Source organism: Falco biarmicus, chromosome 8 (genome assembly GCF_023638135.1).
Source record: "Falco biarmicus isolate bFalBia1 chromosome 8, bFalBia1.pri, whole genome shotgun sequence".
NCBI classification, from domain to species: Eukaryota; Metazoa; Chordata; class Aves; order Falconiformes; family Falconidae; genus Falco; species Falco biarmicus.
The window spans coordinates 33426440-33662037 of record NC_079295.1 but is presented as its reverse complement, the minus strand read 5'-3'; the positions used below and the strand labels follow the sequence as shown (position 1 = coordinate 33662037).

The following is a 235598-nucleotide window of genomic DNA, read 5'->3' as shown; positions in this document are numbered from 1 at the left end:
GTTAAAATGGGAATAGACTAATTCTGGCTTCAAACTTCCAGCGTAATATCTAAAAGTAGCCTTGGGATTTCTGTGAGAACAAGACTCGTGTATTAGATGGTTCTTACACCCGTTTAACATGATACTAGAACATACTAGGCTTATACACTACAAAGGCTAACCTTTTGCAGCAATGTAGACACAGCTGATCTTAAACATAATTTTAAAAACCAAACTGTGACCATATTTATTTAAAAGTTTGTTTTGCAATGGTTCAAAAACATTTCCACTTGCAACCTCACTTAGAATTCAGAATTGGACTTCTATAGCAATTTCTCTGGACTTGTGAGTGGTTCCTAGCACTATGACTACTATCTTGGGAGTTGCAGGTGCAGCCCAAATGTGCTGGGAATTCATTAAGAAGTTATTTTATAAGTTTTATTAAACGCTAATTTCATCTGTGTTTTAGGGTTTGGACCGCACTCCATTAGCATAGCACTTTTACATGTGGATTAAATGCTTTTCATATGACACTTTGTTTTTTAGTGGTTTTATGCAAGCCCTTCTCCCCAGACGATTACAGTTTTAACCATAGGTAACTTTTCAATCTAGAAGCAGAGCTGATACCAAGTGATAAGCCTTTATTTCTGTATTACAGCACTCTTTATAAGCCATGTAGGTGTTTAGTTAGGGCCGTAACTGGTGGCTTTAAATGCTTCTGATTGGACAAATCTGGTAGTAACTTTTAGTTTGGGGCAATAGATTTGTTTTAAACCCTGCTAACATCATAATTTCAAACTTTAGTACAGAAAGTTTCAAAGTACCTGGGAACTGGACTGAATCCCCTTTTATATTGAAGTGAGTATAATGGCTCTTGGGCTCTTCTGTTTACTGGCTTCAGGTCACTGCAGAAGCAGTGTGGGGATACCTAGCTGCAAGGCTGACACTGTAATCTTTAAACCAGATTAATTGAAGAGCAGTTTCGAGCTGTAGCTTGAACCAGTTCTCTGCTGTTCTGCAGCTTTTCAAAGAGACTGACCACTGAGAAATCTGAATCTCAAATACAATCCAAGTCACATTCTTAAGACTGTATGGAAAAATAACAGGTTAGCTAATAGCATCATTCATACTTTTTATTTTGAATACATGTACCTACAATGCACGGAATATCTTAACTAATAAAAACTGTAACACCAAATACTCTTAGAAATGATGAAGCATTGCCTTAACATCTGTCACAACTATGTATATTTGATGGCATGCCCCTAAGTGGGAAACAGCTTTCACCTGATACATTCATCTATTTTAAGTCAAAAGAAAGTGTAAGAATCGAAGGCACAACCAAAATTTCTTGCATTTTGCTAACATATGCAGTATCTGAGATTAAGAAAAATGTAACGGAAGAATGACGACGTACACAAATATCAACTGTATAGTCACATGCTCAGAATATTTTAAGGCATAAAGTAAATGACCAGATAAATGTTAAACTGTATTTTGTGATGCTTTCCCTTCCATTTCCACTCACAGATAATTTTGTTCTAATCTCCTTAAGGTACTCGTGTACTTTTTTTGTTCACGGATATTTCAGAGCACTTTGCACAAGGCACTTTGATCACAGCATGTTACTAGGTAGAGCATCCTCTTAAAATCTAGTACTAGACTTTGTTCTGGGGGGGCCTTCACAATAGCTACCCTTTTGATTAATTCATACTCAGCATGCTGCTGTATTCCTCAGGGGGCCATATAGCTCTCCTTCACCTGGGAACAAATCAACAAATACTGTGGCAGGGCTGCAACACCGTTGAAGATGACAAAGGTGCTGGGATTGTTGACATCATCTACTAAGCTATCGTACACCTTACCATCATCTCCCTCGACTGCTGGTGGCATAATACAAGACTGCTTGCCTTTAGTATATAAGCCTGTTAATACATCAGCCTCAAACACATACATTTTAGAGTCTGTCTCCCACATGTCTTTATCCTCGATTAGGTTTTTCAGGTTCCTTTTAAAGTAGATGCCAGCTCCGTATTTTTGATCTGGAAAAAGAAAGAAAAATTTTCAGAAGAAAAAAATAAAAGCCTTCAACATTTGGTTATTTTGGGGTGGTAGTACTAAGGGACTGCTGCTTCATTCAGTATTATGTTTTATCTTACAGGTCAATGCATGCCATCCTTTTAGAAGTAAATTTGCATTAAGTGGCTCTGATGCTAGCACTGACCTCCCATTGAAATAATAGGCAATGACAGCTGATAGCCGTTCTGATTTAACTGATACTCCAGTGGTGACCTTTTAAGGTTTAACTGTTAATCCAGTGATAAAAACATCAAGGTATAATGTATTTATATAGACACCTTAGTCATCACGTACTAGGGACTCTGAAAAGGACCAGGGAAAGTAAGATTTTAATAATGTAAACTGTGGGAAAAAAAGCTTTGCCATTTATAAGGGGAACGCGCCATAAAAATGCTATTATAGTATCATGTGGAAAAGCAGAAATAAATTAGACCACCATCCTATTTATTACTTTGAAAATGTGAGAATGTGCCATATACATTGCATAGGCAAAGAAAGGCAAATCTCCGCTTTTTTTAACAGTTTATAGCCTGAAATCCCAATTTGCATTTGACAAGAAAAATATCACACCCTTCACCTATTGCAGGATGGAGCGCTAAATGTTTATTCTCCATTTCTGAAAGCATCTGTCTGCATAGACATCACAACTGTCTTCCGAAGTGTACTCTAGTTTGCATGGCAGTTGGCTCACTCAGATTATCTGCTGCCCCTGATCGCACCCGATTCGAGCTGGGGGTTAGGCTAGCTGGCTTTCAGAAGTACCTTTCAGCCTCAATTATTCTGTGATTCTTTTGAACACAGTTTAAAGCATCGAGCTGCTGAATGCATGTTTGCAGTGAGTAGATAAGGATGCTGACTTCCTTTTACGAGTGACACAACAAAATAAAATTTGGACATGGCATTATGTGTATATTAACAATTCTGTCAACAGTGTTTGGGGTAGGCTAGAATCCAGGCTTACCCTCCCAGAGCTCTACTGGCTACAGTATCAGGAAAGAAAAAAAGGAAGATCTTATTGTAGACAAAGAAGTAAGCTTCTATGATTCTAAATGGAGGTAAGAAACAGTTCTTGTTCAGGAATGCCATTTTTTCCGATTTTAATCCAACTGTAGTAGTCAGTCACTGTTCATTTCAGTTAAAGATGCCAAAGCAACTTTTTACCTGTTGGTGGAGAATACAGCCTGTGAAATCCAGTTTGGCATACTGAGCTACAGAACTGAGCAGGAACACACTGGTACAACTTGTGGGTTATTTTGGAGGTACGTTGGTATTCTTCTATGTTTTTTTTCATTTGGTGGAATGCAGCAGATAAAAGAGGATTATGTATCTTTTCAATCTGTAACATAAATATAGTGTAGTAAGCAAACGGAGACCAGTATCAATGAAGTCCATGAGTGCTCTTGTTCAGGCTATGCTCTTCAATCTAAGAACCTTTGTTTTAGCTTAGATGCGTTGACCATGAAGCAGATAAGGTATCTGAAGTGTGCAACTGATCTGCAGAAAAAGAATCATGCTACTATCTCACACCTCTCATTGAAATCAGCAGGAATATATCCTAGTGTTCTGATTTCCAGTACTTGCGCTGTTCTGAACAGATTCAGTATCAACCACGTTGAGAATAAGCTGTGTGGGTGCTTACTGCCTGCTCTTGTAAAGAACTGCAAGTGTCCTGTACGGCATGGAGAACCTCAGCTCTCACTGATCAAAATTTTACAGCTTTCGGGGGGGAAAAAAGGGTCCACAAGATGAGAGGGCCTTTACATTAGCTCGTCTTTCAAAAGCACAACTGCATGCAGTGTAATACCACACAGAATGTCGGGTGAATCAGCTACACGGCAGCTCTCGCTGGCACACCTGACTCCACCAGTGGGCCACTCATGGTCCTACAGCAAACGTCAGTGCCAGGGGCCTGCAAGGCCTCTTCTCCAGCAACCCGCTCATGCCAGACCTCTGACCGCTCAGCTAAAAAATGCAGGTGCTGAAGCACAATCAAACTTCTGCTCTTTTAAGTCATTTCACTGAGCTATGACTGAGCGCTGATCCTCGGTGCAGCATCGATTTAAATTCTGATGTAGCTTTTGCATTCAGACTCAAAAATCTTTAGCTCTACAGATCAAGAAGCACTTGCTTTTATCTGGCTGGTATTTGCTATTATTTTGAGAGGCAGTCTGACCCACTGGCAGTCTGGTTTCCAGTTACCTGCTGTTATTCCTAGGCACACAAATCCCTGTTTACAAACTTCTGTACTTCTGTGTGTTGCACAGCCTCATCCTCCCGTTCAGTAAAGCACTGAGAGGCAAGCAAGATCCCAGCTTCAACACACTACTAATCAGATCGTAACTTGACAAATTCAGTTGCTAATTTTTGGTGTCAAACTCACAAGAAGAAAACAGAGACACTGCATTAGTGTCCTGGAACATCGTACTCATTCTAGCATACCAGCCTCGTATTTCTCTAGAGTCCTATAAAGGACCATTTGAAGCATGAAGTAAGACACAGGGTACACCGTTCAGTTAAAAGAACTTCTCAGAACTTAACCACACTCTGTGAGTGATTATTTGCATTATGTTTAAAATTTATTAGGAGTAATGACTATCTCCTTTTTAAGGATTAGGCTGATTTGATCTTAATTTTTAAAAGCAATATATTGAAATAGTTAATCTGTGTTTTTTAAGTGTACGTTAAACATGTTAGTTCAAATATATCACCTGAGATTTAGTTTTTCCACAAATACCCTCTTTACCTTGAGAACACAAAGCCCAGCCTTTTCAAATTGCTTCTGTCTGTCCTTAAACTCCTGAAGGTGTGATTCCACCAGTGAAATACGGACGCAGTTGGTACTATCTGTCTTGTGACTGCCTCCTTCTGAAAGCTGACCTGCTTCTGGTTGGCCTGAATACAAATAAGGGAGTAAAATTTGCAAGTTATCATAACTTCTGAAGCGAAGGCAAGCGGGAGAGATCCAATACTTTAGTTTGGTAGTTTAGTTAAGAACAAAGAATGTTAAATATTCTCCCAAGTAATGCTAGAGCCTAATATTGAGCGGGACTGATACACACTCATTTGTTCCTTTTTTCTACATTTATTAAAGAAACCAGAGAGAAGGGACCAAAGAAAAGAACAAAACCCAATTATCTTCTCCATTACATCTCTCTACCATTATATGCAAGTTGGGCTGTATCTATATTGCATGACTATACAAACACGAGATAAAAATGATCACTCAGTAGCTTTTTGTTCTAGTTCTATCAACTGTTAATGAAAGTCAAGAATTCTGTAGAATAGGTCCATTGGTGGGTCCTGCAACAGTGGTCCAGCTGTAGCTAGCAAGAGTTCAGCAAAGGTATGTGTTAATTAAACAGAAATTTTGCCAGTCTCCAGTGGCCAGGCTTTAAAGTGAAACTGTCCTGGAGGAAGTCGGCATTACAGCTGGGTGTACAACAGCCAGCCCTGTATGAACGGTGCCTTACTGGGAATACTGCCGAGCTAACAAATAGTCTTTCAGAGGCTCCTATGCCAAACTACAGTAATAACGGTAATTAAAGCAATGCTCACTATCCCTGTGAACTAAATGCGTGTCTGTCCACTCTCAGCAATACACAGATGTATGTTGCTTCATGCTTGACCTCATTTAGGTACTTATTGATTAGTCACTTGTTTACATACCCACTAAGTACAGCAGTTCCTCTTGTCTGGCTGCAGTATTCTGTTGCATACGGAGCAGCAATTTTTCAGTTGTGAGCACTGCATCAATCACAGCATCAGGAGGGCCTTGGAATTCCAGCCTTGCTTTTCCACCTCTCACTTCTTCAAGTACACATACGCTAGAGTGCCACTCTTGAGACAGTTCTGCAAACTCTTTTTTACCAAGGCTAAAGATGTAGTTGTTTTCGATAACAGCACGGTGAGTTTCCTGAATTTGTAATATGCCTTGGATCCATGATTCTGCTGTTTTCAATATTGTATGTGTATTCCCGTTAAGTTCAATAGCTGGTTCATTATCTGCAGTCTCTTTTATGCTTTGACTGCCTGACTCTTTACCTGGAAGAAAGATTTTTTTAATTTTTTTTTTAAATGCAAGTGAACTGGAAGAGTGAAGAGCTTTCAAGTGCTATCATAAATTTCTATATCCAGCCCAAGATGAACACTGCAAGAAACACACTATTCTTTTGGTAAGCTCAGAAAAAAATCAGATACAAGGAGGTAACGTTTCCAGGGAAAAAGAAATATTCTGCATTTGTGTGCGGTTGTTTATTTGCCTTCCACTAAATGACTTCCAACAAGTTAGGCACTGACAATGATTTTTATGTTTGAAGATTTTATAAAGGACTGCCCAGTTCCTTTCCTATTAATGTAAAAATGCAAAATGCTCACACATTTTTGCCTCCCCTTTTCCCCAAGACACATATGCAAATACTAAGCTCTTTTTAAAGGAATGAGGTTTCAGATTCTCAAGTCTGGAGTGCTCATCTACTTGAAATGTCCCTTCCGTTCGTTACTTACTCAAATAATCACTGCTGTTGTAACACTGCTTTTCTCCCAGTTTGTGTGTTGCTGAATGAAGTTTCCTCTGGAAAGCCTTGAAAAAGAAAAGTTTAGGGGCAGTTTGCCATTTATGTTGTCAAATACACAATTTGTCTCTTCAAAACCCTGTTAAGCAGCAGTTTACAGCTGTAGTTACACCACCCACCCACCCCAAATTCTGAAAATGTTAACAGCTGACATGTCAGCTTTTCCCAAAATTTTATTCCTGACAGTATCAAATGCATTCTTGTTCTTCTATGTCTCCTAAGGTAAAACACCTTACACACTGAATGGTACCTTTACCAGCTCCTTGTGGTTGTGGCATATCTGGAGCTCATGGAAGCACAGCAGATAAAGGTGTTTATTACTTGCAGTTTCATACTGATGAATCCTTACTCAGTTTTAAAACCTAGACTATTGCCCTGCCTTTACTCCAAAGCTCCTCTTCATGATCACACCTGGAAAGCCTCTGGGAAGCGCTGCTCTGCTAGGCAGTGGATTTGGCATTGGGCAAATTGCCCTTCCTTCTTTTTTCAGCAAAAAGTTTCTGCTGTGCCCTGATTATCAAGGGATTAAGTGACGAGTACGTAGCTGTCATACAACTTCCTTTACAGTTTATGGGACTGTTACAGAACATGGATCTGATCTTAGAATTATAGAACAGTTTGGAAGGGACCTTAAAGATCATCTAGTTCCAAGCCCCCTCCACCTAGTTCTTGCACCCATTGAAAGAATGGATGGTTGGAATTAAATGGGAACAAAAGCAAACTCTGTACTTTTATAATAGATGGCAATCTAAAATAGTTGTGTATTAATCACATCAGCCAAATATTCAAAAGGCGGAAAATGGCACACTGCAGTTGTAATTATCCACTGTTTCTAACCCTTCACATTAGGTCATATGTGTTCATAGGGTTCTGCCCTAGGAACTTCATACAAAAAAAAGAAAACAAAAGTGTGAAAGAAATTTCCTGAGAAGGAATGAGTTTATTTCCTAATGAATTAAGGGTAGACTCTCTCTTACAAATTTGCTGACAGTCATGAGAATTTCACAGCTCCCTCCCTTTGTTATCACACCACAGGGTGACAACTTCAGGTTTAGTGAAGAGAAAATAAAGATTTGTAAATATTGATAATACCTGTTAATGAGACAAATAGTTTCATAAAGGGACCTGCCACTCAAATATTAAAAGTAGTGCAGAATTCAGTTTATCTTAATTTATAGGAATCTTTGGGTATATTTTTACAGTTTGGGGTTTTCCTTATTGGTAGTTAACAATCTGTTACCTGATAGGCATTGTTGTCATCGGGGCAAAAGACAAACTGCACATCTATCTTATTCTCAGGGTGTATCCTGGCAAATTTTAAAACCTCTTCAGTCATGATCTCTGCCACTGTATCAACAGGCAGCATTAATGACCAAATCCCGTCTGCTGGAAAAGAAACTGAAGGAGACTGATAGTCCTGAAGACAATACAGGCATCTTGTCACTGCATTTTTTAATACCTGTAGAAAAAGACCCAAGTATTTTAGTCCTCATACCATTCAACACGAAAATAAATTAAAATCCAGTCTAACTGAACATTACCTCACACAGCAACACGGTGTGGTGGTATTGCGGCCATACAATGTGCAGTACAAACTCACAGGGCAGATTATACCCTTTTGTTACTACGAGTTCTTTATAAGACGAAGAATATCTAATCTGAGACATAAGTTCATCCTGAAGAGCTGGACCTGCTTTTTGCAGCAGTCTGCCTGAAACTGGAACGTAAGGCTCGCCATTCACAGACACAGTATTAACAACAGCTGTAGTCTGGAAGAAAAGAGTGCTAAGTTTCAGTATAGTTTAAGTTTACTATTTGCAAGCTTTGCTACTATAGAGAGCATTCTTTCAAGGAACAATCCCTTTTAAGAAAACCTCACTGCAGCAGATCAGCTGTTAGAAAGCTTCTCTTACTACTAAGGGCAGTGCTGGAATACATCAAAGTATGCACCTTCTAGTGGCAGTAAACGCAGACATTTTTTCCGAAGCCAATAGTGTGAGTCAATTGAAGAGGTCAAGTCATCAATGTGTATTCAACAGAATTATTACCCCAGCTACAGAAGTGACCCATATGTGCCTCATCAAATGCAATTCTGCAGCTGATTATCAACGAGCAGGTGAAAACTACAGTGCGCTCCATTATCCCAGCCCACACGGATGCTCCCCATGTGAGGGCAGCAAGCATTCACCAAACTAGCAGGACCAGTGCACACAGGGGAGCTGCAAAGCCATGGTTGCTTCCAGTTCCCAGTGGAAACAGCAGATCCCTGTAGTAGGTCTTCTGTATTTCGAATTAAATATGTAAACTGCAAAAAACTTGTTTACAGTAACTGTTCTAACTTCAATTGTTGAAGATTACCTAAAGATACAGGACTTTGGAGCATATTTTCCTCATAGCCTTGAAGGCACAAGGTATCTTTCACTGCTGTAGAACTGGTTAATAAAATTCCCTACAATGTCAACTTTGTGATCCTTTGCTCTCATATAAAAAAAAATGAACTTCCTACTCAATTAAGACACTTCTTTAAAACAAGTTACGATTTTTGTTAAAGTACAGTATTTGCTAAAAGCAAATGCCATTTCTGTGATGTAGCTTCTAGTCTAAGAGCTCTGTTGGATTACTATGACTAAGCTCATGTATTTTGCAACAGATTTTCTAGTTAAGTGAAATGAATCCATTTAAATGATGCACTGTTTAAAGGTAAGGTGCACATCATCTGTGTTATTTTCTGTGTTATCATCTGTGAGTTATTTTCAGCTGTTACAGTCTCTGTTGAATAACTCCAGTAGTCACATCTATGAGAACATAAATGATAGGGAAAAAAAGCAAGGCAAAAAATAGGAGTAGACTTCTAGGGAATGCATGATAAAATGTGAACTCCCATGATGTTATAATAAGAATATAATAATATATCCCTATGTTAATGTTTATTAATCATGCAATCTTTAGCTGCTTCCTATTATACCATGACAACATGTACACACAAAAAAATACATTCCTTGCTGCTATCATTTATTTACCACTTGTAAGTTCTCACCAGGCTGAGAAGATAACTACTCAGCGGACCAATACAATATGTGTTCTGAACTCTTGGGCTCCAAATCCTGTCAAGACTTGGTGGCAACTCCATGTTCAACACATTATGGGACAGACTTACCTTCTGCTCGTCAAGGAATCCTCTTATGATGCGCAAGCGAGTGCCTCCAAGTTTGATGAAAGTTGAAGACTGGCTGGGTGAAACTGGAAGAGTTTCTGGAAGTGAACTAGGATCACCCAGAAACTTTTCACAGGCCTTCTTCATTTCTGCAACTGCAGGCTCATAGATGTTCACCAGGCGGATTTCCCTGAGACAGCTTGGTGGACCTGCCTCAACAAATTCCTTTATAGCCATCACAATTACCTGAGCACACAAACTGAGCGGGAAGCCAAAAATACCTGAACTCACTGCTGGGATAGCCACAGACTTTATAGCATTTTCTGGAGCACTAACGTATTTCAGAACGTTCACAATAGCTTCGTGAAGTAGGTCACAACATCTTTCGTTTTCATAAATGGTCCACCTTGGACCAACTGCATGAATAATTTTCTTACAAGGAAGCTTCCCTCCACCTGTCACTGCTATTTTGCCAGCTGTGAGTTTTCCATACTTTTTAATATGAAGATTGCTTTGTTCTTGTATTTCTGACCCTCCAGCATTCACAAGGGCTAAAGCAAGGCCTCCTGCATGATCTAGATATTCATTGGCTGCATTCACCAAAGCATCGACCTTGTGTCTTGTGAGATCATCCTTACAAACACAAATGTAAATTCCCTGCTTCAGTTTTTTCCTGTACACTTCAACAGCACCTTTTGTACTTTTGAAGGTTGATATACAAACAAACTTTTTATAAATGAGATTACTTAGGCAGTTCTCTCTTTTCTTAAGAACTTCATAGACATCTTTTTTGATGGGGATCACCAAGCTGTCCTCATCCATTACCATGCTTGGCCCTAGGATACAGAATAATACAAAGTGAAACCAAAGATACTACTGTCAAAACACTGGGTTTTATACAGAAGCATGGTTTATAGCTTTCAATTTTATCCTACTGCCATTACTTATCAGTATTTTCTGGCATAGTCTGATCTTCTTTCTCCCCCTTTCATAGCCTTAGAAAGTCCAACTAAGCAACGAAAGGCAGACAACAGTATCACTGAGCCTGTGGTGACTTGAGAGTTTAGGTTTGCCTTACCCTTTACTGGAGGAGAAAGCTTGGTTAAGATGTGTCTCCTCATGTTACTTGTTCTCATCCCCCGCTCCCTTGCCTCCCCTTTCCTACGGTTTATTCTCCCCACCATTATTAGGCTGACAACCATTGTCAGGGCCATATTCATAAATGAATCAGTGACATGATCTGAATTAAAAAAAAACAACCAACCAAACAAAAAAACACAACACACCAGAAAATTTGAGTTTGAGCACCAACCTCAAAACCTGATGCAGCAGCATAACTGAATGGTGAGGAGGAAAAAGGAACAGACAAGTGGGAGAAGAACATCTTTGAAAAAGATGCTGTTACAGGGCTTTAACTGGCTGCAATGCTACTGTTAGCTGTGCTTGCCACTAAAATTCCAGCTGAGAAAGCAAATATGAAAAGCTACGCCATATCCGGGGATTCAGAATGCTTGTAAAAGCAGAAAACCAACTTGTTCCCCTCCGAGCTTGTTTTCTGGAAAGGCTGAAGCCTGCCTCTGCCCTCTCCAGGGCGTTTTTAGTATTTTTTGTTACTGATTTCCCGTAAGGTCCAAGGCCTTTGCAGAGTCAGTGACTCACAGCACACAGGCAGAGACACACAAGAGAGAACTTGCCAACACGTTCTTTTAACCGTACCACAGAGATCTTACACTGAGCTTTGTCTTTAATTCTGTGGCTTTTCTTTGGTCTGCACATAAAGCCCACAAGCAAGTTCTTTCTTTGTATGGAACTTGTGAATTCAGAAGGGCTTTTTAAACCACTTTTATCAGTGAACAAAAATAATGGTAAAGAGTGGGGCAGCTTTGACGACATCACTGTAGCTATACAGCCCTCTCTTGGCAGATGTCAGCAGTACTATAGGCAGTAGTTCACGTTAATTAGTGTAAATCAATTTGTAACAGTTTCATCAGACTTTTCTCTGGAATATGCTAACCTGCTTTTAAAAATTCTAACGTTTCTCACAAAGTATTACACACCGACTCATCAAAACACTTCGGAACTCTTACTCTTAAAAGAGAAATGCAAGCAAATTCTGTTGAAGTAATGAATAATAACGTTGATTCATAACTGCGTCTAATTCATACATTTCAGATTGCTTTTGGCTATTCCATGTTGATGTTTTCCAGTTTGCTGGCCGCAGTTGGCAATGTTCAACTTACATGGGGGAAGATGGCTTACCTGAACTGCCCGCTGCCCAGCTCAACGGACTGTAACTCTATTGCAAAAAAAAAAAAAAAAAAAAAAAAAAAAAGAAAAGGAAAGAGAAAATACGCGTTACGGCCCGATGGGCTGCGTTCCTGCAGGCGCGGTTCTGTCGCAAGCAAAAGCAGCAGCACCGCCTTTTGCAAAACTTTATTTGCAAAAACTTTGCAAAAACAGGTTTTCCAACACTTCAAATGCCATTCCCAGCTGAACCCGCGGGCGGTGCCCCACAGCCTCCCCCAGCCTCCCCCGGCCCCCGTTGGGCCGCCGGGGCAGGTCGCCGCCGGCAGCGGGCGCGGGGACCGACGCGGGGACCGACGCCGGGACCGACGCCCTGCCCGCGGCCCCGGCCCCGAGCCCCGCCGGCAGCGCGGTGCGCGCAGCCCCGGCCCGGCCCCGGCCCCGGGGCGCCTCCCGCCGCAGCTGCCCCGGCCCCTGCGGGCGCTGCCGCCCCGCGTCGGGCCGCCGCCGCCAGCCCCGGGCCCCCCGCCCCGCTCCGTTACCTGCAGGATCCCCATCAAGCGGCGCTGCGCGGCGCAGCCGCCGGCCCCTCAGCGCTGGGAGCCCGAGCAGGGCGCGGGGCGGGGAAGCGCGGCCCCGGGCGGGAAACGAAAGCGAAAGCGGGCAGCGGCAGGCGTCATGGCGGCGGCGCTGCTGGTGCGGCTCTGCCCCGCGCCCGACGCCAGCGAGAAGCCCCTGCTCAAGCTCCAGAGCTACTTCCAGTCAGGGAAGCGGTCGGGGGGCGGCGAGTGCGAGGTGCAGACGGGCCCCGAGCCCGGCACCTACTGGGTGCGCTTCCAGCAGGAGCGAGGTAGGGGCCGGAGGAGAGGGGCTGGGGGCGGCGGGGCCCGCGGCTCGGCCAGCTCCCGCCGCCGCGCTGAGGGGGCGGCCCTGGGGGGCTGGCGGCGCGCTGAGCCCGCCGCCGCCTGAGCGGGCGGGAAATGGCGGCCGGGGGCACCATCTTGTGCCCGGGGCGGCGGGCCCCGGTGGGCGCCCGTAGCCGTCAGGGCCGCAGGGGACGCGGTCCGCCTCACCGGCGTGTTCCCGCCTCGCTGCAGATAAGAGGAGCGTGGTGTCGCGCACAGATCACACCTTGGAGATCGGAGCCAGGCACCTGAAGATAATCATCGAGCAGGGAGAAGGGGACCCGAGCGAGGGCCGGGTGACAGAGCAGCCTTCCCCCAGCGGCCCCGTCCGTTCCAGCTGTCCCCCACCTCAGCAGGAGCAGCAGGCGGCCAGAGGCCATGGGGGCACAGCAAGAGAAGTCATCACCAAAAAGGTACATCAGGAGAGCAGTTAACAAGCAGTGTCACTGTCACCGAGATCGGGATTGAACCTTTTCACACCCACGTAGCGTCAAGGAGCAGGCGTACCCCAGGGGGATCGCTCTGCCCGGCGTGCACACCCGCTCACCGGCGGGCACACGGTGGGAACAGCAGAGTACTTGCACATGCACCGTGCGTTACATATTCATGTTCACTCACGCACGGGCTTGCTCACAAGTTTCTCACTTCTAACACAAACTAGTATGCGTCCTCAGGTAGCACTGCTGATGGTTTTTTACTAACTACACATGCTCCCGAAACAGGGGTTTGCCCTCTTTCGGGGGACTATTTGAGTCAGAGGTCACAATCTCCCACTACCACAATTACTTTTGTCCTACTTTCAACTACTTTTCTGTGGATTGCAAAACTTTGTCAGCTTGTCTCCTCTTGTGGCAGAACTTTCCTCATTTGGAGGCTTCTTTCTTTATAACTTAAATAAGTGTGCTTTTCACCATCCATTCTTTGTTTCCCGTCCTTCCCAAGGCTGAAGTCCCTTCATTTGTCACTTTTAGCAGCTTTAGAGAGTCAGCTTGGCCTAAACTTTGTGCACAGATTTGTTTAACATGTAGTTAAACACTAAATCAAAGTTTGGTAATTTGTGTTTAGACAACATCAGGACCTGCCATTATCTTAGTCAATAAAACAGGAGCAGGGAGCAACTTTTGAGTGCTGGATGACAGGTCATCCACTCCTGTTAACAGGCAGCACGTTTTTTACCATGGCTTTGGTGTGTACCAACCACTGCTCCTCAAAGTGGTACCCTGGCAGGTTTCAGGGGATAGTAAGCACCAAGGACCGCTCCGAAAAGGTGGAAGAATTGTATGAGATTTGGTTCCCTTCCTGCTACACAGACCTCTTAACACTATTTTAGCATGCACCTTCAGACAGCTCTGATTACTCTGATCCCTTACCTCAGCATTCGGTGTAGCACAGCAAACACTATTTCAGACTCTGTGAACTAAAAGTTATGCAGAAAAGATCGGCTGTGTGTCAAGAGACACGGGGTAGGGCCAGGCACCAATATCTGGCCCAGAGGGTGTACCTTCTTTTGCACAGTAGCTTAGATGTAGTTTTTGAGATACAGCGTATGCTAACATAGTGGTACCTGACATCTGTAGCAGTATACTGCAATTTCCCTATCCTTCTGTCTGTGGGAAGTAGAGATGTGAACATGTTTGTTATTATTTTTCAGAATCCTGTTTTCTGCCTTAACCCTGAGGTACTAAAGCATGACTTTTGGGAATTTTTTAAAGAAAGATGCTAAGAGAAAACTGAAAAGTCTAATATAATTAAAGAACAATGTAGGATAACTTGTATGTGCTGTTAAAACATGTTCTGTCTCTGTCATCTGACACTAAGGGAACAGACCGGTTCTTTTGGGGATCCTTGGTAGAATGGTCATGGCACTAAACTGTAGTTACAATTAAAGCTTTATTTTTTTTCACAGGATTTTATGATTAGCATAGCATAGAATTGATTATCAGAATTTCTGCACAGGATTTCTGCAAGCAGAATCAGTGTGGTACAATTTTGCAGCGTAGCACTGAGTTTTGTAACACAGTTTCATTTATGGTTTCTGTAACCACCTGGACCCTCTGTAGATCATGCCAAATCTCTAATACTTGGCATGCTGTATCGATACAACAGTCATAATCTAGACTCAAAAAACACATAAAAGAATATGAATCACTCGGTCCTTGGAGGAAGTGGAGGATGCTGGGGGTGTCCCTGGCCACTGGGGGATCACAGGTCTCACTGTTCAGCAGCAGTTGTGATCCAAGTTCCCACTTAGCACTTGTAACTGCTTGATTTTTTAGACAGTGCTCTGCATGTGGTTACGCTTCCCATGATGATGGGGTCATCACCATCTGGTTGGCAGGGTGCCTGGGACTTTCAAGGCCAATAAGGAGGGGAGTAGTAGGCCTCTGGTGCCCAGGAACCTTGAGAATGATAGAGGGGGGAAGAAGAAATCTGTTTGCTTCGTCTGCTTGGATGAAGGTCTGCGCAGGACCTTCCAGGGCCGGATAATGAGGGGAAGAGGGACTAATGCATAACTAGCTTGGTCACAGAGAGTGGCTGTTTGCCTCATAAAATGGCATCAGTAATGCTAGCCATATTACCAGAGGTCAGGAGTAGAGGGTACAAGTCACGGTCTCAAAGTAAGTAGCAAAGTTACTGTCTTTGTTCCTGCAATGCAGGTGACATTAGCAAATTTCATTTTTGCTGCTGACTTAGAAACAGATCGCTTTACTTCAATGTATAATATCAGTGTACTGTAATGTCAGTGTACGTGACTGAAAAGAAACACTATGTGCAAATGTGTCAGTAGTAATCTGGCCCTACTGAGATGTACAGAGCTTTTCCTTGTTCAAAATACAGAAGCAGCAAGCAGAGAACCATAGAAAAAAAAAACCCGCTATCTTCTTGTCTTCTCTTTAGATATTTCTTACAGTATCTGCAACTTTGAATACCAGTATGTTCACTGAACAGCAGAGGGAGAAAATTACCATTGTATGTCCAAATTTAAAAAGAGAAGGAAATCCTAATATTGATGGCTCTGAGAAATTGACGGGAGATTTTACAGATATTGAAAAAGCTTATCGCTACTTCAAGGATATCCTTGCAGGCAATGACCCAAAACATGATTTTTCACATTCTGAAAGTGAAAATTATTTGAAAGATGAAAATGTTCTGAATACTGAAGAAATGAATGAGCTTACAGTTCTGTCAGCTCTCTATGAATATTTCATTCACACCTGCAAACAACAAATCAAAGTACTACGTGAACGTTTTGGAGTGTGTATAAGAAGTAAAGATAATGACAATGGAACCACATCAGTATGTCTCACTTCTGATAAAAGCCCTTCATCAATACAAGAAGCTAATGATTTTTTTATCAGAACTTTTCAGAAAAGTGTAGAAGATCTGAAACAGGAAAAAATTCCTATAACAAACAGTGACACATTAAATGAGACAATAATGAAATTAAATGCTAGGTTTAGTAATCTTCTTGCCAAAGGGGAAGGGAATCAGCTGCTACTCCGTGGTCCAGCGAGTGTGATTTTACTTGCCAAAACGTTTCTAGCAGAAGAAGCTAAGAACAGCCAAGCTGAAAAGAATATGAAAATATCATCTGAACTATACAAGTACAGGAATGGAATTGAAGTTGATGCTTCTCTGTTTAAACTGTTGGAAACAAAGATAAGCAAAGAAATTGAAGGCATTAAAGACAAATTTGATACAGTAACAGAAATGAGAGTCAGTTCATATAGCCAGAAGATGCTCATAGTATTTAGGCCTAGGAACAAAACTACTGATATGTCTTCACATGCTACTGAAAGTTTCATCAATGCATTTCAGAATGCCTTTGCAATGTTAAGAGAAAAACACATCAGCTTGAAACTTTCAGAAGGTCAGAATAGAAAATTAGATACGCTGTTTAATGGAAAACGATTGGAAGATCTGCATGTAAAACTTACAAAGAAGGAAGACAAAATCATCTTAAGTGGTTTACCAGACAATCTTTATGTTGCTGAAAATCTTATTGTAAACCTTCTTAACACTGAAGACTCACCACAAACTAAAAATAGACCACCAGTGTCCTCTGATCTCAGCTATCAAGCTACAGGAGCATCTGGGAAGAAACACAATGGCAGGCAAAAGAATAATGTTTCTTCTGAAGGACAGGCTAAGGCAAAGACAGAAAACGACAAAGATATGTGTCCAATTTGCATGGAGAGAATTATTGATAAAGAAATACTGAAAAAGTGCAATCACGTATTTTGCAAAGATTGCATCACCCAGGCCATGTCTTACAAGCAAACTTGTCCTATTTGTAACACCTTCTATGGACCCATGAAAGGAGACCAACCAGAGGGAATAATGTCAACTAGAACACTGCTGTCATCTCTCCCTGGTTATCCCAGATGTGGTACTATAGAGATTAAATATTACATGCACGGTGGTATTCAAACTGTAAGTATATTTAAAGTTTCATAAGATATATTTTTCCCACAACAAAACCAATAGTGAATATAAAATTAGCTATTTTCCCCTCATTTTAATGCATATCCAGGAGAGATCTTTCTTTGTTCTGTATAAATCTGCAGGTACTTAATTCAGTGGTTTTGGTTGAAATTAAGTAATATAGTAGGAATTAAACAGTCAAATGGTAGCATTCCATTTTCTATGGACCAGGACAGAGCTACCTGTCTTTAATTTGTACATGGTGAATAACTAAACTGAAATCTATGGAGTGATTTGTAAACAAAATTTTGTGCGTATAATGAGGATTCCCTGAGGCATTCTTGTAGCTGCCAACACCAACAGACAAAAGTGAATAGTGAGCTGGCTTGCAAGCTTTGCAGGTGAGATATGTGCTCAGAGCCATGTGCATAGGACTGAAAACGGTATAAATGAAAAAGCCAGGGTTGGGGTGACATGCATTTGGGAGAACAAAGAAGAAAAAACAAATTTAAAAATAGCAATGGATGTGTGCTAGTTTTGGCTGGGATGCAGTTGATTTTCTTCATAGTAACTGGTACAGCGCTTGTGTTTTGGGTTTGTGCCGAAAACAGTGTAGATAATACAGAGATGTTTTTGTTGTTGCTGAGCAGTACCTTTTCTGCTTCTCACACATGAGTGATGACAAGAAAATGTAAATGAAACTTAAATGACAGAAATTATCTGATGAGAAAAAACTCCTCAAAATCAGTCATTAGTCATGCTATGTCCTTCTGAATCAAAGAAAGGATAAAAAGTATTGCGAAAGCTGGGATGTATCATTTTCATGCTTTCAAAGCATTTTTGATTTATAATGTGGTTTTGTTTTGTTTTTCTGCAAAATAGAGGAATCATCCAAACCCAGGGAAACCTTACAGTGCAACTTCTCGAACAGCATATTTACCTGACAATAAGGAAGGGCAAGAAATTCTGCAGCTCCTCAAAAGAGCCTTTAACCAAAAATTGATTTTCACAGTGGGTCAGTCTCATACTACTGGCGCAAAAGATGTTATCACATGGAATGATATTCACCACAAAACTTCCATGACTGGAGGACCTACCAAGTAAGTAGTCTTCTCTTTATGTAATTTTATTGCTACTGTTGTCAGGAAGGCTACCCTGAATGTTTTGCACGCAGAGCTTTCATATTTTGTCACTAACAGAATGATTGTGGAATGCTTTATGGAACCAGACTTGAATCACCTTCAAACCAGTTTGGACAGTTGGAACAAGGATGAGCTCGTTATACACATCATACTCACAAGGTAGTCTCTGGTTGCCTCTCAGGCTGCTCGTTCACCAGTGAGCTGTGTAAAGCACCTACTCAGCTGATAACTGTTCTGATTAGAAACCGCTTGTAGTAGAGGACAGGACAGCAAGCTAAGGCAGCTTGATAGCAGCTAAGGTTGGACTCCTGATCTCAGCCTCTTCTGTCACCTGCTGGTTTGCACCAGGAGGTGCTGGTCCATTATGATCCTGGTAAAGATGGCAGTCTGTGAAATACGACTTGAAATTCTACTTATCGGAGCTAACAGCGAGAAGAAAGAGATTGTAGTATAGATGTGGTTATGTCCTTTTAGATGCTAGGCACCCTGAGTTGCGCAGCATTCAGTGGGCCTCTGGTCAGAGCACAGGACACCATGCTGACCCTGTCCGTAGAAAGGGTTACCCTGTTTTGGTATTTCTAGCTATTACAGGATTTTCTTAGTGGAAGATAACTATTCAGCATTTCTTGAGGACTTCCTGCACTTGTAAATAAAGGCAAGGACATGCAGGTGGCGTAGTCACTGGTACCGAGTGGGAGCCGCCCCCACCTTTCTTAGAGCGAGCTCGCTGAGTCTGTCATGCGGCCATAGGGTGTGCACAGCACAACACAGGCCTGAAGGCCACACCGCACCTGCAGCGTGGCGCGGTACAGCACGGCACAGGCCTGGGCCTGCTCCCATTCACGGTTGTGTGTAGCACTAATTCCTCAATGGTCTTCCAATTAGGATCGCTACATTCCAGCCCTTAATGCACGTACAACTGACCATTCTTAAAGATATGATTAACTATGGATTATGTCAGGAAAATGTTTGGCTCCTGGAAAAAATCTTGGAGAGTCAAGAGGGAGGCTTGGAACAATCCTTCCAAGCTTGCTGCAGCCTCTCAGGGCCAGGTGTCTTCATGCAAGTTCTGAAGATTTGTGTCCAGATCCTCCTTTCTGGGCTAGAATCATAAAAGAGCAAAAAGTATCAGTTTTACTGTATAGCCTGCTCTGCCTAAATGCTCTCCTGAGTTACCACTTGCTTCATACACTCTTCTGGTGGTGCACTACCTAAAATCCAGAGGTGCCGTTATATTTGTGTTTTGAATGCTCAGTTGGATATGCTTCAGGTCTGATGTTCAGAAAGATGCGTACCCAAGCACCGTATCATTTTCAAGTGAGACAGCAGGCATCTTTGAAAATCAAGTTCTTAGCATCAGTTTGGACAACCAAATTCAGCAGTTCCTTTTCTTAAGTTTTTAGCTTTACCCTGTCTGTACCACCTCTCTTGACTTGCAAAGTAGGGTCTGTTTTCTCTGTAGAGTAAGAAGTAAGTGCATAAAATTTGTGAAGTGTTTTAAGAGATTTTATGGAGAAGACTCTGTAGAACTGTCAAGTACTTCATTGCAGAAGTAGCCCAAACAATTCTTTTCTTCTTCTCCTAGTTTTGGTTACCCTGATCCTGATTACCTGCAGCGAGTTCGATCAGAACTGAAAGCAAGAGGAATTGAATAAAGAAATTTATCAGCTGTCAACTCTTAAGTGTGATAACTGGACATGTAGCAGTTACTTTACTATTCAAGCACTAAGGAGACAGGAGTTACTTTGTTCAGCTGCTGTACTTAAATCACTTGCTGTTCATGGTCAGTTAAGAAAAGTAATCTTTTTTCATCAAATGGTATGTGTTTGGTTTACACATCATTTACTTACAATACTTATAATTTAATACTTATAATACTTACCATTTACTTATATAATCATGCTTCTCTATATGTGTAATTTTTACAGAATTTGGGTCTTGTGAGTGCAGCGTCAGTACTTGTTTACTTGACGAGTATCAAGTTGTGTCTCTTATTTTAACAGTGAATCTGATCAGCGCCTTTTTCCCACAAGTCTTCAGTCTGACCACGAAAACTGTTAGATCCACTACTAGCTTTTATTCGATCAAAAAAACTTCCTTTAGCTTCGTGAGTTTACAGCTGTCATCATGGATAGCATCATGTAACCCATCTGCTGGAAAATTTTTATGCAGCTATAGTATCAGCTGTGATCTTTCGCTTCTTTTCATGACGGAACTGTCACTAGTGGTTTGGGTTTTAGACATGAAATTAGTGGGGTAATGTATGAGGGGGTATGTGGATGGTGCTGTATCTTTAATCCTGCAGAAGTGCTGAATGCTCAGAGCCACGCTGGAGGAAATGGAAAGCAACGATGCCTGTGGCCATCTCTGATCATGGGGTCCTGGCTCCGCCTTCCATCATGTTTAAGCTTAAATACAGCTTTTCACTCAGTTTTGCAACTGTAAAGTTATGTTCTTCCCGTTGCTTCCAATATATGGCTTAAACTGTATCATAAAGATACTTTGTTGCTACTCTGCACTAAATAGCCTGCTAATTACCTTTGTGGTGGTGGAAACTAATATCTTTCACTTAGTGCAGCCGTAATATTTAGTGAGTTAAACCATTTCCTTTAGGCTGTTGAATATAATAAATAAAATATAAAATACCATCTGTACAGGTTTTTCCTTCTATTTTAGGTATGTGTAGTTGCGTTTTTGTTTTTTTTTTTTAATTTAGGAGCTTCCCAGCAACACCATAATTTGGGATGGTTTGGATCCTATGCCACCTGCTTTTTTTTTTTTGAGGTTCCCATATAGTGAACAGGCAGTACTACTTCACCACCCTGACTTTCAGATTCTGTAGTATTGGGCACTTTCTGGTTTCCATGTGGGTTGGGATGTCTTTCTTTCTTTTGTTCTTACCTTATTTGTTTTCAGATTTTACACTATTTCACCCCTCCTTTTTCTATGCAGTAAGATACCAACCAACATTCCAGCTGTTTCTAAATGACTGTGCTTTTGTGCACACTGAAACCAGCCATGAAGATAAAATCTCGCCAACTTCTTTTGGTCTCTGGTTTCACTTTCTCTCCCAGTTCACCGAGTCAGACCCCTCCCTGGTAACGCACAGGCTCCCATTTTATTTGTGGCAAAGCTTGCAGGCAGAGTTTTGAAGCGGAGTCCTATTGACTGTCACTGAAAGCTCCCAAGCCTTTATCAACAACCTTTACTGTCTAATCATAGCTGTGCAGTCTAGGAATAAATTTACCTGATTTGCAATCAAAGTCAGGTATTTTGCCTGGCTGACAGCAAGGGAGGGCAGCATGCACCGGAGCAGACTGCTGAGAGAACAGTGCATTAGGAAACAGAAGATTATAATCGCCCACCGAGAAACAAAAAGGCATCCCGTGGGTCTGCTCAGGCGCCTGGCTGACACCAGCAGCATTTAGCTGACATCCACCTGTGCTTACCGTGTTTAATGACATGTGGTTATTATCCATTTCCTCAGTGAACTTCCAGTGAAGTTAGGGGGGGAAAATTTTCATTTAGTTCCTATTCTAGTGTCTCATATTTGGGCACTTTAGTGAAACGCGCAGAAAGAAACAGCTGAAAACCAGCCTTGGCAGGGGGATGCCGGGTGCACTCGGTTGGAAGTGTCTCAGCTAGCAGCCGCGTTGGTCTGGGGAAAGTGCCCTTTCGTGGCGATCTTGCCCAGTTGTAGGAGTACTTCTGGTGGAGAATGATGGAAATGGGTGACTTGATTTTGCATCACGACTCGATCTGAGAGGGTAACAGTGCCCGAGCGAGCGTTACCCGCTGCCCAGCCGTGGTACGCTCGCCCGCTGCGCCCACCCGCGCCTCTAACACCGGCGCCGTGGGGGCCGCGCTGCCTGTGCCCCGGCCCGCCGTGCCCCACGCCCTGCCCGGGGAGGCGGCACCGGGGGCGGGCCCGGCCAGCGCCGCCGCTCTCGCGGAAGAAATGAAACCGAAAGCGCCGGGGTAGCGGCAGACGGGGAGGCGGCCATGGCGGGGCAGCGGCCGGGCGCCTTCCCGCTGCTGGTGCGCGGCGACTGGGGCGCCGCCGGGCCGCCGCCCGCCCTGAGGAAGAAGCTGCTCTGCTACTTCCAGAGCCAGAAGCGCTCGGGCGGCGGCGAGTGCGAGCTGCGGGCCGGCCCCGAGCACCTCCTCGTCTGCTTCGCCCACCCCGAGGGTGAGCGGCCGGGGCGCGGTGAGGGGGGCGCGGGGGGTGGCCGGCGCCCTCCCCTCACCGGTGCCTGTCGTGTTGACAGTGCGGCGGCGGGTGCTCGACCGGCGGGTCCATGAGCTCGACTGGGGGCCCAGAGGGCGGCTGTCGCTGCTCGTCACCGAGCTGCCCGCGGGCGGCGGCCCGGCGCAGGTGAGGCGGCGCTGGGCGGGGAGGGCCGGGCGAGCGGGGCCGTGGCTGCCCGCGGCCGTGGGTCACCGCTCTCCTCTCTGTTCCGCTTCCAGGAGGTGGGACACGCCGGCGGGGCGGCGGAGCCAGGTAGGGGCGGCGGGGGGCCGGGGTCGGGGCTGGGGGCGGCCCGCCCGCAGCTGCCGCTAGCCCGGGAAGGGGCCGCGGGGAGGCGGCGGGGGCCGGGGGCGCGGCAGGCTGCTCCTCGAGTGCTTGCCCAGGCTGCCATTGAGCTGTGAACTCTCTTTTCCCCTTTTTTCCCCGCTCTCCAGCATTCCACTTCCTGTTTGAAACCACAAAGTTTAACCTCGTTGACAAAGCACAGCCCTCAAGTAAACTCCAAGGCATGCTTAAAACTGAACGAGCTAACGTTCGGGGCAGGTTGTGTTCCAGCTGCCATGGCATGCGTTCTGCTTTGGGGGTGGTGGGCAGGCGAAGATCGAGGGCACAGAAAAGCGGTTTGGCAGACGGTACTGTTATCTTTTGTTTTCCGATGCAGCTGTGCTCCACCACGTTTTAAACTGGCAGGTGGAGATGATGCGCGGAGTCAGGATACAGCACGAGGGACGCTTTCACAGCGGTGCCTGGTGACTAGAGGCGCGACCGGTCTCTTGTTCGATGGCGCATTTTTACCTTTTACCTGAGGATAGTGCGGGAATGTGTGGAGGACCTGCTCGCAGCGCTTCACACAGCATGGCTATGTGATGGTTTGTTTTTTAATGTGATGCCTGAGGCTTCTTGAGCTTAAAGAGAGTTTCTGTAACCACTTTCAACACATGGTTTAACAAAAGGAATGTATGGAAGTCTGTGATTCAGTCGGTGTCAAATAAAACTAAATTCAAGCTGTGTTAGCTCTTGGGTCTGCAAGAGCGTGACCTTTTTCTTCCTGAAGTACCCAGTAACTGTGAAATCCTTGTCATTTATCTCTAGTTAGTGAACCCCAGGTGTCTCTTCCCACCAGCCAGGATAAAGAGGCTTCTGTGTGGGCTCAGCAGGAGAATACAGGTAGGTGTGCCACTTATCAAGCAGAAACCACTGTGTTCTTGCTTCCCTGGTTTTTGTTGACCTTTATGCTGCGATAGTGCCTCGGTCACCTGGGTGGCTTGTGGTGTTTGTCTAATGTAGTGTTGAAATCATGCTCTCAGGCTAAAATAAGTAATTCTTTTCTTTGTATGAGTCCCTTTAGGAAACTCTGCACTTCACTGGCTGCCTCAAGGCATATTCCTTAGGGAGGGTATGCAGTGAATGCTGACCTTTGTTCTGGGTAGGGCTGTCCCAGCTGCCACCAACCCCACCGGGGTGACCTGTGGTAGAACATCAGTAGCTGTGTACCCCAGGTACACCTGAGCTCTGTGGCAGCCAGTGTGTGTAGACCTGTGGTGGCCCACAGCAATGACTGGATGTGAATGGAGGGGTTGTACAGGCAGAAGAGTGATGGTTCTCCTCATCATGGCTGTGTGAAGAAGCTTTCATAGCCATTATTTCTGCTGCCCTTGCCTGGTGGTGAATGGAAGACTTTTCTCTTCGTCTATTGATGCAACAACTCACGTTAGTGATATGCTCAGCTTGTTTCTGATTTAAAGGCTGTTGTGGAAAAAAACAACACCTGAGTTACTGTTTATTTGCATGTTCTTTTCCCTGATCTTATCTGTGATTTGAACAAAAGTAATGTGAAAGCTTGGAAGATAATAAGCTTGGGTTTTTTCTTAACTTTTGCCAAACGCATTATGGTGTGATCTTTCATTTCAGAATCATGTGAGAAATCGGAAGCGAAAAAAGCAACCCCTAGGAAATCTGTCATAGTAGTAACCACTGCTTCTGGGGAGGAAATAGAAGATGAGATTGTGGAAATGTACTTTGAAAATAAAAAGAAGTCTGGTGGGGGGGCCATCGAGTCCTATGTCAAAAAGGATCAGCAAATGATCATCAGCTTTCAGGATGAGGAAGGTATGATTGTATCTTATGGGTGTTACATTACTGAGGCTCCCTTTTAAAAATAGGCCTTTGCTGGTGCTGGGTCTCTCTGTGAGCATTGCTTGAGCAGAAGTGGCATGTTAGTCACAAAGAGTGACAGGACGTAAAAGGAGCCTGTCTGTCTGATGCAGATGTGGGTTTCTGACAATGTTCATAATAACCCCTGGGGAAAGAAGTGGTTCTCTAGACCTTTCCCAAATGCTTGATCAAGGCTCACAGAGAATAATGCAGGAGAAGTGATGTCAGGAGCGCTGCAGAATAAGTAGTCTTTAATTCTAGTTCAGGAGATTGGATAAACAGTAGTAAAATATTAACTGCAGTTCATGGCTAAATATTATGTTGTTGTATTTTCTTTCATATTAATTTCAATTGCCAGGATTTTGGAGACTGGGAGGAGGAGAGATGGTAAATATTACGTATTTGTAAGACAGAGAGGTGAATGCTTACCTCTGTGGAGAAAGTTATTTTAAAGTAGCCTCAATTTATCTGCAGTTCTCTAATGTTTTCCTTTACCCTAAGTGCCGTTCACTGCTTGTTAGAGTGCGAAGGAGATATGCAAAAAGAGGAAACTGTTTATTCAGGAAAAACAGTTAAATATTTAACATAGTCAAATATAGTTACGTAGTTTAAATAATTGTTAAATACTCAGGGTAAACAGGATGGAAAACCCTTTCTTTGTTTGCTATTTATTAGATGTTACTAATCTGGAGAACAGTTCCTTGCACTTGAAGGAGGTAGTGCTTACCTCAACAAGTAATTTTTTTTTTTTTTGTTTTCCTTTGAGGAGGCTGAGGACATCTAGATCATAGGGTCAGGATAAAAGCTACTCTAACTTCTGATGTAGTTTTGCCTTATTTCTGTTTATTCTGTGATACAAGAAAATACATCTGGCAAGATTTTTTAAAGTAGAGTGTAATTTAACATGTTGCTCTGCTATGATGGGAAGGGAAGTTCACATTTGTTCTCCTGTGGAACTAGATGCCCAAGAAGTTTTGCAGAGGAAGCATCACTCAGTGAAGAAAATTGATCTGTTTGTGGAGCCATGGCAAGTGGAGACTCCCCAGGAGCCGTGCCAAGTGGAGGACTCCCAAGGATCCCTGCCTTCCACCGTATTTGTGCTTGAAAATGTGCAGGAGACAGTAAAAGATTGCATGTTAATTATGCTGGTAGAGAACATCAGTGGCTTGTCAGAGGATGATGGTGACTTCAGTGTAGAAATGATACCTGAAATACATGCTGCTGTGGTTTCTTTTACTGGGAATACTGGTAAGAAGGAGTCAGAGTTGTGGATCTTTCTTATTAGTTGCTTGGTTGTGTGTGAGAAAGACTAAGCAGGAATGCTTTCTGTCATAGGTTTAAGGTTTAATCTAATACTACATTTTAAATGAGGATTTACTCTACTAAAGTTAATGACAAACACTGGCCTCTAAACCTTACAGATAAAAGGTAGGTCAGAAGAGGGCTAGCTCTGATTTCAGTAGTGAACAAAAGAGGTAGGACTAAAAAAACCTGTGACTATACAAGCAACAAAAGGATATATCCTGCCTTAGAACAGATCAATGGCAAGGAGAGCCTTTATCAAAAGATCTTACATGTGTAGTACGTTTCTATGGATTTGAGGGAAAATTGAACAAGTATGTGGAAGAGAGCTTTTTGAGGTTTTTAAATGGACTGCATCAGAGTTGGGATATCTGCTGTAATAGAGTGGAGGCTGGTAGAGGAGTAGGGAAGCAGCAGCATCTTACAGCTGTTCTCTGATACCTGCTGTGGCCATTGCTGGAAACAGGATTCTAGGCTGAATGGACCCTGGGATGCCGAGGCAAGTCCACTTGTCCTTATGCAGAGTGACAGCTCTGTGAAGTGTGGAATTAACACCATATGCTTTGCCTGATGTTGCAGCTGTTAAGCTACTGTGTGCCCACTGTGATTTTTTTAGTGTGTTCGATACCATACACTTCCTCTTCTGCCTTAGTAGCGATTGATGACAAAAGCATCTTGCAGGTGATGGAGAGGTGTCTGCTCCTACTTCTCACCAGTGAGAGGTTGGGGTGACTTCCTGGTTGACTTACGGTTGATATTATTAATGAATTCCATCCCATGACATGGGCAACAGTAAGTGGTGTGATAAGACCAGATTCAGAAACAGTGTAAGCCAGTGCCATAGCTGGTGGTGTAGAAATAACAGCACTGCGTTACCAGGAGAACTCAATTAAACTGACAGCGGTGAACTGGCTCCAGGATTCTTTGAGTTCTTTTAAGGACAAGGTGATTTTATGTGTACTTGATTCTAGGTGAGGAGGTGGGATAGGAAAGAAAAGAGAATTCTGCCTTCTGTGTGGAAAAATTGTATATTTCATTAGAAGGTAGAACACGGTGAAAACAAGTTATGTGCTGCTTTGAATCAGCTTTGTGGGAATAACTGTATTACTAGTAACATGTAAGAATTAAGTTGCTCAGAAATCTTAAAGTTGTGAAGGGTTTAGTCTGTGGTATAACTAAACTAAAAACATTTTTAGTTCTCTGCTATAGAAATTGTTTGTGCCTCATATCGTGGTCCAGTCCCAAATTTTTGTTGTAGCCTTTAGGAAGTAAGTAGATTCTTTAAAAACTTAATGGTGTGTTTGCCTGACAAACATAAAAATAACTTGATTATCTTTCCCTGTGATGATAACAAGGGGGGAAATAGCTGAAAATAGACTGTGTTTATCATAAAACTGAAAGGATCAAAATTTGAACTGTTGAATCATGTCTAGTTGTGTATAAAGCCATAGCACGAAAATTAACCTGATCTTGTTTTCCTTTGGGGTTAAAGAGACCCAGTGCTACTCGGTAGGAAAACTAGTGAAAAATTCTGGCTATGGTGGGTGTAGTCAACAATTGCGATCAGCCACGTGGTGAATACTAGGTGACAGATGCTGAATATGTGGAAGGAAGTATCTTTGTGGGCACCTCTGAGTTGACAGATGGTTTGTAATTCAGTGCTTTAGTCAACATGCACAGCAATACTCTGCTAACATCACAGTAGAAAAGTGAGCTACTAGTTTGATCTTGTGGGTTTTTGTTTTCTTCTCCCTTCTCTTTCTAGCTGTAGGGGAATTTGCAAAAATGCTTAATGAAAACCACAGAGCAAAGCAACAAAATATTACTGCACGGTGCCTTGAGCTAACAAAAAGCATTAGGGCTGAAAATATACCACCTAACACACCCAGTGACTATATAACCATCTACTTTGAAAATAAGAAGAATGGAGGTGCACAAGTGGTGGATGTTCAGCAGCTGCCTGATGAAGATGCAGCTATCATTACATTCAGTGACCATAAAGGTAATGCAGAAATTCAAAGCCTTTAATTCTTTGAGATCCTTTCACTTAAAGATCAAAATGTGGATTTTCTAGAGAAATGCCTACTTTGCCCTAATATAGCAGCAGATCTGGTGCTTTGTCATCGGGTCTCTGCTAACTGGAGTGCAAGCTTAAGTGTTGGACTGGCTGGACATGAAGCGTAGAATTTTTTCCTTTTCATGCACAGTTTACTTCACCCAGGCCTTGCTCCTTACAAAGTTCAATTTACAGTTTGAGTTCAATAGAGAAAGCACAGCCCCACATAGCACGGGAGACTTTTTTTTTTTCCCCACACCCACCCCCACCCCCCCACTTCAGCACCAGCTGCCCCATGGCAGTGTGTGCTGTCTGGCTCATCTGAGGACAATTCCTTGGACAGCTTTTTGGCCAGAGAGCAGGTGCTGTGCCTTGTCCAGCCAGTGACAGAAACTTGAGCATCTGTGCAAGGTGGAGGACGGCGAGATGCTGGAGGCATTACAGTGAAGGGAAGGGCTGAAAGGAAGTTGAAGAAAATAGATGGTATTTTTGGGGGAAGCAGAGGAGCTGTGATTTGATATTGCTGAGTAATAGCCCAAATAACTGCTGAGCTGGGCACTTCAAGTACAGCATACAACAGAAGTGGGGGCAGAGACAATGCTGTGCATACCTGTTCCTGGATGTGGACAGTGCTGACTCTTAACTGTCTCTCTCTAACTTAGTTTTTGGCATTTAAAACCAGTAACTCTTCAATAATTTGGAATTATTTCTACCTAGGAAGGGGGGAAAATGCATGTAAACCTCTCCTTAGACATAATAGATGTTACTATGTAGAAACTAAAGATTTAAAAAAGCAAATCTTTGGTTTTAAGTGCTAGCATTAATTGTTTGGGGTTTTGTTTGTTTGTTTTAGATGTAACCAATATCTTGGCAAAGCAGCATTTACTCAACAAAACACCAATCTCTGTCTATCCTTACTACATCTCACTGGGAACAGCTTTATATGGAAAGGAAGGGCCACAAATAAAGAATCCAGATCCAATTATGGTGTCTCTGGATCCGTATATCTGGTGTTACTTGCAGAGAAATAATAAGATAATTGAGGCAATAAGTTGTGAAATGGCAAAGTGTAATTGTGTGCTAACGTGGCCTGAACCCCACTGTGCAGACCCAAAAGTTACTTTGCATCCTTCAGCTACTTTGTCTGAGCAGAAGAGATTAGCATCTCGATTGATCAAGACATGGAATGAAAATGTTTGCACCGCATTTTCACATAGCATATCGAAGTACAAAGCAATAGAATGTCAAGTAAGTTCAGAGGTGTGGGAAGCCATTAGAAACAGCTTTACCCACGATGAAGTTCTGATAATGCCATATATTTCGAAGGATTTACTTGTTTTAGTAGGTGAAAAAGAAGTTGTGAATAATGTTGAACAAGAACTGAAGTTTCTAATAGAAAAGGCCACCAAAGAAATTGAAAGAGAAAAGCAAAGAACTGAAGAAATAGTGGTAATGAGTGCAGGGGAGTTTGCAATTTTACAGAGTACTGGTCTTGAAGAAAAAATTCATAAGGAGTTCCCAGCCCTGCGGATGACTCCTGATCATTTGCAGAAGGTAATTAACCTACGTGGAGTGCCTGAGGAAGTCTATAAAGTAAAAGGGGAAATATTAGATAATATACGCAAAATGGCAAAGAAAACAGTCAATATCCACCCCCATATTTTCCAGTTTTTAGAGCAAATTGATAATGAAACCCTGTCACAGAGCCTGTTTATGTCAAAACAAATCAGTGCCTTTTATGAGCTTGACACAGAAGGTGTCATCTTGAAAGGGAGTGCTCCTGAAGATCTCCTAAAAGCAGAAGAAGAAATAAAGAAGGAACTGGACTACAAAAGCATTACTTTAGAGGATGAATCAGTCCTCCAGAAGAAGGAATGGAGGATGCTTACCAAGAGAAATTGCTCTAATGAAGCTATAATAGTCACTCAGGTAGAGAGTCAGGTCATTATTGCTGGTTGTTCTCAAGCTGTAGCAAAAGCCTTTGAAGAACTTCATAACTTTGTAGATGAAAACACGCAAGTACAAAAGGTCATTGGTGGAAAGCCCACGGTGGTCATAATGTTTTTTGAGACAGAGAAGACCAGTGTTTGGGGTGACTTACAGAATAAAGGTGTGAAAGTTGACTTTAGCACACAGAAAAAACATAGAGTTATATCCTTGAGTGGGCCGAGAAGAGAAGTGCTGAAGGGAGTCACCTTAGTTGAGGAAATTCTGTCTGGCCTGCATTTTAATCGTGTGGTAATTAGAGAGCCAGGAGCCGAGTCATATTTCAAAGAGCGAGAACCCTTTTTTGCTGCCAGTGTGAAACAAGAATTTAAGTGTCTAATCAGGCTGGAAGAGCAGTCAGAACAACTGGAAGAACAGCAAGAAAATAGTAATACAGGCAAGTCCTATACTCAAGTGACCATAGGTGGAATTGTAATAGCTGTTTATAAAGCTGACTTGTGCACTTATCCTGTTGATGTTGTGGTAAATGCATCTAATGAGGACTTAAAACACATCGGTGGCCTTGCTGAGGCACTGTTAAAAGCGGCTGGTCCAGAACTGCAACAGGAGTGTGACGAGCTGGTGAAGAAGAACGGGAGTTTGCAGCCTGGGTGTGCGGTTATCACGGGCCCTGGGAAACTCCCCTGCAAGAACATCATTCATGCTGTTGGTCCCAGGTGGAGGAAGGATGAAGCAGAGAAGTGCGTGTTCTTGTTAAGAAAGACAGTGAAGAAAAGTCTGCAACTGGCTGAAACATACAATCATCGCTCCATAGCTCTCCCTGCTATAAGTGGAGGGATTTTTGGCTTCCCACGGGAGCTGTGTACGTATTCGATTGTATCCTCCGTCAAGGAGACCTTGGAAGAATCCATGGGGGACAGCAGCTTGAAGGAGATTCATCTTGTGGATGTTGCACAGGATAACATTCGGGCATTCAGCAAGGCACTGAGAGAAGTGTTTTCAAATTACTCTTCCTACAAGTCACTGCATCAGGACAGTATAGTTCATCAGCCTAGGAAAAGGAAAATTTCTCAAAATAGCAAGAACTTCCCATTGGTAACAACTGAGGAGGGCCTCAACATCATGCTGAGAAAAGGAAGCATTGAAGATGCTACAGTAAGTGTTTTAAATTACTTGTTTTTAAAATGTCACGTGGGGGTTTTTGGTTGGTTTTTGGTTTTGCATTTGTTTCTTTAAAAAACAAAACCAAATGTGAGGTGTTTGATAAGTTACTGAAATTGGCTATCACTGCGGATAATATTTGCTATTAGGTGACTATCTTACATGGTAGGTACAGATGGCTGTGCAGCATTGCATTTTGTTATGTACTGACAGGCACACAGATCCCCCGTGGTACACGGTTCATTACAGTTTAAGCAGAAACAACTAGGGTCAGCAGGAATTTTCTGGGCTCCAAATCCCCCAACCCTACCTTGCTGGGCAGGAACTGGCTGCATGCAGCATTGACCTTCCTAGAAATCCTGAGTACAAGAGTGTGGTACTAGCGCAAAAGCAAAAGAGGGTGCTCGGTGTTGGTTAATGTGAGTACGCTGCTGTGTGAGAGTGGCTGGGCTGCTTCCAGGTCCACTGTGTCCCAAGGCAACACAGACATGCACATCTGAGCCCTGGGCCCACAGGCAGCCTGGTTCTCCCTCCATCTGTAGGCTGTTGATCTGGGGAGCTGTTATTCATTATGTTGTGGTGAACACTGGTACGGAACGTTCGGTTCCTATTGCATTTCCTGTGGAGAACGAACTTCACTCGCTGATTTCCATTTGCCTTTGGTATTGAGTTGTCATTAGCTGGCTGATAGCTACCTTACTGGGATCACTGATAGTGGAAGCAACTCCTTTCAGAACCTTTTCTGTAGTGGCCAGCAAATCCTTTCAGGAGTGGATGCCTCCCACAGCTTGTGCGTGTGGCTTCTCTAGTTGGCCAGGGCAGAGTATACGTTAAAGTGTATATTCTTTCCTGAGGAGCTCAATATAGTGCTTGACACAATGTTAATAGCCCTTTGTACTTCTCTCCCTTGTAAGTTACTGCTTTTCTCACTTTTTTTCACCTTAGCTTTCCTCCAGTCTTGTTTGTCTTCAGCTTTTCCCTTTTCTCAAGACCAATCGTGCATGGGAGGTCCTGCTTACCTCAGTGAACAGAGATTTTTGCTCTGCAGGCTTCTCTTGAAGAGTGGACTTGCATAAATGTTTTTCAAATGGAGGTAGAACAAATAGACCAGGAACGCAGAATTTAACTTTCTCCTGTTGGGTTGAATTGAGCTTTGCTGTTAACTCGGCTTTTGTGTTGCTTTGGGCAGGCTCTGGATAATAGAATTGAGAATAACTTCTGGTTTGCTTTCAGGTGACTGTCCCAAAATATTTACTTTGTAAATCAGCAGGCAGGCTGTATCTGATTAACCAGTGCAAAATTTAAATTTGATACTTAAAAGCTAGAGTTCTTGCTTGCGTGTGTTTCAGACAGACATTGTTGTCATCAGTGTTGCCAGAGATCTCCAGCTTGATAAAGGGCCGCTTGCTAAAGCTTTGCTAAGCAAGGCAGGACCGATGCTTCAGATGGGCTTGGAAGAGGAAGGCCTAGCAAAAACACCTGAGGAAGGCTCTGTGTTGAAAACAGAAGGTTATGATCTGAGTTGCAGTGTTGTGCTTCATGCTGTCGTACCTGCATGGTCCCAGAGACGCACATCTTCAAAGGTACAAGGGTTTTTATTTTCCTAATTTGATTGAGCTTTATAGTGGGTTTAATGCCACTTTCCCCTTGCAATGGGGGACAGTGTCATAAGAGATGAGAGTTTGGCCTGTTCCTTTTTAACTGTGTGGCTGAACCTTTCTTGACTAATACATTCCTTGTGATGTATGCGATTATTGTATCTTAATACCAAGAGATAGCTAAAAAGGAAAGTGCTATGTTGCACATGCTGGAAATAAAATTACTTTCAGTAACTGAAAAAAATAATTGTGCTTTACAGGTCTTGGGCGACATCATCGTAAAATGCCTGGAGATTGCTGAGGAACTATCTTTGAAGTCAATTACTTTCCCAGCAATTGGGACAGGGAATTTAGGATTCCCAAGGTCTGTTGTTGCTAAATTACTGTTTGACAAAGTGTTTGAATTCAGTAGTAAAAATGGAGTAAATTCTCTCGAGGAAGTTCACTTTCTATTGCATCCAAAAGACACAGCTAATATTCAGGTGAGTTACCGTGGTTTTTTCTGTCTCTATTATATGCTGGTTTATTTGGGTCTATGTCATGGTACTTGGCTATCTGGTGATCTCCAAGGAATCCATGGAGTGCTTGTTCCTATACTAAAGAAGTAGTTTGCTGGTAGTCTCCCTTGTCTGTACTGAAAGTTCTCTTTTTGGTTCTACCCCTTGTGGTCTCCAGCCTGTCCTGGACAGCCCTGCTCCCTTCCTGTCCTTTTCTGTTCCCTGGCAATAATACAGATGAAATTGCAATTACTCTTTCTCTTATGAGCTCACCTAATTCTTCAGTTATATAGGTCTTGCCTACAGATAAATTCACTGCAGCTCCTGCATAGATGCCTTCACTCTTGGAAAAAGGAGTGCTTTCAATAGAGTGCTAGTGTCTGTTTAGGAAGAATAATTATGCTAGGATTGCTGTGCTGGTAGACTTCTCCAGTAGAAGCATATCAGTATTCTGCATCCTCCTTTCTTCAGTGTCACGATAGCACAGATTTTTCTGTATCCATGCTCAAGTTACTTCACACATGAATCTTTCAAAAGAGAGCAGTCACACTGTGAATTAACGTCCAAATAAGTGTTTCTGCATCTGTTGACTTCTGTTTTGTGCAACAGCTAATACGGTTTGAAAAGCCAAACTTGGAAGTTACGATGCCAAGGTCTGAGCTATTGTGCATAGATAAAGGTGGCATCAGCTGGAAGACTTGGGTTCGAGAGTAAACTAGCCCCTCAATGTAAAGATGCCTCTGTTACTGTATCCCTCTGCAATTATAACTAGGGCTTTGACTTAATTCTGGCTGTTGCTCATTCTGAATAACCTTGCTCTCTGAGAACAAGTATGCCCAGACTTGCCATCAGCACTATGCAGAGGATATGAAGTAACTTGCATTGAGCTCTTTCTGATTTTTTTTTTCTTTTTTAAATTGTCAGACCTTTATTTCTACTGTGTAATCCAGGGGTCCTCAAACTTTTTAACCAGGGGGCCGGCGCGCAGATGAAGTGGCAGGCAGTCATCTGCGGCTGCTTGGTTTCCCCCCCAACCCCCGGCGGGGGCTGAGGGGGCAGCAGGGGGGGTCTGGGGTTCAGATTGAGGACCCTGGGGGGCCGTATCCAGCCCATGGGCCATAGTTTGAGGACCCCTGGTGTAATCTAAAGACTTCTACAGGGGTTGACTGTAACTTTCTTCTCTAGGAATTTGCAGCTGAACTTGAGAACAGGTGTGGAAATGCTGTAGATGATGAAGTGCAGAAGACTTCTCCAAATAAAGCTAGCCAAGGCACAGGTGAACTTTTTTTCATAGCAGTTGTGTGCCTAGTGGATTTTTGTATTCTTTTAAATATTCCATGGATTGCATTCATGATACAAGTTTAGATATTTGTTTGGTGAGCATGTCATTCCCAAGGTCCGTGTAGCAGTCAGTGGCTGCTGTAGAGGCAGTATATAGTATTTTCTGGCTGAGTGTCTGTCATGTCTGAAGCAGTGTTGGAAATGCTAAGCAAAAAATATATCTGTGATTCGTTATCGGGATGGTGCCCCTACAAATCAGAACAGCAGAAGCTACCATGTGCCAAGAGCACAAGTAAGGCTTTTTCTTTTATTGCTGCAGTACTTGATTAGGTCACGAACAGGTCAATGTCTCCCCGTTTCCTGGGAAGGCAGGTGGGTTCCTGGTTATATGTCTTAAAGTGACCTCTTTGGAATACTCTTAAGTCTTGTACATGTTGGGATGAGTAACAAAAACCAAAGTGAAACATCTTTGCTGTTATCGTAAGTGATGTGTGGAATACTTAATCAAGTTTTTACAAATAATGCATAGGTAAAAAGTTCCTGTCACGCAGTAGAGAACCTGCCTAAAAATGCTGGGAGACAGAGGAGCAAGGCAATGAGACTTGGAAAGTTTACTGCTCTCTTACCTTGGAGTTTCAAAAAGGCTTATACAGTAAAAGGTCACATAGTAGTGTCTGTATACCAGGTGTGCAGCAAATAAAGATTTTTCTGCCATCTCAGCATGAATAGCAACGATGGGAACAGGTGAAGTTTGATAAGAGACTCCTGTGAGAAGGAATGATTTTCAGTTAACGTGGCAGGCAGCCCTCTTCACAGGCTGAGTCTGAAGTCAAACTGTGGTCTCTGTAAGCTTTGTACCCATGAGCAAGGTCCTTATCTCTTACCTCATTGTCTCCTGCTCAGGGTCTGTATTTCTTTCCTGCAGCTTTCTTTGGTACCTCTTCAACCCCAGCACAGAATGTATATGAAATGACGATTGGCTCCATCGTGTTCCGGGTGGCAGAAGGCGATATTACCAAGGAAGAGGGAGATGTCATTGTAAACATAACAAACCAAACCTTCAGCCTCAAAACAGGTATTTTAGTCAGTATTACGTGTGAAAACAGTATGTGTGGTTGGAAGGGCTGGATAAAGAGAGCAGGAAGTATTTTTTTCAATGTTTCAAACCCTTTTGTTTCATGGTCTAGTCTCAGTTTTGCTTCTTAGGGTACAAAGGTTCAATTAGGAAGTGTCTGAAACTTTCCTTTTCTTGTTAATCTATGTTCCAGGGTGGCCTGTTTTAAGACTCTTACAGAAAGGGAAAAATAATCTTTTTCACAGAATCTTTTAATAGAACACTTCTTGGACTAAAGGAGAAGACAAACCTCAATGAGGTTTTGACTTTGGTGAAGCTTCTTAGGTACATTAGACATCACTGTGAATTGAAAAGCATAAGCCTAAAATTCAGGCAACAGAGCTTTGCAATGATAACCTTTACTGTTATCAGGACTGAGATATTTTAGATATTATGTGGTACACAATTCTGCCTCAGATGGGACTTTAATGGCACTAATAGTAGTAACAGTAGTAATAGGTCTGCCTCTTCTCATTTAAGGTGTCTCTAAAGCCATTCTGAATGGTGCTGGAAAAGCAGTTGAAGATGAATGTGCTCAACTAGGTATGGTACAACATTTCTGACCTCCTTTCTGAAGGTGTTCGTGCATGGCAGAGAATCTGTTGGAATACTCTCAGTACCTACTGTACATCCATCTGTATTATGCACTGTTATGTCAGCTAGTTTTTAATCAGTTAATGTGGAAAGGAGAAGAAAAATCTTCAAGAACAGAGCTTCTAAGCATATATAAAGAACTAAATCTATTTGATATTGGATCCTCTTATTCCAATAAAGCTTTGCATGCTAAAACCTAATTGAGTCTACATCAAACACAGCCGTGAGCAAGGGTTAATGTTGGCAGAAATCTCGATAGAGAAGCCGTACCTCACTGGAAGCAACTGTCTACTACCTGCAACTCATTTTGTCATTCCAGAGTGAGAAAATGTTTGCTGTTGGCTTAACTAAGAACCCACTACCGCATCCTCTGTGTGACCGAGAGGGAAAACTAGTGAAGTTGGGTTCCTGCCTTAGAAGAGGCATTTAATTGTAGACCAAATTCAGCTAGTGAACAGAAAATATAATAGACAGGGAGTAGGGATGGACACACGTGTAGTTTAAAACCCCACAAAATAAGGGAAGTAGGAAAGATGTTGGTGTAGAGCTCAGCTTGTAAGACCACCCAAAGGAAAAGAATTATGTGGAGGAGATAAGTTAAACTTCTGTTGCACAGACCAAGAGAGTAATTCAGGCTAGGTGGCATGCTTGTGTGTTTATGAAGACAGAGTGTAGTACTAGTCTGCATTAAGTTCTCCAAGTCCGCAGAGCAAACTTGACAAATAAAAGCACACACAAAATTTGACAAATGAAGCAACTATTTGACAGATATAAAACAAATCTTTGTGCCTTGAAAGTGAAAACAGAGAGGGGGGCTGGTACAATTTGTAGGACACTTGAAGCGTATCCTGGGGCATATCTGTCATCATTTATTATCTCTTAATGAGGATTAGTACATATCTGTATTGTGGATAATTTTTGATTGATTACATTCTCCTACTTATGTTTCAGCCTCACAATCTAACAAGAGCTGTATCACCACCCAAGCAGGAAGTCTGCCATGCAAAAAAATAATCCATGTTGTTGCCCAAGATGATATCAAGGCGCTAGTCTCCAAAGTGCTTCAGGAGTGTGAATTACAGCAGTATACCTCTGTCACCTTCCCAGCAATTGGAACAGGTCTGTGTCTCCCTTTCAGAAGGGGCTCAGGTCACGTGATTCTGCTGATCTCAGGGCACAAGTGATGAGTTTAATTTATCTGGAGGGGTTATTTGATGAAAATATATTCAGAAACCGCAGACTTGAAAACTGCTATTAGAAGCTTATGAAGACCTAGAAAGCTTTGCTCCTTGCAGTCAGCTCGTATGTAGAGTACGAGTGTTCTAGAGCTGACGCTTCCTTGATAACAGGGAATGAAAGGTATGTCTGTACTTGCTGAAGGACTGTAAATATTTGTCACAGCAGCCTAGTATGTGCAGGCAGCTCATTGGAGAATGTCCAAGGAGCTACCTGTCCATTGCTGAAATCAGTAGATGATGCCGCTCCGGCTAGCAGCCACACAAGTAGGGTTGATACGGATGGAATGTGAACTTGCCAAAAATGCCAGATTGTCCCATTTTCTTCTATTGTTATTTTCAGTTAGTTCAGTAGAAATCTCTAGTCAGAGAATCCAGAACTGATCTCCATGCATGCAGGGACCTCTTGCATGAATAAAACTAGACTCGCTTTTTGAGTGAAGAGTTGGCCACTGGCATATTAAGTAACCAAGTCATATCACCTACACCATAACCTGATCAGTTGCCATGTCAAAAAAAAAATATTCCATTTTTCCCTTGCTGGAAAGGTGGTCTCAAACATCCTTTTCCTGATAAATAGAAACCTTTCCTAATTGCTAGCCTGAAGTTGTTTCTGACCTATTTATGATCCAGCTGATTGTGGGTATGTTCATAACTGTTCTATTAAAGACACTTTAACCATTTCTAACAGTCATTAATGCTTTTTAAAGACAAAATGGTTATATACCTTGTTTCAGGTGAGGCAGGCCGTGATCCAGCTGTAGTAGCTGACAACATGATAGACGCAGTAACTGATTTTGCAAGAAATAACTCTGCTCCTTCTGTGAAAACCATTAAAGTTGTCATCTTTCAGCCACATCTGCTGAATGTGTTCCATAGAAGCATGCAGAAAAGACTAAGTCCTGCTAAAACAGGAGCCAAATCATTGCTAACCAAGTTAAAGTGTAAGTAGATGTTACTTAAATATGGGTTCTAGATCAACGTGTTTAGCACCAGCTGATGATTGTTAATATTAATTACAACATTTGTGTGTTTCAATGTAGCATTCTGGAGCTCTGACAAATGTTCTCCAAAGGAAGAAACCAAAGCAGTTTTGGAAAAGAGGGTTGACCTGGCTGTTGTGCAGATCTGCGGTGAAAACAAAAAGAAAGTGGAAGAAGCTGAAAAGTGGTTGAGGAGTGCGATTTTAAAGGAGCAATTTCAAACAGAAATCGTAAATGAGTCTATCGTTCATTTTGGTGAAGCAGAGAGTGAGAAACTGCGTACCCTACAAAAGAAACTAAAAATTGCTCTTCATTTGGATGGTACCTCTATTAAAATTTCAGGTCTTGAGAAAGATGTATGGATTGCTTATTCAGCTATCCAAGAAATGATCCATGGCGTAAAAGCTGCTAAACAGGAAGAGCTCAGGGCAGAACTTTTACAAAACTTAATTGAGTGGAAATATTTTGAAAAGGATTCCTATGTGCCCTTCAATAGTCTCACAAATATGCACTTGGAAAATGCTTTCATAAGAAAGCGGAAAGATGTTCCAGTTGTTATTGATGAGAAAAAATACACAGTGAATGTAGAAGCTAGATATGCTGTGGATGACCAAGGGAAGCGTATACCCGTTATACGTGTTGATAAATCTGAAGGTAAGTAAAAGCATCCTGACAGACTGGCATTCCCCATGTTAAAACCAGGTTGCATCCAGCCTCGTAAGAGTAAGAAATCGTAAGAATATGCAAAACATTGTTAGGAGCTTTGTGTAGGTCCATTTCTGGAGAATGTAGAAAGGAACTGAATTGGGAAATGAAAATAAAAGAATCCTGCAGTTCAAATATTTTTGAGATGTAGGTAATGCATTCTGAGGTTCTTAACAGGCTTACCAGCAACAATTAGATGTTAGTAGCAGTTGTTGTTCTAGATCTCAGCTCATTTCTGTTCTTGAGATGTACCCTCTTCCAATTACTTCTGGCCCTTTGGAATGTGAGTAGCTGCTTTTTTCTTACTCATCTGTACAGGACTTTTCCCAGTGTATTATTTTAATTTGTTCTGCTATGACTCAGTTTTACAGGGCCACATTTCATATCTTAATGGGAACAACTTTTTTGTCCACTTAATGCTTGAAAGAGGGTGGGTTTAAGTAACTGTGCAGCTACCGGTGCCTTAGTAATGACTCCTGCACATATTTTTAGGTTTTTATTTTTTGTTCTTTTACCAGAAAACGTCACTTCTAATGGAGGGGGGCTATAGTGCTGGATGTCTATAGCATACACATCAGCCAGTGTTACTATTCAACAATACAGCTAGATACTAGGGCTCACGTGAAAAGAGAGAAAGGAAGAAAGGGAAGACTTCTGCTTTTCAGATAGATAGTATATTCCTGAACTTTTTTATTTAAAACCTTCCTTGTTCAGATGCTTTGCTCCTAGTCTCCTAGATTATGAGAATTAACTACTCAGTAAATGTGCATTTGCTCCTTGTCCTTGAAAACTTGATTTGCAGGGGAGGCTACTGGTAAAAGATGTTGCAAAGGATCCCTGTTCAGCTGTGAAGAGCAGATTTGTCTAGGATCTACCAACTCAGGCACACTAATAGCCAGTGCAGAGGCAAACGAGAAACTGCAATGCCCTAATCCTCTAGTAAAAGACCTGTGGAACACACAAAAACCTGTAGGCACTAGTGATAAGCTGGATGTATGGGCTTTTGGAAGGGTTTGTGGCAGGGCATGCCTTCATTTTAAGCAGAGGATTTGGGTAAATACGATTGTTTCTTGTGCAGATCAAGAGTCAACAGTGCTCCCGGCAACGTGGGATGATATGCAAAACCAGCGACTCAAAATAGTGGAATTAAAACCAGAGACAAGAGAATACAGAGATGTGCAGGAAAAGTTTCTGAGTACCTGTCAGTCATTAAAAATTGAAAAGGTAAAAGGATATCATCACTTCTAAGCATAAATTATTTGACCGCAAGTGAGTGAAGAGTACCAGTAACAATGGAAAAATAAATTCCACTGGGATTTCTGAACCTGGACAAGTCTGTTGCTGTCACTAACTTGAATCGTCATCAGTGTAATGTTGAAGTTAAGGTATTTGGAACAACTCTTAAGCGTCTGCTTCTTCAGCACCAAGGGAGAGTGTTCTTTCTTAAAATCTTTTTGCTATAGTAGAGCACAGCATTTGGTCACTTAAGCCACATGCTTGCAGGTAGGTGTGTCATCTATGCCCCAGCAACCTGTAAAATTCTCCTATATTGTTTCTTATGGAGTGTTTCTGTCAGGCAGGTTCTTCTGTTGGTCTGTTATGCCAGTCTGGAGTGATTTGGCTAACATTTCATAATCTAGTATACATGTATTGGAGCTAGGAGGAGAATCTCGGAAGCAGATTGAATTGTTGATAGAAAGTAGGCTGCTGTCATGAAAAATATTTGCCTTTCTGTCTTATTTTCAAACTTGGCAGATTGAAAGGGTGCAGAATCCATTTTTTTGGAAGACCTACCAAATAAAGAAGCGTGAAATGGATAACAAAAATGGCAACAAAAATAATGAGAGGCTTCTATTTCATGGGACAAGTAAGGAGTCATTGACCTTAATTAACAACTATGGATTTAACCGGAGCTATGCTGGAATGCACGGTAATGTGAATTTCAAAACAATTTGAATGACTAGCCATGTCATCTATATAGTCCTGCCTCGTATGCAGAATTATTTGGCTGTATCTCCCTGTTGCAAATAAAAAGCTAAATTGTCAAGTGATTTACAGGCTCTGAAGGTGGCAGATAAGTGATTGCTGCTAATGAAATGCTCACAAATGTTTGGTTTTCTGATTACAGCTGCAAACTTTGGGAATGGAACATACTTTGCTGTTAACGCCAACTATTCTGCCAGCGACACCTATTCTAAACCAGATGCGAATGGGAAGAAGTACATGTACTTAGCTCGAGTCCTTGTTGGAGAATATTCTCAGGGGACAAGAGGATCAATTACTCCAGCAGCAAAAAGCAGTAGTAGCTCTATAGATCTGTTTGATAGTTCAACTGATAATATGAAGCATCCCTCCATGTTTATCATATTTAATGACATTCAAGCTTACCCAGAATACCTTATCACTTTCACTAGATAAACATTTTGATTGCAGCCAAGATTGATATGTCTTTCAATCTTTGTGTGGGACAGAAAAACTTAAAACAAAATGCACAGTGAAAACAACAAATAGTTGTAATATTTCTTGGAGCTTGTTTACATTTAAGCAACTTCTGGCAAATTTTGATAGCACTGAAATAGGCTGCTTGTTTACACTCAGAATAGCTGAGCATTTTTAACACTTGAGCTCAATATTGTACTGAAAACTGCTCTTACATTAAGTCTATCAAGCCTTTATACTGCGTTAGCCTTTCTGTGCAGCCTTACGGCCATCCTTGTTGTGGGAGACAGTAGGGAGTGCTGGTGGGTGATTGAAAGGGATCTTCTTTCAGCCACTGATCGCTCGATGTTGCATTTCTGATGGCTTCTTACACGCTGTAAATGACAGTCTGCATCGTGAATTACAATACAGTGGTTTTCAATAAATGAAGCGATCATAGTTAATGGTTTGTGTTGTCTAAACCTCTCCAAACATTTAGCATTGGTTTTCAACCGGTGAACTTCAAGGAACTTGACATCTCAAATATAGATTTGCTTGGGTTTAATTACAGTAATCCTCCCTAGGAGGTTAATCAAAGGTTCTACAGAAGGTTATAGAAGTTGCCTTATCTATAGCCTCAGACAGGAAAGTAAATTTTGGGAAGGTGTTGTCATACGCCAGCTCCAGCAACCTTCCTGTGATCTGAAGGGGAAATGAACAGAGCAGAGAAAAGCGCGGAGTGGTTGTTACAGCTTACATGAATAGGTTATCTCAAAGGGGTGATCATTAACAAGCTGAAGTTCAGAGTTCCCGGCTGGGAGTGGGGAAGCAAAGCAACATCATCTGTGTTGACAGAATTAAAAAAAACCAAAATGCCCCTCTCAGCCTTAGATACTGTAAGATCTTCCAGTGAAAAAGCAGTCATGCAGCACCTCTAAATTCTAAAAACCCTTGGCTCCTCTGAAGGCAACGGCTTTGACTGGCCTGGTTGGATGATTAAGAGAAAAGTATCCAGTATTTGCTTTACTTTGTTAGGTTGCTTTTACTTTAATGTTTCACCATGAGTTGATGTGTCCATGTTATCAGTAATCATCACAGGGCAAACATTGCCGAGGGGCGTGTTTTCTAGGAAATGTGGTATGAAACAAAGTGAACGTGCACACCCCATCCCATGGCTCCCGCTGCCGTAGTCCTGGAATGCTCACTTTGGGCGTTACTGCTTTCGATTACGTCAGTTTTCTAACTGCTGCAAAGTGCCGACTGTTGAGTTTCTAGTGCTTGAACTCAAGATACAGGCATGGGAGCCCAAAGTATTGTTTTCCTTTTGAAATGAATAAACATAATCCCTGTACCAAATGTGCATGGTGAGCAGCCCATCAGTGTGGCGGGAGGCATGGGGTGCTGCACTGCAGCAGGCAGGCTGCCTGTACCTGCCCTGGCCGCCTGTACCCACCTGGGCCGCCTGTAGCTGCCTGGGCTGCCTGTACCTGCCTGGGCTGCTTGTACCTGCCTGAGCCACCTGTACCTGCCCAGGCTGCCTGTGCCCACCTGTACCTGACCAGGCTGCCTGTGCCCACCTGCACCTGCCCAGCCTGCTGTGCCCGCCTGTACCTGCCCAGGCTGCCTGTGCCTGCCTGCACCTGCCCAGGCTGCCTGTGCCTGCCTGTACCTGCCTGTACCTGCCCAGGCTGCCTGTACCCACCTGTAGCTGCCCAGGCTACCTGTATCTGCCTGCACCTGCCCAGGCTGCCTGTACCTGCCCAGGCTGCCTGTACCTGCCTGTACCTGCCCAGGCTGCCTTTACCCGCCTGCACCTGCCCAGGCTGCCTGTACCTGCCCAGGCTGCCTGTACCTGCCTGTACCTGCCCAGGCTGCCTTTACCCGCCTGCACCTGCCCAGGCTGCCTGTACCCATCCATAGCGCCTGTGCCCGCCCGTACGGGCCGGTGCCCCCTGCCCCTCGCACGGTGCCGCCGCGGGGCTCAGCCTGGCCGGCGGGGAGGCGGGCACCGAGGTGTTCTTCACCGGCGCTGGCGTTACAGGCGCCTGGGCCGTCAAGCGGCGAGCGGGAACCCGCAGCGCCGGGCCCTGGGCAGGCGAGGAGCAAAGGGCGCTGCCGCTCCAGACCAGCTTGTGGCGACCGAAAGGTGCTGGGGCAGGAGGAAGCGTCCGAGGGGCCGCGTTCCCGGGCGCCGGGGGCGTTTTGTAACGTGACGGGGGCGCCGGGGCAGCTTTGGGCGCCTGAGGAGACGCTGGCGGGAGGGCGCGGGGGCCGGGCGGGCCCGGGGAGCCGCCCCGGGGCAGGGGCGCTGCCACAGGCGGCGGCGGGGACGGGAGAGGCGGGGGCCCGATCCCGGCGCAGCGCCCGCCCCTAGCTATGCTCCGCTGCTTGCCAGGAAGGGCCGTCCCGTCCCGTCCCGTCCCGCCCCGCCGCGCCGCGCCGGGAAACGAAAGCGAAAGGCGGCGGGGACGGGAGCCGGGCGGCCATGGCGGGGCAGCGGCCGGGCGCCTTCCCGCTGCTGGTGCGCGGCGACTGGGGCGCCGCCGGGCCGCCGCCCGCCCTGAGGAAGAAGCTGCTCTGCTACTTCCAGAGCCAGAAGCGCTCGGGCGGCGGCGAGTGCGAGCTGCGGGCCGGCCCCGGCCCCGGGCACCTCCTCGTCTGCTTCGCCCACCCCGAGGGTGAGCGGCCGGGGCGCGGTGAGGGGGGCGCGGGGCTGCCCCGGGCGGCGGGGCCGGGGCCGGTTCGCGGCTGGGCTCCCCGCCGATGGGGGCGTCTGGGGGACTGTAACTCGCACCTCCTAACTTTCCGCAAGTAAAAAATGTATACTGACTTAATTATTGCCTAGGATGTAGTGTGTGTACTGGCTAGGGTGTAATACACAAATCCGTAGTATATAACACGTCATATACGTAATGTGCAGTATACAATGAATAATATTTATTTGCTTAGCTATATATGCTTAAATTCGGTGCTTAGTGCTAACCTGTAGGTTGCATTTTGAGTAACTCTAGGCTATAAGTTAATAAGTCTGTCCTGCCAGGTATCATATATTAGTTTCGATGCACAGTAGTAGTCTCTGCACTTGCAATAATGAAGCTTATGTTAATATGACTTAATATATATCGTGACTACAGATGCATATTGAGAATATGATATGTGATATGCATGTATTTATATAAACTTGCAGCAAGGTGGAAAGCATTTTGTTGCAGCTATGTTGAATGTGTACATATACATGCTTGTACACGTATGTGCATTAACACACACATGTATACACCTTTTTTTTTTTTTTTTCCTGCCTTCATGCTTCCCGGTTGCTGACTCTCCCAGCTAGCGAGTTCTGGGCATATGGCCCCAAGCTGTTTTGACACAGGCTGGAAGACGGTGTGCAGGGTGTGGGACTGGTACTGGGACCCTTGTGCTGCAGCCCCTGCCGGGCACCAGCCAGGAAACATGTGGTAGAGCTTCGCGTCACATCTCTGCTGTTTTTTTGCAGAAATAATATCCTCTGCTGTCCTTCCTTTTCTTTGCAGGAAGAAAGTCTTGTGTGCGCTGTGTCAGCATTATGAGTTTAAAACTCTTTCATTTTGTGGGACAGAATATGCGTCCTAATGTAATGGTGGAGAAGTGCTACATAATTATAGTTGTATTTCTGTTCAGACTCTCACTGTGTTTTTTTTTAAATTATTTTATGTAGTGAAGCAAAGAGTTCTTGAAAGACAGTCTCATGAGCTGTGTGTGGGAGAAAAAAGGAAATTGAAGTTGATTGTCACGGAGCCTGAAACGGCACTAGCTCCTGAAGGGGAGGGAGTAGAAGACAACGTAGTTCCCACAAAGGTGAATAAAAATTGTAATCCTAACCAGAGCTTTGAAGTAGCAGTGAAAGTGTCAAACCAGTCACTGATATTTTGCTTTCATTTTGTTTTAGGCTCTGAATGCTACGAGCAACTCTCAAACAAAAGGTAAAATGTTACCCATCACTCTCAGTGCTGATTATTCATAAACCAAAAATGTTAGTGCTTTTCTCCACACAATAACTCCAGGTCTGTGGGGAGTTGCGTGGAAAGTTTCTGAGTTTGGCAGCCTGATTTGGTTTGGTCACCAAGGGTGGAGTTCACCTTGCCAGACTTAGACCATGCACCTGGATTTAGCTTCTAAAATAGCCTTTTTAATCAGAGAATCATCTCCAGAGAGGGATTTAGTTCCCTTATCCTGCATAACTGCTCTGAAATCTGCATAGAAACACCTAGATTGAAGGTCTGAAGCCCAGGCCTGGCGTCTTTGTGCTCCCTACAGTTAGGAGAGACTGTAAAGGCAAGTGGTACATCTCCCCGGTACCTCAGTGACTTCGGTTGGCAGAATATTGCTGAAAGAGAATCTAAGCTTTATGATTCAGAAAGCAATCTCGAAAAAAACTGCACACCCAAATATACCTGCATCTGGGAAGAGTAAATACTCAGCCCCAAGACAGACCAGTTAATCAGGAGGTCCTTCAGTAATTACCCCCCTAATTTTACTTTTCTGTATGAAGCCTTGTTTGAAGCCATTTTGGATGGGTTTCCTCCTTTCAAAATCAGGTACTTAAAGTTGTCATCTGCTGTTTTCTTAGTTATACTAGACAGGACCCTGAAAATCTCCAGATGCTGCTTGTAATTGGTTTGTTGGGTCAGCCTAGCTTTTGGTTTTGGTTTTTTTTTTATGCTTTCTTCATTGGACATAGTGGAGCAGATGATTTCTGTTGGCAATCTAGAAATTAATAACTAGCATCTGTAGAGCTATTGCTTCTGTGATTATTATTATTTTTTTCCTCTTGGGATAATGCTGGTAGGCCTTCGAAGGCAGCTATCTTCTGTAAATGTTATGGCTTTGGTATTGGTTATGGTACCTTGGGAGAGCTTGTAAACCTGGCGAGTGGGCAGAGGCAGCCTGTTTGTGCTGCCACCCGCTCAAGCCTTCCCACCCCGTGTCTCTGTCCTTGGGGCTGCGCCCCACAGCTGGCGGGTTGGGCACTACCCTGGGATTTAGGGATTTTTGGGTGTTCTTGAGCAAAAGCAAGCAGAGACCTTGCCCCTGCTACGCCCATCCCCAGTCAGGTGTACAGCGGCTCCACAGAGCTCCGCTCCCCTCAGTCGCATGTGTCCTGTGCCACAGCCAGAGGTGGTAGCCTTGGAGGTTTGCACTGAAGGCGGTGAGCACCAGGGTTTCATTCAATGCTCATTTCCCCACCATGGTGCAGGGATGTGCTGGTTTACCAAGTGGAGATGGACTCCTGCTCCTGCTTGTGTTTGTGGGGGCAAGGAGTGGAGAGCTGCCTTTGTTTGTGAGTATGGCCATCTTGAGCACCCTGGGGTGCCCTTCAGCCTGTGCTGGTCCCCCACCATCCTGCAGTGCTCTGTAACTTGTTGGACAGTTGTGTCACCACATACCTGGGTGACACTTTTAGTTTACTCTGGCACGCAGAGGAGCACGTCATTCCCGTTCAGAGGTTCTCTCCTGCCTCCACCCTCATCTGCCCGCAAAACTGGGGACATGCCTTCCACTGGCAGCTGCCAGACTTCTGGAGTACTCGGTGGGCACCCCTGTTATATCTTCTATCTGCAAAATTTTGTTGCATCCCTGCCAGACTTTTATGGACATGTGTCCTTCAGTGCTGTCATGCTGCACTGATGGTGGGGCATGGTGGTCATCGGGAGGCTTTGCATCAAGTTGTGCAGAGCTACTGGTGGTCTATGGTGCCTGTGGATGTCCCGAGCTCTGTTCAGGCTTGGTATGCCTGCACCCATGTTAAGAAACAGATGCAGAGGCTGCAGGGTCTCTCACAACCCTTACCAACACCTGAGCAGCCATGGCCAATTATCTCAATGGATTTTATTTTGTTTTATTTATGTCTCTGACCCAGACATACACCAGTGATCTTGCACTTGTTTACTCATGGCTGGTTTTGTGCCACCAAAGAAGCTGCCTGCAGCCCCGCAGAATATTGCATTTGGGCTGTTTTGGATCACCCTATGTCCCAGGGTACCCTGCAGGTAACCTTTGATTGGTTAGGTGATCTCTTTTCTTGGGAAAGGAAATGAGAGAAAGGGTAAGAAAAATGTGTATTCCAGGAAATGTGTACCAGTGTGTCATATTGTTTTATTTCTCTTTTTATTGAAGATGATGCAGAAGTCTTGCAGAAAGCAGAGAGTTTTGTTCAAAACAGTGAACTCCAGGAGGAAGCTGGCTCTGCAGAGAACATCACAGAAAAGTCTACGGAGACCTCACCTTCAGTGGTGCTTGAAAACATCGAAAGATGCAGTCCAAAATGCTTATGTATGCTGTTGGAGAACATCAGCGGCCTGGCAGTAGATGATGACTTCACTGTGGAAGTGATACCTGAAATAAATGTTGCCGTAGTTACCTTTATAAAAAGTATTGGTAAGACAGGAGGAACATAATCGTTTATTTCCATGTATGTGTATGTGTATGGGTAACAGCTTTCGGAGCTTGATTCCTCTTCCATTAGAGATTCAGACAGTTTTAAAGAAGTGCCTGGGCTGTAGTCTCTCAAGAAAAATCTAAGTCCTATAGATATATACAGCTCTGTGAAAATGCCTGTGATCTAAATATTGCACTGAAAAAAAGAAAGTTGTGGCATCTTCATTGATTGAAATTGGATGAGAATGTTTCATTGTCTTTGTCTTATTTTGGGTTGGAATGATTAATTAGAAGTGCACTGAGTGTGGAGATGAATTCTGTGAATTATTGAAGTGTATGAAGTCTCCATTTGGGAAGACAGCGAAACAGTGAGAAGTGCTTAGTTTTGTTATACAAGAGGTGGATGGAAAGGGAACACAGACATTGTGGTAGTGAATAGCAGAGTAACACGGCTGTGTGCATTTTCCCTCATTTTATTACAATGGAGTTATTTGGAACCAAAGACAGTTTTGCTTCAAATGCAGGGAGAGGTAGACTTGGCTTTTTTCTCTGCCGGAAGTGATAGCCAAGGCTGATAATGACCCAGGAAAACACAGTAAGCTTATACTGCTCTTCTGTTTACAGATACTGAAGAATTTGTCATAAAATGTTCACAAAACAAGAGAGTTAAAGAATTCAAAATCACTGCCAGGCTTCTTGAATTGACCCAGAGCATCAAGGCTGAAAACATACCGGCCAGTGTTTCCACAGACTACCTCACCATTTACTTTGAGAGTGTGCGGAACGGAGGGGGGCCCGTGTCAGACATCCAGCTCTTCCCTGAGGAGAACTTGGCCATCATTACTTTCTGTGATCGCAAAGGTAACGCTGTCCTTCGCCTGACCAAAGTGCTCCCAAGTGGAGGACCTGAAAGAAAATTGCCACAGAATTGGGCACTGGGAGAAGCCTGGCTTGCTGTCACAAAAGCCAGTGTACGCTGTCCCATCCCTGGGAGGTGCTCTGGATTTAGACATACTGCTGTGTGTCTGGGGTTTCAGAAGCTCTCTGGGTTTTTATGTTACTGAAGGTTCATTTTAATACCAGCTTTGTGCATCAGTTGTTTCCAGTGATGTTTTTTCCCCATTTACAGAGCTTCTTAGCTGCAATACAACATTAATTGTACTTACAGGTATAGGAAGTAGGATCTATCAGTGACTTCAGCTTTCACAGTTAGCTTTCAGAAACTGATTAAGGTCAAATATCTTCATTATTAGGTAAGAATAGAGCTAAATAACAATCTTGTTACTGTTCCTTGTGTTGAATCACTGTCCCGTTTTTGTGCCAGTGCAACCTCTGGTAAATATCTCTGTGTTAGGAGGCTTTTGGCTTAGTTAATTCTTTTACTTTTAATTAAAGGTATCTGTCAGATGATTGGTTTTCTTTTGACTCTCAGAATTTACTTAAGAATGTTTTTTACATTGATTTAATATGTAAATTGGATCATTGTAATGTGGTTTTAAGACCCTGCCAACATCATAATTCCTTTTCTTTGTCTATTCCCACTGAAATGGAAAAAAAAAAGTAGTAAAAAGCACTGGCACAAAGAATTTTATTTTAATTTGAGAGTAAGGAGCATTTCATATTAATACATTGATATGGCCCTGCTCTGTGGTGGAGTTTCCTTCGGAAATGAGAGCAAGGTGTAGCTGTACAGGTAAATACAGGCACAAGCATATTTACTGAACTGATTGGACCCACGCCTCTTGCCTTGTCCCCTGCAGAGTGGTTTGGAAATCAGAAAGACACAAAAATAACTCTTTCAAATTAAAAAAATAATTGTTATCGTATTCAATGTAATAGTTATAAGAACAGAGTCATTTGCTTGATTTGAAGTTAATGATGTCTATGTGTTTGTATGTATGTGTGCTAATTTTAGATCTAAACACAGTCTTGGAAAAGCAGCATTTACTGCAAGAGACACCGATTTCTGTGCATCCGTATTATCACTCCCTGGGAACAGCGCTCTATGGAAAAGAAAGACCAACTATCAAGATGCCAGACCCCATTGGGGTGCCAGTAGATCCATATGTATGGCAGTTTCTAGAAAGGCAGGCTCAACTGATCCAAGACATAAACCAGGAAATGGCACTTTGCCATTGTGAGCTAAAATGGCCCCAAGCAGACTGTGCGCACCCAGAAATTATGTTGTGCCCGTCGTCGTCTCTTTCCACGCAGAAAAGGCCAATGATGAAGCTGATCAAGACATGGAAGCAAGATGCTTCTGCTGAGTTCTCACGTATCATGGCACGCTATGTAGCTATAAAATGTAACGTCAATTCAGTGGATTGGGAAGACCTGAAAAACAGATTGGCGAAAGATGTTGCTTTGATCATAACTGATATTTCTGAGGAGATGGTGGTGATTGCAGGCAACAGAGCAGCCGTGGACAGTGCAGAGAAAGAAGTGAGGGAATGCATGGAAAAAGCCATGAAGCAAAGTGAAAGGGAAAAACAAAGCATAGAAATTTCTGTGTCGGTGATCCCAGGGAAGTATGCTGTTCTGTGCAGTGCTGGGCTAGAAGAGAATATTCACAGGGAATATCCATGCTTAAAGATCTTTTATGATGACACAAAAAAAACTGTTCAGTTGTGTGGATTACCTGCAGAAGTATATAAAATCAAAGCTGACTTACTTGAAAATGTATTGAATATGCCATGTACCACAGTTAACATTGATCCCCATGTTTTCTGCTATCTACAGCGTGTAGATAATAAAACAATGTCAGAGACGTTATTCACTAGGGAAAAAATTAATAGTTTTTATGAACTTGAGGATGATACTGTGTTGCTGTTTGGAGATACTTCCAAAGATCTTTCAGAAGCAGAAAAGCAAATAAAGACAGGCTTATGTTCTAAGTGCATCAGTGTGGAGGATGGTAAGGTCATTAAAACGGAGCAGTGGAGGAGTTGTCTTGCCTCCTTGCATGAGAAGTACAGTTCTTCCCAGGTAACTGTAGTCATTGATGAATCTGTCGAAACCAAAAATATAGTGATTATTGCTGGCTTTTCTAATGCCGTAACAGAATTTTATCAGGAACTTAATGATTTTATAGATAGAAACACACACGTGGAAAAAGTAATCCCGGCTAAGTTGGTGGTACTAGTGGAGTTTGTAGAAAAGAAAAAATCCAGTGTTTGTCTTGAATTGAAGAAGAAGGGTGTGACAGTATGTTTTGACACCAAGACACCATGTATTTCCCTGAGCGGACCAAGAGCAGAAGTGCCAAAAGCAGTCACCATGTTTGAAGCAATTCTCTCAGCCCTTTACTCAAAAATTGTGCCAATTGATAAACCAGGAGCCAGAGAGTTCTTCACTGAGAGGAAAGAGTCCTGTGTTTTTGAAGCAAAGCAGAGATTTGGCTGTTTGATTAGGCTAGAAGAACGACAACAACAACAGAAAGGTGAAAAAGTTGGTTATAAAGAGAAAAGAAAGCTCTACTACAAGAAAGTGCTGCCAGGTGGAATTGTAATAGCTGTTTATAAAGCTGACTTGTGCACTTATCCTGTTGATGTTGTGGTAAATGCATCTAATGAGGACTTAAAACACATCGGTGGCCTTGCTGCGGCACTGTTAAAAGCGGCTGGTCCAGAACTGCAACAGGAGTGTGACGAGCTGGTGAAGAAGAACGGGAGTTTGCAGCCTGGGTGTGCGGTTATCACGGGCCCTGGGAAACTCCCCTGCAAGAACATCATTCATGCTGTTGGTCCCAGGTGGAGGAAGGATGAAGCAGAGAAGTGTGTGTTCTTGTTAAGAAAGACAGTGAAGAAAAGTCTGCAACTGGCTGAAACATACAATCATCGCTCCATAGCTCTCCCTGCTATAAGTGGAGGGATTTTTGGCTTCCCACGGGAGCTGTGTACGTATTCGATTGTATCCTCCGTCAAGGAGACCTTGGAAGAATCCATGGGGGACAGCAGCTTGAAGGAGATTCATCTTGTGGATGGTGTGGAAGAAACAGTTAGGGTTCTGAGCGAGACAGTAAAAAAAGTGTTTTCAGCTGAATCAACCTCCCCGATACTGCTGACGCAGCACTTGGAAACCGATGAGCTTAGAGAAAGCCAGAAGGAGGAGAGAAAAGAGGATCTGCAGGTGGATAGAGGTGATCTGCAGATGGTTACAACAAAAGAAGGACTTTGCATCCGAGTAGAGCAGAAAAGCATTCAGGAAGCCATGGTAGGTCTTTGTGTTAAAAAGTTTGCTTTGTCCCTAAATGAGAAATATTAAAATACTTTCTAGAAGTAACTATGTGATATGTAGCTAAGTTGGATATTACAGGAAATCGGCACCTGTCTGGGCCACTGCTGTGAGTCATGCTAACAGGAGAATGTAGCTTTTTTTTTGTTTTTAAGTTCCCTTGGATGGGTTAAAGACACAGTCTGTGAAGAAGTTACTGGGCTCTAGAAAAGTGACCCCATAGAAGGGTACATGCTCAAAGTCTAGACCTGATTTTACTTACTTTTTTCCCTATCTTCTTTTTTCATTCTTTTTGCTAACAGAGTTTAACTTACCTAGACCATCATGGCTCAATTTACACCTCTGACATAGCTTCTTTCCCTTATAGGTTTTTTCTTCTTTTCAGTGATGCAAAGTGCATCTTGATAACCAGCACCTGATTTTTATACTTTGTCATGTTTCAATATTATTTGCTTCAGTTGTCATTTTGATGCCTGTAAAAGCCTGTTCCAATAAAAGAGCAATACTAGATGTAAAAAACCCCTCAATATGAGCCACATTTAAAAAACTTTGTAATTAAAACGTCTCCAGTGGAACAAAGAAAAGACTTCAGGGCTTTGGCTGTTTTACTTCATGAGAGCACAACCACCTCCTTTCATCTCATTTTGGTGCATGAGGTGCTGCTTTTCTGATAAGGCATAGACAATCCCACTTCAGTGAAAAGGAGGAAAGACACATTAAACTTCCTACATTACGTGTACCTTCTACAGTACATACATTTTGCACCCTGTGGTGATGCTAGAGAAGAAGGAGCAATGCTGCAGCAGTTCTTTACAAGGAGATGTAGGAAGGGCAGGGTCTGGGGAGCGGGGGATAAGGCAGGCTGCAGAGGCTGAGTTTATTTCACCTGCCCAGACATTGGTGTCTGCTCAGGGTGAGGTGAGTCACAGCCTTATTTCCACCACGGGCTTGACAGCTCTGCCTGGGTGGATGGATGACCTGCTTACACACAGATACCTGTGGTCTTGGTACTTAAGTGGGTCTGGTGCTGCCAATTGTAGGTTTCCTACAAGCTCAGGAGTATTCAGCATGCAGAAAGTGTGCTGGAAACCAGGTTATTTCTCCATTGGCATCTTGTTTCTTGTGCTGTGTGTTGCTTTGGTAGTGCTATTAGTCTCTATTCATATTTTTACTTGAAGTCTGGCTACAGATATTTTCATTTCAATTTGTTGCAGACAGACGTTATTGTCAACAGTGTTGGCACAGATCTGAAGTTTGGTGTGGGGCCTCTTTGCAAAGCTATGTTGCAAAAGGCTGGATCAGCACTCCAAGCAGAGTTTGACAAAGCAAAACAAATACAGGTTACTGGTCAAGGGAGCGTGATCTGCACCAGTGGATATGCTCTGGACTGCAGGTTGGTGCTTCATGCCATAGTTCCCCTGTGGGATGCAGGAAAAGGACAGGCCCTGAAGGTACATTTTAATTATTTTTTTTTAAAAATATATTTTGAACACAGATTTATTTGGGATCTTATCCTGAAGTTTCAGGATTTAAAATAGTTTAGATGACTTGACTGCATTTACTTCTGTTGTAGTGACCTTAATGATGCCTTGATGCACTGAGAACTTTTTCTTGTACCAGTGTAGTCTCTATGGAACTAATAATAAATGATGCCTTATCCTTTTTTTTTTTTTAAAAAAAGGATCTTTGCTGTGTTTTACAGACCCTAGAATGTATAATCAATTCCTGCTTGAAGAAAACTGAAGAACTTGGACTGAAATCGATCACTTTCCCAGCTATTGGAACTGGAGGATTTGGATTTCCTAAAACTGTTGTTTCTAAATTAATGTTTGATGTGGTATTCAAGTTCAGTAGTAGTCATGCTCGGAAGACTCTTCAGGAAGTTCATTTTCTCTTGCATCCAAGAGATACAGATAACGTTCAGGTAGTTCTTCTTAGGACAAAGCCCTGGATGTTACGTACTGTTCTAGTTATGCCTTAGCAATCCATTGTAGTTATATTGCTTAAGGGAGCACTTTCTTACTGCTGTGGGCTGGTGACAGCGGGATGTCTCTCCAGTGTCTCACTCAGCATCTCTGAAATACAAACTCTCAGCAAGCACAAGCTGTAGACAAAATTGGCCTTGCTGCTGGCACTGTGTAACACCTGTAGGTGCTCACACATCTTCTGACAGAGGAGTTCTGGAAATGCAAAGGCAGTATCTATTATCACACTCTCCACACTAAGTCTTCCACTGTTATTAATGATAGCTGAACATGACTGTAAAATGTGTCAGATAGCTCAGCTACATAGCTGTTAATGTTAATTACAGAAATATTCAGTATATAAACTCTGAAATACTATCTATGATACCTTTTTTCTCTTCTTAGGCTTTCACCATTGAACTAGAACATAGGATAGCTGGAGGTTGCAGTGCTGCAGCACCACGGTCAAGTAAGTTGTGTAGGGGCAGGAGGTGGGACACTGAGGAGAATGTAAATACTGTAAAATGGTTTTATACCCAGCAGGAAACAGATGCAGTGTTATCAAGACACAGAACATTCTTTTTCCTCCCAATGGACTGGCATTCTTAAACTCCATTTGTAAAAATCTTAGAGGAGTCTCTTTTGTTGAGGGCATGCTCATCTCTTGGTGAGGCCACTCTTACCACATGGAAGAGGAGGGTATCCTAGTAGGAGAACCATTAGTTTGTCCTACTCAAAGGGTCGAAGAACTTTGTATCACTTTGCCAGACAAGCCATAAATAACATGTATTTCTGTACTTTTACTCTCCTGTATGGATATACAGAATGGGTAATTTCCTTTCCATTTATTAATTGACAGTTTTGTGACACAATAGCAAAAACATATGTGAACTGCATCAACAGCAGAGCCTTATTCATAAGAATATATAGCACTTTCTTCTCAGTTGCTGTGAGTGTCGGTAAAATTAAGTTAAAAGTGTGCAGATAGAATATGAATTAGATAAGTTTAGACTAGAAGTAAGGAATAGTTTTATATATGTGAGGGTAAAGATGAAATAACTTACAGAAGTGTTGTGGTGGGATCTCCGTTACTGGCAATGCTTAACCTGGATAGGATACTCCATTTCTTGTAAGAGTTAATTCAGGAAACTGTTACAGAGCTGGTCAGAACAGATAACCCCAAGAGTCCTTTCTGAATTTATATTGTGTGAATTTACAGGAATAGAAATGGTTTCACTTTCATAGTACTTAAACAGGAAGAACACTATGCCTTCCTGCTTTCAGAAATGGAAGGTAGAGAAAGGCAGAAACGCTCCAGGTCCATCGAACTGATGTAGAGCATATTCCTTGAAAGGATATTTTGAAGTTGCCATCATTGGAAGACAGCAATACCCTGAAGTAAAGAAGTGGTGTTTTAAGGTATCTTGCTTTCCCTTGCAGGTTTCATTAGGCCTGTTTCAACTGAAGGATTGGGAGTTCATGAAATGCAGATTGGTTCCATTACGCTCCAAGTAATTAGTGGAGATATTACCAAGGAGGATACAGAGGTTATTGTAAATATATCCAATCCAACATTTAATGCCACATCAGGTATTGTATTGAATATGTAGTTCTTTAGTGATAAATTTAGGCTAATTTTTAGAAAGGTGTAAGGGAAAGAACTGTCCATATATAAAACTTTCATGAAGTATTTTTCAGATGAAAGAGTCAAGAAGCAGATCTTAAACAGGTTTTTACGTGTCCTGATAATCCCATTTAGTTTCCAAACTACTCAAACAGAAGGCATCTGACCAGATTTTTCTTGTTTTAAAAAAGAAATGCTTAAACAAAGGGGAATTTTTAAGTCAAATACAATTCTGAAAAATTGCTCTTGTCCTGGTATGTTTCACTGTAAGCCAAAGCCCTAGTTAAGTAAATTGACCCGTAAGAAGCAGAGGATTCTTTGGTGACGTTGTGAACTGCAAATATGAAAGACACCAAATGATATAATTCAAAGCAACTGGAGAGTTTGGTGAGGGCCATACTACTGGCTGGTGAAATGATAAAATAGGAGTTTTTCTTAATGATTTCTAATCATAACGAAGGCAGTGTTCTCTCTGTACCCAATGCAGTCTGTCATGGTGGGTACTTAGGGGAACTGGCAAGGTATTGCACTTTGTGGGATCTTGCCATATGAGAATTTGGAGTATTTGTAGAGTACAGAAGCTGGGTAGAGTTTGAGGAGAAATAGCTAAGTTGACTTAATGAATGTGAATGCTTTTCTTTTCTAATTTAAGGGGTCTTCAAAGCAATTATGGATGCTGCTGGGTCCCAGGTAGAAGGAGAATGTACTAAATATGGTATGTTAAAGTGTACTATTGTGTTTCTTTTTTTTTTTCTCTCTGAAAACTTAAAAGTTGTTTTACAATTCTCTATTCTGATGGTATAATACATATTTTATCTGAAAAAGTTGTTTTAAGATTCTCTTCTCTGATGGTATAATATATATTTTATCTGAAAAAACAGCTTGCTTTCTTGGGAATTTTGAAAAGTCCTGTTGTTGTTTTGACACCTACTTCAAGAATTTTTATTTTCATAACTGAACAGAAGATGGATACAGTTTTATGATGCTAGTAAGTGCTGGGAAATTATTGTAATTTAAGTTCTTTATCCCTGAAATTACTTAAGCATGTTCCTGATGTAAGAACAGAAACAGTCCCATAGACTTGAGCATAATTTTTAAGCTCATCTATTGTCAGCTACAGGAGAGCTGAGTTTTGAAACTGTACAAAGTGGTGGAAGACTGTCTTTTGGTGTAAGTGCACGCAGAACTGGCTTTTAAAAGCTAATAGCAAATCTGGGCTTATATTCACAAATACGTCATTATTTTTTATTGGAATAATGTAACTCTGCTTATCACCTTGATCATGAGTTCTTTTGTAGTCTGCATTCTGCCAGACCAGTAGAGCAGTAAAACACCAACTCACTGTCGTTGGCCTCTATGAGCACCGAAGGGAACATGTCCTGCTTGCATAAACAAAATGTTCCTGCTCTGAGTCTACAAGTTAACTTTCAGCATGGAGTTTCTTGGATATTCTTCCCAGCCTTTGGCTCTGCAGGCTCTCCCCATTTATCAGCCTGATCCGAGTGCATCTAACAGAGCATCTTACTATCAATTGTTACCTTTATGACCAGTGAAGTGGTATGTAACTCTGTGCTCATCAGTCCATTCATCCTCACAACGTGACTCCATTTTAAGGTGTTTGTAATCAAACACAAGTGCTCTGAAAAACACGAATGTCTCTTTAAAGTTTCCATACCACAGTTCTTAAACTGGTTGGTTATTATCTTAATGCTATTATTTTAACCATTCAGCTCTTCTGCAGAATAAGAGTTTGAGCTTTCAAGGAGTAAGTGGCATAAGAAAGGATTTCTCATATAAATGAATTGTGCACATTCTGCTGGCATGCTTGTAAATAGAAGTGAACTGTGTTTTAAATTCAATGTAAGTTTTTAAGTTGTACTTACTAGGAAACTACTTTGTAGCAAAGATCTCAGGGAAATCAGAAAACACACCATTACTTGAATTACTCTCTCAAAGAAATTCTACAATCAGAATATTTACAGAGAGAACCAGAATCAACTAAAACCAGGATAATATAGCTCATGGTGGATTTCTTTCCACTTTTTCCACTTCTTTTCTAGCATCAATACAACCAGCTGTCTTATTTGAAAAGATAGCTGCTTTGAAAATGTTATGTCTCCATCTTCTCTCTTCCAGCTGGTCAGTCTCAAAATGGCTTTATTACTACACAAGGTGGGAATCTGTTGTGCAGTAAAATCATCCACTTGATTCACAATAACAACGTGAAGAGTCAGGTCTCCAAAGTGCTTAACGAGTGTGAGCTAAGGATGTACAAATCTGTCGCCTTCCCAGCAATTGGAACAGGTTTGGATTTTCTTGGGAAAGTGAAGAGGGCTGTGATGGGGGATAGTTCAGAAACTGGGACTGAGTTAATAACTTTGATATGGATAACAGTAGGCTTGTACAAGAAACCCTGTAAACTGTGATTTGTGAAAGTTCATTTTAGTCAGTTCAAACACCACTTGCGCACTTCAAAAATGCTGTTTTTTTGAAGTATAAATATTACAGTCAATATTGATCGAGCATGAACACCTAAAGAAAAACTACTGCTCCATAAAAGACTTTCTGCCCCAAACCAGACTGTGTATCTCAGCTGGCCACCCTGCACCTTTCTTAAAACTTCCCATAGACTTTGCTTTGGGATTTTCACCATGCAGAAGGTCTGGAGTTGGGGTTTGTAGGCAAAGAAAGATGGAGTTGTCCCGAGACCAAAACCTTGCCTGGCTGACTACAGAAATTGTGGGCTGGGTACCAAATACCTGCAGTTTACACTGTGTTTAGGTCTTGTTTCAGCCTGTCTGCTCCAGCAAAGGGCTTGAGACAGGCTGGCTTGCTTATTTGGCTTAAACTTCTGGTTAGCTTGGGGAGTGGGGCTTGAAGCAAGCATGGTATCTTCATCAGACCAAGGCTCCCCTTGACTGGAAAAAGAAATTGTGAGCTGGTCCTTGCTCAGCGTGCCAGGTCAGTGTTTGGACACTACAGTGATAGTTATGTCAGGTCACCTGGACAGCCAACATCTGCGTGCTGGTGTCACGATGGCTGTCCAAGGGATGTCATAGCTGAAACTGGCAGGAGTCCCATCAGCGTTTCAGGATAAGCTTTAGGTTGCCCTTCAGGCTTGTTGTAGGGGAACAAAAGCAGTTGTTTTGATTGAGTTTGGTGTTCCTGTTTGTTGTGGTTTAACCCCAGCTGGCAACTAAGTACCACGCAGCTGCTCATTCACTCCATCCCCCACCCCACTTGGATGGGGAGGAGAAACAGAAAACGGTAAAACCCATGGGCTGAGATAAGGACAGTTTAATAATTGAAATTAAGTAAAAAATTACAATAATAATTGTAAAGAAAAGGGAGATAAAAAAGGAGAGAGAGAAATAAAATGCAAGAAAAACAGGTGATGCACAATACAGTTCTCACCACCTGCTGACCAATGCCCAGCCAGTCTCGGAGCAGTGACCAGCAGCCCCTGGCCAGTTCCCCCCAGTGTACATACTGGGCATGATGTTCTGTGGTATGGAATATCCCTCTGGCTAGTTTGGGTCACCTGTCCTGGCTCTGCTCCCTTCTGGCTTCTTGTGCACCTCCTTGCTGGCAAAGCATGGGAAGCTGAAAAGTCTTTGGCTTGTTGCTAAGTAGTGCTTACCCCAGCTAAAACATCAGTGTGTTATCAACATTATTTTCGTACTAAATCCAAAACACTGCACTGTACTAGATACTGTGAAGAAAACTATCCCAGCCAAAACCAGGACACTGTGTTGAAATACACTGCAGGCTTGTGCCAAAATCCTCTGCTGATTTAGGTTTGGTTTTACCTTGGTACCCAGTTTAAAGATGGAGATAAGAGTTAGCGATGTGTGGGTTTGAAAATATCGGGAGGGATGCTATGGCTGAAGTGCTTGTTAAGCCCTCAGTGTAAACGGGGGGTGAATCTCAGAAGGGCTTCCTGGGTCTGCGTAGGGTGTCAGTTCCTGAAGCTCACGAGCTTAGGTGTAAAGCTGAGGTTAAGCCTGGGGCTTTGGCTAGAAAGCATCACGGGGGAGGAGAGGGGGGCACCAGCGTGTATGGACTGGGGATGTGGTCTCTGTTTTCTGGATGCTGCCTTGATTTAAGTACTGTTCACTGATCTTTTTATTTTTGTCTAGGTCAAGCAGGACAGAGTCCAGCAAAGGTAGCTGATGACATGTTGGATGCTATAGTGGAATTTGCAAGCAAAAGATCAGTACGGCATTTGAAAAAGATTAAAATCGTAATCTTCCAGACAAATATGCTTGGAGACTTTTACAAAAGCATGAAGAAAAGAGAAGATTCAGGTTCATGCACAACAGATTCATGGATGTCTCTGTTTAAATGTAAGTAGGTGGATTTTCCATGTGTGTGGGCACATAAAATTAAAGATCTTAAATAAAAAGGCTAATCATTAACATATATTTCTTCACAGCATTTTTTGGGGGCAAAAAACAACTCACTGAGAAGAAAAAGCCTGTAGTTTTGGAGAAGAAAGTTGATGTAGCCACATTTCAAATTTGTGGAGAAAGCCAAAAAAATGTGGATGCAACTGAGTCCTGGATAGAGAATTTAATTTTAAAGGAACAGTTAGAAAACACTATTTCAGATGAGCTAATCGAAAATTTGGATGAGAAGCAAATTGCCACTTTGGCAGATCTCCAGAGAAGAAAGCATGTTACCATTCAGCTTGAAAATAAACTTTCCCCACCCCGCATTAAAATTTCTGGTATTAGCAGGGATGTCTGTTTTGTTTTTGTGGAAGTTCAAAAAATGATCCAAAAAATTAAGGATACTGAAGAAGAACGATCCAAGGCAGAACTTGTTTGTAACCTGGTAGAATGGAGGTATTCAGGAAGCTCTGACAGCTTTGTTGCTTTTGATAAACTGACAAATATGCAGCTGGAGGATGCCAAAATAGCTAAAAAACGACATCTTACTGTCAAAATTAACAAGAGGAACTACAAAGTGGATCTGAATACTCTAAAGGCTACAGATGAGCAAGGAAGAACTATAAACATACAACGTGTGCCCAAGAATGAAGGTAAATTACAGCTTTGTTAATTAAAAAAACCTTTACTAGTGGTTATTGAATGATAATTCTGATAAATGCAAACTCAGGGATTCCAAAGAAGTAAGCTATTCCATAGCTTTTTTTTCCATTTTCTTTTTTTTTTTTTCTTCTCCTTCTCCCCCTCCTCCCACAGGCATGCCATAGCCAGCAGTTCTAGTTTCATAATTAGTGGTAGGTATGACTGAAATCAGATCGTCTGTTTCATATACAAGTATTCTCCATACATATGTGACTAGTGAGCATAGATTTCATGCTTAAGTCTGACAAAGGAAGAGGTGTATGAAGACTGCATAAAATTCTTCTGTGGTTTTCAAACTTGTTTTCATTAGATATTGTTATGGGGATAATTAAAGAAGATGTAAAGTCTTAACAGTGCATTACAGAGGCAGTGATGTATTGGGGGGAGAGAGAGAGTATTCTTGGAATAAAGTATTGCATAAGGTACTGTCCTCTCAGCCTTCTATATGCAGTTGGTTTGTAAGACATGCCTACAAACCAGAGCCAGATATCTGTGATAATAATGCAATCTTTGTTTTGCAGATAAGCAGTCAATAGAGCTCCCTGCGCAGTGGGAAGACATGCAAAGGGAACGGGTCAAACTGGTGAATCTCAGTCCATCACATCAGGAATATCTGAAAGTTCAGAACAAATTTAAGAAAACCTGTCCCAGCTTTGTCATAGAGAAGGTGAAATCCTGGGGGCGGTGCAGAGGGGAAGTGAATTCTTGGGCTGAGAACATCAATATACTTTCTAAATATTTGTAAGGTGTCTGCAGCGCAATACACCTTTCATATCTTAGTCTCCCCAGCACTGTACAGAGTGGATATAAATCAAATCAGATTTCTTAGGAGTTGCCCTGCCATTTCTGCCTTCTAATAATGCAAAACCAGTGACCATCAGTCTTCAGGCTGACTGTGTTCAGCTAATGTGGTACTCGCTAGTTAATATGTTATTTCCAATTAGGGAATTCTTTATTGCAATGGAAGCAAGAGCAGATGCATTCAACATACAAAGGAAAATGCAAAGTCCTTGCAGACTGGTCATAAAGCTCTTTACTATTTTATTACTTCTTCCTTGTCAGTCCCAGAGCCTTTCAGGCTAGACTGTTGGTTTTGACCAAAGTGTCAAGATTTGTGATCTAGTGCTCTTGTTTACTGAAAAGTCTACAACACAGTGCACAGTTTTAATTGCAAGGGAGAAGATAGAATTATTTAGAATCAGAAGGAGCAATAAATAGGAGAAAATACAATGAAATTAAGAATAAGTGTTTTAAAAATCTTCCATCATGAGATTCAATCAGCATGGTCTGACACAAATAGAAAAAAATATTAGTGTACAATAGAAAAAATCAGGTAATGACATGAAGTCTTTTCCATTGAAAATGGAAAGCTGCTACACCAATGCCTTTAAGATGATACTTTGATGCAGACACACTGTTTCCCCCCGAGCTATATTCACGTTGTTGGCATAGGGAGCTAGCAACATCTATCCTCCCACCAATTTATTTTTATATAGGAGTTTCTTATGGGTTGCTAAGCTACACAGTAAAGGAAGTAATTTTGACTTCCAAGCTGAGCTCTAGAAGAGAAACTTAAATTCAACGTAATGCTACTGCTACATTACATTGCAGTAATGTTTCCCACTCTTTAGTGGGAAAATCACCAGTAAAAATGATTAGGATATACAGAAGGCGTCTTACCTCTTTGCCTCTAACAGTGGTACAACAGACTATTCCTAAAAATGATAATGCATAGCTATTGTGATTGCCTGTGTACCTGGTGTATACTAGGCAAGACAAATGTATGCCAAAAAAATCCCAAGCTTGAAAACCTCTTGTAAACTACCTTGGTTTCTGATTTTTCAGGAGGCTCACATATTCAGTTCCCCAACCCAACCCACACACTAACAGGGTATAGTGAAAATTACCATCATTCTTTCAGTTTGGTTTGGTTTTAATGCTTTCCTGCCATGATAAATGTGGTCCCTACCAGTGTAAATGTAGCTCTGTTTTGTAACTTTGCAGATTGAAAGAATACAAAATCCCTTCCTCTGGCAGACATACCAAATAAAAAAAATATCTCTCTGCACAAAGAACAACAATGAAGATAATGAGAAGTTGCTATTTCATGGGACAGCTGCATCCTCACTGAGCACAATCAACTACAGTGGGTTTGATCGAGGATTTGCTGGAAGGAATGGTGAGTCATTATCCAGATCAGTTTATTTCCTAGATGTGTATGAGGTGCTAAGGAATGTCAGCGTTACAGTGTTGTCAGCACAACATGAAGACTGAATAAAGCTGGAGAACAAAATAATAACTTCAGAGCGTAATCTATATGGACAGAGGAATTAACCTGTTCGGTTAATCCCTTGTTGATGAATGCCTCCATCTAGAGGGTATCAGAAAAAGCTCACCTGCCCTGAAATCAAGCCTGGGCAGCTTTTGAGAAATGGTTTGTATGATCTGCCTACAGAAAGGAACAAGGACCACTGTTCAACATCCTCAGCTGAGATACCAACCACTAGCTGCTGGTATCTCCTCTCTTCTTGGACAAAGGCAGGTAGCAAAGTAGAGATGCAGATACTTCTGTTGCTTGTGCTATCCTTATCTTTGGAGGCAATCAGAAGAACCCACTCCCCTACTGTTTTTATGCAAATGAAATCAATTTGAATTCATTAATTTAATTCTTCCCCTTTAATAGTTGTTGGGGACAACTATTAAATATTTAGCAGAAATACTTTCCGCATTAGTTCAAAGATTGTTTTGTTGTGTGCCTCTAGTACAGTCATGTTATGTTTATTATTTGGTAGCATTCAGAGATGAAGGACAGGATGCAAGAAGTGGAACTTGGGCTGAATTGAGGTGCCAGTCCTCTTAGAGGTCCTGCAACCTTACTTCAAAATCCTTACTTTCTGTTCTTAATGCTTTCTTCCTTAAGATGCAATTGTACCTGCCTAGGGCTGACTTGATCTTGAGAGAGCTGGACAGCTTAAATCAGATCAAGTTGACACTTCAGGGTGGTCTGGATCCACACGCAGACATTTCTCTGCATCCTCTAGATGTACTTATGCTGATATTTCCTTGAGAAAATGAAGCCCAGCATACACAAAACACATGTGAGGCTGTGCACAGCTAGAAATGGCAGCCACTGTTTCTTTTTAAGACATGACCAGAGGAGATGTAGTTTCACTTACCTGCTCTTTGGTAGTGCTAGGAGGTTGAATTTACTTGGGAAACAAGAGCCCTCGATCCCCATGTCCTCTCCCTATGAGTATTGACATCCATCTCTCCATCTCAGCCACGATTTACAATAGGAAAGGTATGCTTCCCTTCTGTCAGGCTGGGTAGCCATGCAAAAATATCCAAAGATCAGAGCAGCCAGATAGGAAGGACCTGCCTGCCTTGAACAGCTTTCTACCAATGTCAGGAAGAAAGAAATCTGTCTCAAAGAAATGTGATTTCATCTAACATGCTGTGAAGTATAACTAGAATACTGTAATTATATGGTCATTTTAAGTGGAAAGGGCTCTGAAGATTTGCAGTTTGATGGATTGCAGGGTAAACAACAAGACTAAACAGAGACAAACCCTTTTCCCCATAGGAAAAGGCAGTCAAAATCTGGGTGTTGATACTTACCCAACATCTATGCAGATTCATATTTGATTCTGATACAACAGATTAGTACTAAAATTTGCTGTTTAAACTTTAACCAAATTTATAATGTCTGCAGAGTTTTAAAAAAAAGGGGGGGGGGAGCTTTAGAGATTTTTATTGAACTAAGAACACTAACTATATTTGAAAATGTTATCTTTCCAAACAGCTGCCATCATTGGAAATGGAACCTACTTTGCTGTTGATGCAAGCTATTCTGCTCAGGATACCTATTCCCGACCAGATATGAATGGCAGAAAATACATGTACTTGGCTCGGGTCCTCACAGGGCAGTACTGTGTTGGGAGCAGCGGACTAATCACGCCACCACCAAAACACTCAGCAGATCCTACTGACCTGTATGACAGCGTGGTTGACAATGTGAATAATCCAACAATGTTTGTCATATTTAGTGACATTCAGGCATATCCTGAATACCTTATTACTTTCAGAAAATAGACTGGAAAAATTTAGCGCCTTTTACATGTGGGAATTAACAGGGTAATTCTCAATGCTTGTTTACATCTAGGTTTCTTAAACTAAGTGCTTATCTGTGCGTTTAAATATGTCTTCAAACTATCAACGCAATGGGGCCAAGATAAATAAGTATTTTAGAACATGCTATTTCAAAACTCGATTTCAAATTCAGTTATGCAGAGGTGTAGGCAAGAACTGTGAGAACAGCCCTGACCTCCTCCTGTGCAAGCCAGAAGGGACTGGTAGGAGAGGGAGCTGCTCTGCCTTACTTTTAGCCTGAAGTAAGAGGTTCAGATAGGTCAGCACACCTCTGCAGGTTCCTACTGCCGGTACTCACCATGAAGCACCAAATCCTACCCGTGAGGATTTATTTTAAATGCTCCATGTTGGGAGAATAACCTTGCTCACCAGCAGAGTTTTCAATCCTCCTCAGGCATCCGCTCACCTTTGTTGGTGCTAAGAGTCCTGAAGAAAAAAAATCCAATATTGAACAAATTTCATTATTCCCTAGGTATAATTTCCTATATTCATACCTGTTTCTTAGGGTCATTCTCCACGGTCCCCCACATTATGTACGTCCAACTTCCACACACAGTGTCATTGCTTCTGGAATTTTCAAGACAGTAAAGAGGGACTTTTAGTTTCTTTTGGTCAGTACCGAAACATGAACCCTACTGTAGAATTACTAATTTGCAGAGAGTCATTGACAGGGGCATAACTCAGTTACCGCACTTAAACCATTTGAAAATTTTACAAGTTCTGTAAAGCAAGTAAATAATGACATTTGTACATCTTACTTAAACTGTACACTTTAAGTGATAATCTTACAACTGCCAATCAAAAGCCATGTATACCTGTTTAATAAAAGTAGCTTTAAACAGTTACATTGTATTATCGAGTTGGTTATACAAAGGAACACACTGCAAGTGGAAGTGTTGCTTTACGGTTTAATATCTTTGTTACAATGATGCTATAAATAGTGAGAAGTTGAAAAGTCATATAGGTCAAAATTGTTTTCTTATATTGTCTGGATGACAGATTTGTGCACACAGACTCCAGGAGAAGTTACTCTGCCTTAGTCCAAAGGAGACCTGTGCTGCAAATAGCTGCCAGGATGGTTTAAATACCTGCCACAATGATCTCATTGCCTACAAAGGGGAAAAGTGCTTGTAGTGTCTGTAGGTGGCAGGTGGCAATATAAAACGTTTCTGCTCTTCACAGCAGATGCCTGTGCAACACTTCAGATGAATGTCCTGCGTGAATTCTCACTTACAGCAAGACAGAGTTTAACCCACTCCTGCTTTAATAGATTTTGTTCCCTGTGAAAAGGTGAGGATGCTTTTCTCCCTTCTCTGCTTTTTGGGGTGCTTTTCTGTATTGTGGAAAGACTGCAGCAGCTAGAGTGCCTCGGTTTAACTGACAGCACCAGGCACCTGCCAGCTTCTCCCCTTGCTGTCAGCCAGCTGCCAGGTGAGCTGGGACACACCGGGACACACCGCTTCCTATTTGCGTGGCCCTCATTTTAACCGAGCGCCTTGGCAAGCAGCAGGAGCTGCAGGACGAAGCACTACAACCCTGACAATCTTCACCCCCAGCGGTGGGGTAGAAGTTTCTTTACTAGTTCCTGTGCTAGAAACTCGGGGACACCGTTACAGCATTGGTGGACTGAGAAGCTAGAAAAAGGCCGTGTTGCCTGTCGAAACCGCAATCCCAAACTGGAGGGCTGCGATGGGCTGGCTGCTGGAGGACCTTGGCTTCCAGGCAGTAGGTTTTCACAGTCTGGAGCAAACTCCTCAAAGCACAGGACTCGCAGGGACAAGGAGAGCCGTCTCGGGGAGGCAATGAGGGGCCTTGCTGTGCCAGGGACCTGGTGCGCCAACCCTAAACTGGCTTTAAGAGCGGCTGGGCAACCACAGCCCGTGGGGTGCGCAGAATCTCATGCAGCAACGCGATACGTAGCTCCCCCTGCGCTGCATGGGCCTAACCGGACTGCCCCACAGCACGCAGCACTTACTCGGATTGCACGGCTCCGCACAGCAGCGCATCACGCCACGCCGCACCCACCCGGACTGCGCGGCGCTTCCCCGCAGTGCTGCAGCGCCCCCCACCACGCTGCATCCCATCGCCCAGCACCGCCCCGCCCGCTGCTGCGTGCGCCACGTGCACCGCCCCACCACCCTGGACGCCCGTGCGGGAGGCTGCACCGCACCGCACCGCACCGCACCGCACCGCTGCCCTGCAGAGCGCCGCGCCGCGCCGCATCCCCCCCGCCCTGCCCGCGCCGGCCGCGCCCGCCGTCACCTTCACTTCACCTCACCTCCTCGGCCCCCCCCCGCCTCACACCCTCGGTGCGCCGCACCCAATCAGAGGCGGCCGCCGCCTCCGCCCCGCCCACTGCCGCTCTTCCCGCTCGCCCATTGGCGGAGGCCGCCCCCGCTGGCGCTGCCTCCATGGCGACGCGGCCGCAGAGCAGTGGAAGATGGCCGTCGCGCCGGGCGGTGGGCGCCTCTGGCCTCGCCGGCCCCACCGGCCGCTGCTCGCCGCCCTGACCGCCGCGCTGCTGCTGGGCTGCGGTCGCACCGCCGCGTCTCTCTCCTCTTCCTCGCCCTGTCGCCACCGTGTGCCCAGCGGCGAGGAGGTGGGGCCGCCGCGGAGGGGCGGTGGCGGGGGTCGGGGGAGCGGGAGCTCCCGCTGCCGGGGCCGTCCCCTCACGGCTGTCCCCGGCGAGCGGCCCCCGCGGACGGGGCAGGCGGGCGGCGGCTGACCCGCGCGGCAGCGTGAGGGGAAGGGCGGGAAGGGGCTCGGCGCGACGGCGGGCGGGCGGGAAGGGGCGAGGGGTGCGGGGCGGGGGGCGCCGCTGGCCCGGCCGCCCGCCTCATCCAACCGCCCGCGCCTCTCCCCGCCAGGTTGTCTACCAGGTTCCTCTGAAGGAAAATCACGTCCTGAAACGAAACGTGGATCAGCAGCTAAGGATTAAGATTATATACGATAGAAGTGTGGAGGAGTGAGTATGATGTCGTGGCAACCTTTTTTTTTCCCCCTCCCTCCGTACCTGAGAATAGAAATCCTATTAACTGAGCCTTGTTTGTTTTGATTCTTAAATATAGTTTGCTACCTGAGAAAAGACACCTCATAAAGGTATGTCGCATTCACATCCCCTTTTTGTTTGTATGTATCCTGTCACGTGGATGGAGTTAAGTTTAAGGCTCAGTGTAATTCTAAGTTGCAAATACCAGCAATTTCGTGTCTTTTAGCCTGGGAAGCCGAGGCTTCGCGTGCGGGTTGTGCCTCCGTTCCGTACTTCCAATGCTCCTTTGAATGTTTGGCAGGTGTTTGCTGTATCCCAGAGTGCAAAGATTTCAGTAAGCAACGTGTATAGTTTTTAAAGCCTCTTTGAAGCTGTACCTTCAGATTAATACTGGCTCCCTCTCATTTTGTCATTCCAACAAAACACAGGAATGCTGAAACAAAGTATTTCCTGAACATGTTGATACCAATTGAACTTATTAGGAAGTTTTCTGCTATTCTGCTGTGCCACAGCATTTGGCGAGTTTCATGTAGCTCGGTAGTTAATGCTTTTAGGGTGAGTTACGTCTGCATTGCTACTGGGTGACTTTTGTTTTTGTTGTATTTAGAGCAAACTTTTTCCCCAAGCTGTATCTTATTTGGAGAAGACATTCCAAGTGCGCAAATCCACGGGTACTATATTGCTAAGCAGGTATGTGGAAGTTTTTTGAAAATTGCTTGTTATATTCAGTGTTTAACATTGTGTTGTACAGCCTTCAAAATAAGAATGGAATAAGAGTGTAAGAACTACCCTCCTGAATCAGGCCAGGGACCCGTCTGACATGGTGGTGGTAGTAGGTGCTATTTAGGGAGCATACCGAAATCGGCCAGCCTTCTGTGATCAACATTCACGTTTGTTTGTATCAGAGATGTTAAAGGGTATATGTGCTGCCTATTTCCTTTTATATGTACTCCCATTTATGAATTGGTTCCTAGTCTCTCTCTCTCAACCTGTGAATACTCCATTAACAGCTCAAAGCATTATGTCTCCTAGAGCAGGGTACCTTACAGTCCTGACCATGGAAATTGCATTAAATACCTGTATTCCAGTGTTGTTGGATGCTGTAAGACTATTCCACATTTCTTTTTACTTATCAAACAGTGCTGACTGTCTTTTGTGTTTTATTGAAGGCAGTGTGCAACAAACCAGTATTTAAGGAGGAAGGCTGACCCTCACAGATACTGCCGAGGAGCCTGCGCAAGCCATACGAGGTGTGGGCCAGTTATAGTTCCCGAGAAACACCTCCAGGTAAACTAAGCCATCCAAGTGCTTCCTAACTATTGAAATACTGTTGTTTGTGGAAATTAATAAAAAAGTTAATATCGCTAACCGTGCATAAGTGACCTGTTTGCGGGAGATCACGGAGTTTGAGTGACAGAATAGAACAACTTGAGTTAGTGGAATTTTCTTCAGTTTATGCTGTTGAACCGAAAGTTGAACTCTACAGAGGGGATGAGAGTCAAAGCTTGTTACATTGCTACTAGTCACTGTATTGTTCACCTTGGTCAATGAGTTCATTATCACAAAATTGATAGTAAGTTGATTATTGTTTGGTTTTTTTTAAGACCTCACTTGAAGAGGTTATCTGCTGAACCAGGAGCATGGTGCACGAAATGCTTCTAACTTGTGTTCTTGCGTGAATTTTTGATTCAACTACAGTATGTGATCAGCAGATTTCTTTCTTTCTCTTAGCTTGAAGTTTTAACTATGGTATTAAAAAGATACCAGTTAACACGTGAAATGTAATTGCTACTTATGTATACTATTTCTGTAAGCCAAATGTTTCATTTGTAGGAAATAAAGGGTGCTAATTTGGGGATATCTAGCTTGGCAAACCCTTTTTTCTTTAAAAGCTGCCACTTTCCTGGTGTCCAATAAATCAGAAGAGCTCTTGATTTGAAAGTTATTCCTTGGCTCTGGTTTTGTTTACTGTCCTCGTGGGGAGTTTTCTCATATTCCACTGTCTTACAATGGGATTTATTCTTGGCCTCAACTAATTGAGTTTTGTCATGCAAAATTTTGGTCATAGCTGAAGTATTTTAATTATTCCATTTGAACATTGTCAAAGCAATGCAGGGTGCACAATGAAAGTGAATGGCACCATGGACCCACTGGCTTACCGGATCAAGAAGGTGTTCGAGATGCTGACTTTGTACTTTATGTTAGTGCTCTCACTACTGAAAGGTGTGGCCATGAAAACATCATTGCATATGCAGCCTATTGCCAGCTGGAAGCTGAACTGGACAGGCAAGCATTCCCTGTTAAAAAAAGAGTTTGTAATTAAACTTTCTAGCATTTTAAATGTTTAGATATGTGTGTTTGTCTGTGTTGTATAATATAACAAAGTGGAAGTCATTATTGAAATAGACAAGCACTCTTATGTGAAACCACAAAGCCATCAAGTAGTGCTTAACTTGTAAAGCTGAGGCATTTTAAGTCAAAGCTAATCCTCCGCTGTTTTTGCCTAAATTTTATCTCAAGATCCTGTTTCTGTTGAAACCAGTGTCAGAATTGCACAAATTTAAAGGAGAATGCAAATGTTCCTTACATGGTGCTTGTTTCTAGTTCCAGGTAGTCATTGTAACAGACACTTTGTACCTCTGTAGTGTCTTGCCTAAAATTCAGATCTCTTATACTGTTGTCACTAATAGCCTGTGCAGAATATTGAATATAGAGATTGATCCCATTCCATCCTTTCCTGTTTCAACAGTAAACTAGTCACTGTATCGTTTGTTTACAGGATGTTTATAAATGATTGGGGAGGATGTTTGGAAGGACTTACTTTTACATTAGTCTCCATTTTCTTTTAAATCTTCTGCCTCTGCAAGTGAATATGACTTGAATTTGCTAATACTTTACTGAAAACAATTTAATTTTAAAACTATCTTCCAGGCCAGTAGCAGGATATGCTAACTTGTGTCCAAATATGATTTCAACGCAAGCTCAGGAATTTGTTGGCATGCTGTCTACAGTGAAACATGAGATCATCCATGCACTGGTAAGGACTGATGTTATAAAATGCGTTTCCCTGAAATTTGTGCCTGCTTGGTCACATACCTCCAGCTCGTTGCAAGAGAAGGATGTTAGGTGGAGGAAGGCTCTTGCTTTGCCTACTTCAATTTGTCTGGTAACTGCCTTACAGTGGAAGTACTGGCACTTGATCTGCACTGGGTGTGATTAACTCTTTCATGGGATTTGACTTTGTATGTGAACATCTTACCAGAAGTTTCTCTGTGCTTGGTTTTTAACTTGAAGGGTTTCTCTGCTGGACTGTTTGCATTTTATCGCGATGATGATGGAAAACCTTTGACAGCAAGATATGCAGATGGACTCCCTCCTTTTAATGAAAGGTGGTTTTTTTTTTTTTTTTTTTCCTCTCCATACTCCCATTGAAGGATGTTTTCACGTTTACTACTTAAGATGTATTCTTGCCTGCTGAAAATCCAGCTTGATTCTGTTATTAGAATGCTTTGCCTTTATGTTTAAATATTGACATGTAGTGTGTTTTTTTAGTTTTTCCTTACTTGCATTAAGTGCTTGTATTATCCACGTATATTACAAACTAAGGCAGGATTTCATTTATCAGGAGGCTCGAAGTTAGGCATTAAAATTACCCATGCTTAAATTTTGACGCTTGCTGAATGCCTTACTAAATTGAGACTTGTATTTTCTGTAGTCTGTCTAATGTCAGTGCGGTATATTTTTAAGACACATATCATTCAAACGCAGAAGTGACAGTGTGGATAGCCTGCTGCATGGTTTTCTGACCTGTTATTGAATGAATAGTTTGCTTCCCCCCCCCCCTTCATTTAATTTATTGTAGAAATGCTATTTTAGGATTTTTTTGGAGGTGGAAGTGTAGAGAGGTTTTGGTTTTCTTCATCTTTTTATAATAGCAATTCTGAGGATTTTTATTTTGTTTCTTACACTTCTGGTAACTAAAAGCTATGTCTTGAGTCTACAGACATCTTTTTAATAATCTTACTCTGGCTTACTGAATCAGAGTTGTGTATATAATGAACACATACCTTACAGAGGAGAAACATTGCATAGTAAATTTAAACTTCAGAAAGCATGAGGAAGTATAGAGATTATTTATGGTTCTGTTTCTTATGAAGATAAATCTTTACACAGTAGCGTGTAGTTGTGCGAAAGATTTGTAACCAAACCATTCTTCTTGCAGTCTAGGTTTGTATCAGTGGAGCAATAAAGTCGTTCATAAAGCAGTGAGGTTGTGGGATGTACGTGGTGGCAAAATGCTGCGCCATACTGTTTATCTTCTGGTAACTCCTCGTGTAGTTGTAAGTGTGGATTAACTTTTTTAAACTTTGTATACCAAGGTTACAGTCACATTCTGGAGTCATAAATAATTCTTTAAGAAGTAATAACCTAATATTGAATACCCTTTTTCTGAAAGTATGGCCCAAAAGCTATGCGATTAAGACCGTATAATTAGTTGAGAGGGTGTGTCCAAAGCAAAGTGGAAAATGGCTGACAGATAATCCTACTCATTGGATGTTTTCCTGCAGTCCTAGACTTCTAGTACTCCTGTTGCCTTAACAGATAGTGCTTTCATCGCTTTTCTCATTTAAAAGTTCATCCTATTTTCTACTTTTCTCCTTAAAAGCATCGCTTTAATCTTTTTCTAATTTTATTGATTACAAAATAATAGTTAACTTTTTGTCATGCTCAAAAAGAAATTCCTCAGGTATTCTTGGAAATCTTTCTTGCTTTCCATGCCTCTGACTCTCCCTCTGGCCTCCAGCATAACATGCTTAAGTGTAATAGATTGGCACTGAAAATAAGTTACAGTGTTAATCATGTTTGGCAACAAATAATGTTTCTTTTTTACTTTAAGTCTAACACAGTATGTAGAGCAAACTTGGCTTAATTACCCCTGTTCTGAAAATTTGCCATGCTGGTCAAACTGTTCAGAGCATTAAAGGTGCTCCTGGGTAACACCACGCTGACAAAGGCTCTTCTGACTGTGAAACCATGGCATTGTTGTGATGCCTCTTAAGATTTTTCAAATATTTTGTAGAAAACACTTCTCCATGCAAAACTAGCTGATAAAACTGAAAAAAACCCCACTGTTTTTTCTTGGAAACATTTGACAGAAGTAGGGTTGTAGTGTTTCTACATTGCTTGGGACTTTGTTGGTGGTGTTTGTGTTGTTTTTTCTTTTTAATATGGTCTTTAGTGTGTGCTTGCTATTCTCAGCTAATTATGTTGCTGTTTTATTCTTGTAAACTTCCATCGTTTATTTCTAGGAGATAACTAAACAGATTGTTAGGCTTGGTGTTGGGGTGCTTGCTGGCTTAGTCAGCCTCATGAGTAGGTGGTTTTCATTCAGAGGAAAACAAGATGGCAGAAAAAGAAATGCTGAAATACTTTAAAAAGATAATTCTATAACATGAGGACTGCATATGGGTATCTGTCTCAATGTTTTGAGAATTGTGTTGAAATGTTTTCTTTCTAGGAAGAAGCGCGAAAACATTTTAATTGTCCAATTCTAGAGGGAATGGAGCTTGAAAATCAAGGTGGCATGGGTACTGAGCTCAATCACTGGGAGAAGAGATTGTTAGAGGTTAGTGCTACTATTGGGAATGGAGCCGGATGAGGGAATATCTGCTCCCCCTGACTTCATTGTTAGGTTTGTAGTGGTACCTACCTTGAAAATGCAGGTGTATCAAACCTCACTGAAATGTATCACAATCAGTACTAAACTACAAATACTTAAATGTCTAATTTCTAGATAAATCTTTTTACCTTATTGCTAAGTCTCATAGTATGAGTTTGAAATAAGCTTGATTACTAAAAAACTAGACATCTACTACCTTTGTCTGCTAGTTACCCTTTTAAGAAGATATGCTCCCTGTTTATGGGAAAGGGGGTATTACTTTTAGTCAATTCAACTTTGTCACCCTCTGCCTCTTATCCATTGAATATTTGATCTCTCTGGCTATTCATTATCTTGACTTCATCTTTATTTGTGTGCCCTGGGGTTAGGTTTTCCCATCTCTACTCCCTCATCTGATCAAGGGAACACTTATTTCTGTCCTGACACTTAAGCTTATTTTTATTTATAACTTTGCCTTGTGTGATATTTTTGCAGAAATATGCTTCCTTGTTACTGTTGTGTGCAGCAAGGTAAACAAGAAGGGAAATACTTTAGGATAGACCTCTTTGTGAAAGTGATCCTGAAAATTATGTATTTCTTGAAACTGAAATTATTGGGTTTTTCCTGCTTTTCAGTAACCTTTAGTGTGGAACAATAGTTTAAAGCCAACTAGGACGAGTGCCATTAGAATGAGGATAATTTTAAGGATTGAATAGGACTTTAAAAAAGGGAGATTATTACTAGTCTCCTTTCTACCTTTCCAGAAAAAGATTGTACCTGGAAAGTAACATGTGTAGGTTGGTTTTGGTCTTGATCCAACTAAGTATTGCAGAGATGCAAATTTGGTGCTAGTAAGTCTGCTGTGGTAACTCCTCCTAACCACACTAGTTGGAGAGGGAAGGCTGGAAAACTACATGTTTTGAAGAAATAATAGAAATGAGATGAAGTTCAGTAACAGAAATCCCAGAGCTGTGTAATTAAAGGTGAGTGACTTGTGCTGTAAACCTGAAATTTATAAGATGGAAACAACTAAGCAGGAAAAAGACACACAGATACTAACAGTTGCCAGTTACAAAGTCATTAGGGAACTCGAAGGTGACAGGAGTTAGGTTTTGAGGATGGTGTGAACTTGCTTATTTTTAAAGGAGATGGAAAATTCCACAGCTACGCTAATAAAGCTTCCTTTGGAATGCTGTGTTCCTTTAGTCATGTGTCCTGTGCACCTCACTCCTGAAAAGGACTGCTAGAAAGTCTAGAAAAACTAAAAATCAGTCTTGCACAAGAATATTAGATGAGCTTGGCCTTTATCTTACCAAAAGGAAACAGAAGATGTGGTGTGATTGCTACTGATAAATATGCTAGGAGAAGGAAGAGTTTTATTTTACCTAAAGAAAAACAAGTACACACTGGTCATGAATAAGGTTTATCTGGAATTTGGAATAAGGTTTCTGACTTCTAGAATTCTGAAGCTTTGTAGGGTGGAGTAGGGAAGGGAGTTGCACTTTTGATCCCTTTTATGAAAGAGGTTGGGATTTGCTTTTCAATGGTAAGAAAAGACAGGAAATAAAATACTTTCACAGTAAGTTTTCAGTGACTTGCTAATAGTAACTGGTAACTTTCAGAATGAAGCAATGACTGGATCCCATACACAGAATCGAGTCTTTTCCAGGATCACTTTAGCATTAATGGAGGACACTGGGTAAGAATTAATAAGAATGGGATTGTTTTTTTGGTTAATTTGTGGGTTTCATTGTATTGATTTTACTTGAAATTGATGCACTTGTGCTTATCCATCTGCAACAGTAGATAATTGGTGTAATTAGCATTGTTAGGCAAGGAAATATGCCTAATAAGTTAACTCTTCTTCATGCATTTCAAAATCCATCCATTCTTAATTTAGCCTTAATAAACCCCACGCATTACATGCACTACAGTGTTGTAGTGTCTGTTTTCTTTTTTTAAAATGTCTTCTCTGCGTGCAGTACATATTATTTTTTTCAGCTCTTCTTGTAGATAGAAACATAAATTGCCTAAAACTTCATCTTTCTGTATATGTTGTTCCTTTGCAGATCATAATGCATTGCTGTTGAGAAAATAAGCAATAAAATTTTCTTTTAGTTCATTGCGCCTTGAAAAATAGCGGAATTGTAATATATTGTGTTGTAGGCAGAAAGGGATGCAGTTTCCCTTTTTCTTCATTTGAAGCCCTTAAGGCATAATATGAAGTTCTTTGAACTGTTTTATTAATTAGAATGCTAGTTTCTGAAGTAACTCTATTCTCATTTCAAAATACCATTACAGCTGGTACAAAGCAAATTACAGCATGGCAGAGAAATTAGACTGGGGACGCAATAAAGGCTGTGACTTTGTAATGAAGAGCTGTAAATTCTGGATCGACCAAAAGAAACAAAAGTAAGAATACAGTCTTTTTAAAAAAAAACAACAGAGAGGAAACCCTAATGCTTGTTTACATTTGTCCTTCCAGTGCAACTCAGTAAAATGAAGTAGAGGTACATACAGGTTAACAAGGAATGCTGTCCTAAGAACCTTCAGAATGCATGGAAAAAGGGGCACACCAAATCTATTAACAGCAGAAGCATCCCCCCCAATAAATACAAAGCCAAACGTTTTAAGGTGTAGGATGCATTTAAACTAGAAGAGGGCTGTGCTTTATCTGAAAGTGTTTGCTTTCTTATCTTGTCTCTTTTAATTGGAAATGTAGCCTGTGTCGCTTTGCATTACTGGATTGTACTTAAAGCAACAGAAGAAAGTGATAGGCATCTTCAAAACAAAGCCAGCCTTGTTTGTTCTTACAATACTCATAAATTTCTAGGACACAGCTGCATAGGGAGCTTGTTTTGCTTGTGTGGTTTTTTTCTTTTAAAGCTTACAAAGCAATGACATTAAATGGGTGAGTGCATTGTAACTTTGTTTGCTGGCTTGATATTCTTTAAATTAGAAAGGTCATAACTAGACAGATAACATTAGCCTCCAGAGAAGTTCATGCTTTGTGTGATTGACAGAGTGTGGGGGAGAGTGGGAACAGTTTTGACTGACTGCTTAGTTAAATTATGAAAAGCAGGTTAAATGATCTAATGTGATTTTTATTCTTTTTTTTTTTTTTTTTCTTTGAGGAGGCAATTAATCAGTCCATACTGCGACACTTTGAGGAGCAATCCTTTGCAGTTAACCTGCAGACAGGACCAAAGAGCAGTAGCAGTGTGCAACTTGCAGAAGTTTCCAAAGCAGTTACCTCAGGAATATCAGGTATAACGGCTCTTATTTTACCAAATAACTGTTTTTATCCTTGTGCTTTGCAGCCAGGTGATTACATTTGTTTCATGTTTTCTTCTGAATTAGTAGATGAGAGTAGATATTGCGAAAAATGTTTCCTTAGTTTGTTATAAGGAGTCTGGAGGCTGAAAAAAAGCCTTGTGATCATAATAAACAATAAGCATGTCACTTGGCCATTTAACCAAATATCAGATGGCAACGTTGCTATATAACAGAAGTCCCCCAGAATATTTTATTTGAGGTATTTCTTCACCCAGTCTGCTGCCTTGTGTCACTGTATGCTAAGAAATTTGTTCTGTTTCATCCCAGAAAATGCTGTGATTGCTGGGGCAGGGGCAGGAGTGGGGAGTGATACATGCAAATGTGAATCTCTGCATTATTTAAGTATTCTTTAATACTTCTGGCTCATCTGGTTCATGGGTATTGTAAGTTGCTGTTAATAGCATTCCTGAGTAGTAATAGTTGATGTTCTTACAGCTGTAGTGATTAGTTCTATTTAAAAAATAGTTGTACGCTTCTCTTATGCAAACTGCTTCACTACCTATTTTGTTTTGCAGTATTTTGACAATCTTAACGGAGTACCAGCAGAAGAATTGCCTTATTATGGTGGCTCAGTAGAAATTGCTGACTATTGTCCCTTTAGTCAAGAATTTAGTTGGCATTTAAGTGGTGAATTTCAGCGCAGCTCGGACTGTAGAATAATTGAGAACCAACCAGGTCAGTCTTCAAGACTTCGGTATGGCATTTGAGAGACTACATTTGTTAATCTGGAATGGACTTCCTATGTAATCTAATATACAAAAACTAATTGGATGCAAAATTAGCTTTACACTGCTGGCTGTGTAAAAGCTGTGTTGAGGTGAGAAGCACAGCACAACTACCTTGTACACCTAGGAAGCAAACACTCACATCTAATACAAGAATTGCGTGAGAGCTGGACAGAAAATAATGCCAAATGATCTAAATATAAGACAGAGGGTGGGGGTGGGTTAGTTGGTTGTTTTTTGAGTCTGAAAAATAGTTCTGCTTTCAGGTTTTGTAGGTTTTTTGCTCAAGGCAAGGAGCTTTGCAAATTACCAGAACATGGGCTCATCTCCTAGGGTAGTGCACAAATACTTAATATTGGAGAGCTCCGTAATACTGTATCATATTACCTGTCTGTGCAGTTGTCTCAAAAACAAATAAATGCCCTCTGCCCTCAAGCCAGCAGTGACAGCCAGCACTCCCTGGAGGCAAACATATCTACATAGTTCTGATGGAAAGTGTTTGCTTTTTCTTTTTTAATTTGGTTTTGTTTGTGTTTGTTTTGGGTTTTTTTAATATTGGGTTTATTTTCACTTTATATTCAAGACTGTATAATTATATTCAAGACTGTATAATTCCCAAAATTATATTATGATTCAGATTAATGGTCTGAAGATTCCAAAAGTAAATCTTGAATTGCGTGGGGTGACATTGACTAATTATAGCATATTAAGTTGATGTGGACTTCGTTCTCCTAGTAAGTTGTAATTCAGTATATTCTTTCTACCTTAGATCCTACCAAAAACTATGGTGCAGAGAAATACGGACCAAACTCTGTATGTCTTATTCAGAAATCTGCTTTTGTCATGGGGCAGTGCAGGAGAAAACTCAGTTACCCTGACTGGGGTAGTGGATGTTATCAAGTAAGTATGTGTTGGGGTTTTATATATATATATTTTTTTTTTTAAGTTACACTAAAGGAGCAAGTCGGGCATAAGATATGGGCCATCACTGTTTGAACTTTGCACCTGGACATGGTACATCATCTTCTCTGCCTTAAATAACTAGATTATATGACATGCTTTGAAAATATCTTCCAGCAGTAAACTTGTAGTTCAGATCACACATCAAATTAAGTGTGTGACCACCGTGATGGCTCATGTGTTGCTTCCAGTCTTGCTAGGGACTTCATCTGTCTTACCCCTGCAACACTTTCTCCACAGCTAAGTGGGAATACTTACATTGGAGTCTTCTGTTGTTGAAGCTTAATGTTAATTAGTCACTTTGATTTTTTTTTTTTTCAAAGGTGGAAAGCACTGTGCACGCATCACTCTTCATTATCCTCCTTCTCATCAGGACTGTCTTGCTAAAGGTGTCACTTTCAGCAGCCATACAACTCTAAAGTAGTAGTCATTAGCAGAAGCCAAATTTTACTCATTCTCAGTTGATGATCTGCATAGTTGCACGAGAAGAGTACAGGCAGTGCTTGAAAGCAGTCTTGAATGAAATAGTTTCTCTGAGTGTGTTACAGTACTTAAAATTAATCTGTGCTCTAATACCAGGTATTTACTGAATGGGGTATTTACTTACTGGAAGAGCCTTCAAACACCAAAACATATTTCTGATAAATCATAATACAGACTTGACTTTTATTCTTTTATTTTAAGGTTTCTTGTTCTCCACAAGGGCTGCATGTTTGGGTAAAGGACACCATGTACCTATGCAGCCGCTCAGGTCAGGTGTTAATGGTGAGCATTGAGATGAATGGCTGGATACATGTTGGGAATCTGATCTGCCCAGCCTGTTTGGACTTCTGTGACTCCTGTCCCCCAGAGCGGGATCCTCCACCTTCTAACTTCACAAAACCTGCACCCATCGGTATGTTGCCTGGTTTGCTGAAATTAAACTTTAATATTAAATGTCTGAAAACTCTATAAAAGTTTGTCTACCCTGGCTGTTGGGGAACAGAAAAGGAGGGCTGTGGTCTGGCTATTCTAAGATCCTAAGCGTAGGAGTTAAAGGAACAAGCAAAGGGGCCCAGCTTTTTGCTGTGCAGTCATGCAGCATAGCAGCCAATGTAGGAGAAATGTATCTAAAACATAACTACTTCATGTTGTATCTCCTTCTGGTAACCCTCCCAGAAATGTAGCTTTAGCCTAGCAACTTACGAGAAAATCTGATATACGGCCTTCAAAGTGTGTCATTGTTACAACCTTCAAAATTATCACCTTGGTGGAAAGAGAGTTCTCGCTTGTTTGTATAACTTCCCATTGACAATGTTAATGCTGTAGCGCAGAACATGGAAGATAAGTGTCAGTTTGCTTTTTAAGGGAGGAAAAAAGCTTAATTCACTGAGTACCACTGAGTACCAGTTAATGTTTTGTCAAGAGCAGATGGCTTTCTAAAAAGCCAGTTGATGAAAGAACACTTTTTTTTTTTTTTTTTTTCCACTACTGGCTTATTTTTAAGCCTTTAAAACCAGTTCTTTAATTTTTGGACGTTCTGTCTTGGACTGCAGTTTTCAAGGAAAAAATAAACCTGTTTAGTTTACCTGTACACTCAATTCTTTTTTCAAAGTGGTCACTTGGGTTTCTGTGTACCATTTCAAACAGTTTTGTTTTGTCTCAGAGATGGCAACATTTCAGTGGTTGATGGAGTGAGTCCTGTAAGTTATGTTTTAGAATGAGAAAGCTGTAACCTAGGAGGCTCACACCTTCTAGCATTTATTTAAATTCACGTTGTTTGTGTGTGTGTATATATATATTAAAAAAAAGGCTTTTAGCTGTGCAAGTTTACATTTGTGTCCATGGTTTTCTTAAGCCTTGCAGCCATATGATTACCTGACACATGGACAAACTGCCTGATTTCTATATTGGGTTCCTTCCTTCCCCCTTCTCTCCTCTTCAGCTTGGTGTTTTGGTGGCTTGGGGTTTTATTTGACTTACAGCCAATACAGATCAAAAGTATTAATAGAACAGTCTTTTGAGAGGTTTTGAAATGCTGTTTCTCCGCAGTCATGGCACAGGGAACTTCCTGCTTATTTCTTGCAATATCAATAAAATTTTCTCATTTGTTCTCCTAATTGCTATTAGTGAAGGAATGCAGAAATATATTTAATTATAAAGGGAATAATCGTGTTATTTGGTTGGTTTGAATTCCTAGCCTTGAAAGCTAGAATAAATCTGTGCAGATTGCTGCAAATACGATTTGCTCTTCTCGTGTTTTAGTGTTCTCTTTCTTATTTTATATTCTCTTCCCTAACTATAATATTTATGTTTTATGGTGTTTTGTTTTCTTTATTTTAGACTTATGCTCCTGCTCATCTAGCCTGGTCGTAACCCTTTGGCTGTTGATGGCTAACTTGATTCCCCTGCTAACAGGATTATTTCTCTGCGCATAGAGTTAAACACGGGGCAAGATGATATTCAGAGATGATACGCCATCATGTTGCACTCCTTACTGTGGAGCATGGAGGGCTTTTTGTCTCCACAGACAGCTGTCTTCTGCTGAATCTCGTCTCTCCTGGCAAGTATCAGTGCAGACAGCAGTCCAGGAGGTACTGACAAAAGCAGCCAGAGTTTAAGAGGAGGAAAATTTACTTTGTCATTTCAATAAGTGCCAGTATTTTCCTGAATTGCAACCTTTGATATTATTTTTTTTTGTTACATGGTAGCTATGCCAACTGTGTTAGACTACCTGGCAACTTGGTCAAGATTTGAAACAAGAACTATTCTGTAATAGAACTGAGGGTTGTTATTTTATGTTCTCTGTGTGACTGGTAGCAAGGCATCCTCAAACTGGAAATATACCTCAGTGGTTTAGTCAAAAGCCATGTAAAAATCAGTTGTCATCACTGCTAATAACCCAGGCCTAAACAGGTGTGGGGACTTTTTGTTTGTTTTGTCAATTCTTACAGTTGGGGGGGGGGGGGGAGAAAAATAATTTAAGGGGATAGACTAACGGTTGGCAGTTGTCTCCACAACTGGATTCTGCAGCTTTGAGGCTTCTTGGAATTCATACTAGTTTGCAGTAAAGTGGCTAATTCCTGGGACTCACTTAAACCTTCTTACATGCACAAACTGGAATTTCAGACTGGTAACTAAGATAACTGTCTAGAAATCCCGTTCTCATTTAGTATGTGCCAGTTCTACTGTGAAATTTAATACATCAAATGACTGAATATTCCAGATTAATTTGCTAGGCAAATGCATTTCAGTACAGACACCCAGTCTGTAAAATTGGGATAGGATTTCTGATTAATTTTGTTGGTTTGTTTCTTAAATGGCATTATTATTTTTAAAATAGTGTGAGCATAAATGCAGCTGCTCTCACTTTTTGTTGAAAGGCAAACCAGTAGTGGTGGCAGCTAGAATCTTACAGGACCTTATTGACTTCTCTAGACCAAAAAATACATTGAATGTCTAAAGAAAAGTCTTAATTTTATTTTTTCCTACCACTTTTTCTTAAAATGTAAATACTATGCATTATTTGAGTATTTGTAATAAGTTGAGAATCAAACATTTTGAACGCCTGAGGGCACACCTTGGTACAAAAATAATCGCCTGATGGACAAGATACATGAGAGGAACAAAATGAGCAAAATCTGTCTAGCTGAGGACAGCTGCTCTATAGGACGCTTGTAAGGATGTTTATATTTGTTTCTGACTCTATAATGTGTTACAAATAATTCTGTTTGGAGTGAAAGAAGCTTATGTGGTCCAATCTGTTGTGTCCAGTTAGGATAGTTTTCATTCTTGGAAGAGTGTTAAACTTGAGGGAGTAGATGTGCCTGGTGCACTAAAAAATGCAAATATAGGCAGAAAGATGATGTTAATCTGCTTCTTTAAACGTGCTGTGATGTGACAATTGTGAGGGACTAGGTACCTTTCTAAAATGAAAGGTAGGGGGATGGAAGGGGTATGGAGTAAAACTTCCTTAGCTCCAATGAAACTTGTTTAATAATAGGACTTCCATTGTAATGGTAAGAAAATGTTTGTACCTACTGGACTTGTGAGGTTTTTTGGTTTTTTAAATTATTATTTAAAGAAACTCTTGCAACACTGCTGAGGTGCTTTAGGTGCTAAGCTGCAACCTAAAACTGAAGGCATCACAGTTGAGAGAGTACCTTGCACTGGGCTAGTTCCCCTTAACTGCAGGTTAAGTTTGCTTTGAATTATACGAGGCCTAGGCTAGCCTTAAATAGGTGTTTCTGAGAAGCAATACAATTTAAGAATCAAATGCTTTAAATGTGTATATGTCAGAATTAAACACTCAGATTAGTACATGAACACTGATTACATCAAGATATGCACAATCAACAGTTGGTGTAAATTGATTCCTTGCAAATGTAAAGGTTTGAGAATACATCTTAGGTCCCAGAGGCTGATACTGTATTTTTTGTCTGTTGTGCAATAATACGGTTTAAATGGTATGGCTCAACAACAGTGCTTTTGATACTTGAAAAGAAATTATTGGTTATTTTTTCTTACTGTGAAATATTTGCACTGTCTGAACTTTCTGGTTAACTTTATAACTTAAAATTTTTTACTGGTGTTAATTTATTGTGCTCAGTATTTGATATGCTCATCTCCTCTCTTGTGTAACTGTGAAATTTGTCATATTTAATTGAATATTTTATCTTCTACACAGTTGTTTATCTTGAGGGCTTTTATTCTCTCTTCTTGAGAATTAACTGAAAGATCACTTAAAGTTGATGCTTACCTACTTCTGAATTGTATGTGCTAATTAAAGGATGAGGCTGTAGCGCATTGTACCTACAGGGAAGAATCAATCTGCCTGTCAGAGCTCTTGTGGTCAGATTCACCAGTACCTGCTGAGTAGCTGCATCAGTGAATCCAATGAAGTAAAACTATTACTGCCTTAATAATCTGAGGCTTCAGTTGTAATTTCTTCGACGTGCAGCCCTTCAGCTGGCTGTGTACTGCAGAACTGGACGTGACTTTGTGGGGTCAGGGGGGAAGGTACTTTAGCTGGCAAAATCCAACATGTTGCATCCCGTCAGTGCGTTAGCAGCTGTAGCTGTGTTGGAACTGCCAACAAATGTGTCAAGCTTAATTTGAAGTGAGAATGAATTGGTGATGGTCAAAAAGAGTATTTGAGTAAAAACGACTACCTCAGTTCTGTTTGAGTTAAGCTTCTAGCCTGCTGTGAACTTCCAATTGTTAAGATGAATTAAGTAAAAACATGTCTCAGGTTATTAAGAGCAAAATAAATACAGTAGGAACTATAAGCCATCTCTGAGTGTAGAACACAGCTTAAATTGTAGCTTAAACCAATCAGTTCCATAGCCTTAAGTGTAGTTTTCCCTATAGAAGTCAGTATTGGTATTTAAATACAGAGTTTGCAGGCAGCTACTTCAGGTGTCCTGACTATATTGTGGCAAGTCCACCCTGCTGGATCTCTTATATGTGAAACCTTTGAAATTTGAAAGCCCAAATAAGCCTTTCTGTTTTCACCAGGGTAGATGGAGCATACCTCAGGAACACGTTTTTCTAGTGTTTCAGACAACTATGAGGAGGAAGGATAGCTTGTGGCTGGAGCATGCAGCAAGTAAAATTACATTGAAAAGCAGGCAAGTCATTCCTCTTGAAGTGAGTTGAAGTCTTGGGAGACTGTCACGGCCGTGGATATAGGTTAATTACCAAAAGATAATTTTGACCCCCCATTAGTTGACTGTCAGTCCAGTGCAGGTCATTTTGCTACTTCTCAGCAGAAAGAATTAGGATGACTGATGTCGCTTAAGAGCAGATGTATCCACAGTCCCTTACAAGGGTCAGTTGTTGTTAATCCTGTCTTGCAAATCTTTCTGCTTGAATGTATTTGGGTAGAGAGGGAGGCGTTTGTCCGTCCTTCCCCGCATTTCCTCCGAGTGACTTTCAGCCAGCTGAGCAGGTCAGGGTCTTTCCCCTGCAAGATTTAACAACCAGCTTTTGCTTGGCTGGCTGAACGCATGGGTGGCTGCTTGCATGTATAGCTCTTCAGGACTTGGGTCTATTTGTATACTAAATTACGAGATCATACACCACCAGACTTCCAAAGTGCAAATGTTGCCTTTTTAATGTGAAGCTTAGACCTTGGAGATAAAACACCTCTTTAAAGAGAACTGGCTGACCTTGAACTTGTGTTTCCTATTTTGGTACAGAATGTAAATATAGAACAAACTATTTTACGTAGACTTTGAGATATAAGGGCTACTTCTTGTTATTTTATGGAGTAAAAATTTCCTTATCTGCTTAAAAAAAGCTATGTCATAAAGAAGAAAAAATTGTTCATCAATAAACTGTCTGTAGAAAATTGACCCTTCTTGTCCTTTTCTTTGAGAGCTGATAATTAGTAATTGCAAGAATGACAGCAATAAAGGACCACCATTACAACAGTCTTTTATTTGGTGACAATTCTGATAAATGAAACTACATCAAGTCTGCATATTGATCACTTTGCTAAACTGTTACTTGATACACTTCGAAAGTAAAATGTTCTATGTTGTAATTAGCTGAATTAAATGACTTGCCAGAAGTTCTGCCTGCTGGTGAAATGAGGAGGTTCCTGAATTCTTTATCCCTTCCTCATGTATTTGATACTTAAAACCAATGCACTATTTTAAGTCTTTTTCCCCTTGAAGCGGAAGATCACAATTCCCTGTTTTGTGGAAAGGATTTGGCCACCTGATTCCCATTTCAGTGGAAGGAATGTTGGTGTTGCCCTGCGGAGCCCTGAGCCATTGGCTGTGACCGGACTGCAGGCTGGCGGAGGTGAGCTACCCTCGCTGCTGTCCTGCAGGCCTCGGTGATGCTGCAGCCGCTGCTGCTCGTACCCGAGCTAGCATTGCTAGCTGAGATGGAGAGTTTTACAATATAATAATACATTCATATGTATCTGTTACTGTAATAAATGTGAAAGACATAACAATATTCCTTTAAAATGCAGAGTGGAGATGATTTTATAATCTAGCTTCTGTGCCGCCCCCCCCCCCCCCCCCCCCCCCCCCCCCCCCAAGCAATATGTCAGCGAATACATAGAGATTGAAAAAAACAACTTGCCTTCCTCTCTGCTATTTTGGAAAATCGGATAAAGCAAAGGAAAAGTAGGTTACTCTTCCTTTTTGTTTGCCTTGTCTCAAAATAGGACTCTTTCAAAAGGGTATTAAAGCTTATAAAATGTGCCACTGTTCATTTCATAGATGGCTTTAACTCTGAAAAACATCAGGTATCTGAAGTCACCCAACTACAGCCATAACGTTTAAAAATTTATGTTTCTAAAATTAATGCTATTGGTAGCAAAATAAAAAAACCTGGTATATGAACCAGTTTGTGTCTAAAATCCAGAAGTAGATGGATCTCTCATCTGGAGTATAAGATGCGTTGCTTAAGGTACAGCAAGATCAGGGCATTAGTCTGCAGTCTGGAAGGATGTGAGGAGCTGCACTGGTGTCAGCCCAGGGGAGTTTCCCAGCGGAATTGAAATGCAGCCCAGTTTCAAATGCAATTTTACAGGATTTCTGTGCGTCTATAGCGGTCATTTTGATGCATGTATAAAAAGTCAAGTATCACAGAGGAGTTTTCACTGTTACCTCTTATATCCTTAAAACAGTAGCATCGCACAAGCATCTTCCTTGTTGGCTTCCAGTTTTCCCCTCTCAGCTAGTACCAATTAATGAGGATGTCTTGCTGAGAAATCTAACATAAATGTATTTGGTTATTCCAAACTTTTTTTCTGTATTTCAAGGAAATTTCATGAATTTCAAGTAAGTTTCATGAAGGTCAGACTACTACTGAGGATTCCTAGTGTCCTGAATTTGAAACAAACCAACCACCCCAAAACCCCCTTCTTTCTCCTTCCCCCCTACACCTTAAACTGTTTTATTTATACATCTGAACATTCGTGTGTGTCTGAGTATGGGAACAATACCTATTTTTTCAGCGAGGCTTACACTGGGAAACAAAATCAAGGAAGGACCCCATGTTGCAAAACACAAAAGGTTATTTGTGTGTGAAGGGAGTTATGGAAAGCCAGCATTTGCCTATGTGATTACATCTTATTGCTGTCACATTTTTTCTACTATAATTTTTCTGTTTGGATGAGGTCTTCAATTTTTCTGTGTCTTGTGCTGTTTTGTAAGTAATATCATTAGGCAAAATGTTAAGGGTGATATGAGCTAGGTTGAGCATTTGTTATGGAAACTACGAGGGAAACTGTTTTCAATCAACAAGAAAGTAATTCTAGGGAAATGTCTGCGTTACTAACTCAAATCAAATACTGTTACATTTTACATTTGTTTCCTGTTCCTTAGGTACAACATTGAAATTAAAGGCAGATTTATAGGGTTTTTTTTCCCCTCAGAATGAGGATACTGAAATACATTCTTTGTTGCTTTTACAGCAAGTCTTGTTGCGCAACGTGTTTCTCTACTTTTGCAGTGGAGTGGACAGAAGTCCTGGGAAGATGAGAATGCAACCAGGTGAGGAGAGGGGATCTCTAAATGTGCTCTGGGTGGTTCTGTAAGCACGCGATGAAATCCTGGATCGACTGACCCTCATAGCAGATCTTGTAGATGGTCGTAAATAACGGAAACCTAAAAGAAGCGTATAGCAAGGAAAATAATCTGTAAAGTTTATACAAACGTTTATATTCCCTTTATAATCTGGGGGGTGGGGGGGGATCTTTCTCTCTGTTTCTGTTACATTAAAAAAAGTGAAAATGTTTTCTCTTTACAATGTAATTTTAACTTCGAGGTGCCTTTATTGGAAGGCTACGTAGGACAGTCAGGAGGAACTAAGGGCAGTTCTTGGGGGTGATGGCTGAGAAAAGCTGTTTTGGAAACAAAATTCCTATTTAGTATTTTTTATTTACAAAAGATCTTGAATTGCATATCCTCTTCTTCCTCCTGCGTGCAAAATGCATGTATTATTTGCATCCATTACTGATATCTAAAGGACTAAAAAGGATGAAAATGTCTAATTATTTTCTTTTCCTGGCTTAAAAGATTCTCTCTCTTTTACAAGCTTAGTCATTATGTGGTAAAAAATGAGTCCACTCAATGACTTGGAGCTGAGCGTGTAACTAAGTGCAATTATAGGACACTTATTACATCAAGTTTTGGTTTAAAGTTCATGCCTGTTGAGAATAGCTTTTCTTTTCTCTCTCATTTTTGAAAAATAATGCTACTCAACTCTTCTGTATCTGTTATAATACTAACAGTCGGGGGTTTTTTAGTACTCATTTAGCGGTGTTTGACCTCTCACTACTGCTGATATATGAGAGGGAATGGGATGGAGGGAAGTTTAGCTCTTCTGTTGTGTAAGCTGAGACAAAAGGTTTCAAATTATAAATAATCTTACATCGTCCCAAACAATTAGAAGTACTTTTTACCTCTGCATTATTGTGGCACGAAAGCATTGGTATCAGTGCATATTACCTAATTAATGCATATAAAATTTTTTTGATGAGGAGTATGCTCCCATATTTTATACTGACATAACCTAGTTAATGTTTGCACTGAGCAGGATTGCTGCAAGCTGTAACGGTGATACACTGAGAACAAGAAACCCCTTGACTCACAGACTGTGTTTGCAAGCTGACTCTGTATGGCCTTTAGTCTTGTTTAGGGGGACGGGGATGCCTGGGTAGCTCCTTCAGAGCATTATTTCTTTTGTTTCCTATATGTCTGTGGCTTGTTTCTTCTAATACCATTTAGCCTTCATTCCATTCTACTGACCATGGCAGTGAGGAGTCAAGCTAGGCTGAGCTCTAACGGTGGCCCAAGATGTAGAAAGCAGTTATTGCAGAAAAGAACAACATAATTAAACACAAGTTAAGGAGGTTAAGAACTCATCATACTTTGTTCTTGTTTTTTTAAATCAAAGCACTTACTTATCAAGCATATTTTTCTGTTTCAGAATCTTGTAGACTTCAGCTGAGGTCTGAGGACCTTGCAGCTTTTGTCCATTCAGCATCTCATTTTCCAGCTCCTCAATGGACTAGAAGAGAGGAGACTTGATTATTTGGATCAGAGGGGATACAGCTGTGATGCCAGCAGTTATCAAGAAGGTAAACAGCTAATAACTTTGTAAAATACAGTAGGACTTCTTCATATGTTAGTGTAAAATATTTCAAAATCCTTACCTTTCCTGTGCGAGCAAAGGCTTCTGCTACTTTTCTGTTGCGTCCCCCATAGCAGGTAGTGATTAGATCAGCGACACCACAGCTTTCCAGAAAAGTGGCTATTGATACCGGTCCCCTGCAGAACATCTTGGCAAAGGCCACCATTTCCATAAGGCCCAAGCGTATGACTGCTGCCTTTGTATTATCGCCGAAATCCAGTCCATCGCAAAAGCCAGCTCCCACTGCTACGATGTTCTGAAAATGGTTTAGTGCAAAATATAGAGGAAAAAAGGAGACAGTCAGGCAAGATGTGCAATTCATCAGCATGCACTGAGCTTTAAGAAAACCCCACAGATCTGTCTTCGCCAGAACAAGATGCAATTTCCAGTGGCCATAGGTTTATCTTATGAAGAAGGTGTTACTGGTTACTGTTGAACAAAAGTATCTGGGCTTCTAGATTTTTATACGCTGTCCACTGTTATTCCTATGGGCAAAAAATCTAAGCAGCTTGTTTAATGTAGCTGTATTGCAATCACGTAGTATCTATGCAAATGATGTTCTGGTTTTCTGCTAGTTCCAAGTTGGGACTTGCTGACCTTTCTGTTTTAACTATTTAAAATATCCCACATGGAGTCATGCCTTTCTAGGTTTTCTCTGTGTGTCTCTAATTGAGACAGGTATGGGTTCTATGTGCAGATGCTGCAGTACATCAAATTCTGGTTTTGCCTGCAAAAACAGTCAGTAAATTGCCTTTTCCCACAGTTTTAAACAAATCTTTTGGGATCCTAAACATCTTCATTATTCCTCACCATTATCCTGCACACCTTCCTTCCCAACTCCTGATTCCCAGCCCCTAAATAAGTCCCCAAATAAGTGTTCACTGTATATGAGTAATATGTCACCTAGTACTGCTGTTGAAATGTTTGCTCAAGACACGCACACGCCCAGCTGCACATTTTTCTTTTTTTTTTTTTTTTTTTTAGCAAAGGCAATGCCAAAGCAATGATTTCAAGAGCAGCAAAGATTTCCCACAAAGCAGAAACAACCTCTCTGCTCTGTTTCTTCCCCCAGTTCCAGTCTATGGGCAAAAGCAAAATCTGGGGATATTTGGTTTTGTATGAAAACAAACTTTTTGTATGTAAGGTTAAACAGGACCAATTCTTTCCTTGCCAGTAATCCCCCCTCCTCCAAGGAAAGGTGCATTATTGAGGTACAAATAATCAAACCTATAAAAAAGTACAAAGGATCACAAGCTAGAGTCACTTTAAGCACTTTTAAAAGCAAACTCCGAATCTCACTCAAGTGCTTCCTCATTGGAAACTTGGTGGGTTTTGGTGTCGTTTCTGATCCAGCCTGGGATCTCCACATGGGCATGGCTGAATGCCACACAGGCGTGCTGCCAACACAGAGCATTGCTTCTATTGCAAACTTACTAGCAGGCTACTCAAACTAAGTTGAACTACTTGAAATAAGTTATTAGTGGGAGCTACTATATGTAGTAAGAGTCTTTGTTCTATGTGCTTACAACAGGCAGACAAGAAAATACAGTGGACTAAATTATGCCCTCAGAAGATAAAAATACAATTATTTTGAAATGGTTTGCCAGCAGTTATACTTTTAAGTAAATTTCCCTTTTTTACAGGTTGGAAAACTGGCACATGAACTACACATCTTGTCTGTGCTCACTCAATCACCCAGTGGCAGGACTCAGACCCTGTGGCTTACAGAAGACTCAGGTGAGGGTAGAATTTGGCCCTAATGAAAACATTTTGTTTTGAAATCACTCACTTTTAAGGCTCCACAGATCTCCACTGTATCAGAGTCAAGCACCACGGTAATCCTGAAATTGGGGGTCTGCATTAATTCTTTAAAGATTTCCCCTTGTTTTTCATTTTTGCACCCTGTGGGAAAGGATGAAAATTAGAGTTTTTGCAGAGTTTCAGAGTACACACAGTTAACTGAAACCTGAAATGAGGTCCTAGGGACCACTTTAGGTTTTGTTGTCCCAGAAACTGGGTGTTGCTAAACAAGAGATTCATGTGACAGCAGTTGCTGCTGCTGGAAGCCAGTGTTAAATGTATACAAGTCCCAGGGTATTGACCAAGCATCCCTTAATAACACTTTAAAGGGCTTAAAACTAGACAGCCTCTAATGCAGCTTTCTGCCTGAGAAAGCTTGTATAACCACAAACGGTAATATTTACAAATCACTTTGTACAGCACAACGGTATAATTGCTGCTTTGAAAATGTAAACTGGTGTAATCACTAAATATTATTATGGGGCGCAAATGATTAATGCCCAATTAATTCCCAGTTATAGGGAGATCCACAGATGACTAAGTTGAATGTTGGCACTGCTGGAACAGGTTTGTTACCAGTTCTACAGAAGTCATGCATCACGTTGCTACAGTGCTCACCCTAGGTACCAAGAGCAAGGGTAGAGAGAGCCCTCGCTGGCAAAGGAGCTGAGGTCTGCTTTTGTCCGAAGAGCCCATGGCCAGCTGGGCAAAGACTTTTGACTGGAGTTTCACTTCACTTTTATACGAGGCAGCTTGGTTTCCTTCAGAGAGAGAGCACAGCAGGGAGTTTTATTACCCTGAGGCACTGCACTCTGCTAGCTGTGGGGTTTCTGCCCCATCTCATGAGAACCTTCGGGTCTGCTTCTTGTTCTTCGCAATAATTGATGTTGGGTGCTACCTGGTCTCCTTGAGGTGGCCGTTTCTGGGCTCTGTGGCTTTCCATGAGGACACAAACAAGGGGCAAAGCTCTTCACACAGTCATCTTCACAGCATGGCTTCAGACTGGGCCAGCAGAAGTTAAATTCCCCCCAAGAAAATGAATATTGCTCAACTCTCCTTATCATATCCGGTCCTGTCTGTACCTAGCTGCTCTGCCAGAAACAAATGCCCAGCTGGTACAGTTTTCACTATTACTGTAACATTTGCAGGACAAAGGAACAGTATTGCAGCAACAATTTTGGGTTTGTTTTTTTTTGAGGGGGGTGGTGTTGGGTGTTTTTTGGGTTTTTTTGCCTTCCCTAGCTATGGAAGGATCTAACTTTAATTTTGACTAACTTCAAAAATCAATGGGTTTTAAAAACTACTGGATGAACTTTCCAAATCAGGTCAAACCCAGTTCTCGGAGGATCTGAAGCTATGCCTTGGCAAGCAGCCTGAATGCAAGGGAGGAACAGAATGTTACTGGGTTTGGTTGGTTTTTTTTTTTGTTTTGGTCTTTTGGGTTTTTTTCAAGCAAAGATATTTGAAGATGGAGAAATACACCTCAGAAAGTGTGAGTGCATACCAGCTTCTCATTACACTTTTCTATCTAGACTGCGTAGTGTGTCAACTGCCAGTGTGTTCAGCGTTGAGCTGTACAGGCATAAAAGCTGGCTCTTGCCAGCTCCTACAGAAACAGGATTAAGGTGTGATTTTTTAATGGATTAAATTAGCTCTCAGCACTGAAACCTGCTGTCAATTTGGATCCGATCCTGCCAGCACCAAGCTCCCTGGAAATAATGCTGCCTCCCTGAACAAGCTCAGTGGGCACTGCACCACTTGGGAACCGACTGGGACCTGTTGCACCCCCCTGCTCCCTTCAGAGAGGTTATCCTGTTGCCCAGCCACAGGTGACATTAAACCCCAGCTAGTGGCTCTAATTTGCAATAGTTACCAATGGTGGTTTCACAGAACTTCTCATCAGCCACTTCTTTGGCTATGTTGGCCCCCATAAGCACACTGATTTCTATTTTCAGTTTCTCCCGGATGAGGTCAGATATGAGCTTCAGGCCATCGGGACCCTCATCGATCCCCTGAAGAAAAGACAATAGTCAAAGCCAAGTTATTAGAGTAGGAAAATGACAGCAGTAGAGCACCGGTAAAGCAGGTGGTGTCCTATTGCCTGCAGCTCCCTGGTATTAATTGGAAGGATCTGGGTCTTGTATTAATAGCTAATGTTAGTGAATATAAATGCTATGGGGTTGTACTTCAGTAACTGCAAATTCAAGGCAAGTTCAGGGAGAAGGTAGCAACAGTTGAGGTAACCCTGCAAGAGGCCTCACACCCACTGCTGCTGTCCTGAGGTTTTCTTTGATGCTGTATTTTTCCTGTGTGTTAAATTCCTGCGGTACAGGACCAGACTTTTAAATTAAGCCTAAAAGCAGTGGCTTTTTTGCAAGATCTAAGTATTAAACTGAGTGCTTCATTGGTATTAAGAAGTATACTGAATTGTCTTTGGGGTTTTTTTAAGCTAAAGAAAGTAGTAAATTTTCAGGTATTTCCTTCTTCTCCCACCCTCCTCTCCTCTGTGTACTGCTGCTTGTGAGATAAATTGTATAAGGGAAAGGGGGCGGGGAAGGGAAGAGCTGGTATTGCAGTCTAAGAACTCAAATTACATTTCTTTACTACAATTTTAAATTGGGTATTTCCTGTAATGCAATTGAGAGAAGAAGCAGTAGACTATATTCTTGTGCTTTGCCTCTGGCTTTTAGTTTGAGATTCTCTTAATTCATTTTAAGATTATGATAATCTGGTACCTCTAAAATGAAAAAGAGATTCCTCAGTTCATGCCACATTGAAATTGCTTCAGTTCTGCAAAATGATTAGTGTTATTGTGCCATTTTAATTGCCAAGAATGGGTTTTGTGTGTACTTGGAAGAGGGACTTCCAAGACCCATTCTTCTTTACAGTTAAGAGTTAATTGAGGTTGTAGTCTGGTGAGTATTTTTTCTGGCAGCAGCACCGGTTTATGCAGCCCTCCCTCTGCCCATTTTCACCTCCAAGCTGGTCCAAGCAGGAACTGATCCAGGCTAAAGATGGCTGGCAAAGACATACTCCAGCTGGGTTGCCCCATCTTTCGGTGGCCACGTGAGCAGCAGAAGGACTGGCAGAGGCTGGGTAAGTTTTGAACTCTTGCACAAAGAAATGCTCGTGTTTATCCAGAGCGTATGGCTGAGGGCTGGAGCTCCGACCCTTAAACTGAAGCTATTTATTTACTCCGTACAGACTGAGTCTGTATGGAGTCCTGTGGAAATGACAACTTACCTTGATCAGGGAAATCCCAAATGTCCCGGGTTTTATCTGGCCTGCAATCTGCTCACAGATTCGTCCAATGAATTGATGTGGCAGAACAAACACTAGAACATCTGCCCCATTTGTTGCTTCAGCCACGTCTGGTACAGCCACCTGGGATAAGAGTGACAACCAAAATGAGCCCCAGGTAGGAATCCTCACACCTTGCAAGATACCAGCATGGTGAAGCCATAGCAGACTTGTTGCAAATGGCCTTAATTTTAACTGGTGCTGTGGTGTAGCTGCTAGTTCTTCAGGCAAGCAGCTACAGATTTCTTCTGAAATGTCCAAAGCAGCCTGTTTTAGGTATGGATTCCTAACAATTTTTTTCATCATTTATCCCAGCCCTATGTGGATAACCTGGGGAAGATGATATACTTCCTAAACTTGCAGCATCCTGGGAAGCCCCTTTGCTGGTTCAGCTTCTTAAGGTGGTTCCTGAAGATACTGAGCAACCCCATACAGTTCTGGAATGAGTGGTAGCACTGGGGAGCACAGGAGCAAACCAGGGTGGTGAGACAGCATCTTCTGGCAGTCTTTAGTTTCCATAGGTCACTAGCAGAGAATTCCTCAGGAATCAACTATATCAAAAGGCAGAGATATCATCATCTTTGGGGGGTATGTGTCTTTGTTTTAAATATATAGTAACTTGACCATAGTTACAAAAACTATAAAACATGCTTAATAAGTAGCAAGCTGTATCTTCCTCCAAATGCTAACATTACTCAGAACAATTCAAGCCATGCTACAGAGGCAATGGCAGGTGAATTTGAGCCTGCTATCACCAGCAGTTTACAATCGGAGAAAATACTGCCCTTGAATGCAGCCTTGGAGCATACAGCCTTTGAGCAAGCGGGATTCCCAGCAGGAGAACCAGAAGTGCTGCCAGCAAGGCTGCTTCTCCAGGAAAACAGCAAAGCAGCAGAGGCTGGCAGTGCTGTACAGACAGTGCTCCTGTCTCTCCAAAATCTTGCAGAGCAATGCAAGGGAAAAATTAGGTAGGTGTTTTTTTTCTTCTCAGTTGGAGATGAAGGTGTGGGGGTCCCCCCAAGCTTTACCGCAACCAGCCGATTTCTGCTGGTAAAGCCTCAGACTTTGCTATAGACAAGATGAGGCTGATCTCAGGTGATGATGCCAAGCCTGTTGATCTGCTAGAGGGTTGTAAAAATAACAGTGACAAGTCAGTTGTAACCCAGGAGAACTGTGGGCCAAGTTCAAACCACAGAGTGCAAATATACAATCGCAGCACTACATAAAACCATTCTCCAAGCAAGGAGACCCACCACATGCAGCACCTTAACTGCCTTTTACAACTGAAGCTGTTCTGGAGTTGCGGTGCTACTTTCTTTGACTCACAAAACAGTGGCATTTGCCAAAACCTTTAACAGCCAAAACCCCTCACCTTGCTTGCTTCAGTAGCAGTAAATTAGGCAAGATGGTTAATTTAAGTCGAGGGGCATAACTTGGTATTTTAAATGTTCATGAAAATTAAATACCTTATATTTTTGTGGAATTTACAGCACTATTAATTACAGCAGTGTGTTGCTATCCTGAAATCACCCTTGAGTCAACAGCTCATTATTCATCTCCTTGTAAACCGCAGCTGTTAGCTGTGCTGTTGATTTCTTTTTTTAGAAGAAGTGAGAGCAGTAGCTTTCCCTTTTTTTCCAGAAGATGCTGTGGGTTTGACGTATCTCCGTTCTGAGTAGACAGATCTCTGCCTGCCCTTTCTAGAGTTATGCTGCTTTCCTGCTGGAGAGAAGGATGGTGCATTACCAGCACCCAGCACAGTCAGCTGGGTGTTTGAAGTTGCGTGTGACATACTAGACAAGCAGAAGTCACAGAAGTGAACTATATTCCAGTGAGTTATATGTCTATATTGGAGTAAGTTAGGTGGAAAACAAGAATAAAGCAGTGAATTCCTAGTTTTAGCTTTGCCAGACGTTGCCTCCCTTATAAAAAATATTTCAGTGTTTCCCCCCTGCCAACTTACCACATTTTTGGGTATCTTGTATCCACGTAGGTATTTAACATTTTCATGTTCCTGGTTGATTATTTCTGAGAGTTTTCTTCCATTGATGATCTCTTCAAATACCCACATCTTGACAGTAGGATCGAATCTGTTGGACTTCTGGACATTTTTGCCGATGATTCTTGCTATGGCTGATCCCCTTTAAAGAGAAAAAAATTGAAATAACTAATAGGGAACAAAGAGTTTTATTGTGACTGGGAACACAAATTACTTTAAACACAGTAACTCATGAAAGGCCTGTGTTCTCAAGCTGTTCAGATGCTTGCTATACTTATCAAAAAGCTTTATCCACTACCCTCCATCAAAACCCCCTCAGTTTAAAAACACAGCAGAATCGGAGAAAACATAATTGTAACAAGGGTTCTAAAGTCCTACAGAGTGGGAATGTGATTTATCATCGACAGTACTAAAAATACAGTATCTGGGATTAAAATCTGTCTTTCTCCTCGGGTAATTCTTTTATTCTGAAGACCAACAAAGGTAAAATAATGTAAAGCAGTGCTGAATAATCTTGCTGTGACAGTCTTCATGCATCTCATCTAAAACAGATGCATCCCTCTTTCCTACCAATAACCAAACAGTTGCAATAAGGATTTTATGTAAGAGCTAAATCCTCAGAAATTGTTCCTTTCTTAAGAAAAAAACAAAATGCCAAACCAAACTTCAACCTGATGGTTTCTCTACATTTATTGTTCCAATTAGTACTGTAACAGGATCCGTAGTAGCTGCAGCCTGAGGATATTTTAACCATCCAGTTTACTTTTCTTCAGTCATACTGAGCATTTTTTGATCTCAGTTCAGACAATTTTATTTCCCCATTGCCACTGCAGCTTTGCAAACATTCACTTGTTTTCTTGGCAAGAGAGAATTAAAAATCCAGCAGAAAATATTGGCATTGTTGGTTAATGCTCTTTAAATTATAAGAGGAGGAGTAGTGATTATTTTTACTCCTCTCTTCCCTCTTTCCCTGTTAATGCTACTTTAATCTTTCAAGTACTGGCCATTTTACTATCACAACTGAAAGAGCAGCTCCAGTCCTCTTGTCCTCTGACCCGCTTGTGAGGAGCATGAACAAGACTTAGCTGTGCTGTTTTCTGGAACTGATAAAGTTCCCAAGTATATCCGAGACGAAGTCCGGGTAGGTCTCTGCTGTCACTGGCTCAAAGGGAAACCATGTTGTAACTGACTGTCCTTGGCTTAACCATATTTTTGATGTAACAGGTTTGAACAAGGCTGAATTGCTCAATAAGTAATAAAAGAATAAGGGCTTTACCTTAATCCTTAAAGATAAAGAAATCCTACTGAGATCAGGTTTCACTTTGCCCAGTGTTGACTGTATGCTATATCCTAAGCTGCCATAATGCTTTTTTGGCTTTTGGGGATATTTTGTTTGTTTGGTTGCTGTGTGTGTTTGTTTATTTTTTTTTGGGGGGGGAAAGATTAGTTGTTTGTTTTGGGGTGGGGTTTTTTTTTTGTTGTTTGGGTTTTTTTAGTGGTGGTTGTTTTTTGGGGGTTTTGTTGGGTTTTTTTAAAGGATGATTGGGTTTGGCCCATTAAAATATTTAGGGAAATGTTTTAAGGGTGAACCTTTACTGTAAGAGTTCTGCCTTTTTGAAGGAAAGCATGCAGTCATATTGTACGTTTATATTGTCATATTGTTTATAAAATTACTTATATTCTGGTTTTCTTTCCCTGCTATCAACAGAGAGCACAATCAAGGCTTGAGCTGAGGATGAATTCTGGTTCTGCATGAGATGTATGTATTAATAAGAAAAGGGGTTTTTGGGTTGGGTTTTTTTTCAGATAAACTTGAGGTCTAGATTCATTGTCCTGGTTGTGCTGGAGTCTCCACAACCTGAACAACAAACTTAGACCTTAAGCCAATCCATAAAAATAACTTTTCAAGTTATGTACCAAGTTCATACGACTTTCTGTTGAAAGATGCAGACTCCAGCTCTAACTTCTGAAATCCTGATTAGAACTTGCAACTCTCAGTAGATTAATCTGATCTTGTAGCAGAACTGTTATTACCATAGCACTTGGACACTGTCACCCAAGTATTTTCCTGTTGATAAGATATCGGTGAAGGTATCTCAGGCATAAAGGTGGCTCCACAAATGATAGTATTTTCCTTTGGTTTCTATTTAGATGAAGATTCGGGGGAGAAACGGTTTAACGTTTAAAAGGCATTGAGTAGTCAGGGAAAATACCTCGCCACAAACCCATTAAACAGTTCAAAGCCTGACGCTTTGTTTTACTTGGTCCATTTAAAATTCAGCCACCGCTTATCAGCCTGGGGAAGAACAATTGCTTTGTCTGTGAGGACAGTGTTTGGTAGACTATGCAGGCTTGGCAGAAGGTGGCTGCTCCTTCAAACAAAACCAAGGATGCTCATATATAAAGACCTTGCCATGGTTTTATTTTCTCTAAAACTCAGTTTAGAGAAGATTAATAGAAGGCAGAGAACTCCACTTCCATAATTTTAAAAAGCGAAAACTGCCAGTCAGGGTTTTTTCCCCCCAATTATGTTAATTCCTGTTGGAAGTGATTTAAATATTGCTAAAAAAAAGAAAGCTTTTATCTGGAGGCTTCCTATCAGTATAATGAGAAAGCTTTGATGTGGAATATCTCAAATAAGACCCATTATTTCCACATGTGATTATGAAAGTGTTTGTGGCATACATCAGATCTGGTGAAAAATAGAGCTTAGGGGACCCCGTGAAGCAGCTAGTTCCTTCCCTATACAAAGGACAGTCAAATATATTTATGCTGTTCCTAATAGTTTTTCCAGGGCAGTCTTAAAGACCTCAGCAGTTGCCATCCCAGCCAGCCCATCCCAGGACTTTGTTATTCTTAGTATTAGAAAGATCATCGTCATGTTTAACCTAAGTCTTTCTTATTGTGGTTTAAGCCCATTTCTATTCTAGAAGGGTGGAATATTGGTTTTCTCCTTTAGATGCTTGAAGATGATTATGTTTTCCTCCAGTGTCTGTCTTAGTCAATTTTTTTAAATTATAGTATTGCTCAGGTTGGGACAGTGAGGGATCTCCAAAGTGGGAACAACAGTGCATTCATATGGGTTACTCAGGACTTTATTCAGTCAAGTCTTGAAAACTCTCTAAGGACCACCTCCTCTCTGGGCAACCTGTCCCAATGCTTTATTATTCCATATATTCTATTCTATTATTGTATATATAGGTGGGGGTTTTTTCTCTTCTCTCTTTATATAGAGAGTCAGAAGTCAGAAGCTCTCCTGGTTCAATTTATGTCCATTGGCTCTTGTTTTCCTTCTGTGTACCTCTGTAAAAAGCCTGGCCATCTGTTCATGTGGGAGACAGGAACCCTAGTTCAAGCTGGATCTTTGCTGGGGACTCCACAGTCCAAATGAATCTTAGAAGACTGGGAGAGCTTGTGGGTTCTGAAGGGCCAGGAAGTGAATTAAGCCTCTGTTTTTAAAAACAGGTAACTGAACCGTGATCAGCGTAAACGCAAACCCTCCTGCACCTGGCTGGCAACCGCAAAATGCAGTGCAGCGCTTATTTCACTTAACCACATCGCTCCTGAATCTCCTGGCAGCGTTGAGTTAGTAAGTCCCTGTGACCTGCTGAACTTCTGCAGCTGGCATCAGATATTGCAACATGCTGCGTCATGTGTCAACCACGTTTCCGAGCTGCAGGAAACACTCAAAAGCAGCAATCTGAACTGTCACCCAAATATCCAGGAGGAACATAAGAAAAAATGTTTGCCAAAGATAAATATTGCATTTCTATGTTGTGCTACGACAACCTGTTTTGCTACAGCAGCTATGAATAGATATGATTTAAATATCAGAGCACAATGCTTATCTCCTCCCCAAGGATTTTACAGTCTATGTGTATAGTAGGAAGCAAGAGCTGGGCCCAGACAGACAGGCACTATGAGTAAGCAGGTAGTATTGAATGAGCTGGGGTCTCTATCTCTGTGGTATAACCCTTTCCAGGTTTGTCGGTACAAGTGAAAAAAGAACTTTGAGTACAGATCTGAAGACAGACAACTACGTGGCTTTGGAGGATGTGTTATGGCAAGGAGACAGCCTGGGAAAGGCAGGAGGTTCTTGCCTCAGAACACAGCCGAAGAACGATGAAGGCTGTTGCTGAGGGCTGACCAAGTTAAAAGCATGTGTGGCCATGGCTGCTGAGGGGCTTGGAAGCGACAGCAAGCTGCCCGCGCAGGCTTGGCCGCCTGTGGTTAAGGTGCGGGAGAAGAGGGCAGCAGGGGAAGGATGCAAATGCTGCAATGACATGGTCAAAAGTGGCAGTTGGGGAAATGCTGGTGCAGAACTGATGGGGCAGGACTCTGTCCATCAGCGCCAGAGACAGCCAGGTGCGTGATGATGAGTTCCCGAAGAACAGCTGTGCAGTTACCTGTGAAAGGTGGTATCTGGGAGGTGTCATGCACAAAGAGTCTGTGATCCGGAAAGAGCATGCATGTGGGGGCTTGGAAAACACTGGACTGGTTTTGCAAGGCAGGAAGGCAAAGAGCCATGCTTTAACTGTGCTATGTTCTCAGCAGCTCACAAGCAACCACTCCCTCATCTATTGATTTTATTTTTTTGGCATTTGCTTCCACTTTGCTATCAGATATTTCAAAAATCTTAAGGAACTTGCTTTCCTTGTACAAAAACAGTCCACAAAGCTACCTGAAGGCTGGGTTTGCAGATCTCAAGCACGTGCATGGTGCATGTTGGTCTATTTGTTTGTGCTCAGCTTACATAAACCGTAAGAAAACTAAGATGCAAATTGCAGTGGGATCGGGATTACTGACTTCAGTGGGGTCTGTCAGACCCAAGGAGCGCTGGAGAGCCTTGCTTTTGTCCAGGCTAGGAAGGACTGAGCAGTAGCAAACATAGCCTTATGAATGGGGCTAAACGGGGGAGCCGAGGGCAGCGCTAGTACACGGCAGTGTCTGCGCCAAGATGCGAAGCGCTGTGCCGAGGAGGAGGGAGGTGAAGGGTGCTGCTCAGCTCTGGCTGCGAATGCAGCCTGTACCCCCGTTCCTTCCAAAGAATGCGAACAGCATCACCGCTCGCCGCGCACTGAAGGCTGGAACCGGGGCCCTGCCGCGGGCACACCCGGCCGCGGCGGGGTCCCGCTGCCTGTCCCCGGGCTTCCCCGGCTTCCCCCGCCTCGGCGCGGCAGGAGGCTCCGGCCCGTCCCCGGCGCTCGGGCCGGGGCACCCGCGGGGGCGGCGGTCCCTGCCCCGCAGCCCGCCGGGCGGAGGCCGGGCACGGTGGCGCCGCGGCCGCGGTTCCAGGACCACGGAGCTCCGCCGCCCTCGGCGCCCCCCGCCCCGCACCTGTTGCGAAGCCCCCGGCGGCGGCGGGGCACCTCTGGTGTGCCGCCCCGGGGGGGGGGGGCGGGGGGAGAAAACGAGGAAGGAACGGGAAAAGGGGAGAAAAAAAGGAGGAGTGGGAAAGGGGGGGGACGGGGGATGCCCCCCCGCGCTGCGGCACTCACCAGTTCCCCGAGCCGACGATGCAGACGCGGAGCGGCGACATGCTGCGGGCTGCCCCCCGCCCGGCGCTGCTGCCCGCGGCTCGGCCCGGCCCGGCCCGGCTGCCAGCACCGCCCCCACCGGCCCGGCGCCTGCGGAGGGACGGGCGTCAGCGGGCGGTGGCACCGGGGGCAGTGCCGGTACCCACACACACACACCCCGGGGGCAGTGCCGGTACGCACACACACACACCGGGGGCAGTGCCGGTACGCACGCACACACACACACCGGGGGCAGTGCCGGTACCCATACACACAGCCCGGGGCAGTGCCGGTACCACCCCCGCGGCCACGGGGGCTCTTCTGCCTGGGTCGGTGCCGGGCCCCCAGGTGCTGCCCGGCGCCGCGGGGATTCAGTGCCCTGGAAGGGGAGCGGGGAAACGGTGGTGCTCTGAAATTGACGGGGGTGAGGACCTGCGTGGGGAACAGGGGACAGCCCGGCACTGCTCGGCGTGCGGGACCTTCCTCCCATCAGCCGCCCCGAGGGTTTCTGCAGGGTGGGTGAGGTGCCGGAGTTTGGGAGGGATAGAAGCTGGGCCATCAGGGGCAGTGGGAAACATCTCGAGGTCCCACCTGTCCTGCCAGACATACAGATGATGGCTGATGTTCTGCCGATAGATGATGGGCATACCAGGGAAAGGCTATGGGTGCATTCACAGAGCCAAATTCAGCTGATACAGCATGGACTATGTCACAGTTCTTAATATGGGATGTTAACTAAAAGCTCTCTGCAAGGAAGGATGAAATGGTGTTGTTCCTCTTCCCCTATATGGTCTAATCATGCATAACGCCCCACAAATTGCCACATTTTACCTGTTGGCCCTCCGCTACACCCTGTCTCCTCTTTAAAGCAGCCTTCTCTATAATTTTTGAGCCAAAAAGCTGCATTTGCTTCCTTGCTCGCGCTTGCACTCCTGCTTCCCCTCATCCCACCATGCCCAGGCTCCTTCCCTGCCGGGTGGCTGTAGGCTCAGCGGTGACCACATCTGCTGCCCTCGCACCGCAGCTTGGCTCAGCGGGTTTCTGGCACCACGAGGCAAGGATGCCTGACCCTGTGATTCACAGAGCCAGGCTGGCTGCCAGCCTTTCAGAAGCCCATGGGTGTTTCTGGAGGAGCACATATGTTCAGCTTGCCTGCTGTCAGCTTCATCGGCCTGGCTGTTTGGTATGTCCTGATGGTGGTGAGAGTGTTTGGGGACGTAACAAACTAGAGCAAAAGCCTGCAAAGTAATATCTCAAGAAAATTACCAGGACAGGCTGCTGAAAAGGAAGGTGTAGCTGGGACCCTGGGCACATGTGAAGCCTGATGGGGAGCTCTGCAAGAAGAGGCAATACCCGCACGCAGTTTGAGCACAGCCGAGGCACAAGAGCCTTTCTCCGGTTCCAGGTGCATTTCCTCCAGTGGCCTCCATGATTTGCTCTTTCCCTGTGTGTCTTAGCTCTCTTCTCTTTTTAACTTATTCCCTCCCCCGCATAAAGATCTTCTGTGGAGGGCACATAAACCCATCATCCAGAGGCCACCAAACAGTTCCCCTTCGTAATTAAGAGCTTCCACATTAATTTAGATTAAACCATTACAGTCTTATGTACTATATAGACTAGGGACATCTTCTGTTGCATGCATTAGTTGCAGAAGCCAGTGCTTCAGTGTGTCCTCCCCTTGGGGCCTGGGGACAGAAGAGCTTGCAACAAGCAGAGAAGTCTCAGGGGCTGTGGCAGGTGACGAGCAGGCAGATGGGTACGGCAGCACTCGTGAAGGCCTGGGACTCTGAGTGCACCCATTAGCTCATGTATTTGTGGCAGTAATCGGCCATGGAGGTAGATAACTTGTGCTGCTGCTGAACGGCCCTCTGGATTTGTGCAGTCACTGCTCCATGGTGATGGATAGGAAGGCGTTCATGCACAAAGGACTGCTCTAGGCAGTCTGCAGGCAGTTTTACGTGGCAGGTTGGGATATCAAGGCTGTCTCAGTGTCAGTGTTGTGTGGGGACACAGGATGGGCCTGAGAAATGGGTGCCTTGTCAGATCCCAGAGCCCCGGAGCCAGGTAGCACACATTGGTGAATGACGATAACTGTTGTTTCATCAGGCAAGGAGAAGGATCTGCTCTTTCCCACAAAGGCACAATGTTTGTTTTTCACATAAGCACACAAGCACAGACACAAAAGCTCAGCCCACCTAATAGGAAGGATAAAGACAACCCTCCCAAGGCCACCCCCACCCAAGCTCACCTGATCTTCTGCACCTAATGGGTCATGCACGTGTCAGCAGCTGCAGATAACACAGCAAACAGTCCTCCTCTGCCTAGCAGCTGCTAACAGAACCTCGCTGTCAGTGTGCAAAGCTAGGGCAACCAAAGGGCATTTTTTTGCTAATCCAGGTGTGGCTCCTTCCTACGGCGGCAATGCAGTCTTTGAACACCCTGAAAAATGTGACTAAGCAATGCCCAACTCGGCAGGCAGAGGTGGGCAGGGAGGAGAGTGGGACCCGGCGGCCTGCAGGGAGGGACCTGAGGGCGAGGTAAAGGGCAGTGTGCTTTGCCCTGTGGTATAGATGTAGCCATTGCATGCTTTGCTTCCTCAGCCACTGGTTGGTTATGTTGGGCACCCTATACTATTGGGTGCAAAAGGTAAACCAGGTGAGTATGGCATAGGGCCAGTCCTCTGCTCTCCTTCCCTGGGCGAGCCAGGGCAGGACCTGGAAGGACACTCTGTCCAGTTCTTGCTGCCAGCTCACAGCCTTACCATGCTCTGTCTTAAAATCGGTTAGGTTTTTTGCCCTCTGTTCTCCCACTGAGAAGCTGCTTGTTACTCCTCTCACAGTGAGATCCCTTCTCCCCATTTCGTATCCAACTCACGCCCATCTGCTTTAGCACAAGTGCTATCTATAAATGTGAATGATTCTTCTGCCCTGGTGCTTTTTTTCCCCCTCTGCCCACCTTCAACCTCAAACATGTTTACAGAGAGGAATAGGGCTCTTCTCACCATTTATTTTGCCAAGCTCAGCAGGACACACTCTCTTACCGCCTCGTTTCTCTTCCTCTGACTGTTTGGATAGCACTTCTCTGTACCTGTTCCAGCATGAATTCAGGCTTGCTGAACCCTGATAACCTGAATGATGCCCTAAAATATCAGCAGAACTGTATCCGGTACCTTGTATAGATTTCCTGGAAAAACGTGGCTTGCTACCAGTAAGACTGCGTTTACCTTTTTAATAACCACATCAGGCATGTGGCTTTTCTGTTGTTCATAGCAGATACATTTCAATTTACAGCAGAAACGTTATCAGTCTCTCAGTGCATGTCCTTACATTTTACGCTGTTACATTTCATCCCATCTCTGTTACCAGGATATACTAATCCTGTAGGACTTCCTCTCATTGAAAATGTCTCCCAACTTTGTTGTTAGCAAATTTTGTTTCCCCACTTCTCAATTTTTGCGCCAAGCTGATTAATAAAATTATTCAGGTAGACTGATTCCTCCAATCCTATGATTTTCCTATCAGCCCCATCAGCAGATTTCACCCCCAGTACTATTCCTTCAGCATTTTATAGTGTTTATGTCAATCCTCATCTTCTCAAGTTTCACTAATAATTATCTAGGTAATGCCAAATCAAATGCTTTACCAAAGTCCAGGTTGATAAGATTTATTAGTTTTCCTTTGTCTGCAAATGCAATTAGCAAAGAAAGATATTGGGTTAGTCTATATATAACTTGCCTAGCTTGCACTTTAACCCATTTTCTGCTTCCCTCCATGTCTTTTGTTACTCATGGCTAACCTTTGCTCGTAAGAGCCTATAGATTTCAGTGATGGAGATTATTCAGTCTTCAGAAGTGAAGGGTAAAGAGTTCTTGAGTTTTGTGGTTGTGTTGCATGTGGTAATATCCGTATGCATGCCCTTCAGTCTAAGTGTGCTGCCTCTGCTCTCTGGGGTTGTATTTTCTTCCTTGTGGAAAATGATGCAATATATTCCTTCAGCTCTCAGGTATCTGCCCTGCTGTTACTGTTGGCGATGCATTCCTCTGTAATCATGCAGTTAAACCTCTTTTGTTCCTGTTTTCCTTCCCTGTTCAGGTATGATTTGTTTTGATTTTGAGCTGTACTTTTAATTTTGGATTGCTGAAGAATAGTTTTCTCTGCACATCACTCCCTTCTCCTTTTTTCACTCGGCTTTTTGCATGCTCCTAAGGTGTCCTGCATTGTCTGCATTACAGTTCACATTTGCCTTACTTTGTCTCTTCTCTTTAGAGAGAAGTAAGATTCAGGGAGCCTCTTCTGTCTTGTGAATACTTGAAAGCCAAACAGAATATGAGTTTTGCACTTCCTGGGGATGGTGACCAGATAGCACCACTCCTCAGCATCCGTAGGGATGCAGGCTTCAGAGTTCAGGGAAAGAGGAAAATCAAGCATTTTGTGCCAAACCTTGTGGGTTGATGTCAGCAGGACACAAACATTTAGTTTTCTCACCTGTGGAGCCTTGGGTAGAGTTAAGGTTGGGGTAGGTCTGAGGTTTAGAACAAGGGTTTCCAAGTTCAGCCTGGGTGTGCAGGAGGAGCCCCCCTATTGTAAGTGTCCACAGAAACCTTCCACTGGCTGAGGCCTGCAGACCATAAACTCCTGACCACTTCAATGTTACCCAAACTGCAAGTGCCACGCCTGACTCTCACCTGATGCTAAACAGCCCAGTAGATGGCATTAGCATCAAAATTACTCATACATCATGGGCCTTTTTGTTTGCCAGTGGAAAATTTTTGCACATAAGCTTTCCCTGAATTCTATTCTAAATGGAAGATTTGCATGGTTTTAAATGTGTATGTACATAACCACCAGATTATTGTATTCTTAATTACTTTTAATTGTAGGTAGTAAATAATAACCATTTATACTGATGTAGCATGTAATATCTCAAAGCACCTCTTCCAGGATGTTAGGTACAAATAAATAATGTCAGTTTGTGTCCCTAAGAGCCGACAGGCCAAATTACTTACAGCTTTACAGCTTCCACAGGGACTTCTTGCAGTCTGCTTTTACTGATTCATGGGATCTAGAAAACAAATCAACAATGAAGTTTTTACTCGACTTATTCAGCTGATTTCTCTGCTGCGGGTTCCAATCAGATTATATCAGAAGAACTTTTTTCCCCCACTTAAGTTAGTTCTCCAAAAAAGTACTTAGCAGAAAATGAGATTAGATTTTAGCCCTATAGAAATCTATGTAATTCCAAGTAATTTAAGGCATTCAAGAAGAAGAGACTGAGAGGCCAACTGCAAACCATCTGTACTCTTCAGGGTTTTCTGTAATCCAGTGCAGTAGGTTTTCAGGAGAAGCCACAGGACTAGAGCAGAACTGAAAAATGCATTTGCAGGAAGAAAAACAGTACTGGTAACTCAGAGTTAAGTTCCTATGAAATAGGTGTCAAACTCCAGGCAACAGACCTACAAAGGCTTTCCAGAATCCAAATATACCACTTTGTAGGCAGCAGAGGCTGCAAAGAGAAGGATGGATGGATGTCGTTTGGAAATGATGAAGTGGATGCAGAATTGGTTAGTGCGCAGATACAAGCAGGAGATCTGGTAATGAGAATAGCTCAGCATCAGTGTATCACAAGCAGAGCTTACAGAGTAACATAGCAGTCAAATTATGGAGGACAGGTTTGCCTACAAAATTATCAAGTGCTTTGGTTTGGTTTCCAAACTGATCTTGTTATCATGATACACCTGGAAATGGCATTTGACTGAGATAACAAGCAGCTAAACATGATAATGGGGATCTACAGCAGATGGAGAGATACTCAAGTTGCCATAGGAACCATGCAGGAAAAGTGTAGGAGTAAAGCACGGAACAGAAAAGCTTCTAGGAGAAGGGGCTAGTGACTGAAAAACAATTCACACAGCAGCTGTAAAGGTTAGTTGAGACATTAACCCAGACTATTAATAAACTCAAGCATCAGTTGCCTTGAGAAAGAATCTAACCCTAAGAACTATTGATTGTCCAATTAACAGACACAGATGTGAAGTGCTATTAGCAACCTTACTTTTCTGGTCGTTTTTTCACGAGCTAGCAGCTCCCCCAGTTCAGCAATGATTGTGAAAAATCCCACTCCTTGCGCAATAAAGGCAGGCTGCACTTTCTGGCTTTCCCTTCCCAGGACTGATGCCGTTCCTCTGCATGCCTGTAGAGGTTGCAGTTCCCCTAACAGACCGGAGCACTAACTGTTTATCTTCCGTGGACCAGCTACCAGGAAGGCACACATTTAAAACTATGTTAAACTTGGTCTCATCCAAAGATACTTCTTAGGTCAGGAAAAAAATCCTGTCTGATCAACAAGGGAGTGGTAGAAAACTTGTATCATCATTTCTATTATTTTTTTTTTTTTAAGCAAACTGGTGATGAAAAATATATTGGATTTTATAGCTTTACTCTTTGAAGACAGATCTTTCTGCTCTGAAGAAATGATACCGATCTGAAGAGATGCTTGTGTGTGTATTTATATATTTACATAAAAGCATGCATAGCCAGACTATAAGCTTTGAAAGAAATCAGCAAGAGCACTGCATAGTTTTGATCAGATCCCAGTTTTCTAAAATTAACAGGATGATAAATTATGGCAAATTTACTTTAACATGAGTTATAATAAAATATGATCCACTTCAGCTTGTAGCCACATCCAGGCCTGCAAGGATTTGATATGACAAATGTTGATAATTGTATGTTATCCTATTCCTGCTTTCCTCTTCCAGACCTGCAGCTTTTCCTCGTTTCTTCCTCTGTACCTAGAACTCAGGGCAAGTGGCAAGGCTCAGGCAGGGCACTGCTGTGAGACCTCAGCGCTCGCCCTTTGCTGTGCTTGCATTGCACAGGCCAGGGTGGGATTTTGGTCATTTTGAGCCACTAAATCATAACCAGGGAAGAAGACTGAGAGCCTGAAAGTAAGTTATAATTAGTAGCAGCTGTAAACTAAAGATAAAAGGTAGCTTGAACTGCAAATCCTTAGCAAATGTGGTTAAGCTTTAAGCCTTTCTACGCTATTAAGCATTTTGTCAATGCCATCTTACGACAGGTTCTGGTTCCAAGTGCAACACTTTTTTTTAAGAGAGAAAAAAGCAAATGTATGATGGGGGAAGCAAATCTGCGTTTACTACCCGGTGCTCCAGGACCAGATGCTGAGGGGCCGCAGAAACATGCACTAAAGATAGCTGGCCTGTCTTGGGTGTTGGAGAAGTCCTAGGTGGAGGAACCGATCACCTGTGATGGTTGGGAAAGGTCTAGCATGGGTCAATCTGTGTCTCTGTTGGGACCGGTTGTCCTCAAGCAGGAGGGAAATAAAACACACAAGTGGAATTCTTGCCTGAGTTGTTTTTGCTTAACATTTTCCCAGGAAAACTTCAGTGGTGGTGGCATGCATTACAATACCATGCAATTATATTATATTTTCAATTATTTAAATTAATTCAATTAAAATATCAAGTGATTGGCAGGGGAGGAACTAACATGTTTGGAGGGCAAGAGGAGTGCAGTTCTGGCCAAAATGTTCTTTGATAAACAACATGACTGTGCTGATCTCTTTGCCTGTGGTTCCAGAGGAGAAAAATGCAGCTGAAAAAGCCCCTTTTTTTTTTCCCCTGCAGTGACAAGGGTGCTTCTAAAAAGGCAGAAGTGGGGAATTTTATTCCTGTGCAGTGGTAATATATTATGTCTCTGTAAGAGAGATTATAGGCGTAGGTGCAACAGGCAGTCCTCACCAGGGGTCTGTTAGCTGATGGATGGATATGTGCTAAATTAGAGGCCAATTAAAGCTTATAAATATATTTTAAAGACACAGTGCTCATAAGGTGCTATTCTTATTTGCTAGCCAAAGGCAAAGATGTTTTGAATGTCACTAGGAAAGCAGGAATGTGCTGGTAGAAGATGGGAACGTCAGGGTGGCTTTCATGGGGCACGAAGCTGTTACTGTGGGGATGTTCTAAATAAACTATTTGTCTGAAATATGTTCTCCTTTACATTTTTGCTTCTGTGTGGATTCTCACATAGGGAATCGCTAGCATCTTTTGTACGATGGTTGTTATAGGTGGGTAACAAAAGAGCTGGAGAGCAGGGGAGGGCGTTTCGATGAGATGCGGAGCAGAACCACAACCTTGCTCAGCACAGCTGTGTCTGATCCTGCCCTCCTCTTGTGCTGACTGATTGAAGCCAGAACAAGGGGCCTCTGCCCCCGGTTTTAAGAAATAACGCGGCTGCAGTCCATTTGGTTTTGTTGCCCGAAAGCCATGCCTGGCCTGAGAGCTCACACACAAGCAGGCCCCTCTCTCCCATTTAGCTCTGCTGTTACTCTATGAAGGACAAAAAGCCTGCATGGCTGGTGCCCACGTATGCAGTAACTGGAGGAAAAACAGGAGGAACAACGTGTTTTCTCTGGAGGCCAGGCCGTGCCACGGCTTTGCGTGAGTGAAGATCGAGGCCCTGTTTGGTGGTCTCTGCCCACACTCCGCTAGATCCCAGTGGATCCCAGCAGTGGGCTGTCATCCCCCTGCTCCTACAGCCTGTATGCGAACAGCTTGGGACCCTCGCTCCTCCAATCCCTATCTTTCACGGGGTGGGTGGGGGGAGAATGTTTGTAGCCGCGAGTCTGAAATTATTTTAGAGGGTTCCTATCGCTTTAAGCGCGGCAGCAGCGCAGAGCGGCCTAGGGCGGGCACTGCTGCCCGCACTAAAGATGGTGGCGGCGCTGACCCGGAAGGGGCGGCCGGGCCGGGCCGCCGGGTGAGGCAGCGGGAGGGCGGGTTTCCCCAGCTCGCCGCGGCCGTGCGGGGAGCCGAGCCCAGCCGAGCGGGGCGCGGGGGTGCCGGCAGCCGCCGCCATCGCAGCCCGCATGGGGCGGGCGCGGCCGGGCCCCGGCGCGGCCTGAGCGGGGCCGGCGGGCCGCCGGGGCGGGCTCGTCTCCCCGGCAGGCGGCCCGCCCTGGGCCGGGGGCGCCCCTGGCGGGGCGGGCAGCCGCGGCGCCATGCAGTGCGCGGACCCCGCGGCGGCCATGAAGGGGCCGGAGGGCGAGGGCAAGTCGGAGCAGCCGCCCTCGGCGGGACAGAGCGGCGTCAAGAGCGGCGGCCGCGGCGCCAAGGGCTGGCAGTACAGGTGGGCGCGGCGGGCCCGGGAGCCGCGGCGCTGCGGGGCCCGGCGTGGGGCGCGGGACGCCCGAGCGCGGGCCGGGGGGGCGCCGGGGCGGGCGGGGCCGCTCGGGGTGCCGGGACCGCCCGTGGTGCCCGTGTGGCGGTGCGGGGCCGCACGGGACGCCCGGGGACCTGCCGCGGCGCCTCCCCCCGCGGCCCGCTTCCCCCGCGCCGGACGCGGGACGGGCGTGCGGCTGTGGCAGGGCTCCGTGGCCGTGCCAGCCTTCCCCGCAGCTAAACTGTGCGCCGAGTTCTAGCTCCGGGGGTCGTCGTCTTTAAGCACTTGATGGTAGTCTTCTTTTTTTGACGCTTTCTCTTTGTTGTTGGTGGAGAAGCTGGGTGTGCGCGGAGTTTGTGCCTTATCTGACTTGTTTCCAGAATGCTGGGCCCACCACACACGGCAGGAGAGAGCGGGGAAAGCGGGAGAAGCCGGGCACGCAGCGCTGGTTTGATACGGATCCAAGCTAAAATGCTTCCTTGGAACGATTTGCCTGTGTGTCCAAGGGACTTGAGGGTCTCCACGCACTTTTTTTCGGACGTGTTTTCTGGTTGAAAGGGCTCCCGCTCACCCCCCGGCAGCGGGCTCCCTGTGGCGTTGCTTGTGAGATTCTCCAATCTCTGCTTTTCGGTCTCTCATCCTCGACTGGAATTGTGCCCTGTTGCTGTTGAAAATACTGCTGTTATGTGAAGTTTGCACACTTCTCCTTCAAATGGAGCCTCTCCAAAGCTGTCATCTGCCAGCCCAGATGGACTGGCTTGCCACTTCCCGCGTGTGGCAACGGCAGAAGTGGCAGAAGTGGAACGTGGCGCATCTGTGTGCGGTGCAGGATGGGGGCTCTCTGGGGGCTTGGAGAAATGGGCACCAGGCGGGGCAGGCAGTGAGTGCCTGGTGGTTTTAATAGGGAGAGAACAGCTCGGTCATCGCTGAGAATCTGGGTCACCAATAATTTGCTTTTCTGGTGACTAGTGCCGGAAAGAAAAGTGGTGATTTTGGGGCCAATATTTCAGGCTGTTAGAGAAAGCTTCTTGTCAGGTTCAGTTATTGGTTGTCTTATCTGCTGTTCCCAGTCACCTCCAAACTTTTTGTTTTTTGCTCAGGATTCAAACATAACTCTGAATTTTCTAATGCAAATGTCTATTACTCTGCCCAAGCATTTTGCAAATGTTTCACGTGTGAAACACAGGATTTAATCTGTGAAATCTAAATGGGCATATTTTATATTTTTTATGTGGAATTGGAGGCAGTGGAAGGGATGAGATACCTGATTTGCCTGAACCCCTTTTTGCTGTAGTGTATTTGAGATGGTGGTCACAGATCACTGCTATGCAGTTAAATTCCACTTTTTAAAATTATTCTTCCAAGTGTTTTGTTTTCTGTTCTGGTGCTGTGGCTTGGAGGGCAAAAGTTGAACTGACTTTCTGAGTGATAGCCAGGTTGGTGGCTTGACAGCTGTGAGTAGGAACTGTCCACGTTACTTTTGAAGCCATTAGTATCTGGTTTAATTTACTCTAATACTCTAGTGCAAAGTATTCTTCAACCCCCCCTTTTTTCTTTCTAGATGATTGGGACAAGTTTAATGTACTAATTGTATTATTGTGGACACTTGAGGTACCTCAATGTTAATCTCTGCTCTGTTGGGAATCAGTTACTTACTCCTATGTGTGTCTCGATATCTAGTTACCCACAAAATATCAGCTTTCCCCCCCTGACTCTCTTGTCCTCCTGGATGGAGGACTACTGTAGCTTAGTTTTCACTTTGTGAATTACTTCCAGTCTACAATGTGTTTGACAAAAGAAAGACCCTTTTAATAATCAATGTCTAAAACACAGAGTTTACAAACGGATTTGCTGGGAACTTCTGGTGGAAGTTTGATCTTTAACTTTTACAGCACAGACTGTGAGCAATGCATGGTCGCGCAGCTTGGCAGAAGAAGGATCCTGAAGTACCTGCTCAGTGTAGACTGCACCTGGTGCAGAACTATAGCTCTATATTTGGTGAAGCAACCTGTCAAAACTACTGTAGCGTAGTTGTCAGGCAAATGGGACAACAGGTACTTGATACTTTAATGCTCCAAATGGGGAATTATGACTATGGGAGAAGAAAATATGAAATCTCTAGCACTGCTGGAACCTGAAATAATGAAAACTGAATCTCTCAGAGATGTGGAAATTCACACGTCCTTGGGGTAAAGTGCATGCCTAGAAAATAAAAAATGAAGCAGAAAGTCTAATTTTATATTTTTGTAGGGGAATAACAGGGAGATTTTAAAATAGCTGTGATAGTTAGACCAAACATTTATCATAGTGGAGAAGCGACAGCCAGAGGCTGCCAGACACTTCAGATGATGTCAAGATACAGCTGAAACTCTTTGCAGACTTTCTGCTTGTATCTGGTGTATGGTGAGTTTAGGCAGCCGCTACAGCAGTGCCTCCTTTGAAGTTTGTAAAGGCTCGGTTTCTTCAGAGGGCAGGAAGATGCGTGTTGTTTTTTGTTTTTTGTTTTTCTTAATAGAAGTTAAGAGTTCTTGAGAAACTGCTCTTCTAGACATCTAACAGGAAATGATGTTGTTCACTTTTGTGTATATGATCAGAGCAACCAACCCTTGGCTGCATTTTCCTGTCTGGGGTCAGCAATAGTGTGAATGCTAACTTGCTATTAAGTAGATAGAAAGAGCCTAAAAGGCACACTAAACTATTTATGCCTATTTTCATTTAGAGAAGCAGTTACCATGAGGTGAGACTTCCAAATAACTTCAAATTTTTAAAAGATTACTTGGTAAAGTAATTCAATATTATAATGTTTTCTAAACACATTCTTTATTTTCAGCAGTAACCAAGCTGGGAAGTAAGTGTAGCATTGCCCATATGAAGAATTATTTGCGTTCAGCAATTCTGCTTTTGCATTTGACCATCTTCATTTGGTTTTTGCCTTGCTCTAGGTTAAATAAACAGATTAGTTTCAAAGCAATGGGAGGAGGGAGACAGCCTGGGCAGGTACTTCTGTAACATGTGGGTTGTAGTCGTTCAAATAACATAAAAATTTCACAGCCAGAAAGCAGAATCTCTGTCTATGAGCTAAATAGAGAGCTGTTAAGGAGAAGCATAACAAGTTCTTTCAGCCTGGCTTGAGGGGCTCTCAGATAATTTTGAGAAGTGACTTGCAATTACTGGTTCTCATTTATCTACAAAATTAAAAGTTTAAAGCATTGTGGTTGACTAGAGACACAAGATTGTCTTTCCCAGTTGGAGACATGCTAATGTGCCATCCTCTTACATTTTTCTTAGGGTTCTGCTCTCAAGTACGTAAACCAATTCCCAGCATTTCTTCCCTTGCCGGTAGAAATACATGAAAAATGTTTATGAATTTCCCAAGTGATTGCTGATTTTAAGCTTGCAAGTTACATTTTGAAACTGATTTGCTTTTCAGTTCTGCATATATTTTTGCGGCTAGCTGCCCTTGTTCTCTATTTCTGCAATGGTTTCAGCATCTGCTCACTGTAGATTTAGCCATATATATTTATAAAATGCTACAGATTGTGTTGTTTGCTCCTTTTTTAAAGGAAGCAAGTTAACTTTAGTTAGCTGTTCCTGCAAGTTTACTTAAATGCTGCAGGGTCATTCATGTTTGTTAGTACAGGAAAAACATGGATGAAAGTAGGTTCCAAGGAAAAGAGTTAACTTGCTGGACTAATATTACTTGTTTAATTTTTTTTTTTTTGCAAGAGGTAGCAATGGCAGGTAACAGGGTTCCTCATGTTGTGTGGCTTCTGCTTGTCATTAGGTTATCAGCTTAAGGCAGATTCTTTTGTAGAACTACTCCAGGTGACTTTGGGCTGGAGTAAGAGGTGCAGAGAGTAAACAAACAGAAATGCAAACAAACAGTGGAGAGAGGGTTTTGGCAAAGAGAGTAACATGGTAACATTTTGGTATCCAATGCAAAAGGATACAAAACTTTAAGCAAATGAAATAGTTGCTAGTCTTCTAAGGGCTTTGCTTATTTCACAGTGGATACTATGTAAGCAGTCTTCATAAATGGTGGAAAAAGGGAGTAAACAATTACTGACTTGAATTCAGTCTCGTCTGTTTGAGCAGGTCAGCAGGTAACAGAAGAGCTTGTAGCTGAAACACATGAATATGTTTTAATTCTGTGTTTCAAGATGATCATGAACTTTTCTTCGTGAATGTATTTTAAAGGGAATGCTTTTTTATGAGTTGGATCCCACTTAACTTGGAGGGTGACTGACAGTCCTTTGCACTTCAGACATGTGGAAGCAAAACCTGTGAGACTGCGGTAGGCTGTGGAAGAGTTAATGATTTTTATTTACACTGTCTTGCAAAAATGATCTAATTAGTAATAAATGGGATTGTCTTGAAACTGATACAATCTTCTTGAGCGGATGTTGATAAGAATCCTTTTTACTGAGGGAGGTGTTCATGTCATTCTTAGTTGCAAGAAAATATATAGAGCCTTTCTAGTTTCTATGCATTTCTAGTCATGTTCCAAGAGTGTTTGATCTTGGGAGGATAAAATTTTATCTGTTTGGCCTCTAAAGCTGAAACCAGCTTGGTAGAAACAGATATAGGAGGTAAAGGCATCCCAGTGTTCAACAACGCTTCATGCTGTGAACTTCTCCCTTGCTGGTCCTCCATTCTTGTCTCTGACTTAACATTTCTCATCACAGTATTAATATAAGCATTGAATTGTTGCATAGGCTGCAATAGAGTGTGTTAGCTGACCTAATTAACTCTGGCCTCCTGGGAGCAGGCCAGAATTTAAGTTAAAAGTCCCTATCACTTGATAAGACAAAAAGAAACCTAAAGCTTGATGTAAATGTTAGTGTCCTCCTAGGACAGTTGTCTCTAATATGTTGGTACTCCTAGTACTTCCTTCTAATTACCGGTCTCCCTCGTTTCTTCGTGCACTGCTTACAACAAAGTTCTTTGGGATCCTATGTGGAATTCTTGTATATTTGCTGTCATCAATAACTGTAACCCCCTTGTTGTGCACAGTGGTGGAGGGGGAGAGAGGCTGTCATTTTGTGGCATTACCTGGGAGGTTTGGCAAGGGCTGCTCCTGCATCTGCTTTGCTCTTACAGCCCACCCTGCTTCCTCGGTGTCCTGCTGTTGGAAGAACCTGCCGGCACTGTGACATCGAGGCACTGGCCACCAGTGGGGTGGGGTTTCTGCTGGCCCTGCCGTGACACTTCTGCTGCCAGCTCTGCTGTCAAGCCTGTGTCTGAGTGAGCCTTGGTCTTCCTTCTGTTTCTGGTGACCTGTGTAGATACCTCACCACTGCGTGGCCTTCAAAAAGCTCCAACTGCTCACTTTCTGGCTTGTTGGGGGCCTTTTGAGGTGTGATGAACTGGGTGCTAAAAAGAAGAGTCTCTTGAGTGGCTGCTGTGAAATTCAGAATTTATTTTTGGAATTTCATGTGTTCTGTTCCTTTTTATTATTAAAAATCTGATTAGGACTACTGTCATGTTTGTTTGCTGTGCTGGAAGGAAACAGCTGAAAAACCTGGTGCCTGAATTTCTTTATCCTCATTTGAAACTTTGCTTAAAGAATATACCATATTCATAACGCCAAATTGAAATGCTGCCCTTCATGTGATTTGCTCATTAGAATAGATGAGAAGCCCATATTTAAAATGGTCAGCTGGTTATATCCACCTCAGGATCCATTCTGTGTTATTAAAATATTAAGGTCATCTTTTATCAAGCCTATTTTACCAGCTGCCAAAGCTCCAAGTGCTTCTCAAAATGCAGGTGAGCCATTCATGTTCACACATGAATTTACGGCCTGGAAGAATGGGGTTGGAGCAGATGGAAGCTCAGATGGGTTGTAAATTAAGAAGTAAATCTCTGTGTGTGGGGTAATAAGTTTAACCTGGGGAAACAGGTTTGGGTAATTTTAACAGGAGCTTCATGGTGGCTGATGTTCTAGTGGGGAACCCGAACCCAGTTCCTGGACCAGGTCAGCACGGTCTGGGTTCCCTTCTCCAGCCCTGTGGCTCCTCAGGGAGCGGCTGTCGAGCCCTGTCCCTCTCTCGCTTCTCAGAGCATCCCGGTGTTGAGTGGGCAGGCCGTAAAACTCGCTAGGGCAGGGGTGACAAATAGGGGAGTTGGTTCTGGCATCACAGGGTACACGTGTTCGGTACTGGGATATTCATTTGGAGTTCAAGTTAAGCTAAACTGAAAAAGCACAAACTCTGAATGGCTTTAAATAACAAATAATTTGTATTTTCCGTGGAATAGATCTCTATAGGGGTTAATGGCCATTACAACTGTCTATCCTTCATTAAGTGCAAAGGGTGTTTTTCAGCTTCACCTTTTCAAATATAAATATGTAGCAGCAAGTTAATTAAAATTGCCTACAACATTAACATCCTGTTCTGCCCCACACTTTCTCTCTCAAGAGAGAGGATGAAAAACAAACTGTATGTGTCTGACCTAATCACATTGCTTAATGCAGAAGCAGAAAGTGCCAGCTGCTGCTGTTAGGTTATCCTAGGTAGGTTCTTGTGCTGTACTTACTGTACCATGGAATTTAAGGCATGTGTGCAAGGACCCCTGTTTACTTAAAGAAGTTTCCTTGACGTGCACTCTGATCACTTGCCAATGCTGATGAATTCTTGTAGGTGATTGCAGCCTGCTGGTAATGTTGCTGGACAACTTTCTTTTTAGGATGCTTGCAAAGCTTGTACCATTTCAGATTTTCTGTACTCTGTGTCTAATGCTGAAGTGGGAGAGGAGGGCAGGATGAAGTGGGGTGGGAGAAACGCTGTTTCTTTGGGTGTGTTAAGGTGACAACCTTACATCTGACAACCTGCCCTGGAGCCAGAATGTCAGTGTCAGGGGAAGGCTTTTTGCTATGGGTATGTATTTTTTCTTTTTCCTTCCAGGTGTAAATTCCTGAGTCTTCAATGAAGCTGGCAAACTTTAAAATCTTGATTAATGTTTAGGCATTGACAGATCAGTTTACTGAGGAGACCACTTTGTGTGGAGAAGTCAGTTTCATTCCTAGCAGTGGAGATGTAAAAGAAAGCATGAGATCTGCTGGGCAGAGCTGCAGCAGGATGCTCTATTAAGGAGCTGGTTTCTGACCCCGCCTCTGATTTCCTCTGTGGTAATAGTCGTATTGTTTAAACTGGTTTTCCCCTTTAATCACTAACATTGTGTTCCTCTTTTTCTCAGAGGCGTAGTCTGAAACAGTTGGCTCCGATTTTTGCAAAACTTTTGCAGGGTCACAGCTGCAGCTGAAATCAGCAGAAGCTGTGATTTGAATGTATGAATCAAATGAAAATTGGACCACATCTATCTCAAATTTTGAGAGGCTGAAAATTCATTGCACCTCAATTCCCTATATGTAAAATGGGATGATAACATTCTTGTCCTTTTATTGTTCGGTACATGACTCCTTCATAAATGTTGATGATAAGCACAAGAGAAGAAAACCATAAGGAAACTCTTTATTAGCACATGAGTGCAAAATGAATAATACCTGGTGCTCATTGCACAATGAAAAGGAGCGGTTTTGAATAGTTCCTTGTCTGGGAATCACTGTTCACTTAAAGCACTGAAGAAGAAAGTAGTCCTGCTCTTTTTATATTGTCATAATCATAGGTGGTTAAGTTAACACTTGTATTTTCTTAATTAGAGTTTAAACCTTCTGAGTACCTTATGCCTCAGTTTTAATGTAGGAATATTTTTGATTTCTCTATATCTAAGAATTGTAGAATAGTTTGGGTTGGAAGGGACCTCTGGGAAATCCTGGTCCAGCCATCCTGCTGAAAGCAGGGCCCGTGTCAAAGTCGAAGAGGTCATTCGGGGCCCCTGGCTGAGTTTCGGGCATCTCCAAGGATGGGGATGCCACAGCCTCTCTGGCCTCCTGGCCCAGGGCTTACCCCCCACCATTGTGAAGACTTTTTTTCCCTTGTGTCGAACAAGGAGTCTTTTTTGCTACAACTGTTGCCGCTTGCCCTTCTGCTGTAGCTCTCTGAAAAGGACCTGTCTCAATCTTCCCCATATGTAGGGAGGACAGCAGTGAGATTTCTGTTAGGCTTTCCCTGCTTCTGAAGGAGGCTGACCAGACCCAGGTCCCTCAGATTTTTCTTGTCTGGCGTGACACACCAAGCTTGCACTGATCCATGGGTTAGTCCATCCCAGGTGCAAGGCTTTGCATTGCTTTTGTCGTAGGTCAGGTGGTCTTATTCAGCCTGTTCCTCTGGACTGTCAGGATCCCCCAGAAAGGCAGCCCACCCTCCTGCGTCCTGACTGCTCCTCTCGCTCTGCTCTCGCCTGAGGGGTTGCACAGAGTATCTGCTGGTCCGTTGGACAGCTTGGAGGCATTTAGCGGTTTTGAACCCTGAAATAGACTGCTTCTAACTGGTTGCTAGTTAGACTTCAGACTGTTGGCTGTTGCTTCTTGAGTTGGTGATCCATGTAGTTTTTTGCCTGTGTTGTAGCCCAGGCTTATGGCCCTTCTTGATATTTAGATAACATAGTGGATTAAGCGTGGTTTTGCTTGCTTGCTTGGAGGGTGGTAATAATTATCCTCTCTATTTAATCTGATATGTTTCAATAAGTGGTTCAGAACTATTAAAAAGGCAAAGTGCTTACCTGGAGTGTATTTACCTTACTGGTGTATTACATTTAACAGTCAGTGTTTTATTGCTGCAAAGCCCAGGATGACAATGTGTAATTGTCAGTATAATCTTTTAAAAGTCATAATTACAAATACATCTTAAAACTGGAAGGGCATATCTATGCATTTTTAATAGGGATAAGAGCTACTAGACTAGAAACAGACCAAAATGCCTTGGGCTGCAATGTGTAGTAAGCTACACCACACTGGACTGTGCTCAGAGTAACTAAACAATGTGGAGGTTTGCTCCACCAATTTCTGTGAATAGTGCTTACCAGGGTCCGCTGCTTTCTGAGGTGGTGTAGGTAGCAAATAGTCCAAAACTGCAAAGATGCTTACCCATCGGTGTGTTTGCCTTGCTTATGTTATGCCAGTACTGTTTGCTGAGCAGGGTTGCTTTAACTTGACTGTTGGAACTTTCTGAAATTAGACTTCAAGGGAAAGTTTTAAGTTTTGTTAACAGTAGTATGTGAAGCCATGCGTTATGGTGGGCTAATGTAAACTGGTGACATAAATGGTAGCAAAGCTGCAGGCAACAATCATTCTCCAGAGGTATCAAGTGGAGAGTTTAGACCTTCTGAGCTGCCTGTTTTTTTTGTACTCTCCAACCCTAAAATGTTGGCTAAATTGACAGTTATTTTCCCAGCAATAGCTTGAATAGTAGTTATTGCAGAAAAATCTGCAGGGTTGGCTACTAACTCTTGAGTACAGTGTCAGTTGTGCTGTGCTGACGCAAGTCCGCAAATAAATTGTATGTGAGTGGAGTTCTTGCTGACTTGAGCTGTTCATGTACGTGCAAGAGAAATTGCTTTGCTGAAACTTGCTGCAGTTTTTTTTCCAGGCAGATGTATTTTGAGAGTTAAGGAGCTCTCTAAATGATAAAGCAGTTAAATAATCGGCTTTACAGTGGTCCAGTGAGAGCTGTGTTTTGCTACTTATTGATTAAATATTCTCTGTCTCCTTTTTTCCCTGTTGCTACCCAGTAAAAAGTTTCATTTGTGTATAATTGACCTGTGGCATTAATACACAAAGGAGGAGAATTGAATGCAAGTTTAATTAGGATGGTTTAAAAAAAAACCCTGTAAGTTTGATTTATTGTTCCCTTTGAGAACTAGTGTTAGAAAATTCAGACGCAAATGCAACTGCTGCGTTGGTAGCAGGGGCTGGGCAGGCTGGGTGGTGGCAGAGCCCCTCATCTCTGGGATGGGAAGCCTGGGCTGCATCCAGCTGGGCTCATGGACAACTTATTTCAGCTCTGCCACACGCTTTCTTTGTGGCAAGCTTGCACTTCTCTTCCAGTGCATGTCAGTGCTCCCAGGGGTTTACAGGAGTACCTTAAAAGAAGGGTGCATATATATAAAGAGGATGTGTGTCACTAGCATGCTTGTGGCCAAGTGGTATTCTGAAGCATCCCCAAGGTCTACTGCCAATGTTCTTGTCATATTTGACCTTTATTCCTTGTAATTGTTGTGTTTGACTGTTCAATTATAAGTTTAGAAACCATGAGCTGAAAGAACAGGAGCTTTGCTGCTGCTTTTTGGTTGACTATAAGGCACTGTTGGTGAACTGCACAGCAAGGTTAGTTTGCTCTTTCTTCCAAAAGCCATTTGGAAAAGGAGAGCCAATTCATTGTCGCTTACAGAGTGCCTGCATCAGAGGCTTGTGCCTCACCTTGTTGGGTGTCCTGGGGAGTCTGCTCTTGCATCAGTGAGCTATGGGACTGGTTTCTTGAAGAGTAAGTGATCTTTGTAGTTGCAGAAGTTCTGTTGCTGACACAGGGCTGTTGTGTGGGTTTTTTTTTCTCTTTCTCTTCTCCCTCGCCCTTCCCCTCCGTGTAACAAAAAGGGGAATCAGTGTGGTGTAGATAAGCACTTTGCAGTGGTCACTGAGGAAAAAGCAAGCTATTGCCAACAGCGAGCCTGTGGACAGAGAGATGAACAAGTTCAGTGAAAGCGGTTACTGCTTTTTTCAAACCGCTCTTTGATTTGCACTGTTACAATCCTGATGTCTTTCTTCCTTTCCTTTTCTTTATGCTTTTCTAGCTTTTAATCTGAAGACAGTCTCTTTCACCTGGTTTTTGCATCTTGCTGTGAGCTCACTAGGAGGGAGCCTCTTCCCTTGGCCAGGGCCTGAAGGCACTTGTCATAACGGCGGTGGTGGCAGCTACGGAGGCTGGATCTCCCTTCAGGAGCCCTCCCTGACATCTGCATGGGCTCCAGGCCCCTGGTCGTCCTTCCTGCTGGAAGCAAAACAACATGTACACAGCTGCTGCTTGAAGTCAGGCCTTATGTGAGTCCGTGGGGAAACCTTTGGCCGCTGCATTTGCTCTTCAAACAGCTGTTGGGTCTTCAGAGACCTGGCTGCCCAAAGTATCCCACGCGGTGCTGTCTGGGTCCCAGAAAAATTCAAGTCATCAGAAGGGCAGTCTTAGAAGTTTTCTGTCATCACATCCCAGATAGGTGTAATTTTGTGCCACTGCTAGGGGTGATTTGTTTTGTATGCGTTTTTTGGGGAGAACTGCACCGTAAGGGGTATGCAAAAAGGGTGGGGAGGACTTCTGTGCTGGTGTTTCTTGGAGAAAATGTTGGCCCAGCACTTGTCAGGTGTGAGCATGGGTGTCTTGGCCGAAGCTCCTGAAAGACGTCATTCTGAGACTACTGTTCCTCAGCATCTGTGTTCAAGACTTGGGATGCTGCACATGTAAACAGGATACAGGGGAAATCTGGCCTGACTATCACTGTCTTACTCGTCCTCCAGGACAGGAGACCACCCTGCAAGGCACTAACAGCTGCTGCAGCTTAAGAGGCATACTAGAAAAGGATAAATAAACTAACAATAATCCTTTGTGACTGTTTTATTCCTATTGTATTTAGCACTTACACATGGAGAAATCTGGCTTGTGGTAAACATCTTTGAAATTGGGGAGGGATAGTTTTCTGGAAAGAATATGAGCTGATTTGTAACTTTTCATAGACTTCAATCATTTGCTTACAGGACAATTTCAGTCCATCTCAATATTTATAAACTAAAAAAGTGTGATAAATGGGCAGTCAGGTTCAGTGGTGTTCTGCCTTTGGAAAAGAGTAACGAGATTTTGGGGAGTGGTATATGTGCTGGGCTGGAGTCCAGATGTTGTACCACAAGTTCCTGCATAATTTTTTCCTGGATTGTGATTTGTACAGTATCCTCACTTAAAAGAGTTCAGCAAAACTTAATATTTTTTTTTTGTACATCTTTAAGGCTGACAGGTCTGTTGCAACACTTTTTTTTTTTTGTCCTTTGACAGAAGGATATGAGAATTTCTACAGAAATACGGACTTTAGGGGTTGTTGACTCATTGTTGCTGTTCCTTTGACAATCTGAGACTGTGAGCATTTTGAACAGCAACAAAGCATCTTGGCTATGCAAAGATACAGGTCCCCATAGGTACATGTGCATGCACGTAGGCAGCAGCATGATTGCAAAGGTATTCTTAAAAGTTGGGAAGCATCCCAGCACAGCCAGGCCTCACTGTCAGTGTTGAGATAAGTTGCTCAGTGTGTTTTGTGTCAAAGTTACTTCTGAAATCTGTTTTCTAGAAGTCAGAAACCCCAATGTGGGGAACTGTAGAGGCTTCTGAAGTACACAGATGACTTCAAAACAGGTTTTACTGTTGTTTCGTTAGAAGCAATGCTAGTAACGGCTTTAAGGAAGATCTTACATTTTACTAATTGTGGTTATCTGTGAGCAGAGCCAGTGCCTGAACCTCCTCAACCTCTTGTTCTCAAAGTCTACTATCTTAAAAGCTTTCTGCAGCACTCTGAAGAGCTTTGCTGTTAATTCTGTACTAGTGAACTATTACTGGGGTTTTGTGTTGTGATTTTTAAAAAAAATTTTTTTAGGTGTTAACTGCCTAACAATGCTGCTTTAGCAGCAACAGATATTTCGGTTTAACTCCTGCTGTGGTGGCACCAATCTTAAAATAATTGAAAAAATGCTCTAGTTGTAATTCCATGCCTTTGTTGTTCGTAAATAATACTGGGAGTGTTTTTCTGTATTCATAGGAAAGTACTAGCACTTACCCAGAAGATTAGGAGGTTAACCATAGTTCTGTAATGGGTCTTTGTACAGTTACAGGATCTACCTTTGTGAACTGCAATTTGCAGGCTGGATTTAAATCTTTTTTTTTTAGTGTATAAATCATTACTTAAAGATAAACCTTAGTTCAAATGTTGAAAATTCCCTGGCCACGTGGTTCTGGAAGAATATGATTAGTGCCTCTAAGGTCTGTGCTTTTACTCTTTTATTTGCTTATTTGTTTGCCTCTAGGCCCTTATATTGTCAAGGGAAATGTTTTAAATAGCAACCCAAGTTTTTCATACCCTTCAGGCAGGCTAATCCATTACTTGCATAGGCACTAAAACTTTGCCCAGCATTTGGCAGGGCAAAACCTAAACATGGTCTTTTGGGTTTGTGCAGTTCTGTTGGAGATGTGTGAACGCAATTAAGGAGGAAAAGTGTGAACGCAATTAAGGAGGAAAATAGGTTAATCAATATTGTCCAAGAGGCGGCTCATTTAGCAGGGACCTCTGTTCCATCTCTTTGGACTTTGGCTCATCTAACATTCTGTGGTCTCCCAGCAAGCAAGGCACAGCTCAGTCTCTCATCCCTGGCACGTTATGTTCCTCCCGTGTTGCAAAGGTCAGTCCGTAAGGAATGCACCCTGCAGCTGACTGTCCTGTGTCTTGGGATCGGCACCGGCTGCCGCTGCTGCTTGTTGGGCTCTTCTATGCTGAGGTTTGGCCGTCAGTGCTTAGTTCAGGGGTCCTCAAACTTTTTAAACAGGGGGCTGGCGCGCAGATGAAGTGGTAGGAATTAAGTGGTAGGAATTCAGCTGCGGCTGCTTGGTTCGCCCCCCCCCCCCCCCCCCCCCCCCCCCGCAACCCCAGGCCCGTGGGTCGTAGTTTGAGGACCCCTGGCTTAGTACATTTCTATGATCTTGTGCAGGCAGATGAGGTCTTTTTGCTCGTGAGTGGGAGATACCTGCTAAAGGTACTTCTGAGCGTTACCTTGGACATAGTTGCAGCTCTTTTGTTTGAGCTGTGGGGTTTGGCGACCTCCTGCATGCAAAGTTAGGGATTCGGAAACACAGCTGGTTGGTGTATTTAACCTTGTTCGTTTGGTGCAGCATGCTCCTTCCAGATCAGCAGTGTCCACAGTGCTGGAGGTGATAGTCTGGCTTGTCCTCAGTCATTCTCGGACTTCTTTGGGAGGTGTGTGGGGAGCTATTTTCAAAGTTTTTAAGTTAAACCATCAACTTTTGGGACTGCTGAGGCTAGAGATAGGAGTTATTGAGCAAGAAGCATTTGGAGAAGTTTGGGTTTGGTCAAGGTGAAAATCCAAGTGGGGAGGAACATGTGAGTGAAGGCAAAATGTAGTCAAGTGCTCATCTGATGTTGAAGTACATCACTGAAGGGCTGCACTCCCTTCTATGGTGACTTCTTTTTTTCGGAAGACTAACAAAGTCAGCTATCTCATCTGTCATGCTCAAAAGAAGTTGTCAAATGATTTTAATCAAAGACTGTTTAATTTACCCTTGTCAGATGAACGGACCTCCGTAGGCCATACATGTAGTCCTGCTGTATTCATTGCAGTCTGGAGTTACTTTGCTGACTTTTTCCTTGGGTTCTATTAAACACACCTGTGACTTAGGCAGGTTAGTTAATGGGAGAGTGCAGCAGCTGTAGCCTGAGTGTGCAGGGCTCTGTACGGTGTCTGACTGAAAAGCAAGGGCGATGCTTGCATTTGCTAAAACTGAAAAAACATTAGCTGTGACTAGGGACAATTTTCAGACTACTAAAACCCAAACTCATGCATTTTAATGACCATACAATCTCATAATTTTCAGCTAAATTAAGACAGCGAGCAGGTCTAAACTGTACTTCCCTTGTATGCCAATAATAACAAATGAGAGGCGTCTGCAGAGGATGAGTTGGGTTTTGTCCCTTTTAGCATTTTTTACATTTTTAAATATATGATAGCCTGAATACCCTCTGCTCTCCTTGAGTTTATTTTTATCTGTAGTGCCTCTTAATGAGCTATTAGAAATTAAATTCCTAGATAGTTGTGCTGACTGCTCTCCATTGCAGGATATTACCACAATACTGATTGCTGCAGTAATATCTAGAACACATATTTTTGTTTTTAAATGTAACATTAAAAATCAGCAACTCATTTTTTTCTTCAAAAATGTGCATTCTTGCATCTCTTCTTTCAATAGTATTACTGAATGATGGTGATACGGTATTGATTCATATGGCAGTGATCTACTCTGAGGTTATCTTCATTAATGTCATCCTAAATAGCTTCCTTCAGGATGAAACTTAGTGTAACATTATATTTACTGAATTGTCAGGTATCTAATTAATTTGGTGATACTGATGCTATCTATAAATGAGACGTAGAGAGCAGCTTCAGCTGTTATTTGAAATTTACCCCAGTACCTGGTCTGACTGTTTACAGCCGAAATGCTCTAATGGAGATGATCCCTTGGCTGTAGTAGTCCTTTTTTCCCCCCACCTTTCCACTTTTGCTTCTGTGGGGCTACTTTGACCTCTTAATGACCAAGACAGGCTGCTGCTCCAATGGTCTCTGAATAATCTTCATTTAATCTTAACACATACTACAAGCTACAGAAATTTTAATTTAAAATTAAATAAGATGGCTTGAATCTGAGTTTCTTTTTAAAAGCAAGTAGTGTCTGATAATATGGGTCATTGCTTCAGTTCTTCGTTGGAATGATAGGAACTTCTTGCTCGTGCTGGACCCAAATTGTCTGTCAGGACAGTGTTCTTCTATGTAGGACTATGCACTGCTGTAAGAGGTGAGGGCATTGAGGTGGCATTTCTAGAATTATGGGAATGTACAGTACAATGTAGGTCTTTAAAGTGTGGCTTTAAGATGTTTTGTTTGTAGCCATGAGACTTGTAAGCCTTATTTAGGACAATTGATTTTCAGAAGAGGGTAACGTGTTTTGCCTGTAGTGACATTAAGCCTCCATGCTAAATGCCTGCGATGGGTTCTCATTTTTGGTGGATGTTGCAAGTTGAGGCTTGGAAAGAGAAACTGCCCGATTTCCCTGCCCAGGCCAGAGGAGGAGATGTTTTGGCTTCTGTTTTAAATTTCGGAATACCTTGATGTGACCTGCACCTGCATGTTGTATTCTGTAGAAAACGTGTTCAAGAGCATGACTGTGTAGTTGGGAAAGGTTTTGGGCATGAAGGATAAATAAAACCACAGGGGTGCAGGAGCACCTAGGGACTGGTTTTGGCTGGTGTCCATGATTAACATTTTGTTAATAAGCTCGTGAAAGTTAATTTTGTTCAGGAGTCCAAAAATACAAAGCTTGCCTAGAAGAGGGAGCAGGAAACAGAAGCGTGGATGCTAAGGCTTTAATTACCTGGTACCAGTACAAATGTGTCCAGAAGTGTCTGCTGAATAAAATTTAAGTACTGGTGAAACTAATTATACCTTGAAATTATTTGGAGTTCAGTAAGTCTGGTTAAACTGTCTTATGAAATTATTTTAGAAACAGTGCTGGAAAATCTGTTAAGTGTTGGTAACTTTATTAAAATGGTAGTGCTATTCTAAAAATGAAGGTGATAATTAATTTTTCTAAGAATGAAGATAAAAGCTGGGAAGATCTAAAATTTGTTTGATATTGTCCAATTGCTTTTCTCTCTTTTTTTTTTTTTTTATAGTGATCACATGGAAAATATTTATGGCTACTTAATGAAATATACCAATCTTGTCACTGGTTGGCAATATCGGTAAGTCTTTTACGGTGCTTTTTAGTAATGTTGATCTTTGCAGCATCTAAATGAATGTGTTTCAGATGTTTTTTTAGTACTTGAATTTCCCTTTTTCTAATAGGCAAACTTTATGGAAGAGTCTTAATGCTTTTCTTGATACAGATTAAGCTAATGCGTAGATGTATTCATATTCAAACATGAATAAGGGAAAAAATGTATGGAAAGTATGAAGCAGTTAACTCATTTGGTGGCTTACAACTATTCTTGTATGTGTAAAAAGCACATGCAGCATTGGTTGTTTTTTTTTTCCTTTTCCATTAAAAATATTGTCTTTGATTTTTCAGCTTTATGCCAAACCATGCTATAATTTTTTTTAAAACAAATATTAAGACTTCTTCACTGAAAATTCAAACTCAAGCAAGCTTTTCCCTTTTAGTTCCCTAGGATGTCTGTCTCCCCTGGAATAACTTGCTTTTTTTGACAGGTGAAACTCTGTGGTCGGGCTTTCTGCTTGATGCTGTTCCTAGAGCAGCGAAGTACAACCACATCAATATTGAAGAGAAAAGTTTTTAGCATACCACACTGGCCAAATTCCTGTGCTGCCACTGTCATACAGTGACTTGTGTCAATACACTTATCATTATGCTTCAACTATTCAATAGAGTTTAATATCCATTTTATCTTTTTTCCATCTGGAATTGCTTCTCTTTCACAGTTATATCTCTCGACTGTTTTGTATCTGGGGCTGTTTTACCCTTAATTCATGTAGTTTATCCTGAAACTCTAAGGCTTAATACATGCTTAATCTTTTGATTCCCAAGATACTGCAGTAGCACCTTTCTGTGGGCATGCTGTTCTGTTGTGCAGTCCCTGGTCTCTAAGAAAAATTTGCAAATAACTTAATTTTTGTGTGGTCTTGTTGGGGACATAATTCATATCATTGGGGTTTGTACTGTATCAGGTATTTTAAGTCCCAGCCCCATCTGTGCCAACTTACAATGAAAGTCTTGAGTTCTCCCAATACCAGTGCCCCCCCCCCCAAACCCACCCACCCCTCACCCCCCAAAAAAAACCACAACAAAAAAATCCCCCCCAAAAAACAAAACAAAACCTCCTGAGCTGGTTCTATATAGTGTATTTGCTTTGTTATCGTTGCAGGTTTTTTGTTTTAAACAATGATGCTGGCCTGCTGGAGTACTTCGTGAATGAGCAGTCTCGACATCTAAAGCCCAGGGGTACCCTGCAGCTAGCTGGAGCTGTAATTTCACCCAGTGATGAAGACTCTCATACCTTTACAGTCAATGCTGCCAGCGGGGAGCAGTATAAACTAAGAGGTAGGACGTGGGTTCTTGGGCAGGGGATTTTTCCACTAGAGGACACTCCTGGCTCTCACCTGTGGCTGCTCTGCTGGGCTTGGCTGTGTGGCCAAAGCAAGAGAACTCGTTTGGCAGACTGCTGCAGTGAGATTTATATGTGAAACTTTCATTCCACTCTTCAGTTAGAAACTGTCCTTCTTTATGGATAGTTCTGTGCTCTTTGGGTTTGATGACTTTCAGAAGACCATGAACCCTATATGTGTACAATGGGGTTTAATCTTCATGTATAGTATCTTTAAATGGTACCGATTTAAAGTTTTTTAAATCATTGTAGTGTTGTGTTGATGAATGCAGAAGACCACATTATTTCTAATGTTGTGTTTGTTAGTCGTCTTGTGGTGGTTATAGAAGCCCATTCTCGTGATTTTGTAGGCTATAGAAATCTGTGCTAATCTATTTTAGTACTACTTCCCTTGAACACTTGCTGTCATCTCCTAATTCAGGGTAGTATACTTTTATTCCAGGATAATGTGTCATGTTGTTAGATTCAAATGTGTGAGGGGAGTTATTGTTTAAGTTATTTTTGTGTTACAAAATTTAAAAAAAAAAAGTACATGCCATTTATGTTGAACTTAATGTTATGGTTAATTACAGGTCAGGTGAACAAGTTTTATATTAAATAAACCCTTAATTTGCATTGTTAGTCTTGTGACTATTTTAAAGAATTAAGCAGTCTTTTTTGCCCATACTTTGAAATGTCTTAATTTCCATAATCCTTTTGGTTTGCTTTTATTAGCTACTGATGCTAAAGAACGGCAGCACTGGGTTAGCAGGCTACAGATATGTACGCAGCATCACACGGAAGCTATTGGAAAGGTATTGCATGACATGTTTTCATGGGCAAAAATAATTGAGGCTGGGGGTAGAAATAGTTGCAAATACAACTATCCTGTTATCTAAAACAAATCCTACAAAAGACAGTGTGGTTGGTCTTCATACCTATATCAAGAAACATTTTTCTGAGCAGTAGCTGACTTGTAATAGAAATATGCTTTAGGAATGAAATAAAGTGAATTCCATTTTCCTCTGGAGAGCAGAATGGCCCTTCCTTAGCAGGTACTGATGAGCTGGTGTCTGAGCAGGAGGCAGAGCTGAAAGATCAGAGTATCAGTCCAATGTTTTCTAGTGGTTTTGCTTTTTTTTATTTAATGGAAGAGGAAATAGGTCTTCAGTGTTATTGAAGCCCTTCCATTCTGGGAGCTTTACCTTTTTTTTTTTTTTTTTTTAGCCTTTACTCCCATTTAAAAACCATTCCACAGCCCATAAATACATTTAGGATGAACTGTCGTGTCTGAGAAGTCCCCGACACTGTATCTGAGGGTTGTTGCTTCTGTTTGCTAACCATGTGGTGGTTGTGAATATAGTGTATTTTATAGAACCTCTTGATTACCACAGAGCCTATTCTGATAACTGAATAAACCTGTGCTTTTAAGATAAGATCAACATCTTGTAGCTGGCTTTGTTGTAAGAGATAAGTTTAATGAATAGTTCTAAATGAAATCCCACTCTCTTAAATGTCGGTTCTGTCCTTGCAGGATCAGGTAGGGGTCAGTTTCTTGTACTGTTGCAGATCAAGGACTAATTTTCAAGTCAGAGAAGTGATACATATTGATCAATCTCATTTCACAGATTGTTCATAATTAGACTATAAAACGGGGGAACAGTCAGCAGACAGTGCAAAATATTTATTTAGCAGTTGCTACTAATACATTATTAGGGCTTTGTCACCTGTCCTTGCTCTATAAAAAAATTAAGAATTAAACTGTTCTGTGTCTTTCAAATTAGAATATTCGCAGGTTACAAGGAATTAATTGTAAATGTTTCTCAATATGCTTATTTATTCACTAGAACAACCCTCCTCTGAAATCTCGCAGCTTCTCTCTTGCATCCCAAGGAAGTGCCAACTCGCCTGGTGTGCAAAGAAGACCCAGTCAAAATGCAGTTTCCTTTTTCAATGTTGGACATCATAGATTGCCAACTGGAAAAAGAGTTCCTATTATGCAGCCAGATCACCTTGTAGATGTTAGAGAGGTTTGTATGCCTTCAATTATCATATCTTTTGAAAGAGCTGTCCTATTATTTGTAGGATTATGGAGAAACCTGCTGCTGTTGGATATATTGTCAATAGCCTGTCCTAAGCTATTGCTGCATAGCAGTGTTAGGATAAATAACTTGTCTTGGCTAATTGTAGAGGTATGTGGTATATATTCTGTGACTTTTGTACTCTGCAATGATATGCTGATGCTCAAGGTAAACTTTGCATGTTCTCATTCTTGCAAGTCCGTAGCACTGCAGGTGACAAGAGAGTATCCTTAAGGAAGCAGAACATCACATACTATGATACGATGATCCCATGTCAAGCTATGGAAGAGCTGACTAACCTGTACTTGTATCTCCTATGACTAAGGAGAAGTTGGTAGTGACTGATATTTAAGGATACTAATACCACTTTCTGGTACGCTAATTCATGCGAACAAATTGTCTAGGGATGGATGTGACTGAAAAAAAGTAAAATGAGCACTTCAGAAGCATGCTTTTCTTCACTACACATTCAGAGTGTATTTTGGGAAAAAAAACTCCTTTCTATCTTGACTGACAGAATGGACTGATTACTGGTTGATTTAACTTGTGAATATTTACAGAGTATATCATGCAAATCTGAAGCTAATACTGAAACAAAATTTGGTATTGAATTGCAAACCTGCGTTACTTTGTTAACAAGTATTTTAATGTTAGCAGTGTAATTACTGTAGTGTGATACATTTCTTGGCAAAAATAAGTCTAATGGAGGGTGTTTGCGCAAACAGGGATCTAGGAAGCATGAGTAGTTAGAAACTGAACTGGGACAGAAGAGTGCTCTGTATTGTGAGCATCATTAACCTTAAAACATGTGGCTGAGCATTGTGGGTAAGATCACCAGCAGGGAGCTGTAATAGATAGATGTTGAAAATACTTCCCCTGGTATGGTATGCTGCTGTCATCATTGTTGCTTGATTGAAATCAAGTGCTCTGGCATAATTATTCAGTAGGCTAGACAATGTGACTGCCTTTTTAGACCATAGAATCTGTGAATGAATCTGCCCACAGCAGACTATTCTTGCAGACATCTTGCAAAAGGGTAACTGCTGCCATCCTGTTTATATCCTCTAGTAGCAGTAAAGTCTCCTATAGTGCTAATGCAAAGACATGAAGTCCTGTCAGGTACCCAGAAAAACTCAAACTGGCTTTCCTGTAGCTTTTTATTTTATGAGCTGGTTCATCTGCTTTATCTTTTGAAAGAGAAGCTTGTCTTCCAAATCAGTTTTAAAACTGAAGCTTTACAGGTAGTTGCTTTCAGTTTTGATTCATCAGGTTACCTCTTACTTGTGATAAATTACTTAGTCATGTGGTACAACAATTGCAACATATGGTAAACTTAAATAGTATTGTCGCTTTCCTACCTCTTGCATGAAGAGAGCAGCAATACAGAATATGGCATTAGTATTTAGAGAATTCATGCTAGTAGCTCTCTTAGCATTGTATTTTGGTGTTTGAGAAGCTACCTTTAAGTGAGGTAATGTTTCAGAAATGCCTTTTTAACTTTTTGACTTTCCAAATGGCAATACAACATCCAAAATCTGAGGGAGGAAAGAGGAGAGTGTGTGAGCTGGAGCAGTAGCTTTCATCCGCTACTTGGGATTCTTACCGGGTGGGAAGTGGAGTGATTTTTCTTAGTATCGCAAAGAGTACAGAAAATTGTGTTCTTTTGATTGTTACTGTGTTTGGTGACACAGCATGTTTATTTGTCAACTTAAAATTTTTTGAACTTTTTTTGTTGAAGAATCCTCAGTAATAGTAGCTTTTTTGAATGTCAAAGTTAGTTTGCTTTATCTTTTTGAAGCTAAAATGCTTGTTAGATACAATGTCTGCTTTTTTTTTAAGATACAGTTAAAATACTTAAAGGACAGGTGCATGCTTGTTACACTTGAGCATCATACAGCTTGAATACAAATTCAGTTTGAGAAGCTGTGGGAAGAACGGCTGCTCTTTCAAAGGATTTGCTGCATGGTCACTCCCCCCCCCGAATTGCACTATAGCTGTGTCTTCTGTCAGTTTCTTTTCTTTCTATTTCCCCTTGTTCTTGGCCAAATACATGTCATGCTGCTGACTTGGATACCTTGCAGAACAGGAGATCTAAGAGGATCTTTATGCTGACTTGCACTAAATGCAGGTGTTTGTGTGTGCAAAGAGAACTATAGCCTGTGTACTTCTGAGAGATTTTGAGTTTTTAACCATAGTGCTTTTTGCTCCCCTGATGCTATTATTTTTTTAAATTTTATATATATATAGTGTGGGTTGTTTTTATATATATATATAAAACCAGGAAAAACTTAGGACTGTTCAGAGTGTGGGGGTTTTTTGAAAGGGGAGATGTGCTGATTTGAACATCAATGCCGAGTGTAGCATGGTTTGTCCTATTGTCTGGCCTGATCCTGGAGCGAGGTGCTTGGGTGCTACCACATAGTAAATTACTAAGATCACTGGAAGGATTGTGGTGATTTGTCAACTAATTCCTTGTGTCCTATGGGGTTGTTTTATTGTTGTTTTATCCAGCAGAGTTTTTCAAAGTATTGGAAAAAAAACCAACTTGCACACAAGGACTTAATCACATTGACTGGAAGAAAATGGCACATTCTGATAGCAGCTGGTGCGTTTGCATAGGCAAGGCTATATAACTTGAAGTGTTCTACTAGGTTTCTGCCCTGTCGCTCTTGGCACATGCTAAGGCTGACTATGCACAGTTCAAGTTAACTGCTTCCAAAGAGCCAATGCTCTATAGATTCACACCGTAGCGTGCTATGTAACCAAGCCCTAAAATGTTCCAAATACCACATACTGTGACTTGGATGGATACACATTGCTTAAGTATTTATTGCGTAACATCTTAAAAACAGTTCTTGGAAGGGATTGCAGGCAAAGGTACTGAAAAAAATGAATTAGTAAGATACTGCTAGGACTGGTGAATTAAAACACTTTAGTGCAATAGCAGTTAAATGCATGAATGCATCTCAGATTCTTTAAAGAAATTGTCTGCTCTGCTAAATCAATCTGTTTTTACATTTAATTTAGCTGCCAGAACACATAATGAACGCAGAGTAGTGCTGTCCAGTTTCATTAATGCCGTTTGTTGTGCCACCTTAGAAAAGGGACTAGCATGTATAGAAGTTTCCTTTCATCCCTGTTATTCATAATCAGGCAATATTTTGCTTCTGTGAATACGAAGAGGGAAGTATGTAGGTTTTTGGAAGACCACAGTGTGCTGCTTGATGGTGTGCTTTGCCGCTGTACCTCTAGCAGGCAAATGTGCTGTTGCAGGTTCTGTGATGTAGGGGTGTGTGGAGCTCTGTGTGAAGGAGGAAAGGAGTTTGGGAGAGAAAAGGGATAATGACAACAGGAAAGCTGTGATTTGAACACATAATGAAGGTGAAATTCCTGTTGTTTTTTCTTCCTCCTCTGCAAAGTAAATCCTAAGTGTGGTGGCAGTACAGACAATAAATGAGAATGTGGTATGGTTTGAGCCAAAGTGAGCGATAGTCTTTTCCTTTAAAGTGCTGGAACCCTTTCTGTAGAGAGTGAAAAGATCTTGATACTCACAGATAGTACTTCGTAGATTGTCTTCCAGGCTGTGCAGGGCACACAGCTTAATTACTCCTCACACAGAGTGTGTGTATGGTTTCACCCTCTGTTCTATCAACCAGGCATGAAAGTATTTGATATTTACTGTGGCGAGTATCATGTTCAAATTCCTCTCTGCTTTTTTTTTTAAAGTCACTTTGATATTCTTTTGCTTGTTAATAAGGTCCCATGTATTGCTATGAGGATTTCATCATGCATTTAATGACTCTTTAGTAGCTGCATCAAGAAAAAAAAGTACAGTTAACTTTATATACATCTATTATAGCTTTATTACCATCACAAAGTCATTTTGGATCCTGTGTGTGCACAGCTAAACACATATCTCCCGAGACCCTTCCATCACCTGATAAATGATTGTTTTGTTTGACAGATGATGTCTCAGGCAGAGGGCCAGCAGAGAGACTTGATCAGGAGCATAGAATGCCTTCCTGTCTCCGGTCACCTTACATCCTTGGATCAAGACCTATTAATGCTCAAAGCAACTTCCATGGCAACCATGAACTGCTTAAATGACTGTTTCCATATTCTCCAGTTACAACATGCTTCTCAACAAAAGGGATCCTTACCTGCAGGTGGGTATAGATGTTCACAAAGAGCAGAAATCTACAATGACTACAAATCCTTTCTTTCTTGCAAAAACACTTGTTCCACTAAATCCAGTTTCACCTGGGCAGAGAAAACTGCTGGCTGGCTGGTTTTCACAGTCTGACTTGCTGGTGTTGGGTAGATCTCCATGCATATTGCATATGGTTTTTTATAATCTATTCTGTCGAGAAGTCTGTGGCAGTAGCTGCCGAAGAGTAACATCTAATTGTTGTGGACCATCTCGCAACAGAATAAAGTACATATGGCACCACAACAAGAAGGCTGCTTTTGGGATGTAACTGGCCGCTACGTAACAGTAATAGTAACAGACGGGGAATTTTATGGGGTTGCAGATTCTAGGATATGTAGTATCCAATACAGTTTTGTCAATGTCATGCTTTTCTGACTATTTTTACACACTAAACACCTATTATAAGCATTTACATGTGTGTAGCTTTCATTTCTAGTTAAGCATTAAAACACAAAGCTCTATGTTTTCACAGGTTATTAATAACACTGTTTATATACCAATATCCTTAATTTGAGTTAACATCCTAGTCTAAAACATGGGCTAAGTGTTGCATTCCATTCTGAGGCCAGAACAGACTTGTAAGCAAATGCAAATTAAAACAAAACCAAAAAAACCACACCAACCCCCTTCAACTCTTTTCATAAACACCCAAACCCTACTGCTTATGGGTGTGGAATAACATGTATTCACAGACAGCAAATACGTTGCTACGTCTGTGCAATCAATCACTTCTATGGAAGCAGGTGCTTACCGGTGTTGTTCCACGTGATTAATGTGCAGTGTTTGCAACCAAACGTGCTTTTTCCTGTTTGTGAATTCTCTTGCATCTATCTGATCATGATTTTTTTTTTCCCCCCCCCTCATGTGTTTACTTTGTGGCTTTTTGTGAGCAAAAATCTTTTGAGGATTCACAAATGCTTCTCTTACACAACAGATTTGGTAGATAGGAATGTACTTTTGTTACATACTTGCCATAAGTTGTCTCTTACCTTATCTTTCCCAGATTCCTACCATATTTGTGATAGTTGCTTTGCCAGTGTGTATTATTTCAGAGCTGTAATTAGTTTAGCTTCTAAGATGAAAAAATGTTCTATAAAAGTATTAAAACTATATGAAAATAGTTTTTGATCCTTACATCACCACAGACATTAAAGGAGAACATGTGAAAGGAATGAATTAACTTTTTTTTTCTGTATTTCAATTCAGAATGTAATGTTATAAATGAAAACCTGGATGGCACCTCTCCAAATCTTTGAACTCCATGGTTACTCACACTGAAAGAACTCTTCCTATTCCCTGTGAATTTTTTTAGCTATTGATACATAACTGTGGGAGGCGCACATCACAAGTCTCTTTGTTTTGGCATTTTCATGTGTATGCTAAAGTGGGGGTTTTTGACCCATTACAGTATCTGGGGAAATAAAAAGGGTCCAATGAGCATTGCTGTAATAACTTATGAAGAAGGCAGGGTTTTTCATGAACATTATTTTGTTTAATTTTTTAAAATACACAGGGAAAAGCTCAATTTGTCTGACTGCTATTCAGTTGGTATCTGCCTGTTAATGGCCAAACCTAAAAACATTGCTTGAAATGTCTGAATCTTGATTTCTGGTGGTATCCTAGAGAGATGGATGAAGAGGGGAGGAGCTGCAGATTGGATGATGCATAGTGCGGCCAGAGTTAAAACCAGACCATTAAAAGAATGCATGTGCCTTTCCACTTGCCCTCTGGCATGGGCCTTTCTGGAAATGCTGTAATACATTTGTTCATTTCAAGGATTGTGAAGAACTCTTCTTTTTTTTCTTTTTTTTTCCTTTCTTAAAACCTGTTTGTCTTGGATTTCTCCCCCTGCCTCAGGGGAGATACTTCTGGTTCAACTGATGGAGCCTTTTTGGTAGGCATCAGAAGTTCATAAGAAAGGAAAAGGTTTGTGGCTTAATTCAAATGCTGCAGGAGGCGTTTCTATATTTAAGTGTAGGAAAACATAAAACGATGTAGAAAAAAAATCTTCAGTAAAGACTGTTCTATCTAATAAAATATATACAAGCACTATTTAATCTTCCTAGGATCATAAAGGCAGGTCAGCATACTTCAGCTAGATAGCAGTGAGGTGCAGCATGAAATGATGATGAAGAGGAGACTTGTCTAACAGAGCATAAATTTATACATGAGGTGCAAAAAAGTATTTTTGGGTCTGTTAAAACGGTACTTAACTGCTAAGAATGTGTTGGGCAAGTGCTTGTCAGGCTTGAAAAACAGGATTAGGAATTATGTAAGAGTGCCATTTTGCTATAAATTGTTAGAAGAAAAAAAAAAGTCCCAACAAAACCCAAAGCCCTCACCAAATCCCACAAAACAAAAAAACCCCAAAAGAGTGAAAATACTGCCCCTGCTGCATCAAGGTGTACCATAAGTCACAAACTTAGATGAATATGAAGGTTGCAGCTGTTAACTTTTCCTAAATTCAAGTCAAAAGTGGGAAAATACACTGGAATAAAAAATAATCCAAACATCAAAAAGTACTTTGTTATCATGAAGATGGATTGCAGCAACAGTTTGCAACTTTTGAGGAGAAATATTGAAAGTGAAGACTATAGGCTGTGAGAGGCCTGTGTTGTAGCAGAGGGGAGGTGCTGACAACTTGAAAAAAATGGGGTGAAGACTTTTAGGGGAGGAGGAGATCACAGGTAAAGAGAATAGCTTGTGCCTACCCAAAATAGTCGAGAGCGGATCTGAACATGATCTTCCAGTGGAAGAGAAGTATTAAGGTGCTATCCTGTCTTCTCACGAAGATTAAAACAGAACTGGTAGCTCAAATCACTTAAATCTCCTAGAATTTAGCAGTGAAAATTAAACAAGTTAAAACCAATAAGGTTATTTTAGAAGTAGGTGATAGGAAGTATAAAAGGGAGGCTACTTATGAAGTTCAAGCTAATATAGATGCAGTGAGTGTGGATTAAGTGCGGCCTAGAACAGTTAAGAGATTATTGTGTTGAAAGCTACAGTTCAGAAAGTGGGTATTATTGAGAGGTTTTAAAGATGAGTAAAACCCTTTCAAAAAGGAAGTGTAACAGTGGCATTCTGAGCATCTTATTTCTTGACTTCTTTGGAACTTCTGTTTAAGTGGCTTAAACTGCTGGGGGATTCTTGTTTTTTACTGTGTAATGGATTCATGAGTAACAGACTTGATGAAAATAAACTGTCTTGCTGTGGAAAAAGTCTTGTCCCATCAGTAAAGCTGGGCTCTTTTCCTGCCCCAATATTTTCCTGGTGGAAATGCTGCTGTTTATCTGAACTAGCTTACTCTGTTGTGGTTGAGGATGTGACCTAGTTTCAGGTAATGGAGGTTTGGAGCTAAAGGATTGTGCGTCATATAGGAAGAGACAACGGACACCTCGGCGTGGGTTCCTAAGCACAGGAAACTGCTGTGTGGTGGTAGAAATTCATGTTTCCTAATAATTTCTGTGTTTACAAGCCAGCCAAGATGGTTTGTCAGTTTTTGTATTCTTCAGTAAAAACTGATTGGAGTCACCTGTACATTTATTAGTTTTTGGAAAAGAATGGAACATTTGTACTATTAATGAGGAACCTGATCTGTTTTGATAAATTAGCTGGGAGTAACTAGAGATGCTGGAATCATCAAGTGGGTAATAGCTTTCCAAGCCCTGCAGCTTTTTTTTTTCTTAGCAACTATTACTTATTCAACAGCGTGCGCTTGCCACCTTTGCAGCTGAGAAAAGTACACTCTCCAGAGAAAACACTAGCAACAAAACGTTTTCTGCTTCAGCTCTTTTTAATCTAGAACTGAGCTGGGTTTGAGAAGCTGAGCAGTGGTGGGCATTTTTTTTTTTCGTACTGGTTAAAGAAAATTGTAAGGGTTACTTAACATGTCCATGATACTGGGTTCCTCCTGTAGCGTCTGATTACACCTTTCATGACACCAACTAGTCTCCCCAGTCCAAGTTGCATGTATTACAGCTCGCCAATCGCAGTGTTTGTGCTAATGATCGCTGAAGGTGGTGTCTCATTGCACCACCTTTGTTTAGTGGCTGCTGAAAGGATTGGCTGCAGTAGGAATTGGCTGCTTTCAGCTTATTCCTGAAAAAATAGCTCTTTGCAAAACCTGCTGTTTACTGACCTTCCAAAGGATGAGCAAGTTTCAGCGCAAACTCTCTTTTGCTTCAGGAACGACGATCAGTTGGTTGGAACCGAAGATATCTCTGGCGAACCACTTCAAAAATGGAGCGGCTCAGAATTTCCCAGCAGAGATAAACAAGCCAGCATCTGTCAGAGAGGAGCAGTCTGTTGCAGAGCCCTGCCAGCTAACAAGGGTAAGGTAATGTGAACTCCCATTTCTGTGGGGAATTCTTTTGAGGAATATCTGTAAATGTTTGTCACGTTATATGAAAATGATTTAATGAGAGTTATTCTTACACTTTTTGGTTAGCTGTGTTGGAGAAGGAGTGAGTACAGTTGGAGTAAACGAAACTTCCTGCCTTGATTTCTCAATAAGTTTTTGCTGCTTTCTGTAACTAGCTGTCAAGTGGAGAGAGCCAATTGCGATGGTAATGCAAGGTGTTGAAATAGGCAGTATTCCCTTGTATTACAATTTAAACCAACTGGAAGTACAAAAAACCTAGCTGGAATTCATGACACTCTCAAAATAGGCCCAAGAAGAACTGCCTAAGCAGATGAAAGACAAAATTGCCAGTCTCTAGCTATTAAATCTCCTGGTCTTTCTTTTCTAGCTCTTGCTGCATCTGTTTTTCTTAATCTGAGCAGCTCTAATCACTTGACTTCAGGATGGCTTAATGTATTTGAAATACAGCTACAGTCTGTATCATTATAACTGTCAAAACTGATTTGAAGTGCAAAACACTAAAGTAAAAAGCAGTAGGGATTATGATAAAGAACATGTTTTCCTAACTAAGCTAAAAAATCATAATTACATTCTTTTTATACTAGCTGGTTTCACACAGTTGTTTGGATGGGACTATCATTGTGAAAAGATAATGTGCTGTTGTATGTCTCCACTGTGCATCTTACAGCAAAATTGAAGCAGAAAAGATTTTTTTTCGGTTGCTGTAGTTTATATGTTTTTAAATGGATCAGAGTAGTCGACAATAAGTTAAAAAGAAAAAACAACCAACAAAAAAACAAACCAACCCCCCCCCCCCCCAAAAAAAAAAAAACCCACCAAACCAACCAACCCAGGAGCTGTCAAATAAATCACTTAATTCCTTCTAATAATTGAGTTACGGCTCAAGTGCTTAATGCATTTGGGATGCGACTAGTCTTATCACTCCCCTTATAAATAAGGGAGCTGAAAATACCTGGTAGAACAGCATAGCATCCTTGGAAAGGAGTTGCCTGTGTGATGCTGCAGTTTTCGTCAGGGTTTGAGCTCTGCGTTAGGGCTTGGTCCCCTGCTTTTGGTGTTTGAGTGTTCATAAATTGGCCTTGAGCTAGGGCAGCTGCTCCAGGACAAAGGGCTTTGCTTAGGCAGATGCATATGGCTGCCCTCCTGTGGCATTCAGTGCCTCTCCCCTCTGCATCTGCCTCCATCCAGCTGTTTGCCTCTGGAGGATGCTGCTCTGAGCTCGGGCAATACCAGTGTTCCTTCCACCTCTAGCATTCGACTTTCTGCTTGTTGGGTGATGGTTGTTTAAATGGCACTGATATAATTTCTGCTGGTCTGTCAGGATGCTTTAGTTATACTAATAGGCAACCAGCTTGTGTGGTCTGTGTATGTGTGGTTTTGTTGTTGTGGTTGTTTTTCTAAAACTACTCCCAAGTTACTTTCCTTTTTTCCTTTACTGTTACATATTGGCACTGGCAGCAACTTTGCTAATGCTTGTGAAGACTAGCCTGTAGACATGTTAATTGCTTGTCATCAGGCATGACAGTAAGCGAGGAACTAGGAACTACCATTTGCTGCAGCCTTTGGAGTAATGATGGCAACACTGGAAAGCCTGAAGTAGTGCGGAGGTGGAGAGGTGTTACTGAGGTGGCTGGTGTTTCTGCTAGTTTTTGCTTCGCTGTTTTTTTGCATATGTTAGGTGCTTTGCCATTCTGTTAGCTCACAAAACTTCCAGGAAAGCAGGTCATGTTTGCTTTTAAGTTTTCCCCCTGCCCCAACCTGTGTGAGGGGTGGTGAGAAATCTTAGCCTGAAACCCCTAGATGAAATCTGCAATGAGTTATCTTAATGTCCCTTTAAATTCTTCAGCTGTTGTTTATCTTAGGGGTAGATTCCATTGTGTAGCGCTCTGCAGGGGTATATTTAATCATTTTTTATATGTGGAAGGTTAAATACAATATGAAGTCCTTTTAGGATATTGTCTGCCCAGTCACATCTTTGAGCTGATATTTATGGTTCTTATCCCAGGAACCTGAAGAAGTAAATCCAGATGAGGAGCTGGAGGATATCTGTGATGATAAAGAAGATGATCTAGGAGCGGTAGAAGAACAGCGCAGTGTTATCTTGCATCTCTTGTCTCAGCTGAAACTTGGCATGGACTTAACAAGAGTAAGTAACTGAAACGTGAATACTGGCTGCAGTAAAAGTGAAGTGCCATTTTAAACTCAATTCCTGTATTGAACAATATTAAGTTTAATATTAAACTATGGCCTGTAGCAATTTCAGGTCCCAAGGTCCAATGTCCCAGTTTGAGGCAGGCTTTATGTGAAATGTTCTGAGGGAATGGATTTTCTTTAATGCAACTGGCCATATCTTTTCTATTACATTCTCTGCGTGTCTTCTGCTATGTTTTTGTTGGCTTTCCCACAATGGCCTGTTTTCTTTCCTGTGTTTGCACTTCCTCTGTCCATACTGTTTTCTATAATCCTCTCGTATTTTTGTCTTTCTGCTTTCCTTCTATGATCGTTTTTCTTTCTTGATGATGCTTTTATATGCAACTTGCATAAGCCTACATCTGTATTCATGCTGCTTCTGAAAAGAAGTTTTCTCTTGGTTCCCTGTTATCTGTCCTCAGATGTCTGTTTACACCTCTCTGTCCTATTCTCATTTCTGTGTTTGCTCATGGCTATAGCAAGCAGGAACAAAGTTATACTGGAGAGAATTGGGTTTGACACTTCAGTGCAGATCTCAAAAGTGAGTAACTTTAAAAAAATAACACTCAGTTGCTACTAGACAACTTGGGCAGCAAATCTGGGAAAATCAGGCTGCTACCACCTTATGTTCAGTTCACTCCTGTAAAGACTTCTTACCATAAGCACTAGACGCTTTTAAAGGAAAAAAATGGATTTTATAGTGGCATGGAGTGAGGAAGGCACTCTTTCTTGCAATTATGGATTATCATTTTTTTTCACAAACTGTATTTTTTGAGCACTAGCTACTTTGTGACTAGAAACACTTGGACTGTGGAGCTTACATTTCATAGTTTTGGGGTGGGATGGCGGAAGGCCCCGCTGCCTGTGAACCAAACTACAACCTCTGCTGCTTAATCAGGAATTCATAAAGTTATAATTTCACTTATACTGAAGATTGGATTTGGGGTGTCTTTTTCTCTTAGTTGGAACAAATTGTCAAGCCTATCTCCCAGTTGTGACTTTTGGCTGTAGAATTGTCTTTAGTTCAGAGCAGGCAAAGCATTGAAATGTGACAAGTCTGACTTCAAAACAGGTAGTGAAGCTGTTAGAATCACACTTAACTTAAATATCAGCGTACTGAAGTGAAAAGCAGCTTTAATATTCCAGGTTGGTGTTGCAAAAACGTGGCAAGTGTATTCAGCTTAACTTGTGTGTCTGTTAAGAGTCTTGTGTCTCTGGTCTGTCTCCTTGAATGCAGCTGATTTAAATGGACTGTCTTGATCTCATGGTTGAGACGCCCTGTGTTGCTCTGTACGGCAGTTATGTGAGGTTAGTTGCCACTACAGAGAAGGAAAAGACTGATGATGCCCACAGCCTCTTACTCTACAGTACTGCTCTTGGCCCGGCAAAGGACAGGACTGTTGCTTTTTGTAGTGGTGAATGCAACTGGGAGAGTATCGGGTTTTCTGCTCAGAGGTACAGGATCAACCTATACTGTGTTATTTCTCATGGATGCTGGTCCTAATTGCTGTGGTGAGAGAGGCTCTGCAGGCTCTTGAGAGCACTGGCATAGCTTCCCTGCTTTTCTCTTCACTAGACAAAACCTTGCCTAACCTTTGCCCTGAGCCTTCCTTGCTATAGTTTGAGCTCCTCGATGCATGTTTTCTCCTCCACAGACACGTGGGACACTTTATCTCTTTGCAACTCTTTTTTTGAGGGATGCTCAGTCCCTTTCAACCTCTTCAGTCCTAGTAGTACTTACGGGGCTCTTTTCTCCTTGTAAGTAGTTTTTCTGGCACATCTCATCACTGTATTTTGCTCATATCTTACAAGAGGGACAAGAAAGTTCAGTCTGAAAATGTGGTGTCCAAATCAGGACAGAATCATAGTACTCCACCTGAGAACTTCCCTTCTAAAAATGCCTGTCTCTGTTTTACTTACTAGAGCTTTCTGGGTTTTCTTTTGTTTCAGGTGGTTCTTCCCACTTTTATTTTAGAGAAGCGATCGTTGTTGGAAATGTATGCGGACTTCATGTCCCATCCAGATCTCTTCATTGCAATCACAAATGGCACTACCCCTGAGGAGAGGATGATCCGATTTGTTGAGTATTATCTCACTTCTTTTCATGAAGGTCGCAAAGGAGCTATTGCAAAGAAACCATACAATCCCATCATTGGGGAAACGTTTCACTGCTCCTGGAGGATGCCGAAGAGTGATGTAGCCACTGATGCTGGCAGTAACTTCTCTGCTCACTCCCCCTCAGAGCAAGTAACTCTGTCTAAAGATATGGAAGGCCAAACAGACCTGGACTACTATACAGTAAAATTTGTAGCTGAGCAAGTGTCCCACCATCCTCCTGTCTCAGGTTTTTATGCTGAATGTGTAGAGAGAAAGATGTGTGTCAATGCCCATGTCTGGACAAAAAGTAAATTCTTAGGAATGTCAATAGGAGTGACAATGGTTGGTGAGGGTAAGTGTAACTTCTGTCCTTTGTTCATTTGAGAAGCCTGTTAAAATATTACTCATTTGATAAATTTCCTACAAAACTAATAATATTTTGATGTTATATTCCTCTGGCAGAAACACAGATGAGTACTGCTTGGTAGTTTTGTTTCAAAGACTTTAAAAAAAGCAGAACAAACCTGCTTGCAGATGTCAGTGAGTTTTCAGATATTTTTTTTCCCCACGTACTCCTGGTTTTCCTCTAATCTTTGTGGTCTGCAAGCCTTTAATGTACAATCATTCAGTGGTTTCTTACTTTACTGTTTACAAAGTACAGACGATACTACAAGTCCTCATTATAAACAGCAAGTTTTTTATGGGGGAAGAAAGTAGATAGGTTTATTCTTTGCCAAAAATCAGGATTGCATTTGGAAATAAAATTCTGACTTTTAAACTGAAGGGCAGTTACTGTAATGTAAACTGGTATTTATGAATGCTTCCAGAACATCAGACAAATTAATTTGCATCAGACATCTATTAAATAGGGCTGTTGTTACATTTGCATGTGTTGCACTTCATGTATCTTACTATGCAAGTTTTAATTTTCTTTAAGTAGAGAAATTGGATTCTTTAGGGACAGAGAAGGGTAACTGCCCTTAAACTTTAGTTTCCCTTTAGTACTTGTATTCACTGGAGGAGATGAGACAGCATCTCCTGTTCTGTGCCCCCTGTGCGTATTGTCCAGTAACTGGGGATTTGAGGCACTTGCGTGTAAGCTACGTACTGGACAAGGAACTGAGCATGGCAGGGGATGCGGAAGGCACATCTCAATGCTTTGATTGTCCCAGGTATTTCTGAAGTTAATATCTCCTTTAGGGCATTTCTCAAATCATGTCATAACTTTTCAGAATTTCTCATGTTTTTCATGCTTAATGTCAGACCCAGTGATAATGCACTAGAGAGGCATGGTTGATGCAGGCAGCAGTCAGTTGTCATGCTATGTTCTTGTAATGGTGAGATGTGGATCTTGTGGTTTGGGTTTTGTTGTTTGGTTTGTTTGTGTTGTTTTTTTTTTTTTTTCCAATATGATCAAACAAACCCACACATCTTAAAATCAAAAGAGAAATTCTGGGTCTTTTTATGAGATTCTTGATATTTTTTTGCAAAAGCTGCTGTCAGGTTTATCTTGTCAGAGAAGTGCAGTAGGAAGAGTTGTCTGCTACCTGCCTTCAGATAGTCAGATGTATGTCAGGGAGGGAAAACAGAAGTATTGGCCTTCCTCAGGATCTGCACTTCAGGGTATTCATTTGTTATTTCCTTTTGTCAGTGTAAGTCTTGTGTCACTATGCTCCACAGCCATCAGTAAGTGACCAGCCCTTTTACACACTGCTGGAAAGAGTGTTGCACAGTGCAATATCGTACTTCATAGAGCCATATTATTAGGATGTCTTTTCCCAAAAGAAACATAAATGTATGTTACTCAGGTTAGTACTTTCAGGAAAACGTTTGTATCTAGAATCTGTAATAAAGGTCACTTTTGTGTGGGGTTCTTTTTTCTTTTCTTCTTGGTGTGAAGGGCTATGAGGAAAAGTAGCCAATGTATTTTTGGCCATCTGTTTCAATAACTCATTTGGTCTTTTCTAAAATAGTGCTGATTTAGGGATTCTTGTATTTCTTCACACAGGTCTCTTGAGTCTCTTAGAACATGGGGAAGAATACACGTTCTCTCTGCCCTGTGCATATGCTCGGTCAATTTTAACCGTTCCCTGGGTAGAACTGGGAGGAAAAGTCAACATTAACTGTGCGAAGACTGGGTATTCTGCAAGTATTAACTTTCACACCAAGCCCTTCTACGGTGGCAAATTGCATCGGTGAGAACACTTTTTTTTTTTTTTTCCCCCCTCTATTTTACCACATAGTCTGTGCTCTAGAACTGCAGTACCTGTGTAACTCCCCTGTTCTGTGTGCTGAGTAATATTCACCTGATAAACACGAAAAACTGTTTTCTCAGTCTATAAACAATTGAGGTATTGCTGTGCTCCTAAACAACTGCATCTCGTGATTTTTCCTTGAGGATCACATGTTACCTTTAAAGACAGTAAAGAAATTCCGTGTTTGTCTGACTCTGTGTTCAAACCCCTGGGAAAACAGCTCCTGGCTTTTATTCCTGGCTGCTGCAGATTCTCTTAATTGCGTTAGAAGTTGGTTAGTGTTTCCTAATTTTCAATTTGCCTTTTGTTTGGAGTGAAGTTGATCTTGATGTCTTAAAGGGCTGCATGTTGGTTGCAACATGCGTTGTAGCTGCACTGCAGGGGATCATTTGTAAATAATCTGTTACTTACTGGTCCTAGGATTTCTATATAAGAAAGATAAGACTGCCAAGTTTAAGCAACTTACAGAAACTCCCTAGGTAAAAATACCTTTTTTAAAGACAAAAATAATAATTCTTGTAGGGGTAATTCTTCATGTGTATGCATGTTTAAAAACTAACAGGTAAAAGAAAGAAGATCCAGGGAAAACTTGCTTGGGGTTACTTCTGGCAGATTCTAGGAAGTGTCGGCATGCTTGGTGCAAAATCTTTTGAAACTCACTAACATTGACGTTTTCAGACATTTTATAGTAACACTGCTAGAAATTAGCCTTGTGCTAATATAGAAGCAATTAATTGAGGAAGGAGAAAATTAAGTAGCAGTCGCACAAAAACTCAGATTCCAGAGCATTTTGCACTCAGCTGTTTGTTGGACAGTGCTTGTTTTGAACCTTTCTTGGATGAAATGTGTTGGAGATGATAATGAAATACATAACGGCTTAGAACATCAGAACTTCTTAAGTGTAGGTTGCTCTCACAGGTTACAAAATACGAACAGTCTACTCTAAATAACTTTTGTGAAACAGTGGGGTAAGGCCATATTTATTGCTTAAAGACAAACACCACCACCCCACGCCCCAGCCTCCATCTTGAAGTGCTTTGCCCCATAAATTCCCAATGATTTGAATTTAACGTGTGTGCACAGCTGCCCTGTCCCCAGGGCATCTGGAGAACTAAAGCTTACGTGTAGCTCTGTTTCACTGGCGACAAGTCTGAAGTGACACATCATTTGGGACAATTTGTTCCCATTGCTTACAATGTATCTTGCACCTTCCAACAACTCCTGTTGCGCCATAAAAAATAAGCGGTAGGATGCAATTTTACTTTTGGAAACTGTTCTGTTGTTTGTGTCTCTGAAATTAGTCACAGATGTAGAGGCTTTTCAAAGACAGATCTGTTCAAGGTACTGTAACTATTGAAAATTTGACATGGTGATGATGGGACATTGCCAAAAGAATCTCTTGATGAGGAAGCAGCAGTGTTGTCATGGTTACACAGAGGCAAGTGAGTTGCCATGGCAATGCTATAGATGTATTTTTTTATTTTTTTTTTTGTAGAGTGACGCTTGTTGTTAGACCTCAGCTGGATATTGCCTCCTTGGTCCTCTACCTCTTTAGCTTGATGAAATAGAGTATGATGATAACAAACAGCTAGACATGTACCAATTGTGCCTAGCTTACAAATAAGCGCTAGCAGATTTTTATCATTAATATTATTAGTTCAGGCAGGTGCTGTGATCTGGGATGCTGGGAATGGTTGTGTCTCAGAGCAGTGCAACTTGAAGAAATACAGGTTGCAATAAGACTTTAACATAGCAGCTCAATACTGTACCTTCATAGTGAATGATATAACTTATTTTAAGTTGAGCGGAGACAATTTTGTGATTGACATCAGCAGACTGAATGTCAGTATTGTATAGTAACCACAGAGTGCTTGGAAAAATTAAGCTCTTAAGTTGTGAAGACGTAACTGCAAAGTCTGAATGTGCTGGTCCCTGGTATCCTGTGGATTCAGTCTGTTCAGAGATCTCTTGGGAGGACAGCGACTCCACCATGTGCAATAGCTTTAGTGAGGTGTGGAAGTCACAGGAGGAAAAAGCAACAAAAAATGAAGGCTGCTTGCTTGTCGCCTACTCTTTCAGTTGTTTTCAGGAGCTGTTAGTACTTGTTAACTTCCACAAAAACAAAACTTAATAGTTTAATGTGAACATGCTTTTATTGCTTATGTTGCTCCAACTCTGGCCCGTTTTCTTGAAGGAATCTTAAATTTTTGTAAGAAAAAAATGTGTGAACAGCACAGACACACCAATCTGTTTTTTTGGAAGATCTTCCTAATGAAGTTAAATCAGGTTTGAGCTGCTGGACTGTGATGTGGTTCCAGCTGCTTCCTGCATGTGCAAGATGTGGGAGAAGCTCTGACTGCTGCCTCCTGCTCTGAGCTGGCTGCGAGCTTTCCCTGCTTGCCCTGGGCATTCCCTGAAGGTTTGGTTTGACAGGCATCCAGTATCTCTGTGCTGGAAGGTCTGGCCTATGATACTCGCTTTGTTGCCTGAGAAATTAATTTCTCTCTTTTAATGCCAGGCCTGGGGTGACAGGTGGATGGAGGCACAGCTGGAAGTGACCCATGTATGTAGAAGGAGGGAGGTGGCATCTGTGTGTCCTGTGCTCCCATCTTCCTCTGAGTGTGGCACCACGCAGCCAGCACGGGCAAGGTGGGAGCACAGAAGTGCTGCTTTCTGCTCTTCTTTTGCAGTTGTTCAAAGCAAATAAGAACAAACCAGTGGTGTGCAAGCTATCTGTTACTAGCCACGCGTAATGTAAGTGTGAAAGGAGACGTAGCGTGTGCTTTGTGAGTGCTGATGAAATGTGAGAAGGGGAGCTGGAAAGTGATATGTTTTAGAGAGCGTGTGTATAGTTAATTACAGTTTAATTGGAGCTGGAGATAATGTTCTTTGATTCCTGCAGCACCTTATAAGTAAGAACATCTCAAGTCTTGTTTGCATAGTGTACAGACCCTTTTGCTCCTACTTTCTAGGTGAGAAGTTCTGTTTGAGGGTGGCAATGTGCTTGCCTAGCAATGCTCGGTAAGCTTCCATTCCTTGATTGAGAGTGAATTGAGTGTTGGGAGGTCTTTAGACAGATCTTTATGTTGAGAAGGAAAGTATGCATCAGTGTGTGTAATTATGGTGATACCTGAGCATCTGTGCAACACTTTGAATGAAATACTGCATATTAGAAAGACACTTCAACTATTGGCAGAGGTTTCTGTGGAAGAGACAGGAAAGAAAAGCAGTTCTCCTGATTCCTAGTTTCCTGCCTTGCTTTTTGCCTTTTTGTGTCTGCTGCTTATGTGAGCAACATAAAAGTGAGACCACTTACATATGCAGAACATTGAGGTGTAAAAATGTGAGATAAAGTGCCAGCAGGTAGTGAAGTACGTTCTTGCTAGAAAGCTTAATTTTTATTTTTTGAGTCTGAACTACGTATCTGACATGACGTTTCAAGTGGAAAAGATCAACTGCTTGTTACATCTGAACCAGCCTGTGTTTTTTCATTTTCAATTCCATCAAAAGTTTTGAAACAAATGTAAGTTGAAGCCAAAAATGGAGTTTCCTGGGTAACCTGAAGAGAATTAGAGCAACGAGTGAAAGTCATTTTGCTCTTTAAGCTTCTCCATGCAAATGCAATTCAAGTAACTAGCATTTTTCAAGAGTGTGTGACAAGTTTGCAAACTCATTCAGTGTCGAGTGATTATGCAATGAGTAGTCCTTGGGTGTCTTCAGCCATGGCCTTTTAAAAATAAATTGCTTTCCTAGAGTCACAGGTGAAGTGAAGCAGAACATGACGAACACAGTGGTGTGCAGAGTGCAAGGGGAGTGGAACAGTGTGCTTGAGTTCACCTACAGCAACGGGGAGACAAAATATGTGGACTTGACAAAGCTGTCTGTGACAAGAAAAAGAGTTCGGCCCCTTGAGAAACAAGGACCGTTTGAATCTAGGTAGAGTATGTGTTCACAATTGTTGACCCTTTTTGTCCTGAGCAGTCTGGAGAACGCCATAGGAAAATCTGCAAATGTAGATATTATTTGTGGATAACGCTTAGCAGCAGTGGTCTTAATTTATTTTTTTTAAAAACAAAACTCAAGTACATAATAAACAGTGCAAAAAACCCAAGTGCACGCACATGGTTGTTTACCTTGTCTCTTTTCTTCATGGACAGAGTTGTCTTATGAGTGCATAAAGTGCCTGCTAGAACAGACCCTCCTTTTTTGTTTTGGTTTTAACCATTAGCTACACAGCAGGGCAGCTCCTGACAAGGGAGGTCCTCACAAGAAACTGCTTGTTGAGTAACACTTCCACAGCAACTTTAAAGGGTATACAAACAGACATTAGACTGGCACAGCCAAAACCTCAGAGCTATGCCTATCTGCTCCTAATTGCTAGCATAGCTGTAAGACTCAGCCACGAGCCCTTCCATCTACGCTGCGCTGTTGTGCTCTGACCTGGGTTGATTTGCCCTGTGTAAGTGAAGGGAAGGCTCCTGCTCTGAAAGAACCGCATGCAGTGGTCCTGTGGTTTAAGGTGGCAGGCTGAGGAAGCTTTGGAAAAGTAAAGTTAACAATTTGTTTTGTAGGAGGCTGTGGCAGCATGTAACAGAGTCTCTGCGGGATGGAGACATCGATAAGGCTACAGAGCACAAGCGAGCCCTTGAAGAACGACAGAGGAATGAAGAGAGGCTTCGTGCTGAAACGGAAACACCTTGGTGTACTAAATACTTCCTTAAAGAAGTAAGTTTGCAAGCAGTTAGCTGTTGATGAAGGCAGAGCTACAATGAAAGCAAGTGCACGTATGGGTCTGTGTCCTGGAATAGAGTATTTGGCCTTAGAGTTTAGCTCCGTGGGATTCATAGGAGAAAGGTGACGTAAGCACTTCAAATATGTAAAGGTCTGACTTTACCCTTCCCTTCCCAAACATAATGATTTTGCAATTCCCTTGCAACGAAATGTTTGCCTCTTTTATTGTTTGGTTTCTTTTACCAAGCACTTGCTCATGGACCATGGAAAACAGCCTTACATGTGCATATGTAAGTAGATGGTCACAGTAAATACCCAAAGAAAATAATCAGTAGTACTAATTTTGCTTATGTTGTGTGCATATGAACCAAGATACTACTGTTAGCAAAAAGGAACATGACGTCATTCTCAGCTTAGAACTTTCTTTGTTCTTACATTACGTTTTGGATGGAGCTTGCTTGTTCAATGACTTAACCTGTATTTCAATAATGATAATAATATAGTAAGACTTTTAACAAGGTGAACTGCAGCCTGCCCAGGAAGACTTGGGGCTGCTGGTATGATCACTTTGAAATAGGCTTTCCTTGTAATCCGGCTGGTGAGACCCTGCTTGTGTACAGTTTTGTTGAGACCCTTGCAAGAGGAGAGGATGCAACTAAAACTTATGCTGTAGTAGTTTACATTCTCCTTGTAGTGAAACTGCAGTAGTGAAACTCCCTTTTCTCCTTCTTCCCATATCTTTCATCTAGCAAAGGTTTAAAACAGAAGCTAAAAAGTTTGGGTTTTTTTCCCCTGGGTTCCTTCCATTTTTGTGTGTGTGTGGTTTGGTTTTAAGTTCAGGACTATGTTAGCTCCAATAAAGCTTTTTGTTCTCTAAAGCTATGTTAGTATGATTAGCTCAGATGTAGCTATTTGTATTGTTAGTATCTAGACTTAGAAGAGGTGAAATTCTGTTGCAAATCTGAGATGCGGATCTACTCAGAAAATGTTTAAATGTAAACCTGAGCGACTTCATTTCCAGGTAAGCAGTTGGGCTGTGTTAGCTGATAATCCTGGATACCTGCTTCTCTGCTGGCTTCTTGTTTGACTTTTTAAAGTAATCTGGATCACGGAGTTGAGAGGAGTGGCTTTCCATCTGGGTTAATTACAAGTGCAGTTGATTCCCAGAGAGCACTGTGGCTTGGCAACAGCCTGTAGGTGTTCTGAACTAGTCTCAAGCCTGCAGCATTGATCTCTGTGTCTTAATCTGTGGGAGTTAAAGGTATAAGATAAGTCCCTCTGGTTTTCACAGCTATCAGTCTAGTAGTTGTGTGAAGGGAATTCTCCCAGAGCAGTGTCTTTATTATAATCAATTTTTTTTTCTTTAAATTGCAGGGAGATGGCTGGGTTTATCATAAACCCCTCTGGAAAACAGTCTCTGCTGTGCAAACTCAAACGGACACTAACTAGAAAAGCAGCTTTAAGATGAGTTTTCTGATTTTCCTCTCCTTTTCCTCTGTCTCTCAAAACACAGTAGTCGTACTGAGTGTCCCCTTTTTATGTAATTGTGAAAGCTTAAATGAGGATAAAGAAATAAATATACTAGGGCACTTTAAAGCTATTTAAGAAACAATTAAAAGAAGAAGAAGAAAAGACGGAGTTGTAGAGACAAACTTGCCAGGTACATTCAACCTTTTGTATGATCCAAGAGATTTTATCTGAATTGTGTAAGATTCTTCTAAGTAGATCTGATTGCAAAAGCTGCCTAAGAGAAGAAGGAACTGTTGGATTTTTGAGTGACATGGGAACTTTTTTCAGAATCTGCATCAAGCTTTTTAATAACTGAAAACTGCTCAGTACCCATGTAGACAACAGCAACAAAAAATTTGCTGCTTTTATGCCCAGTGATTAACCTTTTTGGCGAAAACTGGAGGCGTGTTTGGAAGATGTGCCTGAAATCAGTGTTAAGAACCGGATCATGACAACTTTTTTCTTCAGAGGGAACGCGTGCATGCATCAGAAGTATGGGATATATGTAGAGACTACCTTTCTTTTTTATGGATTTATAAAAGCAATTAGAATTGTAACCATGGAGAAATTTTTCCTCTGAAACATTTTAATATACTTGAAATAATTGACTTGAATTGGAAAAGTAATTTGAACACTTTTCAACTCCTAATTTTATTAAATCTCTTTGAGTGACTTCGATTTTTCTCATGTTATACTGTAATGAGGTTTGGCCTTCCCTCCCCCCTGCCCCCTCCACCTTCCCTTCCCAAGGACTAAGGCTTTCAAAATGAACAGAAAACGTATAATTTTGTATTTAAATTTATCTGCCCATCTAATCATCTCAGAGGTGAAGTATCAGTGTTACAAACTGTCCTTTGGATTGTTTTGGTTTCTTTCCTGTGGTGTTACTCAGAACAAAGTGGTGAAATGTGACCTGTGATACGTGGGCTCTAGGTCCTGGGTTTTCATCTTACCATAAAAAAAAAAAAAAGCTGATTATGCTGAGGACCGGGTATTGATTTGAAACACAATCAGATATCAGGAAACTGTATTCAGGTACAAACATCCTTTTTTTTTTTTTATTAACTATTTTATTGAAGTCTTAAGAATTGCTGGCAATTAAGAATAGTACTTATTATGGCTTTCATTATTGTTGTAACTATAAGCTACCTTAATTTTTCCAACAGTGGTGCCTTAATGTTTTTTCTTCTGATGTAGTCTTCCAATCAGTGTATATAACATTATCTGCCACTTCCCAGCCATGGCAATGCACTTGATCCAGCATCGTGAGAACTCACAACCGTGTGATCTGGTAAGATGGTTTCCATGGAAAAGATACAAGTGTAAGAATGCATCAGAAGGTTTAAATAACCATGTTAACTTTCAACACAAACTGTAAATTGTGCGCAAAAAAAAAAGAGTTGGGTTTATGCACAACTATTTTGATCCTCTTGTACATTTTTTTTTTTGCTGTGAAATGCACTGAGACCTCCATGTGAGTCATAGTCCATTTGTGAGAAGTGGGGGTGGGGATAATAAAACTACAAAATGATTCATTTGTTCTGTCTGCTTTCCTAGAGATCAGGTGACCAGGAAGAGTAGGCTGCTGTTATCTTTTATGCTGGAGATCTGTCTGGAGTTTCCTTGGCCCTTAAAGTAGGATATTTTGGCACTGTGCACTTGAGTAATAACTATATTCTCCAGCAGAAGAATGTTTAGGCCCTGCTGTTTTGTTTGTGATATTCCATACAACCATCCTATCGTGTTAGTTTTGGATATCCATTGGGCATTTTCATGTTTAACCAGGAATAAAAATAAAATTGAAAACAGTGGGATTAGTTCCTCCTTGTTTCTTGATCTGGAGCACATTTGGTGTGTGCTGTTTGGCCAATACCAGGATTTGGGGTAGGAATCATGGTGGCTAATGCATGAACTTCCATAGTTCATCGGTACGTGTACCAAACTGGGGGTGGTAGAGGGACAGAAAATAAATTGACAATGCTGTATATGTTTCATAGTTTTTAGCTGTGTCACATGGCAGTTTTGCTTTGAACAAACAGTAAGGGCTGTGGTGCAAGGACCAGCTTTTAATATTGCAGTGAACAATAGAAAACAGAAAACAAACCTTTATCAACTGAGCCTGCTCCAGGGATCAAACTTGTGCTTATTAAAATACAGACTTATGAGTCGGTCACAGAGCTCTGCTTAAAATTTTGATTTGGGAATTTGTCAAGGTGATGGCTGTAAAACAGACTGAAAAGCTCCCGTGTTGACCGTAAACTCATTTGTGTTCCTTATAATATTATTAGTCAAGTTATTTCTCTTCCACCCTCATCTGGTATGCTTGTGGTTTCACACTATGAAAGCTGTTACTAATTTTGTTGCAGGAAAATAGACCCAATGCTGAAGTAGTAGTCTTTTAAAATACATGAAACTATTTCTTTTAAAGCCTTCCTTTGCTCAGATGATCACAAGAACTGGAATGGCTTCCTAGTGTGGATTTAGTTACAACGCAGATTTCTAGTTACTTCTAGAAACAAAGGGTGTAGTTGAAAACAGTTTGGAAAGAAAAAAAAAATCTAGCCACTGGATATCCAGCTTAAATTGTAAGACATTTATGTAATTCTTCTGCTAGCTGCAAGCACCCTACAGACTGATGGATGTATTTTTAAATCTGACCAGATTTGATTTTCTTGCATAACTGCTGTTGTTTCCATCTTGTACCTTCTGGACCGAAGGGAAGGGCTTACTGCTGCTTCCTTTGTAATGTTTGCTAGAACCGCAGCGTGTTCCAATGGGGAGTATGGCAAAATGTAGGATTTTGACTGACGTTAAGGGCAAAATTCTTAGTGATCTCAGTGGTTTTAGGCTCCCTGAGTTATGAAAGGGTCTTGGAGCATAAGTAAGTGGCTCTTCTCAGAGGGGCTGCGTAGCCTGTGGCTCATGGGAAAGAAAGTGTGGCAAGTCACATGTAACGCAGGCATTCGGGTGTATAATCCTGGAAGCTTGATTCTGGACTCTGTTTTCATGGAAAAAAATGCAATGTGTAGGCATGGTGAGGGGAACAGATTGAGAAGTTTTTCAGCTTATTTACAGAATAAACTGTCAAGCCTAGGGTTAAGTCTTTGTCTCCCCAGGAGAATCTGGGTTTCAGCCATCGGAATCGAAGATGCAGCCCTTCAGTGTCTAGTTCGCACGGGCTGATCCCCCCCTGTCCCAGGCACCTGTGGGAAGAACAGGTCACAGTATCTTTTAAAGCCTCTTGAACTGAACTTGCAAGAACAAGTAAACGTAGTCATCGGTCTCCTGTTTAAACAACTTGGTCCAAAACTTGGTAGGGGAAATTCTACACTGAATATTACGGGAAGGAAAGACTGGACAGCCTCAGGGAGGCGAGTTTGGTGTGTCCTCGTAGTTTTATCTCCATGTCAGAAAAGCTGCCTCATGCTGTCTGTTTCTCCTGGGCATATGTACAGTAGAGCTGTGGTTAATATATTGAGGAAATGCGACTGAAGTCGGGTGGGTGGAAAGGGTGTGTTATGGTGATCTGGGGAGGATGTGCTTCGAGAGAAAAGGGTTAGCTTGAAAAATCCTAAGGTGACAGGAGGTAGCAGCCAGTTGGGGGACTGGTGAGAATGAAAGGTATGGTCACAGTTGCAGGTGGAGACTTATACATGGTAGCTGAAGTGTATTTTTTTTTTTTATTACTTGGTGTAACCTAATTCATTCCCCCTCCATCCTTTGAAGGGTTTAGAGACAGTTTTGTTCTAGACTTAACGTAGGACCTGTGGAAATGGTCCAAAGCAGTGGAAACAACAGTGAGAGAAGAAAAGCTTTGTGTATGAACTGGTACTGTCATAGCTGTGCATTTTAGAAAACTGAAACAGCCCTGCAGATCTGCTTCCCAGCTCCACATCGGGGAGCCTCTGCTATAGAAAGCTCGTGGCTGTTGTACAGTTTTGTCCCTTTGCCTCTCGTAGGGGTCAATCCATGCATCTGCGTGCTGGCAAGCAAAATGCTCCTCTCCATGCTATCCTGAAAGATACACCTCTGTGTAGGTGTCAGGTATGGGCTTGCAGGGCTTAGTAGCAGCTAAGGTTTTTATTACCTTTTGTTCCAAGGGTGGAGGGATTAAGATTTGCACAATGCCAGGATTCAGAGCGAGGTATGACTTACCTTTCCTTAATTGCCTTTCTGCTACAGAGGCAGCCTGGCTTGATCTGGTAGTTACGGGAGTAAAGGACCCGGTTCTATCTGATTGTGTTTCTTCAGATTGAGTAACACCGCAGAGGAGTGCGGAAAAGTTGCAAGAAGAATTAGCCAACATGTTTGTGTTGACAATTACACTTTGGCATGAATCTGTTGGCTAGAGGTGGCTGGAAGCTGGACTGATACAGCAAAAGAGTTGTTTAGATATCCTGTACGGAGACTTCTTAAAGCCAAACAGCAGTCTACACTGACTTTTTTTTTTCTGTTGAAGAAGCTTTATGCACCCACCTGAGCTATCAAGTACACCCATGAATTCCCTGGTGGAAAAAAAGGCGTGTTGGATTTGCAGCAAATCAGACTTTTACTAACTGGATTACTGGGTATCTTTATGTGCTGTTAAGGACTGTCTGATCAATGAGTAGCTGTCTTGGGTGCCAGCATTTCTTCCACTGAGAGTGTGTTACATCTCAAGATGGTTTTTCTGCTGCTACAACATATTTTTTTGTGTGTGGAGGCCATTAAAAAAGGAAAATTGAAGAGTAAATTGTCCTGATCTCTGCAAAACAAGCAGTTAGAGGAGAAACTAGCGATGGCAATATGGAAGGACTTCAAAAGATAGACGTGGAATTCAGGTGCTTATTAATAAAAGATTAACCATTATTTTAAAAAATAATAAAAGGAATGCTTTGCATCATTACACATTTAAAGTACGTACAAAACCAGTTCATATATGATGTTGCACTTTAACCAAAGTTTTGATTCCACAGTTCACTGTATCTGTGGGAGGAAACAGATGTTATAAATAAGTTATGTACTAGATCTTAGTTCCATTTTGAAAACCAGAGCAAGTTTGGTGTTTTTTTTTCCCATGAGCTAAATGCTTCTCACTTATCCTCATGTTCCTTGTGATGAGGCTTTTTGCCTGCTGTGTCACTGCGTATTTCTGCTCCCGTCACTGTCCTGGTGCTCCCCACCTGGAGAAGCTGTTTTGCTGGCCTCGTTGTCAGTGTTGTTGTTGAGGATGTCGTCGCAATCCATCTGTGCCATCAGGTTGAAGCGCTCGGCCACGCAGTGGGCGGTGAGGCGAGCCTCAGGGTCGTGGTCCCAGCACTCTGTGATGGTGTCGCACAGAAAACGCATTCCCTGCAGTCAGAAGGGCTGAATTTAGATCTGAAGCCGGGCAGAAGAGGAGCTAGAAACTGCTCTAATGCAATCACAGTGTTTTACCATACTTCTGACAGCTTCCTGCAGAAATGCTTTTTTTGGCCAAGCTTAAGCACAAGAAGAAACGGCTGTGGTAAGTTGTGGCGAGTGCCAGTGCTGGCACCGTTACTGGCACTGCTTGCGTTAGCGTGGCAGCCTTGGCTCACTTGGGATCTGGTCCCACGCTGCCTGGAAATCTCCCCTGGAAGTCGGTTCACGTTGACTGTGGGACTTAAATAGGGGCTGGAAGGCAACAGGCCCTCCGTCTGCTGTCTCAGCCTTGCCCCTTCGGTTCAGAGCATCCTAAAATCATGAGGGACAGGAGAGGTGCAGGTGGTGACCTGGAGGCTGGCAGCCGAGCCCAGCTCTCTGGGTGTCAAGCCTGCACCCTGGCTGTGACACTTGAGGGGAGGGGAAGGGCAGGGTGGGGGTTCAAAGATAAATTTGCAATTGAACTTCTTAAACCTGACTTCTTGGCTTAGCAGCTTTCTGAAGGGGCGTGCTGTGCCAAATACTCATTGCAGCATGCAGCTGAACTTTGTTTTCTCACCACAAAGTAGTATCTTGGTTTAGGTGGGATTGAGTACTTCCCAGCCTGCTCCTGAACACTTTCAGTTCCTCTCAGTTACTATCATTATTTCTCCCAGTAATACGTGTTTTTCCAATTGTGTGGTGCTCTGAAAAGAGTCCCAATATTTGCAGTTTAGGAACAAAATGGCAGTATTCAGCTGGTAATTTTTCCCACTCTTAAGCTAGTAACACAGCTAGCACCAGAAGCTATGTTGGACCTTCCTTTGCCTATATAATTCCTATCATGTGCTATTGCTTTTTGCATCATTGTCAGCCAAGGTTGCAACACAGTGGAAAAATCATTACGCTAAATAAAGCTTCATGTTTTTCAGTGGGTTTTGTCTATGTCTTAATTTGCGATTAAGAGAACCTGAAAGTCTCATATGGACCAACACAAGCAGAAAATGCAAGTCCTACAGAGACGTACCGTCAGCGTCGCCTGGCCTTCTGCACCTTGCTCTGCGCTGGCTGCTCTCTGCTAAGTTTCGTTGTACTAAATCTTCCACAATGGACACAGATTAGAGGGAACAGGGTTGTGCAGTAAAACTGACAGATGGTGTGTTCCAGTACCTCTTACATCACCCATTTATTACCTTAGTTGAACGGATTTGAGGATAATTGATTAACATGCAAAAATGAGCTAGCTTAGCTGCAGTTTTTAAAATAAGCCTTTTCTCAAACAGAACATGGCTCTGTCATATGGTTTAGTCATTAGATTTTCTGTGCTTGTTTTGCCCTGAAATCATGAGATTTATTTGCAGTTTTCCTTGTAAGTAGCAATGATGTTCTTTTGAATTGGTGCAACTGGAACATCATGTTTTGCTCACGAAACGGACTTTGTTTGGGGTTTATATTTGGTATCTCAGATTTTCCAAGATTCCAAAGGACGTTGAGTTTTACAAGTGTATTTTTAGTGGCAATATTGTCTCAAGCTCCCACTGCTCCTTCCTGTCCTGCACTACCCCTTCAGTTGTGCCAGTACAACAGTCTGTTCGGCTGCTTCATGAAGCAGATCCTGGAATGTACCTGGCCTAAATAACCAGTTGGGTTTTTTTGATATGTGGCGGGGTGTGAGGGGAGGTAGAAGCATGGGCTCAAGGTGTGTTTAATTTATATGGGAAACTTTGGGTATAAGTTTCTTCAGCTGGCTATATTGTGCAGCTTTGCAAACAGCTGCCCTGGAGCTGTTGATGGGCAGCATGCTGGGTGAGTCAGCTCTGTCAGGGGAAATGAATGCTTATATTTATTGAAAATCTGAAATCATGGCCAAGAATGTAGGTCATCACTTGACTGAGAGTGATCCTGATGGCTGAAATGTGGAAGTAGCTTTTGGAGCTCTGTGGTGAACTTATTTTTGGTGATGGGAAGGTCTATGTGTTTTCTATTCAGGTAAGCGATTTGTCACCCTTTCCTGGTGTCACCCAACGCTTCCATCCACAGGAACCTGTTGACCCCTGGAGTGGCACAAACCGGTGGCTTTCTGATGCTTCCCAGCAGATGGTGCTGCCCTATGCCTCATCCTGCAGAGATTGGTTGCAAAATGCCCGGAAAAATCATATTGGATCAGCTAAGATTAGTTGGAGGCAAACTTTCAGGAGCACAACATGGCTTTTCTGTTCCTCTTCCCCAGTGAACATCAGGTGGTCTAATCAAAGTTACTATGTTAGAAGCCTTGCTCTGTTTACATGCTAAACCAACCCAACTACAGTAACGTTATTTCTCGGGGGTGTTTGCAATCACCCTTCCTCAGCTCCTCTCGGTGCATTTCTGGCCAGGCTCTATCAGAGTGTGACTTTTGAGAAGCCAAGCCTCTATATTTTTCCTGTGGTTTCAAAGTTTATCAGAGACCCTGGGAGGTAAACGTCCAACATAAATACTCAAAGGCTTCAAATATGTAGCGGTGCTGATTGAAGCTCCTGTGTTTGCCTTCATCAAGGAAAAAGGCTGGGCAAACTTCACAAGTGGGCTGGCCAACTGATAAACTTAATGGTGGTCCAGCAGAAACCACAGGTTCATTTGATGCTGTTTGCAACCTTGCTTGGTCAGGTCAGTTGTGAGTCTTTGGACAAACATGGTTTTGAGAGGAGGTGTCGTAGGGAACACATGGCCTCCTGAGAATTTTATCTTTCCTTTTGAAAAGCCTGGCTTTACGTGCCATCCAGGTGGAGTGGGAGCAGTAGCAGGGTGTGTTCTGTGGGTGAGCACTGCAAAGCGATGCACTGAATGCTGCAAGGCTCCGTAAGCCAGCAGGCTCAATGTTTCAGCTTGTTTTTCAGATGAACTGAATCGTTGATCAGCAGATGGTGTTTTTCCACAAGATGTGAAATTTAATTAGCACCAGAGTCGGGCAAGATTTGAAAATTACTGTCAGTGTGGCTGTTACCCCTTGTGTCCTCAATGCATGGAAGGAAATACTGGACCTGAGGGAGAGAGGACCCTGTCAAGGCCACAAGGTGCCTGTGTTTCTGGAGCTGGCTGGTCTGGGTGTCCTTGTGGGTGGTTTTAACAGAGCACATCTCACCATTGCTGCAGTGTTCCTATTCTAGAGCACTGGGTTATGCCTTCTGTCCTGAAATCCTTTGCTTTCAGACTTTCTGAGCTGAAGGCTGGTGAAGGGCTTCCCCTTGGCAAGACTTGAGCTGAGCAGGTTCCCTGCTTTCAGCTTCACGTGTGTTTCCTGGTGGTTTCGCTCAAGGGAGATGCTTCCTGTTTTGCTTTCCCTTGTAGAAGTCTTTCTTCTCGCATGCCAAGTCTCAGCCTCCCATATTAGAGTAATATTAGGTAATTTTGACCTTGAAACCTCCACAGCCAAGCAGGCAGAAGACTGCATGCACCTTCCTCCCCTCTGTCCCTGCTGTGAGATGGCTGTGTGCGAGGGACTGCCTGTTCTCAGAGCTAGAGTTTTCTGGATGCCATGGTTAGGGCAGGAGTGGGGTGGATTCAAATGATTTGCTGTTTCATGAGAAGAGGCTGCACTGAAATGCTCTGTTTTGCTGTTATCCTCAAGATAACTTAATTGCATCACTTGGCATTCGTAACGCTTCCTGCTCATGTCTATTGATTTTATTCCCACCAAGGAAATCATAGAATCATTGAGGTTGGAAAAGACCTTTGAGGTCACCAAGTCCAACCGTTAACCCAGGACTGCCAAGTTGTAACATGCCACTAAACCAGGTCCCTAAGCATGGCATCTGTGTGTTTTTTAAACACCTTCAGGGATGGTTATTCCACCATCTCCCTGAGCAGCCTGTTCCAATGCTTCACCACCCTTTCAGGGTCAAATGGGTCTCGTAGGGCCTAACATGGGCTCAGCCAGCCACAATGGAGCTGGAAGTAGCCCAGGAGTTCTGCACATTCTGGCACTGATGACAGCTTTATAATCTTACTTTTTGGGCTGGTTTAGTGAGGGGGGACAATGTGGGTTGCTTTTTTCTGAACCAGCTACTCCCAGCTTACCTGATGCACCAGCCAGCTGCTTGGGATCTCGGGTCGCCCTCTGCCATGCAGCACGATGTCCCTCATGGTGTCCACACAGGGCTGCTCCTGGACTTTTGACCCAAAAGGCAGCTCATAATTCTTTACCTCTGCAAGGAAGCACCAGCAGCATTACAGGATGTTTTGAATGCATTCACTGCTTTGCTTTGCATCGTTCACCGGATGAGAATAGTTTTTTTTTTATTTATTTTTTTTGTAATCAGTCTGCAAAAATAAACTGATCTGGAAACAATTTAGAATCTGAACATAGAATCATAGCCTTGGGTTTTCATATAGAGGTTGTTTTCAGAGACAGGACTGAGGAACCATCTGACCACCTTCCTGAACCCAAGTGATGCACTACAAAGGACACGATCTGTCTTTGTGCGAGACATATTTTGAGCAGGTACGATGTGTTGCACTGGTGAAAGATGGGAGAGGTGACTACAGTACCAGCATTTGGATACCTGCTGCGGGTATGGATTGCATTAGAGGAGAAATGACCCTTCCAGAAGAGCAAACCCATGCTGTGGGAGGCCAAGGAGAAACCCCCTGTTGCAGAGGTGAGAGGCCACCCTGGTTTCTGCCAGCTCCTGCCTGGATGTGAATGCAAGTGAAATACAAGGGGGGGGGGAATGGCATGGGATGTTGGCTTGGGAGCAGAGGATGCACAGGGCATCTGAGTCAGGCGAGGGTCTCCCACCACCGGGTGTGGGGCATGCAGGGCAGCTTTCTTGCCTAAGGTTGAAGCCTCTTGCACCTCCGTGGGCTTGGATTGCAAGTGGGTAGGATAGGGAAGGAACTGGAGAGCTCTAAAAGGGAAGAGGGGAGCAGGCAGAAGGGCAGGTAGCAGCTAACAGCAGTTAATTAAATGTTTTGCTACAAGCAATTTCAGATGCCAGGATGTGGCTCTGGGAAGTGAGGGGGGACGTGGCTGTGTCAGAGACTGGACTTCGCGAGTCCCTGTAAAGTCTGGTGTTGTCTGGGAAAAAAAGTGCTTGTGGCCAGGGAGGGGGAGGCACCTTGGGCTCTTCCTGCTTCGTTTGCTTTGCATTGCCAGTGCCGACTGGGATGAGACTGGGCGCTGACTGGCTTTGAGCAGGGGCTGGGCCAGATGACCCCTGGGGGTCCCATCCTGCTCCTTGGCCACTGAGCCAGCCCCCTTGAGCCGCAGCACACAGGGCAGGCAGCCAAGGGGGAGGTTCTGCTGCCAGCTCTTAGCAGTCCTACAGAGACCCGATCACCCCTGTGCCATCGATGGGGACATGGGAGTGACCCATGTCCCCGTATGGGGAGGAAGGGAGCAAAAAGGTGTGCGGCCACCCTGGTGCGGTGCTCCTACCTCCTACCACTTCACATCTGGAGGCCATTTCCCATAAAACGAGGGCCATGGAGTAGACATCCATCTGCTTGAAAGACTCCAGGTCTTCCAGGTTCACCCTGGACTCCAGGACCTCTGGGGCCATGTACCTGGCGGTGCCCACCTGCCCACAAAGAGGAGAGAGGCATTAGCGGGGTGTGCGAGGACTCTGGCCATGAGGCGACCAGGGTGGCTCGCAAAGGCTCCCCTTCGGGAAGGGCTGGCGGGTCATACTTGCCTGCCCGCTGTTGGCAAAGTCATCTACTGTCAGGGAAGGGTCGAGGCGTATGGCGATGCCGAAGTCGCAGAGCACGCACTCCTGCTCGTTCTTCACCAGGACGTTCGTGCTTTTGATGTCCCGGTGGGCGATGGGGATTTTCGGCCTGCCACAGGCAGTGTAGTCGCTGTGGAGGTGGGCCACCCCGCTCACCAGGGAGCCCGCCATCTTCTGCAGGTCCATCCAGCTCAGGACGTGGTGGGACAAGTAGTCCTTGAGGTTGCCCCGGCTGTGGTAGGCAGTGATGAGCCAGTACTCCCGGCGTGGCCCTGTGCCCCGGTCCTCGGCAGTGAGGAACCGCAGGACGCTGTCATGCTTGAGGCTGGTGTCGGTGAAAATCTGGCTCTCGTTCTTCCAGGAGGAGTACTCCTCACAGGGGAAGATCTTCACAGCCACCGTCTCGTACTGCCCCGAGCGGCTGTGGCTCAGCTTGGCCCTCCACACCTCCGCGAACTGCCCTTTGCCCACCATCTCGTCCAGCTCAATGGGGAGCAGCTCGGCGGGGCGGCTGGTGGGGCCGGCACAGGCCGGGCTCTCGTCCATCAGCACGGACAACTTCTCCTCCCGCTCAGCAGACCTCCCCTGCTCTGGCAGCGCCGGGGGCTGTCCCGCTTTCCCACCCCACGCCTTGGCTCTCTTGCGCTGCTTCTGCGTGCGGCAGAGGTAAAATGTCACCGTGATCATCACCGCCACCAGCAGCGGGGGCAGGAGGCTGATGGCGGCCACCGGGATCACCTCCTTGCTCTGCAGCATGGAGTAGCCTGCAGGGAGGAAAGCAAAGGCGAGGGCGCTGCCGCCGTGGGTCTGCGATAGCTCGTTTTCATCACGCAGAGGAGGAAAATACGTGAAGCCGTTAGTGAAGTGCAGCCCTTCGTGGGGCTGCAAGGCATGCTGTGCACAAAGCCCATCCCCACAACAAACCCAGGCGTAGGTAGTTAAGGGGGCTGCTCGGTTTAGGTCTCAGATTTAGCTCCATTTATCAGGTGAGGGTTCAGGGTGCTGGGCTGGGTGGTGCGGCATGTGAGACGTTGCCACCAAAACGGCTCGGCTGCCCTTCGGTGGCTCCCAAGCACTGCTTGCGCTTGCAGTGCGGGGAGCTGGGGTGGAAATAGCAGTGATAAAGCCAGGGCAAGGCTCAAACGGAGTGAATCTCTGGCAGGGGTTGGGGCTGGGGCTTTGCTGGGCCCCTGCGGTGCAGGGAGAGCCAGGAGGGATGCTGGCAGGGGCAGACATCCTGCAGGATCACCAGGCCCTGGGGAGAGCTGGGATGCTCTGCATGATAATTAGCGTAAAGGAGCATCATTTCAGAGCTGTCTGCCAGCGTTGGCATCTCCTTCGTCACTGCATTACAATGCCAACGCCTGTCAACTGACCAGGCATGGCTGCTTTTGTTTTATTTCTTTTAAACCCCTGTCAGCCTTCAGATCATTGGGGAGGGGGGGACGAGGCACACAAAAAGCCATAACCCTCACACAACATATAATTGTCTGATCCTTTGATGTTTGCGATTCCTGGAATAAACATGCTGACTTCAGTAGAGATATTCAAGTAAAATCTTACTCAGAGGTTTTTCTGCCAAGTATAATAACCCAGGGGAAGAGGGATAAGAATCATTCCATAAGCAAAACTCTCGCTGCTTGACCTCAGTGTGTGCAGATCATAATTCAGGTTCTGGAAAAACAGAGCATTTAGCTATTTTCCTTGGCAAATTTCAAAAAAATGTGCTGCAGCTAATTTCTGCAAGGCTGTGAAAGCGTTTCTAAAATAGGCATCAGGTTCAAACCACAAGATCAACCTAAACTGATATAAATCAATAACTAACTCAGGAATATGTTTATTTTGGAAAGCATTAGGCCTGGATATCACCTACTGCTTTAATGGATTTACCCGATGCTTAAGGTCCCATCTTTGAAACTCTGAAGAAAGAAGATATTTTTAAGGGAGTTGCGTGCACGAGTCCTGAAAAAGGGGACGTTAAAGCAACTTCAGCAAATTCCTTCATGAGGATGCCCCTTCCCCACACAAGCCCGTTGATACGGAGGGGTTGCAGCACAGCCTAAACCCCTTCTGTGGAGAGCAAAATGTAGCTGCTCTGGCCATAACCGCAGGTCTGTAAACCCCCACCTTGCTGAGCACGGCTGCCTGGGTCTTTCCCTCTCTGCTGAGGGGAGATGGACCTCCAGGGCCAGGCTCAGCCAGCGCAGGGGTTGTGAGGACTCTGCGTGCTCGGCCCTACCCAGCATCTTCCTGAGGTGTCCGCTAGGCTCCTGCTCGCATGGCTTTAGGAAATGGTGCCACTGTGTGTTCGTTGGGGTGGTCTCTGAGCTCTGAAGGGGTCCCCTGCAGCCCCGGTGCTAGGGCAGTGCCACACAGCAGCCCAGACCTGAAGGCAGGGCTTAAGAAATCAAGAAATGGGAAAAAACCTGCCTGCCTCAGCTGCTGGAGAAGTGCTCGTCTGTATTAGACTTTTCTCTGCTCAGCAGTTGTCCGTACCGTTGAGGATAACTGTAAGTTAATACTTAAAATGCAAACAATCCCTTAAAGCAGAAGTAAAGGATGTAAAGAGTGGGGTCTCTGGGTGTGGGGCTTGCCAAGCTGGCCCCACAAACCAAATCGGAGAGGAGACCACTGCTGAAGGGCTGCACTGCCCTGGCACTGAGTTTCAGCACTTTAGGTGCTGGCTGGCAGGAGGAGGCCGTTTGTGGAAGCCTTCGGTGGGGGTGGCATTTCCAATGAGCCAGTTGTCATTTCTGTGTGAAATTACATATCCCAGCACCAGCTTTGGGATTTGACTATCTCTCCCTAGAAGTGTGCGTACCTGTTATGTTTGGCTCAGGAAGCAGGAAAGAACTGCCAAATTCAGCATCGTTTGCCTTCATTAAGAGTGGCTTGTTTGTTCCGAGAATTTGCATTTTATGTGATTTTTTTTTTTTTTTCTTTTTTCCTCGTGTTGCGGGAGAAGCTATGCCGCTGACTTGCAGGTTCTGGTTAGGCTCATTTTCAGCATCTTGTTCTCTAATTATGGAAAATTGAAGGGGTTTCACTTTGCTTTTGTTACGGGTCACATTCTTGATGGGCACTTGGATAAACCTGGTCCATTTGGATTTAGGGAGGTCTGGACAAGCCTCCAAAGGCTCGGCATCTAGCTGGAAGCATTTCCAAAGTATATGACCCCCCAAGGTACAGAAATGAGCTGCCTCTTAGTTTTCCCTCCTGTGGATTTACAGCCATCTGCAGAAGCGTCTACAGGCCTGCCAAGCCATGCTCACGTGTGTGCGCGGCACTGGGGTGGCTCTGGATGTCCCTGCCCAAGAGAAATCCCCAGGAGCACAGCAGGGGAGGCACCGCCGTGTGCTGAGCCCCGTGCCCAGCACCAGCATCTCTCTGGCTTGCAGGCTGTGGTGGATGCCAGCGGTTCCCGTGGGTGTGCCGGGGAAGGATTTACTCCGATGCGATTTATTTAAAGCTTTCAGAGCATTGACTCACACTGGGTTACATCAGCTTTTGGGTTCCCTGGTTGACTTGCCCTACGCTGAAGGGCACAACCTACCAAGAGATGAGTGGATTTTCCATCCGTGTTTCCAGACCAAGGCTGGAGGCATTGATGGGGGAGATGGTTTAGCCACAGACAAAATACCGGGCTAGATAGCGGGGTACAAATTTTACGTAGCTTTTATATAGGGAGGTCAAACAAAATGCTGAAAGAGCTCCTCCTGGCATCGCGTCTCCTACTCTACTGGAAATACAAATGATTTGTCTTTAGCTTCGGGTCCTTCTCCCCCATAAATAGCACTAACAAAAGTACTCACCGTTGGTGTGGTTTTCAAAGATCAGTTTATCGTTGCACTCCTGCTCGTCCACGCAGCCGCAGATGTAGATGATGCCGTCCTCGCTGGGCTGGTGGGTCATGATGCAGCGTGACGTGTTGTAGTTGGGGACCATGAGGTTTTCGATGGGGCGGTGGGGATTGTGGCACAGCGTGCTGATCCTGATGCTCTCATTGTCCTGTCTCCTGCATGCGCCAAATGAACCGACACAGCGTTAGCCCAGCGGCTCAGCCTTTGTGTCACCTGTGTGTCATCTTAAACCTGGTTTTAAGATCATTTATTTTAAGCCATTTAGGGAGCAACTTGTTTGCAGCAGCTCTGGTGTAATTCTAATTACGTGTGCTTTGGAGGGGCTTTGTTAACGCCCTTTGTCTCTTCCAAATGGTGAAATGTGTAGCACATGCCAGTAGTAGGATGTGAGCCAGAGACTGACTGTTTCCAATAGATAATTATCAGCTCTAATCACGCCTTGGATCAGATAGTGCCAACCCTAAGGCTAAATGCCCTGCATGCGATTTGGGGCAAAATTCTTCTTTTACTAACACCAGCTGCTAGGCCAGCAGGTTTTGGGGCTGTATGGTCCTAAGGAAACCCTCCAAAACAAGGGTGCCACCTTGTATGTCACCTCTGCTGCAATACAAGTCATAACATCTCTGCCTCAGCAGGAGCTGGGGTCTCTGCTGCCCAGATTTCACCTGTGCAGGGGAGAGAGAAGGGATGTAGACGCTGAAACACCCGCTCGCTAGTGACGCTTGGCTTGTGCTTCCCTCCCACTCCTCTCCACCCATTCGTGCAGGTGGAGCCCGTTGGTGCCACCTCATCCCCTGGGCTCTCTCTGGGCTAATTGCTGGTCACACCCTGTCCTTGCAGGACCATTTGCTCCTGCCTCCGGCGACCTGCGGCAGTACAGCCCTTCAGTCACTGGTTGGGGCTATTTCTAGAAACAGCTTGACCTTTGGAGCTGCCAAATTATAACGTGAAGGCGATACAACTCCCTGACCGTGGGGCTGTGCCTGCGTTTATACCATGGCTTCAGACACCGAGCAATTGCAAATGGAATCTGCTGTGTCGGCTGCTGATGTTCCAGTCCTCAGCAGGTCTGGGGCAGAGGAGCTCTGGGGCTTGGCCCAATCAGGGATGCAATGGCAAGTAAGTCAGAGCTCCTCCTTATTTTCATTCAGATAATTAAGATGGAGGTAAAAGTGTAATTTCTTGGCATTCCTAGGGAATTTGGTCTGAAAAGAAAGGATGGACCTGCTTTTTTTTTTCCTTTTTTTTTTTTTTTTTAAAACGCTACGTGTTTTTCAGCTTTGTCTAACGCCCCTTGCATCAGAGATGGTCATAACATCAGCTGGGGAAGACAGAGACATTCCTCCCACCAGCTGAGAGATGGGAGCTGGGCTGGTGAAGACTTCCCAAGAGATTTTTCCCTTTCTGGAGTGAAGATGCAAAATAGTCCAGTGCCCGTGTTACATTTAACTGCGCGCAAGCCTTCAGCGAGCACAGGGAGAACAGGTCTCACTTACAAAATGTTTCATTTATAAAACTCCAGTTATGCACTGAAATGTGGCTCGTAGCACCAGGTTTAGCTCCATAGTGCTAATGTCCATAGAGCTTTTTTAACCATCAGTGCTCAGCAGCTGGGTTAGGTCCTCACATGCCACATTTTTTGCTCAGCAGCACCTTGACTGGGCTCCCGTGAAAGCCGTGGAAAAGTGCCACATGTAGAGCAAAAGGATGGGTTTAGCTCTGGTTGTCACCCAACCCCTTAAGCACAGGGCTCTTGTTTTGTTGGAAAACTCCAGTTCTTGTAATGGATTCAGGCAGCGTTGGCTCAGCACAAGGAGGCTTTGGCTAGAGGGTCCCAGTGCTGGGAGCTCCCTTCTTCTGGTGCATGGTGGAATCATCCTTGTTGGACCCTTGTTGTCTTCGTCTCCACCCGCTGTTTACCAAGCTGGGTGAGGGAAGTGGTTTGTGGAGCAAATGGTGGACATCCTTAAAAACTGGGGTGCTCAGGCAGATTTAGGAATGACCAAGCATGAACTGGGTTATGTCCAGTTATGGGGCAGGTGGTGGCAGCTGAAAGGAGCTGGAGCTTGGAGATGGGATTAGGAGGAAGCTGTTGGTGTTGTGATGGAGCCTCTCATCCTTGGAAAGCCAGAGTGGAGCTAACACAGGCTGCTGGCATGGTATGTGAGACATGCTGGGCAGATCGGGGCTGGACGGCTCCCAACCGGGGAAACGCGATCCAGGATGCAGCCCTTCTCCTATAGGGAGGATCAGCCAGTGGGTAATTAAGACCTAATTAAGAACTAAGAGCGGAGTGCCAGGGTTTGACCCTTGTTTCTGGAGCCTTCCTTGGAGGAGTCAGGATAAGCCAGCACTGGCCAGGTTTGCGGGGCAGCCCTGGGGCAAGGATGAGTGATGGGGAATGACTGGCCCTGCATGGGCCATGGGGAGGCTGGTGAGCATTGCAGCTACTCCTGGGAGTGTTGGAAGGACATTACAACCATTGCAACTTTGCCAGAGACGGCCTCTGCTTCCAGGTCTAGTGGTGTGAAGTGGGAGGGCGATGGTATGGAGAGATTTCACAATGCCTTTGAGGTCAGCTGGGAAGTCAGACATAAAAGCAGGGGGAAGAACCCAAATTTGTCTTCCTCTCCCTGGTGAAGTCCCCTGGTTTCAGCGCTCCCCCCGTTTTCTTGGGTTTCCCAGAAATTTGTCAGAGGCGCTTCCAGCTGAAGAGTCCTAGGAGGGTGCAATCCCTCCCCTGTGGGCTGCCCAGACAGGGCACACTGGAGGATGCGAGCACGTTGGTCATGAGCATGGGGCCAAAGCTGCTGCTGTGACCCATACCCATGCAGGACAAGTTCGGATGATCCAAATATGCTTCTGCAAATGAGCAACGGGCAGCAAGGCTGCCTTGCAGGTGAGCCCTGTCTGTCTGCAGGGATCTTAACCTCAGGGTGGATCTTAGGATGGGGTGGGAAATGCTGGGGGGAGGCTGCCGAGCCAACAGGTTATTTGTGACCCCCACAGCTGTCTCGCCCCATCCAATACATGATGTAGCCCCATCTGGTGCTGTGGGATTACTTTCCTGGCATGGGGATTTATGCTGCAGGGGACTTGCTTTTTCCTGTACGAGTAGGCTGTCCGAGGGAAAACCCAGCAAGATGCTGGACTGCCTAACCAGGGATTTAAGGTGGCTTCTCCATGTGTGTGTAGGAGAACTTGGAGCAGGGGGTGGATTTTGTTTGTTTGTTTGAGTTTCTTGTTGGTTTTGTGTGTTGATTTTTTTTATTTTTTTTTTTTAACATCCATAATGCAACAATTATGTTGAGGCAAACTCCTACCGAAAGGGGGGCGTACAGTATTCACGCTAATTAGCAGTTTGAGATAAAGCCTAGTGATAAGTGCTTGGCTGGCTTTCACTTTGGCAGCCAAATTAAAAGGGAAAGAGGAAGAAAATCACTTTGGGCAGACCCAAAATGGATGTTTTTTCAGTTTTGCTCATGGGGACCAAAAATCTGGGGGAGGCACTCTTCCGAGCCAAGCTTAGCCTGAAATGTGAGATTGTGCTTCCCTTCCAGGCACCTCCCACAGAAGCAGAAAAAGGCTTTTCCCAGGGGATAGGGAGGAGGTGGGTTAAACCCCAGTTTGGTACCAGCTCAGACATCCGTGTGCTGGATGGGGGCAGACCTTGTCTGTACCCCTCCACGTGAACCAGGGTTTCACCAGCCTGATACAGGAGGACATCATTGGTTTGGGGGTCAGGGCTGCTGGTTTTGCCCTTGGGTTCAGCTTGTAAAGCTAAATTCAGGGGTTTATGGTGGTTTAGACATCCCACAGCAAACTTGCCACACTCTGCGTCAGGCACTTAAATGCTAAATTTAGTTAGAAAATAAACTGGTGCTAATTATAGGGAAGACCAAATAATTTTTTTTTACTGCGAATTGTAGTTTTAATTGTAATGGAGTCAAAGAGAAAGGAAGAGAAAGTCCCAAATTATTTTAATGGGCAGTAATTCAAGTGCAGGTGTACATGTACATGTGTGTTGCCATGAGCTGCCGCCCCATGAGCTCCTTTTTCCCCCTTGTCCCCCCTTGATGGAGGAATTGCCCCTTACCATATGGCCACGCAGATCTCGTAGGGGTCCTCACAGTAGGAGTTGAGGTTGCAGTTGCTGTAGCACACCTTCTCCTCACAGGCCGGCGGCGTGGAGTCGCACCACTTGCACAGGTTGGTCTTAAGGCTGCGGCGAGCACCAGCACTGCAAGCTGCAGGGGCAGAGGGGCGGTGGAGAATGAGCACAATTTTCAGCAATTTGTACCGCCAGTACATAAGGAGCCTGAATTGACCCTATTTCTCCATGCATTTTTTCATAGCTCTCATTTTGCTCCTTTACTCAGTCAAACGTGTTTTCAATTATGCCAAAGCCTAGAGGAGATGGAGAGATGCTGGCAGTGTGGAGTCTCGTCCAGCAGGACCTGCCCTTTGCAGAGCCAGGCTTTCCCTCTGTGTTTCCTGTACTGTTTATCATCAAGGGGAAGGTTATTTCTTCCTCTACAACCTAGGCTCAAATTGGTGTATCCCCTCATCTTCAGTGCATGCAGTGCCCAAAAAGGGACATCTCCAGGTCTCTGCATGCCTTAAAACTTTACTTATTCCCCTCCTCTCCTGCTGCCTCCTTGTCTCCCCTCTGCCCATTCAACAAGCCCAAGCCCCGAAATGTGTTCACCACCGGCTCCCCAAGCATCTGTGTTTCCAGCAATAAATGATGGGCTGAGAATTCCCGAACTCTGGGGCAACAGGAGCTGGTCCCTCAGGGATCTGTTGCCTGCTGTGCCCTGGCCCAGCTGTCCTGCCCCTGGAGGGCTGGATCTGGCTGCAGTGGCAGGAATAACTGCTGCCTCTGCGGAACTGCTCTGTGTGTTATCACACAGGCATAAAATTTTCTCTATTTTTGTACAAAGGGTGAATGAACTATGCTTGGTTAAGGGATAAATCCCAGCTAAATTTAAGCTTCCTGTTTTAAGGCTGTTAAATGTCCTTTTTTTTTTTTTTTTTTTTCCCCCAAAGAAGCCACTGAGTGGCTTATGTAGAAATATATATTTATAAATTTTTACTTAAATACACTGCAGAGTGTTCAGGTAGCAATCTGCTAAGTTTTTTGAAGGTTTGGGCCATCCACGCTTCTCCAGCTGCCGCTTCCCCGAGCCACCTAGCAGAGCTGGGTGCTCTCAGCCCCTGTGAAAAGGGCAGTCGTGGTTTGCTGTGCTGCAACAGTCGTCACAGGGGTTTTCCATCACGTGCTATTAGTGTGAACCAGAAACAAATTGCAAAATCCCTGACTGTGGCTTGCAAAGCCTCAGCCCCTGCAGGCAAGGCTACAGGAGTATGCCCACGGGCGTCCCTGGATCTGTGGGCAACCTGCAGGACCTCCTGCATTCTTGGTGGTCACATCTGTGACCTGCCCATGGCCAACAGCTAAGCCTACAGTCCCTTTTTAATGCATATACTGTGCCGGTAGCAAAAAGAAATTTTTAACTTCTCTGCTTTCCAAATCCAGGGTGCACACCCGGCTCTGACAGCATCTCACGTGCCTGCTCCGCTTCCCTGGCCGGCCCGGACCCCCCTCCACGTGACGGCTGTAAAAGAGCTGCTGGAAGGCTCCTGCGCAGAAATAAACTGTTTACAAGCTCCTGTGGCCTCATACGTTGGGCCAGGGTTAATGACAGAGGGGAAACCTGGCTGCAGAAGAAAAGCCTCTTGCATCTGAAGGCTGGAAGGTGAAAATTTTGGTTTAAATGACCCATGCGAAGCTTAGAACGTGGCTCAGCAGGGATCGTATCATGCAAGGCAGCAGGGGAGCTGGGAGCAGAGCGGGTGAGGATGCTGCCCACAACCTCTTGCTCAGTATCCCACCCACAGGCTGCTCTGGCCCAGCCGAGGCGCACAGGGATTTTGGGGGTGACCTCAACAGACCCAACAGCCTGCATCCATCCAAGGGTTAGCTGCCACAATCACAACTTCAGCTGCATTTGAAGCACCTGCAGCTGCTGTGAGCTACCCTTGCCTCCCTGCCTCACTCTGCTGGGGCAAGACTAGCAGGATCTCAGGCAAAACTTCTCTCAAGGATGAGAGACTTGGAGGTGCATCAGAAAATGAAACCCAGCACTTGCATGGGGCTCTCAGTCTACAGCAACGGCCACCACGCTCTACAAACCCTGCAGGTGTTATCACATGAGAACAGAGAATTTAAGGTAAATTAGCTTCTGCCCCCAAAACTCAGCCCTACTACGCCCAGGGCTGTGCTCTGGTGGTGTTGCTGCCATATTTCTTCTTTCACCCCCGTCAGCTTAACCCTCCATGCCCCAGCTCATGCTGTGCTGGCAGCATGCTAGTGCAGGACCGTGGGCTCAGCACCATCATCCCAGAGATATCTGGGGGCCCTGCAGAGGAAAAGCAAATGGACAAATCCAATCTGTAGATGTCGCTGATGTAGAAGAGCGATGAGGTTTGTTATTTATGCATTTATACCCACCAGGTATATTATTTACTTATTTATATCAAGGGTTTGCTTGAGGTCTCAGAGCAAAACGTCAGCCCTGGCAGTTTTGTACTGGTGTGTATGATGGGGATCTTGACTTGGCAACTGTTTGCACTGTGGAGCGGAGAAGCCACGGCAGATGAAAGAGTTAAATATGGAAACAAGATCCAGAAATATAGTGGTAACTGGACAAAATTCTTTGGAGACAAATTGTTCTAAACTAGCTCAGGCTGCAATTCTGTTATCTGCTCTGCAAGAAAGGTCAGAGCAAGAATATCTCTTTTCCCCCTCCCTCCTCCTTCTCCTAGGAAGCTAAAAAGAAGAGCACAAAGACCACTGTAAGTTTCTTTAGGACTTTGTGTCCTTGAACCATTAGCTTGTAGGTACAATTTAACTGCCACATCACTCATCGTGGCCCTGATTAGACCCAGATGAACACTTTCAATATTAATAGTTGGATGATTTAATAAAGCTGCACGAGCAGTAAAAGTAACAATACACTTCCATAAAGGGGTTCCAGATGTTGCCAAGGCAAATGCTAAACATCAAAATACAAACTTCAAAAAAAAAAAAAAAAGCCAAAAAAAAAAAAAAAAAAAGCTGGATAAGCAAAACTTGGAACAAACTATAAACTAATTAAATGTGGGTTGAGTTTTCCAAAAATAAATTGAAGCCATAAGGATGTGATGTGAGCCAATAAATAGTACAGTTAGTCAAAGTTACTGTGGAGCGACGGAAAGATGGTTTGAAGTCACCGATAGGTGGGCTCTCCGTGAGCTTGGCTTCCTATCAGTAGGAAGGCTTGTTCTCTCGTGCACCAGAGTGGGATCAAGTCTTCTGGTATCTATAACTGGGACCTCAGAGAGGTTACTAAGAGAATATGAGAGGATTTTCAAGTAGAGGAATAAAGGAAAAAATTACTCCAAATGTGCCTGAGTCTCTCCTGCAAGAGCAGCAGGGGTAATACCACCAACCAAGGACACCGGGATATTTTTTCATGTGTGTTGGGGCAGCCCTCCAGCCTCATTACCCACAGGGCATCCACGCTCTCTACTTGGCCACCTGCAAGGCCCGCTGAAGCACCATTGCCACAGTCAATAACCCATCCTCTTCCCCCTTAAGACAGTCACCTAAAACAGCGCTCTCAAAGAATTTCATACCAGTCCTATCACCGCAGTCACAGAAGCACTCAGCACCCAACAGATGAGCTTTTTGCTCGCCTGCCAGGTGCTCAGCTGCCAACGGTGGCTGCAGCTGCAGAAACCCCGTGGAATAAATAGGGCGCTTATTAGCTCGTCTCTACCAGTGCAGCCCCAGAGAGCAGGTAGGGCATCCACCACCTAACTCCAACTTCAGCTTGCGGCACGCTGCAGTCCCTCAGGAGGGTGCATCCCTAAGGAGCAAGCCAGGGGTGCACAGATGTGGAGGCACGGTGCATTTGTTACAGGGAAGGAGAAAGCGCTTCACAGCCAAAGTGGTGGCACGTGCAAGCAATGCATTTTTGCTGCAGGGCAGAATGAGCAGTTTTAGTTCTCCAATATTCTCTCTGCAATGCTGTTTTGTGACAACTAAACACCAGATGGGCTTCAGGAAAGGTGCTTGGTGTGAGATGCTAAGGCACTTCAGCCCCTCAGCACTCCTCCAAAGGTGGAAGGGGACCTCTGCCACATAAGAGATTATAAGACCTTTTTATAATCTCCATTATAAGACCTTCAGATTCTGCTCCATCTTTCAGTAGCAAATTGCCCTTAAATTGTCTTTATTTTTCAAGGACAAAGAAAAATTGATCATTTTTAGGTCATAAATGCTCTACAGTGAAGTCTACTTGCTCTTTTCTGTGTATCTCTAAGCACCCAGGGATGGGGCTGATGCTAACTTAGCAGTTGTGGAGGGCTTCCCAGCTCGGTGTGACTGCAGCGGTGCCAGGAGCATTCTGCATCATCTTTTCCACATGGGATGGTCAACCTGTAATCCTCAGGCTCTGCACGCAGAGAGACTCTAATCAGCACACTTTGGTGCGGGATTGGGGACCACCTCTGTCCTAGCCCTGCAGCCACATCACTCCTGGAAACCTCCAGGTAGGTGCCCTGGTGGAAACCAAGACTGTGCTGAGGCCTGCTGTCCCACCTGGCTGAGCCCGGCCTCGGTGGCGAGTCCTTCATCCCCTGCCTGGTTTAGGGTTAGGCTTTGCCTTGGGCTTTCATCCATGGCTAATGACATGACTGCACAATAACAGAGCCTCTCATAAAATTATTATGAGAACAAACAAATTCCCTCCCTATTATATACAGTACTTGTTTTTAAGATTAAAACAACCACAGGGCTGATGGGCTCTGCTCTCTTGCTGACCCGTGTGAGAACACCAGGACCTTGGTGTTCTCCATCAGCAGGTTATTCCTGAGCTGCCGCCTCCACAAAGCAACCACTAGTGCCACGGATGGGCTATGTCAGGGTAATTCCTACGTCCCTGATTTCCAGGAGATCCTACGCGGGGTCAGAAGCCCCCACTGCAATTGTCCAGCATGAACTGTATAACAGAGATCCCAGATTTCCTGCAGTCAGCTCCAGTTTGAGCTAGATCCAATCTGTCGGAAAGCACCTGATCTCACTGCAGCACCCTGCAGTGCTGCAGGATCCCCCCAGAACTAGACCTCAGGATATCGTACTTTGATTTCAGATGCAGTTTGGCTTCCTGCAGCACAGTTCTGTTCTCCAGGAGTCGGATCTGGTGCTACTTTCAGCTGCTGAACCAAAAAGGTTTTTAGCGTCGGGCTGCTCTTCTCCACCTATGCGTTTTACAAACACTGTATCTTCATCTTCATAGGAGAGGGAGAGCAGACCAAATGGAGATGAAAAAACTTATTACGCCATTTTTCGCCCCTGCAAGGCACAAGCCCCTGGCTCCCCCAGGAAACCCAGGAGTGCTCAGGCTGCATTTGGTTCAGAGGACCAGGATCTGCCCTCAGGTATGTGGTCCCACATCGTCCTGCATAATAAATACTGTACTTGGCAGAGTACAGTATGGAGTGAGGAATGAGCCAGTAATGTTTCCTGGTGAATAAAAAAGGACTGATTTTGATTGCCTTAGACATCAGTGCTTCCCAGTGCCAGAAAGACATGCAGTATACATTTCTGCTGTACTTGGACCTTCTTCAAACAGGCTGGTAACTGACTTATTCCACCACTTATTTTTCCTTTGTGAAAATATCCCTTTAAATTAAGTGTTTAGCAAATACTGCTTAGTCCCATTACAAAGTAAATTGGGTATGGATCGTACCAGCAGATTTCTCCAATCTCTTTCAGATGCTTAAATTACATCATGATCTAACTTCACCCCGGGGAGAGAAGAGCTCTGCAGAATACTGTCCGTCCTTCTGCTTTGGTAATCTCCAGTATTTCTCGGGTACCTTTCGCCAGTTATCTGCCTGTCAGTGCCATGACTGCTCACGGGGCATTGGGACCTTTCCTACAGACGTACCCCGAGGTCGTGCCCCAGCAATGCTGGCTCTGTCCTGGTGAGCTGCAGGGCCAGGGGCCAGCGAGGTGGTGCCCAGCACTCTGGGGAGGATTTGGCCAGACTGGTTTCTCTTTGATTTCAGTCAGTTGATGTCTGTGCCTGCAGGCAAGGACAGGGAGAGTGTGCCCAACCCCATGCTCCTCCATCTGCCCTTGGACCTGCTCGTCTCCTCTGTCCACTGTCACAGCCCATCTTGCTCCTGCCCAAGGCACTGAAATCACACAACGCCAGGGATCCTTCTCTTCCACCTGCAGAAAGACACTTCCCCTTCAGGACATCTCAAGTTTTCTCCCCCAGATTTCACTTTCCGTGCCCCAAAGCTGCTCCTGCTGGGACAACCCATGCTCCATCCTTCTGGGTCCCTGTCTGTGTCGCAGAGGTCGGGGTGCTGGTGCTGGGTCTGGCCAGTGCCCGCCGCTGGGGTGGGCTGGCAGGGACGCCTGCGACGGGAGGACTGCACAGGCAATTATCTGCCATATTGTGCTCTCGCTTGTGTTTAAAAACAACAACAGCTCAACTGACTCATAGATCCTACGGCCTCTGAGTCATTTTTTATTTCTGGATTTCACTGCTCTGCCCTTTGCAATGAAGGGAGTTACATGCGCGCGCACACACAGACACATCAAGTTCACATTTGTTTTTCCCCTATAAAAACAAAACGATTTCCATACCGTTAATGAAATAGAAATGATTTGACTTTGCATACCCTGCCTTTTATTTTCCATTGTATAAACTCTCCAGATTAAATAATGACGGTTGTAAAGTAAACCTCTTTTTCTTCCCCCCCCCCCCCGGCTCCCCCCGCTTCCCTTTCCAGGCAGCCTCTTTTCGAAACAGCAATAGGGAGTCACTTACAGGCTTGGCTTGCGCTAAGCCTGTAGTAATTAACCCCTTCATCCCTAGCTTTTCCTCTGTTGGTATTTAACCACAGCGTGGGTGAAGGCGACAGTAGGTCTCCCTGGGACTAGAAGCAAAGTGGGGGAGCAGAGCAGGCAGGGAAAGGAGGAGAAGAGCTGGGCTGTGCAAAGCAGTGGCGTGTGCTCGGTGCGGTGCACCCGTGGGTTGGACAGCTTTCCTGGGAGAGCTGCAGCACAGCACTGCACAGCCGGAGGTACCTGCCATCTCCCTGCACACACACCCTGTGGTTTTGGGTGGAAGTCAGCACCGCTGTGTTGTGTTTAGCCTGGCAGCCCTGTCCTGGGTTGTCTCCCTTCCTTCTCCCTGCCTGGGGACCACCAGCACTGACATCTCAGCAAAATGTCCTCTCCTCTCCACACGCCACTGTGGAAATCATCTGTGGTAAATAATTTAGTCGCTAAATCTTGCTCTTTCTGTTTACAGGGCCGTTATGATTTTATGAAGTACTCAGAGGAAAATTAACAGGGTGAAGTAATCCCTTACACAAGCAGCAGATACAGCTGGAGCTGGGTGCACGGGCACGTGCCTGCCTTGCCCTGTGGGACTGGGTGAGCTGCTCCCATCACGGTCATGTGAGCTCCGCTTTTCGATATACCCTTACCATTAACACAAGGTCTGCAATCTGTCTATCTTCAAGGCTTTTAAAGATGCTACAAGCATTTTTCCTAATCACATCTATGATACAGCGGCTCAACCCTGCATCCCCCCAGCAGTGGTTCAGATGCTTTGCCAGTGCCTGGCCCGGGCGGGTTAGTGGCACTGGCTGAGACACTGTTACTCTTCCCAGACTGGGTGATGTGTTTTATATTATTTCTCTTGGATTTATTAAGCATTATGTAACTGGCTAACCAATCCCGCATGCGATGCAATCGCGGCTGATTTCATGTCAGTGGAAAGTAAACAAAAAAAAAAAATGGTCTGAAGTGGCTGAACTGAAATTCATTTCCACATGCAAAGCAATTCCTGAAGGATCTTCTCCATCTCCACGCAGCTACTTTGCATCCAAGCTCTCATGCAACCCATTAGAAAAGAGTTATGGAAAAATTGCATGTTGAACATGACAGGGTGTTACAAGCAAATGCTCTCCGTTTACTCCCCTGCATGAAATTATTAAGATAAAGTTTATTTTACTTAATTATTTTTAAGCTTTAATCTTTTTAGATTTCTGCTGCTCCTTGAAACATGTTATGCTTGCATATCATTTTCTCTTTTAGCTGGAGAACTCTTTCAAATGTGAAAATTACTCGCCAAAGGAAGTTTGGCATTAAACTCTGAAAACTAAAGCAAGCCAGCCCTGCAGTCTTGAGGTCCTGAAGCCCAGCAGAACCCAACCCAACATGATGGGGAGGATGTTCCATCTCTGCTCAGCTTTGGAATGACTGTAAGTGCCAGGTGATGTAAAAACTATACCCCCATTAGACTCTGAACTCAAGCTCTTTCAGGAGCACTCTTCTGGTGTTATGGACATCATCCTTCCTATTAACATCAGTTTGCACCCAGAGACATTGAACTGAGGATGGAGGAACACAGAATGGATAAAACACTAGTGGCCCTGCACTATTCCTTTTCTTTTTCGTGGTGTCTTTGAAGCACTCAGCAAAGTCCAAAAACGTTGTGTGTCTTTCTGAATCCATTTAACCAATGCACTTCACTGAAACGTCGGTAAAAGTCAGTGGCTGGGGGATACCCAGCTGCAGGTTATTTGCATTATTTTTCAGTAAGCCCCTAAGGCATCCAAGCACCTGCTTCACCTGGGCAAGTAGCTAAGTTCAAGTTGAATTGCTGAATTAGACCTGGCTGAGCTGGTGGATCATGTAACAACATTTGCCCCTTGCCAAGCTGCAGTTGGAACACAAAGGTGGCACCTGTGTTCCTGGGGGCAGATGAAGTCATGAAGGGGTAGGACAGGACAGCCCTGAAGGTGATGCTCGTGAGCAAGTTCGCAGCTCTGCACCTAACTTTGGGCCAACTTACTAGATGAGCAAAGTTGTCCTAAAACTTGGAGGGAACCCACAAGTTAGGGATTTGTCTGCCATTCTAGAGGCTCACTTATTCCCTTGGGAGATGAGCTGGGATGCCCTGCATCCTTCATTTGAAAAGGTGGCCCAAAGGAGGTTTGAAGGTTAGCACAGGAGTCCCCCAGGTCACACAGGACAGCAACTTAACAGAGATATTTTTCACTCCCTAAGTGCCAAGTGTGTGCTGACTATGGGTTGCTGTGGTAATTTGCTGTGTAATTATGGCCGGTACCTCCAGAGCTGTTACCATGCCAAGCAAAAACTGCCCTGGCAGACAAAAGCAGTTGTGAGTTTGCCCAGCAGTAACTGTACTTACTCTATTAGGCATTCAGCAGCTGCTTGTTAAGTGCTGGGCTATGAAAGTCAAATGCAGGGAGCTAGGACACAAACCAAGGCTCGTGGCTGTCCTGGTCTGAAGTGCAGCCCAAGATCTCGGCTGGTAATGAGTCCTTTTGGTTGCACCTGTTGCCCTATTCCTTTCTCTTCCGTACCTTATTCTGTCCTTCCTAGCCACATGTGGCATTGGAAAAACCTTGAGAGACCAAGCCAAGCTGGCAGCACAGCTTGAACAAGTTTGGGGTCTGGGAGGGGAAAAAAACCCACAACCGGGGATCAGCCCAAGGGAAAATGACACATACATACACTCAGTCCCGTGTGGTTACCTCCACCAGCATCACACCATGGCCCCACCGGCCCAGCAACTCCCACCAGCCCAGATGGCTCACAAGGGGAACGTTCCATTTCTCTTCATCAGATGGAAAGCAGAGCAATTTATTCAAGGTCTGAGGAGAGGGGAAAACTGCTGAGTGCAATGTTCATAAGCAGTTTTAGCAGCTCTGCCAGTGCCTCTGCTTATGTGGGTCTTTGCAGGGTAAAGCAATGTATTAGCATATGCCATGGCATGTGTGTGTAGGCTGCCGGCGGGGTTGCGCAGGGCTAAGCTAGCATGTGCCCTGTGGCAAGTGCCTTCTGATGGCTGGAGATTCACATGCCGTGTTTTCAGAGGGCTCTGACATTTCAGCCCTTTGAAGAGCGCTTTGCAGTGATCTGTTCTTGACTAAATCCTGGTCTTCAAAATTAATGCCTTCTTCCCACCTCCCATGCTGCTTGGAAGAAGATGTCATAGCCTGGCCATGCACAGGTGGTTTGAGCTCATCTCGTTGCAAGCTGTTGCAGAAATTACTGAGGATTTAACAACGCTTACAGGTCTGGGAGCCGAACAGCAGAAGGTAAGAGTCAACCAACTTTGCAATGCTGTTGCCATCGGTTTTGTTGCTCGTGTTTCTCCAGAGCTACCAACAGTCTAGCCTATATCTTACTTAACAGTGGCTTCTGCATCTCATTCTCAGGAAGATGCAACAGAGATGAGTCCCCCTCTCTACATAGAAAAGCAGCAGCAATGAACTTAACAGCAAATGCAAGTGAGCTGCAAGTTGGTTGCAGACGTTGCTCTGCAATTCAAGTAAAACTACTGCACAGCAGGTTTTGGGTTTTTATTTTGTTTTGTTGTTTTGTTGTTTGGTTTGGGTTTTTTTTTCCCTATTATCATTATATTGTACTCTGGAATTCAGTTTTGTGTATATTTTTCAGGCTCTGCAGGAATTCTGGATCTCTGTGAATAGATGGAATTGAGATTTTCAAATATCATCCAAATAGGTAAACATGTCAGAAACATTATCTGGGTCACATTTGGGCAACAGGGTTTGCTCTGTTTTAAATGCAAATGGTCTACTGATGATTTAGATGAACTTCCTGAGGAGTGTTTGAAATTCCTGGCACACGTTCGATTTACCATCTGCTAGAATGACTTTGATGAGCCCACAAAGAGACGTTAGACTGGAGCTGCTCTTCATATCTCGGGTGGACTTGCTGTAATTGACTAGTTTGTAATTTTTTGCGTTGGTATTATTTTGATTCCTGAGGAGAAGCGGGGCTTGCAAGGGACTGTGCTATGAACTGCTGGGGCAGAGATGTTCTGTTAATTCTCCGTCAATGTGCTGTCATCAAGTTGTTCCAGCACTGCCCGTTCTTTATGTCTGCTAAAATTATTATCTGGAGTCAAGTTTTGCCCTCATTTAGACCAGATCTAACAGTAATTAATTTGTGCTGTCAGAGGGAACTTGAACTTGAGGCTAGCCTGCATTACAGACGCTGAAAACTTTCTTGCTTTTCCTAAACCATCCCACATTTAATGCGTAAATAGATGGTGTGTTCTTCTCTCTCATTTCTTTCTTGATCTCTTAAAAAAATGTCTTTTAAGGAGCTTGTGTTGTAACCTACCAAAAGATGCTGCTCAATAGGGTTGAATGCAACTTGAATATTTTCCATTTTTCTAAAGCAGAAGAGAGTTATGGCAGGAGGGCAGAGGGAGCAGGGTTTTTCCTTCCAAAAAGGAATTTTTGCAGGAATGGAACCAAGAGTCTTGTTGACAGGGCCTGAAGTGCTGTTTTCTCCACACATGAAAGTAACAGGAGCTTGCGTGTCTGTGCGTTGCCTCTCCAGAGATCCCTCTTGCAAGAGGAGGAGAAGGTTCCCACGGGTGCCAGCCCCTGGGCAGAGCTGCAGCACAGCCCCAGGCAGCCTCAGCGGCCAGAGGGGGTGAGGTGCAGGGGGCAAAGCTGCTTCTCCAGCATGGAGGAACGGGCAAAGAGAGGAACGTTCACCGTCCACCACCTCCCGCTCTGAGATCTCCTCATCTGCGGTAGTGCGTTGCCTTTCCAACTCAGCGTCAGGCCCCAGGATACCTCCTGAAACATGCCACAGTCTGAATATCACTAAGCAATACTTCTGCCCCAGAGCTGCCTCCCAACCTGCAGCCTGTTGCAAAGGTAGCAGCTCTGACAAAGGCGAAAGAAAAGCTTGGCTGCTTGTGATGCTGCTTTACAAACAGGTGAGCACAAGGCAAATGTACAAAACCAAAGTAAATGTGTGGTGAGGAGATCTCACCCCCAAGTGAATGGCCTCTGCCTCTGGTGGGAACATCTACAACCATTTTCTAACCGCCCTTTGACATATTAAAGACATGGCAGGAACTGAGCTCCCAGGGGATCCATTGGTCTTATTTCTGTGGACACTTGTACCCTGGGTCTATTTGAAGAAGGATGATTCATTCAACTGCTCATTGCCAATGGCTCTGTGTGTCACTTCCCATTGTAAGAAGAAGGGTCTTGTTTGCTGTTATGGACTGGTTGGGGCTAATTTTGGGATAGATCTAGCATGGAAAAAATGCTTTACACAGCAAGACAGCAGCTGATTCAGTTTCTTCATTGCTGGATGCTGGCGTTTAGAGTCTCCCAGGCAGGAAGTTTTATCAAGCAACATCAGACAGATGTTCCTCATCATGTCCCAGCTATGTTGACTGGAGACCTGCTCTGTCAAACACTTGTCAGGGCACATGGGCATTCATTCTGCATGGCTGGCATTTTATTAAACGATCCACCTGAAAACAGCAACAAATCTTTGTAAAGAAACACCTATACCAGTGTTAGCTGTGAAGACCCAGAAATGCTTGTAGTCATGGCATTCCCAAGAACCTTTTCCTGGAAAGGGTTCAAGTTCCTGATTTAGCAATAAAAGGGAAGAAATTATCTGGATTTCCAGTGGACACGGTATGCATCCACATTGGCAGTATTGTCTTTTTTGATGGGGTGTGCAGTGCACCAAGGCAATGCAGGACACAGTTGAGCCTTCTGGTTTGGGATGGCTGAAGTGAGAAGGGATCAGTATCAAAATCTCAGGGTTTTGGATTGCTGGTGTAAGGAAAAGGCCTCTGTTAGCAGTGCGACAGCCAGCAGGCCAGGAACTTCAGCAGAGTGCTGAAGCCTCCCAGAAGCAAAGACAAAAGTGTGTTGCTCCCAGAGGGAAAGTCTTCACAGGGTGTTGGAGAAACTGAAAAGATTAGGAGGTACTCAGATGTTGGGGCAGGGAGATGTCTTAACAATGATAGGATCAGATCTGTTGGTGTCACCTCAGGTGATTGTGTCAGGGCTCAGCCCTGCCTGACTGCAGACCAGGGCAATAAACCAGTCCTGTTTGCTGGCTGCCAGGGCTGCACTGGTTCCAGCTGCTGGCATAAGCTCACCTGCACAGCTTTGCATGCAAGGCATGTATTAGGGTGTGACGGTCCTGGAGGCACGGACTTTCCAGCTCCCAGGCATGGTCACAGGACTTGCCATCATATGCTGCAAGGGGAGGACAACAGCTTTTTGCAGGCTGAGCAAAGGCAGGCAGGTATTTCTGTCAGATACCTTCAGGCCTCATCAGCATTGACTCTGGTGCCAGGGTGGCAGCTGCTGGCGACAGCTTTCTTTGGACCTCTGCTTGCCCAGAAGGGCTGGAGTTTTGGATCCAGCGGAGAGTAACTGACATAGAACTAAAGGGACCATCTCCATCTACAGCGTGGCAAGGTGAGAGGTCTTGCCACAGGCCCAGGCAGAACCTGTCCAATGTGATGCTGCTTCGACTACTCTGAGAGCTGTGGCCAAAGCATGGGTCGAACTGGAGCGTGGGACCCTGCAAAGTGACACCCGGCAGCTGCCACCACTGGAACTGCATGTCGGGTCCCCATTACAGCTTGCTCCTGCTGATAGCTGAAGGAGATAGCAAATCACACACCGCACATGTTGAAAAGATATTTTTTTTTTTAATTTAAAATCTATTTTAATCTTGAATCCAGATGTAAATATTCCTGTCTTGTTGAGGGTAACACTTCAGCTGAGGCATAGCCTCGGAGCTGCCAGGATTCACGTGGGTAGTTGCCCTCCGTCCAGTGCAGGCTGTAGTGTACAGCTGGATACAAGAATTGCCCCAATGCCGAGATGCGTTTGCTGTAGTATAAATCAGCTGCCGTTTGTCAGACATGTTCCTGGCTTATCAGTGGGAAGCAAAACCCCACAGTGGAACAGCTCCATGGAAGGGTAAGCCCTGGGGTGGTGTAATCGGTAGGAGCATGGGCTGCAGAGGGGATTGCACGGCAGGCAGGCTTTCCCGCTTTTCCTAAAAGTTTGACAGCTACCAGCAGCTGGCAGGAGAGTTTCAGCCCCACATGGGCTATAACAAATAGATGAACCAATTGATGAGCAAGAAAATGACTCTGATGGACGTTACAGATGCTTTCCGGAGGCAGGATCACGGCAGTCATCTCTGAACTCAGGGATGTGCATGCGAGCAGGGCCAAGACAGCTTTCAGCCACCCCTTCATTTCCCTCCGAAGCTCCCAAAGGAAACATTATCCCACAGTTGGGGTCCAGCACAGGGATAATGTAGCTGTAATCCACAGGTTTGATAAGGCAGGCAGCCATCCGTGGTGTTATCTCCCCCTACGTGGAGGCCCCTTCCAGTGCAGGCTTTCACTTGGCACACAGCGCTAAACATTGGATGTGAAAAGAGCAAAGTGTGTGGGAGCTGCTGATTTTGTCTCCTTGGTGGGACTGTTGTTTTTTAATAAAAAGATCAGATGTTGCGCTTCCTTGAAAACACGACAATCTATGGGAGAGTTCATTAGTTTATGGCAAGTTGCAACACTGTGGAGCCCGGCTGAAGGCAAATGTTATTACAAAGAGTTATCACTAAGGGGAGAGGAAAATAATGTCCTGAGGAAATAAACTTGATGGAGCAAAACATGGAGCAATATAAAGCTGTGGAGGACAGGCAGTAGAGTTGAATACTTTCTCAGAATAAAAGTCCCCAGTCACCTGTTTTTAATGCCAATGTTTGCTTTCTGCATATTCAGTGAATATGTGGGATGCATCTGTTCAGGACTCCATCTCTAATGGGAGTAAAAAGTATCATGATTGCAGCTGGCTGAACTTTTTTTACTACTAGTACACAAAAATGTCTTTGTGACCATCATGAAATGGTGATAACACCAGTAAAAGTCTTTTTTTTTTTTTTTTTTTTTTAGAAAACCATGTGTGTTAATTTCAAGTTCCATGGAATTATATTTCAAGGAGGACTTTCCTCCACAAAGTCCCCCACTAAAATACAGATTTGAGCAGCTTTTATGATGACCAGCCTGTCTCAAGTCTGAACAAAGCTGGAGATGCGAGGGGAAGAGAAATGCCTGCTTTCCTAAATCTGACATGGGTGTACAATGCCAGCTTTCTCAGCCTTCAGTTAGTCTAACTTACACCAAGGGCTGAAGCTGTAGTATCAGGTTTGGAGAAGTGTAAAGGTGAATTCAAAGTATCATCACTTTCCTTGCTGAGTCTCATGCCACTTTGTCACTTGCAGCACTGCGGAGGACTCTGGTTTTGCATTGTTAGGATTTTTCTTGTGCTTTCCCCTTTGATTTCCTAACCGGAGAATTTGCTGCAACCTTGCTGTTATTGAGCCTCATGGTGGAATGCACACGTTTCTCCTTCAGGCAGTGGCATGCTGCGCCTGCTCCCAGCCCAGCTACCTCCACCCAGCCAATGTGGGGACCTTGCAGCCTCTTGGTTTTTTTTGATGGTGATAATTTCTTCCTTGGTGTTTTGGCTGTCTTAAAACAACACCAGAGCAAAATATGGTGCTACTTGAGAAGGACTGTCATAACTAACCCTGCAGCCACGTGTCCTGGCATGGGCAGCACCCACCTCCACGTGCTGCATAGCCTGGGAGAAGAGGTCTGCCCTGGCTCCGGCTCAGCCTTGGACCTGCAAAGCCTCTTTCTGAAAATGGATGTATTTGCCTGCGAAACTGAGGGTGACTCTTTCTTTGTCCTCTTCCTTCCTTCATCCTCTCACTAGCCTGGGTTTCACCCTGTGTTCCTTGATTGTGTGTGCATTGGTGTTGGGGTGCAATCCTAATAGTTGCCCTGCCTGAGGAGCGGGCTGGTGTTTTGGTGCAGCATGACTCCTGGGTTTAGCTCTGGTGACCTTAGAAATAAAAGGCCAACTTCTGAATGAGCTGCCTGAGGAGCCTGGGATAGGTCAGAGATTTCTTGAGCAGATCAAAAGCCAGAGATGTTTTTCTGACAGCCCCGGAGCTCCCTGTCATGATTTATGCATTATATACGCTCTATATATTTAGCCAGAGAGGCTCACTGGGGGGACCAGGGCTGGTTTGTGCAAGCAGGAAAGAGCATGTGGCTTCGGAGAGCTGCCATCTACCAGGAGATATCCCTCCAAATGCATTCTCTGCGGAGCCAGTGAAGTGCCTTGAGGGACCATAGCAAAAGGAGCCCAGGATGCTCACGGCAAAAAATATCAAGATAATTTAGTGGAACAACATTTTAATGGGAGATCAAGTTATGGGGAAGCAGACCAAAGCTGGGAGCTCTGGACTCAGGGCAGCAGACCTGCAACCTTCCGTCATTTCACAAATCCTCTTTCTCTTTCTTTGGAGCTTCAGAGTACAGCTCTTCCTTGGTAAGGGCTACGTGCCCTCACAGATTTTGGGTTTGATATCCTTTTTTGGAGGCTGGATGCCCAAAGGCTCCCATACTTTGCTGGGCTCCTGGGGCTCCTCATGCCCTAAGAGCTGTCGTCACACCAGTGACACTTAGCTCACATTCTTGGGGTTGTCTCAACAGCTTAGAGGGTTGTGGTGCTTTTCTCTCCTCCCTGTGAGACGAGATTTTGCTCAGCTCCATGCTTGCATGGCCTGACCTGAGCCCTACCCCTGACAGACAGAGCACAAGGGAGACTTTCCTGATTTTGATGCAAAACAGGGCAGGAAAACTCCTGATTATTAACTTCAAGGCCAGAGTGTTTCCATGTGCACAATACAGTAATCCCGATATCAGATCTGTAGCTTCTGAATAGGTTATGGGCTACCAAACAAATAGTCTTGCAGTCTTAAAGGCTTTGAGCAACAAAAATCCACTACATCCTGAGCCTGAGTAATTGATTACCTGCTGGAACAACTTTACTGTGTTGTGCTGTAACACAAAAGGGTGCAGCTTCAGCTTCCAGCATGTAAATCTTGTTTTTCCTCTATCCCACAGAAGAAGCAGCCCTCTGCCAGATAGCATCTCTCCAGGACCTGGTTACAGATGATGACGAGCTCACCTCCCAGCTCTCTCCTGGCTAGAGACACTGAAAGCCTTCAGCCCCCATGGTGTAAGATAGATTTTGCAGTCCTGAATGATCCTTGTATTTTTTTGTCCTGGGCTAGGTAAATCCAGAACTGCGCTAGCTCTCTGCCCTGGGAGGATTCCCCTCTCACCTGCCTGAGGGCTTGTGTTAGCACTGGTGCAACTACAGCTCCTGTCTGCACCTTCTGCTGAGAAAGTCATGTAAAAATGCTGCCTCCAGCAGCCACTGCCACTGGGGAGAAGTGTAAGGGTAGTTATTTGGGGAGAAGTCTAAGGGTAGTTATTTTGAAGCCTCGCTAGAGCTGGCCAGGGACAATTAGGGAAATCCAGTAGCTGAAATTTCAGTGGTCTGTCAGATCTACAGTGCTTTTTTCTGTTGCATATGGACGAAAGCGGTCAGATGACGCTGGCTGATGACCACTCTATCATGTTGGTGATTAAAGGGGTAGAGACAGGCAGCATGAAGCACAAACTGGGGTCTCTGCTGCCCTGGTATAAACTCCTAGGGAGAGTGGCAAAAACTCAGCTGAAGTTATTCTGGGACAACAGAGATGCAATTTGGGCCATGTTCTCTATGGCAAGTCTTAAATCTCTGTGCTAAAAGGAGTGACTTTGCTGCTGTCACCAAGCTAGTGCTGCCACTCTTTAACAAGAGGCTGGGTGAGCAGCGGGGCTTGTTGCTTGAAGAACAGCTGAATGTGTATTTTCTGTCAATGTGGGGAACTTTCTGTTCCCTTCTCTCTCAATGTCAATGCAAAGTGGGCTCCCAGGGTACTTCTACTGTCCCAGAATGACTATAGCATCTATTTAATGCTACATGCAAGAGAAGTGCATGTAGCCCCAGAAAACATCTATCACTGTTGAGCTGAATCACAGAGAGGAAGCCTTGGCTTATTTTTTTTTCCCCATACGGAGGCAAATTTTGTCATCATATCACTCACGTAACCTTTTGTATGAACTTAGTAATCATGATATGTTTTGGTTTGGCTTCTTTCAGATTAAAACCTTGCCTTTCAGAAAAAGGAAACCATAAGTTAAATAACTCCAAAACTAGGTATTTCTGAAGGATAATTAGTGGTCATCTTTCTTACCAAAAACAACCCAAGACTGTGCTTTAAATAATACCTTGTAGTAATTCCTTCAGTTCTGCTCCAAATGTGATTAATTTAGCAGGATGTTATTGGTATAGCATCCTACATTTTAAACCACAGTTTAGGGTATTATCTACAGTAATGAATACTATATAGCTCCACAACTTTTTGAAAAATCAACCAGACCTTACACCCTAAACCCTCCCATCTGGGTCCCCCTGCTTCAACAGTTGTGCCAAGAGTTGTATTTGCCTACACACACATTATCGACTGATCCTATTCTTTTATTCCCTATTCCTGTAGATAGGGGGACCCATGTAAAGTGAATGCAGGCACAGATCCCTGCCCCCAGTTATTTCATTTGGATGCAAAAGCACTGGAATTATAATCCTCCTACTTCGTTGCTTTCAGCAAAAAGCAATTTTAGTTACACTGAGATTTCTACAGCGAAAGGAACGGGTCTGTGTTCGTAAAAGAGTTCACTGTAAAAAGTGCCGTTGCCTGTGCAAATATATAAATATATACTATATAGGGTTATATGTATATATACACATACATAGGCACTGTATATACAGAAAGTATATACACACATACTTAGGAGATGTGTATATAACGCTCCTTTATATACAAATCTATTCCCTGTTATGAAACAATCATCTAGATATAAACAAGAGAAGTTAAACCATGGATGGGCACATTTTCAAGTGCTGCTGGAGGGTTTTATCTACAGTATTGAAGAAGTGCTATCAAAACCTAAACAGGGCACTTATTACAAAGAAATCTTTACGTAAGTGCTGGAAAGGTTTGCTGAATAACCAGATGTTGTTGCAAAGACACTTCTCCTCCCCCCTCTCCCCACTTCTTTCCTTCTTTAATAGTTCGATTAATTCTGCACATAAACCGGGGCTGATAAAAGTTCTAAGCTGCAAACTTCACCACATCTGGACACTGTCGAAGCCAGATTGTTCAGCGGTGCACTTCAGTTGCTTTTAATCTCCCTTAATAAAATAAAATCTTCCAACAAGTAATGCTGACCTATATATATTTTTGCACTGTAAACACTGACATCTGCGAGCTGCTCCAAGCGAGCACGCAGTGCTTTCCACCAAGGCGATCGCTCGCCCTTCACCGTAAGAGAAATACACAGCTGATGCAGCCGGAGCAGTCTATTCTACTAAACTCCTCAGCTATTTCCAGTCCTCTGGCTAATTGCTGCCAGGGGAGAAATCAAAGATTAGCTATTTTGCTGGAGGAAGGAAAAATAAACGACTTCTTGGAGTATGTTGCTTAACATTGCCTAACCAGAAACATTTTTCTACTCACAGAAGGAGAGCAGCAGTAAGGCAAGCAGACCCGGTTTCCTCCAGTAACCCATTTTCTGGATCCCGGCAGCAACCAGAAGCCCAGCTTCACGGCGTTGACCAATTCATCTTCCCTTGGTGCAGGCAGTCTCCTGCATTTCTGCTGTCAAGCCCGGAGCCCCGAGTTTGTGAGGCTCCCGGCCAGGCTTGCCAGGAAGGCGGATCCAGCCACTAAAGCCCAGCTGTGTGTGGGGTCCGCCCAGGAACTGCAGTTTATGAACAAACTAAGCCCAAGTCTCCTCTCGGAGTATATACAAATATGGGAGGGGGGAGCCAGGGGAAGAAGCCTGGATCTGAGAAAAAGGGTTGGATTTTGTTTTTCCCCGATGACAACGCAGAGCTGCTCCCAGCTCCGTACAGCCCAAGGAGGTTTGAAGGGGACCTAATGTCTGCTGCATGCATCTAATCAAAAAGGCATGGGTACTCCTGCATGCCTCTTCCATCTGAATAAAATACGAAAGGTAACACTTCAATATGCTGAGCTGCCATTAATTCACTGCTTCCCCACCCCCCCTTTTATAAATTAACTCTATCTTTTAAGTAAGCTTCAACAGGCTATATTTTTAATAAGGATAATTAGAAGTTTTAGGGCAGCTTTTTAAGAAAGACCACATCAATATGAGCTTAGCCTAAAGTACGTGCTTTCAACCCATTAAAGCAGCAGGATTTAAACATATATGTTTTCCTGAATCAGGGCCTGAAATAATAACAGAGCATTTAAATAGCTGCTTTCTCCCCAAGATCTCAAACTGCTTTACAAAAACTTGTAAGAAATATTATCCCACTTAAAAAAGGGAAACTGTGAAACGTAGCAGAAATGTGACTTGCCTTGGTTGTTAATGCAAACGATCAGTGGCAAAAAGAGGAGTAAAATCCTCAAACTCTTGCCCTATGATCTACCCCGATCCTCCAGATTGTGTTAAACTAACAATCAATGTACGTGAGTGTGGCAGAAAAAGGGACATCATTATTAAGGCTTTTTGCAGCCGAAATGCCTGCCCTAAGGTGAAGTTAGTTCTTTATAGTTACCGATAAATACATTGATTAATTTTTAATGCATATGCAGCATTCTAATTCAGCAAATCTCCAGCTTTTTATTTACCCATTTCTGCAATCCATCTTTTACTTCATTAATCAGTGTGATAGATACGTGGTGCTATAAAAGCTTGTGAGTATGTGTGATCATGACTGGTGAGCGTTTTGCTTCTTTGGACTTGAAGGTCCTTTTTTTGCATGAATCTTTCCGATATACCACACCCGTTCATGTTGTAAACTATTTATATAAATTATTCTTAGGGAGTTAAACAATGGTATCTTTTTACCTTCTTCTGTATTTAAAAAGGAAAAAGGGGAGGTGTTAGATGAGGTACAGACACCGCTGATGATAACCATAAAGCTTGTCTCCGATGGCACAGCTATATAAGCATGCCTCTGCACAGTTGCTTGGTCTGCTCTGACTTGCTTCAGGGTGCCAGCTTAGCCTGTCCTCCACCGAGAAATGGCCATATGCCGCTGGGATAGCAGAGCAGCAAGCTAGGTGGGTGCCCTAAAGGGTAGATACTGCCTGGGGTATACAGAGAATGTATTTGGGAGAATGAGCCTAGGAAGATCTGCGTGACCAGGGGAGCTGCTCGAGTCCTAGGCAAGGGGCAACATTGCTCTTCCTCGTTTGCCGGTCTTTACATCAAACTGGGCATCTTTCTACGTGCTACGTAGTATGAATCCAGAAGAGATGGCCTGGCCTAAGTCACAACAGCTGAGGCATGGCCTTTGAGGGCTAAGGATGAGCAAATGTTTAGCAAACTTTCAGAAAGACATTCTTTTCCAATAAGCGTATTGAAAGTGCTGTGTGCGCAGTGGTTCCTTTGGGTGACCTGCCAACTCTGCTCTTTCTGATTCAGAGCATTTCAAAATGCCTGCAGATTGCTCAGGCTGCCGGGTGGATTTTCAGACGTGAGCCCTTCTGTGTGTTACAAGACAAGGGGATAAGGCTTGTGTTAGGAACGTCACAGATTATTCATGATCCCTGGGAGCCCTCTTTAAAATCAGGAAGAATCCCCCGCTGCCTATGAAACTCAGAGAGAAATAATGTCCCCAGCAGGAGCCCGGAGGGGCTTTAAACAATGGTGGACATTGACAAAACATGCTGTAAGATCTGGAAGTGCAAGGGAAGCAAGGGATATTATTTTTTTAGCAACAGAACCTGGGAAGGCAGCAGGAAGCCTGCACAACATCCCAGCAGCTGGGGACCCTGAGTCGCAGGAGCTGCGTTTTCCAAAAACCCAGGTAATCCCAAACAACTTCTGGGCCAAAGTGAACCCTGTGAAATGCTTTGTCCTGTCTGCAGAATAATCTTAGGGAGAGATGTGGGGGCAGAGCTCACTGGAATGAAAGGAAAGGCAGTAGCTGTCCCGTGCAATGGCATCTTTACAAGGCAGTTGGGCTCCTACAGGAAGCTCTGCAAGGGGAAGCTTTTGGGGAGTGATGTTTGTCCTGCTCTTCCTAAACAGCTGTACTTATTTCTTGATGGTGTTAGACCTGCTGCTTTGTAAAACATGGTATCGTGGTGACATGGACAAGGGTTTGCTTTCATAAACTGGCCACTGGGCTCTGCAGGCTGCTTTCTGCACAGAGGGAACCTGGCTGTTCAGCCCTTGCTGCACATAAGATTGCACAGAGCTAGATGTCCCCTCCCGTAACCTGCATTCTTGGTCCACTGAGCTGAGGCTATTGTAAGCAAACTTTATCTGCCGAATAGGAAGAACGTGATGCTGGGAGCTTGTTTCTTTCCTAACTCTGTGGTGTGGATCACCCCGGGTTGAGCAGGGAGCCACGCAGTACATGCCTCACCGACCTGGGCTTTGACAAACAGCTCTGTTCTGGAGCCCCTGCTTATTTCTCAGCCCTCATCCAAGGAAAAAGCACAAACTAAAAATCCACCGAAGTTACTCAGGAAGAAGTAAGAACTCTGGGATTCAGCCTAAAGTGTCTAAACTCACATTATAGAGCTTTGCTTCCATGAGAGAACACAGTGACCTTTGGAGTAAGACATTAGGGAGGAAGAAGAGATAAATGGTTATTTTTATTGTTGGCTTGTTTATTCCTTTTGGTGTAAATTCCCCTGCTCCTCTATTAGTGGTCTGGACAACCTCATAACTCAAGACACAGTGAAGGCTGGATTTAAGCTGAGGAACGTAAGGTCTCTGCAGGGTGATTTTTAAGTTGCATTGTGGGAGCGGTTTTCCCAAAGTTCTCGTTTAGGAGCTGGAATATATTTACTGGAGAAGTAAAATAAAACTTTGGACACCTGAAACAATATAGCGTATATTTAAATGAAGGTTTCAAACAGCCTGGGTTTCCACTGTGGGAGGCAAGGCTCTGCAATCAATCAATAGATCTGAAGTTCCCAACGAAGGCACTAAACACCCTTGTGCAGGGTAGCACTGTGATGCACGTGTGCCAGACCCAGGTGAGTCAAACCTCTTATTCTTCCCGGCGGCAAAGCCCACCTTCGTGTGACAGGGGACATGAAAGGAGAGAAGAAGGGAATGACATAGCCATACCCCGGATAGTGCTAATGCAAGGGCTGATGCTCCCGAGCTTCCCTGGACCTCCTCCACGCCCGTTAGACCCCAGGGAGTATAGCAGTGACACCGAGTTTAAAATGACTGACTACAACAAAAGGTGTTGGGTTTACTTCTGCACTCAGAAGGTGTTCCCTTGGTCCTTGATTGCTTTTACATTATTAATGTCTGTTGCATCTGCTTTGTTCTTTTCTAATCTGTTGATATTAGCAGTGTTGTTGGGCTTCAGATAAGGTCCATGAGTGTTTCTGTTGTAAAGAGGATTTGTTTTATGCTTTGAAGTTTTAAAAGGCAGACCTAAGGAAGACGGCTACCTGATAGGATCAGGATTGAGCTTCTATTAGTGAGCACAAATCCATACTCTTAATTTGTGTGCATATATCATGTGGTCGTATTGAGCTACTCCCAAGTTGTCCTGGCAGTTAATTAAACCCCAGGAATTTCAGTGTCATCACTTCTGCATCTTATAAGCATGGCCTTGGTTTCACCATGCCATCAGCAACAGTTGCCTGAGAAGGATGTGACCCTGCACTGTGGATCCCATTCAGCTGCCATCCCCACCCTGTGTTTGCAAGGACACTGGCTCCAGTCCTGGGAGGCTCGAACAAATTAAAATGCCATTGCCAGGTGAGTGCCGAGGGTGCCCATTGCTCTCTAGGGAAAGTTCTCATTACCTTCCTGCTGTCACAGTGCCACAGCGTGTTGGTGTTTGAGCTCATGTACATGATACTGTGGTTTGTGCTCCCTGCTATCACCTGAGGGAAAATACTTTGACCTGACCTTCGGCATTTTCCATTCTCTTGCTGCAGCATGTCCCAGCGATGGCGTGGTAAGCGGTGATGATCAGGTAGCTTGAGGAGTGCAACCAAAGCCAGCAATGTGTCCTGAGGGACACAGCTATAGCTCCTTCAGGCACAGGCAGCCTTGTCTGCATTGCCCCAGCCACTTCTCCTTAGCCCTGCCAACTTCCCCATGCTCCTGCCTCTCAGCTAGCGCTCATTTTAGTAGCCACACAGGATAAATAAATTTTCTAAGTGATGCCTGACTTTTATTGGAGTCTTTCCATAGTCCAGAAACACTGGCCTACCTTCTAACTTCTCTTAGACTGTGTGCGACAGGCTCCTTGACCAAATCTGCATAAGGATTAAGTAAAAGTCTAATTTGCCCATCTCTATCATTCACAATGTTATTAAGCTGGGGTTTTTTTCTGCTTGGTTCTGTCCTAAATCTTCTTTCTTTCTTTCTTTCTTTCTATGACATTTTGAATTTTTCTCATGCTTGCTTTGTGCTGCTTTTGAAACCACTTTCATTAAATTTTCTTTCATACTATTGATGTGCTTGTACAGATTCTTTCAAATATGTGGATTAGTTTAGGCTTTCTTGTTTCTATTAAGGGATCCAGATCTGTTGTTGCTGAAATGGATGGAAACCACTACTACCAATTTCATATTGAGTGGAATCCGGTGACTTCCACCACCCCAAAAGACACCCATATCTCTTTTCTACTCTCCACTTAACTTTCCATGAGTTTTTCTTTCCCTGAATAATTAACAAAATATTGTTATTTCTACTGGCCATTTGACACAGCCATTTAGGTGATAAAAATATGTCTATGAGCATCCTGGATTCATGTGAGGAGAGGATTTCCCATTTATTCTTTTTGAACTTCCTTTTCCTCCTGCACTCTTCCGTGCTGAAGCAGCTACTCATGCATTTTACCGACAGCTCCCTGACGTTCATTCCTCCGCTGTGTTTTCTTAGGGAACCTGAGCAAGCACTGTTTTCTGCTCCATCCATCATACTGACGACATCACATGCAGACAGATGCCAGGGTCTTCAGTGAGGATCAGCCTCTGAAGACCAAAAGCTCAAGGTAGCATCGCTTTGGCTGCTGGCTGCCTCCAGTTAGCAAGCACCTTTGGGTCTGTAGAGAGAGGCATGAGCAGTTTGACAGCCTGATTCATGATCTTTTTATTATTATTACTGGTAGTGAAATCATGATAGGATCCAGGAGCCTGAACCATGAATCAGGAATGTGCTTTTGAAGGGAAACTCCCATCCATACCACTTTGGCTTGCACTACAAGGCAGCCTTAGGGCATGTACATGCTGGATCTTTTTTCTGTAGCAGCTAAACTGAAAGGTGTGAAGGGTGGCCAGTCCCCAGGAGCAGGCTAGGGGCACCTAGCCCTGTGTGTGGATGGTGGCTCCTCAGGTCCAGCTGTGTTGCTCCATGAATCTGCTCGTGCTGTACCTTGCGAGCACCAACACAGCCAGACACTGTGCAGGCACATAGGTGCGCACCTCCCGTCAGCAGGAATATCGGCTGGTAAACTCTCTCCTCCTGAGGTTATTGAAAGGCCATGGGTGTTGTGGGGTAGATGCAAAACATAGCCACTGCTTTAGGTGTTTTCATTTAAGTTCTCAGTAGCAAAGTGATGGTTGTTAGTGGTGGTTGTATTATCATTTAATTCTAGCTACTTCTAAAATGTTGAAGGGATGAGGACTGAAAGATGAAGTTACTGAAAACTGGTGTTGTGGCAAAGGGGAAATTGCCTGAAATAGTTCTCAATGATATGGCATATATTTTTTATTTAAGGTGTGCGACTTCACAGAATCACAGAACGGTCAGGGTTGGAAGGGGCCTCTGGAGACCACCTAGCCCAACCTCCTGCTAAAGCAGGTTCTCCTACAGCAGGTTGCACAGAGTCACATCCAGGTGTGTTTTGAACATTTCCAGAGATGGAGACTCCACAGCCTTTCTGGGCAGCCTGTTCCAGTGCTCTGTCACCTTCGAAATAAGGAAGTTCTTTCTTGCATTCAGATGGAACTTGCTGTGATGCAGTTTGTGCCTGTTGCCCCTTGCCCAGTTGCTGGGCACCATGGAAAAAAGCCTATTTGCTAGAACAAAACAAATCTTTTGCTGTCAAAAGATCCAAGCAGGAAAGGTAACACACCTGACCTTACAAAAGGCATCGGGGAGCTAGTTATAAGGTAATATATCTTGCTTAGCTTTCTTCAAAGAGCAGTTTATCAAGAGTAACAGTAGAATTAAAAAGAATGGACTTCGAGGCTAGGAAAACATGGGGTGCCTGTTTGCCAGAGACTGTGCTGGGAGTCAGGAACAGCGGAGAGGAGGGCAATGGGACAGCCTGCAGCTTCTGCATGTGGTGTCATGGCTTCTAAAACTAAACACTAATACTAAAACTAATACTAAAATTTGCAAAAAGGAACATCTGTGCTTAGTGAACCTGGCATATTGGGGTCTCTCCTGTAAGACGTGTAACTCTCTAGTAAGGAAGTCAATCGTGCTTTGACATGAAAAGGTTGGTTTTGGGCAAATCTACCTCTCCGATGACAGCTTTGGAGATTGAAGGGACTTGCAGGTAGGGAGTTGAGCTTGTCTTCTTATGGTTGAAGAACAAGGGACATGTTGCCTGGTGAAGATGCTGAAGAGCAGGAGAGTCCTGGTTAGAGTAACCTGCAGGAAACCAGACTCACATCCTGACAAGAGGGTGTCCCAGAAGAGCCTGACTGCACTAGCGGTTATGCCTAGCTAGGGGGGAAACACTAAAGCTTATTTTGACCAAAGTAGCACAAACCTTGGAAGTACTCCTGGAAGCAGTTCTGTGTTGGGACCACTTCTCTGTGAGCAAATACTGTTAGCCTACTTTGCAGGCTGAGGTGGGGCAAGGTGGCTCAGGGAGAGAACTTTGTTGGAGACTTTGGTGCTTGTTGAAGACCTCTTCACTGCACACTAGTTTGTAGCTCTCCTCTAAAGCTCCCCAGGCTGTATGTACATGAGGGCTACCCAGGCTCTTGGTCATCTTCATTTGGGCACTTCTATCACTATTGTCCTCCTACATATCCAGTATTTTAATTCTTCTCCACTTCACTTAGTAGTATGAAGAAAATTCAAAGCTGAAAGTAGTTTTTGAAATTACTGAATATTAGACCTGCAAAATACGACTGTACTTTATTGATAATATTGTTTCCATAATAAAAATATTTAATACAAAGTATGATATCCTGCATCAGCTTCACATAAATATTTCCATTATATCATTGATAGGGATCAGAAAAATTTCAGTATGCACATCCTGCAAATGCAAGTGTAATTGATACAAGGTATGTATCTTAATGTACATCTTGAGTAAATATAAGAAAACCATACCCTAATGGAAAACAGACTTTGTCATACAATGTGCAATCATGCTTTTACATCTAAACTGGACTTTGCGTTTAGAAAATAAATCTTAAATCAGTCCTGTTCAGAAGATAAATCACAGTTCACGTACTTGTAAAAAACTTCTGTTTTAGGAAAGCCCTTTGCGGAAAAGCTTGGGAAACTCCATCCAGCTACAGTGGTGGAGGGGTGGGAAAGGAGGGATTGAGGTATCAGTTCAAACAATCTGAGGAAAAAGTTGAATAAACATTGAAGACAACAGAATAGAAACCAGACACCAAATATTAATTCATGGAGTCTTCAAAGGGGATTTTGAGATTTATTTTAATTGTCGTTGAAAGAAAAAGATTAATTTTTGGATGAAAAATGTATGCAAATTCATCTCTGGTCAGCACCAAAAAACCTATTTCCCACTCAAAGCAGAAAAAAAGCAAAGCAAAGAAACCTGTAATATTAACTCTTTAATCCCCTGAGGTGGCCTTTAACCTGGGTTTGAAAAGGGCAGGAAAAGAAAAAAAGCTATGTGAGAATAATAAAAAAATGTAGTGCCTGAATCAAAGGACATGAATCTGGTGCAAAAATGGGAAATCTTGAGGGAGTGATGTGATACGTAAACCAGAGAACGATGGGGCTGCTCCTGAGTGCCCAAAACGATGTTTGGGGTATGAGGAATAAATGGGAAGAATCTCCGCTCTGCCCAGTTTGCTGCTCCACAAGGGCTGCGTGGGCACCTGGGGGTTGTGAGGGAATAAACCCAAAGGCTGCAGTCATGAGGGAGGAGATATATCTATATTTATAAAGTGTGATATATCAGCTGGTGCTCGGTAAAAGCCGTGGGGCAGGCTTGCTGGATGCGTCTGTGAAAGGATGGACCGGGAATCACGGCGATGGTGGTCAGGCTTCTTCCTGCTCAACGAGGAGAGGCAACGCAGTGGGGCTTTTATGAAATAAACGACAGAGGGGTCCCAGAGCTGGGCCTGGGGGTCTGAAGGGTGCGGGTGCATCCCTGCGAAGCGTGGCGGGGCGGTAGGCCCGGCGCCGGCTGGCCGAGGCGACAGGCAGGGCTGGGTGCCGGGCCCCCAGCGCGGCCAGCTGATGGAGAAGGCAGGGTGGGCCGGGGGTGAGGGAAAGCCAACACAGCACCGGAGAGTCCTTCCTCGCTTGTAAAGGAGCGAGAGCGGGGAAATAAGGGGCTGGTGGGCTTTAAAGAAATAACCCGAGCTGCCTGATGTTAACAACCGTCCTGTGGGAAAGTTAATGGCCGCTGAAACAGACTCCATAAAGCAAAGTGACAAGCTGCTGTGCTGCGGATGGAAGGTGAGGCACAGCACGGGCGCACCAGACCCCCCGCAGTGAGCTGAGGGGAACAACAGAAACACATCTTTAGAAACCAACACGGACAGCTGTACGAGTGACGGCGAGCGCCCAGGGGAGCGCAGCAGGCCCGTCCCGCTGCTGGGCAGGAGCCTGGCTCTGCCCGGCCTCGGGCGAGCGGCGGGGGGGACAACGAGGGGTGCCCGCACTCCCGCCGCCGGGAACGTGAGGGGCCACGGCTGGCAGGGAGCGGGGCAGGGCACCCGCAGCCCATGCGGGCTCACACCGAGTCAGCCGAGGAGCGTCGGTCGAGGCGGGCGGCAGCGAGGGCCGAGGGCCGGCGGGGCGCCCCCCGCCTCAGCCCGCCTCGCCTCAGCCCTCCGCCGGCCGCCTGAGCCGGCGCCCCGGTGGCGGCTGCGGGCAGCGCCGGCCCCTGGACGGACACACCCCCCACCCCGGCCGCTCGCTCTAGGACCTGCGATGAGTTTGCCCGCCGGAGCCGGCCTCAGCGCCTGCGCGGAGGGAGGCGGCTGAGCCCCATATCCCCATGGAGAGCGCCGAGGCTGAGCCGAGCGATAGCCGCCCGGAGGAGGACGGTGCCGCGCGCTGCAGCGGCCTCCCGCCTCCGGAGCAGCCCGGAGCCACGGTGAGGGTGCGGGGGTGGCGGGCGGCGGCGGCGGCGGGGCGTTCCTCCTGCGGGCCGCTGGCCTCGGCACGGCCTGCTCCGCCGGGGCCGAGCACCGGGCTTTCCTGAGCCTGCTGCCCGGCCGCCGCGCTTCCGGCCCGGGGCGGGCAGGGAGAGACGTCGGGATGGGCCGGCGCGGGGAGGCCGGGACCGGGCGGTAGCCGAGCGCTGCCCGCCGCGGCGGGAAGGGGCTACAGGTGGGCCGAGCCGCTCCCCGCCTGCCTGGGGCCGAGCCCCTGCTCGGGGCAGCTCGGGGCAGGGCTGTGCTGCCCGGCCCGCGGAGCTGGGGGGGGCGTGCGCCCGCCAGCCCCGTTCTGGCCGGCCTCGGAGGGCTTTGTGCACCGTCTGTCCTCACCCCTAGTGCCAGATAATTAATGATAATAAGTAGGAATAATGATCGTCGCAATTTGTCTCCCCCTTAATTTCTACAAATAAAAAAACCCCAACCGTCCCTTGCTCGATTCAGCTCTGCCTGTCCAGGGTGGGCGTGTGAGCCTGATGGACTTCAGCCGACTAATGTGTAAAAGATAACCATCCTCCTCCGAGAGATTAAAGGGAAAACATCCCGCTCCGGATGTATTCAGTTTCCTTTGAACGGGGACATGTGGTTACATGTGTCCCAGGTGTCCAGGGGAGGAATTTACCGGCAGCTGGAAAGTGTTTTGGGTTGAAAGTACTGGGATTGATTGTTTTTTGCTTTTTGTTTGTGTTTTGTTTTTTTTCTTTAAGGTTAGTTTTTCTTACCTTAAGGAAAAATGTTTCACCTTTCTCTATCTTCCTGTCTCAGCACGGCTTTTGGTGTCTGAAGTTGTTTGTTGACTTTAGGGGTTTTTTTTCCCCAAAAGCAGTTTTTTTTCTGTTCTAATCTGCAAATGTGATATTGAACACAGGTATAAAAGGAAGCCCTGCCAAAGTTGTTAACCTATACAGACCTGTCTTACTTGAACGAATGTGGTGTGGGAGAAGGGGAGGCAGGGTTAGTAGCCTTTGCCTTGCATGACTAATGTTACATGTATCTTTTATTTTCCTCATCTAAAAAGATGGAAGAGTGTTTGGCAAAAAAAATGGAAATCACCGTTTCAGAAGCTGAGAAGCGGACTGGAAGGAATGCCATGAACATGCAAGAAACATACACTGCTTACCTCATTGAGACAAGGTGGGTGACGAGACCTCACTCTCAGAATATATGGATGTGCTATTCTAAACAGATTCTCCCTCCTTCCACCCCTAAAAATACTCAGGTGCAGTTGATGAGCGGATTTAGCTGGCTTATGATTTTTTTATGCTATTATCAACCCACTCGGAGGCTCTTTTTCTGTGAAAACTTGGCATTTGATCTCCAGTTCGGTACTAATGCTGGTGTTTTGTAACTGTGCGCTGTTAACTTTTCATTTGGAGCTAGGTGGAAAAATGTGTGTTTGAAAGATGTTGCTTTAATACAGTGTCAGCAACTGCTTGGTTATTTCTTGGACATGAGTTGGGTAAACTTATATACATATGTATGAGGTTGTGCATTGAGGTCTAAAGTAATGGTTAGGCTTGTTTGAGATCACAGGAAAATAGAGAAGTCTCATGACTTATGTCATGTGGTCAAAATTTACTGCTCCACTAATATTTGAAGTGTTTTGCTTCATCTGATCACCACATACTCCTCGTAGATGCCCTAAGGGTTAGGGTTAATTAACTATTTCCTGCCTTCATACTAGCTTGAACTTTCATTGGAGAGCTTATGGCTTTCAGTCTTCTTGTGTTAACAAGATTAATAGTACAAGTATGGTAAACATGCTTGGTACCACAAAGACAACTTGCAATTTTAAGTACTGAGTAGTGAACAAAGCTTTAAAAATCCCTTATACCTTATTATTACTTCACAAACAGTCACCAGATGACTCCTGTAATGCAGGATCGTGCTACTCAGCTGAAGCAAGAACTTCAAAATTAGACTTTATTAGGAGTTTTGTCTCTTTCCTTTTATATTAACAGCTTTAACCTTTGGGCCTTGCCTTGAGAATGATCTACTGTATAGATAAAACCTTCTGAAACAAAGCAGTTGCATTTTGCAAAGGCTCTGAAGAGTTCAAATTACAATGCTATCACAGAAGTCTTCTAGTTACTACTTAAAAGGCTTCTTAGCTTGTTTAACCGATGGACACACCCTTCACACTGACTGCAGACCTACTGGGATAGGTATGCTATATTTTTGCTAAACCTTAAGAATAAAATCTGAAATAGATGTACACTTTATTTTTCAAATATTGTAGCTCTTGGACAGTTGCTCAGATGTTTTTTAAAAAAATACTTTTACAGTGTATTGATATTAAAGATCACATTTTCTCACATAAGTAATATTTTTCTTTTAATAATATTTCTGAAGGAAAAGAGAAGAAAATTGGAATCATTGGTGTCTAACTGTGATGTGAAGTGTACTCTGGGGCCATTTTTACACAGCCCCAGAACATGCTGACTGCATCTTCTTTCCCAGTAATCCTTGCATTACTTTAGACTCACTCCTGCTGGTCTTTCCCAGTGGTTCTTTCATAGTGGCAAAACCATGTTTTGCTGCCCAGACTGCTTTCTTTCATTAAGATTTATTTTATCCTGTGGTCAGCAAATACCAAGACCAATTACATGTTTGTCACAGAGCTATTGAAAATGTGGGTTTGTCACATCTCTAATAAAAAAGGTTCTCTATTCCTTTTGCTGAGAAGGCAAAATTTCTTGCATAAATATAATTGGTGGCTATTAAATGTGCTTCCTGCTGAGCCTGTAGCTGTAGGTGGGCTCCACAGCAATTTGTCTGTGGGTAATAGGATATTTTGTAGTTGAAGAATAAAATTCAGTTTATAGTAATATGAAAGGAAGACCACTTAATAATAGTTGTATTACGTTTATGTGAACTGGGGTTCCACCATTACTGCTATCTAGGATTTAATTTCAATTGAGGAATTGCATCTGGGTGAGAGACACAAGAGGGATGCAATTACAACCATTGCATATGCATTACAGAACAGGAGCTGAGTACCTAAACTTGCTAGTTTTGCTGGTGCTGATGAAACTCTTTTCAAAATGCAAGTGATGTTGTTCTTTTTTCTTTTCAAAATGAAAAGATTTATTACTATTCTCACAGTTTCATGTGCCTTTTGTTGATTCCCCCCCCCCCCCCCCCAAGTGATATTATACCCCTCTGTAGATCTTTGAGACAAAACAAACTCCACTGCTGTAGACCACAGAGCATCAGCAAATTCCAAGGTTCACACTTCCTGAAGGCATCCTCTTTTTTCCTGGTTTACACCTTTCTGCATTAACTCATTATATTTTTATGATGAGCTATTTTCGATGAATTAGTCTTGAAGCCAGTTTGTTTCACAGCTTCTGTTAAACAATACATTATTTAAAAATAACTTTTTATTTTCCCTGTGAGAACAAAGGAGATTTCCACCACTCTGTGGGAAATGGCATTAAGGCAAGTACAAATTCTTGTGATTAACATGTGTAGCTAAATATTTCTTCTTGAGATGCAGGTGCTCAGCATATCACTTGCTTTCTGTAAAGGAAATTGCAAATATTCAGGACCTCACTTAAATTCAAGCTTGCGTTGTTGTTAGAAATTTAGGCAGCTCTGTGTTACACCATAGTCTGCATGCAACTACAAGAACTGAGATGGTGTAAAACCCAGAGTTTGACTCCTGGTCTTGTACCCTTTGTTTTTCATGACAGAGCTGAAAGTTAATCTGAATGCAGAGCACCTCTTAAGTGTTGACTTGTAATTATAGTACATACAAGGATGCCTTTTTTCCCCTGTTCTCCTTTGAAGTAAACAATTTCTTTTGTAGTAGTTGTACACTTCCATTTAGTTAACTTTGCTTCCATCCCTGCTGACTTTCAGATCTCTAATCTGGTCTTCCTGGTCACACAATATGCTGATTAGAGTGGTGAGGGTTTTTTGTTATGTTTTGTTTTGTTTTTAAATGTGGCTTTAGGAAAAAGTAACAAAACTTTGTGTAGCCTGGTAGCTTGCTACTTAAGCAGGATCCCTGGTTTTCAGTCCTACTAGTCTTTACTTCCTTTTGAAGTAATTTGACAGGGTCACTCAGTGTATTTGCTTGTTACTCCCCCAGTATGGCTGGGAGGGAAGTTACTAATCTTATTTCTGCTTTCAGTATTTGGAAAGTTTTCCAATAGTTATGTTGTGACATGAGTGATACTTGGTTCTCTTAAAACTGTGGATTACCCATCCAAAGATAAAGGCTTCTAAAAAAAAATTCTATTGGAGAAATGAACTTGGAAATCAGTATCCAGACAGGTCACAATTCAATGGTAGCAATGCTGCACCATGGGACTTCAGGAGTTTTCATTTCGTTACGTTTTGTTTGAGCTTCTTTCCCAAACTTTCCTATTCCATGTAGGGCTAGGTGAAGAGCCCAGGCATGCATTTCACGGAGAGAGGCACAAAGTCCTGCAGAGGTATTTTGTCTTCTGATAAAACAACAAAATGCAGATTTTGGTTTTTGAGAGTCAGGAAGACTTGTCTTTTCCCTCCAAAAGGAGGTATTGGGAAAAAAGGAAGAAAGTCTGTATTCAGTATAAGCTTTAAACAGGGGAGAGTCAGGAGGTGAAAGACAACAGAGGAGTTGAAAACTTACTTTACCGCTGATTTTTACTTAGTGGTTACTATGAGTCATTAACCTGCCAAGTATATGTTTATGTTAGTTAAATATGGCAAACTAGGTGACAGTATTAAAGAAAAATAAAAATCACCTGGCTGTGAAAAATCTTCTGGCAAGAGAACTGCCTCTTCATTACACAGCTTGCCAGGTAACTTCTGGTGTCTTACAAATGGCATAGTTGATCCATAATGATTGCTCTTCTGTCTGAGAGGCCCAAATACAGAGACCATCTCTAAATAGCTAATGGAAAAAGTTGTCCAGCACTCTAAAATAATAAAACTTTATGTAGTGACTGATCCTTGTCTTCTGTGGGGGAGTGGGAAGTGTCAGTTCTCATACACTGGAAGGTCAAAGGCTGAAAGAAAAGTTACTGCTTCTGCAATTGAAGAGGCGATTGCTTTTACAGTGAAATAAGCCAATGTACTTCCTTCTCATAGGATTTAATATTTTGCAGCCATTCCTCTTTTTATTGCATTCAGAATTGTTTAATGGCTCATTTAAGATAATTACTTTTAAATAAGAAATGGGAAGAGGTTAATTAAGTGGACTAATGTTTTCACATTGGCACTTTGAATTAAGGCAAATGAACGTGACTTTTGGAGTAATGTAATTTTATAATCGCTTATGATAACATCAGTTATGAACGTAAAAGCTGAAGGTTTCAATTTTGTCTTATTTTTTTTAGGCAGGTTGGTTCATTCAATGAATAACTTGCATTGTTAAAACTGCACTTAGAGGGGGAAACCATATGGTTTTCCTGCCTGAAGACTGTACAAGTATTATATTGTGTTTTTAAAACCAAAACAAATTGAGAAGCTTGACTGAATGTCAACAAGTGATTATAATCTTAATTGAAACTGGTCTGCAGTACTTGCATTTAATGATGGAGTTCATAATGTGGTCTAAAAAATTAGATGGTAATGAAGGCATTAAGTGTAATGAGTACCTTTTTGGATTTCTACTTCCTTTCTGGAAAGGGGTTCCTAGGTAGGAATGCTCTTGTAATTGGTGATATTTTATGTAACCAGCTGGAGACTTTTTTGGTGTGGTGAAAAAATACATATTTCTCATCTTGCTTGCCTGTCCCAAATCCATCCATGCAGTTTCAAACTTTTTTTTCTTTAACTTTGTTTAAAAGGCAGTAGTGCGGATGCAGGCTCAGGTTTGGGGGCTGTGCAGTACTTTCTCACCACAGCTTTGCAAAGAACTTCGCTGCTCCCCCACTTTTACCCAGCTCTGCAGTGTTGTGCGCTCTACAGAGCAGAATATGGCTGCTTTTACTTTATCAAAGCCTGGATGTAAGGGGGAATCTTGAACTAGTGTTAATAATTTCAAAATGTGTCTCAAATTTATTGCAGTGGGGCAATTTAAAAAGCATTACGTCTTTGTTGTGGGCACAACATAGCTGCCTTCTTGAAATGTTGTCTTTCCCCACTGGTCACTAAGAAAGCTTAGAAGTCACTAAGCTGAAGTTTCACAGCCTGTTGGGGAGAAAAAAAAAGTGACTAAAGCAGGTGCTGCTAGTGGCAGAGGCAGCAGGGATTTCCATCCTGCAGGAAGGGGCAGCATGGTGAGGCTTCTTGCTGAGGCACGGCTGTTAGGGTGCAGCTTTTTGCGTTGGAGTGTTGGGCAAGAACATCCAGACATCTTTCTGGACAAGTGTGTACCTGCTTGTTTTGCTGTCATATTTATGCTCCCTTTACCTGTTGTCTCTCAACTGCTTTTCATGCAAAGCAAGATCTCTATTATAATGGAGATAGAAGCAACAACTGCAGCCACAAAAAGGCAGCATTCACACTTCTAGGACAGCGAGAACAAATGCATATTAGAATAAAAGAGATAAGTATGATTGGAGAAGAGAAGTAATGTCAGGCTTCTTAACACAGACTGTGTTGAGAAGGTTTCTATCGGATGTTGTCTATTTTAAAAAAAACAAACAAACTACACAGGCAGGTTTGGCCTTCAAGGTTCTCTAGGTAGTAATTTAGTAGTCTTCTTCAGGGTATAATGTGAGGCTTGTGTGTCCCTCATAAGGGTTGTGAAGCTTGATCAGCCTAGCCTGTTGTCCACAGATCAGAGTAAACTGACAGTAGGCTTTAGATCTAGTAAACTTCCTTAGTTTCTTCAGTGTGGGCAGTGAAGATGTGGTGAGTGGCATGATCTGATCTGGCAGTCAGCTTCCTTCCTCCTTGGGTTTTTGAGGCCCCTTGTGGACATAAAACTTCAAGTAACAGGGTGCCTGTATTTCCATTGTGGAATAGTAGTGGTTTGTTCTGATGTAGGACCAGGTGGCTGTAAAGCTGTGGTTTTCCTGCTGAAGTCCTACAGTCCTAAGTGACATTTTAAAAAATTTTGATTCCTATTTAATTTTCTGCTTGGTATTTGTGTGTGTGGACTGAGATGTTACTGCTCTGATTATTGTGGTTTTTGTTTTTTTTAAAGAACTGCTGTGTTCTTGTTAATTCTGGCAAATACGAAACTGATATAGCAGGCATGTTGAGAAATTTTTTGCAGGTACGGCTCCACATGGTCTTTGTTGCTGCTAGTTTATAATTAACTCTGTAAAACAGTCATGAAGCATTAGGAGCATAATTTACACTGGAACATTCTCTTGTCAGAAGACTGGTCTTTTATAGTGACAGCTTACTGATGGTGTGTGGACCTGAACCCTTACAAATGATAAATGGTCTGCTACACTTTTAAAATATGTGATGATCCTCCTGGTGTGTTTGCCTTCCTACAGTATTGGTAGGACAGGAACATGAAGTATAAGTTCATTCTCTTTTAACCTGTAATCCATACTACAGGAATACATGTAGTTCACCAAACAGGTTTTAATCTGTGAAGTCACTTTTAAATTTCTAAAGACATTCTTTTTGATTGAAGTTCTTTTTCTTCTGTTAGTTAGTAGCAGAGCACTATTCTTTAGTTCTTTCCTCACATTTGTGGTGTTAAAACTGTTGAAACTTATTAAATGGTAATGTGGCTCTCTTGATGGCAGGAATTGGGAGTTCTGAGAAAAATACAGGTCAACTTTTACATGATGAAACTGACTTGGCAAAAATGTGTGAGTGTAGGAATAGAGCAGAATGAGTTAAGACAGATCAGCTATGGAAGACAAGCTGCCTAACTTTGTACTACTAACGTATATTACGTAATTGTATTTGATACAAGTGCTGTATCGAGCCACTTAGAAATGCGTGCTACCAAAATTTGGGATAGTTCTTTTCTAACATCTTGTGAAGCTGTATTTCTACAGAAGTGCACTTGAAAATGGAGTAGGAATGTTTGGACCAGAAACTTACGTGAAAGTTAAGATAAACCCCTTTTCATTCTTCTCTGTGCTGACCTCATCAATGTTATAGGTTACTCAGAAAGTGATAAATAGAAGTTCAGACTTGCACTGCACTGGGAATTGCTTGGGTTAGAGGCAGAAGGCAACACCTAAGTACATGCTGTGTTGAAATGAATGGCCAAATGAACTTCATATTCAAAGTCCTTCATATTCAGGAGGCCGAAAACTGTTTGTCATTGCCCGTGGCAGTATAAGCCCATAGAATAAGTTGTGGAGATAAAATAATTGCAGTGAGCGTGCTTTTCCTTAGGGGCTCATATTGACAAGAAAAGTAAGAATGATATTTTAAAAAACAGTGAATTGTTCTTCTTGCAGTTTATCTTTGGTGGTAACATCTTCAGTCTCTGTAACGCTACTGTATGTCTGAAGTGTGTTAGGCTGCCATAAACTGTCTGTAGTGTGTGCACACCTAGCCTGCCTCTAGTTATGAGGTGATGCAGTCAGTCATAAACTTCAGTTTCATATTTTTTTTTAATGTAACTCTCCTATTGCAGAAAAATCAAAATTGGAAAGAAGAGCTAGTTAAACACAACTCCTGTGCCAATCCCAGGGTTGTATTTGCTGTGGCCAGGAAATAGTGATGCATAGGAGTGACAGAGGCATTTAATAGCAATGGACCAAATGCATCCTGCAGGGTTTTTTGGGTTTTTTTTCCTTCCTCTTTTTCTGGTCTGATAGAACATCCATTCTGTTATGGAGAACTCCTTGTTCCAGATCTGAGATCTGTAATCTTCCTGCCTTTAGAGTAAGGATGGCTGCAGTCTGCTTTTTTCTGTGCAGTGCTTCCAAGCTCTAGGTGAGTCTCTCGTCTTCCTACTGGTGCAGCAGCATCTATATCTGCAGCACAGATGGGTTCTCCTGGGATGTGGCTAGGTTCTTGGGGCAATCCTGGTCTGTGTTTTTCTTGTCTCCCTAGTCATGTTGATTTGTGCAGTATGTTCTGAGGGTCTACATAAACCTATAATGTATTGATGGTGGCAGCCTTGCTCTAAGGTTTGATGATAACCCATGCAGAAGTAGTGCTCTTGAAACCTGTGGTCTGAGTCAGTGCATCTGTTGATAGCTGCTCAAGCTGGAGATTAAAAGGATCCCTAGTTCTGAAGTACTTTTATGTGAGCGTCTTGAATGGCCAGATTGTGTACCAGACCCTGCTGAGAGTTTTGCTTCTAGAAAAGTGAGGTTTGTGCCTTCAGCTTTCAACTGAACAACTAATCTTCCAGGGCATAGTAGCTTAATTCTTTATCTATATACATTTACCTCCAACTCTGCAATAGTACTATCACTGGATACCTGCTTTTAGCTGGAGTGTTCTTGAAGTTTAAATTGTGCAGTGTTTGTGCAGGGAGGAGTTCTCCACCGCCTCTCAGCCCAGTGCTAACCTGAGCTTACCCTCTTCAGAACTCCTGCAGTTGCAACTTTATTGAATAAAAATACTCCAGTAGGGAAGAATGCTGTGGGGTGTTGGCAGTGTGATTTAGCGGCTGCCAGCAGTGTGCTCATCTTTTTTAAGTAAGTCTCAAACAGTTTTAATCTGCAGCAGTTCATGTTGAATGATTATGAATACATCCTTTTCTTGTTCCTTGTCCATTTTTTTTCCTACAAATTCGGTCACCTGGAATAAATGTTCTTTCTACAAAGTAAGGATAGATATTCAGGACATGTTCTGTCTTACTCTTAAAAAAATCCTTTTGCGTAATTTGGTATTAAATCAACCTCAAGATGTAACCATGCTTTTTTGTTTTTTTTTAAACTGGAGGATATATCAAGTGTTCCTCTCTAATGTGAGTTCAGAAATGGATGACAAAGGCTTTTTATATTTTGTTTTAAGAGTATCAAATAATTGGGGTCTCTCTGGAGTGGGATTGTTTGTTTTTCAGTAAGTTCATTAGAAATCCAACCTTACAGGTTAAGACTAGCTTAAAGTCAGTAATTTTTGTGCTATTTAGATTTTTAAAAAACTTTACTCCAGAAAGTTCTTATGAATTCAAGAACTGTATAGTCTGAGTTCTGCTGGAAAAAATAAGATGGTTAATCTGTTCTGAGTACTGTATGAGCAAGTACTTGTGGTTCATAACTTACCATGCCACTTCTGGGCTCTGCAGCACAAGAAGGATGTGGACATACCGAAGCAAGTCCAGTGAAGGTCCATGAAGATGATTACGGGCTGTGGAGTGTCTAATGTGCAGGGAGAGTCTGAGAGAGAGAGGATTGTTCAGCTTCCCAAAGAGACAGCTCAGGGGATCAATGTGTATCAATGTGTATCAATACTTGGTGGGGGAGGTGAAGAAGATGGAGTCAGACTCTGATATACAGAGAGAGAACAAGAGGCAGCAGCCACAAACTAAAATATAGGAAATTCTATTTAAATGTAAGAAGACCTCTTTGCTGTGAGGGTGGTCAAACATGGGAACAGGTTGCCCAGTGTAGTGGTGGAATCTTTGTCCTTGGAGATACTCAAAACCCAACTGGATGTGGCTTTGAGCAAGGGAGTTGTACTATGGATGTGCAGAGGTCCCTTCTAACATCAACTAATCTGTGATAATCTTGTAACACAATTAATACTGTAATAATGCCAGTGCTTTGTATGCTAATTAGTCACTTAATATAAGAGCTAAGGTAGATACAGACTTCACTGGTTTCTGTTAAGTGCCTTGTCTGAATTCTCTTGCAGATGTTAACTGCCAAGAAGCGTTGCTGATCTCTGATGCTTGCTTCACAATATTGCAAAGCATTTCTGTTGCTTTAAATGTCTTGTATGAAGTATTATTTTTTCAAGTTTTTGTATTACTTCTCAGTCATGTAATATTCCATGATTTCTCCTTTTATAGCAAGGTAAAATCTTTTAATAACTTGCTAGGTGATGTTGGCTTTAAAGTTTTCAACAAATTTTTCAGATGCATCAATTTTGTATCAGCTTACCTGTTTACTCTTGTCTTCAGCTAGTTTATTAGCCTACATGTCCTTAGTCCTTAAATATAAAAAGATACCACACTGAACAAAAAAAAGTGCTTTGAAATTTGCTATGTTTTTCTAAAAATATCCTTTAAAGTTTCTTAATATTTTTAAACTTATATTTTTAACTTTTCTAGCTGTTGCAGGCAAGACAATTTTTATCCTCTGAAGTGAAGACTTTCCTGTTGAGTAGTAAATTCTTTCTTGTAATACACTCTTATCCTTCAGCTGCTCATGAAATCGTGCTGGCTTGGAGCCTAACACTGTTCCAAGAGAAATATGTCTTAATTCAGCATTGATGTGAACGAAGTCACTTGTGTTACTATTTACTTGACTGTCACCTACCTGGTTGTGGTGTGATGGAAATGTGTTGACTTTTCCTGTGTTCCTAAAAAAATTTGGGTGCTATCAGGCAGAAATTATAAAAAAATTCTTGTTTACATACTTAATCTAAAGTAACCATTTTAAAATTATGGGCAAGTTATGTAGTGATCATTTACTGGGTAACTTTTTAGGGTCTTTGCTATAATTGTACTGATGGTATGAGGGAGAAGGCGATAGCTTAGTAATGCTCAAATCTGCTGGTTTATCTTTCAGAGTTGTTGAGTCCCAGAGTGAGGGACAGTGTGCCCCAGTGGACTCCCTGTGGCGACGTTACAGTGAATTTGAGTTGTTGAGGAATTATTTGTCAGTTACCTATCCACATATTGTTGTTCCACCTTTGCCAGAAAAAAGGGTAAGGAAGCTGAAGCTGCAGCTTGCTTTGTATTTTTTGTTCCTTATTTACTATTAACACTCTTCTGTTTAAATAGGCTGACTTTGTTTGGCATAAGCTATCAGCAGATAATATGGATCCAGATTTTGTGGAAAGAAGAAGAATTGGTTTGGAAAACTTCTTGTTACGTGTGGCTTCACATCCTGTTCTTTGCCAAGACAAAATCTTTTATTCATTTTTAACACAGGTATAGTAAAGCGGTGAGCTTTTTAAGTACTTTCTTTAGTGATTATTTACTTAAGATAATGTCCTTTTGCTCTTCCCTCCCATTGACCCATAGCTTATTCTGTGCCTGGAAGAAGGATAGACAACATGAGTAAGGTTGAGGTGGAAAAGGCTTGTCCGTCTAAAAGCTTCTTAACAGCCCACTGCAGTTGTACAATTGGCCTTCTAATGACTTTTTTCCAGTCTAGTTTTAAGGCTTATGAGAGAGAATTTCCACCTCTTTGGAACAGCATATTGGTAACTTAATGTGTGGTGATTGGGAAGGCTTCCCTAGGACTAAAGCTGAAATAGTTAGCATGTGATACTGCTGGCTGCAGAGGCAGTACTGGCTTCCAATTCACTGTTTGGATATCCATGGCTTCTTTAGCTTTGTGGTTTGAATTGCAAGCCATTCATAAGTGTCGCGGTCCAAAACCGGTACAACATGTTATCACCAAATTTGTGATCAAATTGTCAGCTAAAGCATTGCATTGTGCAGTGTTCATGTTGGATGTTAGATTTTCTTTTTTTTTTTTCTGTGCTTTGAGAAATTACCAAATAGCGGGCTGAGCAGCACAATACAGTATGTAGATGAACCAATGTGTGGGAACTGGAAACAAGGGATGACCAATTGCTACACATGAGCAAGATGACTGCGTGTGCACTGTAAACAGTTGTCACCTGTATGTTCTCTGTATGCTCTCTGCCTCAGGCTGCAAAGGTCCTTGGTGCTGCTGATAATCTAATAGGCAATAGATAACTATCCTTTCTGAAGGGTTAAGCCACTTCAGGCAGAGCTGTGGGGCTTCTTCCCCCAGTTAATAGAATAGAGTAACTGAGTAGTAAAGGAAAGAGCTTTTTTTGGGGAGGTTAGCGTGTAAGCACAACATAATGGCATGTTATTCTTAACCCAGATTCTTGAAAAGATGTGGGAAGGGTAGCTGAGGCAGAACCCAGGCGTCCTGAAAAAGCTCTTCTGATACAGGGACTTGGAAAAGTTGTGGCACTTAAATCACTCTAACTGATGTTGTTTTCCTGTATTTTTAGGAAGGTGGATGGAAAGAAATGGTGAATGAGACTGGATTTCAGTTAAAGGTAATTATTGTAATTGTTTGTCTCATGAGTGCTGTGACACAGAAATACTCCAGCAAAATATTTTAGGCTGTTTATGAAAGTCTGTTTGCTGTTAGAATGAGTTAAAGACATTGCTTTATGTATACTTGTAACTACAAAAAAATAGTGGCGTTCCTAGAACGTAATAGGTAAGACCAGTTGTTAGGTTCTCTAGCAGGCTTGTTAATATGTGCCTATGTTTGATGCTCAACCTTGTAATTCTGCTAGTAATGTAGAGTTATGATCCTTACGAGCTTTAAAATGAACTAACTTAAGCCCATAGCAGTGCTTTTGTATGTTGTCAGTTTAGGTTGATAGGTGTTGGATTTAGTTTGGTAAGTGGTGCAAAGTGTCAACAACAAAAAAAGTAAGCAAAGGGGTCTGAATTGTAGGACTTTTCTTACAAGGATAGGTTGCTCGAGGGGGCTAAGACAGATCAATTTGGTGCCCCTTAACTGTTTAACAGAATGTGTCTTGAAGTAGTACGATCCCCAGTGACATCAGCAAGTTTGTGGCTGGGTAGACTGGTGGAAGACTTGCAGGAATAAAAGATCAGAGGATGTGTGTCTGTACAAGCAAGAATCCATGAGAAGCTGATAGATTGCTGGGTTGCATCTGGAAAAGTTACTATATGGGGACAAATACTGAGCTTTTGTTTTGTTGTAATGTGATCAACACTCATGAAATCACAACTGAAAACTAGGTGGATTATGAAGAGTTATTCTGAATAGTGAGAGCTAAAGGAAATCACTGGTGCTCTTATTTTCAGCGTCCAAAGGGCTTTGGTACTGACACTTAATTGTTGATTAAGTTGACAGTGCTTCTATCATGGGTAGGGCTTGCATGCTGCTAGTATTCATAATGCAAAAAATGTAAAGCTGTCAAGTTGTCTTTTCCTGGTCAACACATCTTTTTCAGCTTACACTCACAGAAGTTCAGAAAGTGTGTAGTGGCAGGGTATGTTCAGGAGTGCACACAATGGTGTGTATGTGAAAGAAAACTCAGCAGAATCCTGAGAATACTTGCCTACCTGAAACCATACTGTAGACTAATAGAGAGATGAGCAAGTTCTGTTTTCCTGCTATATTTAGTTGTGTGTATAGTTTTCCTTTTACAGTCTCTGTTTCCGTAGGAAAGAAAAATGTTTTGCAAAAGCCTGGAAAAAGCATCTTTGCTTTATTCAACATCTGAAGTAGAAACCTCTCAAGATCGGAAGTTACTTAGCACTACACTGGTGGACAAACCTCTATTCACTATATGGCTTAAACTAGAATCAGACCACTAGTTTACATGCTGCTGATGCATTAAAGCAGGAAGTGTCTCTTGTCCCAGAGGGTTTGAACCAGGCTAACTAAACTTTAAATTAGGCATTAGTGCAGTGTAGCATGTTATAGTTGAATGTTGATGTTGGAGACTTTGTTTACTCTGCCAATTGTATCATTAAATCATGCCTTTCCTCCCTCTCACCCCCAGCACTTAATTTTGCTCTTTAAGGGATTTGTCACTTGGGATTTTAACCCTTCCTTTAGGAAGGAGAAAATTCCCCTCTCTTTAGTTTACTTAAATGATTATAGGATCATAGTAGGAATTAACTGTCTGAAAACTCCTCAACTGTGCCTCATTTTGATGGGGAGTTCATCTCTAAAATGCTTGTGTATATTATTCTTACATCAAGTTTAAGACTGGACAGACGTGTTTCTAAAAGCATAACTCTGTGGTGCGAGTGCTCAAAAGTGGTGTGTGGGAGTTACTGTGCTGTTAACGGCAAGAAGGAAATAATCCTACTTAGACAGTTGAGCATTGGCAGGATCTTGGTTCCTGCCTGACAGTGCTTGTATACTTACTGAACTCTTCCTTCAGAGCACTACATCTGTCTGTAACGAAAGGCAAAAACTTGCCCTGTAACTGTAATGTAGGAAGTGATCCTTTTCAAGTGTAAATCTGTTGAATGTGTATGCTCTCCCAACAAACCTGAATGGCTTCAGTGCCTGCTGTTTGAACGTAATTACAGTATTCTGTGAAATAGTTACTTAGAGGAAAGGACTCTGATTTAATGTCACAGTACCTAGGTGGTTGTACTGTGAGAGGATGCATGAGGAGTATGTGTAGGTGCATCTGAATGACCTGAAATCTAACTGGCTTGTGTAAGGTCTCGTTGGGATACAGCTATGGAGGTCCAAGGCCACGCAAGCCTCTGGAGTGCTCTGAATACACATAAAGGCTGGGACTTTGAGTTACTGCAGTGTTTTGTGTTCCTTGTGCTATCTTGGACATGCTTCCCCATGCTGGCTTTGTCTTCCCTTTGCAAGATATTCTTAGAGGACCACCATACATAGCAGTGACAAACAGCCTGTTTTCTTCCGCTGTCAGTCAGTCTTAGTCTTGCAGGTTTCATTCACTTTTTGGTTTGTGGAGTATGTATTGGTGGTTTGGTGATTAGAAGGAGGACAGCAGAAGCTAGCAAGATTTCCATCAGTACCTCGCATCCTACTTGCGAGAAAGAAGCTGCTTTTCCCTCCATTCGAATGCCCTTCTAAGTGTCCTCCAGATATGGAGGTGGTTCCAGGTGAAAGGAACTTGCAGTGATACTCCAAATACGGGTGTCTTCTGCTCAGCCCCAGTGCAGTGGCAGATGAAACAGTCTCAGACTAGACTTGTCTCATCTGTAGAAGTTATTGCAAGGGCCCTAAAGTAAGGATTCTCTTCTTGGTTTGGGAAAACAATTTCCTTCACTGTCAAATTCAAAATAGCTCTTTAAGCTCTGAGTTGGCTGTAACTGTACGAAATATTCCTGTGTCATATACCAGCACTAACAAATACTGCTGAGGTAACTTACTGCTAGCAGTTGTGGCACAGTCTGTTAGCTAAAAGACTATGCTATAGTAAATCTGTATACCTCACAAAACATGTGTGTTTCTTTTTCTTTCACTGGATCGAGGGATGTTTTGATCGAAAGCCATTTTCCCAGAGTTGGAGTTTTCATGCAGTATAGATGAGCTCTGAGTGAGCTGTATGTGAAGTGCCATATAGAAATGAAAACTTGTGGTGATGTGGGACCTCTGGATGGGGCTGGGATATCTCATCTCTGTTGGTGTCTTACTAAGAGTAAATATCCATTGCACAGTTTAATGTTCAATTAAACTGAAGAAAAGCCCCCACCTCCTTAGGCTCCGTAGTGCTGTTGCAGTCGTCTGTAAACCAGCATCTCAAAAAGTAAAGTTGCCAATTACCTTTTTAATTAGGTATTAAACTTTATTCTGTAGAGAGTTGTATATGCTCTGTTACAGAAAAGGAACGTTGCATTAGAAATGGGTCTATTCTGATACAAATTACATATTTTCTGTAAAGCAAGTCATAAAATAAGAGAACACCATATATAAGATTTTGATTTCACTGGGGAGTTGTTCCTAGTAATAAAGAGCATATAGAGGTCACTCTACCACTGGTCTTATTTGGTTTGAAAAATATAAAATAGTTTGTCCATATGGTCTTATGTTACCTAATTGCTTCATCTAAAAAGAATGCAGGGTTGTGTATCTTAACTCCATGATTTGTGTAACATTTTAAGAAGGGACTGTTTTTGTGGGATTTGGATTATACCAGTTTAATTTTTGTGGATACTGTTTACATCCTAGTTCACAAAAACAACTTAGGTTTTTTGGGTTTTTTAATAAAAAAATCTGATGTACAGGGCAGCTAGCATCAACTTGTTCAATGTTTGAAGTTTTAAATATGCCAGGAAGGCAGTATTTTTTTCTAATGGTGCTGCCAGAAGGCTGAGACTTTTTTTTTGTCACTGAAATTTAATTGCATTAAATTAACAAAGCTTTTTTTTTCCCCTTTTTTCAGGCAGATTCCAGATTAAAAGCTCTTAATGCAACATTCAGAGTGAAAAACCCAGACAAGTAAGATTCCACATCCTTCTTCCCTCCCTTTCCCTTTTTCAGTTACAAATGTAACTTCAGATGACAGAATATTCTATCTCCTTATTACAAATTCAGAAAAGAAAAATTATATTTCTGCACTTCAAGTCTTAACAGAAGCCCAGTAAGGAGGTAGTGTGAAAAGGTTTGATAAATCCTGTTTCAAGAAGCAGGAAACACTCAGAAAAATGCCATCACTATATGCAAAATGAGTCTTTCATTTTAGCTAGATTAAAAGGAAGGGACAAAAGAAAAATCCCAGACCCAGAAAAAGAACCTCTTAATATTTGTTTGCAAAGAAATATTTCCAAGTGTGAACAGAATACAGATTGATAGTAGGTCTTTCCAAAAATCTGCTAGTGTACAGTTCTGGATGCGTGCACCCTGGTGTTGCAGTTCATAGTTATCTTCAAGCTGCCAATTTCCACAGATGCTTTTGGAAATCCAGAGGTCAGTTCAGCTCTGTTGCAATTTAGGAAGCTCTGGGACAGACATTGGAGCAATCTTCTGGATGAAAAAGCTAGTCAGAATTGACTGGGTATATAGTGGGAGGTTCATCACACCCCAGGTGCTGTGAGAAGGGTAAAATGAGAGTTGGAAGTAGTTGGAAACATTGGTGTGCGGCAGTAGGGTCAAGAGATCCTGCTGTTTGTCATCTATTAGTGGAGACCTGTATGAAGTGCCCTTCTGGGTTCATCTGCTCTCCAACAGTGGCAATAGGAGATGCTATTTAGGAGAGCCCATGTGCCTGACTGCTTTCTGTTGTCTGTTCCCTTTGTACTTCCTTAGCATCTATGGGTATTGTGTTAAGGGTATTAGAGAGTACATATCTTGCTGAACCTCCTTATAGACTTATCTGTGAACTGGTCCAGTTCCTCCTTTTTTATTACACTTGCTTTTACAGCCTTCTGTGGCAGCAAGGAAGCTTTTGGCTAGGTTTTAATGTAAAAGATAACATTCACTAATGAGATCAAAAGCAATTGTCTCAGTATCTTAAGGTGAAACTGGCCTATTTGAAGGCTTCATCCTCGGTTGTCTTTGTGTCTAGTAGGAGTTAGCTTTTCTTGCTTTCATAGCAGGGAAAGTTTGCCAGTAGCCTGGCTATAGGCATGGGTGGGCAAGACTGGTTAAGGCTCAGATGAGGGAGTGCTGTTATCTTTCAAGGTAACTTAATGTTTTAGAAAGCAAAGCTGTTGGGACATGTGGCTCAGTAAAAAGCAGAAAAGGAGTGAATACAAGAAAAACTTGAGGAAGGGCTTGTAACAAAAACAGTCCCCAAGTCTCAGTAGAGACTTCGCAGCACTTAAGAGATATGGCACATGTTTTCTGTTGTATTCTGCCAGCTATATAGCTTCCAAATTGAACTTTTAGGTACAAGTTGTGTAATAAATAACTGATGAATATTGTGGTGTGGTTTTTAGTGTTTTGTTTTTGTTTGGTTTTTTTTTTTAATTCAAGGAAAGCCTTTCAGTATAGCATGTGTGGCTCTTAACAGGAGGAGCAGTGCCTTGCTCTACCTGGTGCACTTACTCTTGAGCAGCCTGGAATCTGATGCCTTGCCCCTCATGTACTGCCTTTGGTGCTTGTGTGACTGGTGGTAAAGTGGGTTCAGCATGCTCACCTTGCTGAAAAAAAAATCTGACTGCTGTGTGGAGTGTAGGCTTTCAGGTTCCTGGACCAGGAAGGGTTCAGGTGAAGAACAGCTGTAACTCCTGGTCCGGATTGCCTTGTGACGCTGTAGAGCAACATGAAGAGCTTTAAACAGCTGAAACGCTGCTGCTCGAGGAGTTCAAATGGAGACTGAAAACTAAACCTCCCCCTGTGGGAAGCAATTAATACCTAGTGGTGGAATTACAATAAAAATATGGTATTCTGGTACTCAGCGGTAAATTTCTTATCTACTGCAGACCTCTCTGATTTGGCCTCATGGCACCCATCCTTTGGTTTTCTTTCTGTGCTTTAATCAAAACAATAGTTTTCTTCTTGGTGAAAGATTTTTTTTTTTTTTTAGAAAACACTAAATCCTTTCCTAAGGCAGATCTGTTTTGATTTGTTTTTTTTAAAAGTAGTGCTTTTTTTTTTTTTAAATCTGGCTACTCAGATGAGTGGCTTGTTCTTGTAACACCTTCTTTCACAAAACAGGAAAATGATGCTGCCCTCCATGATGTAGGGAGGAGTACTGCCAGGTAAAATGCACAAAGTAAAGAATTCATATTGAAATGCTGTCTACTGTAAATGAAACTTTCTGCTTTGCCGTTATCCTAAAAGATATTTTTGAGAAGAAGCCTGGTGGTGTTCCTACAGAAATGTGACCTGATCTGTTCTTCATTTACGTCTGAAATTTTACGTAACAGCTCAGTTAAATATTTGAACTAGCAATGTTGCAGAACAGTAAAACTAAATGAAGAGTGCTAGTTAAAAAAGCCTCAGTTACTGAGTGCTAGAACTGTGTCTTGTTTCACACTTCTACTGTTACGATGCACTGGAAAGTAAACTTCCCTTCGTGTGCCTTACAAAACTCAGTTTGTAATTTTTTTTTTTACATGAGCAATGAATAGGACTTGAGCAGATACTTGGGAAAGAAACCTTTAATCTGCAACACCACCAGTCTCTTAAACATTTTTTCCTGAAAAATTATATATGTAACTTCCGCTTTCACAGAAGACTGGCAAAACATAGCATTGCTTTGGTTTATGCTTTTCTGAGACAATAAAAAGATGACAGCTTGGTTCTGAAGTACTAATTTTTAAAAATTATTACTTTATTTTTTTAATGGAGTAGAACTTGGCATGGGTGAAGATGTATTGCTGCTGGAGTCCAGGATACTGCAAGTCCTCTTAGGTTCCTGACTCTTGCCTTCAGGGAGTACAGCATTTGTAAAAGCTTTCTTGCCACAAAACAGGATAAATAAATCTTTTCATTATAAATTTCTGGAATGGAAAGGGGAGTCTTCCTGAGCTGAAGGCATGCTTTTTAATCTTTTGTTTTTAGTTCAATTATTTCAAATATCTTCACTGTATGTGTCTGCAGCTGTCTGACATGCAGCCCTGGTGCATATTTTATAAAGTGTAAACTGAAAAGATTGCTCTCTAAACCCCACTGTGCAGATCAATGACTACATTTATTTTTCCCATACAGTTTCTCTGCTGGCTTTTAAATCTTTTTATGTACTTTAACCCTGTGTGTCGTAATCTTATAAAAGATGCTTCTTGGAGATCAAAAATACTAGAAATGGTAATAAAACTTCTACTTCCTGAATGTAAAGATGAGAATTTTTTTAGTAGAAGACTTCCTGGCAGGGGAAGAAGAGGTGTTAAATGGAAAAACCCTGGAATTTCATACTTAGTCACCCAAAACAAGTGACCTGACTCATTTCAATAAGACCTCTTGGGTACAAGCTATTCTGAAATACAAAGCCTGACTGTGTGCTCTGTTGTGGGAGAAGGGATAAAGGTTGTGTGGGTTTGTTTTTAATGTTTCAATATCAGTGTGGAAGGCTAATCTTAGTTTCCCATTCCTTAATTCTAGTTGTGTTTATTCTCGGATCACTGTTCAGTAATTTAGGTAAAGCTGTTTCTGGCTTCCCATCTGGATTAAATACATTCTTTTGTACCAAAGTAGGTTATGATTAGACTTGTGTGTGGTAGAGAGGGTTTATATATACAGAAGTGGCTGTTGCTGTGGCTTTATTGGTTACCTGTCACTAGCAAAACTGTGGCAACTGATTCACCTTTGTCATTGGCATGCGCTAAATGTATCAGCATAAAACACCACCAAGACTTAACCAGGGTGGCTCATAAAATGCCTCTTTCCTTCAGTAGTGGCAGGCCAGCAGTGTGCATATGATCACTTGCAATGGGTTACCTGACTGGTACCCTGTTAAGATGTAATGATTTGATGGCTTTTAGCTGTGTGCAACTCCTGTGCAGGTACAGGTCTCTACAGGGTTTCATACGTAACTAGTTACATTTACTGTATGTCTTAGCCTTGGAGAAATTGTGATAATTGTGAATGCTTCCTTGAACTCCTGAAAGGCTGTACTCAAAAACGGGCTTGATGGCAGCTTGAAAGTAAAGTGTCTTTGTCAGGTCAGAAATGTGAACATCTCTATTAAGAAGCATGGTTCAGCAGCTTTTGGTTTTGTACTTATTTGAACCTTTCCTGTGCTCTAATGCTTGTGTTTATAAAACCCAGTTAAAAACCCCAAAACACAACGATGTAGTAATTTCAGCTAACTAATTCTATTTCATAAAATTTTAATCTCTTACATTGATCTGAACATTCAACATTTGCATGTAAAAAAAACCAACCCCAACAGCACACTCATGCAAGTGTTGGGATATTTGCTTTAAGGAAATTACTCTGCAGTCATTTCTTTAGGAGTCTTCAGCTAATTCCATTTCAACATAATCCAGGCTCTGTCTCACTGGCTGTAGCATTGTGGCTCTATCTTGCATTCTGTGAAAGCTTGCTTTCATGATGGCTAATGATGTACTATCTGTTTCCTGCTCCCAGGAGATTTACTGAGCTAAAACACTATAGCGATGAACTGCAGTCTGTCATATCACACCTTCTGCGAGTCAGAGCTGTAAGTATTTCCCATGTGTGTCGTGACAAATAGTATAATTTATTTATAAGGCAGTATTTCTTGTTTAGTCAAGAGAACTGGTATGAGTGTTCTAGAATAAGGGCAGTTTTGCTTGAGGGAGTCCAGCTCTGGGGGCAGCAGATGGCAAGGGGGGCGTGCTGGCTTTGTACAGGTTTGGAGGGGAAAGAGTTCCAAATATGAGGGTTGAGTTTGACAGTCATCAGAGAAACGAATGAATGCATGCACGTTGCTAATCTGCCCTCTCCTGTGATGGTCACATATCAGAGGGAGGTCTTTAAAGAGGATCGGGATGTCTGCTTCTCTCTACTCGGCAGACAAATTGCTTTTGCTTGATGTTTGGGCTGGGAAGGGCCCCAAAACACTGTTTTCTGGTCAGACATATAACACTGTTTTCCAGAGCTCGCAGTATGAATCCTGTATGCTTCCCGGCACACTCTTGCTTTTTTTTTGGCTTGATCTTCGATCTGTAATGAGTAGTGTTCTTTTTAATGATGAGAACAACTATATTATGCATCAAGATGCTCTGTGGGTTGAGAATGGAAGATTTTTCTTTAAAGTCACCAAAAGGAAGTAGCAAATTACAGTTCCAGTAATGAGAGCATGATACTGCTTTTTAGTATGTTCAACATGGATTCAATTTTTGATGGGAACTGTGCAGCAGAGAGGATGGTAATGGATAGCCCTGTTGAGCTGAGGTTCTTGAGAGGATTAATCACTGGTGTTCTACTGACTGCCTTTTTCTCAGAGCTCTGTGTGTGAGATCTCATGGGCAACTTGCTCATGTTTCTTTTTTACTGCTTTGACAGACCAGTAACACAACTCTTACAGATCTTCAGTCTCATTCATTGGTACATCACAATTACAAGGGCATTATCTGGATTACAAGTAGTGCTTCAGAGCGTATATGTGGTCTTTTCTCCTGAGGTTGTTGCCAGCGTTGTAGTGCTGACTCTCCAAACAGCTGAAATGACATACCTAACTTGAGCAATAAGTTCTGCAACAGATAGTTCATTTCCTCTCCTTCATTTCACCAAGCTGCGTGGAAAAATCAAGTCACTTTTTTAGAATTTTTACTCAAGGTTTCCTGACAATTTTGATGTCAGGATGGACTTTTGTCTTGCCATCTTTATGTTAAATAAGCAAGTGAGTATATAACTTTGGCATTATTTGGGTAAAGGATGCCTTACATCTAGTTATCAAAAACTGAAGGTAACTTGGTTATTTGTGATCTCCTTAGGCATATCTTGTAAATGAGTGCTTCCAAAGAAAGACTTGAAACGTTACTTTTCAATATAGCCTTGATTATGACTTCAGTCTTCAAAGAGTTAATGCTGTTTATTTTTTTTCTTCAGTAATTACTTAGATTAGATTTAGGCTTAATCTTGTTTACCTGTGTAAAAACATTAAGGCTTTAGCTTGAAGCTTGTACATGAGTTTTCACAAAGTGATTTCATTTAACATTGATAACCAAAACCTGACTCTAAAATATTTTAGAGGGTAGCAGACCGGCTTTATGGTGTCTATAAAGTCCATGGCAACTATGGAAGAGTATTCAGGTAAGAGTTCATCCAGTTTTTAAATGTATACTTAGAGAAGATGTGGGGAGGGAAAAGGGAACTTGTTGGTTATGTTGTTATGCTGTTGAAGTGTATCAGAAATGTTTCAATATCTACCTTGAAAAACTTTATATTGCAGTACTGATGAGATTTCTGTGTTGGATATAGCGATCTCTGGATCTGCTGAGCTTAGTCTCTAGTGGAAAACTTTAGCTCTTTGTTTCGTATCCCAGATCTTGGGGGCTTTTGCTGTTGTGTTGGCATTCTGTTTCTTCAGAAAGTAATGTACTACCTATTTTCATGCAGTTGTCTTTGAAAAGCTTTTAGGTCCTTGTAATAGTTAAAAATCAACAACTATATCCAATGTTTGTACCTTTTTAAAGTGAATTTGCCAATCTTTTTTTGATTTATATGAGTGAATTACATGCTCAAGTTTTCCATCTCGCTGGAGAATTAAAGAATCTAAACTTCTGGTTAAGGGAAACCTCCTGCTTCTACACACTGTTCAAGTGCTAAATTTAATTCTCTGGGTTAATGGATTGCAGATGTCTTTCTCATTGGGGGTTTTAAAATGAAATTAGGTGTAGTTCTGTAATAACACAAAGACAAACAAATGTCAACATCAGCAGAGTGGAATGTTTATGAAAAAATGAAGGACAGTATAGATGCTTTAGACATAAATTATGTGAAATATAGGGGGACCCTCTTCTTTTTTATTGTAAAGAGTTGTGGGTGTAATTCTTGTAACTAAGAAATCTCGTAAGGTTTCACAAAGCTGAGAACGCAATTAAAATTGCAGTGTACATGCATGGGTGGCCAGAACAAGTCTCATGCTATCTTTATTGTAGCTCTATTTCCTTCTTTATCTAAATGATCTCCCTAATGTGAATAGGTAGTTACAGTAATGAGACAGTTGTAATTTGATTTTTTTTTTTAATGAATAGAACTAAACGGCAGTCTACTATATAGACAGAAAACAACATACAACAAACAGTTTCAGGAGCAGTAAAATGCTTGCAAATGTCAAATCCTACCTTTTGGGTTTTTGAATGAGAGGCTTCAGTCTGATATGTTGCAAGTCTGGAAAGCTTAGCTTGCTCGTGATGAGCATGTTAGAGTCAAGTCTGTAATTCTGTTATAGAGTTCCTTTATGTCCTGTCATCCCTGTCCTGTCCTGTCCCCACTCTGCATGTGCGTTCCCCCGCCCCCTTTATTTTAGGTACTAGGGTTTAGGATTTTCTGGTGGGCTTTTTTGTGTGTGTGCTTTCCTTAAATTGAATTTTAGCTATTTAAACAAGACTCTTTTTTTCTGCTCAGAGCCAATCCCAAACTAAGTATATTTGTAAGGATGAGTTTAGGTGTCAGGGACAATTGTTTAACAGTGCTGTAAATAGCCTGGCCACATTGTCAGTGTTGCTCCTTAGAGAAAGAAAACAGTTTGGCCAAGTCTAACTTTGAGGCAGTTTCCATTCAGGTGTCACCTGGAAAGAAACTATATACAGGATGCAGCTTATTAACTTCCCTTACCCTTCATGTGTGATGTTTCTCGTTTGTTTTTCCTACAGTGAGTGGAGTGCAATAGAAAAGGAGATGGGGGATGGGTTGCAGAGTGCTGGCCACCACATGGATGTGTAAGTACTGACTGAATATCTGATAGTTTGATGTAAGCCAGATGTAGAACTCTCCCTCTTTCCTCTCTTTTCCCTCAACCCCAAAGTACATACAAGTAGAGAAAGTTGGGGGTGCTTTGTTTTTAGGTATACAGTGTTTCTGTGATTTGGATGCGGGCGCAATTCTAGCATCCATGTACTGTATTAAGTAGCTCAAAAAGTCTCAGGAGAACCAGAGGGGTTTCTTTTTTTATTATTATTTTGAAATTGTAGAAGTGTTTGGAATTCTTCCAGTTTTTCATTTAAGCTTCTATGCCAGCAACTGGTGGAATACAACTTTAATGTACTGCAGACCTGATGAGATCTGTTTGGTTTTGATAGCAGCGTTTTGTACCATGCAATGATGGTACACAGATTTGGGCTTAATTACAGAGAGTTAAGAAATTTAATTAATGAACACCAAAACTGCAATGGATTCTTGAAACCAATACTGACTGGATGTAATAAAGCAGAGAATCCTCCCTCTTTGCATCTTCTTGGCAGAGTCCATGAAGCACAGCCTTCAAAATAAGAGTCTAGCACTTCAGAGTGCTCTCAGAAGTGATACTGTAGGCTAGTGCTTTCTGCTTTTCAGGTAGTCATATATAGTAAGTGAAACTAATTTCTCATCACTCTGATTGCTCTTCTGTAATTGTGCGGTGCAGATAAGTAACAACTCCAGCAGGAGGTGGAAGCTGTTTGACACTTCTTCGCACAATACGTTTACTGATAACTTTACTTCCACACAAGTTACACTTTATCTGGTTTAGTTTGCAGTGCAGATTTACATATTTGCTACTACCTGGTGGTTGTCGGTGGTTTGACTACTGCCTTGTCATGTGGAAGGGTTTGAAGGGACATGCCAAACTCTGCCTTCAGCTTCTTCAGAATAATTCTGTTTTTATCAGATCTTTAAGAATTTGAACCCCTCTGAATAATCTGTTCACACTTCTGTGTTTTGAGTAACATGGTGGACTGCACCTAAAGCAAGCTATATTTATTTTTTTTTTAGGTGGAGGGCTCTGGAGAGAATAAAGAAATGGAGAATGCATTCTGCTTTCAGAATAAAATAATTGAAGTAGAGCTGCATACAATGTTAAGCAGCTACTGCAGTATGCAGAAATTGAAGAGATTATGAAAACATGGTATAATGTAGAGGAGTTAAGGAGGCACAAGTAGGTTTTTGGTGGTTCAGATACACCACGCTAAGATGTCTAACACCTAGAAACGTGTAATCCACTAGAAGAAGAGGGTCTCACTTCTAAGTCAGGAGGCTGAACCCTTTCCACACATCCAAGATGTTTAGTATTTCTGTTTGTAACACAGTTAGGGTTAAAGATCCGGAGTAATGGCAGGGAGTTGCTGGGTAACTTTAAGCACTGCATGAAGTCCGAGGTAGCATTCGTTGTCTGTCATCTCTTCTGCTCCGGCACTCTTGTGCAACAATAATCTTCTAGTGACAAGCAAGCAAGAAGCAGCAGCTGTGAGATCCAGGAACTCATTCAGTGACCCATGTGGTCTCCTACCAGAAAGGTTCATATCTCTGATCTCTTGGAAGTATAATTTACCAGTCCAGTTACCTTTCCCATAACATTAGGCAGGAGTTTGCAACAGAAAGCAACTTCAGGAAGGCTGCCTAATATAGATGTTAAACTTCAAGCCTAATTTAATTATTCTCTATCTACCCCATATGCTGTAGTCTTTACTAGATGTTTATTTAAACTTTTGAGTTGTTATTCTTTGGTATGATCTAAAACCGCTTAATATTTGGAGAAGGCATCCCAAAGGTTCTCTGGGTGTGTGCTGTATAACAGGATGAGGCTTGATAGAAAACAACAGAGTATGCTGAGAGCTCAAGTGAATGGCTGTAATTCTAGCATTTAAAAGATGAAAGAAAAAAATGCCAGACCTTTGACTTCTGTCCTTTATGCTATTAATGAGTGACCCTTTATCTCTGTATGAACTAGACTGTCACTGCAGGTGGAATCAGTCTAAACTAAAGCAGAGGTTTAGTTGACGATTCCCATGAAATGGGAACATGTTAGGTACCTTTAGAACTTACTGCAGTGTTTTTCCTTAAGACTTTCCCTCGTTTACCTATCTGTTTAGGACAAACCAGTAGTTAAACTTCAGCTTAGGAAGTCAGTAATACAGCTTGTCTTACTACTTCCGCACCCCCCCCCCCCCCCCCCCCCCCGAATCAAACTTAAGTGTCATTATGAAAACCCTGTCTAGGTAAGGTAGATTTCTGTTTAGTGCATTTTTCGTTTCGTTTTTGGAGAGATGTTCTAACACAGATGAACTCCAGCACTGCTCTAAACTTGAACTTACTTGAAACTGAAATGTGGGCCATCTGCTGCCTTGAGAAAGCTAACCACTATACTAAAAATTATTGCACTTCAGAACTTAAAAATAGAGAGGGTAAGGTCACTCATGACCTAGATGGCTGCAGGATTTTTTCAGAACAAGTATATTTTTCAACAGTTTGGACTTGTTCCTTTGATTCATAATGTGAATTCTTGTTCTGCCAATTTTTATCCCTTCTACTTAAACTGATCTGCTGTTGCTGGTCACTTCGTATGTTATGCCTGTTTATCAGCAATAGCCTTGGTAAGGCTTTTCCTGGATGTGCCATGTCTGATTTCATGGAGCATCAAAACAACTCATCTTGCTTGCAAACATAAGATTGATGAACAAACTGGCATGCCTACAGCTCTTCCTCGGTCTTCCCATTTTTCTAGTTGTCTTGCAAGTAGCTGCTCCCACTTTGAGGAGCCTTAGTTTGCATGCCCCACTGAGCAGGCCTGAGGGAATGATAAATTCCAGCAGGAGTACCTCTCTCAGATTCCCAGGACTCTTAAGTGACCTTGTTGTCACTTTTGGAGCTTGCAGGATGGATTTCTTGTTCTCCTCCAGGTTATGTTACCAGTTCAGTTTCAGCTTGGGACACTGCCACTTCTGGAGAGAGGGACAAATCCAAAGACCTTGCAAAAATTCAAAGCCCGGAGGTGCTGTAATTGACATTTGGGTCACATTGTGCTCATGACTATACAAGCATGGACATATGCTTGCTTCAGAGAGCCTGCATCTATGCAAGGGATTGCAACGTGCTTGAGAATCCAGACAGAGTTAGCAGAATAGATGAAGGCATTTGTGATGGGATCTCATTCCTTCGGTTATCTCCGTTGGCATGTGGGCTACGGTGGCATCCTATTTCTGCCACTGTGCCAAGTGAGATGTGCAGTTACCTCTTAGCTGTGCGTCTTCCCCTGCAAATGTATCAAAGCATGGTCATCTTGAATTGTCCAAAAAGCAATATAAACTAGAAAAAGTGCATTTTGCCATTTTTAGGGGACATTAGCCTAAATGGCAAAGCTTTTAACTGAATGCAAGAGCTGCAGAGTTAGCCCAAGCCCTTGTACTTGGATTTCTCCATAAAAGGAAGGTTTCAGCTTCTCGTTGCTCTGAATTGATATGCCTGACTTACACAGCAGGCAAAGCAACAGACTTTCAAGGAACTGAAGGACTTAATGTCATGGTGTTCAGAGCACCACTGTGAGTTCTGTCATATTCCGGCTGAATAAAGAACAATGAAAGCAGCCTCTTTGCTTTTCAGAAGATACAATGTTTCATGTTCCTGTGCCTTAATGCATTAAGCCTTGCAGGATTTCTTCTGCACGCCTCTCGTGCCTTGTGCACTGCCTATTGACAGCCCACTGAAGAAAAGGTATAAATTGTTTTTCTTTCACGTAAGGAAAAACTGCTTCATCTTCAACAAGAAACTTATGATAGATTTTGTACTTGTGAAAAGACTCGTAGTAACAACCAAACAAACGGGTCTGCAGGAACATTTACATTAGCTGATTTGGAGTTTAATTAGAAACAAAGGAAAAACCTTTTTTGGAAGTGGTTGTCACTCTTACTCTGGAGTTTCTGTCAAACAGGTGTCCTCCCTTGTTCCTGTATGTGTAGTCCTTAAAGGTTAAATTAAAGAACTTTATATTTAACCACGGCTGTCTTTTACCAGATATGCAGCTTCTATTGACGACATATTGGAAGAAGAGGAACATTACGCAGATCAGCTGAAAGAATATCTCTTCTACGCAGAAGCACTACGGTATGTACAGAAGCGTATGGCTCAAATGGAAGCTGTAGTCCTTTCCTCTAACATTGTGGTTATGTCGAAATTAGTTTGGTATTCTCTTCTGTTCTCAGAGAAGTGGAAATTTCAATGTTGTGGGATCTCCGTCTTGTCACATTTTATTTTGCTTACTTGTATTTGATTGCCATGTGGGTAGCAATACAAATTAGAACTGAGCTGATCAATAGTGAAATGAAAGAAATGTTAAAGTTGGTATGCTCTGGAAGGTAATGCTGTTTATTCCTCTGGTTAATCTGTTGCCTTGACTTCTGGTGTAGGTACCCCAAAGTGCTGAAAGCTTCACGGTTCAAATGAGATAGGCTTAACAGAACAGCTACAGCCATTGCAAACTCCAGCAAGTTTCAAAGTGCCCTATGTAACTTTCATCTGCTGTACAGTATTGTGCATCTAAATCCTGACTTTTTTGTTTGTGGTGGGTTTTTTTGAAGTTAGCCTTTATAATAAGGGCAGTCCTCCCTTACAAGCATGAATACAAAAGTATATTGCTTTATGCTGTAAGATTGTGCCTAAAACTAGTGTGCTGTCCATTGGCTGGCTCTGAACCTCTTGGAGAGGTCCAGTAATGCTGTAGAGGATTGGGCTGGCGAGTGTGATGGCTGCTGTGTGGGAACCCAGAGCACTAGCAGCCTCTCCTGGGAGACGAATGTGCATCCGGCATTGGAGTACGGATGTAGCATCGTCAGCCCACACAGGACTGGGACTTACTGCAGGTGGTCAGAGGAAACTCTTCTCTTTTTCCAGATGAAAGGCACTGTATGAATCTAGGAGCACGGTTTCTTGTTTCATTGTTTAAAAAATAAAATGTGAAGAATTTTATGATTGACTGATACATTGCTGCAGTGACAGGTACCATCTCCAGGCACCTTTTGTTATTGTTGTGATTTTTCTGTAATGTAGTTTGAATAAAACTGTTTTACAGTGGTGTCCTTAAGTAGGCAGTAGGGCTTGTATTGCTGAGTGTCTTGGAATGAGCCTCAAGAGAATCGGAATGCTGCTGTACTAAGAACTTGCTTGCTTAACTACAGCATTTGCAGAGTTACGCATTGTGTGATAAGGCTGTTGAATTTGAGCTCGATAAATAACTGAATGTACTGCCTGCCAAAAGAAAAACCATGATGCCATTTGTAAAGTTTAAGTGGAGGAAAACGTAGCAAAACAAAGTACGGTGTGACAGATCTTTCGTTACTTTTCAGGGCAGTTTGCAGAAAACACGAACTAATGCAATATGACTTGGAAATGGCTGCACAGGACCTAACATCTAAGAAACAGCAGTGTGAGGAGCTGGCAACAGGAGTGAGTCTTTTTCCACTTTCTTCTCCAAGATGCCTCTTTTTTTTTTTTTTTTTTAATTTATTTTTTATTTGAGCCAAGTTACTTGGAATGACATTTAAATGGCACTAACAAGCTGGCTGCTGCTTATGAGAAGTGATGTTATATGAACTGTAGGCATCTGAGGTTTAAAGTATCTTGGTGACATAAACTGTTTGTGCCAGACTTCTTTTATTGAATACTGAGCAAGTAAAGGGTTGCAGGAAATATGACCTGAGGCAGAATAACACAAACAACTCTACGCTAAAGATCAAAACACTGGGAATTCTGAAAGGCTTCCTCTGCCTTTTGAAAGGTGCTAGTTACTGATACGTGGTGTTAGTCCCTTTTGTGTCTGGAAGATAACATAACTTAAAACATAATTTGAAAGTGGTAACTTAAATGTTTAGAATTTTTAGTATTGCAGTTGGGTCTATTGATGTTCTATACGGAACTAATTTATGGCTTTTCTTTCTCATACAGAACACAAGACTTAGTTTCTTTCCTACTTCAGTGGGAAAATTGCTCTGAAAGGTTATCTGTATCCGTGGAAAGACTCACTTATGGTCCAGTCCACAGACCAGTCTTAAAGTTTGAATGTCAGATTACTTCCTCCCGACTTTGCTCGGTCTAATGCAAGCCATCAAACCTCCCATAGCTACCCATCAAATCAATGAAAATTTAATTCACAAAATGGAAGTTAAAGCAAAAAAAAAAGCTGCTAATAAGAATAAGACCAAATGCTGGTGAAAAGTCACATAATGTCTTGTGGTTGTGCTCAGGAATCCCAAACCTCGAGTGTCTTTGTTTTTTGTAGACTGTGAGAACGTTCTCCCTGAAAGGGATGACCAGCAAGCTCTTTGGGCAGGAAACTCCTGAGCAGAGGGAAGCCAAGATAAAAGTTCTAGAAGAACAGATACAGGAAGGTGAAGAACAACTTAAGTCTAAAAATCTGGAGGGCAGGTAAATGGGCTTGACTTTTTCAAAGAAAACGCAGGGCTTGTTTTAGCAAAAGTCCTTAACTGGATGTTCTTGAAGGTGTTTGCATTTTATAAGTGTTTTTAATATATTCTTGGTGTTTATGAGCTGTCTATAAAAGCTCCTGTCAGCTGCAAGTTGTGAAATAAAGTGCAGTACACGCAGTTAGCTTCTGGTCTGAGTGTATGGCTTATGTAAGCCTGATGACTTTCCCAGTTACTGAGCCCACTCTAATGGCTGACTTGCATGCTTTTACGTTCAACTTGTAATATATTTAGCAGGTGGGCTTGTAGGTCTGCAGCTGAATAGCCTAAGACTCAAAAGCTGATTTGCTTCAAATACAGTATTTAGTTTGGTTTATGTGTATGGGTCCTGAGCTCATACTCCCCAGCTTCTCATATGGGGGACAACTGACTCCTGTTTGAAAGAGATTAGAAGTTCTGGCAAGTTGTCTTTGAGAAACTGCTGCTTGGTGCTCTAATGAAATCTTCTTCAGGAATGCAAACGTGAAAAAGGAACTAACGTTCCTAAAGCAGCATGATTGTGTCGGAACACGTTCATCATATAACACAAGGGGCAAATGTGGTATCTTCTAATATGTTAGCATTAGAGCTGGAAAGATAAGACTAGTTCATGAGTAGTTCAGAACAGCAAGACTCTGTAAATGCAATTTCTTAATCATTTTGACAGAATTCTGGAGATGGGCTTTTGTAGCTCTGGAAACAATTTTCAAGTGAATACTTGCCTTGTATGTGTAGTCCAGCACAGATGAAAGCTATGAATTACAGAAATCTACCTCCATTTTAGTTAAGGAGACATGAAGACATATCACCGAACCAACAAAATTAATTCCTAAATTATTTTTATTATTGTAATTTTATTACAAATTTGCATTGTAAATGTTTGTTGTACTTGAGTGTCTCAAATCCTGATGACAAGTGAATTTTCTTGTTGGAAAGACGGAGATTCTGACTTGACAATTGAAAAAGAAATGTGCGATGCTGTGTGCTGAATATTAGCATAAAGATACTTAGCCACCCCAACAGAATCTGAGGAAAAAAGTGTGTTCTGAATTATGCTGGTTCTATGGCAGTGATGCTTACTGGTGGGGGGAGAAGCCAAAACCAAACAACCAACCTGACATATCCTGTGAAACTGATTCTTTAGTTTAAAAACCTTAAGATGATGATGGAGAATTAGGTAGCAGTACCAGTTATAAAATGAGGATACTGTGGGATGCATAATTATAGGACTTGGTTTACTCTCTGAAGGATGGAGTGCTTTGTCATACGTAGCTTCTCTGCTGAGGGTCCAGAGGAAGGAAGATAAGCTGAAGGTGGAACATGTAAAACACTTAGTAACACAAAAATTGCTTTTAATTCCAGAGATTTTGTGAAAAGTGCCTGGGCTGACATTGAACGGTTTAAAGAGCAAAAGAATCATGATTTGAAGGAGGCGCTTATAAGCTATGCTGTTATGCAGATTAGCATGTGCAAAAAGGTACGTTTAGCTTGTGAAAGGCCAGGCTGTTGTATTTGTCGTCTCACAGGGGATCAGATGCAAACTTTCAATAACTAGGAACATTGCAGTCATAGAAGGTTGGAAGTCACTAGTGTAAAACCTCCTGCATACTCTGCCCTACTCTGAGTGACATGTTAATTCTGTGTATTTTATACATATATATATAAAATAGGCGGTGGGTGTGGTCCAATTCCGCTGTGGTCTTGGCCTTAATCTTGTGTCAAGTTCTGTGGGACTCTTTTGTAGTCTTCTGTAGAAGAAAGTCTGTTGATGAGGTTTGCAAACAAAGTGCATTTCCACCTATTGATTTTTAACTTTTTTTTTAAAGGGAATTCAAGTTTGGACAAATGCAAAGGAATGCTTCAGCAAGATGTGATTATCTGGAAATGAATTCTTCCTCCAAGTGCCAGAGAATGGAAGCACAAATGTGTAACACCAATGTTAAGTTGCTACATGACTTACATACAAATCATGAAATAAATGAGTTAAGTGAATAGTTTTTCTTTCTGCTGGTTGTAATTGTTAATAAAGGACAAAAAGGACATGTTATTAAATGTTTAGCCCTGACTGCCACTTCTGTGGCATGTTTTATGTGTGGTAGCAGATAATTCAGGGGTAAAAGAGTTACTGAAAACTATGGCTCTGTACTGGGGCAAAGGTGGGGGGAAAGTTACCCTGACAGTATGAACTGAACTGTTCTGAGACTTGTGAAACACCATGCTCTATAATGTGTAGATCACTTCCAGATGCTCCTCTTTTCAGCCCTTGCTGTTTAGAATTTTTTAATGCCTAAGGGTGCTTTGGTTTTATAGTAGGACACACAGTTGTGTTCTTGAGGTCTACACCATAAGAGGACGAAAAATGAAATATTGTAACACCTGGGGTTCATATTTAAATGCCTTTGCATGTCCATAGAGAATTGTGCTTTTCCAGAGTTCAGGTTAAGCAGTCTCAAGCTCCTGAGATGTTTGAAACTCTCTACAGTAGAGGTGTTGTACAATGGTTTGATACAATATTCTGCATTTACTGGTTCCTACTTAAGTTTTGATATGGGCATTGATTTCTTCTCAAACTTCTTCCTGCAAGTAAAGGAGACTGGTGATCCAGTTGAGCAGCAAAAACCAAAGTCAAAGCTAGTAAGAAGTGGATGCAACTTCTGTTTGATTGTTTGGAACCTGTTTACACTAGATATGAATCTGGCCTGTGGTACCTCTTCTTGTAACTGAAGCAGTTTGATTTTTAAAAGAATAGTTCTTAATGAAGATGCTGAAATAAACCTCGTGTAACTTCTGTAGTACTTAAGAGCAGCGATGGGCAGGATCCACAACAAACCAACTTGTCTGTTTGGCTCTTGTCATGCTGTTTCAGTGTGTGCATATATATGCACACCAGTATAGCGTGACTTGCAGTTACAGGTACTTGGATTAAGTGTTTCCAACTATGAAAACCACTTAACCACTCTAATGTCAGGCTTTTTCTACTTAAAGTTCCTGAAGTCTTGTGGAATTTGTCAGACTTGACTGCTAGTCCTAAAGGAAGGTTTGTAATATTCTGTTAAGAAGTGTATTTAATTATTCTGGATTATAACACTATTCAGATTTTGATTATTTTTTTTAAGAGATACTCCAGGAAGTCCTTAAGTGTTCTTTTGATAAATTATCTAAACATAGTTACTGATATGTCCCATGTCACTTTTGTCTCTGCAGCACTTCTTTTCTATAAAACCATTGTAAAGAATTCATAGGCCTGGTGTACACTACAGCTTAAAACGCTGAGGTAAAATGGTCGCTCTGATAACTGTGTTGGCTTTTTCAAGGCATATGACAGTGACGCTCCTGGCTGAGAGATGATGTTGGGCAGAAAGAGGTCTCTCCATTTAAACACTTATAAGGAGAAGCGTTGTTCTGTTCAGAGGTTGCAGTATCCAGTTCCGATACAGGCTGAAGGACTCTTACATTCCAAACCAAGACGTTGCACACTTGATGTATTCAGTAAACCTTCTAAAGGAGTGGTGCCTTAATACAATACCGTGAGGCGCTCAGAGTAGGTATTTTTCATGCACTTTGATTTTTGGTAGATCTTTCTGGTGCCTCTTTCCACATTTCACTTGCTGTACAGCTTATTAAATGTATTAGTATGCCTTTTTTCCTTGCTAGTTGTACTAAATTGAAGAAGGGAACAAAACTGTTCTTGTAAGTTTTGTGCCAAATAAGCTAAATAAAATTGCTCTTTGATATTTTTGTTACGTTGTTTTTTGTAAAAATGCTGTCTTCCCAATTCTGACAACTGCTGTTCAATTTCTTGAAGTCAGTTCTTGTCCGTCATGGCTCTCAAATGGCTTGCAAACTTGGGTTTAAAATTTCAGTAGTAAATTGTGCACAACTAGCTGATTTGCCTTTTCAGTGCAGAACATTGTGCTAAGGCCAAAACTGGATGCTTGTTGCAGGCCAGCTTTGATCCCTGCTTTGGTTTTGCCCAGACAGAACTAGCTGCCTGAATTTTATGCGTGTCTTCATCTAGGTAAGAAAAGGTGTATTTGGAAAAGG

At 42.9% G+C, this 235598-nt stretch overlaps 9 protein-coding genes and 3 long non-coding RNA genes across 17 annotated transcripts; 9 read left to right on the top strand and 3 right to left on the bottom strand.

Annotated features, from left to right (window-relative positions):
- Positions 1-1091: 1091 nt before the first annotated feature.
- On the bottom strand, positions 1092-12703 carry PARP9 (poly(ADP-ribose) polymerase family member 9). The gene is made up of 10 exons (XM_056348865.1): positions 12570-12703; positions 12043-12079; positions 9787-10619; positions 8171-8398; positions 7870-8088; positions 6562-6637; positions 5725-6099; positions 4802-4950; positions 3220-3394; positions 1092-2021 (listed from the first exon to the last, which is right to left on the bottom strand). The coding sequence occupies exons 1-10, from the start codon at positions 12582-12584 to the stop codon at positions 1714-1716; spliced, it is 2415 nt and encodes an 804-aa protein (XP_056204840.1). The 5' UTR covers positions 12585-12703; the 3' UTR covers positions 1092-1713.
- On the top strand, positions 12640-21153 carry DTX3L (deltex E3 ubiquitin ligase 3L). The gene is made up of 5 exons (XM_056348866.1): positions 12640-12877; positions 13125-13345; positions 15831-17366; positions 18240-18457; positions 20085-21153. The coding sequence occupies exons 1-5, from the start codon at positions 12706-12708 to the stop codon at positions 20152-20154; spliced, it is 2217 nt and encodes a 738-aa protein (XP_056204841.1). The 5' UTR covers positions 12640-12705; the 3' UTR covers positions 20155-21153.
- Positions 21154-22472: 1319 nt separating this feature from the next.
- On the top strand, positions 22473-42257 carry LOC130153677 (protein mono-ADP-ribosyltransferase PARP14-like). 2 transcript variants are annotated; one of them, XM_056348860.1, is made up of 19 exons: positions 22473-22688; positions 22768-22874; positions 22967-23000; positions 23841-23915; positions 24660-24857; positions 25863-26150; positions 27970-28206; positions 29114-31362; positions 32718-32951; positions 33227-33448; positions 34649-34739; positions 35670-35819; positions 36339-36401; positions 37404-37571; positions 38425-38631; positions 38731-39324; positions 40454-40599; positions 41131-41305; positions 41504-42257. In XM_056348860.1, exons 1-19 carry the CDS (start codon positions 22502-22504, stop codon positions 41791-41793), a joined length of 5715 nt encoding a protein of 1904 aa, XP_056204835.1. In that variant the 5' UTR covers positions 22473-22501; the 3' UTR covers positions 41794-42257. The 2 variants fall into 2 exon arrangements, with proteins under 2 accessions (XP_056204835.1, XP_056204838.1); XM_056348863.1 differs by lacking the exons at positions 22473-22688; positions 22768-22874; positions 22967-23000 and having other exon boundaries at positions 23101-23915; positions 38398-38631.
- Positions 42258-44227: 1970 nt separating this feature from the next.
- Positions 44228-66118, top strand: LOC130153382 (protein mono-ADP-ribosyltransferase PARP14-like). Of its 2 annotated transcripts, XM_056348031.1 has the most exons (17): positions 44228-44471; positions 45491-45630; positions 45722-45755; positions 47950-48210; positions 48835-49071; positions 50126-52422; positions 53658-53894; positions 54146-54367; positions 54813-54876; positions 55848-55997; positions 56684-56746; positions 58168-58335; positions 60171-60377; positions 60467-61075; positions 61646-61791; positions 63129-63303; positions 64927-66118. In XM_056348031.1, the coding sequence occupies exons 1-17, from the start codon at positions 44279-44281 to the stop codon at positions 65214-65216; spliced, it is 5493 nt and encodes a 1830-aa protein (XP_056204006.1). In that variant the 5' UTR covers positions 44228-44278; the 3' UTR covers positions 65217-66118. The 2 variants fall into 2 exon arrangements, with proteins under 2 accessions (XP_056204006.1, XP_056204007.1); XM_056348032.1 differs by lacking the exons at positions 44228-44471; positions 45491-45630; positions 45722-45755 and adding an exon at positions 47624-47822.
- Positions 66119-67546: 1428 nt separating this feature from the next.
- Positions 67547-85277, top strand: LMLN (leishmanolysin like peptidase). Of its 2 annotated transcripts, none has more exons than XM_056348034.1 (17): positions 67547-67872; positions 68141-68238; positions 68342-68372; positions 68870-68952; positions 69432-69549; positions 70370-70548; positions 71194-71299; positions 71557-71651; positions 72485-72602; positions 73781-73888; positions 75544-75620; positions 76223-76333; positions 77059-77188; positions 77773-77932; positions 78752-78882; positions 79627-79837; positions 81265-85277. In XM_056348034.1, exons 1-17 carry the CDS (start codon positions 67714-67716, stop codon positions 81357-81359), a joined length of 2010 nt encoding a protein of 669 aa, XP_056204009.1. In that variant the 5' UTR covers positions 67547-67713; the 3' UTR covers positions 81360-85277. The 2 variants fall into 2 exon arrangements, with proteins under 2 accessions (XP_056204009.1, XP_056204008.1); XM_056348033.1 differs by having other exon boundaries at positions 67682-67872; positions 77056-77188.
- Positions 85278-85597: 320 nt separating this feature from the next.
- On the top strand, positions 85598-92744 carry LOC130153386 (uncharacterized). The gene is made up of 5 exons (XR_008823358.1): positions 85598-85731; positions 87359-87437; positions 88876-89026; positions 90723-90816; positions 91401-92744. It is a non-coding gene; the product is annotated as an uncharacterized LOC130153386 (long non-coding RNA).
- LOC130153384 (glycerol-3-phosphate dehydrogenase 1-like protein) lies at positions 85965-101831 on the bottom strand. Its single transcript, XM_056348035.1, has 8 exons — positions 101677-101831; positions 96143-96320; positions 94123-94263; positions 92753-92891; positions 90869-90981; positions 89102-89335; positions 88850-88956; positions 85965-87551 (listed from the first exon to the last, which is right to left on the bottom strand). The coding sequence occupies exons 1-8, from the start codon at positions 101715-101717 to the stop codon at positions 87455-87457; spliced, it is 1050 nt and encodes a 349-aa protein (XP_056204010.1). The 5' UTR covers positions 101718-101831; the 3' UTR covers positions 85965-87454.
- On the top strand, positions 92903-100013 carry LOC130153387 (uncharacterized). 2 transcript variants are annotated; one of them, XR_008823360.1, is made up of 4 exons: positions 92903-95147; positions 95821-96010; positions 97887-97941; positions 99423-100013. It is a non-coding gene; the product is annotated as an uncharacterized LOC130153387 (long non-coding RNA). The 2 variants fall into 2 exon arrangements; XR_008823359.1 differs by having other exon boundaries at positions 92903-96010.
- Positions 101832-110419: 8588 nt separating the features above from the next.
- Positions 110420-152819, top strand: OSBPL11 (oxysterol binding protein like 11). Of its 2 annotated transcripts, none has more exons than XM_056348355.1 (13): positions 110420-110471; positions 127260-127328; positions 128469-128644; positions 129423-129502; positions 130535-130717; positions 134733-134934; positions 139164-139309; positions 141365-141505; positions 143500-143998; positions 145655-145841; positions 149655-149837; positions 150473-150626; positions 152007-152819. In XM_056348355.1, exons 1-13 carry the CDS (start codon positions 110425-110427, stop codon positions 152079-152081), a joined length of 2142 nt encoding a protein of 713 aa, XP_056204330.1. In that variant the 5' UTR covers positions 110420-110424; the 3' UTR covers positions 152082-152819. The 2 variants fall into 2 exon arrangements, with proteins under 2 accessions (XP_056204330.1, XP_056204329.1); XM_056348354.1 differs by lacking the exon at positions 110420-110471 and adding an exon at positions 110488-110840.
- A 4132-nt stretch (positions 152820-156951) lies between these two features.
- Positions 156952-190609, bottom strand: LOC130153489 (TGF-beta receptor type-2-like). The gene is made up of 7 exons (XM_056348356.1): positions 190475-190609; positions 171167-171317; positions 167023-167225; positions 163175-163974; positions 162919-163060; positions 161559-161686; positions 156952-157472 (listed from the first exon to the last, which is right to left on the bottom strand). Exons 1-7 carry the CDS (start codon positions 190524-190526, stop codon positions 157260-157262), a joined length of 1689 nt encoding a protein of 562 aa, XP_056204331.1. The 5' UTR covers positions 190527-190609; the 3' UTR covers positions 156952-157259.
- Positions 174159-177662, top strand: LOC130153490 (uncharacterized). The gene is made up of 3 exons (XR_008823407.1): positions 174159-175668; positions 176415-176556; positions 176894-177662. It is a non-coding gene; the product is annotated as an uncharacterized LOC130153490 (long non-coding RNA).
- A 9451-nt stretch (positions 190610-200060) lies between the features above and the next one.
- On the top strand, positions 200061-235286 carry SNX4 (sorting nexin 4). Its single transcript, XM_056349441.1, is given in 15 exon segments — positions 200061-200123; positions 200125-200241; positions 201321-201436; positions 211852-211990; positions 212067-212216; positions 213281-213328; positions 217196-217251; positions 221785-221857; positions 223373-223434; positions 225000-225065; positions 229111-229200; positions 230439-230538; positions 231371-231516; positions 232917-233031; positions 233381-235286. Coding segments are annotated over 15 exon segments (1374 nt in total). The 5' UTR covers positions 200061-200075; the 3' UTR covers positions 233429-235286.
- The last annotated feature ends 312 nt before the right edge of the window (positions 235287-235598 follow it).

Coding starts and splice junctions, on each gene's coding strand:
- DTX3L (XM_056348866.1), top strand. CDS start 12,706: ATGGCGGCGGCGCTGCTGGTGCGGCTCTGCCCCGCGCCCGACGCCAGC. Junction 13,346..15,830: donor GAGAAGTCATCACCAAAAAG/GTACATCAGGAG, acceptor TCTTCTCTTTAG/ATATTTCTTACAGTATCTGC. Junction 17,367..18,239: donor TGCACGGTGGTATTCAAACT/GTAAGTATATTT, acceptor TCTGCAAAATAG/AGGAATCATCCAAACCCAGG.
- LOC130153489 (XM_056348356.1), bottom strand. CDS start 190,526: ATGGGTTACTGGAGGAAACCGGGTCTGCTTGCCTTACTGCTGCTCTCC. Junction 167,226..171,166: donor GAGATCTGCGTGGCCATATG/GTAAGGGGCAAT, acceptor TGGCGCATGCAG/GAGACAGGACAATGAGAGCA. Junction 163,975..167,022: donor CTTTGAAAACCACACCAACG/GTGAGTACTTTT, acceptor TCCTCCCTGCAG/GCTACTCCATGCTGCAGAGC.
- LOC130153677 (XM_056348860.1), top strand. CDS start 22,502: ATGGCGGGGCAGCGGCCGGGCGCCTTCCCGCTGCTGGTGCGCGGCGAC. Junction 33,449..34,648: donor AAGACACAGCTAATATTCAG/GTGAGTTACCGT, acceptor TTTCTTCTCTAG/GAATTTGCAGCTGAACTTGA. Junction 41,306..41,503: donor GAGCTATGCTGGAATGCACG/GTAATGTGAATT, acceptor TTCTGATTACAG/CTGCAAACTTTGGGAATGGA.
- LMLN (XM_056348033.1), top strand. CDS start 67,714: ATGGCCGTCGCGCCGGGCGGTGGGCGCCTCTGGCCTCGCCGGCCCCAC. Junction 71,652..72,484: donor CTCCCTCCTTTTAATGAAAG/GTGGTTTTTTTT, acceptor TTCTTCTTGCAG/TCTAGGTTTGTATCAGTGGA. Junction 77,933..78,751: donor AATAATTGAGAACCAACCAG/GTCAGTCTTCAA, acceptor TTTCTACCTTAG/ATCCTACCAAAAACTATGGT.
- LOC130153384 (XM_056348035.1), bottom strand. CDS start 101,717: ATGTCGCCGCTCCGCGTCTGCATCGTCGGCTCGGGGAACTG. Junction 92,892..94,122: donor TTGGGATTTCCCTGATCAAG/GTAAGTTGTCAT, acceptor TCTTTTCTTCAG/GGGATCGATGAGGGTCCCGA. Junction 89,336..90,868: donor AGATCTGTGGAGCCTTAAAA/GTGAGTGATTTC, acceptor AACCATTTTCAG/AACATCGTAGCAGTGGGAGC.
- PARP9 (XM_056348865.1), bottom strand. Junction 10,620..12,042: donor CTGGGCAGCGGGCAGTTCAG/GTAAGCCATCTT, acceptor TCTGTATCCTAG/GGCCAAGCATGGTAATGGAT. Junction 6,638..7,869: donor ATGACAACAATGCCTATCAG/GTAACAGATTGT, acceptor TTCTTTTTCAAG/GCTTTCCAGAGGAAACTTCA.
- OSBPL11 (XM_056348354.1), top strand. CDS start 110,713: ATGCAGTGCGCGGACCCCGCGGCGGCCATGAAGGGGCCGGAGGGCGAG. Junction 110,841..127,259: donor GCCAAGGGCTGGCAGTACAG/GTGGGCGCGGCG, acceptor TTTTTTTTATAG/TGATCACATGGAAAATATTT. Junction 145,842..149,654: donor TACGGTGGCAAATTGCATCG/GTGAGAACACTT, acceptor TTGCTTTCCTAG/AGTCACAGGTGAAGTGAAGC.
- LOC130153382 (XM_056348031.1), top strand. CDS start 44,279: ATGGCGGGGCAGCGGCCGGGCGCCTTCCCGCTGCTGGTGCGCGGCGAC. Junction 45,756..47,949: donor GAGCAACTCTCAAACAAAAG/GTAAAATGTTAC, acceptor TTTTTATTGAAG/ATGATGCAGAAGTCTTGCAG. Junction 53,895..54,145: donor GAAAAGGACAGGCCCTGAAG/GTACATTTTAAT, acceptor TGTGTTTTACAG/ACCCTAGAATGTATAATCAA.